The sequence below is a fragment of the Barbus barbus genome (assembly GCF_936440315.1).
Source record: "Barbus barbus genome assembly, chromosome: 4".
Classification (NCBI taxonomy): Eukaryota; Metazoa; Chordata; class Actinopteri; order Cypriniformes; family Cyprinidae; genus Barbus; species Barbus barbus.
Genome location: NC_136732.1, coordinates 17,739,632 through 18,005,709, shown reverse-complemented (window position 1 = coordinate 18,005,709; position 266,078 = coordinate 17,739,632). Strand labels below are relative to the sequence as shown.

At 38.9% G+C, this 266,078-nt stretch overlaps 8 protein-coding genes across 12 annotated transcripts; 7 read left to right on the top strand and 1 right to left on the bottom strand.

Annotated features, from left to right (window-relative positions):
* Positions 1-55,892: 55,892 nt before the first annotated feature.
* Positions 55,893-62,823, bottom strand: LOC306868701 (polyserase-2-like). Its single transcript, XM_079414992.1, has 10 exons — positions 62,663-62,823; positions 61,812-61,832; positions 61,542-61,704; positions 61,175-61,446; positions 60,936-61,081; positions 60,175-60,454; positions 58,236-58,407; positions 57,897-58,153; positions 57,698-57,792; positions 55,893-56,927 (listed from the first exon to the last, which is right to left on the bottom strand). The coding sequence occupies exons 1-10, from the start codon at positions 62,724-62,726 to the stop codon at positions 56,553-56,555; spliced, it is 1,845 nt and encodes a 614-aa protein (XP_079271118.1). The 5' UTR covers positions 62,727-62,823; the 3' UTR covers positions 55,893-56,552.
* An 81,562-nt stretch (positions 62,824-144,385) lies between these two features.
* On the top strand, positions 144,386-187,276 carry LOC306864494 (rho GTPase-activating protein 23-like; the record flags this gene model as incomplete). Its single annotated transcript, XM_079408536.1, has 23 exons — positions 144,386-144,634; positions 151,039-151,236; positions 153,998-154,022; positions 156,788-156,880; positions 159,382-159,460; positions 159,861-159,915; positions 163,098-164,772; positions 170,490-170,648; positions 171,060-171,171; positions 171,259-171,298; positions 172,524-172,661; positions 172,870-173,178; positions 175,430-175,491; positions 175,580-175,808; positions 175,898-176,050; positions 176,248-176,326; positions 176,486-176,559; positions 179,091-179,180; positions 180,073-180,198; positions 180,296-180,337; positions 180,470-180,563; positions 182,238-182,269; positions 182,585-187,276. The coding sequence occupies 23 exons, from the start codon at positions 144,386-144,388 to the stop codon at positions 183,971-183,973; spliced, it is 5,502 nt and encodes a 1,833-aa protein (XP_079264662.1). The 3' UTR covers positions 183,974-187,276.
* A 1,491-nt stretch (positions 187,277-188,767) lies between these two features.
* Positions 188,768-216,986, top strand: LOC306864503 (1-phosphatidylinositol 4,5-bisphosphate phosphodiesterase delta-3-A-like). The gene is made up of 15 exons (XM_079408547.1): positions 188,768-189,097; positions 194,388-194,555; positions 202,537-202,765; positions 203,953-204,082; positions 204,199-204,424; positions 207,466-207,667; positions 209,371-209,515; positions 209,647-209,799; positions 211,120-211,272; positions 211,509-211,662; positions 212,997-213,113; positions 213,199-213,377; positions 213,517-213,652; positions 214,013-214,162; positions 215,439-216,986. The coding sequence occupies exons 1-15, from the start codon at positions 189,010-189,012 to the stop codon at positions 215,567-215,569; spliced, it is 2,361 nt and encodes a 786-aa protein (XP_079264673.1). The 5' UTR covers positions 188,768-189,009; the 3' UTR covers positions 215,570-216,986.
* Positions 216,987-217,330: 344 nt separating this feature from the next.
* LOC306862648 (glycylpeptide N-tetradecanoyltransferase 1-like) lies at positions 217,331-231,202 on the top strand. Its single transcript, XM_079405561.1, has 12 exons — positions 217,331-217,449; positions 221,685-221,787; positions 222,118-222,262; positions 224,029-224,147; positions 224,255-224,346; positions 224,496-224,612; positions 225,648-225,818; positions 227,089-227,197; positions 227,282-227,452; positions 227,594-227,761; positions 229,301-229,438; positions 229,747-231,202. Exons 1-12 carry the CDS (start codon positions 217,340-217,342, stop codon positions 229,765-229,767), a joined length of 1,464 nt encoding a protein of 487 aa, XP_079261687.1. The 5' UTR covers positions 217,331-217,339; the 3' UTR covers positions 229,768-231,202.
* Positions 231,203-241,287: 10,085 nt separating this feature from the next.
* On the top strand, positions 241,288-243,399 carry LOC306861117 (C-type lectin domain family 6 member A-like). Of its 2 annotated transcripts, none has more exons than XM_079403206.1 (7): positions 241,288-241,443; positions 241,542-241,643; positions 242,001-242,063; positions 242,154-242,243; positions 242,371-242,507; positions 242,595-242,713; positions 242,804-243,399. In XM_079403206.1, the coding sequence occupies exons 1-7, from the start codon at positions 241,389-241,391 to the stop codon at positions 242,958-242,960; spliced, it is 723 nt and encodes a 240-aa protein (XP_079259332.1). In that variant the 5' UTR covers positions 241,288-241,388; the 3' UTR covers positions 242,961-243,399. The 2 variants fall into 2 exon arrangements, with proteins under 2 accessions (XP_079259332.1, XP_079259333.1); XM_079403207.1 differs by having other exon boundaries at positions 241,315-241,443; positions 242,595-242,717; positions 242,804-243,313.
* A 3,408-nt stretch (positions 243,400-246,807) lies between these two features.
* Positions 246,808-249,865, top strand: LOC306868841 (killer cell lectin-like receptor subfamily F member 2). Its single transcript, XM_079415242.1, has 6 exons — positions 246,808-246,933; positions 247,397-247,501; positions 247,607-247,666; positions 247,745-247,810; positions 248,171-248,307; positions 248,921-249,865. The coding sequence occupies exons 1-6, from the start codon at positions 246,864-246,866 to the stop codon at positions 249,107-249,109; spliced, it is 627 nt and encodes a 208-aa protein (XP_079271368.1). The 5' UTR covers positions 246,808-246,863; the 3' UTR covers positions 249,110-249,865.
* Positions 249,866-250,552: 687 nt separating this feature from the next.
* LOC306868840 (C-type lectin domain family 17, member A-like) lies at positions 250,553-254,059 on the top strand. Of its 3 annotated transcripts, none has more exons than XM_079415240.1 (7): positions 250,553-250,630; positions 251,498-251,554; positions 251,634-251,714; positions 252,094-252,230; positions 252,331-252,449; positions 252,604-252,767; positions 253,867-254,059. In XM_079415240.1, exons 1-6 carry the CDS (start codon positions 250,564-250,566, stop codon positions 252,749-252,751), a joined length of 609 nt encoding a protein of 202 aa, XP_079271366.1. In that variant the 5' UTR covers positions 250,553-250,563; the 3' UTR covers positions 252,752-252,767; positions 253,867-254,059. The 3 variants fall into 3 exon arrangements, 2 of the variants coding, with proteins under 2 accessions (XP_079271366.1, XP_079271367.1); XM_079415241.1 differs by lacking the exon at positions 250,553-250,630 and adding an exon at positions 250,846-251,036; XR_013784135.1 differs by lacking the exon at positions 250,553-250,630 and adding an exon at positions 250,854-251,036 and having other exon boundaries at positions 252,331-252,453.
* Positions 254,060-255,713: 1,654 nt separating this feature from the next.
* On the top strand, positions 255,714-265,072 carry LOC306868839 (all-trans-retinol 13,14-reductase). Of its 2 annotated transcripts, none has more exons than XM_079415239.1 (16): positions 255,714-255,972; positions 256,135-256,317; positions 256,505-256,746; positions 257,434-257,635; positions 257,767-257,964; positions 258,059-258,178; positions 259,556-259,694; positions 259,812-259,921; positions 260,158-260,324; positions 260,442-260,601; positions 260,813-260,958; positions 262,717-262,885; positions 262,973-263,082; positions 263,773-263,823; positions 263,931-264,061; positions 264,165-265,072. In XM_079415239.1, exons 1-11 carry the CDS (start codon positions 255,813-255,815, stop codon positions 260,956-260,958), a joined length of 1,827 nt encoding a protein of 608 aa, XP_079271365.1. In that variant the 5' UTR covers positions 255,714-255,812; the 3' UTR covers positions 262,717-262,885; positions 262,973-263,082; positions 263,773-263,823; positions 263,931-264,061; positions 264,165-265,072. The 2 variants fall into 2 exon arrangements, with proteins under 2 accessions (XP_079271365.1, XP_079271364.1); XM_079415238.1 differs by having other exon boundaries at positions 264,162-264,855.
* The last annotated feature ends 1,006 nt before the right edge of the window (positions 265,073-266,078 follow it).

The following is a 266,078-nucleotide window of genomic DNA, read 5'->3' as shown; positions in this document are numbered from 1 at the left end:
GCCTTGCTGTGTGAGCAGAAGAGACATCTTTTAAAAATATATTAGACTATATTACAGATCCCAATTTTAACACTATGTGTGAATGTTACAATAAATGAGCTTTTGTAGGTAATTTTTATTATCATTGTCTTATTATTAAGAGAACAACAGTAAAATAACAATACTAACATTTATAAATGTTGGAGTTGTTGCTTTTTCTTAGATTTTATTTTGGCAGAAACCAGCAGGAAGATCTTAAAATCAGAATCAGAATCAGCTTTATTTCCAGGTATGTTTGCACATAGAGGAATTTGTTTTACTGACAGTAGCTCCACAGTGCGACAGAATGACAGCGACAGGACACAGATAATAAAAAAATAATGGACAAATATACAAAATGGACAATATGCAAAATAGCACAAACACAATATACAAAATAAACAATTCAGTGTGTACAGGTATGTTGGGTGTAAATTTGAAATGTAATAAGTATGTGTGTTAAATAAAAACTAAAAAGTATGATAGTGTTGTGTGTTTCATGTTTATTGTTAAGAGTTCAAATGTTCATGAGATGGATTGCCTAGATCTTAGTGCTTCTTTTTGTTGACAACAGCATCCAGATCAGTAGCGTAGCCAGAAACGGGACTCTGGGTGTGCATCAGAAAAACTGGGTGTGCCACATTTATTGCCAGATTAATGTGCAAAAAAATCAGACTCTGCGTAACGTTACAGAACAGACTGGGCTAATAACTCAGGCTTGCTCCAGATTCTTCTTGTGCTCCTCGATCATCCACAGGACAGGATACTTATTTTTTTGTGATTGCACACAATCTAAAAAAATCTAAACATTAAATTAGTTGCATATTACATATTACATTATTTAGTTGCGAGCCAGTTCTGGCCCAGTAATGGTTGCCAGATTTGGCTAGGCTTTGGATGTGCGGATCTGGCCCTATTTGCACTGAGACACGGCACATTTAGCCACATTCCGCCCGATTACGGACCATAAGGGCTGGTCTGATTTTGGCTGAGATATGGGCATGCATACCTGGACCAGTTTATGTTGAGTGCTGGGGGTGGGTCTCTGTTTACAATGTGGTAAATAGTATGTAGCAGTGACACTTAAACTTAAACATAATATCTTAATATCTGCCCATGTTATGTTATTTCTTTTTTTTGTGTGTTTTTTTTTTAAATTCCTATTAATATTTTTGTCCTTTTATCCAACATTCTCTTTTTTTCCTTAACTACAGTTGGAAGTTAATGATTTAATTCATATAATGAAACGAGCTTTAAGTGGTTAAGGGAACTTTAAAAAATTCAAGGCATGCACACTAGCTTTGACATCTAATGACAAAACCTGGCAGGCTTTTTGTGCTGCGGATTGCCAGAAGACCAGAAGAACTTGCTACCTTGGTGAGTAAACATTTGATAATCTAACATATAATATAATTTTAAACCGTTCTACACATATAATATCAAAGTAATGTTATAATGAAGCTATAATTGTGAGTTTGCTGACATAGTGCTAACTTCCAAGCAGCTGTGTTTTGGAGCTGGTTGGATATCTAAACTGTGCAGACCTGCGGCCCTCCAGGAATTGAGTTTGAAACCACTAGTCTACAGTATTGCGATTGATCTCTCTTTTTTTCAATCAGTGCAAAGAAATGCCAGAAAGTACTGGCAGTGCATCTCAGATGGAGAGATTGAAAAGTTAATCAAAAGATGCTGCTGCTCACATTGGACAGAGATGGGGGAAGAAAAGAGCAGGCCCGAATGCTAACATTCGAAGAATTAAGAAGATCAGGCCTTTTCTCTCGGAACATGCAACACAACTCCTTGTTCAGGCTCTTGTTCTGTCCAGACTTGACTATTGCAATGCTCTCTTGGCAGGTCTTCCAGCCAATTCTATTAAACCTCTACAATTAATCCAAAATGCCGCTGCAAGATTAATCTTTAATGAGCCGAAAAGAACGCACGTCATGCCTCTGTTCATCAATTTGCACTGGCTACAAATAGCTGCTCGCATTAAATTCAAGGCATTAATGTTTGCCTACAGAACCACCACTGGCTCAGCACCCCTTTACCTAAATTCATTACTTCAGACTTATGTGCCCTCTAGAAGCTTGCGTTCTTCAAGTGAACGACGCATTATTGTACCATCCCAAAGACACACAAAAACACTTTCACATACTTTTTTAACTGTTCCCATCTGGTGGAATGACCTGCCCAATTCAATCCGAGCAGCCGAATCCTTACCCATCTTCAAGAAACGTCTAAAAACTCATCTGTTCCATCTTTACTTGACCCTCTAACTCTAGCACTCTCTATTCTAATTTATTTTATCTATGTCTTTTTATTAAAAAAAAAAATTAATAATAATAATAATTATCTGTACTGCGTTAGGCTAACTGAGACTTGTAATAGCACTTGCACGTTGTCGCTCTTTTGTTGGTTTTGATTGCTTCTTATGTCCTCATTTGTAAGTCGCTTTGGATAAAAGCGTCTGCTAAATGACTAAATAAATAAATAAATAAAATAACAAATTCTTCTAAAGGTATGTTCCAAATGTTAACATTTAACAGAGTTACCATTCATGTTATCAGTCTGAGATTGGCTGACACCATACATGTCATTGTCTGTTCCCCTTTTTATTCTCTTTCTGTCAATCTGTCCCTCTGTTAGGGTACGCTTACTTGAGGAGGCTCCTACAGTTTTCTTGTTTGTTTGTTTTTCATTACAGTTTTTTTTTAATGTTTCAAATATGCTTAAAATAAATTGTCATATCACTCAAGTTTCCGTTGTGTCATTTTTACTTGGGGAAAAGGAGCACATATGGATGTTATGGGGTAATTCATGGGGTAGTAGGTGGGGATGCCATGAAAAAAACAGGGTGTAAGGGCCAAACCCTTAATCTTTGTAAAGTTGACATATTTAGTTGACATGCATGAGTACACGTATAGACTTAAGGACACTGTACATTTTTTAATGACATTTTAAGGTAATGTCATTTTGTGGGAAAACTAATTATTCAAAGCTCTGTTTTAATAAAATAAAACTAAATTAATACACATATTTTAGATGTTGTACTGAACACACACTTTTTTTAAATTCTGTTTAAGAGGAGTAAGTGCAAGTATATTATTTAATTTAGCAAACAATACTCAGACCAGTACCGGCTAAGTGTAGTATTTTTGGTGGCATGATTGTGGCCCAATGCTGGTGGTGCTGGCTCAGTTTCAGTACCCAGATTAGGGCCAGTACTGGCTAAGTGTTTAACTTCTCGTCAGTGTGATTGTGGCCCAATGCCGGTGGTGTCGACTCAGTTTTAGTACCCAGACTCGGGCCAGTACTGGCTAAGTGTTTCATTTCCCGTCGGCATGATTGTGGCCCAATGCTGGCAGTTTTGGCAGCCGGACTCGGGCCAGTGTATCTGGGCCGATTATGGGGCGTCATTCATCCCATGTCCATGCCGAGTCTGGCAACCGCAGCCGGACCGAGTTATTTCTTCCGGCCTGCCAGATCTGGGCCATTATCGGGCCAAACCGTTTTGGCAACCTGGGACGCTATTAAAAAGAACGTAGTTATAGTAAAATACCAGGCCTACTTATAGATCCTTTTCTGAACGCGGAAGTCTCGCTTGACTAGAACGGTGCTTTACATTTCTGGTTTCTAGTCACATTTACATATTTTCCGAGCCAATAATATAACGTGAAAACTATGAAAATGATGTTAAAAATAATTTGCAGTTAAGGACCTGTCATAGTTTAATGAGTGGGAAGATGACATGAAGCGATGCGAGGTTAGCTGCATTGAAAACAGATGAGCGCACATACAGCTCCTGATCAGGGCGAAGTTCAGGGGATTTTGTCCACAGAATGATAAGAGCAAACATTATTTTAACATATTTTACTATTTCACACTCAGTATTTTAACTTAAGCGCTGTAAGCACTGCATACAGCGCCGTACATGACATATTTTCTGGTACGCAAAAAAAGTACTTTAAAGGAATACCTTAGCTTATTGCCGTGGCAGCCAACAACAGCACACACTGTTATCCCTGAAATAGTTTTAATCCAAATTAATTACATACACTGAACATAAAAATTACAATTTGTTATGTAGTACTGTACGATTTACATGAGTTTTCCTTTGTAAGTAATGTTTTACACAAACAAGCTTATATTGAACAACTTTGTGCATGTGCCAGAAATTAGCCCAAGAAATGCAATCTCTCGTCAACATAGTGTTAGTTAGTTAGTTAGCTACATTTCATTTAATACCAAGTCTTTTCTATCATGTAATGCTGGATAACTTTACTGCAATTTTTAGAAGCAGTTTATGGATAACTCAACAGGTCACATCTTAATGACATTTGCTTTATCAGATTGTAAAAAAAAAGAAAAAAAAAAAAAGGCTAATGTGCATTGTTGTCACTCCACAGATTCCAAGAAGTGCAGTGCTGAGCTAAAAAAAAGAAGATGATCTGGAAATGTAAGTGCTTGTGGCAAAAGGGGATACTTGTTAAAACATACTAGACTAAACATTTGATTTATGTTAAGGCTATTGATTACAGGTAATGATGTCAATGTACAGTCAATGTGCTCATTGTTTTGCTTCATAAGATATGAGTATATTGTCAAGAGCCAGGGGTATTAATTCTGTGTTTTCTGTATCTGCTTTTTTTTTTTACTCTCAAAGTGATGGAACCCCTTCACTTCCATTTTATGATTCAGTCACCTACATTTTAAATGGCTCGAGGGTGAGTAAATTAACAGCAAATTTTAATTTTGGGTGAACTTTTCCTGTAATACAGAAAAAAGCATTAATTGATGGAAATGTGATTTCCTTTTTCATTGATACAGTGTTGTCTCTGCCACCTCTGACCTCTGACCTCACTGACATGAAGTGTGGCAATAAGAGGGATTCCTGTAATACCTGATTACCCTTCTTTGAAGAACTTCACAACGTTCTTCAAAGCATGCTTTGTAAGTATTGTTGATTTTTCTTTCTGTTATAAATGATGTGTGTTCCTGTCATGTCTCTTTTCACTAATCCTGCCCTGATTGGCAGGTGTGTTGTTTTGCCATTAGTTTCAGCTGCTGTATTGCCCTCATGTTTGTATATCTAGAAACTGATTGTTTTGTCTTGGACAGTGGTTCCGGGTTTTTTAGATCACATCGTGTCTATTTTTGTTTATTTAGTATCTGTTTAATTTATTTATTTTCAAATAAACTGCAATTTGCTTCAATACTGCTCAGAGCATTTGGAGCCAAAACAGTTTTGGCCAGTTATTCTATTATGAGTGCTCCAAGGAGGAAGATGAGATCAGGCAAAGATCATCCAAAATAACAGTCTTTAATAACAGTCCACTCAAAAACGTGTAACATAGACAATAACTGGCAACCGAAATGGGGAAAAGTCAGGATTTATAAACCCAGGGATTAATGGGATAATTAATTAAACAACAGGTGGTGACGATGAATTTAACAAGACAGGCAAAAACTAGGTTAAAAACAGAAACTCAACAGACATGTGACAAATAGTTTCTGTAAAAGTGCATGAAGTTAACTCAAGGTTGTTACTATAGTTTGTTACTGAAGTTGTTACTATAACTTAAATTGAACATATATATATATATATATATATATATATATATATATATATATATATATATATATATATATATCCTTCCCCTAGCGTTCCGACGCAGCTCGAGTTCCTGGAAGAGAACGAGATTATTTTGCTTACCCATTGCCAGATTATTTTTCTTGTTTCAAGTAAAAGAAACAAACAAACAAAAAACAACAACTTAATTTTGACTTGTTTTTTCTAAAAACAAGTCAATAATTTTTACTTGTCTAGAAAATCCTTGATTTCAGAATTTTTAGTTATCTGGGCTAAAACAAGACAAAATCTTTGCAAGAAAAGCTTTTTTTTTTTGCAGTGTAGTCTGTAGTGAATGGTCTTTGTGTGTCAACAAGACTGGAAAAAATTCTGAATATAAGGGTTAGCCTATTTTAGAAAGGAAAATGTAAAAGATGAAAAAGGAGGATTAGGGATAATCAATACATTATTAATAATTTATTGCTATTGTGTGAATAATATGAAATAATGTAATCAATAAAAAAGTCTGATTGTGAGTACTTTAAAATGTAATTTAATCTAATTACAAGTACTTATTTTTTGGAATCTGATTACTTAATCCAGATTACATGTAATCAGTTACTACCCAACTCTGTGAGCTAATCGCATTTGCTCTGATAACCACAATAGACTTATTGGAAGAAAGAAGTTTGAGAGACTGTAGGAAAACAGCATTGATAAGCTGAATACTTGATATGGTTAAAGGAGTTCTGAGATACAAAAATTAAGAAAGCACTCCATTTTTTTCTCCAATCAGTATCTCTACATGTATGGCAGTTGAAATTAAACACAGGCACACCTCATTCTTCTTAATGAAGTACTGATTAAGTGTTCACCTCAACCAAATCTTTTTCAAATCCAAATAAAAAAAACAAATCAAAAATTGTATGAGGAAAATATAAAAACCACCGATGTGGTAATCACTATCCTCTTGCAATAGGAACAGCTGGATGGCAAAAACAGAGCCTACCTCAAAAGTAATTGGAATCAACTATTGAACATGCCAAAAGAGTTTAAAAGAAAGTTTTGAGCGAGGAACAGAATGGTTCAATTCTGGCAGATGGACACAGTGAGTGTCAGGTTGGCTCCATCCTTAAAAAAAGATAGCGGTTGATAAGAACAAGGTTTTAGCCTATATGTCAGTGTTTGCCAGTAGACATTTTTCAAAACTACAAAGGTTTCATGTTATTTTTTCAATGTTTTGTTTATGTGCTAGGCTCCTTTTTTTGTGCAAACATTTAAATTCACCACTTCAGTCGAGAGCACTTACTTACGAGGGGAATTATATTATACTTCTACTTTAAAATTTTTATTTTTTTGCCACGCCGTTCCAATCACAGTCTGTTTAGCAGATGTCTTTGTATTCTGCATCCACCCAACACAATTCAATCAGTGTTTCAACAATCTACTACATATACATTGATGTTAAGTTCGTATTGTACTGGCACTGATTTTGCCTGTGGCACCAATGATGTTCCACACTCTTCTTTTTTGTGGATTTTGAAGCCACTATAGATCTGCACACATTAGGCTATATATATGTATATATATATATATATATATATATATATATATATATATATATATATATTTTACTATAGTATAAGTGCTTTTACGGATCTGCTTTTTTTTTTTTTTTTTTTTACTTTACTTTTGAAAGTAATGTTTTACACAAACAAGCTTATATTGAACAACTTTGTGCATGTGCCAGAAATTAGCCCAAGAAATGCAATCTCTCGTCAACATAGTGTTAGTTAGTTAGTTAGCTACATTTCATTTAATACCAAGTCTTTTCTATCATGTAATGCTGGATAACTTTACTGCAATTTTTAGAAGCAGTTTATGGATAACTCAACAGGTCACAGCTTAATGACATTTGCTTTATCAGATTGTAAAAAAAAAGAAAAAAAAAAAAGGCTAATGTGCATTGTTGTCACTCCACAGATTCCAAGAAGTGCAGTGCTGAGCTAAAAAAAGAAGATGATCTGGAAATGTAAGTGCTTGTGGCAAAAGGGGATACTTGTTAAAACATACTAGACTAAACATTTGATTTATGTTAAGGCTATGGATTACAGGTAATGATGTCAATGTACAGTCAATGTGCTCATTGTTTTGCTTCATAAGATATGAGTATATTGTCAAGAGCCAGGGGTATTAATTCTGTGTTTTCTGTATCTGCTTTTTTTTTTACTCTCAAAGTGATGGAACCCCTTCACTTCCATTTTATGATTCAGTCACCTACATTTTAAATGGCTCGAGGGTGAGTAAATTAACAGCAAATTTTCATTTTGGGTGAACTTTTCCTGTAATACAGAAAAAAGCATTAATTGATGGAAATGTGATTTCCTTTTTCATTGATACAGTGTTGTCTCTGCCACCTCTGACCTCTGACCTCACTGACATGAAGTGTGGCAATAAGAGGGATTCCTGTAATACCTGATCACCCTTCTTTGAAGAACTTCACAAAGTTGAACACAACACAATTCAATCAGTGTTTCAACAATCTACTACATATATGTTGATGTTAAGTTCGTATTGTACTGGCACTGATTTTGCCTGTGGCACCAATGATGTTCCACACTCTTCTTTTTTGTGGATTTTGAAGCCACTATACAGGGTGGGCCATTTATATGGATACACCGTAATAACATGGGAATGGTTGGTGATATTAAAGTCCTGTTTGTGGCACATTAGTATATGTGAGGGGGCAAACTCCTCAAGATGGGTGGTGACCATGGTGGCCATTTAGAAGTCGGCCATCTTGGATACAACTTTTGTTTTTTCAATAGGAAGAGGGCCATGTGACACATCAAACTTATTGGTAATGTCACAAGAAAAACAATGGTGTGCTTGGTTTCAACGTAACTTTATTCGTTCATGAGTTATTTACAAGTTTCTGACCACTTATAAAATGTGTTCAATGTGCTGCCCATTGTGTTGGATTGTCAATGCAACCCTCTTCTCCCACTCTTCACACACTGATAGCAACACTGCAGGAGAAATGCCAGCACAGGCATCCAGTATCCGTAGTTTCAGGTTCTGCACATCTCGTATCTTCACACCATAGACAATTGCCTTCAGATGACCCCAAAGATAAAAGTCTAAGGGGGTCAGCTCGGGAGACCTTGGGGGCCATTCAACTGGCCCACGACGACCAATCCACTTTCCAGGAAACTGTTCATCTAGGAATGCTCGGACCTGGCACCCATAATGTGGTGGTGCACCATCTTGCTGGAAAAACTCAGGGAACGCACCAGCTTCAGTGCATAAAGAGGGAAACACATCATCATGTAGCAATTTCAAATATCCAGTGGCCTTGAGGTTTCCATTGATGGTGCACCACCACATTATGGGTGCCAGGTCCGAGCATTCCTAGATGAACAGTTTCCTGGAAAGTGGATTGGTCGTCGTGGGCCAGTTGAATGGCCCCCAAGGTCTCCCGATATGACCCCCTTAGAAGAGTGGGAGAAGGGGGTTGCATTGACAATCCAACACAATGGGCAGCACATTGAACACATTTTATAAGTGGTCAGAAACTTGTAAATAACTCATGAACGAATAAAGTTACGTTGAAACCAAGCACACCATTGTTTTTCTTGTGACATTACCAATAAGTTTGATGTGTCACATGGCCCTCTTCCTATTGAAAAAACAAAAGTTGTATCTAAGATGGCCGACTTCTAAATGGCTACCATGGTCACCACCCATCTTGAGGAGTTTGCCCCCTCACATATACTAATGTGCCACAAACAGGACTTTAATATCACCAACCATTCCCATGTTATTACGGTGTATCCATATAAATGGCCCACCCTGTAGATCTGCTCACATTAGGCTATATATATATTTTATATATATATATTTTTTTTACTATACTATAAGATTGATTGTAAAGTAAAGTTAATGGTAAAAATTAATAACTTTCATTTCTGGAAAAAAGTATGTAGGAGGAACTTCTGTAATTAAAGATGTTAAAAGTATGTAGGAGGAACTTCTGTAATTAAAGGAATGTGTTGTGTGTTTTTTAAGGAGCTCTTGGTACATACATGCATAGGCCTACATCTGACATGAGAACAGAAAACTTAAATAAGATTTAACAATAAATAATAATGTGTATGAATCTGGAACAGAAGATGTATGTACAGATTTGTGCATTATTTAGGCTACTCTATATACAGCTGTATATCATTTAAAAAGAAATGAATGATATTCCCCATGCATGAAAATGAAAATATTAAAATATTAAAAATGAAAATAGCATGAAAATATTACTCATGCATGAAGAAAATAAGGTTGAATCCCAGGAACTTTATATTATATAGTGATGAATGCAGCCAAGGAAAACAAGTTGAAAATAACAGGTAAGACAATAAAACAACTTGACATTTAAAAAAAAAATTTAGGTAAAATAATTATTTTAGTTATTGCATTTAAGACTGCTATACCATGTGCAGCTCAACAAAAAAAAAGGGGGGGAAAAGAAATAGGAAAAGTAAACAGCTACATTGGGAGACAGGCTACAAGCAAGTGTCGAATAAATGCGCACATGATCGAATGACATCGCTTTTGGGCACTCTGCATGTATCCATGGCAACGTTTAGCTGCTTAGTGACAGTTAACGGTTCTCCCGGTGATTTCTTCAGACAAGGCCTTGAGTTTACTCTCTTTCGTCGGTCGAAAAGGTATGTTTACTTTTATATTTGTAGACATTAGCTACCGTAACCACTGTGTATCTCGTAATGCTTACATTTTATGAAAAGTTTACCTTTTAAAACGCTTCCTGAAGTTGTCGGTCGTGTATGTCTGCTCACCGTTAGCCTTGAACACTTGTGAAGCTAACGTTAGCATGTAAAGCTTAAATTATTAAATGTATATAATGTTGACAGATATATAACTTTAAATATTGAATTTCCATATGGTAAAAATACACACTGAGATGTCTATATGCAGCAAAAAGTCTTGGGATGGCCTATATGTGCAAATTTGGACCGCTTGGTCTAAATCCAAATAGTTAACAATCTTTTACAAATCTTTTTTTCAATGGAAAAACGATCATCCAGACTGGTAATGGAAGGTGCAAGGCGGCATTCTAGAGGAAACTGGTTCCGTAGACGAGGGGCATTGACTGAAAAGGCTCTGTCACCCTTGGTTTTCAAACGGGAGCGAGGGACAGATAAAAGAGCCCTGTCAGTGGATCTTAAATGTCTGATCTGATTGTTGGGACCTGACGAGGCTGATGGTTCTCTGACAGTAGCAACATTCAATTTTCAATAGGCCCTTTTGCTTCGCAGGAACCTACCCGAACTAATTGTGGTACTACCCACTTTTTTGAACTGTTAACTCCGTTTGAACTAAATTAGCTCCTACTTCAGAGTAGGGTCTAAAACAGTTCCATAGGAACTATCCATGACATAAGTGTACGCTGATTGGCTAAACGTGTACGAAAACGCCCTCACCCGCCATGATTTAAAACACAGTGTAAACATTCCATGTCCATTATTGTGAAACCCGCGAGACACAACAAAAACACAGCTCCGGGGTGTATTCCAGAAAGCAGGTTAAGTGACATACCCGGGTAAGTTTGAGGATAAGCGAGTGGATAAACTCGGCTTTCGGTTCCAAAATCGGAGGTTACTTTTAGGGTATGTAAGTAACCATAGTAACTTGCTCTCTGAAGATAACCTGCTCCGGAGCAGCTTATGTTCAGGGTTAGTTCACTTCAGTGCTATCAGTGCACGTGTGAAATACTGACCAGCCTTCAGTGGGCCTGACAGATAACGCACAACATTATATAATATTAGATTATATAATATAGCCTTATATATATATATATATATATATATATATATATATATATATATATATATATAAAGCGCTAATATAAGTAATAAATAAGGTAATATATTATTCTAATATGGTTATTTTATTTATTTTATTGGCATATATAACAGTTATCTGTATAAATTATAAAACACTATGACCAGGTAATGTTTAATTTATTATATTATATATACTTATTACATTATATATTATCATCTCACACATGGATTGGCATTTTCTATAATGTATTTCAATAATAAAAATACATATCTGATATGACTTAATATATAATTAGCATCAAACTAAAAATATAAGTCATATTCTCAAGGATTGAAGATTAAACGGGGGAAAAAAATGATTACACAACCATCAATTAGGTGGCGATATGCACTAAACTTGTAAACGACCATTGAACAAAAGAAGAAGAAAGAAACAGCATGGTGCGCTTTTCTTTAGCGTCCGTTTCCATAGTGACTCGTCGCTCTGATGAGAATGTCTTGAGTCTTAACCAGGAACATACTCTGAGTTGAATGAACTTTTTCCCGGACGCGTTTTTGGAACCACATACCTCGAGTAAGCAACGTTTGGGGTTAATCAACCCAAAGTTCAGGGTTTAGCTGAAGGTAAGTTAACCGTGCTTTCTGGAATACACCCCCGATCAGCATCCTCAATCCTCCTGTTGTTAACATCGTTGTTCTTTGTTTTTCGTTGTTGAACGCCACGTACAAATGACGTCGCTGTCGACCGGCTTACGTCACTTCTTAGTACCCACTGTCGGTGCGAATGCAACCTTTTAAATGGTACTGGGAAATAGTTCACGCAAAATCGTCCCAGTACTTTAGTACTGTACTTTTAGTTCTGGAACTAAAGCGGTGCGAAAGGGGCTAATGTAATATGCAAAATGGCAATTTATTTCTGTATTTAAATTTACATTTTCGCGTACATGCAGTATGTGCAACATTTAGTGCAAAATGAAAATGTATTTTTTTAATGAATATGCAAGTGTCAATGCATTTAAGAAAAATAAAAGACATTTAAATCACCATTTTGCTACCCCTTTGTTGCACCTATAGCTTAGAATGCATTTTTAACCTGCATTTTGCTACAATTATCATGCGGTATCATGATGAAAATGCAATCCCAAGTGTCATAACCCTAAGTCTAAATGCATTTAGGAAAAACAGCATTTAAATGATAATTTTGCTACAGTTTTTGTTTGGACATGTTAAACATATCTTAATTAATTTGGGTAATACATTTTCATTTTGCAACTTATTAAGCTTTATAATATGTTTTTAATTTGCATATTAAAACTGGTGTAGAAAATGGCACATTTTAATTATATAATTTAATTTTCATTTTGCGCTAAATGTTGCACATAGGGTATGGGGAAATGTAAATGTAAATACAGAAATACATTGCAATTTTACATACTGCATTGCAAATTGAATTTTGCTACACCATGGGGCCCATTTCAGAAAGGAGGTTAAGTGAAAACTCTGAGTATGTTAACCCTGAAATGAGGGAAACTCTGGGTTTTCCGTTTCAAAATGGGAGGTTTGTCAAACCCGAGAAAGCAGGGTAAGTCAAGCCCGTTTCTGAAGGAGAGGTAATTTATACTCCGAGTCAGTTACCGTAGTAACTTACTCTGTGAACCTAACCTGGTCGGGAGCAGGTTTTCTTCGGTAAACCCAGAGTTTCTTTCGGTCTCTGTCCAGTTCCTTACTAGGCTACCTGCTATAGCGCAGCAATCTCCCCACTGGAAGGGTGTCAGGACAAGGACGGCAGATACAACTCGAATCTCTTTCGTTCTCTTTTATTGTGCACACATTACAATAATCTCCCACGTTGATTTGTTTTGTTAGTCAGAATTGTTCGATCAATTAGATCAGCGGTATCAGCTAGATCAGGTTATAAACTGGCAAGTCATCCCCGCCCTGACCATCAACTCAAAACGAAACCTAAACGTAATACGCTAGCACACTGTATCCAACTAAGTATATACAGACACACAGAACAGTGATTAGGAATAATAATAAACATTCCTGTAACCTAGCAAGATTACATCATACATAAAATATAACCTAAATTTTGTCTGCTTTTAGAATAAGGCGATAAATCTACACAATTACCCCCCAGAACATTTTAATAACTCCCACTTCTTATTATACATATAACAATATTTACCTACTGGAAAGTTCTACAGTCTCCTCCCCCTTTTTATAGTGTTAGCGAAGTTTAAATACCTTATTCATTCATTCACGCTGCAAAACTGATTTTCTTACAAAACTGAGTATTTTTGTCTTATTTCAAGTACAAATATAACAAAATTCTTAATATGCATCTTATATATGAAAAATTGTCTATATTTAGTCTTTTTTTCTGTGGGATTTTCCTTTTAAGTGCCTTTTACATAAAACAAGTAAAATTGTCCGCCATAGGGTAAGAAAAATAATCTTAATGCAAACGGAAACAAGAATACTTTTAATTTCTTACCCTATTGGAAGATAATTAGCAAAAAAGAAAAATGCACTTTAAAACATCTGAGATGCAGAGCACATAAGTCCGCTGTATGCAGATTCTAAGGAAAGTGTGCATCCCTCTCACACCCATTTTGAGAATTTTTTCCTGGGCACAAATCCGTGAAAGAGGGGTTTCACAGGACTGTAAGTCAGTAGTATAAAAATTGGTTTAAATGAGGCTGATCTGATAAATGATGTTCACTTGATAACATCTTTCTGTGCCGTCTGGAAGTAACCCAATAATCAACATTTCCTTCAGGACTTCCAGTGTGGAAGCTTGGATGCATTGGTGACAAGCATATCCCCACCATCGCCCCTTCTGAAAATTAAACTGATTACTTTATGGAATGGAAGGATGCCAGATGGAAGGGTAGTACAAGCTGTAACCACCACCACAGCTGTTAAATAAACAAATTCTTCACATTTTTTTTGGTCATCTTTATTTCCTAATACAAAAGCAAAAATGATTATTTTTACTTTAGGATTTTTAGAAATCTTCCAATACTTGACCATCTCCTCTTCATCTGTCAGTGGTGTAGGTGCAGGTTCTCCCCCCTTTTTGGGAGCCTCTGCCTTCTTGCTGTCGAAAAGTCAGTAGTTAATTTTATTACTGTAATTAAGAAATGTAACTTGGATTAGAGAATATGTAATTATGTGAAAAGGGTGTTAGACTATGTGGAAAAAGCTGCAGTGCATTGAAATAGACATTGAATGATATTTAATGTCAAATGTTTGTAAAGTCATTCATTCAGCGCGCTGACATCCTTTTGGCAGGAGCTGTTGCCATGGTGAATCGTAATTTCGGCGCTCCTCTGATCATGACTTTTCATAGTCATGGTGCACGCGCTTAACTCAGAGTCAACCTACTCAGAGTTGAGTAAACTAACTCAGTTCAGCTGTTTCGTAACCGAAAACTCAGAGTTTCCCATCTCAGAGTAAGTCAACTCTGAGTTCAAGTTTAAACTCAGAGTTGGTTGAACCTCCTTATTGAAACGGGCCCCATGTCTATCAGTTTTTATCTCAAACATGTTGTGCTGATTATTATGGCACAATTGCCCCCTGCTGGTAAATGTTGTAGCTACACCATCTAGTGTACACATACATGAGTGTGTGTGTGTGTGTGTCCAATGGCGACCTCTGGTTGTGCAGGAAAGAAGCTGCAAGTTGTTATAACTGACGAGTTATATAATACCTGGAGAAAGCTGTCTGTTAGCATTCCTGTTCATCTGAAATGCAGCTGATCAACTGAACCCCCAGAAAGAGCAACAAAATCTGCCATCTTTTCTTTTACAATAAAAGCCATCCAAAAATAAAATAAAATAGTCAAAATACACATTTACTCTCTTGAATGCCCAGCAATGCAGGAAGATGTGTACACCAGATGGTGTAGCTACAACATTTACCAGCAGGGGGCAATTGTGCCATAATAATCAGCACAACATGTTTGAGATAAAAACTGATAGACATGGGGCCCGTTTCAATAAGGTCATTGTTGTCATTTGCATGTATAATTCATTTGTTATAACTGTGATTTGGATGAGCATGAGCACACTTTCCGGTTTGCATTATACATTGAATAACATTAAAGTCACATTTCTGCTGTTCTTTTTCAGTGCATCTCCAAATCACAGTTATAACAAATGAATTATACATGCAAATGACAACAATCATCACTGTTTTCATGATGCTAAAATAATGAAGCACAATATCAAAAAGTGAGATAAAGAGAAATCATTGGCTGTGCTAGCAGTAACCTACAGCTAACTCCTTTGAAATATTGAGGTCATTGCCGATTTAAACAACTCAAAGTGTCTCTTGGTACGGTAAATAAAGATTGTCCAATGCAAGGATTGTCCAATTTAGCAATGCAATGAGCTACACCAGAGCCCACTAGGCCTACATATGGGTGTTATTTGCCTTTTAAAACCAGAGGCAAACATATTACTGTGATGAGTAAATATATGAAACCCCACAACAGCCCAGAAAAATTTAACATGGTGAAACAAACATGGTGAAATCAACAAATATTAATTCAGTAAAAATATGAACTCTGAACCATAACTAACAGTGGCAGCAGCAGCATAAATCAGCATTAATATATATATATATATATATATATGTATATATACGTATATATACATATATATATGTATTTTTGTTTTTATTCTTATATAATTATTGTGAAATAAAAGCTGCAATGCATGCTGGAAACCTGCAAAACATTGTTAGACATAAAAATAGTTTGTTTAGATGACTCAATTTGGAAAGTCAGGGCAAAATTTCAACAGGTTTTGAACAAATACTGTACTTGAGTATCTAAGTAAGGTTTAAAGCTTTTGTTTGCAACATTTAGAGCATTCTCATTCAAAATAATAAAGTGATCCTCCTATTATAATTTTTTTAATTCAAGCTACTTTTTTACATTTGTTAACTTTTTTTTTTTTTTTTAAACAGTGTACCATTTCATGAAGAACACACTTCAGATACTTTTCTTGGCATTGTATTTCTGATTATCTCGAAACACAGACATCTTTAAAAAAGAAAATATATTGTTACAAAAACCTTGATGTTACATCTTATTTTAGCTGCCCGCTCAGATGTCCAAACTACACTTTAAGTACACATTCTGTCTGACTGTTACAGTATCGGTCTGGTTAACCCATACTGTAACACATTTAAATATTGCCCATATTTGCATGTAATATCAACACTGTATAAATATAGCATGTATTGTATTTTATTTACTTTGTACACAAGCCCTGAATTCCATTGTATTGTTTTATATTTAAGCAATATCACATGCTATTTTTTTCCTTATAGGCTCGAGGCAACACACAGAGTACATAGTGATATTCAGAGAAAAAGCAGGATTTTGCTGAGTAGTTCAATAAACAAGAAGTTAATAATAATTATTTAGCATTTTAGACACTAAATACAATTGCTGTAATTTCTGCTAATTGATGTACGATCAGACGATGATTACAATTAAAATTAAACAATCAAAATAATTCCAGGCATTTATTTAGCTATATTTAGCTTTTGTTCTGGGACGTTTGGTATAAGCAGACCCATTTAAGCTTTATGTTTGTTAATACTGACCGAGAAAACAAACAGCAAGAGAACCAGAAATTCCAGAAAAACTGTGACTTTAGACAGACGTCATGTCACTTCATGATAATAGCCTCTCAGATGATCACTCACACTCTTTTTTTTTTGTTGAGTATTGATGGGACACTATTGTCAGGTCATGTCAACATAATGACAAAGCATTGTATAGAATAGTGTGTATTATCCTGTAGTATCCAATACTGCTGTGATTCTACTTAAAATTACACTGCATATGTTATCATAATGCCTAAATTATAAAGCTGATCTCATTTCTGGTTATTACTTAGTATTAATTGCTGCTGTTAGTCAGACTGTACCTATCAGGTTAGAGGTACTTTTGTTTTCCTTATTTTATAAACACTGCACTGCTTATTATATACTACATAATGATGATGATATATCATTATATAAATAAGTTTTTTCATAACTCTAACTCACTAACCATCGATGTTACCGTCTGTGACCCAGGTCATGTCATTGTTTAATGTGCTTTCTATTGCCACCAGACAGACCGGTTTAATATATTTACCGAAAGCACTTACCAAAATTAGTTATAGAGTGATTAACATTCATCCGGGAAAATAAATCTCAACAATCAGTTGTGAGTCACACCCTGGACAAAGTGAAACTAGAGTTAGTCAAACCACTTAACGTATCATTCTATGGAGACTAGAAGATGAAAGCTTTCACCTATAAGGCTAAGAGAGTGACTGCATATGTGTGTATATGTTTTATATTAAAGATTCTCTCATGAGAAAAAAAAGAAGATTTGCATTATAATGACTTATTTTGTGAAATCAGCCATTTGTCATTCCTCATATGATCAAAGCTCTACTTCTAATCTTTACAAGAACACTTTTGCCATTATTCTACACATCTTGGTGCACTAACATCAACATAAACATAATAAAACAATAAAATTAAAGGACATTATATAGATGTTATACACATAGTAAACAACTGGTTAGACAACTCTATCACTTTAACAAAGATGTTTTGTTGACTAACAGTATTTTGAACAAGGAACAAGCATAGATTGTCACACATTCATGATGACAATATTTTCTTTTATTCGGCCTTTACATGTTCACCCATATGATCTGTTACACATGCTATGACAAAAATGCCATCCAACAGAAACATTCTCCAAAAATAACTCCTTGTTACATAACGACCTAGGTTACGTATGTAACCCAGGTTCCCTGAAGGGAACGAGAGCTGCGTCAAAACGCATATGGGAACACCATCAGCGTAACCGACGCTCTGAATATCATCTACAACAAGTCCAATAGAAGGGCGAGGCGTCACGGGCGGGGTGACGTCACGGCCAGGAGGTATATAAGCACGTGAGGCAGAGCCCGCGTCAGCTTCATGTCATGAAGCAAGCGCTGGCAGGGATGCCAGAAGTATGGCTTCGAGACGCAGCTCTCGTTCCCTTCAGGGAACCTGGGTTACATACGTAACCTAGGTCGTTCCCTTCCAGGAACGTCGAGCTGCGTCAAAACGCATATGGGAACGCTATACCAACGCCGCCAGACTGACAAGTCCCTGCCTGATGTCAGGCCAGAGGACAGAAGAGCCTGTAGTGGCTCGGATGTCGAGGTCGTAACCTGGCGAAGTCAGGGGCGTGGACTACCCAGCAGCGTCGCAGATGCCCTGATCGGTACACCTGTCCAGAAAGGCCTAGGAGGCTGCCATACCTCTGGTTGAGTGCGCTCTGACTCCCAGAGGCCTCGTAAGCAAAATTGACAGCATCCACCATCACTTACTAAGAGTGGACTACCAAGCCCTACCCTCTTAGGCGGACCAAGGCCTTCGAGCAGTTGGTCCGACTTCCTCCACAGAGCAGCTCTGTGGATGTACGTGCCCAGTGCTCACACTGGACACATACGGTTGTGCTTCTCCTGGCCGAAGGGAGGAGGACAGAGGCCTGGAGTACGACCGGCTGTGGTACGACCGTTAGAACCTTCGGTACGTACCCCATTTTTCAGGGGTAGAGAAAGACTTTCGCCGAACCGGGCACACAGTCAACATCGAAGGGGCCGCAGACAGGGCCTGAAGGTGACCACCCTCCTCAGAGAATGATGGCTAACCAGAAGACGGTCTTGGAGGTGAGGAGTCTATCTGTTATCTCCTCGACATGCTGAAAGGTGCTCACACCGAGCCTCGGAACCGCAGCCAGGTCCCACGTGGGGACGTGATCGTACAAGAGGCCTCAGCCTCCGCGCACCAGAGGAAACATGTAACTAGGGGGTATCTGCCCACTGACTGGCCACCGATAAGGGTGTGGTATGACAAATAGCTGCCACGTAGACCTTAGTAGTGGAGTGGGTTAACCCTGCGGAGAAACGGGCCTGCAGGAACTCCAGAACTGCACTAACTGAGCAGTTGACTGGGTCAAGGTGGCGGTCTCCGCACTTCAACGTACAGTTTCCTCGTGGAGGGAGCTCTGGGTTGAAGGAGGTTCTCGGCAACCTCAGTCGATAGACCGGAAGCTATGAGTTGCGCCTGCTCAGAGGCCAAACCCACAGCTTCCATAGCTCCGGGTGAGGGTGCACAATGGTGCCCCCGGCCTGTGAGAGGAGATCTCTCCTGATCGTTACCGGCCACGGGGTGCCGTCAAGGAGAGAAATCAGGTCCGAGAACCAAACTCGGCCCGGCCAGAACGGTGCTACTAACAGTAGACTGACCGCGTCCCGGCGCACTCTCGCCAGAACTCCCGGGAGCAGAGCGATCGGGGAGCTGGAGGAACTAGAGAAAACCAGAGGGGACATTACGCTGACTCTTGAGTCGCGAATAGGTCCACCCGTGCCTGGCCAAAAACCTTCCAAATCTGCTTCACCACACCTGGGTGAAGCATTCATTCCCCGGGCCTCAGCCCCTGTCTCGACAGAACGTCTGCTCCTACATAGAGATGCCCAGGCATGTGCACAGCTCTCAGAGATCGGAGCTGGCCCTGGGACCACACAAGGGTCTGGTGTACCAGCTTCTACAAGGGGCGCGACCGCAGACCTCCTTGGTGGTTGATGTAAGAGACCACTGCCGTGCTGTCGGTGCGGACCAGCACGTGGTGATCTCTCAGGTCCGGGAGGAAGTGCTTGAGCGCACGGAACACAGCTAGGATCTCTAGCTGGTTGATATGCCACGTCAAGTGGCGACCACTCCACAGACCGCGGGCAGGGTGGCCACTCAGGACCGCACCCCAACCGGTGAGGGAGACGTCCGTCGCTAAGCAAACACGGCGACAAGGAGCTCCCGGCACCAGGCCCTAGGACAAGAACCAAGGTTTCCTCCACAAGTCTAAGGCACGGTTTCTCCATACAATGGCGTGATCCTTGACAATGCGAAGCGAGTCTCCCCTCAGGGAGACCCCCTTGGTCTTGAGCCACCACTGTAGGGGCCTCATGTACAGCAGGCCAGAAGGAATCACACTGGACGCAGCTGCCATGAGCCCGAGCAGTCTCTGAAACTGCTTGTCAGTGAATGGCTGGCCTTTCCGCACTCTCTCGACTGCCGTGAGGATTGACTCAATCCGAGCAGGGGATAACCGCGCCTGCGTCGTGGTCGAATCCCACACCACGCCTAGATAAGTGGTTCTCTGAACTGGAGAAAGCACACTCTTCTTGGCGTTTAGTCTTAACCCCAGATCTTTCATGTGGGCGAGAACGACATCTCGATGCCGAACCGCCAACCGCTCTGACTGAGCAAGAATCAACCAATCGTCGATAAAATTGAGTATGCGGATGCCCTGCAGTCGCAACGGGACCAGTGCCGCATCCACACACTTGGTGAAAGTGCGGGGTGAGAGTGCTAGGCCGAAGGGAAGAACCCAATACTGACACGCTTTGCCCCCAAAAGTGAACCTCAGGAACTCCCTGTGAGAGGGAAAGATGGGTACATGGGACAAACATCCTAGAGGTCTGTCGTGACAAATCAGTCCTTGGACCCGATTTGGAACACGATCTGCCTAACTGTGAGCATCTTGAACTTCAGCTTTCTGGCTGAGAGGTTCCGAAACTCAAAACCAGTATGGGCCTCAGCCCCCCATCCTTCCTTGGAACAATGAAGTACCGGCTATAGCAGCCGGAATGAGTCTCATGAGGAGGAACCACTCGATGGCTTCCTACCTCAGCAAAATATCGACTTCCTGTTCCAGAACCAGAGCCTGCTCGGGGCGGACCGTAGTCACGCAAACCCCGTTGAATAGCGGCGGTGGCCCATCGAACTGGATGGAATAACCACGCTCTACTGTCTGCAGGACCCAAAGAGACACCTCTGGCAGTTGCTGCCAGGCTGCTAGATGATCTACTAAGGGAATCAGTCACTCGAGACTGACCTCTGGTGTTAGAGAAGCGGCCATACCGCGGCGTACCGGGACGAGACGCGTAATCTAGCGGCTGAGGCGAGTTTCTCAGGCCCGCAGTCACTACCGGCGGGGAATTCTGAGAAAAGCACTCGCTGGGACCTGCTGTGCCCTGGAACTGCAGGGTTGACAGACAAATCCCCGGAGGGCATCGAGGGGAGACGGTCACCGTGTGCCGCGGTGTATGCCGCTCCACCCCAGTAGGGGTCGTCCTCCGCAGTCCTGGGGCTCGCCCGTCAGGACCTCTGAACGAACCAGACCCTGCCAGGCAGGGCCCAAAGAGACGCATTCGGCAGCTCACTGCCCAATGATCTACTAAGGGAATCAGGCTCTCGAAACTGACCTCTGGTGTCAGAGAAATGGCCAGACCGCTGTCTCGCTGCGGAGCTTCGGAGGGAGACGCGGTCTCTGGCAACTGAGGCGAGTTTCTCAGGCCCGCAGTCACTACCGGCGGGGAATTATGAGAAAAACACTCGCTGGGACCTGCCGTGCCCTGGAACTGCAGGGTTGACAGACAAATCCCCGGAGTGTGCGGAGTGCCTCTCACAATGCGGGCAGTCAGCTCCCTCGAGAGCCACTGCCGCGCGCTCCGCACTCGGGTAGATCACGCACAGATCATGTGTGTCCCCACTCGTAATGTAACACAGGCAGAGGACTAGCACACAATCTGAAACGCGATCTAGGATCGCCCCCTGTTTTGGTCTTAGCTTTAGGGATGTCTACTTTCTTTTCTCAGGACATACAACACTAAATAAGACTCATAAAACAGATATGGACTGACAACACACAGAGCGCTTGCTGAATGACAAAAAGCTGATGCGGGCTCTGCCTCACGTGCCTCTATACCTCCTGGCCGTGACGTCACCCCGCCCTTCTATTGGACTTGTTGTAGACGATATTCAGAGCGTCGGTTACGCTGATGGCGTTCCCATATGCGTTTTGACGCAGCTCGACGTTCCTGGAAGGGAACTCTGTTATTTTATATGGTGATTCATCATGTGATAATCAACAAAAGCACAATGCACCTGTCTCTCCAGTAGGTGATTACACTGATAACTGATTAAGTGTAATCTGGATTATGCAATCAGATTCCAAAATTTAAGTACCTCAACTACATTTGTCCTAAAATATTTACTTGAAGCACCCTGAGATTTGTCATTCATATTTCAATGATTTCTCAACACATTTGCTTGTTCACGGGTTTCTGATTTTTGTTAATGGTCACATGCAGGTAAGAAATAAAGTATACATTTTTTTTTACTGTTCAGGTGTTTTAGTTTTATTAGTTTTTGCTTTAAAATTATGTATTCATTTTAATTTGAAATTTTTTATGATTTAAGTCTTAGCTTTTTATCAACTCCCTGCAGTTCTTTCAGGAAGCCCAGTTTGAGAAACCCTATAGCACGAAATAATGTTTTATGCACTTCATGATGTTGATAACAAAGAACAATATATTTTCATGCTTTTTTTTCAGTTTTTTTTTCATATTTTCAGTTGTTCCCCAATAATCCCATAAGTGATAAATGGATAAATCAGTTACATACATAAATACACACACACACACACACACACACACATATACATATATATATATATATATATATATATATATATATATATATACACATATATTAGGGCCGGGACTCGATTAAATAAAATAATCTAATTAATTAGAGGCTTTGTAATTAATTAATCGAAATTAATCGCATATAAATATTTGACCTGAGAACAATGAGAAGTACGTTTTTTTCATATGGATTTTTAAATGTCCCATCCACAGGGCCAACCAAAGCTGTCTCATCAGCTTCTTTGTCCATGTTCACTGTGGTTTGTTTTTGTCTGAACGCTAGTTGGTGCTCCAGTATAATCGGTCCGCCGAAACTCATCCAGTGAGAAACGTTCCGCGGTGCAAAAATAAGTGCGATTAAAATGCGTTAAAAAAATGTAACGCGTTATGTTTGTGTAATTAATTAATCTAAATTAAGGCGTTAAAGTCCCGGCCCTAACATATATAAAACTGTTACCAAACATACATAAAACTGTTATCAGTGTAATCACCTACTGGAGAGACAGGTGGATCGTTCTTTTGTTGATTATCACATGATGAATCACCATATAAAATAACAGAGTTATGTAACAAGGAGTTATTGTTGGCGCATGTTTCTGTTGGATAGCATATTTGATTTGCATGAAGTCCCAAATTCAGAGAGACGCAACGTAACATTCAAGATTCAAGAGTTTTATTTGTCACATACACAATTATACAGAGTATAACCAGCAGTGAAATGTAGGGAAAGTCATTACATAAGGTAATGCAAAATTTGTCATTACATAAGGTAATGCAATAATATGACATATGACACGCATGAAGTCTGGTGGGTTGAATATATTGACACTAGTCATTGAATGTTTGAGAATTGATAATTCCTTTTCTTTTGTAACAAATAGTAAAGTTAATCCAACCACTATTGAGCAGAACCTGTTTGAACGTATAAAAGAAGGTCAGACCTACACAAAATACACACTGAAGAGAATGCCACATGCCACAAATTATATAGACAAGAAATCACCCACTATTCTATTTTTATACATGTTAATGTTTTGTACATATGCACATTTTGTACTGCTAAGGCTACTGAACTGACTGACCCCATTGATTGATTCAGCAGTGTTTTCTAAAGAGACATGTTAGCAAACTCATATGTGCAAAAGACAGACCAACAGCACGTTTATGAGCATGACATTGCTTTTATACAACAATTCAATAAACAAGAAGTTAATATTGAGTAACTTACATTTTAGTCAAAATTCCCAGTTATTCTATTTTTGTTCCTCAAATGAAAATAGTTCCAAATGCAGCTTTATGCAATGAATCTGTATATGTATTATGAGTGAATCTGTATATTTGCGAACCAGTTGAATAAATTATTCAGTGAATCAGTCATTAAGACATTCGCTTGTTGCTACCTACTGGTGTACTGATATAACATGCAAAAAGAGTCTGAAAAATCCCTACTGCTAGGTGCAGACTGACAGTCTGACTGACAGTGTGAAACGCTCAAGGTGAGCAAAATGATACAAAAATTGGAAAGTCCCAGTGGACATCACTGCAAACATAGCTTTTCTTAGATTTGTCTTGTTTCCAGCTAAAAGAAGAAAAACATTTTCATAAATATACACAGACAATAACGTCGTACCACACAGAAAAGACACAAATAACAAAACTCAGCACCCAGAGAGATTAAAAGCCTGAGTTAATAAATACATTTTTAACTATTTAAAACTAGAGATAGTCGGAGCAGATCTAATACTCACAGGTAACAAATTCCACAGTTTGGCTGCAGCAACTGAGAAAGCGCGATCACCTTTAAGTTTTAATCTAGATCTGGGAACTGTTAAAAGTTGCTGATCAGAAGATCTCAGGGATCTAGCAGAAGTGTGACAGTTTACTAAGGCATCAAGATATTGTTACGAAAGTATACCCAGGACACAGAGAGGATGGTTAAATGGTTTATTGAACAACACAGCAGTATGAGCAGGGGAATCAGGTGAGTAATCAGGGCAATGATACTTTGGATTTCTTGATGAGGTAAGTGAAGGTATGGCTTGTCTTACAGGAACTGAAGATCGTGGATGGATGGAATGAGAGGGCACACCGGTGTCTTGATCGGAGGCGAGGAGGACAAGGAGACGATAGAGGACGAAGACGAGGAGAACACGCTGGAGAAAACACAGGAGGTAAGTACAGGAAATAACACTTGAAGGAATTCACTTGGGATAATAGTCTAGCGTAGATTAGGAGTCCTATGCGTATGAATGAGACCGGACACTGGAGTTAGGTGCTGAGAGTGCTTATGAAGTCGGCGTGATGAGTGAGCAGATGAGTGACAGGTGTGGGTGATTAGTATTCGGGTGATGAGGTGCGCGGAGATTGGCTGGGATGTGGATCAGGTTGTTCTGTGTCAGATATGTTGGAGATAAGCTGTTAAAGGATTTAAAAACAAACACTAAAAGTTTGTATTCTATTCGGAAACGAACCGGCAACCATTTGAGAGAAAACAAAATCGATGTAATATGCTCATGCTTGCGTGTACCTGTCAGCAGCCTAGCTGCTGCATTTTGAACTGCCTGTAAACACGCCAAAGCTGTCTAGTTAACTCCTAAATATATAGTATTACTGTTACGGTTTGGTTTCTGTTTGGTTCCTGTTTGCCCATATTTGGTTTTGTTCAGGTTCTTCTCATTAGTTCATTATTAGTCTATCATCGTTAAGTCTTCTCACCTATGTTCATCTCGTTTGCTCATTAGTTTCTATGTCTTTATAAGCCTTTAGTTTCTTGAGTTTCTTTGTCCAGTCTTAAAGTAATGTAATATCATTTGTAACCTTTGTTGTAAACGTTTGTTCGCTGCTCTTTATCATTAAAATGTCAATTCGTTGAATTCCTGAGTCCTGTGTTCCCTTAGAGAGACGTTTCGAAACAGAAGACCGGACCATACCGAACACACAAGCATGGACTTCTTCAACTTTAATCCAGAGAATGCACTCCTCACGAATGTTCAGGATGGCCGATCTATTGAGGATTACGTGGAGGAATTTCTGGTTCTGGCCAAAGGAGTTGAATGGAGAGAAGAGACCCTGAAGACCATCTTCTGGGGTGGCTTGGATAACCAACTGTACCAATTGAAAGACCGGACCATACCGAACACACAAGCATGGACTTCTTCAACTTTAATCCAGAGAATGCACTCCTCACGAATGTTCAGGATGGCCGATCTATTGAGGATTACGTGGAGGAATTTCTGGTTCTGGCCAAAGGAGTTGAATGGAGAGAAGAGACCCTGAAGACCATCTTCTGGGGTGGCTTGGATAACCAACTGTACCAATTGAAGCCAGCGTCAGATGCCAACTGTTCTCTTGGGCGCTATATGGAGTATGCACTCTGGCTCAGTGGTTCACCGTACACAGTGGACGAAGTTCACGACAGCCCTGAGGATGTCTTCATCAACCAGCCGTCGCCTGCGGCGAAGTCAATGTCCCCGCCGTCCGCGGCGAAGTCCATGCCGCCGCCGTCCACAGAGTATGGCAAGCCCGTCGTCAAAGGATATGATAAAGCCGCAAACGGACGCTCACGTGCCTTTGGGAGTACTTGTAGTGTATGAGGGGATGTCTCGGACTCCTGTACCCACTCCTCGACAGCGCCCTCCTGTGCCCGCTCCTCGTCAGCATTCCCCAGTGCCTGCTTCTCCAGGGCCAGTCTCTTCAGTGCCCGCTTCTCCAGGGCCAGTCCCTCCTGTGAAGTGCTGACAGAATGCCCCCCAGGAATCCACACTGCCCGAGCGCTCCCAAGAGCCTGCTCCTCACAAGTGCCCTCCAGTGCCTGCTCCTTGCAAGCGGCCTCCAGTGCCTGCTCCTAGCATAAACCCTCCAACCACCCCCCCAGTTTATTTGTATAGCGCTTTTTACGATACAAATCGTTGCAAAGCAGCTCTACAGGAAATTAAGTTTCCACAATATATTTATATATTGCAGAACCTTAATATATTTAACTTATGGCAAAATTTGGTAATTCTGTATGTTGTCTGAGCGTTGGCATCCTCTGAGGTCCTCTGAGGGGCAAGGTTATTTTCGTAAACGAAAACTAAAACTAAACGATTGATGAAAAACTATTTCGTAAACTGAAATAAAATAAAAATATTTGAAAAACTAAAACGAAACGAAACTAACAACAGTTATTAAAAAACTAACTAAAATAATAATGAACAAAAATAAAAAATCGTTTTCGTTATCATTACGTTCTCACCCCTTGCCTGAAAATACCGGTTTAGGGAAATACCTGTAAATGGCGCATCTCTGACGGAGAGACGCAAAGCAGTTTAAAGCAGAGTCCTGCACGGGTCCTGTTTGTAAACGTGCACCAGCAGTACTTAACAGAACACCCGACCCGTTATCCGACAGCAGCAGTATACATTTATTTCTGTAGCCTACCAGACCAGAACAGTTTGACATAAAGACCAAGAGTCGCGACCCGAACCGGACCCGCATTAATCTACAACATCAGGAAGGCAAACTTATATATTTTCTCATGTAACACAAGCAATCAAACCAACATTAGGCAAGTTGGTGCTTTTAAGAAAAACAGACATGCAACATAATTAACAGAATAAAAAAAGATGAGAACGCACCTTTCTGTAAACAATACAAAACTTGTCCTATAGCATCTTGTGATCACTGCCAAACTTATAACGAACAAATAAATATGCATAGGCTAAATCACATTATACACACGCTTATAATTCTTCATAAATAAAGAAAATAATATATTCAAATGTGAGCTTTTAAATACGATTGCTGTTATTATTGACTTTCATTAGTCCCAGTTATGATTTATGCGCGGATGTTCACGGAAAAGTAATCATCATGATTATGGTTAAGAAAAAAAAGACATATAACCAAATTAGGCTATGTTTATTTTCATATTAAATATCTCAACACACCATTAGATATGACATTAAGCGCAACTTGTGAAGATTTATTTAGTAAAAAGGCTTGCTTGCTTTGGTGTATATTTGTATAATATGTATACTTATATTTGTCTATCAATCTCAGCATGGGTTAATTTAGTCGCTAAACGTTTTCCTCACTAAGGTTAAATTATGCCTACATCTTTCTTTGGCCTTCGCTCTGGAGGTGATCTGTTGATTCTGCTAAACTTTAATTAAAACTGAAACTAAACTATATAAAAACTAAATAAAAATGTGTTCACAAAATAAAAACTAAACTAAAACTAACAAACATATTAATGAAACTAATAAAAATTAAACTGAATTTCATAGCAAATTTGAAAACGATATTAAAATAAAACAAATTTAAAAATTCAAAACTATAATAACCTTGCTGAGGGGTTGGCATCATCTTTTCTCAGGTGTTCGGTCATCTCAGATCATTTAAGGGTTGGATCCAGACTGAAGCCTCTGTAATTCCTAGTTACCACGGGATGTTAATCCCATGACAGAAACAGAGAAACAAATAGAGACATAATTAGCGTAGCTGCTGTTCCATCTAAGCAAAAATGATTTGTTCAACCCAAGATAAAGAATAATAATAATGTACATTTGATCAGATATATAGTAACATCCGTCTAGTTGCAAATTGTAATCCAAGAGATTCTGTGTACTGTTTTTTGGTCCAATAAGTAATATCTCTGTCTTATCTGAATTTAATTATTGGTCATCCAATCTTTTACATTTTTTTACACAATCTATTAGCTTAGATAGTTTAGAAGTTTCATCTGGTCTTGTTGAGATATATAGTTGAGTATCATCAGCATAACAATGAAAACTAATCCCGTATTTTCTAATAATATTACCAAGGGGCAACATTTATGTATTTATTTATTTATTTAATCATTTAGCAGACGCTTTTATCCAAAGCGACTTACAAATGAGGACATAAGAAGCAATCAAAACCAACAAAAGAGCAACAACGTGCAAGTGCTATTACAAGTCTTGGTTAGCCTAACGCAGTACAGATAATAATTATTATTATTATTTTATTTATTTATTTTAATAAAAATACATATAGATAAAATAAAATTAGAATAGAGAGTGCTAGAGTTAGAGGGTCAAGTAAAGATGGAACAGATGAGTTTTTAGACGTTTCTTGAAGATGGGTAAGGATTCGGCTGCTCTGATTGAATTGGGCAGGTCATTCCACCAGATGGGAACAGTTAAAAAGGTCTGTGAAAGTGTTTTGGTGTGTCTTTGGGATGGTACAATAATGCGTCGTTCACTTGAAGAACGCAAGCTTCTAGAGGGCACATAAGTCTGAAGTAATGAATTTAGGTAAAGGGGTGCTGAGCCAGTGGTGGTTCTGTAGGCAAACATTAATGCCTTGAATTTAATGCGAGCAGCTATTGGTAGCCAGTGCAAATTGATGAACAGAGGCGTGACGTGCCTTCTTTTCGGCTCATTAAAAATTAATCTTGCAGCTGCATTTTGGATTAATTGTAGAGGTTTAATAGAATTGGCTGGAATACCTGCCAAGAGAGCATTGCAATAGTCAAGTCTGGACAGAACAAGAGCCTGAACAAGGAGTTGTGTTGCATGTTCCGAGAGAAAGGACCTGATCTTCTTAATATTGTATAATGCAAATCTGCAGGACCGGGCAGTTTTAGCAATGTGGTCTGAGAAATTCAGCTTATCATCAATCACAATTCCAAGGTTTCTGGCTGTTTTTGAAGGAGTTATGGTAGATGAGCCTAACTGGAAGGTGAGATTACGACGATGGGTTAGCTGAAACTACAAGCAGTTCTGTCTTAGCTAGGTTGAGTTGAAGGTGATGGTCCATCATCCAGCAAGAAATGTCTGTTAGACACGCTGAGATGCAAGCAGCTATCATCGGATCATCAGGATGGAATGAGAGGTAGAGTTGAGTGTCATCAGCATAGCAGTGATATGAAAAGGCATGTTTCTGAGTGACAGAACCTAGTGATGCCATGTAGACAGAAAAGAGAAGTGGTCCAAGAACTGAGCCCTGAGGCACCCCAGTAGCTAGATGTTGCGACTTGGATACCTCACCTCTCCAAGATACTTTGAAGGACCTATCAGAGAGGTAAGACTCAAACCACTGGAGTGCGGTTCCTGAGATGCCCTTTCTCAATAGGGTTGACAAGAGGATCTGATGGTTGACCGTATCAAAAGCAGGAGACGATCCAGCAAGATAAGTAATGAAGATTTGGAAGCCGCTCTTGCAAGTCTTAGGGCTTCAACAACAGAAAGCAAGGCAGTTTCGGTCGAATGTCCACTTCTAAAGCCAGATTGGTTACTGTCCAGGAGGTTGTTCTGTGTGAGAAAGACAGAGACTTGGTTGAACACAATTCGTTCAAGTGTTTTTGCAATGAAAGGAAGAAGGGAAACCGGTCTATAGTTCCCTAAAAGAGTTGGGTTAAGAGTGTTTTTTTTAAGAAGTGGAGTTATACGAGCCTGTTTAAATGCTGAGGGAAAAATTCCAGTGTGAAGGGATATGTTAACGATGTGAGTGAGTGCAGGTACAACTGCAGGAGAAATGGCTTTAAGGAGATGAGATGGAATAGGATCAAGCGGACAGGTAGTATGATGACTGGAAAGGATGAGTTTAGAGACTTCTGCCTGAGAGAGTGGAGAGAAGGATGTGAATGAGTGTATGTTTGCTGGTAAGATGTGTTTGATAGATTGTGGTGTGGAAAATTGTGCAGCGAGGTTTGTAATTTTATTAATGAAGAATGTGGCAAAGTCGTCAGCTGTTAGAGATGATGAAGGAGGGGGAGGAGGAGGACAAAGGAGGGAGGAAAATCTTTTAAAAAGCATGCGAGAGTTAGGCGAATTGTTAATTTTGTCATGATAGTATGTCTTTTTAGCAGTGAAAACATTAGCAGAGAAGTCAGAGAGGAGTGATCGATATAAATTAAGGTCAGTAGGATTTTGTGATTTGCGCCATACCCTTTCCGCAGCCCTAAGTTTAGAACAATGTTTTTGGAGAACATCAGATAGCCAAGGGGCAGAAGGGGTGGTACGGGTTGGCTTGGAAGATAAGGGGCAGAAAGTATCTAAACAAGACGTCAGAGTGGAACAGAAAGTATCAGTAGCACTTGTATATTGATATAAGTATATATATATATGTATATATATATATATATATATATATATATATATATATATATATATATATATATATATATATATATATATATATATATGTGTGTATATATATAGCACTTGTATATTGATTAAGCAACATGTATATTGAAAATAGCAGAGGACCTAGGACAGATCCATGTGGTACTCCATATTTTACTGGTAATAATTGAGATGACTCCCCATTTAAATGAACAAAGTGGTAACGATCGGACAGGTAGGATCTAAACCATCTTAAAGCCTGCCCTTGAATACCAGTATAGTTTTGTAATCGATCTAGAAGTATGTCATGGTCTATAGTGTCGAACACAGCACTAATATCAAGTAATACTAGCAATGAGATGCAGCCTTGGTCTGAAGGAAGAAGCAAGTCAATTTTAACAAGTGCAGTTTCTGTACTATGGTGAGGCCTGAATCCTGACTGAAATTCTTCATAGAGATAAGTTTTTTGCAAGAAGGAGCACAATTGAGCAAACACAACTTTTTCTAAAATTTTAGACATAAACGGAAGTTTTGAAATGGGTTTGTAATTTGCCAGTTCATTAGAATCTAGTTGTGGTTTCTTAATAAGAGGCTTAATAACTGCCAGCTTGAATGGTTTTGGGACGTGACCTAAAGATAACGATGAGTTAATAATAGAGTTAATGTAAGAAAGGCTGCGCAGATAACCAAAAAAATCATATATGCGCAAGTCTGGTGCAGACTGACGCACCTCAACACAACCTAAGCGCAGACAATAAGCAATGAGCAGCGCTCTGTTATGCGCAGAGACATGTAAGAAAGAGAAGCGAGTGCAGTACGTGGGCTATGTGTGTTACGGGAGTGACGAGACGTGAGACGTGCGGATCCATTTGCGAAGCTTTATTAAAAGACGTGGTCATACAGGCAGGGTCGAGAGACAGCAAACAGGTATGGCAGAGGCAAGACAGAGCAATCCGTGGAGCAAGCGTGGGTCGACGATCAGCGTACAGTATCCAGACAGGGCAAGGCAGAGAGAATAATCCAGGAACACGGGCAGGAATCAAGACACAGGAAGACTAACTAGAAAACAGGGAAACGCTTTGTAGAGTAGACGGGCTAACAATACTCGGCCGTGAGCAAGAGCAAGTCCCAGGCTTAAATAGAGTGATGGTGATTGTGAAATGGTGATCAGGTGTGGGCGAAATAGTGAACAGCTGTGCAAGTCGTCAGTGCAATGGATTGTGGGAAATTGAGTCCAGTGTGCTGTGTAGTGTAAAAGTCCATGTGGTGAGCGGGTGACCTCTGGTGGTGAGTAAACTGAAGTGCATGGCCAGGATTCGTAACAATGTGGATGAGATTATTCCTGCTGTTCGGGGATTTAATCTAGTATATTGTGTGCGTCAATGCCATATAGTAAGTTTTGTATTCTCATCTCCTAATTAATAATTAAGATTATCATTTTAGTGTGCTATTTGTGATTTATGGCAAGTGTCTAGGTGACGCACCGCTAAATTCATATAATTTCTCCTCGTTAACTGCTATGCACGCAGTGTATATTATGTTTGTCTTTAGAACAAATATATTTCTTCTATATTGTGTATTGTATAGCTGAATACCTTGAGTAGTTTAATCAGTAATATTCGTTATAACATGTGACGCACTTTATATTTAGTCACGTTTCCATACATGTGACAGTGTTCCGCGGCAGTTATTATTATTGTTTGACTACACTAGTAATTAATCGCACATATTACAGTTTAGTTTAGTTACTGTTTAGTTATTTGGATGAATGTATATGGATACTAATAATTGCATAATGCTGTTACTTATAATTTTTCTATTTGTTTAATTTTAGAACCACACACACACACACACACGCATATATTAAAACGTCAGCTGCAAATTGTTTGCCCATGCCTACTTCAACTGTTTATTAAACATCCTTAATCCAACAATTGGTCTGGTTCCTGTGTCCTGACCGACACCCGGGAGTGATCACCACACAAAATAAGACTCAGCAATAGAACTCAAATACAGTCCTTCTAAGTCTCAGTAACAAAACGGTCCTTCGAGCCGGATGTGTGGCATTTTCTCCTTAGAAGATGGATGATATAACCTCAACCAGACCTAAACGTCAGACCCAGCCTCCACGTCATTATGATGAATACGAAATGGGTTTTAGGCTGCCACAGAGACAGTTATCTGAACCAAGAATCAGTAGGCATGGGCAAGAAGAGGAGCTATGTACTCAGGATGAAGGAGCTGCCAAGATGACAACCCCCACTGTCAGCTGTCGTCAGTCACTAAGGGATGCTGACAATACAGAGGGAGCACAGGCTGAAAGAAGCAGAGTATCTACTCCAAGTAGTTGGTCTTCAGTACAGTACAATTTACTGCCAGCCTCCCAGAAAGATCTTCTGCAAAGTACAGATGAGCACCTGAATGCCACATTAGCTGAAATCCGAGAGACCAGATCTGAGTTAAGACTTCTTGCAGAGACAGTGCGCAGCCTAAAGCAGACTCCTCAACCAGCTACAGTGTACTCGCAGTCTAATACACTGTATCCACATAAGTCTGATCAATTACCCGCACTCTCTTTAGACCACAGGTTTATGCCTCCACCCTGTGAAGAGCTGATCACTAATGTGCAGGTTGATGAGTATGATGATGCAGACTGGCCGGATCCCCCTCCATGGCCAGAGACAGGAAACTCACAACCTCAGTCTGTCAGTAGCGAGCCCATTGTGGATCTTCTGGACAAGATGATGAGTGAGCTTCAAGTTCTAAAACAAGCAGCTGTTAGTAAGAGTAAACCTCTTGCTGCACATACTCGAAGCCCTCCTATCGTTAATCATGGCCCACTGACAGTGAATACAAGCAGGATGCTTCCAGGCCATTCAAGTCAACAGCAAGATTTCCATCCTCAGCCACCTCTTCGAGCCAGTCCAGCAACAAACTCAGAGCAGAATAAGAGTTATTCTCAAGGTGAGCCTGCAGCGATCTCACAGCCATACCTGCCGATGAGGGCCCCCACGAGAACTGTAATCGATCCTCGGCACCAGATTCCTCCACCTTCTGAGTCGACATACAGAGGTCCGATGCCATCAATTCCCTACTTCAGTCACAGAGACCCCAGTGAGTTTGCTAGGATGAAAATATCTTTAGAGAATCTACTGCCCCTAGATGGGACGGAGCTCTTTAAATACCAAATCCTAGTGGATCACTTGAAGTTGGAAGAGGCCAGGCTGATAGCAGATTCATATTTGAACTCTCCCAGACCTTACAGTGATACCATGGCGGCTCTTAATCTGAAGTTTGGCCAGCCCCATCAGATGGCATTGAATAAAATAGCCAGTGTTATGGACTCACCTGATATTCGACGCGGTGATCAAACTGCCTTTGAGAAGTTCGCCCTACAGGTCCAAGCACTTGTGGGCATGCTTAAATCCCTTGGTCCCCCAGGAGAGATAGAGCTACAGTGTGGATCTCACGTAGCACGCTTGCTGAGCAAGTTACCGACAGAGATGAGAGCTGATTTCAGGCGCAGCAAGTTCCATTATCCAGGAACAACCCATACTCTGACTGATCTCTCTGAGTGGCTACAATATGAGTCATGGTGCCAGGACTATGATGGTTCATCAACAGTAAAGAACAGTAAGGAGAGGCAAGGGCTTAGACAGGAGCCTCGACAGAGGAGGTGGACCACTACTGTGCTACATGGATCCAGAGAAGCAATGGAGAGAGAGGTTTCACCTGTACAAGTGAATCCACTCCCTAAGAACAGAACTGCGCCTTACTGCCCATTCTGTAACAATTCAGAGCACTTCTTAAGCCAAGGCACAGAGGTTGTAAAACTGACCACAGGTCAATTATCAGAATGGATCCGTACCAATCGAAGGTGCTGGCGATGTGCTAGAACTCACCTAGCTGCCCAGTGTAATCTGCGGAAACCTTGCAGTATTTGTCAAGGCAAACACCTACCAGTGCTGCACGAAGTTAATTCCAAAACATCAAAGAATGTGGTCAAGTCAACTAAAGAGGAGAGCTGTCTAGTGAATACATCTTCTGAAGTGCTGTACGTGGACAAACCAGTGGACGGCAGTCGTGTGCTATTAAAGGTTATTAGAGTACTACTCCACCATGGGAAGCGCACTCTGAGCACCTATGCCATCCTGGACGATGGCTCAGAGCGGACTATGCTCTTACCAGCGGCAACACACCACCTGGGCCTCACAGGAGTGCCAGAAGACCTGGCCTTGCGGACTATACGTCAAGATATTCAAGTTCTTCATGGGTCGAAGGTGTCATTCCGTATTTCCCCAGCTGATAAGCCTCAGCAGAGTTTCCTCATCACTGATGCTTTCACTGCAGAACATCTTGGTCTTGCGCTTCACTCTTACCCCATGAACAAGTTACAGAGAAGGTACAGGCACCTGGTGGGCCTCCCAATACAGGCATTCGAGCAGGCACAACCCTTGCTGCTGATTGGAGCGGATCACCCTCATTTGATTACTCCTGTTAAGCTGGTAAGGTTAGGACCCCCAGGAGGACCGGCAGCCCTGAAGACGCGATTAGGGTGGACATTACAGGGCCCCACTCGACTTGTCGAGCAGTCCATTCGGCCACAGCAGTGTTTATTGACTTCAACCATTCCCCAAGTGGCAGAGCTCTTCAAGAACGTTGAGAAACTGTGGCAAGTGGACGTACTTCCTTTCAGGAATGAGAAAGAGGTCACCAGGTCACGACAAGACCAAGAGGCCATTAACATGCTCGAATCAAAGACCACCCGAGTTGAAGTAGACGGAATATTACGTTATGCTACCCCGCTGCTTAGGCACAAAGAAATGCCCCCCCTTCCAAGCCACAAAGGAGATGGTAATGCCCAGTCTTCGGAACACCGAACGGTGCCTCGCTAAAGATCCAGAACGAGCCAAGGCATACAATGCTGAAATTCAGAAACTGACTCAAGCCGGAGTCGTTAAGAAGCTGAACTCCCATGAGATGATACAATCAGTGGAATCATGGTATATCCCACACCACATGGTGACCCACAACAATAAGAATCGCATTGTGTTTAACTGCTCTTACCAGTACCAAGTGTTACGATCTCTCTTCCAAATCACAACAAAATAAGGGAGTCACCACACACCATAGCCAATTATTAAATATGTTTATTACTCCATGTAAGACAGAACAACATCAAGTGCAAATATAAATGGTAATAAGTGTCAGCAGGTACGTGCCAATGTGTAGTATATATAAAAGACAACAGTCCAACCATTCACAGACCACGGAACCTCAGAAACAACAACCATCCCGAAGCAGATGGATCAAAAGGCGGCAGTGATCTCCCGTATTCCTCACATCTCGTAAGTTCCTCGATAGCCTCTTGACGAGACCCAAAATACAGCGCAACCAAAAGCAGGTTCTCCACAAGCTCAGGCCTCTCCTTTTTTCCGCGTCCATCTCTGTCCCAGTCTTTTATAGAGCACCAGGATTACATTCAGGTGTGCAACCACTCCAATCAGCCAATCACCTGCAACTCAGAATTAGCCAGTTACTCACTGGAACCGTCACACATCCCCCTTTAAAAAAGATTCGTTCCAAACTGGATCAAAAAATAAACAAATAAAAAACCACCACCATAACAAATTTAGAAAATCATACATTTCTATAAACATGATGTTATACAACCTCTGATCCCAGTACAACCATGATTTTACAATTCTCTTCATTTTCCCCCACTGCCCACCTTGCCACCAGCAATCTGGATCCTGAAAGCAAATTAAGGCGACAAAAGAGCAAAGAAAAACAGAAACAACTGCACAACCACTGTACTTAATTGGTCAGATCAGGAACACGGGACAACGCATCTGCCACTACGTTATCCGATCCTTTAATATGTTTAACAATTAAATTGTAGGGCTGTAGAAAGAGAATCCAATGCATTAAGCACTGACTCGGCGACTGCAACGAATGCAAAAATGTTAGAGGATTGTGATCAGAAAACACCTCTACGGGCATTCCTCCCCCCACATACACATCAAAAAACTGAAGTGCCCAAATTAAAGATAAAGCCTCTTTCTCGATCGCCGAATAATTTTTCTGATAGGTGTTAAACTTACGAGAAAAGAAACTTACTGGATAGTCCAAACCATTCTCCCCTGTCTGTAATAGGACAGCTCCAGCACCAACCTGGCTGGCATCCACCTGCAGTTTAAATAGCATATCCAGCCTCGGAGCAGCTAGAACAGGTGCAGTGGTCAACAATAATTTAACATTTTCAAAAGCTCTCTGACAATTTTTGCTCCTGTCAAATTTCACTGAGTTCTTAAGCAAGTCAGTCAGCGGAGAAACAACGGTTGAAAAATTTGAACAGAAACCCCGATAATAACCAACCATCCCCAGAAAACGCCTGAGTTCTTTCTTGGTAGATGGAGAAGGAAACTGCTGAATGGCAAGAACTTTGGCCTGAACTGGACGCACTTTGCCTTGGCCAACCTCTTTCCCCAAATACCTTACAGTACCCTTGGCAAACTCACACTTGGGCAAGTTAACTGTGAGACATGCCTCGGCCAATCGAGTTAAAAGAGCTCGCAGATGAACTAAATGTTTTTCCCAGGTTTCACTAAAAACAATAACATCATCCAAATACACTGCACACCCCTCCAGCCCAATTCCCACTCGGTTCATCAATCTCTGGAAGGTGGCAGGTGCATTTCGTAAACCAAAACTCATAACAGAGTACGAGTATAATCCAGACGATGTAATAAATGAGGTTACTTCTCTAGCTCTAGGAGTTAACGGCACTTGCCAATATCCCTTAAGAAGATCTAGCTTACTCACAAAATTAGCTGTACCCACCTGATCTACACAATCCTCCATTTGAGGAAGTGGAAAAGCATCGGGCTTAGTGATGGCATTTAGCTTGCGATAGTCAGTACAAAATCTATAAATTCCCATAACTGTTGCTTTACAAAAGAATTTAATATCTCCTCTGATGGATTTTTAATAAATTCTTCAATAGATGACATTCTGTTCTTCATAAAATATTACGCTTTTAAGTGCATTAATTTCAAGTGCATTAACAAAACAGGTGAAAATTATTCACTCTCCCCCTTCTAAACTGCCTACAAACCCACTAAACTAACCTATGCCTAGTCTTCATGCAGCTTTCAAGAGTAAAGCGACATTAAACACCAAAATACCGATGGTTAGAAATTGAACAAACAGCTCAATTCACAACCACGTCGGTGTACTTCACCCAAAAGCCTGCACAAAAATAAAAAAGGCAAAATAACAAATCAACGCTAAGCGTTGCTTATTCCTACCCAGGAGAAAATGAACAATGTCACCTGCAAAAAAAAGAATGCACTTAACCGCAACAACTACCTTTGAACTCACGAGACGATTTAAACACACAATATTTGTATGTATCTCTCAAAACAACGCGCATACCGAAAGCTCAATATTTTACACATTTTATTTCAATCGAATCAACATCATACCAAATCCTAATCAAACAAATTTCATATGATTCACTTCAGTACGAGCCCCCATTTGTTACGATCTCTCTTCCAAATCGCAACAAAATAAGGGAGTCACCACACACCATAGCCAATTATTAAATATGTTTATTACTCCGTGTAAGACAGAACAACATAAAGTGCAAATATAAATGGTAATAAGTGTCAGCAGGTACGTGCCAATGTGTAGTATATATAAAAGACAACAGTCCAACCATTCACAGACCACGGAACCTCCGAAACAACAACCATCCCGAAGCAGATGGATCAAAAGGCGGCAGTGATCTCCCGTATTCCTCACATCTCGCAAGTTCCTCGATAGCCTCTTGACGAGACCCAAAATACAGCGCAACCAAAAGCAGGTTCCAACACCCGCACAAGCTCAGGCCTCTCCTTTTTTTCAGCGTCCATCTCTGTCCCAGTCTTTTATAGAGCACCAGGATTACATTCAGGTGTGCAACCACTCCAATCAGCCAATCACCTGCAACTCAGAATTAGCCGGTTACTCACTGGAACCGTCACACAAGGTCTGAACCTAAATGAGTGGCTGTTACCTGGACCCACCTTAGGACCCTCACTCCTAGGAGTGCTGTTACGTTTTCGAGAGCATAGTGTAGCCATAAGCGGTGACGTGAAAGCCATGTTCCACCAGGTCCGCCTGCTCCCTGAAGATCGCCCCCTTCTGAGATTTGTCTGGAGAAACATGGAAAGAGACCACATTCCATCTGTCTTTGAGTGGCAGGTCTTACCCTTTGGTACGACGTGTAGTCCGTGCTGTGCCACTTACGCCATGCAGCACCATATAATCAGTCACAGCCAGCCAGAGGATGATGTGAGGTTTTCCATTGAGAGATGCTTCTACGTTGATAATTGTATGCAAAGCCTCTCCTCACCTGACCAAGCCAGAACCCTAATAGATAAGCTAAGGGAGACTCTAGCCTCTGGTGGATTTGAACTCAGACAGTGGGCAAGCAATAAGCCAGAGGTCATCAGTCACCTACCTGAAGAAGCCCGATCAGAAAATCTGGAACTCTGGCTCGCTCACGACCGAATAGACAACCCAGAATCCGCTCTTGGCCTCAGCTGGCACTGTTCGACAGATATGTTGAGATACAAACATAGCCCTGTGAGTTATGATGCTCCTACCATGCAGAACATCTACAAGGTATTAGCCAGCCAATACGATCCTCTCGGCCTTATCCTGCCATACACCACCCGCGCCAAAATACTAGTGAGACAACTTTGGGACAAACACAGAGATTGGGATGACCCCCGACTGCCGCAGGATTTGCTACAAGCCTGGAGAGATTGGGAAGGAGAGTTAGAAGTCCTGCAGAGGATCACCTTTCACCGATCATACGTACCTCCTGCCATGGATGAGAGAATAATTACTCATGAGATACATGTGTTCTGCGATGCCTCGGAACAATCCTGTGGAGCTGTTGCTTACCTGAGGACAGTTGACACTCAGGGTCAGCCTCATCTCTCCTTCACTGTAGCCCGTTCAAGAATTGCACATAAACGACTGCACTCAGTGCCCAGACTAGAGCTCTGTGCTGCCCTCACCGGAGCCCAACTCAGTAAATTGCTAGAACGAGAGCTTACCCTGCCAATCAGCCGAACCACCCTCTGGACCGACTCAACCACGGTCTTGTCCTGGTTACACTCTGAGTCTTGTCGATTTAAGGTTTTCGTTGGCACTCGAGTGGCAGAAATTCAGGAGCTTACTGAACGACTTTCATGGCGATATGTCGACTCAGCGAAAAATCCTGCAGATGACCTCACCAGAGGTAAGAAGCTAGAAGAACTGGCTGAGTCTAACCGGTGGAGCCATGGGCCACCCTTTCTTCTTCAAAGCCCAGACAAATGGCCGACTTCACCAATAACAGTAGTGGACGAGTGTCACACAGAACTTCGCAAGTCTATATTCTGTGGAGTCACTTCGACCATACCTGACAAGGAGCCTTACCTACCAGATGTGCATCAGTACACCACTTGGAGGGACCTTGTAGAGGCAACCGTACAGAAGCTTCAAGGGGCGGCAGGTAACAGCAACGCTCTTAGTGCTGATGACTACTGTTGTCTCCAGAACTGGACAAGACAGATGAACTCATTAAAGTTGGTGGCAGATTACGACGATCTGAAGACTGCATCCTATCATCTTGGATCACCGCCATCCCACCACTAAGCTTCTAATCCAAGACTACGATTCTCGACTCGGCCACCCTGGCCCTGAAAGAGTGTTTGCGGAGATTCACCGCAAGTTTTGGATCTTACGAGGTCGAGAGGCAATTCGACGATACCAGCAAACCTGCACAGATTGTCGATGGTGGAAATCAAGCCCTCAAGTTCCGAAGATGGCAGACTTACCTATAGCACGCCTACGCCTTTACAAACCAGCATTTTACTCGACGGGGATGGACTGTTTCGGACCCTTTGTAGTCAAGGTGGGCAGGCGCACCGAGAAGAGGTGGGGAATTATATTTAAATGCCTTACAACCAGATGTGTACATCTAGAGATACTCACCAATATGAATGCCGACTCCTTAATGGCCTTGAGGAGGTTCATCGCCAGAAGAGGGACACCAGCTGAGTTGTTCTCCGACCAGGGAACAAACTTCCGGGGAGGAGAAAGAGAGATACGAGAGGCTATTACGGAACTGTCCCCAGAACTCCAACTCCAGCTTGCCAAACATAAGATACAGTTTCACTTCAACCCACCGGGTGCACCCCACTTCGGCGGAACGTGGGAAAGAGAAATTCGATCGGTTAAAACTGCATTTTACAGAGTAGTAGGAAGTCAAGCTGTCACGGAGGAAGTGCTCCATACTGTTCTCCTGGAAGTAGAGGGCATGTTGAATGCTAAACCATTAGGATATGTATCCTCCGACCCTAAGGACCTTGATCCGGTGACTCCAAATATTCTACTTATGGGGCGGCGGGACGGATCCCTGCCCCAAGTAGTGTACCCCAAATCCGAAACGCCTGAGCAGACGCCAATGGAGACATTCCCAAATTCTGGCTGACCAGTTTTGGTCTAGTTTCATTAAGAACTATCTCCCAAGTCTACAGTCCCGCCAGAAATGGTACTCCACCTCTACAGATATAACCACAGGATCTGTGGTACTGATGGTGGACCCTCAACTGCCGAGAGCGGACTGGCCTATCGGACGTGTCACCAAAGTTTACCCCAGTGCTGATGGACACATAAGGACGGTGGATGTAAAGATCAACGACAGAACCTACACTAGACCTGTAGCCAGGCTGATTGTTCTCTCAGAGGTTCAAGATGAAGATGAGAACCGCTCCCAGGGACTGAACTAAGCACTTATTCAGGAACAAATGTGCTCCACACATTTGGGGGCGGCTGTAAGAAAGGCTGCGCAGATAACCAAAAAAATCATATATGCGCAACTCTGGTGCAGACTGATGCACCTCAACACAACCTAAGCGCAGACAATAAGCAATGAGCAGCGCTCTGCTATGCGCAGAGACATGTAAGAAAGAGAAGTGAGTGCAGTACGTGGGCTATGTGGATGAGATTATTCCTGCTGTTCGGGGATTTAATCTAGTATATTGTGTGCGTCAATGCCATATAGTAAGTTTTGTATTCTCATCTCCTAATTAATAATTAAGATTATCATTTTAGTGTGCTATTTGTGATTTATGGCCAGTGTCTAGGTGACGCACCGCTAAATTCATATAATTTCTCCTCGTTAACTGCTATGCACGCAGTGTATATTATGTTTGTCTTTAGAACAAATATATTTCTTCTATATTGTGTATTGTATAGCTGGATACCTTGATATTATTATTGTTTGACTTAGGGGTGTGCGATATGACGATTTTTGATCGTGGACGATAAAAATGTCTCCACGATCTGCTTTTTAAGAAATATCGTAGTATCGCGCTACCGCGCACATTATGTCAAATACAGTTCTGGCGCCGCCGTCTCTATATACTGTACAACACGACATACAGCAGTAGAGTTACTCAGACAGGACACTGCACTTATTCGCGATCGCAAAAGGACATTATTTGCATACAAGCCTTGCTGGTTAAATGTTTAATTCGCGCGCTGGTCTGACGTGCGCTTGTTCTGAGCGCATACACCTGAAGCATGCGCACTAAAACGCCTGTCTAACAGCGCCTGATTACTCAACTAAGTTATATTTTGCGCTAATACTGTCAAAACACACAAGGTTTACATACAGACTGAGTTGGTTATCTCTAAAATGAAAGTAAATAGTTAAGAGAGAAACGGATGCGTGCCTGTATATTAGATGCGTGCAGCTCTTAAAGGGACAGGACACTAAACGTGCTGTCGACTGTCATTAAAGGGATAGTTCACCCTAAAATTTAATTTCTGTCATTATTTACTCAGTGGAAAACCAAACAGTTGCTGGTCCACATTGACTTTGATAGTAGGAAAGAAAAATCCTATGGAAGTCACTGAGGATCAGCAACTGTTTGGTTTTCCACCTTCTTCAAAATAGCATTTATAAATGTTCAGCACAAGAAAGAAACTCATTCCGGTTTAAAACAACTTTTGAGTAAATGATGATATAAAAATACAACATTATGACAGAATTGACAGACAGATGACAGAATATTAATTTGTGGGGGAACTATTCATTTAACGTTAACAAAACAACAAAACGCAAAAGAGAAAAATCACTCACTATTCTTGACTGAAAAACTTTAATACAGTTGCTTTAGGAATCAGTCTATCTAGTGTTTTATTTTTATATTTGTTCATTCAATTTCATTGAATGCTCTGCTAAATACACCTATTGTACCTGGAAATAAAGCACTGTTTGTTTTATTTGTATATTATGTGTATTTGTAATGTGTATCTTTGTTCTTATTTTTTAATAAGAAAAATAAAATAATGACAAAGATTTTTTATCTTCGCCCACTTTGGCCTAAATATCTGCCATGCATCTTTGTCTTTCTAGTTTGGCTGTAAAGCTCAACTTGTAAAACCAAAATAGTAAAACTAACAAAGAATCGTGATAAAAATCGTGAATCGTGATATTTCTATAAAAAATCGTGATATGATATTTTTCCCATATCGCCCACCCCTAGTTTGACTACACTAGTAATTAATCGCACATATTACAGTTTAGTTTAGTTACTGTTTAGTTATTTGGATGAATGTATATGGATACTAATAATTGCATAATGCTGTTACTTATAATTTTTCTATTGGTTTAAATTTAGAACCGCACACACACACAAGCATATATTAAAACGTCAGCTGCAAATTGTTTGCCCATGCCTACTTCAACTGTTTATTAAACATCCTTAATCCAACAATTGGTCTGGTTCCTGTGTCCTGACCGACACCCGGGAGTGATCACCACACAAAATAAGACTCAGCAATAGAACTCAAATACAGTCCTTCTAAGTCTCAGTAACAGTTAATAATATTGAGAAGCGTTTCTTCTGCTACAGGTAACAACTCTTTCAGTAGTTTAGTGGGTACAGGATCTAATAAACATGTTGTTGGTTTAGATGCACTGATACATTTATTTAGCTCTTCCTGTCCTATAGTTGTAAAGCACTGCAGTTTTTCTTTGGGTGCGATGAATGAAGCTGAAATACTAGACGCAGTAGAATCTACATTTGTTATTGTATTTCTGATGTTATCTATTTTATCAGTAAAGAAATTCATAAAGGCATTACTATTAAACTGAGAGGGAATATTTAGATCGGGTGGCGTCTGTTTATTTGTTAATCTAGTCACTGTGCTAAATAAGAACCTTGGATTGTTTTGGTTTTGGAGTTTGCGGATATGCTCTGCCCTGGCAGCTTTTAGAGCCTGTCTATAGCTGGACATACTGTTTTTCCACGCAATTCTAAAAACTTCCAAGTTAGTTTTTCTCCATTTGCGCTCAAGATTACGAGTTTCTTTCTTGAGAGAATGTACGTTTTAGAGAAAATGTACGCCGTACGTTTTTCTCTTACCTTTTTTAATTTGAGGGGGGTAACAGCTTCTAATGTATTAGAGAAGATAGTGCCCATGTTGCTAGTCATTTCGTCTAGTTCATGTGTATTTATGGGTACACAGAGCAGTTGAGATAAATCAGGCAGGTTCCCTATCAAGGGAACTTCGAACTGCGTCCTCTAGAGGTCGCTATGGGGAACTCCATCTACGTGACCCGTGTCTGAAGCATATATACAACAACACCAAATATTGGCCGGCGACAGCCTATGACGTCACTCCCGGTGCGCCACAGTATAAAGGGGCGCCGGGAGAAAGCATCATCCTCTTCTTCGTCTTCAATGACTGCTTTGTTTGAAGCGTGTACTCACGAGGTAAGAACGGTTTCTTCTAAATATAATAATGGCGAGCACTAGCAAGGCGTTTAAGAGGTGTGTGCATCCGTGTCCGCGTTATCTGACACCTGATGATTCACACGATCTTTGCGTCTTTTGTTTGGGTGAAGAGCACGCACGCGATGTTCTCGAGGGAGCGGTATGCGTGCACTGTGAGCGGTTTTCCATGAAAACGCTCCGCTCTCGTTTGTCTCTCTTTTTGAGGAAGGAGGGACAGCCATCTGCTCCCCGGGGTTCAGGACCCTCTGCTGCTGAGGCACGGAGGAAAATGAGCTCATGGGGCTCGCAGGTGAGTCTCGCTGGTGAGTTAGAGAAGGGGCTTTCCTTCTCACGCTCATCAGTCGCGGACGAGGGCGAGCTGCTGGAGGAGGATGACGCGATTTCACTGGCGCCATCTGACTCAACAGCTAGTGCTCTGCTGGGCGCTGCCCAGGAAGAGCAGGAGATGTCTGAGGGTGAAGAAGTCGAGACTGAGCCCTCTCAATCCTCCTGCCCTGCGTATGAGGAGCTGTTGGAGGTTATGGAACGCGCCTCGGCAAGGCTTGACTTGCCGTGGAAGCGGGCCAGAGTGGTGGCGCCGCGGGGTCGTCTCGATGAGCGTTATCTCTCTGGCCATAACCCCCCAGCCCAAGTGAACCTTCCTTTCCTTCCTGACCTTCATACGGAGGTTGAGAAGGAATGGAAAAAGCCGTTTTCCTCTCGTATTGTTAGATTTCAGCATACCAGTTATGCTAATATTGAGGGGATGCGTGAGAACGGCTATGAGCGGATGCCTCCCATAGAAGAGACGCTAGCTAGCTATCTCTCTGAGGGCAAGGCATCCTCTCTTCAGGTTCCTTCCTTGCCATCTAAGCCCCTTCAGATGACATCTCGCTTAAATGGTAAGGCATATGCAGCAGCAGGTCAGGCCATCGCCTCGGTGCACACGATGGCTGTGCTTCAGGCTTATCAGGCTGATCTGCTGAAAGACCTGGATAAGGGTCAGGGTCTTTCCCCTGACGAGGTGGCTGAGTTGCGCCGCACCACTGATTTGGCTCTCCGAGCCACCAAACAGGCCGCCGCTGCTATGGGCAGGTCCATGGCGGCCATGGTGGTAACGGAGAGACAACTGTGGTTGAACCTGGCAGACGTTGGGAAGAAAGAGAGGGGCTTTCTTCTCGATGCGCCGGTTTCGCCTTCTGAACTTTTTGGTACCTCCGTCGAGACGGTGGTTGAAAAGTTTAGGGAGGCGAGGGCGCGCTCAGCGGCTTTTAAAACCTTCATCCCGAGAAGGTCCAGGTCTGAACCCAAACAACGCGAGGGTCCTGGCCCATCTGGATCTGAGGATCAAAGATGGGTACAGAAGGCTAGTGTCGCGACTCGCGCCCCTCCCCCGCCTGCGGGTAAGGCCTCAGGGAAGCGCAGGTCGACGAGAGGTAGGCAGAACCTGAGGGACGTGGTCTGGAAGAGGCGTTCACAACGCTCTCGCCCGGGCCAGGGTGAAAGTTGAGACTTTCCTTCCTTCAGAGGGCCTTTACATCTCCCTCTCTAATTCCCTTGCAACCTCCGTTCACTCCACCTAACTGAGGCTAGGTGAGCACCTCCTACACTCACATTTCCATCTACCGGATCTATGATGATTTTGGTTAGGTTCTATGCCTTTAGAACCTGCCTTACTGATGATCTGGACCTAGGCCCTGTTTGCGCCTCTGGGTCCGATCTTATGCGCTGGATCCTTGGATGGGTGAGTACGATCCAATTTTCAGATTCGCTGGGATGTGTTCAATCTACTTTAGAAATGGTATCAGGTATGGATGAGCGTCGTTATTACTATGCTTTGGTAACTAGGAGCAGCATTTCGAGTTTGGCCCTTTTGTTCTTCAAACGAGGCAATAATAGGCACACGAGGTTTAGCTTGGAACTGCCCACCCTTATTAGGGTTTTAAGTAGCAGTTTCCCTGAGCCCTTGTTGCCTTCTGTTCAGCTACCTGTTACCTGATACTTTTCCAGCAGCTCGTTCGGGTTGTTAGGTATCCCTCTGTTTGTAGGTCGAGCCGGTTTGCTCCCCTCGCCTAGAATGTGGAGGGTTATTTTTTGAGCATGCCGCTCCCTCCTGAGTGTCTGAGCTCTCATGCTGAGAGTAGATTCTCCGCTCTCCAGAGCTTTATCATGGTAGAGCTAGTCTTGCTCCCCTCACGGTTGAGGGTCACCTTGAGTATACTGCTCTCGTATGAGCGTGTGAGTTCCCTCTTTTGCCGTAAGTAGAGTTCCGCTCCCAGAGCTTGTTACTTAACAACCTGCTCCTCGTTGCTGCTGTACCCCTCCGAGCTCTACCCTGTTAGTTGAGCTGGCGCTGCTCCCCTCGCTATAGAGGGTTGCCTATGAGCATGCCGCCCCCTGCTGAGCGTCTGAGTTTCCTCTCATATGAGAGTCGAGTCTCCGCTCCCAGAGCTCTGTTATTCAGAAGCCTCAGCACGTCAGGCCTTTCTCTAGGCCTCCTTGTCAGGTTGCTCTCATAGTTGGTCGAGCTAGCATTGCTCTCCTCACTTTAGAGGGTTATTTATGAGCATGTTGCTCCCTTTCTGAGCTCTCTTTGTTGGGTGAGCTGGCATCGCTCCCCTTATTTTAGAGGGTCTCTTATGAGCGTGTCGCTCCCTTCTGAGTGTCTGAGTTCCCTCTCATGTTGAGAGTTGAATTCTCCGCTCTCCAGAGCTCTTTCTTGGTAGAGTTAGCATTGTTCCCCTCACTTAGAGGGTCATCTATGAACATGCTGCTCCCTCCAGAGAGCATCTGACAATACGGTTTCTGAAATCCATATTTGGTAAGTGCGCACGCTAGTGTCTGTGCATTTTTCTAAGAACCACGCTGTGGTAAGATCGCACACCAAGTGTTTTTGCGGTCTTTTCTAAAATCCTGTATGGTATGGGTTACGCGCTGAGGCTTCGTCCCATTCTTTGAGTCGGTTAGGCCCCGGTTTTCACCTTGGGCCCCACTCTACTTATATATGTGCTGAGTATCCTCTCTGTCTTGGTAGAGCTAGCATTGCTCCCCTCATTTAGAGGGTCGCCTATGAGCATGCTGCTCCCTCAGGAGCTCTCTTTGCTGGTCGAGATAGCATTGCTCCCCTCTCTTAGAGGGTCACTTGACTACGAGCATGCTGCTCCCTCCAGAGAGCATCCGATAGAGAGTAACGTTGTTTAAAGCTAGAGCATTTGGAGAATAGAAATTTCAAATCCATCATTATGGTAAGTGCGCACGCTAGTCTCTGGGCACTTTCTGAAATCCACGATGTGGTAAGATCGCACACCGAGTGTCTTGTGGTCTTTCTAAAAATCCTGTATGGTATGGGGTACGCGCTGAGGCTTCGTCCCATTCTTTGAGTTGGTTAGGCCCCGGTCTCCTTGGGCCCCACTCTACTCATGTATGTGCTAATATCCTCTCATGAACTGAGAGTTAAGTTCTCCGCTCGCTGGAGCTCGGTCTGGGTAGAGCTGGCATTGCTGCCTATGAGCATGCCGCTCCCTGCTGAGCGTTGAGTTTCCCCTCTTATGAGGGTCGAGTCTCCGCTCTCAGAGCTCTGTTATTCAGAAATTTCAGCACGTCAGGCCTTTCTTAGGCCTCCTCGTCATCTGACAGTACGATTTCTAAAATCCATATTTGGTAAGTGCGCACGCTAGTCTCTGTGCACTTTTCTAAAAACCACGCTGTGGTAAGATCGCACACCGAGTGTCTTGTGGTCTTTTCTAAAAATCCTGTATGGTATGGGTTACGCGCCGAGGCTTCGTCCCATCCTTTGAGTTGGTTAGGCCCCGGTCTCCTTGGGCCCCACTCTACTCATGTACGTGCTAGTATCCTCTCATGAACTGAGAGTTAAGTTCTCCGCTCTCTGGAGCTCTGTCGTGGTAGAGCTGGCATTGCTCCCCTCGCTATAGAGGGTTATCTATGAGCTTGCTGCTCCCTCACGAGCTCTCCTTGTTGGTCGAGCCGGCACTGCTCCCCTCGCTATAGAGGGTTATCTATGAGCTTGCTGCTCCCTCCAGAGCATACGAAAAGAACGATGTCTAAATCCATGTTATGGTAAGTGCGCACGCTAGTCTTTGTTCACTTTCTGAAAGCCACGCTGTGGTAAGATCGCACACCGAGTGTCTTGTGGTCTTTTCTAAAAATCCTGTATGGTATGGGTTACGCGCTGAGGCTTCGTCCCATTCTTTGAGTCAGTTGGGCCCCGGTCTCCTTGGGCCCCACTCTACCTATGTATCCCCAGTGATATCATTTGCACGGGGGCTACTACTAAGGGTCTGTTGATACAGTTCCTTCGGCGAGCTCTTGTAGGAGCAAGCAGTAGCCCCTGGGTGACAGGCCAGGCTTAGTTACTATCCTAAGCGCTCGGCCGTATCCCCTTAAAGGAATCTTTCTTTCTGATTCCAAGCCCTGAGTTTTACCCTAGGTCCAGGAGGTCCGGCCTCTGTCAGGTAAGTCCGGGGTATGAAACTCAGGCCTTTGGCCGAAGGGGATAATGTCACTGACAGCCGTCAATTCATCCCAGGGACAACTCCTTTATCGTTGATAAGAGTTGATGCTTAGTGCTCGCCTTTGGAATGGCATGCACTTCCCTCAGCATGGCGGCGTTGGTATATCGTTCCCCATAGCGACCTCTAGAGGACGCAGTTCGAAGTTCCCTTGATAGGGAACGTCTCAGGTTACGTATGTAACCATGGTTCCCTGAGAGGGAACGAGACACTGCGTCCTCTAGACTTCAGGCCATGCTTCGGATGCAGCTTCAGACGAAGAAGCGGATGATGCTTTCTCCCGGCGCCCCTTTATACTGTGGCGCACCGGGAGTGACGTCATAGGCTGTCGCCGGCCAATATTTGGTGTTGTTGTATATATGCTTCAGACACGGGTCACGTAGATGGAGTTCCCCATAGCGACCTCTAGAGGACGCAGTGTCTCGTTCCCTCTCAGGGAACCATGGTTACATACGTAACCTGAGACGTTATTTGTGAATCTGTCTTTGGTGGCTGGAACAATAGTTATGCCTGGATGATAAGTGGAGCCATATAATTAATATCAGTAATACGCAGCATGCACGATACAAGGAAATGATCAGTAACATCATCCCTTTGAGGTACAATATCTATATCGGTAAGATCAATTCCATGCGATATGATTAAAACGATGAGTGGGCCCGGTGACATTTTGCTTGACTCCAAAAGAGTTTATTAGGTCAGTAAACGCAAGTCCTAACGCATCATTTGTATTATCAACGCGAATGTTAAAATCTCCGACAATTACCACTTTATCAACATTAACCAATAGATCTGAGAGGAAATCGGCAATTTCTTTTAGGAAATCTGTATATGGCCCTGGCGGTCTATACACAGTAGCCAGAGCAAGAGATGGGAGATTTCTTTTGCATATCTAACAGTGTAACATTAAGCAGAAGTATTTCAAATGAGTTGAACCTCCTGTATCCTGTTTTTGAGTAACATTGAGAATATCAGCATATATTGTTGCAACACCGCCGCCACGACCAGTCTGACGGGGCTCATGTTTATAACATTTGAAATTGAAAATAACAGTAGCTTGGTGGAGTAGACTCATTTAGACTAATATATTCATTTGGTTTAAGCCAGGTTTCAGTCGGGCAGAGTACATCAAAATTATTATCTGTGATCATTTCATTTACAATAACTGCTTTGGGTGCGAGTGATCTAATGTTTAGGAGCCCAAGCTTTAAAAATAGTTTTTGTTAATTTATTTTGCGTTTTTCTGGTTTAATCCTGATCAGATTTTTTCTAGATCCTGCATTAAATTTATATTTTGACCTCTCTATTCGGGGAACAGACACAGGCTGTGTCCAAATTCAGGGTCTGCATCCTCCTTAGGATCCTTCCTAACCGGTTGAAGGAGGAGGGATCCTCCGACGTCCGCAAAACCCGGAAGTCGGTGTTTGTGAATTTGGACAGCCTACCCTTCTTTCAGTTCCCTCCCTTACCCGTTGCTCATATCCTGTCGCCTAGCAACCGTGACAGCGCCAAGCAAGAAGCGGGAAAATGGACAAACAAAGAGTTATTCTCCTCATTTTAATTCTTTTGGAAGAAATAAAGCAATTAAATAAATTAAATACTTTCTTTGCTCGTTGTCGGAGAGTTTTTTATATCAGACTACAAGACAGTCACATCCAGGTAAGCCATTATAGCCTATTTTTATTTGTTTTTAAGTATTCTACTAATTTCTCCTACAAATTCATTGAGCCGAAGCATAAACTTTAGCTTGTTTTGTCAGAGAAACTCCTCTCCCACTCCGCTACCGCTCGCTTCGTCCGCCATTACGCTCTGCCGAAAAGAATTATGGGATAGGTAGGACGGGAAAGGATCCACCACACCCATCCTTCCAATTCGGGGAAAAGGAGGACGTATTTGTGGGCCGCATTTGAAGGATCCTACGAATTTGGACAGCCTTCGTCGCGGCGCTGTGACGTAACATCCTTCAAATGAGTACTCCGAAGGATGCAGACCCTGAATTTGGACACAGCCACAGTCTGTATAGATTGGACAACGCAAGTACTTCTATCATTTAAGTGGGTAGAACAAAAGCCATCATAGCAGTTATTTGAGAATTGGCTTACTAGTCAGATGGAGTGTAGCGTCCCGGAGATGTTGTCCGACAGGAGTTCCGCTCCGACTCTGCTGGGGTGCAGGCCATCAGCACGGAAAAGCCTAGGACGCTCCCAGAAAAGATTCCAATTATTAACAAAGAGCAGTTTCTGTTCTTTACACCATGACAATAACCATTCGTTTAAAGCAAAAAGTCCTGACACGATGATCGTCGTCACAGGTGATGAGTTGCGTACCGTCTCAATCAGGCTCCTGAAGTCCCTCTTCAGTGTCTCCGTCTGCCGCAGCTTGGTGTCGTTAACCCCCGCGTGCAGCATGACAGCGGCGATGCTCTCATCACCCTTCAGGATCGCAGGTATCTGCACAGAAACATCGAGAACACGAGCACCGGTGAAACAGTGAGTGTGCACTTTACCTTCAGCTAACGTAGCACGGATGTGCCGGACGATGCAGTCTCCAACGATCACAGCGTCGCCTTCCGTCTCGCGGAGGGGAGCGAAGCGGTTCTGGGTGGAGATCTCGAAGACCGGAGGCGGAGAGGTTGTCGCCCGGGGCCTGGTTCGCGTCTTCTGCTGCTGGTGCACCCAGGGTCCGTGGCGTCCTGGCGCCAGAGTGCAGGACATCTGGGAAGATCGCGTCTTGGGTGCACAGGGTCTGTGCAGAGAAACACATGGAGTAGAGGTGGTGGGAGTGTTAACAGCGTGCTGTATACTTACCCCGGACTTGTGAGCGTCAGCCCTGGATGTTTCCAGCGCGGCTCTCCGCTCTCTCAGCTGGGCCTGCTTCTCCACCAGGTCGCGGATCTGCTTGTCCACGGCCTCCAGCTCCAGCTGCACCGAATGCAGCTCGAATGTGTCCTCACCTGCACTCAAAGGTAGACACAAATCTGCCATTTAAGCAAGTAACAGTGAAACAATGGTAATGTGTGTGAATAGAGTATTAGCAATGTAATGTCACTGTGATTAGCGGCAGCCGCACTGGTGATGCTAACGGGCTATAAGCTAATAGCAGACTCGAAAAATATAAATAAAACTAGTGATAACAAGGCGCTCTGATTGGTTTTGTTTTAGAATGCTATAGGGGGTATATTCACACGTTATAGAAACGAAAATGATAGTGTATAAAATTGTTTTTAAGATCGAAAATAGACAATAAAGAATCAACTTGATGGAGCTCAAACTCAAAACACGCAGTCACAAATCAGCGCATGCATAGTTTTTCAGGCGAATTAAAATGTTACTATTAAAGCGCGGGATGCGCCTTCCGGGAGGGGGAGGTAATGTCACGGATCTTTCTGTCCTGCTCCCTCACCTATCACAGCGCACGCCCTCACCTGGTTTCACTTGAGCATTGATTAAACATACCTGTACGTCATTGGATTCTCATCACCATAAAGCCACACACCTCACTGCACTCAAACATCCGGTCTCGTTCCTACGAAGTGGACTCCTGAATGCTATTACTGTGACTTACAGTCAGGTCCATAAATATTGGGACATTGACACAATTCTAACAGTTTTGGCTCTATACACCACCACAATGGATTTCAAATGAAACAAACAAGATGTGCTTTAACTGCAGACTGTCAGCTTTAATTTGAGGGTATTTACATCCAAATCAGGTGAACGGTGTAGGAATTACAACAGTTTGCATATGTGCCTCCCACTTGTTAAGGGACCAAAAGTAATGGGACAGAATAATAATCATAAATCAAACTTTCACTTTTTAATACTTGGTTGCAAATCCTTTGCAGTCAATTGCAGCCTGAAGTCTGGAACGCATAGACATCACCAGACGCTGCGTTTCATCCCTGGTGATGCTCTGCCAGGCCTCTACTGTAACCGTCTTCAGTTCCTGCTTGTTCTTGGGGCATTTTCCCTTCAGTTTTGTCTTCAGCAAATGAAATGCATGCTCAATCGGATTCAGGTCAGGTGATTGACTTGGCCATTGCATAACAGTCCACTTCTTTCCCTTCAAAAACTCTTTGGTTGCTTTTGCAGTATGCTTTGGGTCATTGTCCATCTGCACTGTGAAGCGCTGTCCAGTGAGTTCTGAAGCATTTGGCTGAATATGAGCAGATAATATTGCCCGAAACACTTTAGAATTCATCCTGCTGCTTTTGTCAGCAGTCACATCATCAATAAATACAAGAGAACCAGTTCTACTGGCAGCCATACATGCCCACGCCATGACACTACCACCACCATGCTTCACTGATGAGGTGGTATGCTTAGGATCATAAGCAGTTCCTTTCCTTCTCCATACTCTTCTCTTCCCATCACTCTGGTACAAGATGATCTTGGTCTCATCTGTCCATGGGATGTTGTTCCAGAACTGTGAAGGCTTTTTTAGATGTCGTTTGGCAAACTCTAATCTGGCCTTCCTGTTTTTGAGGCTCACCAATGGTTTACATCTTGTGGTGAACCCTATGTATTCACTCTGGTGAAGTCTTCTCTTGATTGTTCACTTTGACACACATACACCTACCTCCTGTAGAGTGTTCTTGATCTGGCCAACTGTTGTGAAGGGTGTTTTCTTCACCAGGGAAAGAATTCTTCGGTCATCCACCACAGTTGTTTTCCGTGGTCTTCCGGGTCCTTTTGGTGTTGCTGAGCTCACCGGTGCGTTCCTTCTTTTTAAGAATGTTCCAAACAGTTGTTTTGGCCACGCCTAATGTTTTTGCTATCTCTCTGATGGGTTTGTTTTGTTTTTTCAGCCTAATGATGGCTTGCTTCACTGATAGTGACAGCTCTTTGGATCTCATCTTGACAGTTGACAGCAACAGATTCCAAATGCAAATAGCACACTTGAAATGAACTCTGGACCTTTTATCTGCTCATTGTAATTGGGATAATGAGGGAATAACACACACCTGGCCATGGAACAGCTGAGAAACCAATTGTCCCATTACTTTTGGTCCCTTAACAAGTGGGAGGCACATATGCAAACTGTTGTAATTCCTACACCGTTCACCTGATTTGGATGTAAATACCCTCAAATTAAAGCTGACAGTCTGCAGTTAAAGCACATCTTGTTTGTTTCATTTGAAATCCATTGTGGTGGTGTATAGAGCCAAAAATGTTAGAATTGTGTCAATGTCCCAATATTTATGGACCTGATTGTACCTATTACTTACCTGCCTGTCTGCTTACCTCCTGTGTTCCCTCCAGCGTCGTGACCATTCGACTCCTGGTTCTAGTTTCTTCTAATGATCTCCTTCCAGCCCAGTCTCCGTCTCACAGTGAGGCGTGTGGTTCTCCCTATGTCCACGAGTTCCTGTCAAAACAATTCAGTCCTGTAATCTACTCATCTCGTCCGACAACGTATATTTGCACGTAATACTTACCATCTCATCATCTGTTGAATACTGTGCTGTCAATAAACACCACTGCTTTGAAAAAATCCTTTGTGTGAAGTCTGCTTCCCTAACAATTACAATAATCGAGTCGTGAAAAAATGAAGGCATGGATGAGTTTCTCAAGATTATTAGCAGAGAGAAAAGTTTTTACTTTAGCTAGAAGTCTCAGATTAAAAAAGCATGATTTAACAACATTGTTAATTTGCTTATCAAATTTGAGTTCTCTGTCAAACCAGACACCTAAATTTTTCACAACTATTTTGTTGTACACAGCCAGGGGACCCAAATTTAAATTTACAGCGGCCAATTTTTCAGTTTGTCCAAAGAAAATAATTAAAACACAAATTAAGATATTTTTGCCTTTCTGGGCTTTGAACGTTCCAATTGTGTGTCTGTCTAGGGTCAGAAAGCACTTGGATTTTATCATAAATATCTTAATTTGTGTTCCAAAGATAACCGAGGGTCTTACTGATGTTTGGAACGACATTAGGGTGAGTAATTAATGACAGCATTTTCATTTTTGTGTGTACTATCCCTTTAAAAGCAACTGGTTTTGAAACTTGAAATATGAAACAAGTCTTTAAATCCAACTATTTAAAAAAAAATAGAAACATACCGGTACTTCTTAATATGCATCTTTAACTAGCCATTATCCATTATGATTATTTATAATAGAAAATTAGAAATATAGATTTTTTTTAATCCATTTGTTATTACTTCTATTGGATATGTGAAAACATTTATAATGACAGTCTAAAAGTATAGCATTTAAAAACAGTTAAAGAAATAAAGTGACATTTGGGATTTTCAAGGAAGGTTGTTTCGTGAAATATTTCAGGAGACTTTTTTTTCATGTCACGAGGAGATATTATCTGGTGGACAGCACATGCTTGTGTTTACAGCAATGACTAGGCAAAATCCAAGCCACATTTTTACCATGTGCATTCTTGGCTTTTTACCCAACAATTGAGGGAAAAAAACACCAAAATTGTTTTATCTTAACTCAATTTGTAATTTTAATCATCATTTTTACAAAAAATATACATGCTTACTTTTCACAGTGTAAAAACGGTGTGTTGAAAAGAGTTACTTCATTCATAAGAAATCATATGATAACTTCTCTCTTGAAAATTTAACAGAAGTGAGATTAAAGATAAATCACACTCTTCCAAAAATTGTGGCAAAAATAAATAAACAGTTATAAAATGGATATATTTTACTCTTCAGTATATTTAACTTGAAGTAATGTCCTAATTGTGTTACAGCTTGAGGTATACTTGTTAGTTAAGCTACAGTGTAGACAGTATTAGGACTGAACCACTCAAACGGGACAAATCCATAAAGCTGCATAACAACTACATGATACATCTGCTACAGTGTAAATATAAACCTAGTTACAAACATTATTAGCTATGCACTTGTTACTACCAGTGTGAAGTCATACAGTGAAATTATACAAGAACAACGGGAAGCAGCTTCATGGTCTGAGATAACAATAGAGATCTGAAGAGTTCACATTCATATAGTTAAAATGAATTATGTGCCCCCACAACAGTTTTTTATGTTGTTTTTATGTTTATGTCATAGGAAGCACACTGAAGACATCTATTATGTGTCTGAATACTTGCTTACACATTCATAATCAATAAATCTACTCAAAGACTCAAAGAATGAAAGATTTTAAGAGCCGTAAGTACAGGCAAGAGGACTGAAATGGTAAAACAGAAAGAAGATGTTTGTGACCCATTAGGGGTAGCCTGGATTGTGTTGTTTGCTGCGCTTGTAGTTGAATTTGTGGAGTTTGTGGCTTTTGCAGGGAAGGGACCCACAACAGATGTCAGGAATGTGGCAAAGCTGGAGGTTTTGGTGAAGACCTGGACATCTTGAGCGCGAACAGAGCGGGATGCGGTGCTATTGCTGGAGCTTGTGTTAGAGCTGCTGCTGTTTGAAATGCTAGTTTGTATGGTCAAAACAGCAGCATGGATCCATGACTGACCCAGCTTACACATCAGCGGACCACCCTGATCACCCTGAGAGAGAAAGAGAGAACTCTTTACTAAATGTTACAAAATGGTGTTATTTATTAAGTACTTGCAGACAAATACTATCATTTCAGTAAAAAGAGATTTTTGGTATATGGAAAATATCAGAGTTCTTAATATTTGACAAGAACACACACTACAGTTTCAAAGTTTACTTAAAGCTTTTATGTATAATGCATTATAAAGGATTATTAAAGGGTATAATGCATTATAATTATTCATAATGTGCATTGTACATTGTATCTAGTCGTAAATAACTATAACTGAAATATGCATAGTGTAACAATGAATTGACAAGTGTGATAATCTATTAACTGTAATTATTCATTAGATTGTAGAATGCATTATAATGTGCATTACAAGGCATAATTAATGCAGTAAATTCTCCAAAAGTTTAAATGGTTTTATACATTATTTGAAAAAACTTTACAAAAAGGTTCCATTCATTGAAATGTGTTAATTTAGTAGGTATCATGAACAATTTTAATTTCACAACCTGAAATGTATTAGCAATATATAAAGAAATGAACATTAACCTATAGCTTGATAAATGCTGTAAAAGTATTGTTCATTGTAGGTCATGTTACCTAATGCATTTACTAATAATAATGAATTGAACCTTATTGTGAACTGTAAATACACTTCCTTCCCAGAAGCCTCAGTTTACTGGTATTTAACCATTCCTTTTATTATCTGTAAGTACTTTTATTACAAAAGTAATGCAAAATGTTTTTTGTTTTTAAACAGTATTAACTTGCCTCCTGTAAGTTCAAGGAACTTGTACAAATACTGTTTGAAGATGAGTTTCCACAACTCATAACAGAGGTCTGGTACTCCTGAAGAGTTTGACTCACTATAAAAGGAAGAAAACAAATTCAAATTAAGAAGAAGTGTGAAATAATTATTAAAAAATCGTATAAACTTAAGCAGTTAGCATAGTGTTTAAAGCCTTCACACCTCCTCCTGCTCCTGAGCCCCATCCTGCCGCCCAGCATTGAGTGTTAGCGCTGAAGGTATTGTCTCCCATGTCCACACATATAGGCTGAATGAAATTTGTGAGGACTGGTGCGATGGCCAGCTGCAAGACTGCAACATTGTCACCTGTACCATTGCTGATTGTGAGATTGGCCACTTTTATAGAGACCTCATTGGGGTTGGAGCCCTTCTGATTCAGACGGCCCAGGATCACGGTCCAGTCAGAGACATTGGTGGATCTGAACAAAAAAGCACTCTGTTGAATCAATCACTTTGATTTCTCATCAGATGTTTTTGTTTGTGGTGTTTTAGGGGCATTACCTGGTAAAGCAGCTGGCAGAGCTCATGACAAAGCGTTCAGCAATCAGCGTTCCTCCACAAACATGACTGCCGTTAAACTGCAGGCTGGCCATCCATGGCCAAACACCGGGAGAGGCGAGGGGGCTGTTTCCTCCAACACGGGTGTTAAGTTTGGCGCTTCCACACACTACAGCTACAGTAACAAACAGAAAGGGAATGAATGGCAGATTTTATAAGTGAAATATTAAAAAAAATATATTTAGTGAAATATTTACTGTAGTTTTCTTTAATTCTTTTATACACTGAAACAAATCATTTTAATTTGCTAGTAAATTTCACAAATAATTACAAATAAACAGTAATAACATTGAATTACAGTAAATGTAAAATTTTGAAGTTGAAGGACTGAAACAGTATTTTCTTGTAAAATGTACTCCAATAATCTTTGTCTTTTTCACAATTATTATTATTATTATTATTATTTTATTTTTTACATTTTTTGTTACAGTTGATAGCTTAATACAGTTGACAGCTTAGTCTTAAAAAGCAACTACATACATACATACAAATGACTGCATTGTTTATGCTTAGGCTACACAGTCATGGTCCATTAGCATCGGACGCAGAGCAATGCATTGGAAGGTATAATAGGCTTTCTGGCCATTGTTTGAAAGAGCAGGATTTTCAAGTTCTGTTTGTGCTTTTACTGTAACTCATTAACGATTAGTTGACAGATAATGAGCTTGACAACAAGAAGGGGTTCAGATTACAAAAATGACTAGGAATATAGCATACCCTTCGGGTCCAAGTCTCCACTCGATTTGAAATGAGAATACAATTTCAACAGCTATTTATGAGCAGTATTCATCAACTTTAAGATAAGCTTTTAAAAACTCATGGTGTACACTACAGTCTTTTCACATTTCAGTGTGTTACTTGCTGTTTCTTTGTGATTAATTGCAAAATTTACTAGCAATTTCTGAGAGAAAATGGTTTCTACGTCATATTTTTAAACACTTTTCAGTAGTGCTACAGCACACAGTGAGTGTATATTAGCTCTGTTTGTTGTTAGCCTTAGTGATCTGATCCCGTTTGGACCCGGAAATGGTGAAGTGTGATGTCAGACGTAACAAATTACTTTTTTTAGTTTATAAATTAATAGCCCAATAAAAATGCCTCATGATTCAGAGAAGGAACTCGATTAATGGCTTTGAAAGATTTACTAAGTGATTGAGTCTAATTGAAGCCACAAGTGTGACGTGACATGTAACCCATACTCGGAATCTGTGCTCTGCATTTAACCCACACAGCAGTGAACACACACACACCGTGAACACACACACACCGTGAACACACACAGCAGTGAACACACACAGCAGTGAACACACACACGGAGCAGTGGGCAGCCATTTATGCTGTGGCTGGGGAGCAGTTGGGGGTTCGGTGCCTTACTCAAGGGCACCTCAGTCGTGGTATTGAGGGCTGGACATTCACTCCCCCCACCTACAATCACCTGCCGGACCTGAGACTCGAACCCATGACCTTTGGGTTACGAGCCCGTCTCTCTATCCATTAAGCCACGACTGCCCCCCAACAAAAAAAAAAAACAAGCCTGATTGTTTTTCATGAATTGTTTTGACTAACTCTGTAAAAAGAAACAGTTCATAAGATTAATTTATTTGTGTTCATTATTGTGTTTAGCAGACACTGTGGTGAGCTCTAAACTTTTGCCAATGTCAAATGCATTTTACTTTCTTTTTTTTTTTCTTGGTCACATTTTGTCTGGAGCGCTTCACTTCTTTCATCTTGATTGGAAAAGACACTGGGAATTTAATTCACCAGTAATGTAAATATGTGTTTAAGCACCATTTACCTTTGAAAGTGTCTGGACATGTAGCTAAATGGACAATGTTTATGCATGTTTTATTGGGAATATTTTTTTATTTAATAAGAATCTTACGTGCGATGGTTGTAGTTGTAGTAGTGGCGACAGTTGTTGTGGTAATGGCAGGTACACCACTACAGCTAATTGCCAGGTCACCATCAGTACCACTGGAGGTGAAGTTAACAAAGCCTGGCTGGTTGGTGGTGATCTTCTCATTGATCCAGATCTGATACTTAGACACTCGGGCATACACACCAGGAAAGTTAGGTAAAGCACATCCTTCGCCGAAGCTTACAACTCCAGACTGGACCCAGACAGAGCCCTGCTTGCTGACCATAGGACCGCCAGAATCACCCTGTAGGATGAAGAACAGGTTAGTTACATGCCATGTAACCTATTCTACACATTCCAGTAGTAGTTCACAGGTGTAATATATAGTATGAAAGAATAATGGGAAAATAACATTCAATTATTTAATTTTGTAAAACAACATATTGTCTCTATATCACACTGCTTCCTACATAATATGAATGGCTATTTTATGAAAACAAAGATATATAGCTTCTTTTAGGGAATCTTTCACAACGGGATCTTCATATTTGGGATTCCTTGTAATTAAAAAGTTAGAAATTCACTGATATATACAATAGTCTCACATCTCTTCCATTACGGTACAAATTTCAGGAAAATGTCCTAAATTAGGAAAAATGCGTTAAATAAATAAAACAGGTCCTTAAAAGACACTCATTCTTTATTATTGCTATTTTCACACTGAAGAATATTTGCAACCTATTAAAACTATGAAATATCCTAAATGGATGTATAGGAGTTGTTACCTGACAGGAGTCCTTCCCTCCTTCTAGTGCTCCGGCACATATCATGTTGTCTGTGATTTTTGAGACTCCATAAAGACACTTACACTGCCTGTTTCCAACAACAGGCACAACCACTTCCTGTAGAGTTTCCGGTGAGGGCAGGGGAACTGTGAAAGACATGAAATGATAAAATATCCATCAGTACTGCAATAATACAGTATGTTGTGTATGATCAAGGATAATAAAACTAAAAAACGTACCGGTTGTTTTAATGTCTCCCCATCCAGTGACCCAGCTCACAGTGTGGCTGAAGAATGCACTGCTATCTGAAGCCAGACAGACTGGTCTGATATAGTCCGTAAATGTCACCGGTGAAGATAGATGCAGAAGAGCAATGTCATTGTCATTAGTACTTCTAATATAGCCTGGATGTTTTATTATTTCAGAGACTCTCCTGGACTGTTCGTTTGTATTTACTCCTTCCTGTGTCTGTCGGCCCAGGTACACAGTTAGGGCAGCAGATGAAGTAATTCTAGTGGGAGAACAAGTGTTAAGCATTCACCACATATATTGAATGACAAGTATTTATTTTAATAATAATTGCAAGGGCTGCTCTGTGATAGTTACTTGGCAAAGCAGTGAGCTGCAGTCAGAACCCATTCTTTATTGATGAGTGATCCGCCACAGAAATGGGCCCTGTTCGTGTGAAGGCTGGCCTGCCATGGCCAAGCACCAGCCGTAGCATTCTGTCCTCCGACTATCCTTGAGTTGAGAGGTGGTCTGCCACATTCTGACAATGACAATAGCAAAGTAAAGACGATTTAGACAAACAATTGGTCATAGCAACATTTTTAATAAGATTTGGCTTTTTAAAATATGTGGTGAAAAGCTAGTTACCATCCAGTTGTGCATCACATCCTACAAAACAATAAACAAGTTCAGTTAATTAAAACTTCAGGGGGGAAAAACAAACAAACAAACAAAAAACACTGTATGCAATATAAAGATTTTTTTCCATAAAAGAAAGCAATAGTTATTTTAGAAAAAATTAAATTAGCTGTACAATACAGGCTAAAGTTTTTTTTTTAACATTTTACATACTCAGCAAGGCTACATTTATTTGATTAAACATGCAGTAAAAACAGTAATATTGTGAAATATTATTACAATTTTAAACTTAATTTTATTTATTCCTGATGCGAATCTGAATTCTCAGCATCATTACTCCAGACTTCAGTGTCACATGATCTTTCAGAAATCTTTCTAATATGCTGATTTACAGCTCAATGAACACTTCTTTTTATTATTATTAATGTTCAGAACAATTTTGCTGTTCCAAAACAAAAATGCGGATCCTTTATACTTTCTATACACTTAAGAACCCTGAAATCCCTGTATCACTTTTTCCTCAAAAACTGTTTTCATCAGTGATAATAGTAATAACCATTATTAATAATTTATTATCAATAATAATTGAGCATTAAATCAGCATATTAGAATGATTTCTGAAGGATCATGTGAGACTGAAGATTGGAGTAATGATGCTGAACATTCAGTTTAAAATATATTACATTTTAAAATACATTGAAATACAAAACAGTTCTTTTAAATAGAAATAATATTTTGCAATAATGCTGTTTTTACTGTTATTTCAATGACTCCAAACTTTTGACTGGTACAGTATGTAGTATCATAGTTTATAAAAATTAATTATCCTTAAGTATTAATCATCCAATAATAGAGCTTACCTCTCATTAGAAGAGCGATGGAAAATGCTACGCTAAGTATATGGATCATCATCCTCATCATCATCTCAGACAACACAGCTCAGACACCTGCGCCTGCTCTTAAATATCCCAGTTAACCTGTTTCCTACACACCCACACACTCTCTCAACATTCAAACAAAGCACGCCTCCGTCTCTCTCAGTCTGTAAACTCTTTCAGTGTTCATTCGTCTTATTGGGCAACCTGCATGCCTTAGTGAGATAAGGGAACAGGCTGGTCACTCTAAGTCATGCATAAATCTCACTTGTGCAAACTCTGAAATCTGAAACTTGTTAACAATGTGTTAAAATAAGGTGTTCGTTTATTGATAAGTTTTTTAACCTTGTGTAGATTGACTAAGGATGCTCGAGTTGCTTTTGGTGTTTCTTTCAGATTTTGTAACCTCTGTAAAACTACTTTTGCAACATTTGTTGGTAAAACTGTATTGCACGAGATTCCTTGAATTCACAACCTGATTTCAAGATAAAACGTAACTAACAGGTGAAATTTTTCGGTTGAATTCATGCAACTATTCATATGGAAACAAACATTTTTAGGATGAAAAAGCACGAAGGTTCATCCCTCGCCCTAAATCTAACCATACGAAAATCATCAATTAATCTCCAATTCGTCAAAATCTAAAAAAGTTACTAATTGCCATGAGAATGCGTAGCAATTCCCTGAAGACCTGTAAAATGGTGTTCTTTTTATTTTATAACCTACTTTACTGGATACAGTGAAACTGCAGAGATGAATTAGCTTAAAGTAAAATTTCAGTGACCTACAAATGTCAAACATAAAAGATCATTCAACTGAAACAGGAAAAAGAAGTCGTTCCTCATTCTTCTTCAAAGGAAATTTTTTTGGACTATATGATCTAATTACAATAGTATTTCTTCAACAAAAGGGTGAGTCACATACAGCAGACATCACCTGGAAATATAGCAGGAGGAAACAAGTTGCACGCTTCTGGTAAAACAAGTGAAAACAAATAGCCACAAGCTAACTTTGCTGTAATAAAGTAACCATTTACTAATATATTTATACCTTTTTATGTCATTTTACATTATTTGTTTCTTATTTTATTTGAAACATAATTAAAAACACAGTTAAGGGCAGTTTGCCTAATGATTCCAGCAATGAATGGGGTGACAGTATCAGCGTTCCCACCTAAATCTAAAAATTAATTTTCTTGTCTTTACTAATTATGAGCATATTTTTAATTGTCAGTCATGATAAAGAGTCATTGAGTTCAAATGATTAATGCTCACCACACTGTTGCTTCAGGAGAGCTTATGGATGGTAGATTACTGTGAGAGCAAGTTACATGCTGAATAATAATCCAGTGCAACATTACAACTAGGGATGCACCGAAATGAAAATTCTTGGCCAAAGCCGAAGACGGTTGTTCCCCATGTAGGCCTGTTTTGCCATTTTTTTCACCATTGCATAAATTAAATAGCCAAAATGTGCTTTTTACTGTTTTGTCCTTTGTGAAAAAAATCAATTGCAAAACAACAATTTAAAAATATTTAAATAACACTAAACATTTAACATTCTATCAGACATACAAAACACAATTTAATATTTTTTGGCCATTTTTGAGACCCCCTTCTTGAATCAGGCATGTATTTTTTACTGTACAAATAAATGCAGCCTTGCTGTGTGAGCAGAAGAGACATCTTTTAAAACATTAGACTATATTACAGATCCCAATTTGAACACTATGTGTGAATGTTATTATACATGTAATACATGAATAGAGCTTTTGTAGGTAATTATTATTATCATTGTCTTATTAAGAGAACAACAGTAAAATAACAATACTAACATTTATAAATATGGAGCTTTTTCTTAGATTTTATTTTGGCAGAAACCAGCAGGAAGATCTTAAAATCAGAATCAGCTTTATTTCCAGGTATGTTTGCACATAGAGGAATTTGTTTTACTGACAGTAGCTCCACAGTGCGACAGAATGACAGCGACAGGACACAGATTCTTCTGCCCTCGGTTGAGTGTGTGGCTACTCAGCCTATGCAGTGAGCTAAACAGTAAGAGAAGGTGGTTCCAGGAATAACAGGACACAGTTTTCTTCTTAGTGTCTTTACTGAAGACTTCTCTTTTTTGATTGTAAAACTGTGAACATACAAGCAAATATCATTAAAAATACATTATTTAACGAACCAAGACTCATAGCTGTGAATTTAAATACTGGAAGTAACCAGAGTTCAAGATATAAGAATCACAACATTACATCTTTAAATGATACAGTTTGCCACCATGTGGTTGCAGAATATACTGCAGTTTTCAGAGCACAGATTCACAGGCAATTCAAAATACTATTCAACATATCAGTAGGAATATAACAGGTCGACTCTTTTCCTCTAGATTTAGCAGAACATGAACTCAGCAAGCCTTAATCAAAGCCACACAGTAAACGAAAGCTACTAGTTTTACTTTTTACGACCTGTATGTACAACCTGACGACCTAAGTTGAGTAAAAGTAGTGTTCACATTGACTTATAAGATATTGTACAACCACCTACTAAACATAAAGAAAAACAAAATTAGCAGCTAATAACTTACAGATTATGGTATGTCAAAGCTTCCCAAAGATAAGGGGACTGAGAAGAGGGAAGAATGTCAACACCTGACCTCTGGACATTTTCTCACACCGCGTGTAACTAACTTTCCTGCAGCGTCACCACATCACCACCGAGCGCCGAGAAGAACACGCGTTATAATCCATGAAGAAGAACCCAAAAGAAACACTAAAGGAGATACTGACCCCAAGTGGGAAATAAAGAAATGCACCAGCGAACTAATACAATACTATAGGACATAGAGGGACAGAATACTCCCCGCCTGACATCAGTAGAATGTCATCCATAACTAGCATGCAACTACAGACAAAATACAATGAAACAAGTACCTGATTCTAAGTACTGTCTTTAGACACCAATAACACAACCTCACTTATAGGTCTTGTGTAGTATCTGAGTTCCTCCTTGCGGAAAATCTTAACCTCTATTTTCCTGACAAGTCCATCCTCACTCGGAAAGACTTTGGTGATGAGTCCAAGTGGCCAGTTGTTCCTATGTTCAAGTGCCTCCTTTAGCAGAACAACATCTCCTGTTTGCAAATTTGGTTTTACTGTTTTCCATTTGCGGCGGTTCTGAAGTCCTGAGATGAATTCCTTTTGCCATCGGCCCCAGAAAACATTTGCAAGGTATTGCACGCGCCTCCATTGCGCTCTGAAAAGATCCCTGCTCTCAAACTGACCTGGTGGGACTGGTGGGGTTGCAACTTTTTGTGTGAGTAGCATGGCAGGGGTAAGAATGGCTGGATTTTCTGGATCTGTAGAAACTGCCGTGAGCGGACGAGCATTTACTATTCCAGTGACTTCAGCCATTAATGTCACTAATATCTCATGGGTAAGTTTTGCATTTCTATGTTCTAGGAGCATTGCATCGAGGATTTTGCGTGTGACCCCAATCATGCGCTCCCAGGAGCCACCCATATGTGATGCATGTGGGGGGTTAAAATGCCATTTGCAGCCAGAGTCTTTGAGAAAGCTGTGAAGTTTGCTGTTGTGACAGCCCTGTTTGTCTATTTGCAGTTCTTTACAGGCGCTCACAAAATTTGTCCCACAATCGGATCTAAGAAGTTTGACTGTACCCCTGATGGCGAAGAAACGACGCAGGGCATTGATGAACGACGACGTGTCCATCGATTCTATAATCTCAATGTGGATGGCGCGTGTGCTCATACATGAGAATATGACTCCCCATCGCTTAGCGTCCGATTGTCCACCACGCGTTTTTCTGACTGTGACAGGCCAGGGGCCGAACACATCAAGGTCTACATGTGTAAAAGGAGGGTCCGTGGACAACCTGTCTTCAGGTAGCTCAGCCATGATCTGTTCCTGTTGTCTGCCCCTTAGTTTGCGGCAAGTGACGCAGTTGAATATCACTCTGCTTATTGCTCTTTTGCTTATTGCTCTCACAATCCAAAAACCTGCAGTCCTGACTGCCCCTTCAGTAAAATGTCTGCCCTGGTGGCATACTTTCTTATGGAAGTGTTCTATAATGAGCTGGGCGAGGTGGTGCTTTCCAGGGATGAGTATGGGATTTGTTTCGTCCGATGTCAACTGTGCACGTTTTAGTCTCCCGCCCACTCTGAGGATTCCATTTGTGTCGACAATAGGGCTCAGTTTACTAAGTGGGCTTGAGTTTTTTAGGGGCACACTTTTCTCAACTTGTCTTATGTCCTCAGCGTAAACTTCTATTTGAACAGTGTGGATGATGGTGTTCTTGGCCTGGTTGAGTTGTTTTTCAGCTAAATGTTCATTACAGCTGTGCCAGCCATGACAGGAGCCCTCTATGTTCGGCTTAAATGACAGGGCAATGTGTTGGAGTTTGGATATAGCTTTAAGTAGTACATTCCAACTCGAAAACCTTTCAAATCTGGCACTACTGAGTCTATCCTCTGAGAGAGAGGTGGCACAAGTAGTGACCTCCGGTCGCAGTTCATTGTCAGTCTCTGGGTCTACAAGATCAAACGACTCTGCCTGTGCTTGACTTTCTCCTGAATTGGAAAGGAAAGCGGGTCCACTGATCCATGTGGAGTCAGAGAGCTGCTCAGCGGGTAGTGCTCGTGAGGCGTGATCAGCAGGATTTAAATGAGTGGGCACGTAATGCCATTGGTGAGCTTGTGTGAAGCGCCTAATACGTTCCACTCGGTTATGCACATAAACATGAAAGCATCTCTTTTTGTTAAAGATGTAACCGAGCACTACCTTGGAGTCTGAGTAGAAGTTCACCTGCTCGACAGCGATGTCCAGCTCCTCCAGGACTAACTCGGCCACCTCCACAGCCAGGACTGCTGCGCAAAGTTCAAGCCTAGGTACGGTGATGTCTGGTTTAGGGGAAAGCCGTGCTTTGCCGAGAAGGAAACCCACTTCACTGTGTCCATCTCTATCTGTGAGTTTGAGGTAAGCAACAGCGCCCACTGCCTTAGTGGAGGCATCACAAAAAACATGGATCTCCTTAGTTAGAGCTGCAGATAGTGGTATTGAGGTGTACATTCTGGGGATTTCAAGTTGTTGTAGATATTTGAGGCAGTCTTTCCATTGTTGCCAATGTTGTAATTTGTCTTTAGGCAGTTCGGTGTCCCATTTACAAATGTCAGTGGAAATGCCTCTCATTATGGCCCTGCCTTCTACAATGACTGGGACAGCAAAGCCAAGCGGGTCGTACACACTATTAATGACTGACAGCACTCCTCGTTTAGTGAAGGGCTTTTCATTGACTGTTACCTGAAACTTGAACAGGTCTGAGGACAGATCCCAGCCCAAGTCTAAGCTGCGCTGCATAGGTGGGGTAGTCTGCCAGAGGTCAAGGCCCTGCATGTCCGTTGCAAGGTCCTCACTTGGGAAAGCACTTGTGATGATAGGACAGTTGGACGAGATTTTGTGCAGGCGTATATTACACTGAGCCAGCATCTTCTGAGCTCTACAGAGAATGTCGATGGCCTCATCTGCGGAAGAGAATGATTTCAGTCCATCGTCTACATAAAAGTGACGCTCAATGAACTCCCTTGCATCACTGCCGTATTCCCCCTCTCCCTCCATAGCTGACCATTTTAGTCCATAGATAGCCACTGAAGGGGAGGGGCAGTTCCCAAATACATGTACTCTCATCCTGAATTCCTGCACTTCTCCATCCAGATCATGGTTTTTGAACCACAAGAAGCGAAGGTAGTTGCGGTGGTCCTCTCTGACCAGAAAGTTGTGGAACATTTGCTCCACGTCTGCCATGACTGCGTATGGGTCAGACCTGAAACGCATCAAAACTCCCACAAGAGTGTTATTGAGATCCGGCCCTTTTAGTAGCACGTCATTGAGAGAAACATTACTACATTGAGCACTCGAATCGAAGACTACCCTAATTTTCTCTGGCTTTTGATGGTGGTAAACTCCAAAACTTGGGAGATACCAGCATTCTTGGTCTGGAGTAAGAGCAGGAGCTGGTTCGGCGTGGCCCTTACTGAAGATTTTATCCAAAAACTCAACATAATGCTCCCTCATTTTAGGTTTCCTTTTCAACGTTTTGCGGAGCGACATTAAGCGACTGAGGGCCTGGTCCCTGTTGTTGGGCAAACGCTGCCTGGGGGTGCGGAATGGGAGAGGAGCTACCCAATTGTTCGCATCATCCTTTGCAAAGTCTTTATGCATAATGTCCAAGAACAAAGCATCTTCTGCTGAAAGTGCCACTTTGTCATCGTCTGCTGTTTGCTGGAAAATGTGTCTGCCCAATTCAGCTTGTGTCTTAAGTGTATGACAGCTTTCTGTGTATTTGTCTTTGATATGGATTTTGTTCTCACAGGGCCTGAGGAAGGTAGGGCGGCCGTTGTCAAGAATGTTTGTCTTATAAGTGTTCACTGTGGGTTTGTGGGCACCTGCGAGGCAGACATCGCCTATAACTACCCATCCCAGATCAAGGCGTTGAGCATAAGGGGCACTGTTTGGGCCATTCACCTGACTGCGGACCTTGTGAGCTTCGATGATATCCCTGCCTAAGAGGAGGAGGATTTTTGCTGATGGGTCCAGAGGAGGAATCTGCGAAGCGATTGTCTGTAGATGAGGGTGAGCCGATGCAGTCTCAGAGGTGGGAATCTCTTCCCTGTTATCTGGAATCTGATCACATTCTGTTAGTATGGGCAGCAGCATGGACACTTTTCCATTTAGATCCTCAATCACAAAGTCACTAGCTCTGCGCCCTCCGATCTCTGATAAGCCAGCGCATGTTTTCATGGTGTATGGGAGTATGGTACCTTTTACATTAAACATGTCAAAGAAGGCAGACCTGGCTAAGGATGAATTGCTTTGGTCATCTAACATGGCGTACATCCTCCTTTTCTTTTCGGGGAATGTGCGGGGATACACGTTGACTAAGCAAATCTTAGAGCAGGATTTACCTTTGAGGCCTTGGCCACACACTTCTGTGCAACTGGTTGTAGTTACAGTGCTTGGGGAATCGGACTCCCCGCCGTGGCTCTGAGGCAGAGGGTTAGAGTCTTTAGGTGTGCACGGAGGAGGACCAGCATGCATGGCGGACACGTGCACATCACTATTACATTCTGAGCATTGGATAATGGCTTTACAGTCTCTAGCTCTGTGACTTGTGGAAGAACAACACTTATAACAAATAGCGTGTTCTTTGAGGATACCTTTTCTTTCGTCCAGTGTTTTTGTCCTAAATCCCCTGCATTTAGCGAGTGAATGGGGCTTGTGGTGAATATGACACTGCTTGTCCGGATTGAGTACGGATGTTTGAGCTGTGCTGTTTGTTTGACTGATATCTATTTTGTTCACTGCAACAGGAACTCTGTATCTGGTTGGTTTGACTAGAGTTTTGTCAACTCTTGGAGCTACTATGTTTGAACTTTGTAACATAAAGCTAGGGTCTGTTTTCATTTCAGCATAGTCATTTACAAACTGAACAAAATATGAGAAAGGTGGGTAAACTGCACCATTGTCTCGTTTATATTTTGTCCCTTGTTTCACCCATGACTCCTGGAGTCCGTAAGGGAGCTTTTCAACTATCAGGTTTATCCCCCTTGGGGTATCGAGAAAGCTCAGGCCTGGCAGATAATTTTCACTTTGTGCATACTCTAACTCTAGCAGAAGATCTGCAAGCTCCTGCAGCAGGTGAGCGTCCTTATTGGATATCCTTGGAAAAGTCTGTAAGCGTTGGAAGAGTGATGCCTCGACTACCTCTGGAGAGCCGTAACTCTTGTCTAGACGCTGCCACAAACGTTGGAGGCCTGCTTGTGGGTTGTTCACATGGACCGCCCTGATCCTCAGAGCATGTTGAAGTGACTCCCCGCTGAGCCACTTGGTTAGAAGGTCAAGCTCTTCGCTGGGCTTGAGGTTGAGGCCGTCTATGGCGTTGCAGAAGATGGACTTCCAGGACAAGTAGGACTCAGGACGATTGTCGAAAACCTTGAATCCCGTTGTCAGCAGATCACGGCGTGCTAGGTAGGCTGCTAGATGCGACAGTTCTGTCTGAGGAGTCGCTGAAGGTCTAGGCTGAGGTGAAATGTCCATTTTTATGTATGTAGGAGGGGACTTCAGCTGCTCCCTGTCTACAAAATCAGTGAGATGTTCACCTGGAGAGGAAGCGACTCGTTTTTGGCTCTGTTGTAGATAGTGAGAGTCGTTATGACTGACCAGTTGTCCTGTGTCAGGCTTTTCTTCTTTCACTTCCGAACTGAAGTTGGTGAATTCAGCATTCACATAGTCTCGAGCACGTCTGATGGAAGGAGGCGTCCTAGGGGAGATGCCTTGCTCAGTGAGGTCGATGGCGTGGTGCTCCTCGTCGGCTGCCGCTTCCAGGACATGAGCTGCAGCAAGCGCTGCTTCAGCCTCACCCTCCTTTTTCAGAGCGTTTAGCGTTGCCTCGATGCGCGCCTTCTCAACCTCCATGTCGATCTGGCGTTTGGCATACTGTGCTCTTGTGCGGGCGGCTTCTGCGTCTGCTCGGGCTCGTGCTGCAGCTTGGCTGGTGGACGAACAACGTGAAGAACGTGAGTAGCACTCTGACCGGGCCACCATCTGGGACATAGGCGGTGTAGCTTCAGGCTGAGACATCTTGGGTGCTTGATAAGTAGATAATCTTTTTACTCTTCTGCCCTCGGTTGAGTGTGTGGCTACTCAGCCTATGCAGTGAGCTAAACAGTAAGAGAAGGTGGTTCCAGGAATAACAGGACACAGTTTTCTTCTTAGTGTCTTTACTGAAGACCTCTCTTTTTTGATTGTAAAACTGTGAACAAGCAAATATAATTAAAAATACATTATTTAACGAACCAAGACTCATAGCTGTGAATTTAAATACTGGAAGTAACCAGAGTTCAAGATATAAGAATCACAACATAACATCTTTAAATGATACAGTTTGCCACCATGTGGTTGCAGAATATACTGCAGTTTTCAGAGCACAGATTCACAGGCAATTCAAAATACTATTCAACATATCAGTAGGAATATAACAGGTCGACTCTTTTCCTCTAGATTTAGCAGAACATGAACTCAGCAAGCCTTAATCAAAGCCACACAGTAAACAAAAGCTACTAGTTTTACTTTTTACGACCTGTATGTACAACCTGACGACCTAAGTTGAGTAAAAGTAGTGTTCACATTGACTTATAAGATATTGTACAACCACCTACTAAACATAAAGAAAAACAAAATTAGCAGCTAATAACTTACAGATTATGGTATGTCAAAGCTTCCCAAAGATAAGGGGACTGAGAAGAGGGAAGAATGTCAACACCTGACCTCTGGACATTTTCTCACACCGCGTGTAACTAACTTTCCTGCAGCGTCAGCACATCACCACCGAGCGCCGAGAAGAACACGCGTTATAATCCATGAAGAAGAACCCAAAAGAAACACTAAAGGACATACTGACCCCAAGTGGGAAAATAAAGAAATGCACCAGCGAACTAATACAATACTATAGGACATAGAGGGACAGAATACAGATAATAAAAAAATAATGGACAAATAGACAAAATGGGCAATATGCAAAATAGCACAAACACAATATACAAAATAAACAATTCAGTATGTACAGGTATGTTGGGTGCAAATTTGAAATGTAATAAGTATGTGTGTTGTAGGAAACTTTTTTCCTCGAAGCAGAGACCATGGTTGAGTTATATTAGCCCAGTCTGTTCTGTAACGTTACGCAGAGTCTGATTTTTTTAAATCTAGGTTCCAATGTAATAGTATATAAACTGAAACATTGTGTTTTACATTTAACCAATATCCTATAGGAGACGATGGTATATCTTTCAAGCAGAAGTTACTCTTTATTGAGAACTCGCTGTGCGTCACTGCAGTCATCCAAGTCTGACTATATTTCAGCACAGTAGAGTTTATACCTTTCAAGAGGGAGGGATTCATAGAGGTGGAGACAATCTAAACAAAGCATGCAAATGCAGTACAGGAATCGGCTCATTACCAGAATTTCCCCAGCCCTGACCTCATCAGCATAACAGTGTCATTCAAATGCATAGGTGCTAATCCAATCAGCCTGACAGTATCACCCATACCTTCACATTATCATAGAGACAAAGGCACAGCTGTACCTGAGCTTTAGCATTCACCTTTAACTTGGGACCCTGTCAAATGGTCAGGAAGTGCATAAAGACAAAAGGTTAAGGTCTCAGACACCTGGGCTGCCTGACTTGATCTTAGAATGTCATCTTTACCTCAAAATTTAAAACACAATGTTTCACTTTATATACGATTACATTGGAACCTAGATTTATCATTTTATAAATTTGAAATCCAACAGTGTTAAATAAAAACTAAAAAGTATGTGTCATGGTACACACACGAGGGAGGAACCAGAAACACGCAGACGAGGATATAAACTCAAATAACATTCTTTACTGACATCAAGGCAGGGCAAGACAAGGCAGGGCAAGACACAGACATCAACAGGAACACCGGGGAGTAACGAGTAGACCAGACGAAGTTTAACTGAACAGACAGGACTAATATACACAGGTAAATCATAGATAACGAGACGAACACGGCTAGACAAGAATTAACTAATGATTACGCTTAACAAGGACAGGAAACAAACCAAATAAGGAAACATAAGGCGGGAACATATGACACACACGACAGAACCCTGACAGTACTCCCCCCTCCCGAAAGGCTCGTCCCGAGCCTTAACAGTTCCATCAGAGAGGGGGGGTGGGCGCTCTGGAGGCCCCTCAGGACAGACATCCACAGAAACACAGGACGGGGACCTCCAGAGCAGAACAGACGGAGGCCCCGGCGGAGCTGGGAGCTCAGGAAGCCATGGCGGGTGGTCTTCGCGGCCATGGCCTCCTACGGCCCGCCCACTCCACCCAGAGCTCTACTACCCCCCCCCCCCCCCAATTTCCTTGGGGAATCCAGGGGGTATCAGGAGCCCTCCGGGGCTAGACAAACAAGACAGTACATGAGACGACAGGAAACCCTCCAGGGTCAGACAAACACGACAAGACATCCCACAGGAACCAGAAGCCCTCTTGGGCTGGCTAGGAAGCTGAGGCTTCCTCTGGGCATGACGAGGAGTCAGGGGCCCTCACAAGGTCCCTCAGCAACCTCCTCCACTTCTGCGACAGGGGGGGCAAGCGGCTGCGACTGGCCTTCATGGCCACAACTCAAGGAGCCGCCTGCCCCAGACGAGTCTCCATAGACACGACAAGACAAGACATGGTATGGTAAGTTTAAAATGTTCCTGTGGGCACAACGAGACATACATACGGCACTCCTGGCCGTGAAGTGTGGACTAGATCCACGGGGATAGGGCTAGAGGCGGCGGCCGGCAGGCTTGAGTCAGCGGCAATCCGGTGGGCTTGAGTCAGCGGCAATCCGGTGGGCATTGAGTCAGAGGCGGACCGGCGGCGTGCACAGGGGAGCCGCGGACGGCGGCGTGAACAGGGGGAGCCGCCGACGGTGAGTGGGCTTTCCTCATGGACGGTGGCATGATCTCCCGCGAACGGCGGGGTCGGTGAGCCGCGGAAAGCGGCGTGATCTCCCGCGAACGGCGGGCTCGGTGTGCCGCGGATGGCGGCGTGAACTCCCGCGAACGGCGGGCTCGGGGTGAGCGGCGAGGTTGGGAGCCGCGGACGGCGGCGGATATCTCCCACGATCGGTGGGTTGGAGGGCTCGCGGCCAGTGGACTCGCGGCACTCGCGGTGATCCCGCCGAACTCCCACGCCGACATGTCGTGGGCTAGGGCAGAAGGACGAGTGGCGACTTCCATGCCGCGAGGGACCAACAAAACAGGAACAAAACAAGACTTTTGAAAAACAGAAAACAAAACGAGGTGAAGGGGCGCCGCTTACTGATTTGGTCTGGTCTTCTGTCACGGTGCACACACGAGGGAGGAACCAGGAACACGCAGACGAGGATATAAACTCAAATAACATTCTTTACTGACATCAAGGCAGGGCAAGACAAGGCAGGGCAAGACACAGACATCAACAGGAACACCGGGGAGTAACAAGTAGACCAGACGAAGTTTAACTGAACAGACAGGACTAATATACACAGGTAAATCATAGATAACGAGACGAACACGATCAGTAAGAGATGCATTAACAAGAACACTAGTGTGCTATTTATGAAGGCAATATCATTAACACCAAGCATTTCTGCAGACACTGTTTATATTCTCCTGGAGTCATTTAACTCAAAAGTTAAGAATGTTATTGATAATATTGCTCCAATAAAGGTCAGCAAGAAGACGGGCAGACAAAAATCAATTTGGAGAAAATCAACAGCAGTTCAGAGCATGAAAAGACAATGCAGAAAAGCTGAGCGGATATGGCGGAAGACGAAACTCGAAATTCACTATAGCATCTATAAAGACAGCCTTCATGCTTTCAATGTGGAACTAGCCACAGCTAGACAGACTTTCTTTTCAAACCTTATAAACAGTAACTTAAACAACACTCGCACTCTTTTTGCGACTGTTGAGAGACTGACAAACCCCCCAAGTCAGATTCCCAGTAAATTCTCTCCGACAGCAAATGAGTTTGCTTCCTTCTTTTCTGAGAAGATCAATAATATCAGAAAGGAGATTGGCACATCCTCAAGTTATGCAGAAGTCACACAGATTCGACCGCAATTTCAAAAAGAAGTGACTATGTGTGTTTTAAAAAAAATTGATAACAAAATTTTGGAAGAAATAGTACAGCACCTTAAATCTTCAACCTGCTATCTTGACACACTTCCCACATACTTTTTCAAAAATGTGCTTAACTGTTTAGAAGCTGATCTCTTAGAAGTGGTGAACGCCTCACTTCTTTCTGGGACTTTTCCAAACTCCCTTAAAACTGCAGTTGTTAAGCCCTTTCTGAAAAAGCGCAATCTTGATAACACCATGTTGAGCAACTATAGACCCATATAAAATCTTCCTTTCATAGGTAAGATTATTGAAAAGGTAGTTTTTAATCAGCTGAACAACTGCTTAAACTCAAATGGATACCTGGACAATTTTCAATCTGGTTTCCGAGCACATCACAGCACAGAGACAGCACTCATTAAGATAATAAATGATATTCGCCTCAATTCTGATTCTGGCAAAATATCAGCGCTGGTACTACTAGATCTTAGTGCTGCGTTTGACACTGTCGATCATAACATACTTCTTGAGAGACTGGAAAACTGGGTCGGGCTTTCTGGGATGACACTCAAATGGTTCAGATCATACTTAGAAGGGAGAGGTTATTATGTGAGTATAGGAGAGCATAAGTCTAAGTGGACGGCCATGACATGTGGAGTCCCACAGGGCCCAATTCTTGCACCACTCTTGTTTAGCCTGTTTATGCTCCCACTAAGTCAGATAATGAGGAAGAACCAAATTGCATATCACAGCTATGCTGCTGATACCCAGATTTACCTAGCCTTATCTCCAAATGACTACAGCCCCATTGACTCCCTCTGCCAATGCATTGATGAAATTAACAGTTGGATGTGCCAGAACTTTCTTCAGTTAAACAAGGAGAAAACTGAAGTCATTGCATTTGGAACCAAAGATGAAGTTCTCAAGGTGAATGCATACCTTGACTCTAGGGGTCAAACAACTAAAAATCAAGTCAGAAATCTTGGGGTGATTCTGGAGACAGACCTTTCAGTAGTCATGTCAAAGCAGTAACTAAATCAGCATACTATCATCTCAAAAACATTGCAAGAATTAGATGTTTTGTTTCCAGTCAAGACTTGGAGAAACTTGTTCATGCCTTTATCACCAGCAGGGTGGATTACTGTAATGGTCTCCTCACCGGCCTTCCCAAGAAGACATTAGCTGCAGCTCATCCAGAATGCTGCTGCCAGGATTCTGACTAGAACCAGAAAATCTGAGCATATCACACCAGTCCTCAGGTCCTTACACTGGCTTCCAGTTACATTTAGGATTGATTTTAAAGTACTTTTACTTGTTTATAAGTCACTCAATGGCCCAGGACCTAAATATATTGCTGATATGCTCACTGAATATATACCGAACAGACCACTCAGATCATTAGGATCGAGTCAGTTAGAAATACCAAGGGTTCACACAAAACAAGGGGAGTCTGCTTTTAGCTATTATGCGGCCCGCAGTTGGAACCAGCTTCCAGAAGAGATCAGATGTGCTAAAACATTAGCCACATTTAAATCAAGACTCAAAACTCATCTGTTTAACTGTGCATTTGTTGAATGAGCACTGTGCTATATGTCCGAACTGACTGCAATGAATTTTATGTATAATCATTTTCTTTAAATTTATTTTAAATCAATTTCTATATAATTTTAAAATTCCTTGTTTTTATTATTTTTATTTCCATGTTTTTACAGATTTTTAATGTCTATTTCACTTTCTTTTATGTAAAGCACTTTGAATTACCACTGTGTACGAAATGTGCTATCTAAATAAACTTGCCTTGCCTTGCCTTGGTTGTATTTTTCTTGCGCAACTCCCCTCTCACTGACATAATTTCATGTGAAATGTTCTTGCCATATTACCGGCATTTTAGATTCCGATTTGTAAAAGCATTCACATCCTCATCCTTTTTATGATTCATTTTCCAAAGCTTTCTCGCTCCTCAAGACGCAGCCACGTACAATCACATATAACAGCTCTTTAACTGCGCTATAGTTTCTAGTCAAGCACGCTCAAACCACAGGCTTTCTCAACCCTGGTCCTTGAGGGCCACTGTCCTGCAAATTTTAGCTCCAACCCTAATCAAACACACCTGAACCAGCTAATCAAGCTCTTACTAGGCATACTAGAAACTTCCCAGCAGGTGTGTTGAGGCAAGTTGGAGCTGAAGTCTGCAGGACACCGGCCCTCCAGGACCGAGTTTGGACAGCCCTGAACTACACCCACGTCATAAAGTCCTTTTAGTCAAGTAACATTTATGTTACAATATATTTTAATAAGACTGAATTTGTATTTAACCTGATGATCACCGGTTTATTAAAAAAAAAAAAATTTACGTTTCTAATTATAACACCGCCACTGTTATTCAAACAACGAACAAATTATACAGCAAGCAAGAAAAGAACATTTACATTTTCAAATAATAATCACTGAGTCTAGCGCACTCTATAAAAGCTCCAGTTATAATCAGTGATGCTGTATGCAATGTAAAAAACACTTTCTTTTTTTTTTAATTCGCCAGAGTGCAGAATTCAGTCAGTGAGCGCGCGCTATGACCAACACTCCAGCTTTCCAGCAATGAGATGAATCCTCTGAACCATTCTGACCTGCCAAAATCAACAGAATCGTGTGATCAGTTATAATGTAAAATGCTGTAAAAACTCTTGAAAAGAAATGCACCATGCACAGATCTAAATTTAATGCCGCAATAGACTCGACTTTTTAATTTTCACTTTATTCATGACACACGCAAATTTTTAATTCATAAGTTTACAATCAGCTTGCAGAATCTGCAAAATATAAAAAATATATTTTAAATTGCGTGTTGCATTTAGTACTGGCCAGAATAAGCTTTTTCACATTTTTTTTGTGTTTTTTTGGCGTTTACACACAAATTAAGCAGTGTAAAAGTTTACATAGCTTAGCTTGTTGTTTAAACAGTCAAATATGTTGTATTAAGAACTGTATTTGACGAAAATAAAGGCAATTATCCTGTAAACATGTCGTCGTATGTAATATAAATTTTGAGGATTTATTAGCCTATCTGTAAGTACTTGTTCATGTATGTGAAGTAAAAAAGCTAGTATTTTTGTAAACAATCAAACAAGAAAGAAAGAAAGAAAGAAAGAAAGAAAGAAAGAAAGAAAGAAAGAAAGAAAGAAAGAAAGAAAGAAGACAAATAAAACATTAAAGAGAGAAAATTTGCCATTGTTCCACACTGCTGCTGTTTCAGGCATTGTCACAGCTGCCTCTTTTAGATGAATATGCACTGTATATCAGTGTGTGCACATATGCATGACACGGAGGCGCCCGCGCATTCTCTTGCTTTTTGTTTTTCCTGCGAAATAACTTTTTCTGATTTATGTACACTCCCGAATATAACAACGCTAAACGATCCACTGTTTAAGATCTAGCTATGTATTCTCCCCTTTAAAAACAATAGCCATGGTTTTGCTAACCAAAGTGTTTTACCACTGTAGTGAAGGAGACTGAATAATGAACGAATGGGACTTCAGTCATAACAAAAAAATTAATTACACTTCCAATAAAATTTTCCAAAATATGATTTTGGTCATTTAAGATAGTTGTTATCACGCTGATATATGCTCAATTGTTCGTTTTTGTGGTAAGTTTGATTTTAGCTAGTAATTTGATGCAATAAAAACGGGGCGTGTTGTTATGGTTGATTGGGTCTGCAGGAGTTTGGGCGGGAGTTTGATTCTGCGGCTACACCTCACGACTCTACAGCGCAGACTCTGGCTCTAAACTAATTTCTACTACGCAGACTCGGGCTCCAAACGAATCTCTACTACACAGACTCTGGCACCAAACGAATCTCCAATCGCAGACTCTGGCACCAAACGAATCACTACTCGCAGACTCTGGCACCAAACGAATCTCTACTGCGCAGACTCTGGCACCAAACGAGTCTCTACTCGCAGACTCTGGCACCAAACGAATCTCTACTCGCAGACTCGGGCTCCAAACGAATCTCTACTGCGCAGACTCTGGCACAAAACGAATCTCTCCTTGCAGACTCTGGCACCAAACGAATCTCTACTCGCAGACTCGGGCACCAAACAAATCTCTACTCGCAAACTCGGGCTCCAAACGAATCTCTACAGTGCAGACTCTAGCACAAAACGAATCTCTCCTCGCAGACTTGGGCTCCAATCGAATCTCTACCGTGCAGACTCTGGCACAAAACGAATCTCTCCTCGCAGACTTGGGCTCCAATCGAATCTCTACCGTGCAGACTCTGGCACCAAACGAATCTCTCCTTGCAGACTCTGGCACCAAACGAATCTCTACTCGCAGACTCGGGCACCAAACAAATCTCTACTCGCAAACTCGGGCTCCAAACGAATCTCTACAGTGCAGACTCTAGCACAAAACGAATCTCTCCTCGCAGACTTGGGCTCCAATCGAATCTCTACCGTGCAGACTCTGGCACAAAACGAATCTCTCCTCGCAGCCTTGGGCTCCAATCGAATCTCTACCGTGCAGACTCTGGCACCAAACGAATCTCTACTCGCAGACTCAGGCTCCAAACAAATCTCTACTTGCAGACTCTGGCACCAAACGAATCTCTACTCGCAGACTCGGGCTCCAAACGAATCTCTACTCGCAGACTCGGGCACCAAACGAATCTCTACTCGCAGACTCTGGTTCCAAACGAATCTCTACTCGCAGACTCTGGTTCCAAACGAATCTCTACTGCGCAGACTCTGGCACTAAACCAATCTCTACACACAGATTCTGGCACCAAATGAATCTCTACTCGCAGAATCTGGCACTAAACAAATCTCTACTGCACAGACTCTGGCACCAAACGAATCTCTCCTCGCAGACTTGGGCTCCAATCGAATCTCTACCGTGCAGACTCTGGCACCAAACGAATCTCTACTCGCAGACTCAGGCTCCAAACAAATCTCTACTTGCAGACTCTGGCACCAAACGAATCTCTACTCGCAGATTCGGGCTCCAAACGAATCTCTACTGCGCAGACTCTGGCACCAAACGAATCTCCAATCGCAGATTCTGGCACCAAACGAATCACTACTCGCAGACTCTGGCACCAAACGAATCTCTACTGCGCAGACTCTGGCACCAAACGAGTCTCTACTCGCAGACTCTGGCACCAAACGAATCTCTACTCGCAGACTCGGGCTCCAAACGAATCTCTACTGCGCAGACTCTGGCACAAAACGAATCTCTCCTTGCAGACTCTGGCACCAAACGAATCTCTACTCGCAGACTCGGGCACCAAACAAATCTCTACTCGCAAACTCGGGCTCCAAACGAATCTCTACAGTGCAGACTCTAGCACAAAACGAATCTCTCCTCGCAGACTTGGGCTCCAATCGAATCTCTACCGTGCAGACTCGGGCACCAAACGAATCTCTACTCGCAGACTCAGGCTCCAAACAAATCTCTACTTGCAGACTCTGGCACCAAACGAATCTCTACTCGCAGACTCGGGCTCCAAACGAATCTCTACTGCGCAGACTCTGGCACCAAACAAGTCTCTACTCGCAGACTCTGGCACCAAACGAATCTCTACTCGCAGACTCGGGCTCCAAACGAATCTCTACTGCGCAGACTCTGGCACAAAACGAATCTCTCCTCGCAGACTCTGGCACCAAACGAATCTCTACTCGCAGACTCGGGCACCAAACGAATCTCTACTCGCAGACTCTGGCACCAAACGAATCTCTACTCGCAGACTCGGGCTCCAAACGAATCTCTACTGCGCAGACTCTGGCACAAAACGAATCTCTCCTCACAGACTCTGGCACCAAACGAATCTCTACTCGCAGACTCGGGCACCAAACAAATCTCTACTGCGCAAACTCGGGCTCCAAACGAATCTCTACAGTGCAGACTCTAGCACAAAACGAATCTCTCCTCGCAGACTCTGGTTCCAAACGAATCTCTACTGCGCAGACTCTGGCACTAAACCAATCTCTACACACAGAGTCTGGCACCAAATGAATCTCTACTCGCAGAATCTGGCACTAAACAAATCTCTACTGCACAGACTCTGGCACCAAACGAATCTCTACTTGCAGACTTGGGCTCCAATCGAATCTCTACCGTGCAGACTCTGGCACCAAACGAATCTCTACTCGCAGACTCAGGCTCCAAACAAATCTCTACTTGCAGACTCTGGCACCAAACGAATCTCTACTCGCAGATTCGGGCTCCAAACGAATCTCCACTGCGCAGACTCTGGCACCAAACGAATCTCTACTCGCAGACTTGGGCTCCAAACGAATCTCCACTGCGCAGACTCTGGCACCAAACGAATCTATACTCGCAGACTCGGGCTCCAAACGAATCTCTACTGCGCAGACTCTGGCACCAAATTAATCTCTACTCGCCAACTCAGGCTCCAAACGAATCTCTACTCGCAGACTCGGGCACCAAACAAATCTCTACTCGCAGACTCGGGCACCAAACAAATCTCTACTCGCAGACTCTGGCACCAAACGAATCTCTACTCGCAGACTCGGGCTCCAAACGAATCTCTACTGCGCAGACTCTGGCACAAAACGAATCTCTCCTCACAGACTCTGGCACCAAACGAATCTCTACTCGCAGACTCGGGCACCAAACAAATCTCTACTGCGCAAACTCGGGCTCCAAACGAATCTCTACAGTGCAGACTCTAGCACAAAACGAATCTCTCCTCGCAGACTCTGGTTCCAAACGAATCTCTACTGCGCAGACTCTGGCACTAAACCAATCTCTACACACAGATTCTGGCACCAAATGAATCTCTACTCGCAGAATCTGGCACTAAACAAATCTCTACTGCACAGACTCTGGCACCAAACGAATCTCTACTTGCAGACTTGGGCTCCAATCGAATCTCTACCGTGCAGACTCTGGCACCAAACGAATCTCTACTCGCAGACTCAGGCTCCAAACAAATCTCTACTTGCAGACTCTGGCACCAAACGAATCTCTACTCGCAGATTCGGGCTCCAAACGAATCTCTACTGCGCAGACTCTGGCACCAAACGAATCTCTACTCGCAAACTCTGGCACCAAACAAATCTCTAATCGCAGACTTGGGCTCCAAACGAATCTCCACTGCGCAGACTCTGGCACCAAACGAATCTATACTCGCAGACTTGGGCTCCAATCGAATCTCTACCGTGCAGACTCTGGCACCAAACGAATCTCTACTCGCAGACTCAGGCTCCAAACAAATCTCTACTTGCAGACTCTGGCACCAAACGAATCTCTACTCGCAGATTCGGGCTCCAAACGAATCTCTACTGCGCAGACTCTGGCACCAAACGAATCTCTACTCGCAAACTCGGGCTCCAAACGAATCTCTACAGTGCAGACTCTAGCACAAAACGAATCTCTCCTCGCAGACTTGGGCTCCAATCGAATCTCTACCGTGCAGACTCTGGCACAAAACGAATCTCTCCTCGCAGACTTGGGCTCCAATCGAATCTCTACCGTGCAGACTCTGGCACCAAACGAATCTCTCCTTGCAGACTCTGGCACCAAACGAATCTCTACTCGCAGACTCGGGCACCAAACAAATCTCTACTCGCAAACTCGGGCTCCAAACGAATCTCTACAGTGCAGACTCTAGCACAAAACGAATCTCTCCTCGCAGACTTGGGCTCCAATCGAATCTCTACCGTGCAGACTCTGGCACAAAACGAATCTCTCCTCGCAGCCTTGGGCTCCAATCGAATCTCTACCGTGCAGACTCTGGCACCAAACGAATCTCTACTCGCAGACTCAGGCTCCAAACAAATCTCTACTTGCAGACTCTGGCACCAAACGAATCTCTACTCGCAGACTCGGGCTCCAAACGAATCTCTACTCGCAGACTCGGGCACCAAACGAATCTCTACTCGCAGACTCTGGTTCCAAACGAATCTCTACTCGCAGACTCTGGTTCCAAACGAATCTCTACTGCGCAGACTCTGGCACTAAACCAATCTCTACACACAGATTCTGGCACCAAATGAATCTCTACTCGCAGAATCTGGCACTAAACAAATCTCTACTGCACAGACTCTGGCACCAAACGAATCTCTCCTCGCAGACTTGGGCTCCAATCGAATCTCTACCGTGCAGACTCTGGCACCAAACGAATCTCTACTCGCAGACTCAGGCTCCAAACAAATCTCTACTTGCAGACTCTGGCACCAAACGAATCTCTACTCGCAGATTCGGGCTCCAAACGAATCTCTACTGCGCAGACTCTGGCACCAAACGAATCTCCAATCGCAGATTCTGGCACCAAACGAATCACTACTCGCAGACTCTGGCACCAAACGAATCTCTACTGCGCAGACTCTGGCACCAAACGAGTCTCTACTCGCAGACTCCGGCACCAAACGAATCTCTACTCGCAGACTCGGGCTCCAAACGAATCTCTACTGCGCAGACTCTGGCACAAAACGAATCTCTCCTTGCAGACTCTGGCACCAAACGAATCTCTACTCGCAGACTCGGGCACCAAACAAATCTCTACTCGCAAACTCGGGCTCCAAACGAATCTCTACAGTGCAGACTCTAGCACAAAACGAATCTCTCCTCGCAGACTTGGGCTCCAATCGAATCTCTACCGTGCAGACTCGGGCACCAAACGAATCTCTACTCGCAGACTCAGGCTCCAAACAAATCTCTACTTGCAGACTCTGGCACCAAACGAATCTCTACTCGCAGACTCGGGCTCCAAACGAATCTCTACTGCGCAGACTCTGGCACCAAACAAGTCTCTACTCGCAGACTCTGGCACCAAACGAATCTCTACTCGCAGACTCGGGCTCCAAACGAATCTCTACTGCGCAGACTCTGGCACAAAACGAATCTCTCCTCGCAGACTCTGGCACCAAACGAATCTCTACTCGCAGACTCGGGCACCAAACGAATCTCTACTCGCAGACTCTGGCACCAAACGAATCTCTACTCGCAGACTCGGGCTCCAAACGAATCTCTACTGCGCAGACTCTGGCACAAAACGAATCTCTCCTCACAGACTCTGGCACCAAACGAATCTCTACTCGCAGACTCGGGCACCAAACAAATCTCTACTGCGCAAACTCGGGCTCCAAACGAATCTCTACAGTGCAGACTCTAGCACAAAACGAATCTCTCCTCGCAGACTCTGGTTCCAAACGAATCTCTACTGCGCAGACTCTGGCACTAAACCAATCTCTACACACAGATTCTGGCACCAAATGAATCTCTACTCGCAGAATCTGGCACTAAACAAATCTCTACTGCACAGACTCTGGCACCAAACGAATCTCTACTTGCAGACTTGGGCTCCAATCGAATCTCTACCGTGCAGACTCTGGCACCAAACGAATCTCTACTCGCAGACTCAGGCTCCAAACAAATCTCTACTTGCAGACTCTGGCACCAAACGAATCTCTACTCGCAGATTCGGGCTCCAAACGAATCTCTACTGCGCAGACTCTGGCACCAAACGAATCTCTACTCGCAAACTCTGGCACCAAACAAATCTCTAATCGCAGACTTGGGCTCCAAACGAATCTCCACTGCGCAGACTCTGGCACCAAACGAATCTATACTCGCAGACTCGGGCTCCAAACGAATCTCTACTGCGCAGACTCTGGCACCAAATTAATCTCTACTCGCCAACTCAGGCTCCAAACGAATCTCTACTCGCAGACTCGGGCACCAAACAAATCTCTACTCGCAGACTCGGGCACCAAACAAATCTCTACTCGCAGACTCTGGCACCAAACGAATCTCTACTCGCAGACTCGGGCTCCAAACGAATCTCTACTGCGCAGACTCTGGCACAAAACGAATCTCTCCTCACAGACTCTGGCACCAAACGAATCTCTACTCGCAGACTCGGGCACCAAACAAATCTCTACTGCGCAAACTCGGGCTCCAAACGAATCTCTACAGTGCAGACTCTAGCACAAAACGAATCTCTCCTCGCAGACTCTGGTTCCAAACGAATCTCTACTGCGCAGACTCTGGCACTAAACCAATCTCTACACACAGATTCTGGCACCAAATGAATCTCTACTCGCAGAATCTGGCACTAAACAAATCTCTACTGCACAGACTCTGGCACCAAACGAATCTCTACTTGCAGACTTGGGCTCCAATCGAATCTCTACTGTGCAGACTCTGGCACCAAACGAATCTCTACTCGCAGACTCAGGCTCCAAACAAATCTCTACTTGCAGACTCTGGCACCAAACGAATCTCTACTCGCAGATTCGGGCTCCAAACGAATCTCTACTGCGCAGACTCTGGCACCAAACGAATCTCTACTCGCAAACTCTGGCACCAAACAAATCTCTAATCGCAGACTTGGGCTCCAAACGAATCTCCACTGCGCAGACTCTGGCACCAAACGAATCTATACTCGCAGACTCGGGCTCCAAACGAATCTCTACTGCGCAGACTCTGGCACCAAATTAATCTCTACTCGCCAACTCAGGCTCCAAACGAATCTCTACTCGCAGACTCGGGCACCAAACAAATCTCTACTCGCAGACTCTGGCACCAAACGAATCTCTACTCGCAGACTCGGGCTCCAAACGAATCTCTAATGCGCAGACTCTGGCACCAAACAAATCTCTACTCGCAGACTCTGGCACCAAACGAATCTCTACTCGCAGATTCAGGCTCCAAACGAATCTCTACTGCGCAGACTCTGGCACCAAACTAATCTCTACTCGCCAACTCAGAGTCCAAACGAATCTCTACTCGCAGACTCTGGCACCAAACAAATCTCTACTCGCAGACTCGGGCTCCAAACGAATCTCTACTGCGCAGACTCTGGCACCAAACGAATCTCTACTCGCCAACTCAGACTCCAAACAAATCTCTACTCGCAGACTCGGGCTCCAAACGAATCTCTACTCGCAGACTCTGGCTCCAAACGAATCTCTACTGCGCAGACTCGGGCTCCAAATTATGTCATTTACTCAAGATGGCAGTGGCCATACTGAAATATTTTGGCTTCACTTTTCTATAATGGAAGGAAGCGGAGACGCGTCGTCCATCTTTTTTTTACAGTCTATGGTGTCTACACTGTGCGCTCCTGAGCGGGACCTAAAACATGGCGGAATCCAGGCGTGACGTTGATTCCCATTCTCTATTGGCGGTTGGCAAACAACTTTGTGGTGCATTACTGCCACCATCTGGTATGTAGTGTGGACCAGAATGTCGGGTAAAAGCATTATTAAAAAAAAAACAAAAAAAAAACTATATCCTTCCACTTAAATTGATTTCTCTAGTCTAAGATATTGAAACAGTATATTATAACAATTTTTTTTTTACTCTTTCTGCAAAATGTTCATCAAGCCAGCATTTATTTGATCAAAAATACAGAAAAAAACTGTAATATTTTGAAGTATCAAAATGCAAAATAATGGTTTTCTATTTTAATATACTTCAAAATAAAATGTATTGCTTTGATCAAAGCTGAATTTTCAGCATCACTGTGATGCTGAAATTTTGCAGTGTGATCCGCAAAATATCTTTTCTGAACTCCAGAAAAAAACATGCGCTCATTTCGGAGGCGGCCAGTACCTGCTCTGCGACAGTAGTTCCCGTCCACTGAAACCAGGCCGGGGCTGGATTCGTGTTACAGCACTGAAACAGATGTGACTGTTATGCAGATTTGCCGGTTTGAAAACGGATCCAGCGCAGAGTCAGCTGCTGTTTGGGATAGGTGCACTTAGTGACAACAACAAGCTACCTCTTGCTCCACACACCATCTTTGTTTGATCCATTTTTCTTTTCAAGACAAGCCATGATCAAAATTAAGACTTTTTCTTTGCTAGCCACCATTTTTGTCCTTCTTGTAAATCCCGCTCACCATTACTGAAAGCGTCATGAATTGATGATGTAAAACTTGAGTGTTCTTGTGTATGTCCATTTTTAACGAGTCTTGGCCGCCATACAGTCTGACATTAATGACAGCTGAGATCCGATATGGCTTGGGATCCTGTTTCTACAGTCTGATAAGCAACACTTGTAAAGGACTATTATACAGTGCGCACCAGACTTAAGACAACAGTAATATGATTTTCTCAATAAAAAGGTGAGACACCTACAGCAAGCATCAGCTGGCTCACAGTTGAGTAAAATGTGTCATAAATTCAGTAGTAAATGTTGAAGATATGGCTTAATTGCTTGATGCACTGACTCCAGCTTCAATCCACTCCTTGTGAAACTCTCCCAAATGTTTGAATCAGCTTTGCTTGACAGTACCTTTTCCTACCCAATTTCTTCCTTCCAGTCAACTTTGCATTTAATATGCTTTGATAAAGCACTCTGTGAACAGCCACACCTTTCAGTAATGACCCTCTGTGACTTACCCTCTTTGTGGAGGGTGTCAGTGATTGTCTTCTGGACCATTGCCAAGTCAGCACTCTTCCCCATTATTGTGGTTTCAAAGAACAAGAGATACCCGGAATTTATACTGTAGGGATGGTCGTTAATTGAAACCCAAATGTAAATATTCTAATATTTTGAGATACTGATTTTTGACTTTCATGAACTGTAAGCTCTAATAATCAAAATTAAAACAAAAAAACTTTTGAAATGTTTTACTTTACATGCAACATATATGAAAGTTTCACTTTTTGAAATAACTTACAAGAAAAAATTAACTTTTTCACGACATTCTAATTTACTGAGATGCACCTGTACATATATTTTACTTTTCAGAAATTTGGCCAAATATGGGTATGAAATAACTTATGTGTATTGTCTTTTTTAAGATTTTCAAGGCAATGCATTTAGCGATGTTTACATACGACACTTTTAGAAGACATACCCGAATGTACCTGGAACCAACCATTATCCATAAATGGGGGAAGGACCAGGAGGCACTTCTGCACCAGCTCATCCAAGACAATAAGGTCATTATTGGAGGTGATATGAGGGCGGACTCACCAGGTATAAAATGTTATTTTGTCAGCTTGATTGTACTATTTTTTGCTGTATCTGTTCTGAAATATAAATGTTTTGTATTCATATGTATCCTCTTGTCTTTTGGCTTTTCCCTCAGGACACTCAGCAAAGTATGGTAGCTACAGTGTGATGCATCTTCAGGAAAACAAAATAATTGATATCCAATTGGTGCAGGTCAGTGTGAAATACACAAGGATGACAGTTGTGATAGTCACTGTTAATTTTGTTGATGTGGTGGTTATGTTTCAAAGCAATTGTGACAGAAATAACACATAATACATTCAGTATAGACTTTTCAAGTCACATGATTCAACATGTATTTACTTATTTTTTATAATACTGTAGCTGATATACATGAATATTTTGTGGAAAAAACAATGGTGGACAACTTGATTATGAGGGATTTTTATACTAGTGCAGAGATGTCAGACAACCGTTGCTTACAACTTGAATAACTATGTGAAATATCTTTTATGAAACATCTATATCTTATCTATACCACCAGAGCAACAAAGTTGGAGGTAGCTACCATATGGAACTGGAGGGCCTGAAAAGGAGCCTGGAAAAGCTGGCAGCATGTGGTATCGTCACTGACCGTCACCCGCAAATACAAAAATATCTAAAGGACAACAATATCACACCGTTCTATGATCTCTGACATCTGGAAAAAGGTGAGTTGTTTTTTATGTTTTTTTTTTTGGTCAAACAAGATTGTATGTCTAATGTAAGTTTGATTTTATATTTCTTTTATATTTAATGAGCCCTTTGTCAAATATTATTCCATTTGTATACAGGCTTGTCAAAGAAACTAGACAAGATTGCCAATGAAAAAGATTGTCAAGAGATAAAGAAATGTCAGCGTAGTATCAAGAACCACATATACTGGACTGCAACATCATCCAAATCTGGACCTGAGAAAGTGGCAAAGTGGAAGTCACTCGTCGACCACCTGCAAGATGTCCACACTCATACAGACCCCCACTTCCCGAAATGTGAACATCCAGACAAAACCACCACAGACCCAAGCAAGTGGTTGCAGCCAGGAGGTACAGAATATGCAAAATTCTACATCTTCCTATCTATTTTTCATTTGCAGGGGTTAAATGGTAATTTAATTGTAAACGTGGACTGTTTACACAGTGTTATGTGTTATTATCATTACAGTGTACCTGTGGAAAAAAAACAAAAAAAAAACGTATGAATTAGATGCATGTCCTCATTGAACTTACTTAACAACAACTTTGCTAGATATATTTATACTACCTCTGTCTCCAAATAGGTTTCAACATTCATTTCATATTTTAATTTCAGATTCTAAATCGCTTTACAAATTGGACAAAGCCAAAAGGCCATTCACTTTAATGAAAATTCTCAACACACACAAGCAACCTCTTCTTCAGGAAAGCCCATCTACAAAATAAAGTTCACAAAGGCAAATAAGGGTGTATGCACTGCAAAGCCAGTGAAAACGGTGCCAACATACAGTCAGTGCAAAAATATTTCTTTATTATATAAATTATAAAAATGGCAAATGAACATCTTAGTTATACTGGTAAACAATGTTTTTAGATTACATCCAGGAACTGATGGAAGTCCTTTTTGAAAATGTCCTTGACGACCCTAGACCATACATCGCGGAGGTGGAGAACATATTGGCGTTTAGTGTGCTTAATAGACCTGAAAGGATGCAATCAGAGCAATAGTTCTAAAAATATATTTGTAACAATTACCTATTGTCACTGTATATTTCTATATGTTTTTAGAAAAGTCTATGCACATCGGAGTGTCTTGACAATAGTTATAAGAAAACCTTGCACATAGAAATTTTAATGGGATTACAATGTTTCTTTTTGTCCAAGCTTCATCAGCTATTGTTATAATACGTGAAGGCTGGACAGATACACATTGTAATCCCATAAATATTACAGCAATAAGCAACACAGTGTGATATAGTTATTTTCCTGTTATAAATGACTGTAATATGATTGTAATAAAGTTTTTACTATTTATCAAATTCTTTGTTATTTGCTATTGGATTTCAGATTTTATAAATACATTACAAAGCAATTGTGAAATTTTAAATGCATAGCCATTTCAATTTACTCCAGTTACTATACCCACAATAAAACATATTCTTTGTCATATTTATGAATATGTGTCTTATTTACCGTTGTAAACTAAACCTCAAATGCCCATAATCAGCCCAGTAAATGTTGTAAGCATTCTGTAAAGAATAAATATCCAAGCACACAGTTTGAAGTCCAGGATAATGTTGGGGATGATCAATCATGCAGTTTGGAGGGGATGGTAGCGGGTTAATTAGTCTTAGAACCTAATGAACAGGAGCAGTTTTTAAGCCTTTATAATGAATCAATGAATGATGCATTTATATAGCGCTTTTATTGTGTATTGCCGTACACCCAAAGCACTTTACAATCATGTGGGGGTCTCTCCTCAACCACCACTAGTGTGCAGCATCCACTTGGATGATGCGACGGCAGCCACAGTACAACGGCGCCAGTGCGCTCACCACACACCAGTTACAGGTGGAGAGGAGAGGGTGATAGAGCCAATCAAGTGGATGGGGATTACTAGGAGGCCATGATTGATAAGGGCCAGTGGAGGGAATTTGGCCAGGACACCGGGGTTACACCCCTACTCTTTACGAGAAGTGCCATGGGATTTTTAGTGACCATAGAGAGTCAGGACCTCGGTTTAACGTCTCATCTGAAAGACGGTGCTTTTACAGTATAGTGTCCCCATCACTATACTGGGGTGTTAGGACCCACGCAGACCACAGGGTGAGCACCCCCTGCTGGCCTCACTAACACCTCTTCCAACAGCAACCTAGTTTTCCCAGGAGGTCTCCCATCCAGGTACTGATCAGGCTCAACCCTGCTTAGCTTCAGTGGGCAACCAGTCTTGGGCTGCAGGGTGATATGGCTGTGATTTATACCCCAATGTAATGCAATTTGCTACAGTAACAATTTCTTATTCATAGTTTTAAAAGTTTACCTTAAGCGTCTCTTTACAGCATATGTTCTCGCGTTCTGTGGGCATCCTTGCACACTAACCACAATTACACCTTTTAGAGGAAAAAGTAACATTGTAAAATACATTGCATCATGTCAACTTACTATATCAGTAGGAAAGCAGTAGTTACATAGCTTACTGCATTTGGTGTTTGAAAAAAATAACATTACCATTCTGAAACATCCTGTTGTAAGCGCGTTTGAGGAGGTGGTTGGTTGTCTCGTGTCATCGCCGATTCGGGGTCTGACTCAGGCTCAAACATTTCCCTCAGCAGTGTCCATCATTACCAGTGTTTCTATTGACCTTTCTATTGAGTATCACCAAGCAACAGCTGGCTACAGCATACATAACCCTAGTTACCTGTGGTTGGCCAGGCCGTGATTCACTCAGAAAACAACAGGCCAATCATAAGAGAGGCTCATGAATATTATTACAGGCCAAAATCGACCTGTTCTTAGCAGAGCTCCTGAGAGAGGAGATGTAAAAATATATTGAGATGATTTTTGGTACTTATACGGCAAATATATATTCTTAAGGACATCAACACCTGAAATAAAACTCCATAAAGGTGTACAATATGGGACCTTTACGATTGCATACTTTCAGTTCTTTGATGAGGTCTCCATGTTCCCCAAGGAATTATATAATGCAGCTGATGACCACCTCTTGTGTCATATCAACAGAACACTGCTCATCCTAAAAAAAATTTTTTTTTAATTAAAATGTTATGTCCTCCACAGAGAGGTTTCTTTAATTTAGTGGTGTAAAACAGGGTGCAAGAAATGTCAACAGGTGAGCAACATAACTGTATAAGCCTCTCCCAAGGTGTTTTTGCCTCCACAATATTTTGTTCCTTACTATTTTAACCATTTGGCTTGATCACATGGGCTAAAAAAAATGGATTAAACGGTTTGAATCTATCAACAGAGGTTGCTGGATAAAAACATGACTTATTGAATAGTGTTACGAGTGCTCCAAGGAGGAAGATGAGATCATGCAAATATAATCCAAAATAACAGTCTTTAATAGCAGTCCACTCAAAAATGTGTAACAGACAATAATTGGCAACTGAAATGGGGAAAAGTCAGGACTTATAAACCCAGGGACTAATGGAATAATTAATTATACAACAGGTGGTGACGAACTTAACAAGACAGGCAAAAACTAGGTTAAACAGAAACTCAACACAGACATGTGACAGATATCGCCCCCTCCCGGGAAGGCGTGGCCTCACGCTGAAAAGAGTTCAAACTGAAGAGGGAGGGTGGGGGCTCTGGAGGAGGGAGTGGAGCAGGAGAGAGGGAGGAACAGGAAATCCAGAGGTCGGTGGCTGAGCCGGTGGGACCGAGGACAAAGGTGGAGTCAGAGGGAAGGAGGAGCCAGCCGAAGCCGTAGGTGCAGGCAGGTCGGAAACTGACCAAGGCGGAGCTGGATGGACGAGGGATCCCGGAGAAGCCGTATGGCCGATGGTTTCCAGTGGAGCCGAGGGAGGGAGGAGCCAAGGTGGAGCCGAAGTGTCGACGGACCGAGGTGTAGCAGGGGGCGCAGAGGTCTGAGGCGGAGACAGGGGATCCTCTGTGTAGGATTGAGCTGATGGTCCGAAGACACTCGGCATGTCCAGCTGACCAGTAGGAGGTGCAGAGGGGCTGAAGGACATCAGTGATGGTGAGGCTGAAGGACTGGTTGAGTGAGGAGGCGGGAGAGGGAGGCTGGGCGGGAATTCAGGACACACAAGAAGCACAGGAGATTCAGGGCTGGACAGGACCAGCGGAGATACAGGAGATTCAGGGCTGGACAGGACCAGCGGAGATACAGAAGATTCAGGGCTGGACGGGACCAGCGGAGACACAGGAGATTCAGGGCTGGACGGGACCAGCGGAGACACAGGAGTATTGGAAAGAACAGGGGGCTTAAGGTTCACCTCTCCCAAAAAGTCGATTAGGTTCACAGAGAAAATGTCCTTCAGCTCATCATAATATCCACCAGAGGCCAGTTCGTACTCACTCATCGTGGTAGGAGTGTGGGCGGGGCAATCTTCCAACTCCCCGAACTCCACTAACACTCCCTCAGCGGTGTAGCCGACTCACACACCTGGTCAGACCATTGAGGAGAAGTAGGCTCCAGGGCGATGGTAACTTCCGACCTTGTCCTCGGTCCAAGTTCCTCCATCGCGGCGCGTCGAACTCCTCGGTCTGCGGTGGGCTCGTGCGTCACCTCCGTCGCATCTTTCGCTGGTGGTGGGCTGGTCTCTGGCAGTTATGGAGTGGGGATGGTGGCGAAATCATCCTCCACAGGGCCGATGGTGAACACAGAAGGGCTTTTCACACTTGAAACTGTTAACCCTGGGTCATCCTAAACCCCGGATAAATGGAATCCTGGGTTATCTGTAATCCCGTTTCACACTGCTCATGCTGTACCTGGGATTCACTGTTAATCCTGGGTATTCATTAACAGACGTTTAACACTGTACATTCCTAAACCCCAGGTTAACGTTCTTATTTGCCTATTTGCGGTGTCACTGTCACAGATTGGATGAACAGCAGGCAACCTGTTTACATTTTTCCGCGTCTTGCCAGTTATTTTTAAAAAAATGTCGCCGCTTATGTCTTTAGCCGTTTTAAGCCTCATGAGACGCACAAAGGCAAGACAACAAAGACAAACCTCCTCATCACTCCAGTTCACACGCTTTCTGTCGTTTGACATTTCTTACTTTTGAAGTTCTTACTTTACGTTACTTTTCACTTTTTTTCACTACTGACCTGCTGCTGTTTACAACACGCGCGTTTCGTGACGTACGCCTCGCCGCTCAATTTCTGATTGGCCAAGCATCCAGCAGCAACAAGCAAACACCGCTCCGTTTCACACTGAACAAATTTAGCACCACAATGCGGGTTTAACAACGCAAATTCTGTGTTAACCCTGCTCCGAAGCAGGGTTTCATAACCCCGGGTAAAAGGGGTTAAATGCGGTGTTTAGAACGTAGATAACCCGGCGTTAAGCGTAGTGTGAAAAGCCCTAGAGTCGTTGTGTACCAGCACCCACTCTACAAAGGCGGCGAAATCCTCTTTAGGACCGCCCGCTGGAACGCTCGCTCTGTGTTTTTTATTACACCAGCCTGAGCGAGCGGCCCGGATAGTGAGTGAGGCACGCGAGCTGAATAAAATCCTGGGTGTGAGCTTCAAGCGGGCGATCTCCCTGCTCCAGGCAGAGAAGTTTTACGACGGGAAGGTCCATGAAAAATTTTAAACAAAACAAAAAGGGGAAAAACGCCGCTCAAACAGTTTTGGCCAGTTATTCTATTATGAGTGCTCCAAGGAGGAAGATGAGATCAGGCAAAGATAATCCAAAATAACAGTCTTTAATAACAGTCCACTCAAAAACGTGTAACATAGACAATAACTGGCAACCGAAATGGGGAAAAGTCAGGACTTATAAACCCAGGGACTAATGGGATAATTAATTAAACAACAGGTGGTGACGATGAACTTAACAAGACTAGGTTAAACTAGGTTAAAAACAGAAACTCAACAGACGTGGCAAATAGTTTCTGTAAAAGTGCATGAAATTAACTCAAGGTTGTTACTATAGTTTGTTACTGAAGTTGTTGCAATAACTTAAATTGAACATATACATATATATATATATACATGCATATATATATATATATATATATATAAATTACTTAATTTTCTCTGTGAAAGTCCAATAAATTAACAAACGGTAACAAAACATAACCTCACTGAACTGTTGTCACACAAATGCATTTGTCAGCTTTTTTTAAGTACCTAAATATCATCATGTTTAATATTTAATTTACAGTAGAAGGGGAAGTACTACCTGCTGATCATGAAGAAAAATACAAGAATAAACAATTCCTCTCACCCTTACATAAAACAACAAGTAGCCAAATGGCTTGCATGCTTCATTATAAACTGTACCTTTGGTAGTTCCATCTCAGTTTTCAGTCTTTCTCCAAGTGCTCCTCCTTCAGCACAAAACAGTCAGCAGCTTGGGAGTGTGAAGATCCAATGAGGACCAATTTAGGTTCCAGATGCACAGTGATTATTCTTTGAAATGCTGTATTCACCTGAAATATGGAATGAGAGAAAAAAATTATCACGTTTTGAGAGGGGGTTTCAGATACATTAGGTTCCTTGTGGTCTCTAAACATGATTGGTAACTTAACTCACTCGAGTAGGCTGAAACAGGGCTGGCCATCATTCCTTTATGTCTTGCACACTTGGACATTGATTAATAATTTTGAGTCGTTGATGTGCAAATATTTTGTTCATCTTTTCATTGTTCTTAAATTCTGTTCTGCAAGTCTGCAAAAATAATGTTAAACTAAGTTCAGGGCTTCCGTACAATTGCGATCGCACAGAATGACCATTCAATCTCATCAATAGATCCTAACAAGATGAGGAATGTTAAGGTTAAGGGACTTTATTTAAATAAGATACATACGCGTGCCAGTGATTACTGTACATTAGCGTGGGACGTCCTGGCAGATCGCCACTTTAGGTCCTCACAGATGTGTAAAAAAAACCAAAAAACTTTTTGAACAGTGACTGTTCAACGGCAGATCTAACGTTAAATAGTTTTAAAATGAACCCCTTCAGCCATTAATCGGTGTAAAATGTGATTTCCCAAACTTTAGGATAGTTGTACAGAGCCAATAAAGTTACGTGAAGTGGATATAACATTAACGTTAACACTAGGCCACAAAATAAGAATCCGTTGCCCAAGATCGGACACTGACTACAGCCATTATTAAACAATGTTTCTCGTTGCCCGCTGATTAAGATAACGTTAGTAAGCTCCAAAAAAAATAGGCTACATGAACGAAATAGCATATTTATTTTTCAAGAGTACTATAACTTGCACTACCACCAATCAATTTTAAATAGCCGACTGTTATGAATAATGCCTATATCAGATAAAGTAGACCATTTGAATAAATTTACAACCGTTTTTTCCTATATAAATAAAATAAGAGCCCTTACCTTTGTGAAATTAACTGAAAAAGAGTGGCGATCAGCGGGAACTCCAGCGCAGGCGCGTCTTGTGCTCATGAGCTGATTATACAGCGCGTTGGAACAGGAAATGCTTGCAAATTGAAAACAGCTCATTTCAATCATGTTTGATTTATTCAATATTCTCTCTATTTGCAATTATTCAAAATGAATAGCTAAATCCTAAACAACAAAATTAAGTAGACTTTATTCCTGACATTTTTAAATAGTTTTAACTCATATATATAAACAAGAAATTAATTTTGTTAAATAAAGTTTGCATAATAAATTTTATGAAATCTATAACCCTACAGAATGACTTTTTACAGTGGAACTCTCAACTGCCTGTTCACCCTTTGCGCAAACAAATCCTTCCTTCTGAGGAATATCCTCCTCTGTTCAGTCATCTATCTCTTTCTTCTTGAGCATTCATACAAACCTTTATCTATTACAACTGTTTGGGCTAAGGATCTTAATGAGGATGTACATGTTTTATTTTCCGATCAGGTATGGGGTATGTTTAAATTGTCTTCTAAAAACCCTGATCACCAAATGATTCATTGAAAATTGCTGCATAGGGTTTACTTAACCTCAATGAAACGTTTTTACATGAAAGTGTAATCTCTGTTCCCAAGGAGTTTTTGGCATGTTTTTGCATTTTGTTTGAGAGTGCCCCTCTCTCTCACCTTTTTGGACTCAGCTCTCACAGCACCTATCATATTTGTTGGGTACTGAGATATGTTTGAGTCCGCGCCATTTTTTCATGAATGACTTTTGGGACTTCACCTTGTCCGTCCAACAAATATGTTTACTGTAAGCTGCTCTCACAGCTGGTCAACCATTGGAATCCTCCTCACACAATGGACAGACGAACCTGGACTGTGTATTTGTTGGACATTATCTCGATGGAACTCTCAACTTCTCGTATACATGGATCTAATGTGAAAACTGTAAATTCATGGCATTCAGCTTTTAATGTTGTCATCTTTTCTAACATCTTTGTAAAAATTATTGTATTGTTAGTTATTTATCTATTAATATTAATTTATTAATTTATTGTTATTATTTATTTAATTTTAAGTCTACCAGGGGGTGGGTTCTAAATTTGTACAGCTGCTTTTGTTTTATACTACTGTTCCCAGAAGAAAACTCAATAAACAGTTACAAAAAAAGAAACCTTCCAGGTTTCATGGGAAAAAAATGCCACAGGAAATAAGATCTGCTATTGTGGATGGCAAAAGACCGAAACCAGTGGAGCGACACCAGATGGTGCGAGTACTTGTTGATGAAATCAGGATGAGGCCAACCCAACTCGCTCACAGTGTCTCTCTGTGAGTCGAAATATCATCAGGCAGTTCCCAAAATGTTTTGCTGATGTGGCGGCGGACGGGTCACTTTTGGGTGGAGGTTATACATCACACAGCAAAAAAGCCAGTGTATCTTTAAACTCTTATGGTGTTAAAATGTACTCCGTAAGTAATGTACATATTTCACACTTTCGAAAGTGTTATTTTAACTCCAAAATGGAGGGAGTCATATATACATTTCAGGAGTGTTAAATTTGACTCGAATTGAGAAAAATATAAAAACATTTATCCATTAAAACAATGCATGTTTACATTTATTTATTTTAATTGAAACATTGCAAATCTTTTACCCTGCACCAAAATGTCTTCACATTCAGTGTTTTCAATACATGTAAAGAACATGTTCTTACAACACTTAAAATGTAATGTCAGCAAATCAATTGTAAGGTTATTACATATAATATTAATAAGTAATTTAAAGAAATAGTTTAATTTAGCTCAAAGGGAATCATTTATGATTTTATAGGGATTTGAACAGAATCAGTGTTACGGCGATTCACTGAACGAGCCGTATGACAAACTCTGCACTGGATATTAAAATCCCAAATATAATGAAAACACTATTAAATAGCACAGTAACGAAATCGACAGATTAAGGCATTAACTTGTGAGCAGAAAACACAAGATACTTCTCTTTTAAAATATAAATCAGATTTTATTTATATAAACCTAAGACATAAACTAATCTAACACATGAACACAAGCATTCACACATTCACACGTTGCAGAAAGAGAGAAAGTGAGGAAAGGATGTGTTTAAGAGAATGGAAATGTGAAATCCCACGTTCACAGCAATATGTTCAATTGCATAGACCTGAACAACCATCAATCACTTATTTAACCCTCGCTTTGAGTTTCTCAATGAGGCTAAAATTTATATTAAATACACCAATTAGAACCTGTTAGGATCTGGAGGTGTGTTGCTTGCTTTGCCTGTGTAACGGGGTTGTGTCCTCGTTGCAGACAGGGGGGTTTCCCGAAGTGTCTGATTGGCTGGAAGTTCAGTAGTCTTTGAAGTGACGTCTTTGGGCGTTGGCTTGCTGGAAGTTGAAGCGAGTGCAGTCGAAGCTGGACTTTGTATCAAACTTACATTAACACACGAAACTCCACGGAAAGAAAAGAAACTAAAGTAAAAGAATAAAATTAAAATGATGTAACGAGACTAAGTTGTTTTCCTTCTCATTATGGCACGTGGGCCAGAGCACGCTCAAAGTGCAGCACGCGGTGAGAGGGACGAGAGATAGAGAGAACAAAAGAGTACGAAGAGTAAGAGAGAGAGAGGAGAAAGCGGACAAGAGTTTTAAACTCAGCTTTCAGACCCTCCCATCTGGATGTCTTGACCAATTAGATAGGCTATTATCTTAGCTAGGGTGTTCTTTACATCATAAATCAGCTTGTTATCAGTCACATGGTCCGAATTTTACAGGCTCTGGCAAAGTACACCTTTTTGAACATGATTTCATAATAACAAGACTGATGCATTTGACAAAGAATTGATTGGAAGAAACACTTAAAGCATAAATTTTCAAGCTCATACATACTAAATATGCAATATTTCCCTTTAAGGCTCGAGCTATTCAATACTTATTGAAAAGACATACATATTATTTGATTAAAACATGATATGTGGTTTACAACATAATATGAGGTTCTGCATAAAAATGTCCTTTTAGGATGATTTTATGTGCATATGAAAAAGAAAGTCTTTGTATAGTTCTAAGGAGAACGAAGGCATGTTCTTTAGACAAAGGAATGTTGGTTTGGACTGTCTTCTATATGTGGAGACAAGCCCAAGAGAGAGTCTGTAGCTAGTGAATACAATCGTGGAACACGTGATGGCCATCTCTTTGACAATCAGTCTTGATTATTTGCAACAAATTTGACAGTCTCCTTCTTGAATTGGAATTATCAATAAGTGTTCTTTGTCTCAGTGTTGCAAGTTGTTTGGTGAAAGAGGCTCGCTGGTTAGGAGGCAGGAATCCGATTTATGGCGTTGTCCTGTTACAGCTTTGAGGCCTCTCTGCATTCCAGCTCCTCAGGTTTCAGTGTTCTGATGCATCTTAAAATTGTCTGATTCAGTCTCTGATATCCTACACAATGCAAAGGCACAAAATACATATTCTTTTTTGGTCCATATTTATTCTGAATGTCATTGGGTTTATATTGCATACATTTATCTGCTTAAACAACAGCATCTCATTCATTACCATCAACGCTGAATGTGTGTTAATGCTCACTGAACAAAGTCTGTGCCAGTGGCGTTTGGACCTCCTTGGAGTAGTCTCTTTCTTTATTTTTTATCTTCGCGTGATTCCAAACCTGTATAGCATACATGGTGTCTGTAGAACAGCATGAGTATAAGTAAATAACAATTCAGGTGAACAATTTGTTTTAAGGGATAGTTCACCCCAAAAAATAAAGATGCTGTCATCATTTATTTACTTTTTTTCTTATTCTAATGCCGTATGCCCTTCTTCCTTTTTCGGAACATGAAAAGCTTCTTTTTTTTAAAATGTCCCACACATGCTTCTTTATATAATGGCAGTATGGCGATTAACATCAAGCTTTTGAAAAAAAAAAACGCAAAAGTATCACAGAGTGGTCCCACGTGAGAGTGGTGAGAATCAAACTGAACATATTATTTGCAGAATATCCTGACCTGACTGTTGGTCTCTGTGCATGAATGCGCGCGTTCATGAGACTCTATTAGCAAAGCAGTTCAGTCTGACTCAACCAGGAAAAGTACACAAGCTGTGAACAATTAAGATTAATAAAAACACAACACGACATACAATTTATGTGCTTTTTTCTCTGAGGTAAATATATCTGCTGTGCTCGTTGCAACAGGAACTTATCACGTTCATCTGTCAGCTGTCATTTTGACTGACATGACAACCGAAGCTCTGGTCCAGAGTCAGTGAAAAAGATTCAGCTCAGTGAAGAAAGTACACAAATACTCTTTGGTGGATTTCTATGCGTCGTTTCAGAGTGAACTGAACTAATAGTGTCTCATGAACACAGTCATGCACAGAGACCAACAATCAAGTCAGGATATTTGTTAAATAATATGTTAAATTTCAGTTTGTTCATACCACCTTATTGTATACCTGCAGAACACTTGGAATATACAGCACATGATGCATAAGACCACTCTACTATACTTTTGCTCCTGTTTTAAAAGCTTAATGTTAATTACCATAGACTGACTTTATATGGACAAGCACAATCGGGACATTTTATTTTAATCTCAAGATTCAAGATTCAAGATTTTTATTTGTCACATACACAGTTATACAGAGTATAACCAGCAGTGAAATGTAAGATCTCCTTTTGTGGTCCGAAAAAGAAAGAGGGACATACAGCATTAGACAAACTCAAGGGTGAGTAAATGATTGTTTTCATTTTTGGGTGAACTATCACTTTAAGGAAAAGCATTTAACTCACTGTAAGTGTATATAAATTTTTTTTGTAAAAGGAAAGTCAGTCTTACTGGAAAATTGGTCACAATTCCTGAATTCCATGCATGCTGATCTCACTGCACTGAGGCAGGGCTCCGCCTATCAAAATGAATGCACATAAATGGGACAGCACATAAATAAATGACAGTACAAGTATACCAAAAACTCATATCTGATCTGTAGTTCATGCTACTCATGTGTCATACTCCAAGTCTTGTGATGACACAAATTCACTTTGAATGGTTAACAATTTAACTCACCCAGTAGCCTAGAGAGTTTGAGTATGTTGAAAAGTTATTTTCAAACATATACATATGAATATATATGAAACATGCACACACACACACATAAAAGTCCTCAACACTAGGATTTTAACACTGGAGATTTTGCTTTGATCCAAGTGAAAAACCACATCGAGAATGTGAACTGTGAAGTAAGCTTTACACGTCACAGAGCCTCTAGAAGCAGTTCCAAGAGCGGGCCAAGCGACAGTTATGGTTGTACAAGATTTCAGCCAGACCTCCCTCCAGAAGAAACTGACGAAACACTGGAGCAGAGCTTTTACAGTCAGGAAGGTGCAGGTGGAGCTGAAAGTCAAAAATCTAATGGAACGCACATTCTGTCTACAACGCCGTGATATTAATGCCCTTCCACCCCCTGACGTTGAAGATTTGCGAAGCAAATGGCTCTTTCTTTTCACTCAAAAGTTCATATATGCTCATTTTGAGTTGCTTACATACATCACTGCGCTTCGTAGCTTGGAACTCAGTATGGAGGAATGTGGAACAGTCATCACACAATACTTCACACGAAAACCTACCAATCAAGATGTCAAGAATGTCCTCTCCAAAAGTGAAGATGATGAGATGGCACTTTGTGTTGTTCAGCTGCTCATGGCGCACTTTGGAGAGAAACTAACAGGGCCGGTCCTTTTTACAGATTTAAGTTTAGATTTTCTTTCTTCCCTTTCTTTTAAATTCTGAATGCCATGTCTATTTATTCACAGCAGGTTTTCTGATAATTGCCCGTTTTGTTTATTTTGCTCTTTAAAAGGTTAGTTCACCCAAAAATTAGATTTCAGTCATTAATTACTCACCCTCATGTCATTCCACACCCGTAAGACCTTCATCCATCTTTGGAATACAAGTTAAGATATTTTTGATGAGAGGTATCTGAACCGCACATAGGCAGCAACGTCATTGCACTTTTCAAGGCCCAGAAAGTTAGTAAAGACATAGTTAACATAGTCAGCGTGACTACAGTGGTTCAACTTTAATGTTATGAAGCGACAAGAATAATTTGTGCGCAAAAACAAAAAAATAACGACTTTATTCAACAATCTCTTCTTTGCCCTGTCAGTCTCCTGAGCTGTTTATGTTGTAAACACAGTGCAGTGCTTCCGTGTTTTACATCAGAACACCAACTCACTATTGACCAACGCTGTTCACGTGAGCAGCACAACACATACATGTGATGCTGGTGCAGGAGCGGCCAATAATGAGCCAACGTTCTGACGTAGAACCTGGAAGCGCTGAACTATGTTTACAACGTAAACCGTGAAGAGAAAAGATTGTTGAATAAAGTCATTATTTTTGTTTTGTTTTTGAGCACAAAATGTATTCTTGTCGCTTCAATACCATTAAAGTTGAACCACTGTAGTCACGCTGACTATTTTAACGATTTCTTTACTTACTTACTGGGCCTTAAAAAGTGCAATGACGTTGCTGCCTATGTGCGGTTCAGATACCTCTCAGATTTCATCAAAAATAGCTTAATTTGTATTCCAAAGATGAACGAAGGTCTTACATGTGTGGAACAACATGAGGGTGTGTAATTAATGCCAGAAATCTTATTTTTGGGTGAACTAACCCTGTAAAAACATCTTTTAAAATGTCTGTTCCCTACAGGTGTGTGCCACTGCAGCTGACGTTGAGACAACCCTGACAGTACCTGCAAGTCCTCACCTGATTCTACTTGGTACACATTTCATTGATAGACATATTACATTGCTATTTTTCTGTGAATGTACAGATGTTTATGCAAGGTGAGATGCATGTTGCTATTACTTGAATTCTAAGGTGGAACAGGGCAAGTCACTATTGGGCGCTGGATGATCACGTTTGAGGGTCGTGCCATATCTGAAGGCATCACACCAACCTTCTTGATGGGACTTGCTGCTGTATTTGCAATCTACTATACGCTTAACCTCCAATATCAAGAGGAAGCAGCCTGTACTCTGGAATTCATTCAGAGGTGAGACTGCTTGAATTTCCTTTTCGTAATTATAGCTTTATAATTGTTGAAACCTGCATCACCAGAAACTATTACTTTGCCTAAAGGGATAATTTACATTTATGCCAAGATAGTATTTCCTGCGAGCAATACCATCTTATGTTAAAAGAAACATCTTATGTTGCTTATTGTGGCTTGCAAAATTTTTATTACCTGACCCCATGTTCTGCTATTTTTTTTGCCCAACATTTAACTGGCTGACTAGGAGATTTCTGAACACAGGCCTGCCTTAGTTAATGTCAGGCTTGTGATCAAAAAGGCTTGCCAGCTACGTAATTGCTGGACAAAAATTAGTAGCAGAACAGTGGTCAGATAATAAAACTTTGCAAGCAACAACACAACAAAAACATTAAAAGAACAATACAAATGAAATGCATGAGCTGCTTGATGCCTTTGTCTGATCTCACTGCATCTTTATTTATTTATTTTTTATGCTAGATTATTACTGCAGTGGAGCTGATTTTCAAAATCACACTGCATATAAGCTTAAATAGAGGCATAATGCTGTCTCCTGTGCATAGTAATACACTTATAATTTTTTACAAGTAAATTACTTCCAAGATATATAAAAACAGACAGCAAAATCTGACATAATACCTCATGATGTCAGTACTAGTTATTAGCATAATGTGCAAAACCCAAACTACCCTTTTAAGTTTACAAGGTGTTCCTTATAGTTTTTCATTCAGTCTCTGATGATTGCAATTCCACGCGCTTCATTGGCATCAATCCCGAAAAAAGCACAAAGGCCACCCGGGGAAAGGTTACCTAAACGAGGACAGGGGCGATTGTCCAGAAAAAATTCTCCACAGTGAATGCACGTCTCCACATTATTGAAGAACCTCATCGACTTTCAGTGGGACTTCATATAGGTCAGTGAGCTCTCCTCTTGTCTCTGTCTGTGTTGTTTTGACAGACTGATGTTGCCACATTAAACCACAAAGTTCATTTAAACAGTAAAAGTGTGCTAAAAAGAACAAAAGCAATATAACCTTTAAAACATTTTTCTAAAGTGTAAAGGAATGAAAGTCTAAAAAATGAAATACTATCAAATCAAATAAACCAGTGGTTCTCAAACCTGTCCTGGAGTACAACCAGCCCTGCACATTTTGTATGTCTCCCTAATCTATCGCACCTGATTCAACTCATGAGCTCATTAGTAGAGACTGCAAGACCCAAAATGGGTGTGTCAGATATAAGGAGACATACAAAATGTGCAGGGCTGGTGGTACTCCAGGACAGGCTTGAGAACCACTGAATTATGCTGCCTTTATGTGCTATCAGAATTATCGTAAATACGAGTTTCCTAATCGGAAATTTGGACGTGAGCGGCCTCTCAAGTCGAATTTACTACTAGGAAATTCTGAAATAATTTTAATACCAGAGTTTCCGAGTTGGGCAGGTCATAAACTTTAAACATGGTGGAGGGGACAACCATTGCTGCTGTCAGTGCTGTTCTCCCAACAACTACGTCTTTTCGCTAAAGTAGTGTATTTATAGGCTAGATATGAACGATCATTCAAAGCATATTGTATGTTTTATAAGCAGTGAAATAAGCATGTATTTGTCCGAAATTCCAGAATTGTCAGCAAACTGCATGTATAGCGTGGTGAATGTTTATATGATTGTCAACCAATGGGATGCTACATTTTATTCTTTCCGACATTAAAGCACTTGAATACGACAAGCTCTTAATCGCAACTTCATAAGTGGGTTCATTCCATTGTAGCTGAACATTTGTCCGAGTGTTAGTTATTCGGTTTCTTTACCATCTATACAAAAGGTAACATCTTAGGAATAATTTTGTGCTGTTATATAAACATGGAACATCCAGAATCTGAACAGTAGAAACGTGTAAAAAAATAGTTATTATGGAAAAATTAGTTGACTTGAGAAATGCAGGAAGCACTATCAGCAATCTCCTTGTTATCTGGGTTGTACTCTACAATGACAATTCTTTTTTTTGTTTGCTGATGTTTTACAGAGGTACCAGGAATACCTCAGGAGACAACATGCAGCCAGGTCGTCATGGTTAAATGGGTGTAAAATTACAAAGTCATTCACCTCACTGGAATGTTTAAAAAAGTTCTGAAAAACCCCTGAACAAATGTTTTTTTCACTAAAACGGTTCACTAAATTTGTTGCATGTTCTGAGTAGTGCAGATCCAAAAATGTTAAAAAAATGTTAAATGTTAAGATGTTTAATGTGTTTGACCTCAGGTTGTCATGTTTGTAACTTATTATGTTATGTTTGTGTCTGTTATTTATTTTTTATTGCCATTGTTTTTATTTTTAAGTTTTTGTTTGTTAGCCAAAATCTGTCTTCACTGGGGGTTTTTTAACCATTTTTTAGTTTTGAATCCTTGTTAAATGTTGACTGCTCTTTTAAATAAAACTTTATTTTGATTTATATTCTTTAAGTGTTTGCTTGTTTAGATCTTTCAATATAATGTATTTTAAGTAGATGTGTGTAGCCCACAGAACAATGTCGACTGTAAATCTAATTAATCATTGGTTACTTTAAATTCACTCTTTACAAAGGCATTAAATAATATTAGATTTTGAAAAAACTAAAAAAGATTTGAAATAAATTAAATAAGTAATTAATCTTCAGTCCAATTATTTCTATCCATTTTATGCCTTGGTACAATAAAGAGTGAATTTAAAATGACCATAATGATGTTGTAAATTGAAATAATCACAGAAATGTACTGCATTTAATTTGACAGAAAAAGCTGTTATAATTCACAGTATGAATACAGTAGTTTGATTTAGATTTTTGTTCTAGAAATGTATGCTAATTAGCGCATATTTCATTAAATAATGCATCATTTGCGTATTTAAACCTAACATTTTAGAAAGCTTGTAATACAAAAAATGCTTGCAATTATCAATGTAATCAATCAACGAGGTAAGTAAGGCGATGACTGTTAGTTATTTTTTTTTACCCTATTCACCTGCAGTGTCTCGCCTTAAAGGAACACTCCACTTTTTTTGGAAATAGGCTCATTTTCCAACATCCCTAGAGTAATACAGATGTGTTTTACCGTTTTTGAATCCATTCAGCCGATCGCGGGGTCTGGCGGTCCCAAAATTAGCATAGCTTAGCATAAATCATTGAATCAGATTAGACCATTAGCATCTCATTATAAAATGACTAAAGAGTTTCGATATTTTTCCTATTTAAAACTTGACTCTTCTGTAGTTGCATCGTGTACTAAGACTGGCGGAAAATGAAAAGTTGTGATTTTCTAGGCTATGGCTAGGAACTATGCTCTCATTCCGGCGTAATAATCAAGGAATTTTGCTGCCGTACCATGGGTGCAGCAGGCGCAATGATATTACGCAGCGCCTGAAAGAAGTCCCCATCTAGGTAACTTCCAAAGTGACCGGCACTATGTTTGTGTAGTTGCTGAGTTACAGCCGGTGAGTTTAGTGGCTGGATTTACCTGTGTGCGATTAGCCATGGTTATGTGCGTTGTAAAGGGCTGTAATAGTAAGTCGAAGGTGTATTCCACCGTCATGTTTCATAGAATTCCAACGAAAAACAAGCAACAAAAGAATCAATAGCTAGCTGCTCTGAACATAGATTTGAAAACACCGGTAGAATCAATCAAGAAATGGCGTGTTTGCTCCGATCATTTTGGACCAGATGACTATTTGGAAAACATGGAAAGTGTTACCCATACTATGGTACGGCATCTAAAGAATACGGCTATCCCAACAATCTTCAGAGTACAGACAGGACCAAGTGGATCATCACCCATGGCTGTAAGTGTAACATTATTATCACTTTTGACCACATTGAAAAAGCACTGCTGTTGTCATTAGCTGCCTGTGTAATGCTATATAGGGCTGTGCAATTAATCGAATTCGATTAATTGCACAGCCCTACTATCAGATTTGCTCGACCATTTGTCTTATACAGTATATATTAGTTCTGTTGTACAGTTCTAGAGAGGTAGTTCATAGTTTGATTAAAAGAAACGTGTGTAATTGTCAGTATTGCTTATCGGAATTTTCTGTGGTACAAAATACAGCCCTATCACCGAAACTGATCCGATTTTTTTTTTCAGAGTAACAAATTAGCACTGCTCAAGACTGTAGGCCTACTATGCTATATTGATTTACTGTAGAAGGGGGGAGTGGCATTTGAATCATTGAAAGTGCTCTGTCCGTGGTTTCACAATCAGCTTTACAAGCAGCCTTTTGCCAAAATGTATGTAAAAGTTCGTCTTCTGTGTATTCAGGTTCAAACAGATATGGTTCAGGTTCTGTACCAAAGGAAATGTTTTCTAAATCGTCTCTTACTAATGTCTCCATGGTTGCAAGGCACGCTCCCTGTGCAAACAGGTGGTCACGTTATACTATTAGCAGGCGCTGCGTAATATCATTGCGCCTGCTGCACCCATGGTACGGCAGCAAAATTCCTTGATTATTACGCCGGAATGAGAGCATAGTTCCTAGACATATCAGCCTAGAAAATCACAACTTTGCATTTTCCGCCAGTCTTAGTACACGATGCAACTACAGAAGAGTCGAGTTTTAAATAGAAAAAATATTGAAACTCTTTAGTCATTTTATAATGAGATGCTAATGGTCTAATCGGATTCAATGATTTATGCTAAGCTATGCTAATTTTGGGACCGCCAGACCCCGCGATCGGCTGAATGGATTCAAAAACGGTAAAACACATCTGTATTACTCTAGGGATGTTGGAAAATGAGCCTATTTCCAAAAAAAGTGGAGTGTTCCTTTAAGGCAGAATTTCTCAGCCCTTTATATGTGTGTTTAGTGTGACATGATGGTAAGTAAATGATAGATTTTGGGTGAACTAAGCCTTGAGCAACATTGTTCCATGGTAAAGAACATTGCTGAATTTGATAATAAAATTACGAAGAAAAAATCTTGGCTTGAGGTTTCAGAAAACTAGAGCTGAGTTGTTCAACATTAGACTATGAAGCACAGCAAAAAAGTTTGTAATCTATGTCTGTCTTTCTCTCTAGAACAATTCAGGAAATCCACAGCTTGATTGCAAACCTGGGGGGGGGGGGTAAAAGTGGGTTTATTTCATTAGATTGTAAATCTTTTTAGATCCAAGAACATTATCTTTTGTAACAATGGAATGTACACACTCACAGGTAAACACTAAACCTGTTAGTCCTGTCAAACTCACGTCCTCAAATTACTGTATACAAAACAAACTTTTTGAGATCAACAAAAATGTCATGCCATGCAGTGTTTCCATGAAATTACGTCATTAAAATGTCCTTGACAATGACAAATTATAGTTCTGTTCTGTGCACAGAAAATTCTTCAAAAAGTACATTGGTTTTTAATAGGTTTGGTTACAGATTTTTAACCATTACTATTTTATCAATCTAGTCACATCCCCAACTGACTGCATGTGAAATGTCACTTTTTATTAGAGAGACAGAGATGTACAACCTACACTGACAATCCATTAATTCATTCAGAATTTCTTTTTTAAACCATATGTACAGTATTTTTCACATTTCTCCAAAGTAACTTGAGAATGGTGCAACAACACTTTAAAAAAATCCCTAAGTGGAACGAGGAAGAAATCTTGTTTCTCAACAGCAATAGAAACAAAGAAGTCATGTGGAGCAGTAAGTTTGAGTAGCCTATCTTATTACATTTAACGATACTTTGGCAGTTTGTTCAGGGTGTGAGCGATTCTTTAAAGAAAAAGTTGTCAGATCTATAATTCACTCTACTTCCATCTAGAGGGCAAACATTTAAACTGCATCTAGATTTGAAGGAGGTATGAACTCATAGCCACACAAGAGAACATGTGACTGATCTGAACAATGATAGCAACCACATTCAAAGTTGCAGACTGTACTGCCTTCTCACAGAAATTAGGCTTTATTTCATTCCAGTTTGTAGATATTTGCATGTTAATGTTTTTGGAGGTTTTTTTTTTTTTTTTTTTTTTTTTTTTTTTTTTAAGTCCGCAGAATCCCTTCTGTGATGGGGAAAGATACCGAAAACAGGCAAGAACAGAAAAAAAAAAAATTAAGAATGAAGGAGTGACAACAGATGAGTGAGGCAGAGGGGAAGTGTGACAGATAATGCTTCCCAGACTTGGCTCTGCTCCTGTTGTGGTGTGGTGAATCATGGATTTTCTCCATGTAGGATGAGGGAAATGACCAAGGATGTCTTTTTCCTGATTAACCAAGCATGCCTGTTCCTTCCAAGCCTTTCCTGTCTGTACAAGGGACTTTGTGTGTGTGTGTGCATGTTTATGTGGTTTATGAGGACACAAATTTGTATAATGACATGGGTATGACAGAGGTATTACAATATGAAGGTGGTTTATGAGGACACTGCCTATGTCCCTGTAATTCAAAAGGCTTAAAAAACATGCTAAATGGTGTTTTTTTGAAAATCTAAAAATGCACAAAGTCTCCTGTGAGGGCTAAGTTTAGGTGTAGGGTTGGTGTAGGGCAATAGCACACACAGTTTGTTCAGTATAACAACCATTACGCCTATGGCGAGTCCCTATAAACCACAAAAACCAACATGTGTGTGTGTGTGAGTGTGTGTATGTCTGTGTGTGTATGTGTGGACTATAGTTTGGGGAAAATACATCCGCAAATGTGCGCTAAAACTGGCATAACCTTCCTTTAAGGGCATCCAAATGTGTCATCAATTGAAAGACTCTAAAGAAAGGTAAATACTGTTTTGTATTTGATAATGTAAAAGGTTTTATATTACTGTTACAGTACATTGATTGTAATTGGCTTTATATACAATATAGAAGCCTATGTTGTAGAACAAATAACTTTTTGGTGTACTTAACAAATACAAACCAATACAGACATGGATGTTTTAATTATTTTATTTTTTTAACCATGGGATGCCATTACCTTTTTACCAACAAAGTAAATGCCAAAAACAGTAAAGGTAAAAAAAATAAATGGGGTTGGTAAGGCTTTTAATGCTTTAAGAACATTAAGAAGGGACTTATGTTTAAAAAGGCTACATTTATTTAATAAGAAAAAATACAGTAAAGGCAATATTATTGTTACAATCTCTAGCTGGAGTGCCCACAAGCTCCGCTAGAGGGCACCTCATCCTGTACCCTTTCCCACTCACCCCGGACTCCATTTCCCATAATCCTCTGCCTCATCAATTGCAATCACCTGTCTCCTCAGATCTCATCATCAGTTAACAGTTGTCTCACATTAGAAGGTCGAAAGTAGCACACACTCTCTCGGACTTTGCTGGTGATTGATTGTTTGTATGTTTTCCTAGTTTCCTATGAGTTCCTTTTTTTCCAAGTTTCCTAGTTTTGCCTTGCCTTAGTGACTTTGATTGTTTGCTACCTGCCTTTCCTTTCGCCTGTTCCATGGATTACTCTTTTGTCATTGCCTTGGATGTGATTGTTTGCTGATGATTGCCCCTGCCTGTTTTCGACCACACTCTTCTAATAAAGTCTGCAATTGGATCCCCAATTTGTTGTTGCCTCCCTTGTTACAATTATATAATATTATTTTACAATTCTTTTTATATCTTAACATGTATTTTTTTTGTTCCTGTAATGGCAAAGCTGAATTTTCAGCAGGCATTACTTCAGTGTCACGTGATCCTTAAGACACCATTCTGATATGAAGATTATTGTCAATGTTATCTTACTGTTATAAGTTACCCAATACTAACTTCTTGTTTATTAAACGGTTGTATAAAAGCAATATCACACTCATGATTGTGCTGTTGGTTGTGATTACGTTATTATTCAGAATATCAGGATATTAACCATTATTGCATGCATGATAATTATATATACTGAGATACAGTAGCAGTGACAAAATCTCATTGTTGTTGATGAAATACATTAAAATCAGAGAACACAATCTTTTACATGACCTTTTATTAATTTCAACAGATCTATAAATAACATATTTTTAACATTTTAAGAAGAAATTTGCACGCTTAAAAATAAAGGCTCCAAAGGGGGTTTGCGTAATGAGGTTCATTCTAGCTTCCCAAACAAACCTTTCATTGAACAGTTCTTAAAAGAACCATTCAAAAAATAATAATAATCTTAAGGACCTTTTGTGCAATGGAAAGTTTCCATGGATGTTAAAGGATCTTCATGGAACCATCAATACCAATAAAGAACCTTTATTCTTAAAAGTGTACAGGTTTTCCAGGACTGTGGGAACATGACATTTATATAAGAGTATGAAAAACATGCATGCCTTACAGAGGTCAGTAAAACTCTAAATCACAAACATTTGACTCTCTCTTTCACACACACGCACAGCGAAAGCAGCCTTATTTCATTTATAAGCAAACTGCATGTAGCTGCATGTTCTCAGCACAACATGTTGCTGCAGAGTCTCACATGAGTATGTCACACTCACATTATGGCTGCTGTGCTCTATGGTTGCCAATGGTGACAGAAGCTTCCTCTCAGGCATGAGCCGGGCTGGGCATCAGGGGGTCCCACCATAGAAACAGAAAAAGCTTCAATTCATTGGGTTCCATGGCCTAGCGCTGGGAGTCACATGGTACCACTATGACCAACCCCCCCCTTCCTCTCCCTCAGAATCCATTCGAGTGGGGGAAGGGAAGGAGAGGAGGGAAGTGGGGAGAGAAAGAGGGAGGGTTGAGCTGGAAGCATGAAGGCAAGGTGAAGAGTGTGAAGCAAACAATCGAGTGAGAGGCAGTCCTATATCCTCCGCCGTAACGGAGGAGAGGAAATCATAGCCACAGCCCTGACCCTGTGCCTTTGCTTTAGCACATAGCCTGGAGCAAAGGATCACAACAAAACCAGACAGACAGAGAGAGAGAAAGTGACACAGTTAATAGGAACACTCTGGAGCATTTGACTGGATAACAGGCTGCCGGAGAGGGAATGCATCTCAAGGGTTCATCTTCAGGGAGCCTCCCGGCTATGTAAGGACGTCTGTGGATTTTTGTAAGGATTGCTTAATTAGGGAAGATATTGAGGGAATATTGCACTGAGAAGCCGGAATAGTGTGCCATGAGTGGGAACAGGAGACGGAAGAGGGATTGCTGAAGCATGGAGCAGGTGAGCCACACAGCCTGTGTACTATTACACAGAACAAACATGTTTCCTGTTTCATGCCACTGATGCTTCATGCAAAAGCAAACAGCACAGCAGGATGCTCGCATCGATCTCTAACAGCAAGACAACCCTCAATAGTACAGTGTGGCTTTCTTTTTATGTTTTTAGCTTATTCTGTTCATGATTGTCTCTTTGTGATGCTGATATCATTCAAAGAATATCACACAGCATTTCAAAGGGTGTTGGTATCAGAATCACCATTAGATCTGAATACAGTCTTTCCCGTATCACTGCTTAAAATCAGATATGAGTAACCTTAAACTCTGCTTTGCATGACAGCGATGCACCTAAAACACGTGCATGCAGATACTAGTTCAGACAAGCATATCATATTTAATAACTGCAGATTTAGGTAAGCATTGTACTGAAGTTTAGGGTAATTTTGCACTTGACAGATTGTTTTAGTTTAGTCAAACTTGATGGGGAAATTACTAGGGTTACAGAGGTGCTTCTGTAATCACAAAAAATCAATAAATAAAATAAAATATATAGAATGTTTACATATATATATATAACACTTTATTTTAAAGTGTCCTTGTTACACGTTACATGTACTTACTATTATAATAGTATAATAACAATAAATTATGCATAATTACATGCAAGCAACCCAAAGCCAAACCCTAACCATATAGTAAGTACATGTAGTTAACTAATATTACTCAGTGCTTAAATGTATAATTACACTGTAACAAGGACACCTTTATTGGAAAAGAGAGGAGACAATAAATAAATGGCAAGTGAAATGTATGTTAATATATTTATTCAATCATTCAACTGAAAGATCTCAAAAAGGTGATGATGGATTCATAAATACAGATGTCACAGACATTAAACATTCCACTAATATAGAGCTAATATTAAATGTGGATTAAAGGGTATATGATTATTAATTTATATATATGAATTAATAGTAATATCGATTGTTTATATGAAGAGCTCAGATGCAAAAGCCTCTAAATGTCATCTGAAATTTTCTTCTAAAATTAGCATTTTATCAGGCCCCTATATTTTCGTTCAGTTATTTTAATTTAATTGCATAGAAAAGGACCTATACATTGCCATTAGAGTAAAATTACTAAACCTTAACATAGCAGCCTGATAAAAATGCTCATTTATATGAAAATTTCAGATGGCACTTAGAGGCATCTGAATAAAGGCTCCAATAAGAGGCATCTGAACACTTCATATAGTATTTCTTAAATATTGCTACTATTATATATATACAGTATATACACACACACACACACACAAGTAAAATGTATGACAAGTGGCTGCATTTCTTTCATGCAGTGACACTAAAGAAAAACAAGGATGCTGATTCCCTGGGCTGAATTTTCTGCCTGAGCATTATGTCACGGTCTCAATAGTCTTGCTCCTTTGGGACAGCCATGGGTGTGAGAGACACACCATGGCACTGCATTTTGTTTGTGTTTCAGCCACGTTTGAATGGCATTTAGCAAAATATTTATTTCCTATAAAAAAATATTTTTCTCTCAAAGCGGGTTGCATGCTGTTTTTCCCGCTCTCCAGTGATGCATTATTCACGCACTCATTCAGACGTGGACACGGCACGTCCCCAGCCACGTCTTGCACTGGGCTATCGTCAACCAGGTGATGTCATAACCATGCAATAGTAGGGATGCCATTAAATAGGACAGTTGTATTATTAGAAACATTACATTGTGTGAATGTGTGTGAGAATATGAGGGCATGTGAATACACCAATCCTTCCAAAATAGCGGCACCACTGGAATATAACATGTTTGTCATTATATTAGGTTATTTAAAACAACATTTAATATTGTACCATTAGACTGTTTAATGTCTATAAAATCTGTGTATGTGAATCAATCATCAACATTTTTGAAGTGATTTATGTCAGTTTAATGACATATTAGTTTGTGACATGACCCTTAGTTTGATTTATGCTAATTGTGATGCGGATGTTACATGTTTCATCAATCTGTTATCTCAGATTCCCATTTCCTCTGTAGATTTATAGTGTTTGACATTCAGAAGTATCTCTCATGTGTAATTGAATGTTATGAGAGGAATAGGAAGAGGCTGTTATGGGCAGAGCAGGTCAGTGCTGAACAGGGACCTGATCGTACCTTCAAAAGTGTGTTTATTTGTGTAAATGCATTGTCATGGAAAAATGCCAACAGGCACTAACAACTAACTAGCCAAACAACAGTCCACCATGGACTGAGAATAGCAGTAGATCGATACTACAAAAAAAGTAACACACTTCTCTGCTCTAATTGGTGCAGGGGAGTATAAGGTAAAAGATAAATGCTTCACATACTTGACATTTTCCCTGGACTATGATACAGTCCAGAATATGTGTGTGTGTGTGTGTGTGTGTGTGTGTGTGTGTGTGAAGGTCGTCTCATTGATCAGGTGCATGGAATGACTGTAGGACAGTAACAGTAGCTGTCTCTGTAAGCACAAGTGCAAACCTACTAAAAATAACAGCTGAGTTCGTCCTGCTAGTTTCTTCTGATCTGTTTGCAGCTCCTTCTTGTCTTAACATTGTCAAAAAGCTGTACATTTATCTGTGATATGTATGAAACAGGCCCATGAGCCAAGACACTGCTGCAACTGTAGGCAGTCGTGGCCTAATGGGTAGAGAGTTGGACTTGTAACCCGAAGGTTGTGGGTTCGAGTCTCAGGTGGGGGAGTGAATAACCAACACTCTCTCCACCCTCAATACCACGACTGAGGTGAGACCCTTGAACCCCCAACTACTCCCCGGGTGCCGCAGCCCACACTGCTCCGGGTGTGTGTTCACTATTGTGTGTACACTTGGATGGGTTAAATGCAGAGCACAAAATTCCGGGTCACTCGGTCATACCCCCCTCCCCCCCCTTAATGCATAAACAGACAGTTGGCACAAGCTGGTGGTGTGCTCATGGGATAGAGGGATGATTAAAGACTTTCACAAAATGAAAGAAGTGGCAGTAGATGAATCAGACCTAATGAGGAAGGAGACCCATGTTGTAACATCAATCAGGTTCATTTGACTGGTCATTATTTATTGGTATCTAATGTGCAGCAATTATTTGTAATCTTTTAGCAAAATAATTTCGCTCCAGCTTTGACTTTCCATTTTGGATAAGGTGACAAGCCTTCATTTTAGGTGTGTTTAACCTCGGCTGACCTTATTAATTGGTGTGATTTGCTTCTTGCAGTCAGCTTCATTTCTGAGTGAAACTTGCACTGTAACAAAGTTCGTAGATCGGGAAGAAGGAGGCGGGAACCGGCAAACATTTAAGAATTTAATAACCAAAATAAACAAACACAAAAGTAAAGCGGCAGCCCCTCACGGACGACTGCTGCACACAAAACACAAAATAAAGTCCAGGCCTGGTCCTCTCTCGTCTTCCACTGTCGTCACTCCTCCTTTTATCCTTCCGGAGCTCCTCCATGGGACTCGAGACCGGTGAGTGGTGCAGGTGTCGCTCATTATCATTAACTCCACCCGGCCTCGCTCCGTTCCCATGGCTCTCGGCCCCGCCCCACTCACTACATGCACATTGTTTGATTTCTTTATCTCAGATGATGTGGATTAGATGCAAGATCTGTCAAATAAACAGATGTTTACATACATCAACAGAAGCATTTTGTTCAGTATTGTCTGTACTGCTTAATACAGCTTCTGTATGTACAAGAATAATGTTCAACATAAGCCTATATTATTTAAATACCAATATATTCTTATCAATTTCATTGGTGGTGTCGGAAAAAGTCAGATAAAATTTCTAACCAATCCATATTTTTTTGTTTTAGATTCTCCCCACTAGATTGTCTTAAAGAAATAGTTTAACCATAAATTAAAATTTGCTGAAAATTTACTTACCCTCAGGTCATCCAAGATGTAGATTAGTTTGTCTCTCCATCTGAACAGATTGAGAAAACATTAGCATTAAATTACTTGCTGACAAATGGATCCACAGCACTGAATATTGGCATCAGAATTAAAGTTAAAACAGCTGATAAAAACTTTATAATAATTCACAAGTAACCATTTCAGTCCATCAATTAACATCTAGAAGCAAAAAGTTGCTTGTTTGTAAGAAACAAATATATCATTAAGGTGGTGTAACTTTAAACGGCTACTTCTGGCCAAATCTGAGTCCATAATCCATATAAATTGCTTCCTTAATGCTGATATATTTCTTTAGAACTGTGTTGGACTATTTTCGCTTGCAAATGGTTGCTTGTATCTGTGCATATTTCTCTCCTGATTCAGACAAGATGACTTTTTTTAAGCAATGCTATGGATATAGGACTCAAATTTTAGTCAAAAACAACAGTTTGAAGTTAAAAACATCTTAATGATGGATTTGCTTTTCACAAACATTCTGCTTTTGACTTCACAATATATTAATTGATGGATTGGAGTCATGTGAATTATTGTAATGTTTTTATCAGCTGTTTGAAAGCTCATTCTGACGGCACCCATTCACTGCAGAGAATCCATTGGTGAGTAAGGTGCAACACTAATCCTATACCCAAAATATTTTCACTCAGTATTACATCAATTATCATTAATTATTGATGTAACCTGCAGAAGGAGTAACTGTAAAATCCCCACAGGCTGATAGTCTCTCTGGAATGTGTGAAAACAGAGAAGGGGAGTGATACAAACAATGAAAAGTCCTAGTGCTGTTGGACAGTTTATTAGTACACTTGGAGTGGTGCAGTACTTGTCACATTACTGAAGTAATATGGCTTGCAAATGGATCCTTTATGAACAAACAAAAAATCTCTACCAAGAGACTTTATTTATTCCCTTGCTCTGACTTTGAATCAAGTTTTGGTCTCATCTTACATGAGATTCGTTTTCACCAAACTGTCTACGGGCCATTTTTAATGTGTCTGGGGAATGGCTACAAATGTACACAGAATCTGTGAGATACTGCACTGCAGTTTATTGAAAGGATACTGCAGATGCTCCAGCAATATCAGCATTAAATCATTCCAGATCAACATTCAGACAGCAGTTGTGCATTTTATACTCTATATAGAAGACACTTAATAAAACGAGTTTCTATTTGAAGTAGACAATAAATTTACTGCAAAGTTCTTAAGAGGGACAAACTTTAGGCCATCTTTCTTCTGAAGGCTCACCACAAGACAAAAGAGCTCTCATGTTGTCTGGGTGAGCCTGTTTTCTCTGCGGCTGTCTGAGTAGTTATTGACGTTACAGCCTGGAGCTAATGACGTGTTACTTCATCACTGTCCACCAGCCCTGAATTGATATATACTGTATATATATCCATATATATATATATATATATATATATGTGTGTGTGTGTGTGTGTGAGTGAGTGAGAGAGAGATTGTTTTGCACTCGTTCATCTCTATCTCATTCATATTTTCTTCATCTTGTGCCCTCTTCTCCACCCTTTCACATCCATTAGCTCTTCTATTCTGCCTATGTCATTTATTTCATCCCTCTTGTGGCCATATTGCGATATTTTCGGTTTTGTTTTCATGATGGTTAGATTACACAGATTATGGATTATATTTGGAGGGAAATTCATCCCACTCTGCAGTTAGTGGGCAGATGGCAGAGGGTTTGTGCTCACTGAAGCAGATGTTTCCATGTTTAATCTGCACGTGTTGCCACATGGCAGCAGAAAACGGCCTCATATTAGCAAACTAACTAATATTATTGATAGATTTATAATGCAAACATTGTTTTTGTAGTTGCAGTAAATTATAAGGGAGGTTACGGGGCAAAACCATTGCTCTTAAATGGAGCATGGACTGTCAGGCTTTGAAGACACTGGCATGTACTTCTAAGATATGTTTTACAGATCTTAATGACGCGCTTTCCAGATCTTAATGTATTTAACAGAGTCAGCTCGCAGTGCCTGGGACCAGTTGGATTGAACAGGATATTAGGATATTATACGCAGACATTTTTTGTAAATGTTGGTGACGTCTCAAAGGAGCTCATTTAATGAACTTTAAGCCAAAAGTAGAAACAATAACATTTCTTCTAGCATTTAATATCTATTTTCTCAGTGCTGAAATAGTTCATGAACATTTCAAAACCACTGTAGTGCATGTATGGATGTTTTTGAACATATAGGGGTCAGACAGAGACATCATCCCTTTGGTGTTTGACCTTTGGCCCAAAGGAAGTGATGTAAAAAGAAAGGAAATAGTGGTATGTATGCTATGCCACATGTGAATTATGAGGAAACAGGACGTTAGCGCTTTACAAGCACCATGAGATGGTCTCAGCGACCAAAAACAACCTCAGTATCCTCATCACAGCTCATAAATAGAGAAAATGGTAGTTCGTGTAACACAATATAGTACAATTCAGAGCATTTCCTCTCACTCCAGTTATTTTTACCTTTAGCGCTTTCTTCTTTCCTCCAGGGATAATATAGCACATATCCCAGATTTTTCTGCTGCACATTCATATATACTATATATAAACACTACTTAAGGGCCTCGAAATACATTAAATATTTATAGCAAGTAGTCAACACTTGTATAATTATTTTTTTTATCTAAGTCAGAGTTGAGTAATTGTTGCTGGTTCAGTATGACATTTCTTTCTTTCTTTAGCATGGTAATTTGTAAAACACAACAAAGCACAGCGTCTCTTCATCACTGAAGAAACTGAACAACGTAGATTTACAACAGGGACCACAGAAGACATGGGGTCGTGAACCCTGTGACCCCTCCCTCCTCCTGTCCCAGACACATACAGTGGGGTTCAACCATATGAGTCCATATTAATTTGGGATTTTTTATTTTACTTGGAAATACACAAAAGGCTTTAGGATTTTAAGAAAGTATAAATGACGTAAAATGACTAAGAGAGGTAATTTAATTAAATGAAATGAAATCAAAGTAAATGAGAGACACTGATCAAGTGACTCTTTGTAAAGAGTCTTCTTCTCAAATAGCTCAAGATGCTCTTTGAATCGTCTCAAATCATGCTGGATCATATGACAATCAAATTCAAATTTAAACACCAACTTGTGGGGTTCATGCAGCTCTTTTAAAGTAAAAAGTAAAAGTAAAAAGTCGTAAAGTAAAAAGTAAAGTAAAAAGTCGTAAAGTAAAAAGTAAAGTAAAAAAAAAGTCGTGACGTATTGTCAAGTATGGTGACCCATACTCAAAATTGGTGCTCCGCGTTTAACCCATCCAAGTGCACACACACAGCAGTGAGTAGTCAAAAAATGCGCACACACACACACACACACACACACACACACACACACACACACACACACATGTTGGGTTTCCATGTTTTATGGGGACATCCCATAGGCGCAATGGTTTTTATACTGTACAATCTGTATGTGCTATTGCCCTACACCAACCCTACACCTAAACTTAGCCCTCACAGGAAACATGCTGCAGTTTTTGATTTTCAAAAAACTTTATGCTGTATGATTTATAAGCTTGTTTCCTCATGGGGACCAAAAAATGTCCCCACAAGATTAAGATTTACTGGTATTACTATCCTTGTGGGGACATTTGGTCCCCAGGACGTGATGAATACCAGGTACACACACACACACACACACACACACACACACACACACACACACACACACACACACACACACGCTGCAGCGCCCGGGGAGCAGTTGGGGGTTCGGTGCCTTGCTCAAGGACACCTCAGTCGTGGTATTGACGGTGGAGAGAGCACTGGACATTCACTCCCCCCACCTACAATCCCTGCCAGCCGGGGACTCGAACCCGCAACCTTTCGATTACGAGTCCAATTCTCTAACCATTAGGCCACGACTTCTTTTGTTATTAAAGCAAATACAGAAATTCATGTAATTGTTATGCTGATAATATAAATGCTAATGTAAAAAAGTACTAAATTAGAAATATACAAAGTTTAGGCATTTTCCTTATTTGAACCCCACTGTACATCTTAAAGAAACGGGAAAAAACCCACACAGCTTGAATTTATAGCATAACATTAGATCATTACATAAAAACAAAGTGTAGTTTTTACAAGCTAGCTGCCGGGCTTTATTACGAGCGCTGCATGGATGATGATGATGATGATGAGAGAAGCACATGGGAAGGACTCTGCTGGAGCCATATACATGCTTGATTTAACAAATGTTTGGGTACAATGCATAAGAGTGACTTTAACATAAAAGTAAATAAAAAGAAAAAGTTTTTTTTTTTTTAGCCCAAAAGAGCTTAATAAGCAAAAGGGCAGCATAATGGAAATTATGTGAAAAATAACCTACATGTGGCTGTGTTTTGGCCCAGAGCTAGAGTCTCCCAATCGCTGTATCTCCTCTTATCTTGTGGCTTGCAGGGGTTATTGGGATAATTTGATCTGGTTTGGTGGTAAGAGAGGATAATGGGCACTGGAGGGGATTCTGAGCTAAACACACTCTCTCACACAAGCACAGACACATACACACCACACACATTAAAGTTAGGAGTGAATTCATCAGTGTAAAACACAGATGCATTGCCTGAGGAATACACTACCGTTCAAACGTTTGAGGTTGAAAAGATTTTTTTAAATGTTTTTAATAGAAGCCTCTTATGCTCACCAAGGCTGCATTTATTTGATTTGTTTGATTTATGTGTTGAAGAAACACACAAAAAGGAGCTTGGAGTATTGCAAAAGGCTCTCTCTTTTTCTTTCTGTCTCTCTAATGACAGCCACATGGGCTGCTGAGGCATTGAGTCAGTGGAAGGGCCCAGTGCCACGTTCTCAGTGTTTCTCAGTGGCCTGAGGACAAGAAGGTGCTGGCTGAGGGTCTGCAGCTTTCTAGAGCTCGCAAACTCTTCAATTCAATACAGTTCGGTTTAATCAACAAGACAGCATACAAAAGAAAGGTTTTGTTTTGTCTTTTTCCCGCTGTGATCTAATGTACTCCACCGCTGAGTTTCTTAACTTGATCTAAGTGAGCAATGAAGTGAGGTCACTGTTTGCCATGTCTCCAGGCAGCTTTGTCAATGTGCCGCCGGTCGACCAATAACAATGAGCCAGCTTGAGTCGACTTCCTACTGTATATTTACTTGACAGTCATTTCACACCCAAATCTTCCCGCAAATCAAACTAACATACCAAAGACAGGCAACTTCAGTTCTTCAAAGAAGTCAAGACTGAAAAACACAAACATGAATGCTTTTGTGAGCTATTTTTATTCAAGTAAGACTTTAAATTCGGCATTGTATTTTTCTGTGGTAGAATGACTGGTCTAAAGCAGTGGCCTTTAAATCAATACTACATTTGCTCATCTGTTTGCCTGCATCTCATTGATTGATCTGTGATGACCACAGCGTGACCTGCAGAGACTGAAGCGCCTGTGTGTTTAATCGTCACATTCTGCAGGTTGCATTGGCTATAGTTCCCAATCTGTAAACTCTGACCTCTACAGCTCCCATTTTCCTCCATGCATGATTCATAACCATCCCATGTTGTGTCACTCTTTCAGAGAAAATTATTTTTGCCACGATTTCTCTTTAGTAAGCCATTGATGAGTCAGTATGAGTCAGAATATACACTAACAAAAATTCCATGGTAATACCATGTTATTTTTAGCTACCATGGTTTTACTGCAATTACAAAATCATGGTTTCCGTGTTCATGTGTTGTATGTTTACTGTGCATTTGCGGTATATATTTTAAAATATATATTTAAAATCTTTTTGTGGCAAACAATAAACTTTAAGTGTAAAATTACAGTACGATAAAATGAATACTGTAATATAAAAATCAACTTATTATTTATACAGGTAATTTTTATATTTGATTTGCAGAATTGATGTTTAGTTATAAATACATGCCATTTTTTATTTAAGCTGTTATTTACCATTTTTAAAAACATTGTTTTCTCATTTTTGGCCTAGTAAATCATGAAAACCATTTTTTTAACCCTTTGAGGTTAAAATGCTACATGTGTCTCTCTGGAGAATGAATGGCTGTTTTTTAATTTTGAATTTAATTTTAATTTTTTTGGACACATACCAAGGTTATATAACATTAATAAACATGCAAATGTAACATGGTACTGAATGTATCATTTATGTAGCCTATCATGATACTGAAATGTATTTAATGTGATTTTTACATGGTAGCCCAAAAATATGATGGTCCATTGGCGAAACACACATATAAAACCCACTGTTTTTACTAATCATCACGGTATTATCATCAGATTCCAACACTTTACCATGGTCACATTTGTAGCTGGCTGCTAGTAACATATAAAGAGGTCTTGACAGTTGTATCTTTCTCTCTCTACACGCTCATACTTTACTCACCTTCCTATTTTCTGTTATGTCTTTTCTTTCCCGTCTATCTTTTTATCAGGGTACAAAGAGGGCTTTGTTTTCCTGGCCTTGAACGCACCGCGCTCTGGCGCCCGTCGCGCGTCCTGCTACGTCAGGTTTCCGATCGCAAACGCAACGCGAAGCGTAGCGGCGTTTCACCTAAAGGCCGCCAGAGGACGCGCCGCGCCACTCGTTACCACAGATTAATGTAGCGCGTTGTGCTGTAGTCTAGTGGGACAGGCCGGTGGAGGAATTGAACGGATTTGCATCGGGGCGAGGGAAGAGGGAAGAGGGAAGAGGGAAGAGGGAGGGCACTGCGGGCAGCCCAAACAACGGGAAGGAAAGAGGCGAGGGGACGGAAGAAAACTCGATAGCCTAGGTGAAAGCAACGGTCCGAGATAAATCGCTCAAAGCAGAATTATTTTATACACATCTTAATCGCGACCCCCCCCTCCCGAAACCCCCTATCGGTATCCCCCTGCAAAACAACTTAAACTGTCCAATGAATGGAGTTGCATTTTGCCTTGTTGGAATACCTCCGTATCCAGAAAACGAAGTAAGTGCAAGACTTTTCCTCACTATTACGCAAAGCGCGCAGATGTTTGAGTAAAGTCGAGTTGAACATCGTTGTGTGTGTTGTATTAGTCAGAGAGCATGATTTCCTAAGAAGATTAAGTAGCGTGGCTACAGTGTGTACAAACAGATGACACCGCTATCCCTACAGAAACTCTTTTTAACCGCGCGCTTGGGTTAATGGTCGCATTTTACCCTTCAGTAGCTTATGAAGCGTGTATTTGCCGTGATAAACGACTGAAATAGTCGTACTTTAAGATAAAAATAAAAATTTTTTTGTTGTCAACGCTGCCGTGAGCTCAGGATTCAGCTGCACAGCCTGTCAATCAAGCACCGCATGCGCCATTCACGTATTTGTTGACTGAGTTCAGTCAGTTTATATTGTTTTCCATGCATAAATATCTCAGATTTTTTTTTTTTTTTTTTTTGTGTGGTAAACGATAGAGTTTAAGTGAAAATGCTCATCATAATTAGAAACACGTTTTAGTATTTTATACAGAACCTTTGTGTGTCTGATGTGCAGAATCGACTTCATTATTGATAAATGTAAAAGTTAATAAATTGGTATTATTTACAACTTTTTTCTCCGTTTACTGCATTTAAAAATGGCTGTTACATAGAAAGTTGTATAATTTATTCAAACAGTAGGCTACATTATTGTTATTATTGTCAATTTGATTTAGCAGATACTATTTAAACTAAACTGATCTAGACAATGACATCTCTGAACTCAATAATGAAATGCCTTTAACTGAAAATTGAGTGTTTAATCTTATTTTTATACATTACTGACACTCTATCCTCCAATTTGATACTGTTAAGTGCTTTGACACAATCTGTATTGTTAAACGCGCTATATAAATAAAGGTGTCTTGACTTATTATTATTTTAAAATAATATTCCTTTAGAAACCATTTGAATTTACAGATAAATGCAGATCTGATATTGAAGAACTGATATTGGTGAAACTGGTTATTGATTTATCTCATGATATCACATTATAATGTCACATATCACAATATCAAATATTCTGTGGTTTTTAGTTGAAATATTATATAAATTGAGATTCAACATTATTTTGTGAATTAGTTATTTGCAGTTTAATGCTGATTGATCTGCTTGACTACTGACGGTTTTAAACCTGTAAAATGAATTGTCTGATTTATTTCTGGACAATTCTCTCTCCAGCATGTCTGTTTTTATTTATGAGGAGGGAAAGAGGAACCGTTTATTTGTAAACCACTGTATATTTGAGTGAGGGAGTGTGTATGTGTGTGTGTTGTCCATGTGTGTTTGGGTGTGTACCCGGCCGCACATTACAACATCACCCAGGGCAATAGCTTTACTGAACGTCTCAGATCTTTTCTTTGCCATAATTCTTGTTTTACAGTCAGAGGTTTTCCTCTGCTCTTTTATTGGACCCTTTTGATGTGAAATGAGGAAGGAAAGAATGCATGTAGCCATCAGGACTAAATGGTTTTGGTGCATCGTTAGCAATAGATTGTATTCCATCATTTCTCTTATTGTGTCTGTTCAGTTACCTGTGTTTTATCTAGTGATTTTACCACGCTGTTGGGTTTGCAAGCCAAAATCATTGTAGAACCAAAATTATTTAGACGCCTAAAAATATCTGAATTGTCAAATCTGAAAGCTTGTTCTGTCACCAATACAAATGTATTGCTTGTATAAATTGGCAAATTCTATGGAAATTGGTATAAATAATGATTCTGATTATTTTATGAGCCATTCTGTTGTCAAAAGGATTTTCAGTGGATGAAGTCGGTTCACACAAGGTGTTCTGTCAGAGTAACCACAGGTGTGGTTTATCTCTTTGTGCCCTACAAGTGGAGATGGAAATATTGAAAGTAGTTTGATATTAGTTCAGAGAACATGAGTGATCTAGACATGATATTTAACTATAATCTGTATTTAGAGATCCTTGAGCATAAGGCAAGTCTGTATTCTATTTGTAAATAAGTGATAATGTTTCATAATTTTGAATTCAGGTGTAGTTATTTGGGTTAACCATAAAATAATTTTGTTTTGTTTAGATACTTCCATGTTATGTTTCTGATTTGAATGCATGCCATGATGTGGTAATGACAAACATCCAGCTCAGAGATACAAGCGTTCCATGTGCACTTGAAACCAGTCCAGATTTTAATCAGTATATCAATGTCATTTTAGCATGAAATTAAAAACATGGGGCTGTTGTATCTTTATTTCAAATACTTGACACTCGCTTTGATGTTTCAGAGATACTGTACGTTAACAGACCCATTAGGCCTGTTGTTGATTTGTTCTTTTAGTTTTTTTTCATAAAAGGTATAATATTATTGTGGCATAATAATCTCTTAGAGTGTGACAGTAAATTAATTTATGTGAGGAATTGAGTCTGTGTGTGAATCTAACCCCATGTCCCCAACCCACACAGAGAAAGAGAGAGGGAAGATATTTACAGAGAACAAGAAAAGATCAGGGAGGGAGATTAGAAAGAAAGATGCTATTTTCTCATTATGGACCCAAATATACTTGATAAATATAGTCTGGTGTTGTTTTGCTCAGAGGGTGTGGTACGAGTGTGTGTGTGTGTGTGTGAGAGAGAGAGTGAATGTACTGCTCTCTCCCAGTCATGCCTAATTGAACCCTGATTCAATTATCACAGAGCGGTTAGGCAGAGAGGAGGGGAAGAAAGATGGAGAGAGAAGAGAACATGAGAACACACTTCACTTCATTTAGAGAGATCAGCAGACTGTATTTAGTGTTCACAAACATCAGATCAAAGCAGTCAGTCACACAGTAATGAACACATTCAAATTTGTTTAGTCAGTCTATATAACTTAATTATAGCATGATTTATATTATGTAATTATTTAATTTGCATGATCTATTAATCATGCAAAGAAACATTACACAACTGTGATTTCCCCCTCTTCTTTAAAAATTCAGTTCATTGCTAATTCATTATCCTAGAAGGTCTGATTCAAGCCTGGAAGGTTCTCATGAGCAGTTTGTGCTTCATGACCTTTCTTGTCTTATGTATTTTGACAGTCCTTTCACGATTACTTGTAGTATGGAAAGAGAGAGAGAATGTGTGCAAAACTACAAACGTAATGATTAGGTCTATGATAGAGGAGAGGGTGAATGTGAGAGTAGAGGTCCATTACTCAGACTCTGTTTGAAACATCATCACACAGGCCTCCAGAGCTGCTTTACACACTCAACTCACTCTAGTTGTTTCATTCTTTATTCACTACTTTTGGTTTGGTGCATTTAAAAAAAAATGTTTTGCAAGAAGTCTCTTATGGTCCCTGCCATTTATTTGATAAAAAACTGTAATATTGTGAAATATTAGTACAATTTAAAGAAACTGTTTTCTATGTTAATGCATTTTAAAATGTTATTTATTCCTGTGATGCATAGCTGCGTTTTCAGCATAATTTCTCCAGTTTTCAGTGTCACGATCCTCCAGAAATCATTCTAATATGCTGATTTGGTGCTTAAGAAACATATCTTTTTAATGTTGAAAACAGTTGGGGCTGCTTCATATTTTCATGAAAACCAAGACACATTTTTGATGGGATTCTTTGATGAATAAAAACTTAAAGAGAACCACTCTTTAAAATACAATCTTTTATTAGCATTATATCCTTACTGTCAATTTTGATCAATTTAATGTGTCCTTGCTAATATTCAATGAGGTCTAAATGTCTATAATCATATTCAAAAACTGTGATTATTCAAATGTTAAAACTGTAAGTTAGTTATTAAATAAAATAAGAAATATTTCACATTCTGCAGGGCATATGTCACTAATCTTATAAGTAAATTAGTGACATTGATCATCACTCTTTGTACAGAAGGTCAGATGTTCTTCTACTTAAGCTCAAGATGCTTTTTGAATCACATCAAACCATGCAGAAGAGCATGATCATCGGGTTTGATACAAATGTGACCCTGGATCACAAAACCAGTCATAACAATTAAAATTGATTTATACATCAAGCTGAATATATAAGCTTTCCATTGATGTATGGTTTGTCAGGATAGGACAATATTTAGCTGAGATATTAAGACTATTAAGTCCTTAGCAATGCAAATTACTAATCAAAAATGAAGTTTTGATATATTTCTGGTAGGAAATTTACAAAATATCTTCATGGAACATGATCTTTACTTAATATCTTAATGATTTTTGGCATTAAAAAAAAAAATCGATCATTTTGACCCATACAATGTATTGTTGGCTATTGCTACAAATATGCCTGTGTGACTTATGACTGCTTTTGTGGTCCAGGGTCACATATGGATGGATGGATGGATGGAAAAAGAAAAAAGGAATGAGGATAGATGGGTAGATAAATGGATAGATGCAAAGATAGCCTGATAGAACTCCTTTTAGAAGATACTCAAATCAGTTCTAAAGAATGTTCATTAAGAGTGATCCAGGATTTCGATTGGTCAGACTGACACAGAGGAGAGTGTTTTAGATCCTCTGTCATCTCATGCCAGTTTAATGCTTCTGTGAGTTCGGGAAATTGTGCGGTGAATCAGGAATTGCTGTACACCGATCCATGACGCTACAAACCCAAATTTAGAAAGGCTTCCTTTCTGAGAAGCCTGATGGTCTGGGTGGGGCGAGATGACACGCACCCTCCTCCAGTGGTTTACACAAACAGAAGAAGAATATAACATTTGATAATTTAACTAATAGAACGGTTCTCATCAACAGCACAACAGTGGCTTCCTGTGACATACATTAAAACAGTACTGAGCTACTCCGCTCTAGCGCTCCACCCTTCAGATATTGCTGACTCATTGTATTGAAATGCAGGGGCACAGTATAAAACATGTGTGAGCAGTATGCTGTTATTCACTGCAGCATTATTGGGACTGTATTTGAAAAATGTTGGCTGTAGGTTTAGATGTTGAATGCAGAGCCCCAGATGGGCGTTGGCCTCCGCTGTTCCCAGTGCATGACAGCACTCACATAATGGCTGCTTATTGATCTCTTTCTCTCTTGCGCTCTCCTTCACCCCTGCCTGTCTCTGTAACCTAAAGTGAACCTGATGAACCATTACAGAAGTGCTCTTGTTAGTCATTTGACTGTCTCGGTAGCCTGCAGTCAATCCAGTGACCTGTGTTTGATGGGAATAGCCATGACAGTGACCCAGTGACCCTGACTACTCATCGCTATTATCAGCTTATCTGACTGAGTTTATTTTTTTGTACGTATGTTTCTGTATGAGTTTTCTGTTGGGTTGCAGTCATTCATACTACAGTTTTCCTTACAAAAACGTACCACATTAACTTTCGTTTCTACTAAAAATAGCTCTTTTTACAGTTACTGCTGTCAAATAGGGTGGTTATTTTAATTTCAGACAAGTGTCCTGCATTGTAATGTTATACTTCATATAAACTGTTTCAAATAATGGTTTTCTACAATGAGAAATCATTGCAGTCAGTGTATATTTAATGAGCTTTGCTACGCTACAAAAATAGGTTGCCAGATATTTGCCCTAAAAAATATGGTGACAATGTTTCTGGGATTATAAAGCAGCATATTAGGCTATACTTGAAGTATCAAAACATGCTTTTTTTACCTTAAAAAGAACAGATAGCCCCCATGATAATATCGGTGGTAAAATAAAAAGAGTTAATCATAAGGCCACTAGTTCTATCTATCTATCCATTAGGGGTGGAACGATACACAGATGTCATGTCATGGTTCGGTACGTACCTTAGTTCGGGGGGCACGGTTCGATACGATTTCGGTACAACAGGGAAAAACATTAATAAATCTACTATGCTGTGTTTCTATGCGCTATATAAATGCATCATTCATTCATTCTTTTCATTTATTTTGAACAGACAGTAGTACAAATTACATTTTTTTCCACCTAGATGTGAAAATAAATATTATTACATTGTCATATATATATATATATATATATATATATATATATATATATATATATAATCTGCAGTACATGTATACAAGGAATAAATTCTTAAAATATATTTGATTTAGTTTACAGATCAACAAGTGGAAAAAAAACAGTGTGACACGTAACGTAGCCTGTGACTCTGGCTGTGAAAACCTAGCTAAAGTAATTTTTTGGTGAAATTCTTTTTTTTTTTTTTGCTGTTATCTACATTAAATAATACTTTATAAGGTAAAGAAAATTCTGTGAAAATGTAACATTGATAACTTTAATATTGACTGAGTTAGACCATGCCAAAGATTGATTTCATAGTGAAATGAATGGTTGAAATCAAGCTTTGATGCTTGCTATCTCATAATTATATTTTGAGACTTTAGCCTGGATTTCACAGAGAGGGTCACCTATGCTGAGTTTCAGTAAATTTTATTTGTTTTTTATTTTACATCTTATTTGTTTTCTTTATTTTACAAAAGCATAATGTTTTGTTTTCATTGTGAGTGCACACTAATAAAAGCAGACCCTACAGTGATTATTAATAAGACAATAAGTGTTTAAAGTTGATTCTGCTGGTATAAGGAAACAGTTGAAGGGATCGCGCCGGAATGCGCGCACACACAACACGAGTTCCAGCATTGCTTACTTGACAGCACAGTTGGTACTTTATCAAAATAAAATACAGTGAACCAAACATCAGCTGGCCCGCCTCTGTGTCACTGTTGGAACGCGACTGAAATACAAAGCCTATCATTTGCATAATAAATAATAGTTTAGCATTCAGATACGTTACATCGCAAATATGGAAATATTATGGAATATTTGGATAGTGCCAAATGAGAGAGGTAGGATACACGAGCACAAAGCTCCATTTCGCTAACAGTTAAGTGCACAAGCCTTTAAAGTATACTCCTTTGTCAGTCTATGTGAGAGACGCGTTCAGAATCTTAGTTTTCAAGCGCGCAACTCATGGCATTCGCTGTTCTTCTGCTGGCAGTTATCAAACAGCGTTGCATTACTGCAGGTGCCCCCTTCTGGATTGGGGGTCAATTGCCTGTATTCGTTGTAAGGCCTCATGCACCGAACCGAGATGTCTGTACCGTAACGGTTCGGTACGAATGCATGTATCGTTCCACCCCTACTATCTATCTATCTTTGAAAATTTCAGCCCCTAAAACTTTTTGCACATTTGATTGTAATAACAGAGCAAAAGCCAAAACTTTCCATTTCTGTCAGTGCAGAGTGGGCAGAGGGCAATTTTTGTAAGTATGATGAAAATGCCTCTTTTCCCACTGGAGTACATTCCTGTGTGCCCTGCAGAAAGAGAGAGAGTGGGAGAGGAGAGCAGAATTAAAGGAATAGTTGGGCAGGGCACAGGGCTGTTGTGCTATGAGGAGATTCGCACAATGACTCTCTCTTTCAGCAGAACACAGCAGCTAATGCAGCTCCGCTTGTTGATGGTACACAGCTGGTGTGTGTGGAAGAGAGAGAGCGAGTGAGAGAGAGGAAGGAAGAGAAGACAGATCAGATTCTGTGTTTAGCTAAAACTCATTGGGCATGAGTCCAGAGTTTATTCATTCCAGTGATTTGAATCTTTATTGAAAAGATTTGTTCAGTGATCCTTTCTGTAGGTTATGTCTATTATAAGGGAATGATTCACTTAACAAATTAGTCCAACAGATTAATTAAGATTTGTTTAAAAACTGACTGATTCACGACCAAACCAGCTACCCTTTATTAAAATCTGCAGGTCTACTAATTTTAGCATCATTAGCCATTTCTCTTCATCTATTCCACAAATTTAGCAACTTTTTGACATTTGTCAAACTTTAGATAAAATCAACAATAGCCTAAATAATGGATTGTGATTTTAAATAGGCTAACATCTTTATTCATTTTATTGTGCATGGTTATCAGTCATTTTTACACATTCATAAATTTGTCAATTTTTTGGTCATAAGATTAATTCATATACCGAACCCACATTTAGTCAGTCAGGAGATCCTTGGTCTATAATAAGATGCCTCAGTTTTGCTTTGTTTGTTCATGAACTAGACACTTTGTTCTGGCAGATGTTTCATAAAACTTGTTCAGCACCACTTTTGAGTCATTTATTTGATAGGTCCAACCAATTACATTTCTCTTTACATCTGGCACTCGAATGCTGTTACAAGGCCGGTTAGTCTTTATCACATCCCATGTGCTTTCAGCCTTTTTTTGTGTATATCTTTTGTTTGGATTTTATGAGTTTATTGGTTTTTCCTTAACAACTTGCAAACTTGTTGACCTCAGCATCATATTTATCATTATTTGTAAACAAACACACAGTTTAACAGGCTCACATTCTGTATATGATTGAACATGCAACCCTTGCCCTGTAAGCACAAAAATCCCTCTCTCTCTGAGTCTGTTAAGGGATAAGATGTTTTCCCCTAGGGAAGCGTGTCCAGGCAGGCCGGGATTGGAGCCTGGTACTTGCCTAGCTGGAGCGGCTGATGGAGAGATAATTCAAGCGTAGGCTAATACAGCAGCAGCCCGAGGGCAGGGAGGACAACTCTCCTAACACAACTCGTTTATCTCATTCTCTCACATGTCTACCCACTCCTGTCATATTCTTCATTAGTTATCCATCAGAATTCATGTTTTCATTCTTAAAGGAGCCATATTCTGTGCTTTTTTTTTTCTCTCTGAGGTCTACTTATAATGTTGTTTTGCATCAAAACATGTTATTTTGCATCAAACTATTTAATATAAATGAGCATTTTCATCCTTTTCTTTGACTTTTAGAATTGTATTTTTTATTAATGCGCCTTTAAGACAAATGTTCTTGACCCCTGGGTGGAATTTGCAGTGTCCTGCTTAAAATCATGCAATAAAACAGCACTTGAAGATCAACATTAAACTTAGAAACTCATGTGGAAGTCAGAGTTTAAAAAGATAGTTTGGGGTCTGTAATTTATTAATATATAAATATTAAATCATATTTTAATATTGCTGTTTTGACTGTATTTATAATGTGAGTCCTACATTACATGACAAAAATGCTGCTTAGCGACAGTTGTGCAAAACATGGTAAATGAGTGTCTATTTTGATAATTGTACATTTAAATACAGATTTTTCTTCTTTCTTGCAAAGTTAACAGTAGTGTTGCCATTTTGTTTCTTTTTCCAAGCATTGGGGAGTGGAATGAATTTATGGCTGTAAGGAAATGTAAAGTAGGAATATCCCACATCCGACTTTGAAAGTAGTGCAGGATAACTTCCACATACGTGTTTTTCATCAGTCTGGGCCAAACGTGGGTGGTCATATGTTAAAGTGCTCATGGATTGTGACGTCAATTTCATCATGATTTCTGAATGACCCATTTTTGAAGCTTAGTTTCCATAAAGAGTGAATGGACTGGTTAAGTATCTTTGCTTCATGAACATTAAAGTATGTCAGTGTAATACAACATAAAACTCTTAGACGAAATAAAGCTCAGCTTTCCATGATATGGCCCCTTTAGCAAATCTCAGCAATTCATGACCTTTCTTTATCAGTGAATCCTCTCTTTAGCTTGTGTTTTTTTTATTGGACATGCTGTTGTTTGTTATGTCCACCACTAACTTCCCACCATACCTCTGTCTCCTCTGTCTATCTTTTCAGCGACTTTCTTTCTCAAGATCAGTCTCTTCTATAAGCCGTTGCCTTATTTGGTTATCTCTCAGCTGAAATCTATGAATACACATTCCCTCTTCCTCCTTCCAGTCATCTTCTCTCTCTCTCAGCTGTTGTGTAGGTCTGACAGTTGGGTTTTTTTAACACAGGAGTGTAGCTGAGAGGTTCACAACCTAGTGAGCTGCCTACTTAGCAAAAATTATTAGTGATCATAGGTATGCTTACTATGCATGGTTTCAAAAAATATATAGCAAAATTGGTTTATTGCGTTACATACTGTAGATCTATCTGTCAGACAGTGAAAGTGGGCAGTTTTTTTTTGTCCAGAATAAGCTACAAAGAATATCGGAATTTAGCCTGTTTATGCCAATTACATGATGCTTTTATCTGGATCTATTAAGTCATAAAAAATCAAATAAATAACTAAAAAATTGATGGAGGTGATGAGGAGCCTTGCAGACCCTCACAACTGTGTGTCAAGGTCACGTAAAATATCAGATAATTCTATCTTTTTATGACAAGGCTAGGTTGTTTCAGGTTATTTATTTCTGTGGTGCAAAGCTGAATTTTCAGAATCATTACTCCATTCTTCAGTGTCACGTGATCCTTCAGAAATCATTAAAATATGCTGATTTGCTGCTCAAGAAACATTTCTTATCATTATCAATGTTTTCAGAATTTTCTGATGAGCACAGAGTTAACAAAAACAGCATTTATTTGAAAACATTTTAACATTAAATGTCTTTACTGACATCTTTGATCAATTTAATTCATCCTTGCTGAATAATTTTTAAACCATAGTTCAAAATGAACCCTCCAAGTCTTCCATGTCATTGACCCTGTTGTCAAAAAATGGCTCTGCAAGAGTAATGGTTTCCAGCAAACAAAAATTCCCCGTCAGACACGGATGGAGAGAGCAGAAAGTGCTTCCCACATCTGTAATCAGCATGTGCGTGACTCCTTGGCCAGTTCTGTTAACATGAATCTCACATGGCAACATCAAGAGACCAGTGGGACAATACACCTTTCCAAGAACCCATTCACTCACTCACACACACACACACACACAGACTGTATCGTGGCACAGTCCTTACAAACAACAGGAAAGAGAGCACAGATGGGTTGATAGTGAGAAACATGGTTTATTTTAAAAATCATGTCTGGTGCTTTGTGAGTGTTTATGTGACAATGTGTCATTGGGACAGGAAAGCAAAATGATCCGTGCAGGAGTGTGTGTGAGATTCAGTCAGTATCATTGAAAAACCCACAGAGGGTTGAGAGACGGTTCAGAGACGGGCTGGAAGCTTCTGTTATGGTTTAGTGCCATCGTCTGGATGATTTCGGGGGGCACTGCTACAGTATCCTCAAGTCCCTGCTTTGTATTTGAATTCAGGGTCCAGAATTAACACTTGGCAAGTGGCTAATGTGAGAAAATGGACTTTGTCAAGTGAATAAATCTACCTGCCAGTTGGCTGAATACTTTATTAGGAACATAACGCATTGTTTATATCAGCTTGTAACGGAAATTGGACCCTCTCTGTTATTCAAATCAAAACCTAGTCTATGATTTAGATTTATACATCTGTATGATTTATAAACGTTTTGAAAACGTCCTCATAAGTCACCTTCTCCTTGTAATACCTATGTCATACCCATGTCATTATACAAATTTGTTTTGTCCTCATTTGTCACAAAAACGCGCACACAGACACACACGTTTATTTCTGCGAATTGTGGGGACTTTCCATAGACTTCTGTTACTTTTATACTGACCAAACAGTATTTTCTATCCCCTAACCCTAAACCTACCCCTTACAGAAAACTTGTTTGCATTGTTACACTTTCAGATAAACATCATTTACTATTTTTAATAATTGCGGTCCCCACAATGTCAAAAAGTTTAGGTTTTACTATGTTTGTGGGGACATTTGATCCCCACAGTGTAGCTTAAACAAACACACACACACACACACACACACACACACAAAACAACAGCAGAATAATTTTATTGTAATAGGGACACAAATATAATGTATATTATTATTCAAATGTTTTGAGTCAATAAGATTTCTATTTTATTTTTTAAAAGAAGTCTCTTATGCTCACCAAGCCTGCATTTCTTTGATCTAAAATACCATGAAAAAAGCAATGTTGTGAAATATTAATACAATTTTAAAAGACTGTTTTCTATTTGAATATATTTTCAAATGTAATTTATTCCTGTGGTGGCAAAGCTGAATTTTCAGCATCATTACATGATCCTTCAGAAATCACTCTAATGTGCTGATTTGCTGCTCAAGAAACATTTCTTATTAATGTCAATGATAAAAACTGTTGTGCTGCTCAATATTTTTTCGTGGAAATCCAGGTACATTTTTTTCAGGATTCTTTAAAGAATAGAAAGTAAAAAAAAGTCGTAACTGTCACTTTTGATCTATTTACAAAAAAAACTCCAAACTTTTAAATGGTGGTGTATATAAAGAAAAAGTAAAATAAAATTTGATGACCAGGAAAATATTATTGTAAATTTTTCAATTCACTCGTCATTGGCAGATGTAGCAAAAATAATACAGCAGGATCAGCATGAATCATCTTCAGTAACCGTGTCTGGATTTGTGGAGGGCCAGTGTCCCAGGACCTTAAGATTCTCACTTGGACACTTGGCGCACAGAGAATGAACTGACCACTATAGGGTCATGTCTTAGTCATCTTATATTAGGCTGTCAAAATTTGGTTTTGCTTTGCAGGACCATGATCTGGCTCTCCTCTAGTCATTGCTTTCATCCCAGTGGAGGTTTGAGTTTCAGCCACTGGGGTCCACACTGCATTTCTACAGATGTGAACACACACACACACACACACACGGAAGAAACACGTCATCCTTGCAGTCCAACATTGTAATTTACATCTGCTAATTACACAGGGGTTGAGTGAACTTAAGGGGCCCAGTCCTAAAAGGGAGAGCGCTGGGCCACTTCTGACCACAACAAGCCCCTCTCTCTGCAGCTCTCCAAATATATCTAATATTGTCTTATAACCCATATGATACCTATATGTATTGTGCATCCCTACTTTACAATGTTTGTAGTGACTAATAATCACTGGTGGTAAAAAAATCGTTTAGGCTTTGAGAACTTTAGTTGGTTAAATGGCTAAAACATTAATTTGTGTGTGTGTGTGTGCATCAGAGAATCTTATTCATAACACTCCAACACAGAAATCTATATCAAGATATTGCTTTAATAAACAAGAACTGAAAGTCCGCCCCTATTGATAAATGATTTGGCTTGTGGTTACAGGAACAGCCAGTTTTAAGTTGCTTTGCGCCCCGTAACCCTCTCGATTGTGGAAACATTGATGGTTGCCAGGAGGCACGGTCGCGATGGTGATGGGGTGTGGTTGTTAAAGCAGCTGTACTGATGTGGAATTCAGTAATGCAGAAGGGAAACCGCACACACTGAAACACACTATTCACACAGACATGAGCGTTCAGAGCCATACAGGATGTATTTTTAGAGCAGAACAATTTCACAGTTGACTTAAAAGGGGTCAGTGTTGAGATGGCTGCTGGTGAGGAGAATGTCTTCAGGTATCTGACACATACACAACTCATCTCCACCCTTTCCAGGCCCCATGTCACATTTGTGTACATTTACATTTAGAAGTGACATTTTCACTTTTATTTCAGTTGACACTACTGTTCAGAAGTTTGTGGATGGTAAGGTTTTTTAAATGTTTTTTGTTTTTTTTTAAAGATGTCTTATGCTCACCAAGGCTACATTTATTTGTTAAATAAATACAGTCAGTAAAAACAGTAATATTATTAAAAATAATATATTTTAAAATATTTAAAAGAACTGTTTTATATTTTAATGTATTTTAAAATGTAATTTATTCCTGTGATTCAAAGCTGAATTTTCAGTAGTCATTCATTACTCCAGTCTTCATTGTTCCTTCAGAAATAATTTTAATATGATGATTTGCTGCTCAAAAAAAAAAAAGGATTATCAAATTATGAAAAGTTATGCTGCTGAATATTTTTGTGGAAACTGTGATAATTTTGATGAATGTAAAGTTCAAAAGGACAGCATCTATTTGAAAAGTAGTTGAAGTATCAATGTGTCCTGGTGTGACGGAAAAATGTAAAAAGAAATTATTAAACTATTTGTAACTCTAAGAATGAAGATACATTTTTCTCATGTTATTTGTATGTTAAGTTTTTTTTTCTACATTTTTGCTATGTCACACCACAGGACACAGTCCGATTTTTATTCGTGAGGTACCCAGGTGCTTTTTTGTAAATTTAATGCATCCTTGCTGAATGAGTGTATTAATTTTTTTTATAAAAAAAGTCATACTTACATTAAACCTTTGAACAGTATAGTGCATGTGTTCATGTCGGCACATTTGCTCTGTGTTCAATTTCTGCTCTAATCTCTCTGGTCTTCAAGTACAACAGGTGTGATGCCCCTCACACCCCCTTTGACTTCCTCTCATGCACATAATTCAGTCCAGTCATACACATGCTTACCAGTTATACTGCACATTATTATCCTTGATAAATACACCTAGTTAATTTGAATCTGAGAGTTTTTGTCTGGCTGTGTCATAAACCTAAATCAGCTGCCTTTCTGCCACACTTTCCCAATCAATAACTTTTACTATGAAGGAAACTGGTTTCAGACTTCCGTCCAAGGAAACTATAATGCCATATAGTGACCTAGAGCAAATTCAAGTGAGCTTTAGACATAACCTAGTGAATATTTCATGACAATGGTGAAACTGAGAATTGGACAGCATTTTTCATGTTCTAACAAATTGCTATTGACTATTAACTGGAAATTGAATTTACCTGTTTTGCAATGTAAATAGTACATTAAAAAAATATGTCAGGGTTTTTTTTTTTTGCATTCGCCAAAAAAAGTGCAATGTAAAACTGGTTTGAAACAATATGTTTTGTGAAAATGCAATGCAAGTTAATCTGACCTGACTTCAGAAATAATTCAGACAAAAAAAAAAAAAAATGGAGGTATCTTAGTAGACCGTTAAACTTTTATTTTAAATGTGCCTCTGTATAGGTTTCAGGCACAACATACTGTAGCACAGATATCACACTGAAACACTCTTGTGCTGTAGAGCTGCCATCTGTTGGTGGTTTCTTCTCACTACAATCCGTTGGTTTTGCTTCAGGTCTGCAGTCTACTGGTCAACGGCTTTGCTGAGGATTACAGCTAAAATTAACCAGCTTAAACTACCAGAGTATTTTTTTTTGTTCACACACACAAAAACATACCCACACACACACACACTCAGGAAAGTCACATTAAAGTGGGTCTAGACCGTTCTACTATCTAATGCTATTGGGACCAAATGGTGTTGACATGTCTCCTATTATCTCCTGTCTCTGTATCGCCAAACGCTCACAGAGGCCTCGTTTAAACAGCTGAAACTCAATATCAGCACACGTTATACACACACAGACATGTGGCTGTGTTTATTTTGTACTGTTTGAACTGATCTTAGCTTGGCGCGTGTTATTGCAGCTCTCATTCATTCATACTTTAGTGCCAGTGTGTATGAATGCAGACTGTTTATTATCATATGACCAGCAGGGGGCAGACTGCACACGAGTGAGCGTGCATGTGTGCTTCTATGAAGATGTAGGCATGTATGATTTATATGTTATGTGGTTACTCTTGTATAAAGCGTTATTTTTTAGACTTTGTCAGAAGAGATGCGTGACGCATGAGCTGAGTTCCTCTGGTTTAGAGTATCTGTTCCATCAGCATGTGTTGATAAATGAATCAGCCAAGTTTGTATGGGGATGAAAGGCATTAGCTCATATCAGAGCATGTGCAGATCAAACATCTCCCACTCATGTAGCTTTCACAGCTCCAGACTATTTAAACATGAGGGCTCTACAGTGCTGTTTGTGTTTTTGTCGATAAAGTACCTCAGAAGAAAAAATGTTCAGCATTCCTTAGAAGTGATTCTTTGGAGTTCCATTTAATGGATGCACAAAATATTGCCTCCATATATGTGTGTGTGTGTGTGTGTGTGTGTTTTAAACTAGGCCTACTATCGGACATAAATGGATATTTAATTATTTATCTGCTGATATTGGATATATGTTTCCACTTGTTAATAGCTATAGATCATCACTAATTTGAAGAGATATTGATGTATCATGGCAAAGGTTTAACCCTTTAAGAGCAGTATACTGTAGATACAAATCGGTATGGAATTATATTGTGTGACATCAGTTAGGCCTATTGGTTGTAACATGAAAATAGTTACTGGCTTATTGATGTTAAGTAAGATTAAATGGAGCTCAAATGGAGACTCCTACTTCTATTGTCAACAAATATCTAGTTTGTTTCTATTTTTGTCATTTAGTCATTTAGCAGACGCTTTAAAGCGACTTACAAATGAGGACAACAGAAGCAATCAATTGTAGTATTAAAACAGCTAAAACAGATCCAAAACTAAAAGCTAAAACTTTATAAATATTATATATACACATTTAAAAAAATAAAGCAATTAAATAAAAATGCATACAACAAAATTCCAAAGCTTAACATTTACATGAAAACAAAATATAAAGCTAAAAACAAATCAAAATATTAAAGAACAAAAGGTATAAGAATAATTAAGGTATATTTTGTTTCTCCTTAGGAATGTTAACCCTGGTATTCCTCACTTAGGGGTCGTGCTTGTGATCCATGAGGTCTAAACAGGCTACAAAACGGTTAAAAACCTTTTCATAATTGAATGAATGCACTGTGTCTGTTTCAATGTATGTGTGCGTGTGTATATATTAGGGTTGGGTGATATGAGCAAAAATTCATATCTCAGTAATTTTGGGCTGATTTGCGGTTGGCAGATATGGTGTATATCTTGGTATTTTGGATTTGGATTAAACAAATAAACAAATAAAGTAAATGTAACCATGTAGGCATATATTATGTGCAAAAAAGGGTTAAAATCACATTACATTCTAACATTGTAACATTGCAATCTAAAAACAAAAATAATGCTTTTAAAGCAGAAGTTAAATTTACTAAAAAGTTTAATAAAAAAGCACTGACTGAGTAAAAAGGCTATTTCTACCCCATTACAGTCACTTTACAGTTAGTGCTATCATACAAATACACTTACTTGTAGGTTTAAAATTCTACATGTCACATATATTGTCCAACTACAACTATTTCAGCAAAAGTTTAGTCAGAGTTATTGCGCTCCTATTCATGCGTGTGGCGCCGTTCGTTCTAAATGAAATCTGTGAAGTTTAACGAGAATCGCAAAGCAAAAGCTCATGCACTTCTGACAGCAAAATGGAAATATTTCCATGGCTTTCTAACATTTACAGATGGAGAATATACCTGTGAAATGTAAATTATACATTTAAGGAAAACAGCACATCTCAAACACATTAAACAGCTCAGCGCGTCTCTATTAGCGGCATATGTGTGTGTGTGTGTGTGTGTGTGTGTGTGTGTGTGTATATATATATATATATATATATATATATATATATATATATATATATATATATATATATACATACACACATACACTAGGGCTGGGCGGTATATCGAGTTTGAATGATATATTGACATATATATTTTATAAGTGATACGGTATGAAGCAATACCGTTAATATATATATATATATATATATATATATATATATATATATACACATACACTAGGGCTGGGCGGTATATCAAGTTTATGTATTTATATGTATATATATATATATATATATAGATATAGATATAGCAGGGGCAATAAGTAGTATAAATATTTTAAAACACCATTGCACATCACTGATACACACACACACACACACACACACATAGTATTTTGAGGGGATTTCATGGTAGTAGTCACCTCTCAATTATCCACCATTTATTTCTATATGAAATAATAGAAATATTACAAACATTTTTTATTAAAATTACCATCAAGTAATAATACAGTATTTAAGTTAAAAGGATTTTTAAAAGTGCATGGAAGGCAGATTGGTTAGTGCCATCTGGTGGGAGAAATAAAGAAAATAATATGTAATACCATGATGTAAGCACTAGAATACTACATTCCCTAGCTGAGTATTTTCAGACATAATAATTTATTTTTATAAATAGACATGATCTATAGATTATTGCTATGTATTTTTGTGTTTTTGTATTTCTCCTATGGAACTTTATTGCTAATGTGATTTTTTTTTTCTTTTATTTATATATATATATATATATATATATATATATATATATATTTTTTTTTTTTTTTTTTTTTTACATTTAGTCTTTTCTAATCAAGGCCAAGTTTTTTTTGTGTGTGTGTTTATATAGCAGGTGCATGGCATTTTGTTGAAGTAAAAAAAATCCATCTAAAATAACTAAGGACCACCAGAAGGTTAAGAAAATTATTTGCGACAAAGATGATGCATATTCTCTATTAGGTTTTTTTTTTTTTTTTCTTGTTTTTTTTTCTTTTGTTTTCTGGCTTTAAAAAGACTAACCACAGAGAAATACAATTTTTCTTCTGGAATTGTTGACATACAAATGAATGGGGATTGCATAGCTCATAAATTCTTATGGGAAAAATGTAGGCGAAGTAAGTTCATATTGACTTTAAATCACAGACTTTTGTGTCTTGGCAAATCTGAGACTGAGATCTTTCTCTTTTTTGCTTCTTATTGTTATTGTTCTGTTTAGTTCATACAGGGGTGAAGAAAAGGAAGATGAGCTTCAGATTAGACTGCAGGAAGTCTTGATATTCATATTTAATTAATAGAGCTTATGGGTCTTCATCTCCAACACACCTCAGGCATGTGTGTGTGTGTGTGTGTGTGTGGTTCCTCCATTAAAGCTTCCCATGCATGGTTTCATAATAACACAAAAGGATATTTAAGGTCATAAGTATCTTTTGTGTGTAAACATAAAATATGAGGCATTTATATGATTCAGAATGACTTAATCTTCAGTCTGTTCATGACAGCTTCACCTGGCGTGATAAACCGTGTTTGTGTTGTGCTGCATGTATTGTTGTGTACATGTTCTGGCTGTATGTTGTCGTGCCGGTACACGTCTAGCAGTGTGGCAGGTGAAACCAGTCCATCCTCATTTGTAACGGATCTCAGGTGTGTGAGTGTGTGTGTTTTGTGGCGTTGAATGAGAAGGAAATGTCTCATCGATGGCCAGCTGCCTGCCTCTCTCACACACACACCAGAGACCTTCCTGTTGGGTGAGATTTTCCACGGGTGTGTGTGTGTTATATATGTGACCTGATAGACTACATGTTACTGTGCATGTCTTGTGTTGTGTTGATGTAATTGTGTGTGTTGTTTCATAGCAGCTGTTTTAGTCTGGCCTCAGAGAGCAGCTGCAGTGAGGTGCCTGGCACCCTGTGTTTTTGTCTGCCATTCTGGGTTTTTCTCTCTGTCTTTTGGTTTTTCTTTCTCATAGTGGTCATTCCTCCATTTGTGCTTTTTTAGTTAGAAGCAATATGCACTGTTTTTCTGTCCTTTTTAGACTTTCTTGGCTCATTGTGTTTGCCAGCAGAGCCATTAATTTGCTCTTTCTCTGAGGGGACTTTTAGAGAGCGGTTTTTTTCTGCATTGCTCTGTTGATTCCTGTTTCGCACACAGTCGAATGGTCTTTCAGAGCTGCTGGGGGCTCCGGCAGGTTTCAGCGCAGCCACAACATGTTGTTGGACTACATGGACTTTTTAGGTAGTGTCTGATGGCTTCAGACTTTTCTTTTTCATGTCTTTTGATTGATGGAACAAAGGATCGAGTGAAAAAGATGAAAATGAAATGGAAAGATTAGATAATGCAGAAATCGGAGAGCTCTGAGGGCCAAAAGCAAAGGTTTTTCTGCGGCAGACGGTAATGAGGGCTGATGGAAGAGACTGTAGAGATGACAGTGATAAAGAAAGAGAAGGCGCTAGAGGGATAGAGATGGCAAAAAGAAAATGAAGCCTTAGCCTACAGTTCTGGTTTGAGTAAGCTTAATATTGAAGGGATTTTTTTTAACCCTTGTGAACTTTTCGGTTATTTTTCACTGATTTCTTTTAAACTTTGTGACTATTTTAGAAATGTAATTTGAAAAAAACCCTAAACTAAACAAAGAGGATTCGATAAGTCCAAGTCAACAAAAAAGTCACCTTGTCAATTAAAAAAAAAAAAATGTTTAGAAGGGTTAAAAAATGATTGCTGAAAATGAGTTACAGTTTGTATTATAGGGCAGGGCATTCTCATTCTAGGGAGCATCTGATTGGATGCAATTCTGTGCAGTGCGGGATGAGTCATCAGTATTTATAAAAGGTAACAGACATGGACTGAAAGCAACAAAATTCTGGTTTGATTTTGTGGGTCATTTGAAAAGATTAGAAATAGGCATATGAGAGTATGCAAGTGAGATAAAGAATAACTGGTAAGCAGCAAATAGATACAGGCAGGTGATAAAGGGAAAGACAAAGGGATAGAAGTGATAAAGGGAAAGACACCTGAATGAATGAGAGAGAGAGAGAGAGAGAGAGAGAGAGAGAGAGAGAGAGAGAGAGAGAGAGCAAGCAAAAGAAAATCAGGAGGGCCGGCCCACTCATAGAGACAGAGAACCAGAGTTTAGAGTTTGTTAAGACATGACAGAGTGGGAAGAGAAAGACTGAATGAGCTGAATGGTTTAGAAAGTGAAGGAATATAAGAAAAAAAAAGACTGAAGCAAAGAAAGAGGAGGAAACTGATGCGTAAAAACTTGGATTTAATTAAATTTCCCATCCTGCAGCCGGCTTCCCTGGATCTACATCTTGCCAGCACTGCCACGTGCTCGCCTCACACACACACACACACACACACACACACACATTTCTGGGTCTGCCAGACAGGGGTATGTGGCCACATCCTGGATCACTCCCATTTCTGGATATGCCTCTGTGGTCGTAACACTCGTCTGTGTGTGTGTGCGTGAGCATGGGAGGTGTGGAGTTCACCGGTGTGATATGGAACTATCAGTTTAACTCCGGAATCCTTTAAGAAGTTTCACCAGCATGGATTAACGAAATATGAGGAGATTTGGGCATGTTCAACAGAAACCACATCTGGAATTTCTCCTCTCTTTGGGAGAGAACGGACACATCTTTAAGCATCTTTCTAGTTTGTAACTTTTCCCTATTTCTGGTTATCAGATTCTTTTTTTTTTGCCACATCAAAAGGTCTTAATGGTTAATTTGTGATTGCGACTCATCCTTTTGTGAGCCCTTGCACACTCCCGTGCGTGTTGATGTGTGATGTGGTCAGCGGGTCAGGTGCCGTTGGCGATGCCTGCAGTGTGCCCGCGTGTGGGGGGTAAGGATTGGTGTTTTCAGGATGCGGTAGGGGTGGACTGCAGCTCTCCAGAACCTCGCTGTATCTGGGTGGCGGTTTTACACGGGGATACACCACAAATAAACGTTTCGAACCTCCAAAATGACACTATTGAAAGCACAAATGGGATCAATGCCAGCAGAGCACTGCCAAGACCCTCACAGACCTGTATGGTAAGCTGTTTTTATTTATGTGTGTGTGTGTTTATACATGTTAAAATGCTTTTGAAAGACTTTTATATTTATTTATCATTAAGGTTAGAAATTTACCCTAGCAAAAATGCCACTGAAAGTCCCCCAAAAAAGCCCAATATATATAAAAGCCCAAAATGGACAAAAATACATTAGAATTACATGATATTGTTTAGCATTATATTTTAATATTTGATATATTTTTAATATGATTATTAGTCTTTACAAGGTTTGGAAAAAATGCTCTTGTAAAAGGTCAGTTTCTGGGAGAAATATTGGGTCTTAAAAAAACTTTTCTGTGAATGCGTCTTACTTGCATTTACTTCTTGTCTGAAACTTTAACCATAGAGATAGTTGTGGAAGGTCAGATACACTAATTAGAAAGTAAAGGCACCAGATAATGGGTTATAAAAGCCCTTCGGGTGACTGTGTATGTTTGTGTGTGTGTTAAACTGATTGGTTGGTGTGGTTTTTGCTTTAAGCACCTAGATTATACGATATAGTTAGAGAATGTCTAGGACTGTTGTGTATATAGGAGTCTGTTTGTGTCTGTGATTGTTCTGTCATGTGAGGACGGAATAGTGTGGAATGGGATGCCATATTCTTCAGATTTGTACATAAACGTAAACAGCTGTCGGCCAGACATATGCTCATATGAGATGCTAACCCAAACCAAAATCAGCCGCTTTCAACTATGTGTGGTCGGACTGCTCCTTCAGTTGGGTTAACTGCTCCATGTCCTCCTAAAAAAGCAAACTGTGCCTCACCATGTTTGAACAACCATCATAATCCATTCAGAGGTGAACCCTTCCATTTTTTCCCATCGCAGAAAAGGAAAATGTTTCTAGAAGGGACAGACTCTGATCTGCAAATGAAGGCAAGGAGCCATGTTGTTTCAATTTAAATGAAGCTGCTTGGGTTCATTCAGATTTACTGTAGGACTTAATGCTCTAGTTTTCTTGTTCAGTCATTCAGCTGTGTGTTTCTCTTGGGTTATTAGGCTGACAGAAGTTTGCCAGGTGGTGTCCTTTAGCAAGGCTGTGTTAAAATATACAGTGCTAGAGGTGCACTGTAGGGTTATTGAACATTTTGTCAGGATGCACTCTAGATTATACACACCACATTTTATGTGAATCAAACCAATGACGGGACAAATAATAAAAAATAGTTTTTTTTGTAAAATTCAAAACGACTGACAGACAGGACAGGAATTTTAATACTAATCTCTGTTATAATTTGTGTGTAAACTTGCCCATTATTGCGCCAACTTATGGCCAATTGACCCTTTGCAAATAGCTTGATTGACAGGCGATCTGATCAATCATAACGCAGAATCCTCCATTTTGTTCGACAAACAAATCAGACAGGAGAATAGATTATCTTCGGTGGACTTAAACTTGAAAAATTGTGTGTATTGACATCTTTCCTCGGCTGAAATAAACAACAGGTGCTACAGCGATCTGTCACGACACATTAAAGTGCCAAAAAAGGGTATTTATTGTTTGAATTTCTTCAAAATTACAAAATTGTAAAGCTGAGACCAGAATGTTTCATACCAGAAGTGACCTGCTCTGTCCATGTTGTCAGTGTCCTCTTTGCTCCGCAATGTATTTTTCAATATATGGGAACATGATGTATAATGTGAGAGCGGCATGGCTTGTCAGACATAGCAACTGTAACTAAGGAGGGCGGGTTTTTCCGAAGGGTCAATTGCCATAAAATTTGGTACATAGCCTCATTAAGGCTATCTGCATATGCGTACCAAATTTCATACACATCTACCATTTACTATTGAAATAATTGATTTGTGAATTTTAGTTGGCTGTTAGCTGATTCATCCAGAAATTGTTGATATTTTAGTTAGAATATGTTAGAATTTGTAGCAAAGAAACACCAGACTTAATTTTAAATTTCTCAATCAAACAGTCGCAGGGCTATCAGTTTTTCTGTTATAGTGCCCCCTGTTGGTAGAATTTGACTACCTTAAACTAAATTGACTAAATAATAAGAATGTCAGTTCAAATACCTGCTTGGACCACTAATAGTTAAGTAGTCAGTTAGCAGCCATGGCCCAAAGTGACTTATTGTATGTTTAAGGACAATCCCCCTGGACATAGGTTTAGATTACTTGCTCGAGGGCACAACAGTGAAAGCTCATATATCACATTTGAACCTACAACCTTTCAGTCACCAATTCAAATCTTTAGCCACTATGACATACCACTCCAGTACTGTAAAACTAGCTTATTTTAAGCTGTAATATCGTTAACTAAAGCTGTTATTTTATGAAACTGTTCATTTGAAATGTTGCCTTTGCAGCTAACTGAAATAATTTGAAGTTTAAGTTGAAATGCTAAAACTAAAACTGAAATAAAAAGAAATTAAAACTATTTACAATTAAGAAACGAAGAAAAATGACTAAAAATAACTCAAACTGAAAACTGATGTAAAAATAAAAGCTAATTACAAATCTTTAAAAAAACAACAACTATAAAGCAATAAATATTATAAATATTACTAAAATAACACTGATTCTAAAGGTCATGCTATGATATGCGCCACAGAAGATGTCCATTTAGTACATTGTATTGTCATTATATGGTTACAATTATGTAGAGTATAAACAATGTCTATTTGATATTAAAATTATGTTGATATTGAACTCGCTCTGCTGGATACAAGTACATTCATTCATATTCCCTGCAGTTCTGTTTATTTTTTTATCCTGGATTCAAACATTGCTATAAAGGTGGAAAACCCTGTTTAACGGAGCTCCAGCGGAACTTAAAAAAGCTGACAGACAGGTTTAAACACACATACACACACCTCTTCTCAGTTGTGTGTGTGTGTTGCAGTCATAGGGCAGGGTGTCAGGGATTAAACACTCAACATTAATTACGCTTAACTTTTCAGCAGGATCCCACACTCAGCTGTTTGCAGTGTATTGTTTCTGGCGACTGTGTGTGTGTGTGTGTGTGTGTGTGTGTGAGCATAGCCTGCAAACTTAGAGGACTGGAGACATAATAAAACACTCATCAAATGAGGTATTTTGAGGGCATTTAGCAGTATACATTCTTAAGTCAATGTCCACATTTAGTTTCCAATTCTTTCCCTGATTTATGACCAAATTACCCTGAATCAACACTAGAAACATTTCACCCTCTAAGAAAAATGTGTCGGTGTGTGTTAACCCATCATCAGCTCAACCCAACTGTTGGGCTGAATGAATTTTGGATGTTGAGCAGAAGTCATAAGGGTGTAATTCTAGTGCACAACACTACTATGATTCTTATTTTTTTAGATTTATTTTTGGTAGTTTGCTGGGATTCAAAATTGGGACTCCCATAACACAAAGGCTTATATGTCAGTGCTCTTCCCACTAGGCTATCTACGCTAGTACTACTAGTATGATTTCAACGATATTTGCATTTATTAATTTGGCTGACGCATAGTTAGACAGACAAATATATATATATATATTCTGTCATGGTTCTGTGTATAATGAACTCGCACGAAGATGAAAGTAAAAGTCTTTAATATATCCACACAAGGTAATCCACAACAGGAAGGCTGAATACACACGTACACATTGACGAGACCGGACAAAGAGACACTGAACTGACCACAACTTATGGGAGAGTAAATGAGGATAATTGACAAGACACACCTGCACAAAATGACACAATTAAGGGGAGACAGAACCTAGGTCAAGGAACACGAGGGATGAAATGAAAACAAACACAAAAGTCCATGAAGTGTGACATATATACAGATAATTTTGTTTAGTTTTTTATTAAAATTTATTTTGAGATAATAATTTTTGCATACCTGGGTATTTAAGCATACATCTAAGAAATAATTTGTGATTTTTATGGATAATGCAATGCAAGAAAATACAGTGGTGCATGAAATAAATAATTAAGAGACAATCTCTTAATTTTTTTAATAGTTTTGCTTCTCGTGTCAATTGTTCACATATTTTTGCCTTGAAATTACTCTTTTTTTTTTTTTGTTTTTTTCTCTCTGAGATGTGATATGAAGGACATTGTTGTATGCCATTGTATCTTTGGACTTCTTCTGGCTTGCAACATGTCAGTAAACTTCTCAAAAGCTTCTAATCTAATGGAAATGTAGTAAGTGTTCTTGGAGGTCTCTCTGACGTCAAACAGATGACTTGTTTGAGTGCTTGGTTTCCTTGGAGAGTCACGTTTCCAATCCATTAGAATGTTAGTGATGAAGAAACATACATGACAAGAACAGAACGGAAGGGAAAGTTTAATACATTAAATGGATGGACATTGCTGGACCATAAGGTGACCAGCATGTGTTTATGTGTACACTTGTATGTTTCTTGGGGGGTAATAACAGGGTTTGGTATTCTCAGTGCTGGGAGGAACCTTGTGGTCGAAACCTGCGTGTTGGAGCCTGTTGGAGATGAAGCTCTCCCTCTCTTTCTCTTTCTAAAGCTAGCCTCTCCGTCTCTGTCTGAACATGTCCTGGCTTAACAGTAAAAGTTATGGAATTCACACATGCCTCTGTACATTCATCCTGTCACTTACACAGCCTTATTGTGTCTTTCACTTTTATTTGTCTGTCTAATCCGTTGAGCAGGCCCACGCGCGCATGAACTCTGCAGAAAGATCCCACGGATTTAAGTGGAGAAAGACAAGAGATTTAATACAAGATACATTCTCTGAAAATGAGCCTTAATGTCTTTGCAATATCTATGCAAATTAGCTTCTCATGTAAATTGTTTATGAAATATTTTTGCTATTTTTTTCAGACTGTTTAATGTGGAGTGTTTAGCTCCATTCCACAGATTAGTCTATTTTCTATTTCAAAATACTCACAGGGATAATTCACCCAATAAAATGTTGTTTCAAAACCTGTATAACTTTCTTCCATAAAACTGAAGTAGATATTAGACGTTTAACAGAATGTTCTTGCTGCTCTTCTCCATATAATGACTGTCATACAGCTTTTGAAAAGATATGAGAGTAAGCTAATGATGGCAGAGTGTCCATTTTTAGATGAGCGATCCCTTTAACTAAATAAATAAAAACATTACATCATTCCACACAATATGAGGGCTGTTTAAAAGCAGCATCACCATTTGTCTGTATGTGTGTGATCATGCGTGCTATTTGGTAAGAATGCAAGTGAAAAAGAGAAGGTTCAGACATAAGCACAGCCAAATGAAAACAGCGTGTGAGACAGAAATAGAGTGAGAAGCAGAGAGGGGGTGAGGCTGCGGTCAGAGTCAGGACCGCTGGATTATAGAGTATGACTTCTGCTGAGTGCAGAGAGATGTGAGGAGTAACGGGGTGAAGAGGAGACATTTAAGAAGCAAATGTCTGCTTTATATAAAATGAGGTGCCAAAAAAAAAAAAAAATTTTTTATGGCACCATTCTTAGGGAACTTCCTGCCCTAACTGGACTTCCTGTAATAGTGAAACCACAGGGCTGGTGAGGTTGTTGATTTTATGTTGAAGAGAAAATAGATATTTTCTTGCAAAATGAGGGAAATGATGATGTCACCTTTCAAATGAAACCCCACTCCACGTCTGCGACCTGTTTTGTCCCAATCAAAAGGACTCTTTAGTGAACTGGGCTGCGTTTCCCAAAAAAGTATCGTAAGCTGAAGGACATCATACGTAGACCCATTGAAACCCATGGAGCTACGATCAATTTATGATGCTTATGATGGTTTTGGGAAACGTAGCCCTGATGTGTTAAATACTTATTACGAAAGCTATTCTTTTCTTTTCTGTTAGTGGCCTCTAAGAATTCCTTACAGAATATTGACATCATAAAAATGACATCATGGTTCCCAAATGTGGAGAGATGTTTCCAGTTCCCTCCCCCTTTTGGTTACTTTTCCTCACATGCCCACGTCTTGTTTGCACAGGTGGCGTAAGTAGACGGACAGATCCAAAACAGTTGGGAATGGTCATTTAGAACAACAGGGTGTTATTTCTAGCAATCATCTGCCAAGAGTATTCTCCAATTATCACATTAAATGTGACTTGTTTGTCAACACAGATGCATTTAATTTGCATTAGATGCAGTGTTGTGTGTGATATGTTATCCCATTGGAATAATAGTTTTGAACTAAACGACTGACTGACTGCTATTTTGTACATTGCCTATTTGTATATTATTCTTTTATTATCTGTGTCCGGTCCTGTTGCTGTCTTTCTGTTGCACTGTGGAGCTTCTGTCACTGTAACAAATTCCTTGTATGTGTAAACATGCCTGGCCAATAAAGCTCATTCTGATTCTGATTCTGAGTGACTGACTGAATGAATGAATGAATGAATGAATGAATGAATGAATGAATGAATGGTGAATGTCTAATTACAGCTATCTCTCTGTGTTTCCTCCAGGCTAAGGGGCGGAGAGATGGGATCTCTTCATCCAGTGAGAACCCTCGGCCGGTGGTCAGGAGCGGGGCAGATGGGTTGGGTGTGTCCTGGCAGGGTCCACGTACACTGTTGCTCCATAAGAACTCTCAGGGCTTTGGCTTCACACTACGTCACTTCATCGTTTACCCGCCAGAGTCCGCCCTGCACACCAGTCTTAAGGTGAGGATTTTCTGCCAACTATCACAAAATCAGGCTACAAAATGTGGACAGCCCTGACTTACAGTCAATAAACAGCTGAAATAAAACATCCTTGTCTCTCAACTGCAAAGAGTATTTAAGTTGTGCTCATTGAGCCTTCAAACCCTTTTATCTGAAAAATTAACCACTCTGTAATGAAGAGCCTTTTGCATGATATTAGGGCTCAAAAAATATTGATGGCATCAGACTCTAAAATCCTTTTTGTTTTAAGGGACTATAGGCCATAAAAGCAATAGTTGGTCCACCAAGGACTTCACCTCACAGAGAACAAGAGTGGCATCAGTTTTCCTTTTAGCTCCTGAAAGAAACAGTTCAGCAGAGATTAATTGTGTTTTGCATCATAATTAGAGCAAAAATATCAAGGGCTTATATAAGGAAAGCCGTGAGATATCTAATCATGTCTGACATCTGTTTGTTCTGTTCACCATGTTAAATGTGGATATATACAGGTAACTTACTTTTTTATTTTTTAAAGAGCGTTTCACCTGATCTGACACTTAATTATTTTTGTTGATGTAATCTAATATGGTCAACTTGTTTCAGTCATATTTAGTAATATTTTTTTACTTCTATAAAACCAATTTACATTGTTGCTGCACAGAACATATATTCAGTGCACGTTTAAGTGTCTTATTAAATGTAGAAATGTAGGCCTATTGAAAGCATGAGACAAAGTATCTTTATCAGTTATATATATATTATAAATAGGACCTACACTACCATTTGAATGTTTGATGGTAAAAACATTTATAATGTTACATTTCTTGTTCAAAAGTTGTTCTTTTGAACTTTCTATTCATCAAAGAGTCCTAAAATATATTTCAACATTGATAAGAAATGATTCTTGAGCTGTAAATCAGCATATCAGAATGATCATGTGACACTGAAGACTACAAATTCAGCATCGCCATCACAGGAATAAATTACATAGAAATAGAAAACAGTGATTTTAAACTGTAATAATAATTCACAATATTACTGTTTTACTGTATTTTTGATCAAATAAATGCAGTTTCAGGCAGAATAAGAGACTTCAAACAATAAAAATAAATAAATAAATCTTGCCGATTTAGAACAGGCTACAGAAGTTTAAACGGTGTGTGTGTGTACATGATGTTGGAGAAACAAAGTCCCATTATGATTGGATATGACATCTCTTCTCTGAGAAGCTGCTGTTTGCTTTCCTACTCAAAAGGCCTACTTTGTGTTTGACTGGTACCACACGCGCTCTGGGCTGGTCCGGGCCGTACCAGGGCTGCTGGGACAATGTGTTGTGGTCCATTCACTGTTCCCAGTTTCCACGTGGTCACATGACTGTGTGGCACTCTCCATCTGTCACCCCACCAGCTCCAAGTCAATGCACACGTGGACTTTCATTTTGATCTGTGGGTTGGATGTTGATTATAAACCTTAAAGTTGTGGTCACTGTCCGTCACTCTAGTCTCTACCCTTCTGATTGCCCCTCTGTCTGTCTTTCTCCCGGGACGGCAAAGCCTCAGTATTGTGTGAGTTTGTAAGGAATGAGCCCAGTCAGCGCAGACTAAACATTGGGCTGCCCACTTTAAACTGCCTGATCAGCGTTGCGTGCGTGTGTGATTTGAGCCTCTGGTTTGCAGTCTGGTTATTTTGTGAAGGCTGTGCATGTGTTATGTAAACTGTGTCTGTTGTAAATAAAGATGCAGAGTGAATATTATAAAGACTATGTCATTTCCTGCACAGATGGAAAGATTAATGTTGTTGCGGCTCTTGTTCATGCGGAGGTGTGTTTATGTGTGTTTGTGGCTAAAAGCAGCACATTCACTGCTAAAGTGCTCCATTTTTCCCAGTGCTGACCTCTAGTGCTGGGACAGATTCAGTGTCGATATCAGTTCCATGATAGAGATCAAACCAAATTGATTTCCTGTTTTTGTTTTTTGTTGGTGCCTAATATGATGCATAACTCTGAGGATAACTATTGACTTCTAATTCATTTTGCACACCAAAGACGTAAATAGTATAATTCATCCCCCAAAAATGAAAACCGTCATCATTTACTCAACCTAATGTTGTTCCAAACTTTCTTCTCATGTTTTGCATATTTAAGAATGCTTAAAATCTTGGCCACTTTTTTAGTGACAAATAAGCAGCGTAAAAGTATAAATTGGTAATTATAATAATATATTTATATATACATTATACGTCATATATTATACATATATAACATTATTATTATTATATATAACATTACTATTTTATAATAATACAAAATAAATATTATTAATAATAGATTGTTTAATAGCTTATGTCCATTTTGAAGGTTTAAAATCTCAGTCCTCATTATTGTAATTGCATAGAAATGAGTGGCTAGCATGATTGTTTAATATGTCTTCCTTTTTGTTCCATAGTAGAAAGTCATATTTTTTAAAAGTGATATAAGAGTGAGTAAAAATGACATATATATATATATATATATATATATATATATATATATATATATATATATATATATATATATATATATATATATATATATATATATATATATATATATATATATTTGGGGGTGAAACAACAACTTTAAAAGGCTTGATGAGCATAATTTGTTAAATACTCCAAGACTCCACTGTCATTTCTATTATACGATTAGTGGAGTAAAGTATATTAAAGATCATTAAACCATTAAGTTTAAGGTCATGTAGTAATTTTGCTATGATCTAACTCTCTTCTTATTGTTTCCTGTTAGGATGAAGAGAACGGGAATGGAAAGGGTGAGTCTAACATTTATATTTCTTTTATGTTCACACATCATGTGAATTGCAGTCATTAAAAGCTCATTTCTTATCATTTGACCCCCTCATTGACTAAACTTCATATGACTTGTGTTTCTTCCTCTTGCTTACATTATCACTTAGATTATCATCAGGGACTGATCTGAGATGAATTAGTGGCAGAAGCAATGTCAATGATCAGGGAAACAGATGTTGGTTACATGGCGCCTCCTAGAGCAAGTTTCCATTCTTGCACAATCAGGGAGCCCATCTGCATTCAGATCAGTCCAGTTTAAGCAGGATTACAGGAAGGAGCATGATTGATATGAGATGTGTGCCGTATAATTTGCAAGTTCTGACATATGAAAATGTTTTCTTATTTCCATATAAAAAAAAGATATGTCACAGTACTTGTATATGAAAAAAGATGCAAATCCAGATGTCCAGATCTGAAGTGAGAAAGTTGAGCCCTAATGTCTTCTTGTGCTTTACATATTGTCATAATGACATACTGCTGGATCCCAGGCAATTACAATGCAAGTAAAATCCAATGACTGATGTAGAGGTGCACAAGCAAACACATGCATCTACACACACTGTAGCTTCAGATCATAGAGATTTGTGTAAGAGCTGAGAATGAAAGCCACTTGCGATAGATCATCTGATGATATAAGACCAGTATTGATGCTACACAGTTCCCAGATCAGTTTATGCGTTACTACCTCAACCTGTTTGTTGACTATTACCATCTGTCCTCATCTTATCATGCCATCATGAGACACTGGCATCAGTATGAGCAAAACACATTCCACAGTGCCAGTCTAAACATCTGTGAATGTGTGCGTTTTTGTGTGTCTGTACAGTGAGGTAGGGGTGGGCAATATGGGAAAAATATCATATCACAATTTTTTTTTTAAAAATATCACGATTCACGGTTTTATCACGATTCTTTGTCATGTTGGTTTTACAAGTTGTCTGAGCATTACAGCCAAACTAGAAAGACAAAGCCTTTCAAGGTAACAAAAACAAAACAAAAGACATGGCAGATATTTAGGCCAAAGTGGGCGAAGATAAAAATCTGTCATCATTTTATCTTTCTTATTAAAAAATAAGAGCAAAGATACACATTACAAATACACATAATATACAAATAAAACAAACAGTGCTTTATTTCCAGGTACAATAGGTGTATTTAGCAGAGCATTCAATGAAATTGAATGAACAAATATAAAAATAAAACACTAGATAGACTGATTCCTAAAGCAACTGTATTAAAGTTTTTCAGTCAAGAATAGTGAGTGATTTTTCTCTTTGCGTTTTGTTGTTTTGTTGACGTTAAATGAATAGTTCCCCCCAAAAATAAATATTCTGTCATCTGTCTGTCAATTCTGTCATAATGTTTTATTTTTATACCATCCTTTACTCAAAAGTAGTTTTAAACCTGAATGAGTTTCTTTCTTCTGCTGAACATAAATGCTATTTTGAAGAAGGTGGAAAACCAAACAGTTGCTGGTCCTCAGTGACTTCCATAGGATTTTTCTTTACTGCTATCAAAGTCAATGTAGACCAGCAACTGTTTGGTTACCCTCATTCTTCAAAATATCTTCTTTTGGGTTCAGCACAAGAAATTAATAGAAGTTTGGGACAACATGTGAGTGAGTAAATAATGACAGAAATTAAATTTTAGGGTGAACTATCCCTTTAATGACAGTCGACAGCATGTTTAGTGTCCTGTCCCTTTAAGAGCTGCACGCATCTAACAGGCACGCATCCGTTTCTCTCTTAACTATTTACTTTTATTTTAGAGATACCCAACTGAGTCTGTATGTAAACCTTGTGTGTTTTGACACTATTAGCGCAAAAAATAAGTTAGTTGAGTAATCAGGCGCTGTTAGACAGGCTTTTTAGTGTCCGTGCTTCAGGTGTATGCGCTCAGAACAAGCGCACGTCAGACCAGCGCGCGAATGAAACATTTAACCAGCAAGGCTTGTGTGCAAATAATGTACTTTTGCGATCGCGAATAAGTGCAGTGGCCTGTCACAGTAACTCTACTGCTGTATGTCGTGTTGTACAGCTATATATAGACGGAGACCAGAACTGTGTTTGATATAATGTGCACGATACTACGATATTTCTTCAAAAGCAGATCGTGGAGACAATTTTATCGTCCACGATCAAAAATCATCATATCGCACACCCCTACAGTGAGGTCTAAAAGTCCACCAGTGAAACAATTCTATTTTGAATATTTGTAATTTAAAATAGATTATTTTTTTCATTACAAATTCTAAAATTATAAAACAGCATTTTTAAATATTAACATGAATGTCAAATTGTTTTATTCAGTATTCCATGTTTGCTTTAATGACAGCAGCACTAGTTTGCATCCAACCTTGTGATTTGTATTTTAGTTTTTCTTTTGTTGAACTGAGCCTGATGAATAAATGGACAGTTTTAATACATATATTTAAAAAAAAAGCATTTGATATCCAGCATGACTTGAAATTATCCAAAGAGCATATTGAGCTTCAGTGGAAGAAGAACATGTGACCTTCACCTGTCACTAATTCACTTTTAGTGACCTAGAAATTGCAGAACATTAAATATTTCATATATTATAAAAAAAAAAAAAAAAAAAAACTACAACCTCTTTGATTATATGCAAGTTTGAATTAGATTTTGAATCCTCGATTTTCAATATTTAATTTCAGTCTTTTCCCCTTCTGTAAGAATTATGAAGTATATTTTGTGTGTGTTTGATGCAGGGCTGCATCAGAGTCGTCTGGAGCCCATGGACACCATCTTCGTTAAGAGTGTGAGGGAGAAAGGCCCCGCCCACCAGGCTGGCTTATGTACAGGTAAAAGAGTGTGATGATATGTTCATAGAAACTACATGGCATCAGACTGAATGTTTGGTGCAATACATTTGAATCTGAATGAATGGCTGTTAATATTTCTGTTCAGACTGATACAAATGTTTACGCTCCTCAGTCTGACAGAGAGAGCTTCTAATTTCCATCACACTGCAAAGAAAACCAGCCAACCAATAAGATTGGCGTTTTTTGGTCCCATGCCCATATAAGTTTATGACTTGGTGGCACTCACAAACTGCTGTTATTATGAAATAGTATTGTAATAAGTACTATTATACAAAATAGCATTATAATTGTAATAGTAATACAGTAAATATCAGAGAAAGAATCCAGAACCAGGTCTCTTGTCTCTGATAAGATGTGTAGGCCTAGTGCTTTGTATACTGGGGTAATGCCTGTATTGCTGCTTTTCTATAAGAGCCACCTACTGTCAGGGAGTGGATTTGCATTTTCATTCAGCCCATATGATAGCTGGACCAAATTTGTGTTATTGTTTGTGAACAGGCTTTGATCGTTATTTCACTGACTCAACAGTCAGAGTTGTTGACATTTTCTGTGCATTAATCATTTCACCCTCAATACTAGTGACTACTCATTTTACTAAGTAATCTAGGCGGTGCAACCCTCACCACACATAACCCTGAAATTCAATGGGAAGTTGAGTTTACTCATGGTTTCATTCCTGAAAACTTTAATTCATTCTGTAGACATGTACATGCTGTGTGTGTGTACATGAGAAACGATTTTAGCTTAAGATTATACCCAGCTCATATGTGATCTCTTGTTATGACTTACCCACTTAACTCAATGATAGTAGTCTGTTTCTTCTTTAGAGCCTGTCACAGATTTATAGGAATGTGCCTCGGTACTAAGACATATTTAAAGTGCAGATATGTCATGCTTCCTGTGACTAATCATGTCACCTAAATGCCATTCACTGTGCCCTCACTGCATTCAGTCTTTCTTCTGTTGATTTCTATGAATGGAATAAATCTGAACCTGAGAGAGAATCTTATACAGAGCAGTATATCTATTTGGTGAATTATGGTTTGTTATTCATACACAACACTTTCAGTGTGACAGAAGGTGACTCATTATCTCTTGGTTTGTGTGAGAGAGACACTTGGCTGCTTCCAGGGCAGGAAAAAGTAGTTGAGTTCAATGAGGGTATGTTTGGCATGTCCTTCTTACCTCCTTTCTTTAAAGTGTCCAATACAATCCAGGATTGTAGTATATTTACCATATTTGTTGCCATTAACTATGCTACCATACACTTTTTATGTGATCATCTTGATGTAAAGTCAATGGAATGCATACAATTTGTGACATGGATCTGAGAGTAGCTGACAGCATAATCGGATAATATTTCATAAACAAACATGATGAGTGTTCCAATGTCTTTTCATAATAGAGTTTTCCGTGGAACCTGGTGCAACAGATCATGCACTACCTCTGATGAATGTATTTTAATATGATTGGTTATGACTGGATAGAAGGTTCAGCCTTCATTGACTCCTCTGACAAACCGCCGCTGGTGGAGATGATCCCATAACCTAACCCTGACATGAACCCAAAACACACCAGAGATCTAAGGAAAACAAAGTGAACACATGGAATGAGTCTACTTAATCTTTATTATTTGAACAGAATGCACATGCTCGCTCGCTCTCACTATGTAAAGAATGCTAAAATCACTAAACCCTGTTGTGAAATGAATGGGTAATGGAAAATACATGTAATTCTGTAATATTATGTAATATATAGTGTTTAATATAAGTTTTGTACATTTGTGTGATTGATACTAATAGCAAAAAATACACTACTGTTCAAAAGTTTGGAGTTGGTAAGATTGTTTAATGCTTTTGAAACAAGTCTCTTATTGCTCACTATGGCTTCATTTATTTAATCAAAAATACAGTATACATAGTAAAATAGTGAAATATTATTACAATTTCAAATAGTTTTTGTGTGTATTAATATATTTTGAATTGTAATTTATTCCTGTGATGGCAAAGCTGAATTTTCAGCATCTTTAGTTTTCGGTGTCACGTGATCTTTCAGAAATCATTCTAAAATGCTGATTTGCTGCTCAAGAAACATGTATCGTTATTATCAATTTCAGAAACCGTTGTGCTGTGTTTGTGGAAATCATGATACATTTTTTCAGGATTGTTTGATAAATAAAACACTACAGATACATTAATGACTTTACTGTTAGTTTTGATCAATTTCTTGAAAAAACTTACTGGCCCAAAATTTTAAACGGTAATGTATATGCTAATTTGTAATAAGTGACTTATAATAATATTAATGTTTCTGCAAAATGACTTCCAGTATAATATCAGTTATAGGAACATATTTCTGGTTTGTAAGGGCTACTTGAGTCTTCTTGATGGGGCTGTGCACATTAGGCAAAAAAGGTTGGGAAGCCCTGCTCTAAATGTTTGTCGTACAATAAGTGTGTTATTTTGTGTGTGTGTTTGCAGGAGACAGGCTGGTTAAAGTGAATGGAGAGAGTGTGCTGGGCAAGACATACTCGCAGGTCATTGCACTGATTCAGAACAGGTAAGCTTTCTCAAGTCAAACAGCATCTATTCAAAAGCACTTTCTTCTACAGCTCCAAATCTATCCTGGGAAGTAAATGCATGTAAATGCATTGTTTGGATTGTTGAGTTAAAAGTTGAAGGAGCAGAACCTAACTAAACATTTTCACACGAGTCTTGTTCATGTGGAATTTGTGACATATGTTTTACATAACAGAATGACCTCAGGCAGTGTTTGCTGTCTGGACGATTACATGCATTACTTAAAAAGGTTACTACTGACCTCAGTGTGAAGGTTGTCTTTGTGCTCAACCCAAAACCTTTAATGGAGAGTTTGTTCCATTGTCACTGTAAGTCCTATGAACTGTAGATATTCCTGTTGAATCTCATGCTCTCTGGTTGTCTTTGTCTTCTCTTTGCAGTGAGAGTGTACTGGAGCTCTCCATCATGCCAAAGGATGAGGACGTGCTGCAGCTGGTAAGTGTACGTTTTAGCATTTTTGCCACACTTTGTCACTCTTTCTGTCTTAGACACCCACTCATTTACCTCGTTGTCTTAAGAAGTGCATGCCATACACTTTTATTTCATTTTATTTTATTTTTCAATAAAGTAAGCTGTTTTTTTATTTAGTTTTAGTCATAGTCCTGTGTCAAGTGTCCTTTTAAAAAAAAAAAAAATCTATTCAACCTGTCCTGTTTTTTGTTTACTCAAGTTTTTAGTTGACTAAAAGTCTGGGAATTTTAGTTTAGTTTTAGCCAATTAAAACATAGTCGCATTTTAGTCATACTGCATAATGGTGAAACTGATAATCATAATTATTTACAAAGTTACAGTCACTATTACTGATCATGATTGTTGTCATCATTTTATCAGAATTATTTCACTTTTACCAATAAGCACAAATCAAGAGTGCCAGCCCATGCACATGGTTTATTTTACCTCATCTAGGTTCCTGATTTTTCACAGACTGGCTGCTTTATTCTTTCATTTGAGCAGAATATCTCAATGGAGATTTCTAAACTGTAACTTATATGCTTGTTGATGTTTTCAGCTCATCGGCGCTTTTTCTGTTGTGTAAGAGAGAGCTTGTGTGAATGGTTGCCACGTTCTGAAGACAAAATAAAACACAGGGAAGAAAATGTGTCCTTTTAAGAGAGTATCTCATAGGTGGATTTAAACTCTTGACATCTGGCAACCCCATGGAGGTCCACATTTTCTTTTTCTCCTATTTTTTTTTTTGTTGTTGAAGAAAATAGAAAATTAAGATATAGAGTGTTTTTATTTTTTAAACTACATTTTAGTCTAATTTTTGTCAACGATATTTCCTGTTTATACAGTTAGTTTTAAATTATGTCGGTTATAAAAAACAGGTTGTCAGCTTAATTTTTTTGAGTTTTTGTTACTGAAATTAACGCTACTCCAGATGAACCCAAACCGTAAAGGAAAACAAAGCATTTATACAACATTTACAGTCTTGTTTTCCAGTAAAACATCCATAAAATAAGATCAGTTTACTAAATTGTTTAAATTAAGACTTGTTTTGGAAAGAATGATTCATGATTTAGGTTTATTTTTGTTTTAATTTAACTTTAATTAAATTTGTTAAATTAATTTATTTTGATTTTATAATTTTAATATTTGTCATAATATTTTATGCCATGTTGGTTTTCAAGTAAAAATATGTTTTATGATATTTTTACTGAGACAAATCAAAAATACTGAATAAAAAGTGTTTTGTGATGTGAACATTTTGCATTTGTAGAATATAGAATTTAGGTAACTTTGTGGTCTAGTTTGGTTTTCCGAGGTAAAGCTAGTAAACCCACACACACCCTCAGAGGTGTGTACACAGTTCTCACACTTATAGACACAGGAACTGACGTTTGACAAATCTGATATTTTATATTATAGCAGTAGGTTGGTTCAGCAGGATTTTTGAAGAATTTCCAAGGAAGAAATCAAGAATCAGTCATGTCTTAAACATGCAGACAGTCATATGATTACCACACAAAAACTCACAAACACATATGCATTCTTTCACACAGCGCACAAACATTCCCACTCGCATATTTTCTTCAGTGTACAAATTACCCAGTTGCCCACATGATCGGACATGCAACTCACTAAAGGCGAAGGGAAACCTTTATGCACTTGTGCGGCACATTCAGACATATGCTTTATACACACTCGAATGAATCTTTGCACAAGGGCACTCATACTAAGCGAATTCCCCATATAGCCTCCTAAGAGACCCCACTCTTTCTTACTCCTCTATTCTTCCCCCCATGTCTACCTCTCCTTCTCTCTGTCTCTCTACACACCCCTCCTTACACCCCCATCAGCTACATTCCAGAGATGACATCATCAGTTATGTAGCCCCTCCCACACTCCCACAGGGTGGAGAGACAACGAGAGAGAGAGAGAGAGAGAAAGGAGGGAGTTCAAGAGCATTGGGTTGGGTAGGGCTCACCATAGACAGAAAGAGGAAAAGAGATATAGAGAATAACAGAGGGACGTGACAACGAGACATGAACTTGAAAAAGCATGAATCAGGACCTAAGAGGTAAATTTAAGCTGTTAAAGGGAACGCTATAAAGAAAACGAGAGACGTTTGACACATTGGAGCTTTAGGGAATGTTTCTCTCTTTTAGTGAGTTTCGGTTTTCTGTGTTGGTTGTATTTGCATGTATTAGCAGACTGCATGTACTATGCTATGCTATCTTAGTCAATTTGCTTGCCTGGAGCCGGACAGCGTTTCGTCAGCCAGCCATGTCTGTTTTGTTATCATAAATTCTTAATGTAGCACATGTCGAGTTTGTGTTAGTGTTGATGGAGGGCTGGTGCCTCTGGTCAGCTTGACATCCTCTCTACAGTTACACTGTATGGGTCGTGCAAGTTGTTGAGGTTGTAGAGTCGATGTCTTATCATTTTTATAACATTATACTGCACAAATAATTTTCAAAATCAGTATTTTATTCATATTTCTATTTAAACATCCTTAAAACAAGATAAATTTAATTTAGAAGGTGGTTTTACCTTTCTTATAATATGACGTGAATTAAGTTTTAACTTTCTCTTATACTATCCTTATCCTTTCCTTATGTATTTTTCTTACTTTAACCATGAATCTAAATATCACATACATTTATAATATATCCAGAGAGATTTAATGTTAAAACTAAATCAATTCTTAAAAAATTATTGAATCTCTTTAAATAAATTAGAAACATAATTTGTGTAAAATATATTTTGTTTTTGTCTCAAAGGTTTTTTTTTTTTTTTTACTAGAAAAAAATATTACGTTGTGGTGAATCTCTCATGAATCTCTCAATGATTTCCTTTTTTTTCCCTCATGATTTTTAGATAATTTTAGAAAATTATTATAAATCATCAGCTTTTATTTATCGAGATCTTTAGATAAGCCAGTTTTGGTGTTTGAAAAACTAAATCAGCTAGTACTACACTGAAACTCAGTATTATGACAGTCACATGATCAGTAGAGTAATAGTGTCTCATGGTCAGTATGTAATAGTAATGTTATCTCTCTTTTTTTCTATGAACTTTTTACATCCACTCCTTGATCCCTTTCTCACTCTCTTGAACTTATGTCACCCCTTTATGTTCCTTTAGAATTAAACAGTTGTATTTCTCTCTTTCAGGCATATTCCCATGATGCCTACCTAAGAGGGAACAATCCATATACAGGAAAGGCCCAGAATCTTCCTCCACCACCCCCTGTCCTCTACCCTCCACGTACAAAGACCCAGCCTCCTGCGGGGTACCCCCCCAGCCCTGCCCCAGCTTCTTCACACATGGGGCAAAACCAGCTGGACAACTGGAGCCGCTGGCCCGGCTCCTCGTCTGGTCCCTCTCTGCCCCTTGACAACCGGACAGTAGCTTCCAATGCCGTCTGGGCAGCCGAGGGCAGGACCTGTGAGCCAGGAGGTGTTGGTCACAGTAGCCCTGCACACCGAACTGAGGAGATCCAGTATGGAATGACTGAGAGGACACAGCAGGCAACCGGACAAATGAGAGGACGCTCATATTCATCATCTTCCTCCTCAGGAGGGATGATGAGTCCATTGCATCATGCTCATCTCGCCAACCACAACGTGGGGCACATCGGAGGCCGCAAGGAAAGCCCACCTTGGGCCAGCCCTTCTCAGTCAACATCAACACCTCCATCCAGCCGCAGCGAACACACCCAACAAGCCCTTTCCAACTGGTACTACAGCCAGGTACCAGGCCGGGAGCGGGAACGGGAACGGGAACGAGAGCGATCAAATTCTCGTTCCATGCACCCACGCCACAGGAGTTTCTCACAGGACCGTCTACGTGATATTGGAAGGGCCAGGCGTTCGCAGCAAGCAGGTTTTCCCCACAGCGCATCACAAGACACACTACTGCTGCTTCAGCAGAGCTCGGTAGCATACACCGATCCCCACTGGAACCAGGGAGACTGGCGGGGTGAGCATGCTTATGGACAGCACCCATCCTCAGTGGCCTATGGGCGCAAGTCCTCCGAAAACCTTCTCACAAGCCGGTACGGACATTCGGGACGTTCACTGGAAACTCTCGACCGAGCTGTGGGGATACTCTCACCACGACTCGAAAGATCCACTTGGGTCCAGTATCCTCCAAATAGGACTGAAAGCTATCTGAGACGTGGCGGACCTTGTGAGTCACACCACCAACACACCCCTCAGCATCCAAACCTCACACACGCAGTGCACCAACACTCGACTCAGACTCCACAACCACAGCAGGCAGCTCCACAGGCAAGACATTTGCCTTCTTGCCAGAGTCTAGATAAGGAGCCGATTGGCTATCGTAGCTACAGCCCCTCTTTCAACCGGAAGACTGGCCGTATCTTGCAGCAAGCCCAGTCATTCAGAGACCCCTCTTACACAGGCCCACACCTCTGGACCCCTACAACCAAAACCAATCCTCCAGAGGGGCTTCCACCCTCGGCTTCTCCTTCCCCAACTCCACCAGCCACCTCTTCTTCAACTGCTATTCCCACACCCCTTGAAGGACAAGACAGAAGTTACCGACCCACTAATCATGACAGAGGGGCAGGGGAAGCAACAGGTGAAGCCCAGACACAGGAAGTGGTTCTGAGGCAGAAACCACCCACTGGCCGAAGGGGTGCGAATGCCCTACGACATCCACATTACGGCATAGCACTTGACTCCAGTGACCCACTGCTCTTTACCTCTGATCCTACGGAGCCCCCTGCCAAAGCGGAGAGTGCTATTTCCCATCGTCGTACGAATGGTAACCTACCACCGCTATCCATAGAGGATGAATCCCTCGCATCAATTCCCTTCATAGGTAAGCCCTATTGACTCTCATGTTCTCCTTTTCTTCTTGGTGTATTCAGAATACCGTTCCATCTAGTTCCCGGTTTCTCTCTCTTCCTCTCTTCCCATCATTTGCTCGCTCTATCCTGCACGTGGTTGTTATTTTAACAAGGAAACTGATTAAGTATCCAGACACCATTAAAATAGACTGATGGGAATGTTGGAGAATGTCTTAATAACTCACAACCCCACTGGTCTTACACTTAATTTCCTATGTCTGGTGAACCATGTCTGTGCATTAGGTAATGCTGGAATCTCCCATGGTCAGCCTAACAATATTAGTTGTCTGTGGCTGAATCAGACTTACTGGATTTAAAGTAGTCCTATTTTTCGTTCTTCCTCTCCTTCTTTTTCCACTCCTCCAGTGCCCAATTCCATCCTGTTTCTCCAGTTTTAGTAGACGCTTCTGTCCAAATTGATGGCCTTCTTTGGGAATTGAGCTCATGACCTTTGCATTGTTAGTGCCACGCATAACTGTTTGAGTTATGGGAACGCTATGAAGCTAAACGACTTGAAGTGAATTGTCTCGAATATTTACATACTGTAGAAATGTTGATTGATTGGCTAAGGCACATATTGTGTGAATAAGTGTGTTTTATAACCTACCCTTATTTTAGGGTCAAAATAGCTGAAACATATCTGCTGAAGTTAACTAGGTCACCCTAAAATAGGGAAATGGCTTATAAATAAACTAAATAAGTAAAGTCTTAGGGTAAGGTTAGGGGTTGATTGGTTTTATTTGAAAAAAGCAGCTGTCTAAGTGTGTGTAGTTTGTGTGTTTGCTTTGGCCTGTAGCTCAAAGTGATCTTGTCTCTGCTTGCCTTTATTACTAAACCAGAGTGCAAGAGGAAATCTGAAACAAAATGGCTGGCTGAATGCAAAACATTCAAAACAAATGGTGATAGACACATAGACACCAAAACTCTTAATGTTAAATGTGCTACAGAGTGGTTATACTGTATATGATTGGCCATGAGTCTCTGTTTCCTCTAATTATATGTTTATAGCACAGCTGGATTCAAGTGGAGTGCTATTGATTTTGCAGTTTCCTTAAAAGCTTTCAGTTGGCCACTTGCTTTCCTTTAACATTGCATGAGGAGTGGTAGTGGAGCAATGGCAACATTAAAGCAAAATCACTTAATTTCAGGCTATTTCTTATTGATTTTTAGATCATTCAGATCTTTTCACTGCTGGCCATCTTTTTATCATCTGTTGTGATTGCATAAGCTGGTGTTAGTGCAGTGCATTCATTCCTGATGGAGGTTAAGCCTAAAACCACTATGCATAAAAGTGCCCCACCTTTAGCATTCAGTGCAGACGAGAAGCATGTTTCTACTACCACACACCTGTACAGTGCAACACACCTTTGAGTTAGACCCTTCAGTTTGATTACATTTATTAAAATGATCTTGCTTACGTTATATGTGTATGTTTAGGAGAAGTTGTGGAGTCTTGCAAAAATGTGACTACATATTTGGGATGAGAGCAGGTCGGTGTATCCCAGGCCCTGGTTTAGTGATTGATGGAGGCAGAACAGCGTAAAAGACTTTGAAACGGAGAGGACTAAACTGAAACTAACAGAAATGCTCACAAGCTGGGGCATGTTATACCGTACTGATAAAAACACAACAGGCAGACTGTTCTTGCTCTACCTGCCATGTCAGTGGAGTTGTTTGTACTGGAATTTCTCTTATTGATTCGGGGTGAATGGTTTTCAAACTGCGTTATTGTGTGTGTGCAATTGGATCTTTGTTTTGTGTAAAGATGACATTCAAGTCATGATTACAACCAGAAAGCATAAATAATATTCATTGCATAGGGCCATATCTACATATATCAATCTGCATCATGCAATAAACTAAAAGCCTGTTCATGCCTTGTTTAAAACCGAGAAGATTTTTAGACAAACTTTTGGTCTTGAAAGTGTTATTTTAGGATAGTTATGATACTATTGAAGGCTGTATATATATATTTGTTTTTTCAGTTTCATTTAAAGTAGTTAATTTTAGTAATTTTGTTTGTTTTTTGTAAATATGCCTATATTGTTTTTATTTCATTTTTATTAAAATTTGTATATATTATTTTTTATTTTATTGTAGTTAACTATAATAACCCTGGTTACTGCATAACATACCTGGTAACCTGGTTACTCCAAAATTAATACATTCTAAGGAAAAAATACATAACAAACAAATATCTTTATTCATTCCAGCCCACAGAATAATAATACCCAATCAGTTTTTATCACTTTATGAACATATTTTACTAAAAGTCATGCTGATCAGAAATCATTCTTCATTCTTACTGAAGTTTCTGTAAAACTTGTCTCAGTTAGCAACAGTAACTGAGGGAGTTGGAGCTTAGTGAAGGGTCATTTCAGGTAAAACATTTTTCAGAGGAATGAGGAAAATTAAAATTGTTTTGGAGTAAATTAAGCTGTATCACACAGTGTTTACTGTTGTGTTGTTTAGTTGTTGAAGACTGCACTTTATAATCGTGTAATGAACTGAGAATGGCAGAAGGAAGAGGGGCAGAGAGCAGGGGTTTTTGGGGTTAGGGGTGAAGGACACACATACACTCACACACACAATCAGATATTACCGGACACAATCGGCACACTCAGCTCTTTCTGCCCTCAATGTGGTCATTGTGTCTCCAATAAAAAGGGGAGGAGTCTTCCCTCCACCAACCATTCACACACTAACATTCTACACGCAAAAGATATTTGCACATCTGCACACAGGTTGTCTCACTTAAAACCCATCTCGTTTTTGGAGAAATCCCTCTCACCACACTTTTGCTCATATTACAGTGTTGTCAGGCCTGGTTTCATTTTGATTTGTGACACTATAAAAGGAAACCTCGCCATGTTCATTATATTTGTGTTCTTCACTCTTTGGTTTTGTGGATATGTCAGCAGAAAGACTGCATATTGTGGCCAATGAGAGTCCGTTCATGGAAGTACTTCTGGTGGGCTGGGTTATTTACAGCATCTCATCTGAACCTCAAAATAAGACTGTTGCACATGACTGATGTTGAAGTAGTACAGATGGATTTTGTATGTGCTAGTGTTGTATGTCCATGATACAGATTGTGTGTGTGTGTGTGTGTGTGTGAGCTCATACTCAGGCTTCAGTAATGAGGGCCTTTGTTAAACCCACAGAACAGCTATTTCTGCCAGTGGCTGGAAAACAAGCACAGTCCAGATTCCACATCCTAGATTGGGAATGTTTCCGCCCCTGCTCCCTTCTAGTGTGTGAGAGAAAGAGTAGACAACATCAGTGAATTAAAAGAAAGAGGATTCACTTGATTTAAGACAAACATATTTAATTAGAGGTTGGTTGTGTGTATATTGTAATGAATGTTGGAGACTTTTAAAAATCTGATTTAACTGATGACAAAGAAGAAAAGAATTGGACTTCTATGAAGTCTGAAAAGCTGGATGGCTGAGATAAAGATAGTCACATTATTATGACAAAACGTTGTGCACAGAGATAAAGAAACACAAATAATGAGAATAGAGAGCAGTATGCTATGCTGATAGGTTTAAACAGGGGACCAACTTCTTAAAGGGATAGTTCACCCAAAAATGTAAGACCTTTGTTCATCTTCAGAACACAAATTAAGATAATTTTGATGAAATCCGAGAGCTTTCTGACCCTCCCATAGACAGCAACGCACTTGACACATGCGTTGTGAAACTCTTGTGAACGTGCTGCAGAGACTGACATAGAAGAGAAGAAATTGCTGAATAAAGTTGTTATTTTTGTTTTCTTTGTTCACAAAAAGTATTCTCGTAGCTTCATAAAATTAAGGTTGAACTACTGATGCCACATTTTAACAATGTCCTTACTACCTTTCTGGGCCCTGAGCGTGGTAGTACTGTTGCTGTCTTTGCAGGGTCAGAGAGCTCTCAGATATCATCAGAAATATCTTAATTTGTGTTCTGAAGATGAACGAAGGTCTTACAGGTTTGGAACAACATGAGGGTGAGTTCTTTGGGTGAAATATTATTTTAAGCATTTAGAAGCCTTCTAGAAACATGAGGGTCTGTAATATACCTGGAGAAAGCCGTCTGTTAGAATGAACCTTCTTCTCAACTCCCTCAGCCTGGTTTTAATGGTCTAGTCACCTGATCCGTAAATATCATGTGACTAATCAAAGCAGGAAAATGACATCATAGCAACAGTGATTGGCTGATGGAACAATAAGAACACTTTTCATTTTGATAGTTTTGAAAAGGATTATAATGATGATAAATGACTGTTAAAATTTGATACAGCTTATTATTTTTGTTTGTTATTGACAGCTGTTTAGGGGGCTACATGTGTATGTTTACTACTAAATGCTTATTATTTTAACAATTTTCAAGTTTTAGTACATTTTGTTCCTGAAATCTCTCTGAATCCCAGCTTCTACTGGGATCAGGGTACGATTTCTTTTTTTTTTTTTTTGATCAAAGGTAAGCCAATCCCACTAAAATGTGTTTTGAAGAACCCATATTGTAGGGTTGATCCAGATCAAAACCAAGAATGGATTACACAATCAACTCCAAACCCAGAATGCTTTGTGTTTTCTTTTAAACAAACGATTTTCAAGATTTCATCTAATCCGCCAAAATCTGATCAAATTACTTTTGAACAACTGGGCCTAGAGCTAACTGGACTGTGCTAACCAGCCAAACCTTGTTTAGAAATCCTCTTGTTTAGCGGTGTTTGTGTTCTGCTGCCACCTGGTGGTGTTGACAGATGTTGTTTCAGGTGGTTTACTGGTTTACAGAATCTCCTTAGTCACTGAAATACCAATGTGCTGTCAAATTGTGTTTTTGAAGCGATCATGTTACCGCCGCAGGGCAAGAAAGACCTGACACAAAAGTGCAAGCACATACTTTGAAAACAGTTTTTTTTTAAAGAATTCATTGAAGGTGCCACTCATCTCACTCACACATGGCTAATATGTGCTTATGTATGAGGCATTTGGGGAAAAGAAAGACTTTGACAGGATGGATCTTTTAATGTATTGTTAGCTTTAACCAGTTAACCACTCCAAAGAGGTTGTTATAAAAGCATACCTGCAGCAACCAACTACTTCCCACAAGAAACGCACAACACTGAACACTATGCACTTTAGCAAGAACTGAAACCACGTGCTAATACAAAAAGCACTTGTACAGCTCAGTTCCACATTGAACACTTATTTCATGGAGGGCCACGAGTCAGGTACAAAATGCTGTATGATTTATTCATTCTTTCTCTTCTCTTATCTCTCATCATTTTTCACTTTGTCACATATTACATGCTTTAACTTTACTTGCTTTAACACATGATGAGTGGGTACAGATATAGCTTCTGCTTACAGTAACACTCGATTACTCCTCCTCTCTTTAAGAGTGTCTAAATCTCATTAGTTTTTGCAATAAATTGAGTGTTTGGAAATTCAGTTGTTTACTTTTCTATGCACTCGTGTCAGAGAGGAAGAGTTTCTTGTGTTTTGGTGTATTATGATATTTAAATATCTTGAAATTAACTGTGCAAAACCATTTTGCTTTCCCTCTAACCTTTCCCTCCTTCCTTGTTATTGGTTTCCCTTTTTTCAATCTTACTCCTTTTTCCAATATAACTTTCTTTTATTCTTGTCTTCCTTCCTCCCCCTTTTCCTATCCTTTCCTCCGTTCCACTCCTCCCACAGATGAGCCGACCAGTCCAAGTGCAGATCTGCGGGCACGTCATGTCCCCGCCTCCTCCGTCGTGTCCAGTGGCGGTATAAAGTCCGCCCCTGCTGTGGCCACAAGCCCCGCCTCCCCAACCTTCACCTTTCCCCTCGACCGCCTTTTCTCCCACGACTGCAGTGAGTGATGCTGAGATAGAGAAACACTGTTACTGTTACTACTAAATGATCAAATCACTGCGTACATGAAAGCATCGCGACAAGTTTACGAAATTATGTAAACATTCAGAAGCTGCATGTGATCGCTCCTACTGCATGCGTACTCATACAGCACAAAGTCAAATGTATGTGCATGCTGTACTGCATATGCTCACATGCTCGTTCAGTAATGCCCGTGCACCGTCTTTGGACTTCACTGAGACTGTGATGAAGATGACCGCCTTCCTACCTCCTAATCTCAAATTATCCTTACCAATTCCACACTAACTGTCCTTCATCAGCTCTATCTCTTCTTTTCCTGTATAGCAGTTCTTTGTCATTTTCACTGTTTGTAATGAATGGATGTCTGTCTTTTTCTGTCTCTATAAGCAGGTGATCCCAAGTCTAATCGTCGCTCTTCTTACCTGCTGGCCATCACCACTGAGCGCTCCAAGTCATGTGATGAGGGGCTTAATGCATATAGAGAAGAGGGGCGGGTCTTCTCGTGAGTTTTGGGACTTTACTACTAGGATTAAAAAGTAAGAATGTGTGAGTTTATTTTATTTTTTAACATATTGTGCTTTTTCAAAAGGAGGATTCCAAAAAGAGTTAAGAGCTTCTTTACTGAAGGGGTGAGTTTAATTTCCTAAATTACCGTAGAAACTGGGTCATACACCCTAAAATTTCGGCATGAACAAAACTGAATTGTTTTGAGTCAACATTAGTCAACGCAATATTATATATTTCTGTGTATAGATCAGATGTTGGATGCTGATTGGTCAATACCAGTTTTATGTTAGTATTATTATTACCTTTTTATGACTAATATTTTTTCATTATTTTCTTTTTTTAAGAAAAGCCTTTCTAGAGGCTCGAGATGCAAATTAGCATATGCTATATACAATGCATATTTTCAGCTTCTTCTGGCTGGACTAATTTATATAATAATTCACTATTATATATATTTTTTTAATATATTTTGAATTGGATTTTATTTTTAAGTTTTTAGTTATCAGTTTAATTTCAATTGAAGTTTTTGTTTATATATATATATATATATATATATATATATATATATATATACATACCCCCGGTTTCACAGACAAGGCTTAAACCTAATCCCAGACTAAAATCTAAATCTCAGCTGTTTCAACTAAAAGAAACTTGCTCTGACTGATCTTAAAATATATCAGTGCCCTTTATTTTGTCTCAAAATGCACACCAGTAATGTTTTTTCTAAGGCACGTTTATAAAAATTACTTAACTGTCCTAATTGAACTATGTCCTAATCCTGGTTTTGTCTAAACCCTGTCTGTGAAACCAGGTCATATACTATTATAGTTAAGCTTTATTAATACATTAAACTTAAGTTTTCAATTTAATTTTATTTAAGTTTAAAAACTGTATCCGTTAAAAACTGTGCATCTGTCGATTTTAATTCATTTTTGTATAAAAATACATTTAATTTCTATTAATTTTATTTTGTTTTAGTCATTTTAGTACTTCAAATTTTTTATTTCTGTTAGCTGCAAAGGCAACATCTAATTTCTTAAGTTCATGTTTTTCAGCTAATATTCCATCATCTATTTTTTTTCCCAATTGAATATGTGCGTTTGCTAAACAAATGCCTAAATAGTTATTTAATTATTGGTTAACATTTTCTAATTACCCAAGAATAGATGAAAAAGTAAAAAATATCCATTTAGTTTCAAATTGAATTGTATGATATTTTAACTCAAAACATGTAGTATGCAGCTTTAAATGTTCTCTTCCTGTATCCTGGTTCTTTATATTCTGTAGTTCCATGTCAGGTCAGTGTCACAGTTGTGTATTTCTCTGTCCTGTGTCATGGTTTAGTCTCTGGACAGTCTGGGTGCTGCAGAAGAGGCTCGCTCTAAACGACACTCTACCTCAGAGCTGGGCAGCATCAGCTATAGTGACGTGAAGAGAGAAGGTTGGCTCCACTTTAAACAGATCCACACGGAGAAGGGCAAGGTAAGCTAAACAGACAGCGAGGGTTCATTTTTAATCCGGGGGAGCAGTTGTTAGTGGCTTAGATAAACGTGGGCTTGTAATAGAAAGGTTTTAGGTTCAAACTCACCATACAAGTTGCTTTAGATAAAAGTGTCTGTTAACAGACCACCGTAATTATAGTCACCTGTATGATTTGATGGATGAGCTTAGACTTTTCTCTCTCTTGCAGAAGGTGGGTAGTGGCATCTGGCCTTGGAGGCGGGTGTTCTCCGTGCTTCGGTCCCACTCTCTGTTCCTCTACAAAGACAAGCGAGAGGCAGTGCTCAAAGGGGCGGTGCTGGGAGGCGGGTCCGAAGAGGAACAGCCAATCAGCATCCGGGGCTGCCTTGTTGACATTGCGTACAGCGAAACGAAGCGCAAACACGCGCTGAGGTTGACCACACAGGACTTCTGTGAATACCTGCTACAGGCGGAGGACAGAGAGGACATGCTAGAGTGGATTAGGGTCATCAGAGAAAACAGCAAGACTGACAATGAGGTGAGAGTGTAAGAATGATGGCACATAGACTTCAACCGAATTAAATGGCAAGACTAAATTTGTTGTTCTGGGTTTGTCCAGATGAATGACAATGGATTTTTGAGGTTGTCATTGCCTGTGCAGGAAGCAGTGCATGTTTACATGGTGTTTGTTTTTTGAGATCTATCTATCTATATATACACTGTATGTGTGTATATATACTGTATGTATATATATATACACTGAACAAAATTATAAACGTAACACTTTTGTTTTTGCCCCCATTTTTCATGAGCTGAACTCAAAGATCTATACAAAAGGCCTATTTCTCTCAAATATTGTTCACAAATCTGTCTAAATCTGTGTTAGTGAGCACTTCTCCTTTGCCGAGATAATCCATCCACCTCACAGGTGTGGCATATCAAGATGCTGATTTGACAGCATGATTATTGCACAGGTGTGCCTTAGGCTGGCTACAATAAAAGGCCACTCTAAAATGTGCAGTTTTACTGTATTGGGGGGGTCTGGGGTCTGAAAACCAGTCAGTATCTGGTGTGACCACCATTTGCCTCACGCAGTGCAACACATCTCCTTCGCATAGAGTTGATTAGGTTGTCCACTCCTCTTCAATGGCTGTGTGAAGTTGCTGGATATTGGCAGGAACTGGAACACGCTGTCGTATATGCCGGTCCAGAGCATCCCAAACATGCTCAATGGGTGACATATCCAGTGAGAACTGGGATGTTTTCAGCTTCCAGGAATTGTGTACAGATCCTTGCAACATGGGGCCGTGCATTATCATGCTGCAACATGAGGTGATGGTCGTGGATGAATGGCACAACAATGGGCCTCAGGATCTCGTCACGGTATCTCTGTGCATTCAAAATGCCATCAGTAAAATGCACCTGTGTTCGTGGTCCATAACATACGCCTTCCCATACCATAACCCCACCGCTACCATGGGCCACTCGAGCCACAATGTTGACATCAGCAAACCGCTCACCCACACGACGCCATACACGCTGTCTGCCATCTGTCCTGTACAGTGAAAACCGAGATTCATCCGTGAAGAGAACACCTCTCCAAAATGCCAGACTCATCGAATGTGAGCATTTGCCCACTCAAGTCGGTTACGACGATGAACTGCAGTCAGGTCGAGACCCCGATGAGGACGACGAGCATGCAGATGAGCTTCCCTGAGACGGTTTCTGATAGTTTGTGCAGAAATTCTTTGGTTATGCAAACCGATTGTTGCAGCAGCTGTCCGGGTGGCTGGTCTCAGACGATCTTGGAGGTGAAGATGCTGGATGTGGAGGTCCTGGGCTGGTGTGGTTACACGTGGTCTGCGGTTGTGAGGCCGGTTGGATGTACTGCCAAATTCTCTGAAACGCCTTTGGAGATGGCTTATGGTAGAGAAATGAACATTCAATTCACGGGCAACAGCTCTGGTAGACATTCCTGCAGTCAGCATGCCAATTGCACGCTCCCTCAAAACTTGTGACATCTGTGGCATTGTGTTGTGATAAAACTGCACATTTTAGAGTGGCCTTTTTTGTGGCCAGCCTAAGGCACACCTGTGCAATAATCATGCTGTCAAATCAGCATCTTGATATGCCACACCTGTGAGGTGGATGGATTATCTCGGCAGAGGAGAAGTGCTCACTAACACAGATTTAGACAGATTTGTGAACAATATTTGAGAGAAATAGGCCTTTTGTGTAGATCTTTGAGTTCAGCTCATGAAAAATGGGGGCAAAAACAAAAGTGTTGCGTTTACAATTTTGTTCAGTGTATATATATATATATATATATATATATATATATATATTTAATTAAATTTATGAATGGGCTAAAACAAAACCCAACATGCTTGGGAAAAATAAAATATAAAGTACATTTTATTTTGTTTTCTATTTTTATTTTATTTTGTGCACATTCTAAAATAATAATAATAAAATAAAAAATAATAACATTTATGGGGAAAACTAAAATTAAAATCAAGTACTTTTTTTAAGAAATATGAAAATGTACTTTGTTTGAATTTTTCTTATTTATTTTTAGTTTTCCAATTATGTTTAGTGTGTGAAAATGTTTTAATTTACAGTTTGCTGTAGTTCTCATTACCGATAGCACAGCTTGTCGGTTAATTTCCCCGAACACTTTGGTTCTGTGGCCTGTGGTTTTTGCACTGCCCAAAATGGCTAAATTTGCTCAATCAGTGGTGTTTGGGGTGGGACAAGTTTAAATGCTATTTATTCATATTTGTCTGTAGGAATTGGGTTTCTCACGACAAGCTCTCATCAATAAGAAACTTAATGACTACAGGAAGCAAAGGTGAGATTGGAGATCATTGTAGCATTTTTAACACATTTCACTGTTCCGAATTTAAAACAATCATCCTCTTCTTGGTTCCCTCCTATAGTCCAACGGGTAATAAACCAGACTCCTCACCCAGAGTGCCTCGAATGACATTTCTGCTCAGTAAGCAAGACAACAGCGCACCTCCACGTTCCCCAAAACACGAGGCCAAAGATGAAAGCAGCCCTCCTAAATCCCCATGGGGCATAAATATAATGAAAAAGGCTAAAAAAGCAAGTCCTAAAGCATTTGGTGTGCGTCTAGAGGACTGCCAGCCTGCTACAAACAACAAGGTGTGTCCTTCTTGCAGTGTGCTGAATGTGTTTCTTCTGCTTACTGATAAATTTAGGTTAATATGTTTAAATGTGTATTGTTTGTGTAGTTCATTCCCCAGATTGTGGAGATTTGCTGTGGGTTGGTGGAGGACATGGGTCTGGAGTATACAGGGATCTACAGAGTGCCAGGAAACAATGCAGTAGTGTCCAGTCTGCAGGAGCAGCTCAACAAAGGAGGAGACATCAACATAGCTGAGGAGGTGAGCTGTTTACTCTCACACACACGATCTCTGTCAGGGACACTGTGTTTATTAAATTGCCACTGGCTCTTTGAGACTGAGTCAACATACTGGTTATATTCACTTCCCATATTTAAGCGGATGCTTCCTCATACTGAAGACTCAGTGATAATTGGGTTCAACAACAACAACTGCTTTCACTTTTTACTCCTGTACAGAAATGGCAAGACCTGAATGTGGTCAGCAGCCTGCTAAAGTCCTTCTTCCGTAAACTCCCAGAGCCCCTCTTCACAGATGGTGAGTTTATGAGCACGCCAACTGTGATTTAGTGCTATTTTATGTGCATAAAACTGTAAATAAAGTAGAATCCTGAAGAAATATATTTTGAAAGGTATGAAGTATGTCATGTAGTGACATTTTATCCTTCTGTTTCTGTTTCTCATTATCCTGTTGAAGACAAATACAATGACTTTATTGAGGCCAATCGGATGGAGAATGCCAGTGATAGGCTAAAGACAATGAAGAAACTGGTATGAACTTGTTTTCAGCATGTTACTTTAAAAGCCACATTCTGCTGCAAATTTACACTACCGTTCAAAAGTTTGAGATCTGTAAGATTTTTTTCTCTTATGCTCACCAAGGCCTGTATTTATTTAATTAAAATATTTTAGAATATATGCATATTTTCATTCACAGGGTACCCGCGGGGTCTTAAAAGCATTGAAAAAGTCTTAAATTTGATAATCTCAAATTAAGGCCTTCATAGCCTTGAATTTGGTATACAAAGTCTTGGATTTCGTTACAAAGGTCTTTTTTTTTTCCCCTCTCCTAGGATTAAGTTCATACCGTAACAAAATTAACTGTTACTAATGTAGGCTAATTATAAATTCATGCAGCGTAACTTTGAGTGCACCTCACGCTCCACGTCATAGCAGAAAGCGCGCGCACCCGTTACTATGCAGGGCTCGCAAAATCGCTAGCCCGACGTCCCGGGGCTATTGCGTTTTCCAGTCGGGCTACCAAAATGTATCACTGCCCTGCCCGACGGGCTACCTTAAATACAGGGCTCCCACGCAGTGTTCCCTCTAAACTGAGCGCACGCGCGACCGCGCTCTTCTTCCACCGCGCGTTTGATTGAATGCCGCCAGTAAAAGGGAAAGAATAGCAAGGCTCGGGCAAACCACTATAGAGCTGATGTCACGACAGAGTTAGAGCCGGTTTCACAGAAAGAGAACAATGTGCACCAAATGAGTCGCTGTAGAAACTAAATACTTGAATGGTTGCGGTGTACTCAACACGAGAGACAACACAAACACAATGACGTGAAATAAAACGTCCTCCTGTATTAAAGAAGAGTGGCTTGATTAAGTGCTGGAAATAATGGAGGATGGATAACAAAACTCTGAAACGTACGGTCACACACAAGAGTATTGTACAAACTGTACTTCATAATGATGTTTAGACAGCTATAGAATAATTCATATGTTCACTTTTTTATATTTAAATTACAGATCTCAGCTTAAATTTTGCTTCAGTTTGTATTCTATTCTATTCTATTCTATCAGTTTAAATAGTTTGTTTTGATAATATATTATGTTAGGCCTATATTATAGACTCAAAAACAAGGTCAATTATTTATCAGGTGTTTGACTTTGAGTCTCTTGCTCATCAAAGCTGTATTAATTTCAAAAATACAGATAAAACAGTGATATAGTGAAATATTATTGCAATTTCTAATATTGGTTTCCTATTTTAATACCTATACTTTAAAATAGCATGTATTCCTGTGATCAAAGCTGTATTTTCAGCATCATTCCTCCAGTCTTCAGTGTCCCATGATCCTTCAGAAATCATAATAATATACTGATTTATTATCAGTGTTGAAACTTGTACTGCTTCATATTTATATGGAACCTGTGTTTCTTTTTTCTTTCATTCTTTGATTAATAAAAAGTTTAAAAGAACAGCATTTATTCAAAATAGAAATATTCTAACAATAGAAGTCTTTACTATCAATTCTATCCATTTAATACATCCTTGCTGAATAAAGTTTATTTAACTTTCTTTAAACCTTTTTTAAAGTATCTTTAAAAAAGAAAGAAAAATTTCTGACCCCAAAATTTTGAATAGTTTATATTGTAACACAAAATCTCTATTTTGACTAAACACTGTTCTTTTTAACTTTTTATTTTTTAAAAATATCACATGTCCCAAAAAATACAGTATAAAAAAATAAATTAAAAAAGCAGTACAACTGTTTCCAACATTGATTAAAAATCAGCATATTAGAATGATTTCTAAAGGATCATGTGACTCTGAAAATACTGCTTTGCTTCACAGGAATTAATTACATTTTAAAGTATATTAAAATAGAAAACAATTATTTTAAATTGCAATAATATTTCACAATATTATATAATGGGATATTTCATATTTCGTAATATTATATAAAATAGGAAAGTGTCGGTTTAATCCGCTGTGGCCAAGCAATCTGAATTACGTTTGGGTCAAGCCTGTGCCAGGAAATGACCGCGAGGCCTTTTGCAACAAAGAGCTGCGAAGGCTGTAGTGTTCAACACCAAGTTCAAATTTATTTGTTTATTACAAATCAAATGTGTGTTACGCTGTTGCGTATGTATTAAATATAACTGATAATTTCAATAAAATGTTTTATTTAATTCAAGTAGCCTACTTGTACATAATTATTTTCTAGGGTTCGAAATTTATACAGATTTGACATTTTCCCCTCATACTTCTGTCGGAATGGGTACGAAGTTGGCATTGAATTTCATTTGAAATGGTATTAAAAAGGTCTTAAAAAGCCTTGAATTTCATTTGGAGGATCCTGGGGGTACCCTGATTCAGAATTTTGTGATCAATACAAAGTTCAAAAGAACAGCATTTACTTGAAATAGAAATATTTTATTTTACTTTAATGTCACATTTAAAAAAGAAAACTGACCCCAAACTTTTTAACAGTAGTGTATAGCATTTATTTGGTATTTTCTTTGCTTTGTTTTTATATTGACCTTTCCTTTTGTCTCTCTTTGTCTTCCTGCAGATGCGTGATTTACCAGATCATTACTTCCACACTCTAAAATTTCTAATTGGACACCTAAAGACTGTGGCAGACCACTGTGAGAAGAACAAAGTGAGCAATACTTGGTTTTCTGTCCCTAGTAAAAAAGTAATATTTAAAATACTTTTTTTTTCATACTATGTAGGGTTCAAATCTATTAACATATTTACTGGTATATCGCTTGAGATTTACTGATATAAAAATTATCATTAAACTTTATTTGGAGTACTGCTTGTGCACTTCAAATAAATATTAAATTCTTAATATTAAGCCTAAAATGTGTTTTAATGTCACCATTGATGAGGACCGTATGAGCTTTGAATAATATCTGTCTTTAAATGCAAGATATTTAAAGTGTGCCTGAAGTAATCTTGCAGTAGTTGCACTTCAGCACAAACAAATATACTTCAGTATATCTTTAGTTGGACTTCCGCACAATTAAAGTGCATTAAGCACAAAATTAGTTTGTTAGTTTAGTAACTATACCAGTTTAGTATACAACAAGTACAATTGCAGAATATTTTTATTAAGCACATAAATATGTAAATGTATTTGTAGTATACTTAGCATGAAATATATTTCAAATAAATTTGAATGTATTTATTTTTCACTGGGAGGGATTCAGATATTTCAGTATTTTAAATTACAGTATATTTTTAGCTTTGGTATATACAAAGCATAATTAAACACAGGTGTTGTTTTTATATATTAATTTGGATTTGTTTTGAGTTTAAAAACCAGCTGGGTCATGTCTTTTTTCCTTGCCTATGCAGCAGACCTTTGCATATATTCTAGAGATTTGAATAAGTAATACTGATAAAATTTTCTTACAGATTAACAGCATCAGAATTTGGCATTTCCTGTTAAAAAAGCAGCAGAGTTGCTCGTGTAAACTGTTGCACACAGTAGCATGCTGATTCATGTTAGCTATAGGATGTTTTACTGAGCACTTGTGTATGTGCAGATGGAGCCGCGTAATTTGGCGCTGGTGTTTGGTCCCACTCTTGTCCGGACCTCAGAGGACAACATGACAGACATGGTCACCCACATGCCAGACCGCTACAAGATTGTGGAGACACTCATTCAGCACGTGAGGCACACAGCTGACAAAAAATTACCACCAGTTTTACAGCTAGTCTTCATTTTAATTATGATTTTAAACCATGATGGTCTTGCTCTCTTCACAGCATGCCTGGTTTTTCAGTGAAGAACACGAAAAAGATGAAAAGGTTTGTTTGTTTTTGTTTACTGTTATTGAGATTTATAAAACATAATTAATTAATAAGTGATCTATATGACTAAATAACTAAGCATTTAAATTGTAACTTTTTTCATGGCTAAATATTTACGTCGCCCCTCAGACACCAGTGGACACAGAGGACGTTCAGCCCACCCTAAACATAGATCACCTCCTCTCTAATATTGGTCGGACGGGCCCGCTTGGGGAGGTATCAGGTGAGAGTGCTTAACCAGTTACAACCAACAATATTCAGGTTAAATAACAGCCAGTTATAGTTGACAGTAGTCTCCATTAGATGACTTTTGGCTATCAGTCATATTCCACCTCAGATGACTAACACTAGAATACACACTTTCATCTGCATGTGGATGGACAGGTCTGTCTGTTGAGCATGTGACAGTAGTAAACAGCAACAGGTCCAACATGTTTCTGTGTTCCTGCATGTTGAAGGTTCTTTACTTCTCTGAGATTTGGTTTCTTTTTTAAACAATCTCTTTTATTATATTCACGTTCTGCTGTCTTTCTCTGTACATTTCTGCATCCCTCTCTTAGCTGAGCCTGTGGAACAAACACTGCGGTAGGATGGGTTTCCCCTGCCATGCACTCTCTGTGTGTGTGTGTGTGTGTTCATGAGTGTGTGTTTAATGGCTACAGTATATGCACAAGTGATGGAGGTGTTTATGGCCCCGTTTACATCTGCTGATAACATCTGTGTTAATTCAAAGTGCTAAATAAAGCTGTCAACAGGATACATTTTTATCCTCTCATTCAAACCAACCACATTCAAATAGAATAGCTCAGGTGTATCTAATATTTAGTCATTTTAGAGCATGATAACGTAGGTCTAAATTAGGTACTGCATAGTATAGACCATATACAGTATTGTTCAAACTGGGTCGGTAAGATTTTTTGAATGTTTTCGAACAAGGTATCCTATGGTTGCATTTATTGGATGAAAAATACAGTAAAATACCTTAAAAATATTATGATCTATTATTACAAAGATCGTTCAATAATAATTTCTATTTGAATATATTTTAAAATGCAACCTGTTTCAATTTCTGTGGTGGCAAAGCTGAATTTTCAGTATCATTACTCCAGGCTTCAGTGTCACATGATCCTTCAGAAATCATTCTGATATGCTGATTTGCTGCTTATTTCTTAATATTATTAGTGCTGAAAACTATTTTTGCTGAGAACAGTTTTTTGGTAGTCTTTTGCGTGTAAATGTAATTTTATGTCCTCTCCTTTAAAAACATTTGAACATTAGTGGTATGTATCACAAAAGTAAATTTTATGTAAAATTATTTGTGCAAAATCTAAATAATATTGAAGAGTTAACGTAATTAACGTAAAAAACAAAGTGATGGCCAAGCCAGGTAAACGGGGCCTGTGTGTGGTGGCAAACTGTGTTTGTTTCGTCCTTCTCCCCCTCTGACAATTACTGTTTCTGCCTTGGCCTTCCCATAGCTTCTTTTGTGGTTCGATGCCATCAGTATGTTATGTGATGTCATCAGTGTGCACTTTATCTTTACCTCTGCATATATGGGCTCCTTCACTTCTTCTTCTAAGACCCTGTTCACATTGGTACATTAACTGACAATCAGCGCCTGGTTGTTTATTGCACAGATGCTGTTTATACTGGATCTTGTGAACACTGTCTCACAAGCACTGTTTATGGGGGTGATGCTCAGTGATTGACACAGAGGCTGCTATATGTCTTGTTTATTAATGTATTAATTTAACTTCCTTACAATCACAAGGTTGATCCTCCTCTGTGCCTCTCATTAATACAGCATATATTTAACATGGTGCCAAAATATTTGTTAATTTCACTGACTTCCTCTTAAAATCTCTCTCCCTATCTCTCCCTGTTTTTAACTGGCCAGACTCAACCAACAGTGATTCTGCAAAGTCCAAGGTCAGTATTAACCAAAAACGATTTAATCTGTTTGTTGTGTCTTAAAGTTTGAAGAGAATACTGTAGGTATTTGGATGCTTACTTTTACTAGTAATGAAATAAGTATTGTTATTATTTTATTTCACTCTCTTGATTTTTTTTATTAATAGTTTGTTTATTTTTATTTATATTGTATTTTTAATGGTTTCTTTAATTTTTATTTAATATAAATATATATTTTGTGTTATTTAATACATATTTAATAATACATTTCATTTCATAATAATCAACATTAATATATTTGTTTTTATTTATTTATTTTTATTTGATACTTAGGGGTCGTGGGGATCAAAACGTGACTTTACTGCCAAGGATATCCTGACGCTATCGATTATGTCTGCTGTGACCCGCAAACGCCGGAAACGGCATAACGGCCGTCTCCTCGGGAGCAGCACAGACGACGATTCAGAGCACGAACCCATTAAATCCTGCATCTCTGAAAAAGACAACTTGCAAGAGATGGGGCAGGTTGCATCCTTCTGCGCCCCTCGAGCAGAGGGAGAAGAGGATGAAGAGGAAGAGGAGGAAGATGAGGAAGAGAAGGAAGAGGTTGAGAGACAGAAGGCACAGGAGCAGAAGGAAGAAGTAGTTACCAGCATTTCCTCCACAGAGGAAGCGGCCCCTGCGGTGCTGCTGAGCGAGGAGGAAGAGCAAAGGTCTGAAGTGAAAGGTCGCAGCTGGCGAGGAGATGATGCACGGTCTATAGTGTCAGGCTACTCTACTCTGTCCACTCTTGGGCGGAGCTTAACATCAGAGGGGCGGGGTGAAGATGCAGACGACGAGCATAGCGAACTGGTGAGTGAAACCGATAACGAAAGCGGATTCGCTTCACGCTCCCTCACCCAAGAGAGGCCAGAAAAACCAAGCCGTTCAAGCCAGAACTCCCACACCTCACCCGAACCAACCGCTCCGTGCAGTTTCCTCTATGCACAATGCAAATTGCAGACGTCCTCTGTTGCCTCTGACTCCACCCTCGCTCCGCCTCCTCCTTCCCTTACAACCAGTCCTGAAGATAGCGCAGCACGTTCATCTACTCCCTCAACCTCCTCTTACTCATCATCCGCCTCTCAGCGCCTCCACAGCCGCCATTCTTTTAACTCCCACCGCCTCATACAGTGCGACACCCTCGCGCGGCGTCGGCTCAAAGCAGACAAAGCCAAAGCACCTTCAGTGGACCTTTCCAAACTGTCCAGCTCCTCCACCACTGAGGGAGAACGGCGGTCAGGTGCAAATCAAATCCCTGATTCCTCTTTGTCTCCTTCCCCCAAAGCCAAATCCTCCATTAAAGGGGTTAACATGCGAAACGAGTGCACACCAACATCAGCAGCCGGTCTAGGAAGTAAGAGCTGTTTGTTGTCCACTGGGCAGGGTTCCCTGGCAGATCAGGTCCGGGCGCGTCTGATGGGCTCGGCGGATGATCTACGCAGCGTAGGCCTGAGGAAGCAGCTCTCGCCGGAGACACGCCGAAAGAGACGTGCGTGGAGGAGGCACACCGTGGTGGTCTCCCCTACGGACAGTTCAGACAAAAAAACTCCAGCGTCGCTAGCTTCACCCTCCCCTGTTGAAAAGCAGGACGTTGGAGAGTCCCACCCAGAGTGCTCAGAGACTGAAGCCCCTACAGCACGTCGGGCCCTGCCTACCTCGCGCTTTCATGATTTCTTGTAGCAGTGATGGTGTGTACAGGCTAGTGAACCAAGAGAGCTGAATTTGGGTTGTGTTGTAGCTGCGTCCTCAGTATGTTCATACTGCTCACACTGACAGCGATTACGTGGTAGCCAAGTACTGTTGACCGCTAGGCATTCATACTCACTATAGTCAAAGACTATAGAATAACCAAGACATGTCACTCGTGTAGTTTTGAATGGGGAAAATGTAACACTCAATATGGCCGCTCTATCAAACAAAGCCCCGCCTTCTGAGTAAAAGAGCCAATAGCTAATCGGTAAGGTCAGCGCATCACTGCAGCTGCCGTTAGAAGTCCAGGTTGCTATAGAAACTGTCAGCGTTCTGTGCTGACAATCAGAGTGCGCTCAGGACTGCGCATGCTCACTGGCTGGTATAGCTTGAGAAATAAGCTTTTTTTATGCTATTTGAGCAAAATAAACTACATTTATGACACAGTTGTTGTCAGATTTCATTGGTGATTTCAAATATGAAATTTAATCGTAAGCTTTGCGAACAGTTTTGGAGAATTTGATGTTTCCCCATTCAAAGAGATAGGAGCTGCACTTGCATGCCCGAGAGGTGTTTCAAAGACAGCCACTGAGTGACAGGACTTGCCTTAAAGGGACTTTGCTGGAGTATCTGTGTCTAGTAGTGGATGATGTGAGCGTCATTGTGCACCATTCAGAATTGGATTGAGAATGATTTTAAATTCTAGTTCTAGTTTTGGAATTTGAACAGAATTTAAATTGAGGTAGCAAATGTAAAATTTGAATTTAATTAAGTAGAATTAAAATTAACTGAAAATCTAATAAAACTGAAACAAGGGCATTTTCATACCTGTAGACTGTTTGCTTTGTTCTGGAACAGGGATTTAAATTGTTACAATAGCCCCTTTCACACATGCAGTCTTTACTGGTAAATTACCAGTAAATTACCGTTAAGACATCATGTGAACAGGATCTTTTAAAAAATACCAGTAAATTCAGTCCGGCAATTAACCCATATGAGAAGTAGTAACATTAACAGTAAATTGCCGCAATGATGCTGTGTGTGAACGCAGAATGAAAATGACTGGTATGAGCACGTACAAGTTCAGAACGCGGTGATGTAAGAAATCATTCTGATGCAGAAGACGCATTTACTCCACGCTGTGTAGTTCGATTTGAAGTCATGTAATGCAATGTCTGCATGAATGCGAACGTTTGACACAAAAATTAAAACATCAACAAAAGCACTGACCACATATACCCCTCCATGTTTACAAACACAAAACCGGAAGGCGCAACCGTTAAGAGGTCATTTGGTTAATGATGTCACAGAATTTACCGGTAATTTGGCACTATGTGTGAATGGTGCTTTACCGGTAATTTTACGGCAATTTACTGGTATTACTGTGTGAAAGGAGCTAATGTTGCACTTTCTCCTTGGTTCAGTTTGCTTTCACAAGGCAACATTTCACTTATTAAAAGGTTTATGCAAGTCACATGTGCATAAAACTGTCCTCTCATTGGTCAGAGTGAACTTGTTCATGTTCCAGGATTCTGCTCACCGTGTCATGATTGTTACACACACTCATACGTATAAATGTATATGTATATCAAGACTTAATTGGGACAGCATTCTTGCAATACACCTGTTTCAGAGAAGAGCAATAACATTTTAAAATGAAGAGATGCTCTTTGGTTTTCAACTGTCATAAATAATGTGCTCATCCACTGAATTAACGCATTTCACATTATGAATTATGATACAGCTTGGGTTGTTGGTTCATTAGGTCAGATTGCATTCTCACCACAAGCGAACCACCTTGGACTAATTGTTTTGGTGCGGATCTGAATGGGATCGCCATTTCTAAATGATCAGAACAGTGTCAACTTCTGAAACAAATGCTCCAAGCAAGCCAGGTGTGAAAATGCCCTTAGTGTCAGAAATGAAAGTTATCAAGACAAACATCTGCCTCAAATGATGCCACCTATTAAAATTTGTTCTAATTTTTATATACATTTTTGCCATTTTACAAATTAAGTTTCATTTTATTGACAAAGGTGTAAAAACACTTAATTTCCCAAAACATAATTACCTGTTGAAATTTCTTTGAATTGTAATTTCCTTGAATTATAAGTTCTACTTTAATTAATTTGTCCAAATCAACTTCTGTTAGAGTGAGACCAAATTTGATTGCGCTGGATTTCTTTGAATTGAAAGGGAGCAAAAACAAAATTTTGCCTTGCCCTGGTCTGTATTCCTATTGTTGCTGCATCACATTGCTGTTCAATTGCATAAACATGATCTCTTCTTTATGCAGTTGAGCGACCAATGTTGCTTTTGCTTATGTTTTCTTGAATCGTTCTCAATGAAAATGAATCCATCACTTTGTCACTGCAAATCGCTGTCGGTGTGAACACCCCTTTAAGTTGGCGTGTGAATACAAAATAAAAAAAACTCTTTAAAGCCCTCAGTTAAGTCACATTTACATTACTTTTACTCAGATTTACTTCACCTGCAAGGCAAAGGGGATTTTCAGTGTTGCCAAACTTACTGCCAAGACCCTCATGACTCGCATGCCATGCAGTGCTTTTGTGTTTTCAAGTCCCAGATGAACCAATTCTTCAAATGTGCCGGTGCAGTATTGGTTAAACAGTGTTATCAAACAAGAACAGTGTTGATAGTGACAGTTTTACTAGTTTTAACATAGGTCATTGAGCTTAGAGCAGGTGCATAATTCTGCCAGTAACTCACTACATTAAGATCTATAAGAGGCAGCGTGTGCTCACCTTCCCACATGTTCATCTACATTGAGTAATGGCTCATTGGTGAAATCACTTCATATGAGTGTGTATGTGTGTCTGAATTTGCCTGTGTATACATTATGTGGTCGAGTATGTGTGTCAAAAGATTTTGTAATATTTGTACAAAGCCTTGCTTAAGTTAACCTTGTAAATAAACATATTATCTTTGTTTTCCCCTTTATTTTAGTTTATATATGGTTTACAAAGTGCACTTAGGTGCACAGTCATTTGTTTCAAGATGTTACTTGAAATGTTTTTCCTTAATATTTTTTGTTTGTTTGTTTTATACACAGTATATATTATACATATATTTTGTATGAATATAATAAGTACTTTTATTTGGAAATCTTGGGGTGTACCTGTTTTAACTCCACTAGACTGTTTTCCCTGTTAATGGCCTTTCTCTGTGACTTACAAATACTATGCAGAAATCTATTCACCTCAATGCAAAGAACAGAGATCTAACCTGCAAAGAGTGTCTGTCACAAGCTATAATAAATTCTTATTGCAGAGCATATTTCATTCTGGTTTTGTGCTTTTTTTTTGTGCTGCAGGAATTTTAGCACAGAGCAAGATTTCCGAGAAAGGTATAGGAGAAATGCCACTGTTTCTGCCTTATATAAGGCATAGAATGCATTGCCATTAGAGTAACTGAACATTAGATTACTGAACCTACACATAGGAGCCTGGTAAAAATGCTAATTTTTAGAAGAAAATTTCAGACAGCACTTAGAAGCTTTTGCATCTGAACTCTTCATATATATATATATATATACAGTTTTGTATATTTGTATGTGTGGGTTAAGTTATAGTACTTATAACAAACTATATAAAAACAACATAAATGAATGGAATGTCCCCATTTAGATAGCTAAGTAAACCTATGTGTGTGTGCGCATGCATGTTTACAGCAGTATAGAGGGGCCTGAAAAACCTGTATAAAGGTCAGTGTGTTAAATGAAACTGTTTAACAGGTTTAAACGTGTTTAGCATTGGTCTGCGTAGTTAGTTTTTGTACTTGCTTACAGTATTTCATTTATATATGCTTTAGGCCTATATAAAGTCACTTCTATAGGCCTAGTTTACTTACAGGGCGTTTAATATCATTTATCTTTAAATATCAGTGTAACCTATATGTAGAGATATTAAAACAGATTGTCAGATGTTGCCTTCTATGAACAACATGACACCTTTGTCACGTAAGTACTAAAGTGCTCACAACGGCTACAATCTATTTTGACAATTGAAACATCTGAGATTTTTATGCGCATTTTTATTAGACTCCTTTAATGGCAAAGAAAAGGTTATTAATCAGTTATTGAATGCATTATTTTCAAAAAATGTCCAACGATATTTTCATATGAGCCTGATAAAAAAAAGAAGCTCATTTGAAAGAAAATGCGTGTAGGCCAATATATGCATGTATGAATTCCGGTACCAAAAAGACTACTGCTGTTTCCACAGTGTATACTGTATCAATAATCAATAAATAGTTTCATGTATTAATTTCATTTAATTTGCATGTCAACAAAAAGGTAAGGTTTGCACTCCTGTGAAGATGTGAGTTAGTAGGCTAATTGCAAAACTCCGAGCTTTTCTTAATCTTGATCAATTTGAATTTTTTAATAGTATATTTTATTTTAATGTTTTTTTATTTAATTTTCTTGTTTTATTTGATATTCTGAATTCATTTATTTATTTCCCGTCATTTCGTTAGTACGTCAGCAGATGGCAGCATTTACGGTGATATGTGAGAGAAATCCAGTAAATCACACAGCCGCACAAATCATGTTGTAAAACATTTGTTATATGAATAAACCCAATAGCTGGAGTCCAGGGAAAGGTCTGTGTGAAGCTCGTGTTCTGCATTCAGACAGCTTCATTTCTTTGGTTTCCAAAGACTATTTGTGTGACATCATCAGCTAGGGAGACGAGTTCAAATATATAGGCTAAAAATAAAAGTTACTAACTAATTACACAATCGACTTCTCAATTGAGATGGTTTGCCATGAAGCAGGGTCTGTGACACAGTAAACGTGTCGCAGAGTGTGAGTGAATGACTCCTCGCTGGACTCCAATTACGCGCTGCGTTTTTAGACGCGTCAAGTGTTACGACAGACAGCAGATTCACATGCGCTGACCCAGACATTCAAACGCGTTCTTCTGGATAGTTTGCGTCTATTGATTATTCACATTTACCTCAAGACGGTTAAAAGAAGTTCTGCCTGGAGCCGAAGGGATTTCAACATGCTGGGGAGGAAGAAGAAACCAGAGGCAACTCAGACTGAACCCAAAGCGTTCGAGTCGAAAACCCACGATCCGCTTCGGAGGCTTGGTGAGACCATAGGCTACATAAGGACGAAAATGTCTAATATAACCTTTCACAGAAAGTAAACGTAATCTCAGCCACTAACTTGTTTTCAACCCTAGAAGTCGAAATGAGCAGATTCAGTCGTTCCACACTAAATCAATAAAGACCTTTAATCTTTGACAAATGCTCATTTTGCGTGACATGTGGATGTTTTGAGAAATCTAGTATAATAACCCCATGAATTTCTCTGTGTTTTATTAACCCTTTATTGTTTAGGTGTCATTTTTGACCTGCTTTTGGTGAAGAATAGGCTAATGCACATTATTTTAGCATTTGGACCTGGCTTTGTAATGTTTATATAATTATAGATATACAGAAGTTTGATCTTGTTTGATTGGTTGGTCATTCCAAGAGTGCTTGACAGAAATGTCATTTCACTGTTTGTATTACTTTGATATGTGAGCTGAAACAGAGCAGGGAGAAGCTGGTGTTTTGGAAGTGATTTAGATGCAGAATTGTGTGATTTTTTTTTTTTTTTTTTTGCCTCAAGTGACCCTTTGATCAAGATAAACTTAAGTCAAGTTAAAATGTATTCTTTAAAGTTTAGAAGAATGTGTAAAGACCCCTGCTTTCCTTTTCAACAACCTTTCCTAGAACAAATTCTGTGTGAACAGCCCCCTAAGCTGGATGCTGCTGCAATGTATGCAAAGCAGTATTATGTTTTTTTGTTTTTTTGGTGTGTCTGGGATGGCCTGACATGTTATTTTTTTCGTGATTAGCATAACCTGCATATAACCACACTGCCAAACTCATAACCATGGACTGTTCTCGCACAATTATTTTCCCACTCATGTTTACCTCTCATCTCCACCCTTCAGCAGCATGACTCCAGCTGAGATCACCACCACCTACACCTATGACCCTTGCTTGTGCTGTCCACATAAAAACCATTCTACATGTTTTTCTTTTAACATGAACATTTATTTCGCAATCGTGTGATATCCTAGCAAGCTGATATCTGAAACTAAAACGCCATGTTAATATCAGCCTAGTTCTCAAATCAAACCAAAATAACTGTGCTAGTTTATGCTTTAGGCTTTTGAAATGAACCACATTTAAGAAGGTGGAGAGATACAAGTATTTGAAAATATTTTAAATGGACGTCATTATGTCTGTATTGTAGTGTAGTATATACGCAACAAATAGTATACAGCATTCTTCAAGAACAATGGCTGATTTCCAAGATGTCATTGTTTCGCAGTACCAGTCTGTTATTGCATTGCTTTTATTGGTCTTTCTTTAGATGTTTATCTCACCTTATCTGCCTGTTTTAGCTGGGTTTCTTCTGCATTTGATCACGAATGTTGTCGCTATATTGAGTACAAGATCCTCTGAGGACTTGTCTGCATTCCCTGGCTTGGAACTACAGCGCTGTGACTGCAGTTGCATGAGAAAGTTTAGCTTAAACTATTGCAAGTGGGCAATAACCCTGCTTCAGTTTAATTAACTCTATTTGATGTTGTGCTCATCTGTATTATTTTCCATGGCAACCTATGCAGAATTAATTATTTTTATTTTACAATTACTTGTTCCATGGCTACCGTAGTGCTGCTGATTTATCTCTGCCATGGCTACTGCCGTCAATAGATATGCTATAAGTGTATTACTCATATTTATTGTTCTTGTAAAATGATGTTAGGTGGCTTGTATGAAGAGGCTGTGCAAGTTGGTGCTCTTCAGTGGTGTGATTTAATGTGACTATGACAGTACTTCAAAATACAGCACTCCAGTGGGAATAATCTAGAGTTGTTGTTTTTGTTTTTTTTTCTAAATTAAGTTGCTTCCAGGTTGCTCTAGTTGGTTTACTTTTCTTGTGCTTCTGCTTAATGACAAAGTAATGAGAGAGAGCAAGTCGTCCATGCAATGGTGCCCACATTTATTCTAAATATAGATATGCTCACTATGGGCAATGTGCACCTCAGGTGAACTGTAGGTAACTCTAGGAGTCTAAATGTTGGAAAGCATGAGTCATCTCTTCACCAATGATTACATATAAGGGACCATATAATATAAGTTTTTTCACACTAGTGTTCAAAAATTTTTGTTCATGTTTTTGAAAGAAGTCTCTTATATTCACCAAGTCTGAGTAATAACATATATTTGAGTAAAAACACAGTAAAGGGATTAGAATTAAAAGATCTGTTTTCAAATGTAATTTATTCCTGTGATGTTAAAGCTGAATTTTCAACATCGTTACTCCAGTTTTCAGTGTCACATGATCCTTCAGAAATCATTCTAATATGCTGATTTGCTGTTCAGGAAACATTTCTTATTATTATCGATGTTTAAAATAGTTGTGCTGCTTAATATTTTTGTGGAAATCTTGATAGATTTTTTTTTACATTCTTTGAGGAATATAAAATTCAATAGAACAGCATTTACTGTATTTGAAATAGAAATCTTTTGTAACGTTATAAAAGTTTTATTGTCACTTTGATACATTTAATGCATTCTTGCTGAGTAAAAGTATTTCTTTCTAACAAATAAAAAACATCTTGCTGACCCCAAACTTTTGAGCAATAGTATACTTAAAGTTAATTGAGGTTTCTTGAACTGAAAAGGACCCTAGGTGGTAATTTTAATTTTGCATGACCAGTTTCCTCCCTCTTACTTTACCGTAAAATAAAATGTCCTGTTTTCACTACTGTTTCATTATGATTTCAAAGTAAGTGACCTCTGTTATGACTGGCGAACCTGTTTGCATATGAAATAAGTGACTACGGTTAGGTGTTGCGGGCTACTGTAATATCTAGTTTGCGCAGCGCTTAAAAGTTTACACCAGCCATTTTCACAGAACAAAAAGCTCCAAATTCTTAAGAAAGAAGCTTTCAGAGGCTTTTTGTTTCTATATTTATATTTATATATTCTATATTTATATTCTATTTTATTTGAGCTTAAGTGAATTAACATTTGTATATAGTTTTAATTAACAATAACAGCATTACTGAAGACTTGCATTGGAGTCTTCTTATGTGGGCGGGCATATTTATCAAAAGTACCATTCATGTGTAGTTTTGAGAATGTAGGAAAAATACTGAGTGCTAGTTTTTACCTAAAATCATATATTTCTCAAAGTCTTCTTCATTATACATGTTTAGTTTAGTTTGTGGTAGCATTTCATTGCCATGTTTCCAGTAGCTTTGTCTCTCTTTTTCTCTTTCCCTCCCTCTGTCCGCTTTTCCCCCTGATCTCTATGCGCTCTTTCACTTACACATGCTTGTCAGAGACACTTTATCAGGGTCTTTACGTTCTGGTTGCTGTGGTGAGGGTCTCTTTGCTGCAAACACTCTTGGCTGTTCAGCAGGAAGAGTTGAGGGAGTTTGCATTGCCTCTCTCTTAGTCATTTCTCTTTTGTTGATTGCCAACTTTTTTGTATTATTTACTTCTAGGCCCATTATTGTCACTCCACTTTTTTTTTTTGTAATATAGTTATTTTATTCTGAAGTCACATGAAAAGTATTAAAAATAAATTTATAAAAAGAAAGCAAGGTTTTATGATATTTCAGAGAGCTGATGAAGAGAAGAAGTTTTGAAGTAGTGCTGACTAGAGCAAATCTTCATGCTGTGAAAGAATGCAGAGCAGCTATTTCACTGTGAGCATGACCTCTATCATTGTTCAGGTCTTTTTGAATCCAGTTAAAGGCCTGGCAGAGAATCGGGGTGAATTCACTAAATGGTTAGACCACATTTTCACACAGTATTTCAATGCAAAACTTCTTTTTTGCTTTTTGCTTTTTTTGCCTGCAATCCAGTTAAATTAAGTACTAAATGCACTAAAATAGCGCTGCACTTTATTTAAATTAAATCATGGCTTATAGATTGTGGCTTATTCATATAACTTAGTGCTATTTGATGAACTATTATGGTTTAAGTAAGCAATTAATTAAATAAAAAAGACAGGAACACTACCATCAGAAAGTCTGGGGTCAGTAAGGTTTTTATTAAAAAAAGTATTATTAAAAGTAATGTATCATCAAAAGTATTATTAAAAGTAATGTTATAAAGATTGCTTTTTAAAATGTAAATTTTGAACTTTCTATCCATCAAAGAATGCTGAAAATAATTCCACAAAAATATTGAGCAGGACAACTGTTTTCAACATTGTTTTATGAGCAGCAAATCATAATGATTTCATCATAAATAAATTGCATTTTAAAATATTTAGCATTTTAAATAGTCATTATAAATTTGTATTTTTCATGTATTAAAATTTTTATATTTTTTATCAAATAATGCAGTTTTAGTGAGCAAAAGAAACTTATTTTAAAAAACATTAAAAAAAAAAAAACTTACTCTTATTCCAAATATATAGCAAACATTTGATGGTTAGCATTGATTTGTGTGCATTTTCTATTGGTCATGATGGTAGTAATCCATATCTTGTTCAAGCTAATCAAAGGAGCTTTTCTTAACCACTTTGCGCTATACTAAATTAGCAGGATAAGCTGTTAGGTTGCTAACTGAAGTTAGTAAGATTTTATCTGATTCGCATGAATTTGCACTAAAACAAAATAGTGTTTGTAAGAAAGCAACGCTTTCAACAAGCGCAATTCATTCTTACTGAATTCCTCCCTCATCCTGTTTTTTTTCCACCTCAGGCTATTGTAACACAGCACCACGATGCACAGCCAGGCTTAACCTAGCTTTGAAAAGACTATAAAGAGCTCAGTGTGCGCTACTGGCAATTTTGCAATCTTTGCTCTTAGTGAATAGTCTTTTTCCAAGCTTGAACAAGTCACTTTAATCTGGGAAACAAACATATGTTGATGATTAAGTATGAAAAATCATCAATATTGTCATTTGGTATCCTGTTATACGTGCAGTCATTGCTGCTGACGTTGACACACAGATATTGATGTCTTGCATCACTGTGGGATGACATCTTCCCTCGTGTTTGTTCTGACTTCTGACTTCCGCTTCTGACCTCCCAGGGCTCTCACGTCTCGAGTATGTGAGAGTGTGCACATATATATTTATTTTGGAAGATGCCTGAGTAATGGGTTGATTTTGGTCCATGTTTTGGATTAAATATTAAAACTGTTTATGACTCAGTGCCGGGAAGTGTTAGTCTCTGGCACATATAACTTTGTGAATGTGAGAACAACCTTGGGACGGCACATTATGACTGAATCACAGTCTTGACACTTGACACTTCAGATTTGTAGCATACAGCAGCTGTGTTGGACAGACTCAAAAACATTTAGAAAGAACAGGAGGTGCTCATATTTTAAAATTATGTATGTGTGTGTCGTAGGTGTGCTGGACAATGAAGATGTGCTGCTGATGCTGCAGGGGTCAAAGATGATGAAGGTTCGATCTCAGCGTTGGCGGAAGGACAGGAGCCTGAAGCTTCTGGAGGACTGTGTGACTGTGTGGTGTGAGTCCAGCAAAACCACTCGCAAAGGCAAAAGCCAGCAGACCTGTGAGTATACCATCTGTAACTGAACTACATCCAAAAACAAATATCAAAATTCAGCTTTCAGCACAGCATTTGTGAGTTCAGAAATTATGTGGCAAGATGAGCAAGGGTTGGTTCAGTAAGTGCTCTTAGCTGAAGGCTTTTTAGCAAGATATTTTGTTTCTACATTTTGAGTTTACCTCCCTATATCTCTACAATTGAAAATTTTTCATATGAATAGTTTCATATGTGACCCTGGACCACAAAACCAGGGTCAGTTTTTCGAGCATCTGGGCTATACATCAGCAGCACTGCGCGCATGTGTCATGGTATTCTTGTGTCTCTGTTTTTGTTTTCTTTGCACACAAAAAATATTCTTGTAGCTTCATAACATTACGGTTGAACCACTGATGTTACTAGAGCTGGGTATCGAGTTCGATACTTTTTAGGCACCGACCGAATTGCCTCGATACCATCGAGTATCGAAAAATGTCTTGTCGTTCTGTACCAAATTTCGATACCTAAGGGGTTAATCTCATCAACTTCAGTGAGCCAATAAGCCTGCAGCACTAGGTGTGTTCGACTAGAAGCAGGGCGGCGCAGATCCATCAGTGTGTGACATCCGCGAGAGCGATTCGAAAGCGTACGGAGCAGTCTGCTCTCTATAACTCTCGTGGTACTGTAATACACCGACCGGTCTGCACAGTCGGTCCGCGTCAAGACGAACACATCTACTTCTTAACACCGGTTACACTCAGAGATGTGGCTATAGTGTGAATGCGTCCCAGCCCCCTTAGATGTAAGGCTACATTTACACTGGTGTGTTTTTGTTTTAAAATAAAAACGATCCTTGTCATACTGACGTTTCCACTGCGTTTCAAGACAGCTTTCCACTATCTCCGAGTCGACAAATGACAAACCGGAAGTCATTCATTTCCAATGGAAAGTAGTGCGGGAGCTGTGTGGAGTTCCGATCATATGCAGATGTATGTTCATACTACACGACCGAAAGCACGTGTTATGTGACCATTCATGCATAATGTAGCATTATGCTACATAAGACAATAAATAAGATTTATATTCCGCTTTTACTCAAAACTCTCTTTAAACCACCATCGAGTGTTTGTAATAATTTCTGATTGCTGTCTAATGTGTATTTTGGCCATGTAATGTTGCTGAAATATGTTTGAGTCAGAACAGCGATCATGGAAGAGAGAACACAGGCAGCAGTACCGCCGCTCCCTGTATGTAGAGTATGCAGGGGTACACAGAGTATGCAGTTTGCATAGGGCACCAACTCCAAGGGGGCCACCATCCCAGTTGCTCAAAAAAAAAAAAAATACTTTCGTTCTATATTAATATTAACATATAGCTACATATACATAAATAAAAATCTAAATATGAGCATATATATATATATATATATATATATATATGTCAGTCCTGTCTTCCTGTGTCTTGTTTCCCCTCCTCTCGTACCCTTATTTGGTCAGTTTCCTGTTTCCTGTTCTCGTTTAGTTCTCGTCATTAGTTTCCAGCTGTGTTTTATTAGTTATCTAGTTTTCCCCAGTGTTTATTAGTCCTCTGCTTCCCTGTCTCTGTGTCCAGTCTTAATCGTCATTCTGTGCATGTTTTTCTGTGTCTCCAGCGTTCCCTAAGTTTTGGTTAATAAAGTCTATGTTTTGAAGAAGTTCCTCGCCTCCTCGTTCCCTGGCTCCAATGTGTTGTGACAGAAGACCGGCCACTCGTTTCGCTACCCTAGCCCATCTGGATCTCCCCTTTTATGAGTACACCAGGGAGCAGTGTTAATTTCGTTGACGAAGACGACGACAAAAAATATTCGTCAACGAACCTTTTTTCTGTGACTAAGACGAGACATTGACGAGCTAAAACTAATATCTGATGATAAAAACTATGACGAAATGTATGTCACGTCTCGTTAATAAGATGAGACGGGACTAAAATGTTATTTGAGGACTACCGGACATTCAAAATACATCCTATAGGCTAAGTTAACTGTCTTGTCTTTCAAAATGTGCGTCTCTGTCATTGGATAAGGTGCGTTTGCATATCTAGTCTCAGTATGGCAGCCGCAGTGGACGGATAGGCTACCAAAACGCGAACTAGCGATCTGAAACAATGGGCTCAGCACCCGAAGGGTTAGGGAGTGGGTGACCAGACGTCCCATTTTTCCCGGGAGTCACAATTCATTGTCGATTAACTTAAAGTTAGTGAAGGTGCGATAGGCGGAAACGCGCTGATAGAAGTGCTCTCTCTCGCGCACGCTCCACTTCTTCAGTTCTCATACAGCGCGCAATCAGTTCTCAGTGCTCAAATACACAAACAGCAGTCCACATGTCTCTCATGTAGAGTATCTCATGGAAATACAGTCCGTTATGGTTTAAGTGAGCTTAAACAGGTGGGTGAAAACTGAATGTATGTCTGTAGGCTATTACATGCATTCCTTCCATCTTAAATGGACAGCATTCCTAATTATCTGTCATAAATGTTAACCAACAAAAGATGTTAAATAAAAGTATACTTGTTAAGTAAACCTACTGTATCTGAAAAATCTCTACCAAAAAATGAAAATGTATTCCAGTTTTTCCAAATTCAATCCTTGATTCAAATTTCTCATAACTAAGCTTAATTGATTTGGTCTAAAGAGAGAAGTATTGATGACTATTTTTGTTAGAATACTACATATAAAATAGCTACCAAAATAAATGTTGGTAACTGCAGTTTGACTAAAAGTAATGACTAAAATTTGACAAAAATGCAATGACTTTTCATCGACTAAAACTATGAAAGACTCAAATGACTAAAATGTGACTAAGACTATTAAGCTTTTTCGTCTCAAGATAAAGACTAAGACTAAATCAAAAATGCCTGCCAAAATTAACACTGCCAGGGAGTTCTGCAAGCTTGCCGCAGCGATGGCGTTGGACCGTTTTTTGAGTTAACGCCGCTGTCCGTGGCTCTCCCAAGCCTGCCGTCTGCGGGGAAATTAATGCTGCCATCCGTAGGGAATTCTACGCCGCGGTTCATATGGCGGTTTATATGGCAAGCCTGCCAGTCGATGCGCCTTCAGAGCACCCTCCTGTGCCAGCCCCTCGAAAGCACTATGCCGTGCCTGCACCTCCTGAGCGCCCTCCAGTGCCAGCTCATCAACAGCGCCCTCCAGTGCCCGCTTCTCCAGGGCCAGTTCCTCCAGTGCCCGCCTCTCCAGCCCCTCGAAAGCACTATGCCGTGCCTGCGCCTCCTGAGCGCCCTCCAGTGCCAGATCATCAACAGCGCCCTCCAGTGCCTGCTTCTCCAGGGCCAGTTCCTCCAGTGCCCGCCTTTCCAGCCCCTCGAAAGCACTATGCCGTGAGGCTGAGGCAGGAGCCCTACTGGTCCCAGAACGCGCGCCGCCCTGGAGGCCGTCTGTCATGTCTCCTGGTCCCTGGAGGCCTCCAGAGCACCCCCCCCCCCGTTGGATGTTGCAAGTCCTATCTTCCTGTGTCTTGTGTTTCCCCTCCTCTCGTGCCCTTATTTGGTCAGTCTCCTGTTTCCTGTTCTTGTTTAGTTCTCATCATTAGTTTATTAGTCTCCAGCCGTGTTTTATTAATTATCTAGTTTTCCCCAGTGTTAATTAGTCCTCTGCTTCCCTGCCTAAAATTATAAAAAATGCATTTTATGATGAACGCAGTAGGCAGTATAAGCACACGTGATGTGCCATTCCCGCAAAGGGGACAGGGGGTCAAAATAGAGAAGTGAGATTCTCATACACACACAAGGAAGGACAAAACAATCTACTCACAACGAGGAACAGAAAAACAGGGACATATATGGGAGTGGGGGAATGAGCGACAGGTGGGGGAGGGTCAGCTCGTGATCCGTGCCCTCCCGCTGCACGATCAGCACTGATACCGAACATGACAGGACAACACAGACAGCACGAGGAGCCGAGAAGACCCCCTGAACCGTGACGCATTACAGGTGCCATCACAATATATTATGTATGGGTCTTATATTTTTGGTAGACTGCATTTTAACCATTTTAGTTTATCTTTGGATAGACATTATAAAAGTAGCATTAGGGCCACTTTTGTTTTTTCGTTTAGATTGAAATATTAGAGTTCTAACCATTTAGAATGATTAAATGATGATAGATTTTTTATTTTAGTCCTAGATCAGTATTATGGGGATCCAGTATCATGCTTTTTTTCTCATAGTAAACCACTCACCTTTGACAATCTGTGACATATTGCTCGGCAGGTTTTTGTTGAGGGACGGGACTTTTCAATCAATGCAACAGCAAACAGAAAACCCATAAAGTTTTGTGGTCATATGTCTGAACTCATTAATACGTGTCTGGTTTTGTGTTTGTCTGTATAGACTACAAGCTCAGACCCTCTGCTTCTCTCCAGTTTAATTTCCTGCTTTTGTTTGGCTTGTTTCACAACATCAAACAAAGGCAGGAAATTAAGCTAGAAATATTTCCATTTATAAACCATGATTATGGTCCTGAACTGTCTGAAACTCACTTTAATTGATTTCACACCAGCAGATTTGGTGCTTACTTTGAATAGAGGTGTTGTGGGACATGTCCCAATTAATTGTCTCAATCTGTTACTTTCACCTGCTTTTCAAGTGATTGGTAATCTCCTTTTAATCACACAAATTCAACTTTTGCTCCTAGCATAATGGAAACAAGGCATCATGGGAAATGAGCAGCTCTATCATCTCTAATCTCTAGCTGTCCAGATGATTCTTAATCTGTTTTTCATCTCACTTATGCTCTTCAAATGGATTGATAATCTGCTGTGAGAGTGAAGAGAATCAGACTTCCTGCTATAATCCCATTCATGGTGCTTCACTGGAGCATGGGAATGTTGTTTCTCTTATTAGACCACTGGTGTTGGTGGACCCTATTTAGGGAGCCTTCAGCCCCTCTGTCTTTTATCTCCACTCTCTGAAATATCTGTGATTATCTCCGCTGTCATTTACCCTCAAAAATCTGTAATTACATGATCACTCTTCACATTTGCTGAAAACATTAGCTGCATACAGATATCTGAGGCTACTCAACTTGAAATGCAACAAAATATATGATTAAAAAAAAGTCAGTCAAGCTAAATTCGAACTTGTGACTGCTTGCTCTTAAAGCAGTAAAGGTTTGGCCCACAAGACAAGGAGTTTAACAGTCTTAAGACTTAAATCCTAAAATGACTCTTGACTCATTCTCACAAATGGACTGTGAACAACAACTGTGTCCTTTGTATAATAACATGTGAATTGATGCATGTTTGTATTTATCTATTGTAGTCATATGTTTCTAGATTTTGAAACTTGCAAAGTTTCCATATACACATGCAGCTGTACAGTAAAAAGCAGGTCATGTGTTTATGAATAATCCCTGCTCTTAGGGGGGATTTATGGGTCATTCTGATGACATCTGATGAGACCCTGAGGACTACTAAAGTGAACTTATAACTAATCATGTGACTCAGTGTGATTAATAATCACACGGCAGTGCTAGTAATCACTTTTGTGATTTTTCTATGTAAGATGTTGATTATGTAATATCATTATGTAATAATTAGTGTTTTTGTTGTAATTGGAACAAATTGGTGCTTTGTTGTTTCTTTTGACTCTCTCCAAAATGTTGCTTTACATAAATCTTGATGCACCCCAAACAACATAAAAAGACCGGCCACTCACCTGTCAATCATTCCCTTTAGTAAAAGAACAGTTTAAACATAGGACTTTATGCAAGTTCTTTGATATGCCAGACGTCAGTATGTAGTGGGTAGTGACGCAGATAATGTGAAGCATATGAAGTTCAGTTTATACAGGCTCTCGACTAAAATATCAGTGTGTTCCACTCAAAACCTTACTTTTGTTCTGTTCATTTGGAAGCATATTTGGAAACAACAGTAAAATTTACAGTATATAGTATTGCTATAATTGCTTCACTCTTGGCAAACATTCAGTATGAAACTGTTTGTTTGGTACACTTAGTGGTACGTTAGACTAGCTGGGACAATATTTGGGGGAATATTGTTAGATAAGTGATTTGAAAGTCATATACATTTACTAGTATGTGTGTTCACATGGTAGTAAACCATTATTCAAAATACAAAGTATTTGTAGGTGAGACTTATTTCAAAAACATTGACCGTATTACTGACTCCAAACTATTGAATGGTAGAGTAGCATGAAACTTCACTTGCTCATAAACCAAACACTTTTGTTTGTACTGCTCGACTCGAGCTGAAGTTGATGAGACGGCCTCTGTCTCTGTTTCTGTCTTGTGTTGCGTCACACTGGCTTCAGGAATGCAGGCTCAGCTGCTCCTGTCCAATCCCAGCATGCCCCTCACAGCTCACGGACTGCCACACACTTGAGGGAATAAACATAGTCCAAATAATACATGACTGTGTGTGTGTTTGCATTATGTGAATGTGTTTGTGCGTGTGACGTTTACATCATGCACCACTTCATCCCTTTGTTATTTTGGCTATTTATTAAGGTAGATAAAGATAGAAGTCACATGGTTATGGCATAAGGTCAAATAGCCTGCACTAAATTATGCTGGTCTGTGTAGGAGATGAGGCTGTGCAGGTGTCATTGTGCTGGTGGGCAGGAGCTCCTCATGCAGGGCAGGAGTTCATGCTCCTGTGCATCTATGCAGCAGGCTTTAGTGAGGAATGCTAGTGGCGTAATAAACACCCATTCACTGCACATGTCTCTGCACACACTTCTTCTCCATATACACAAGAATTACACAAGATTATGAATGCATGTTTGTCAGTGTTTGGAAGTGGGCAGAGAGTCTTTGCTATTTAAAAGAGCATGTGTTTGTCTTGCCCTGCAGTCTCTGCATGTCTCTTTGTTTATTTGCAGCGTAGGAGTATCCACAGGTCAAAGACGTTATTGTTGCAACTACTGTCTAGTACAATTCCTCATGTAGCTGAATTGAAGTATACACTTACTGTAAAACGATGGAGGAGAAGGAAGTCCATGTAATACACAGAGCTTTATTATGTTTGATTGTCACTGTATTAGCCATAACATTTCGTAATTGGTTAAATGGTTGCCTGTCCAAAGCCTCTGCTTGGCAATCAGGTGGGTTTATATGGGTGTGCGTGTGTGTGTTTTAGGAGTACATTGTGCACATGTTTGGCACTTTGTTGCACAGGTCATTACATTCTAACTCTTTTGAAGTCTTATTTGAAATGACACAGCTAAGACCTGCTTTTATTTTGTTTAATTTTAGTTTAGTTTTATTTTTAATTTTGTTTAGATAAATATATATTGTTTTTGTTTATTCAGGTAGTTTGCTTAGCTTAGTTTAGTTCCTTTGAAGTGTTCTTTGGAATGATACAGCTAAGAGTTGCTTTTAGTTTATTTATTTTTACTTTTATTTATTTTGGTTTAAATTTGTTTAGATTCATATTTACTTTTTAATTCTGCTAGTTTAATTTAGTGTTTTAAGTTGCTTTTTGTTTTATTATTTTTTATTTTATTTTAGGTTTTATTTTTAATGTTTTAGTTTTGTGATCATTCAGTTAGTTTAGATTAATTTAAATCTTTTTATGTCTTTTGAACAACATACTGTAATTATTAAGATGTTCTTTAAAAAAAAATTGTGTACACATTTGTTTTGTGTACATTTTTTAATGTTTTCTTTTTTGTGTGTCTTAGTTTTGTATTGTTTAATTCAGGTTGACAGCTTCTGTGTGTCAGAGGTTGCCAAATGTTGGACATTTGCTCATAAGTTGACATATATAATGGAGACACTTTAATATTAGGGTTTGTTTAAAGCAGAAGTTTCATGTTTAAATTTAGTTTGTTTGAGTGGCCAGACTGGTGTTTGAAACTATTTATTTTTTGCAGTTCTATTTGATGCCACTAACTGTGCATAGATTACACAATTCACCTTTAAGTAACAGATTATGTAAATTATTAGTAGCGATAGTCCAATCACCCCTTTGTGTGTGTGGGTTCTTTCTGTCAGTCTGTGTGACGGAGGTGGAGTGTGTGCGGGAGGGCTGTCAGTCAGAGTGTCTGCGACGAATGGCAGGTCTGGTTCCAGAGACCCACTGCTTCACTGTGGTCTTCCGCGGAGGAAGGAAAAGCCTGGATCTGTGCTGTTCCACACAGGACGAAGCGGAGCGCTGGGTTCGAGGCCTCCGCACACTCAAAGACCATGTCTCCAACATGAGCCAGAAAGAAAAGCTGGACCAATATCCTTAAAGCCATACCTGCAGAGAGAAAATGCTAATAATTTTCTAACTGCAAGTAGACACGTCCACTGCATATTTACCGCATTTAATAGACATTTAATTAGAGGATTTAAACAGACAGACAGGCCACCATATGCCAATAAATGCACACGTAAACATACTCTCCATTACAGCACAGCATTACTCAGTGAGAGAGCTTACTAAATATAGAGCAGATCTAGAACAGATATCTAAACGCCACTCCACCGCACATGTGAACCACGGAACATATCATGCTATCTCTCCTTTTTCAAAAATACCTTTGTCATGTTTCTCTTTCCTCTCATGTGGTTTTCACTCTATTGTATTTTCTTTTTCTAACCTGTAACCAATTTGTTGTACTCATATTTCTAATATTTTTGTTTTGGGTGTTATGTTAATTTTCAACAACATGCTGCTTCTAACTTTAACTGCATGTTAAAATGTGTTAGTTTTTATTTGATCTCAGCTTAAAGAAATTCATTAGTTCACACAAAAATGAAAATTCTGTCATTAATTACTCACCCTCATGTTATTCCAAACCCATAAGACCTTTGTTCATCTTCAGAACACAAATTAAGATATTTTTAATGTAATCTGAGAGCTTTCTGACCCTCCATAGACAGCAATGTAACTGACATGCTCAAGGCCCAGAAATACGGTGGGCGAGAGAGCTCAACGCGCTGCAAATAGAAAAAACACCTGCAAATTAAGAAAATAACTTCATCAATTTGACAACACACGCGTTGCAAATGCTCACAACACAACCAAACAAAGAAACAAATAAAATAAAAAATAAAACTTCTTTATTTGGTTGTGTTGTGAGCATTTGCAGCACCTGCTGTCAAACTGATGAAGATGTTTTCTTGGTTTGCTGGTGTTTTTTCTAATTGCATGTGTTTTCTGAAGTTTCAGCGCGTTGAGCTCTCTCGGACACCACAAAGAAAGGTAGTAAGGAGGACATCATTAAAATAGTCCAAGTGACATCAGTGTTTCAATCATAATTTTATGAAGCTACAAGAATATTTTTTGTGTGCAAAGAATGTATTCCGCTATATTTTTAATTATAATAATAGCAGAGAGATTGTTTATTGTTTAATACTATATGGCTGGCAGCATGTTGTGTATGCGTATTATTGGTTCGTCTAGTTTTCCTTGACTGTGCACACTTGGATTCGAGGCTATTTGAGACGTGCTGATCAGAACCAGGATGGGAAGATGAGCTACAACGAGGTGAAACATCTGCTACAGCTGATCAACATTGACCTGAACGAACAGTATGCACGCACACTCTTTAAGGTTCGTGTGAGAGATCAATGTAGAAGTGGCAACAGCTGTCATATAAACTAAAAGAGTTTAATTTAAATGAAGCCTCAAGCAATCTCTCTCTCTTTTATTCCTCCTCTTGTCTGTAGAAGTGTGATCGCTCGTGTGATGGCCGGCTGGATCCTGTGGAGATAGAGGAGTTCTGTCGTGAGCTGATGCGTAGGCCGGAGCTGGATGCGGTGTTCAGGCATTATTCTGGTAACGGGTGTGTGCTCACCACCTTGGAGCTGAGGGATTTTCTCGGGGACCAGGGCGAAGACGCATCACTGGCCCATGCAAAGACTCTCATCCACACCTATGAGCTCAACAACTGGGGTACATCATCAGCACCATACATTAACATGGAGATATATATGTATACAAACACACACATATATATATATATATATTGTATATAATGTATTCTTCAGTGTATACATCCAGGAGAGTAGACAACAACATGCACAATATTTATATTCTTGCTTGCATAAACAAGACTTCCCAGAATGCAACTTACTTGAATTCCACTTTTTCTTCTTAAACATTATTTTTATTTCTCTTGCAATGCTGAATCAGAAATATATTCTTATGTTTATGGTGTATTATTAAGTAAGTAAGTAAGTAAAGTTTATTTATATAGCACATTTATCTCAGCAGAGCTGACCAAAGTGCTGAACAAAGTCAAAGATAAACATAAAATAAAACAGATGATACAGTAAAACAATACAACATAGATAAATCAAATTAAAATGCCTGAGAATAAAGATATGTTTTCAACTTCATTTTAAAAGTTGTAATAGAAGGTGCAAGGCGAATGTCCAGTGGCAGTTGATTCCAAAGACGAGGGGCAGCAATCGAAAAAGCTCTATCACCCTTTGTTTTTAAAATGAAATTAAGCATGATATACATAAAAATAATTCTTCCACAGAGGATTTTTTTAATGTTTTGATAGAAGTCTCCACCAATGTTCACCAAGGCTGCATTTATTTGATCCAAAATACATTAAAACAGTAATATTGTGAAATAGTTTTCCAATTTAAAATAACTGTTTTCTTTTTTAATCTAATTCAAAATGTTATTTATTCATGTGATGTCAAAGCTGAATTTTCAGCAGCCGCTACTTCAGTCTTCAGTGTCACATGATGCTTCCTGTCTTTACTGTCACTTTTGATGTTTTAATGTAACCTTGCTAAATAAAATTATTAATTTCTTAAAATAATAATAATAAAACAAAATAGAAGTCTAAATTTTCACTGCTGAAAATACCTTTTTTTATTATTTTTTTTATAAATCTTTTATTGGCCATAAAAAAATTATGGGGATGATACTATCAGCAGTGCAAGTACAAATCTGATCCAGCAGAGAAAAATAAATCTTACTTTTGAGCCCTGTACTGTTGTCAGTACTGTTGTGTTTGCCTTTGTGCCATATGCTCCTTGACCTAATTTTCCCTCGTGTTTGTTTATGCCCTTTTTTGAACTTCCTGTTCCTGTTCTCGTTCCATCAGTTCCACCTGTGTTGAATTAATTATCCTCGTTTAGTCCTCACTACTTAAGCCCTGTGTTTCCCTGTGTCCACGTCCGCTGTTATGTTTAAATGTCTTCCTTGTGTTCCATCGTTTGATGCCCTGTGGATTCTAGTGTTAAAGGGGACCTATTATGTCCCTTTTTACAAGATGTAAAATAAGTCTCTTACGTTTTAGCTCGGAATACCCCACAGATCATTTTTATAGCTTGTTAAAATTGCCACTTTTAGGGTATGAGCCCAAACACGCTGATTTGAGTGTGTTGCTTTATGCGAGTGAGCTGTTGCTCTCGGAGAAGAGGGCGGAGCTTCAAGAGCTCAAGCTCCGGCTTTAGCAGTACTAGCCTTTGCAAATAAACATTCCACTATTAGTACAAGCCTGTTATCTTTACAGAAAACTACTCTGTTTCAAAGTCAGTCATCTGATTATACTGTGCATAATAAATTCGCGTTTATGAATTACACAGACGGGGAGCATGGCGGGATAAAAACAACAACATAGCTGGTCTCATGCTATCACAAACTTTATAAGTCCCACTTCTGATTATGAGCTCGACAACTTCAAATGATCGACTCACATTGCTTTCATATGCAACTTTTAACTACCACATTCCTATTCACGATCATTCTGGCAGCACTTGAAGGCAGCATCAGTGAAAACACACGGAGACAATGATAGCTTTAGCAATTAGCCTTTCAGAGTGCCAAGAAGCTCTTTCAGAAGGGCAAGTTGGAAAACAAACGCATGATACTCACTCCATCTGGAGCTGACGTTTGAGCACGAAGCGTTGGTATTGATTCCTAAACATTTAGATAACGTTACCAATTTTTGCTGGGATATTTCCTTGGAAAATGAAATTTAACCACAGTGTCCTCGGCTCAGATGGGGGGAGATTATGGCGACTCCTACGTTCATTAGTGCATCCCAAAACACAACACTTGTGTGAAGCCTCTTTGGCGCTGACATTGTATAGATCTCCAGTAATGGCGGACTGCAGCTTCTCAGTCAGGGCTGTGTTTATGCTAATAAGGCAGAGAGCGTCACAAATGGGCGGGACTTTTTCCCCTCTGTGACGTGAACAGAGGGAGAATCTGAAACAGCTCGTTTGAAGAGACTGTTCATGATTTATTGGTTTTATAAGAAAATGAGTTTTTTAATATTATAGGCTGGTTGTTTTCACACACTGCAGCTATACATCTGTGTTCAAACAGCTTATAAAAGTCATTTTTGCATAATAGTTCCCCTTTAAAATATATTGTATTTTGAAGTACTCCTCGTTTCCTCTTTCTCTTGCTCCAGCGTATAGTGACAACTGTAATTTGAGAAATGACCAACAAGTTACAACAAAAGGAGCTATTTGTCAGAGCTGTTGTCTAGCAGTCGACCCATGGCGCTCATGTGGGCAGTGTCAATTCAGATCTGGCTCACATTTCCCTTGCTGTTCTCCCATCATTTCCTGTCTGCACTCTACTGTTTATATACTGTCAGTAAAAATGGCACAAAGGCCAACTCAGAACTGGTTTCAGTTTGTCATTGTGTGACCTAATGATGTGAAATATCCAACCTGTTGAAAACTGGAGTGCAGGTCCAACAGTAAACTGAAAAACCACTCCCGCCCATTTCCACGAACTAGTGTGAGTGCATAGCTCAGTCGTGTGTCACGGTTATTGTGTCAAATAATTGACAAACCTTGGTTATTCCTTTCCGCTCTTAATAGAACTGAGAGTAATACATTAGTGATACAAAAATTGGATAAAAAAATCTGTATTAAACATTTCCTTATCCAGCTCTACTGAAGGTTGTCTTTAACCATGTTAACTTTTGACCGATATATTTTCTTTATGACCCTCAGCCCGGAAGAATCTGTTCATGACCCAGAACGGTTTCACCATGTACATGCTCTCGAAAGAGAACGATGTGTTTAACCCAGATCACGCTCACGTGTATCAGGACATGAGCCAACCGCTGGCGCACTACTACATCTCTTCTTCTCATAATACATACCTCACCAAAGACCAGGTGACCAGCACCAGCAGCACTGAGCCTTATATCAGGTACAACACCCACCCAACTGCACCCTATAATCTGCCTCCAGCACCACAGAGATACTGCAAGTAGACCAAAACACACTTATACTTTGTTGTGTCTCCATTATAGCCTTCACTAAGCTTAGTTTATTTAGCAACCATTTGTGTTCTGTAATGCTATTGCACTGGGAGAAAGAATTATGCCTAAGGTCACAGTAAAAGGAAAGGCTTTTAAACTGACTTTAGGTGACTTTTGGTAAGATTTTAAAATGTTATTGAAAGAAGTCTCTCTTGCTCATTATGGGTCAGATTTACTGAACAGGGTAAATTAGCTTTAGAGCGCAATTCCATAAAAGTGCAGATGGGAGGGGTAAATTCTGCGGTTAGTTTATTAACAATGCGCCCATTAAACAACTCAGACGCAACATCTCATTTCCATAATGACCAGTGCAATCTACCAAGAGCAATGGAAATTACTGCCTTCTTTAAAACATGCTTTTTTGGGGCGTTAAATAATGGCACATCTACCAGTAATTTGATGAGCGCAAACATTAGTAAATCACATTGCATGATTCATTTTAATACTCACCTCCCAAAAATTTTGCATCTGAAAGGGAAACTCCTACAAATGCATATTCAATAAGGTCAGGCGCAAAAATAATTGTGTCCTCACCTTTTTAGCGCTAATTCTTTACTGCGCATCTTTAGTAAATCCTGACAGTACTATGTTAACGCCAAAAGACGTTTTGCACTGGCACAAGCTGTTAGTAGCCTAAATCTGGCCCTATGACTGCATTTATTTCACCAAACACACAGTAAAAACTGTAATATTGTGAAATACTATTACAATTTAAAATAACTATTTTCTATTTAAATATATATTTAAAGAGTCATTTATTCCTGTGATTACGCCAGTCTTCATTGTCACATGATCTTTCAGAAATCATTCAAATATGCTAATTTGCAGCTCAAGAAACATATTATTTTCAATGTTGAAAACAGTTGTGCTGCTTAATGTTTTTGTAAGAGCAGTTATTTTTTATTCTTTGATAAATAGAAGGTTCAAGGTTCAAAAGAACATCATTTATTTGAATATCTTTGAAAATCTATCGTGTCTTCGCTGCAATTTTTAAATTTGATGTGCCCCCAAACCTCTGAATGATATTGTAACTATTGTAAGCACTTTTTTCAGGACTTATGAAAAAGTCATTGTTATGAAAAATTATGGAATAAGTTATGGAAATCTGTAAGGCTCAAGAGTTGGACTTGTAGCCTGAAGATCGTGGGTTCGAGTCTCAGGTCCGGCAGGGATTGTAGGTGGGGGGAGTGAATAACCAACACTCTCTCCACCCTCAATACCACGACTGAGGTGAGACCCTTGAGCAATGTACTGAACCCCTAACTGCTTCCCGGGCGCCGCAACATTGGCTGCCTACTGCTCCGGGTGTATGTTCACTACTGTGTGTACACTTGGATGGGTTAAATGCAGAGCACAAATTCCGAGTATGGGTCACCATACTTGGCCACACACCACTTCCCCTTCCCCCCCTCCCTTCATTTTCCATCTAGGCCTTTACCTCATGAAATATTTGATCACTAGTGACAGCTATACAAAACATAAGCACTGTGTTATGAGATACAACACAGCGCTAATTCACATACTCTGATGATATTTATTGTTCATACTCTTTGTTTGTGGTTAAACTCGTGGGTTTTGTGTGTGTGTTTAGAGCTCTGCATCAGGGCTGTCGCTGTGTTGAGCTGGACTGCTGGGACGGTGATAAAGGAGAGCCCATGATCTTCCACGGACACACACTCACCTCCAAAGTGCTCTTTAAAGAAGTCATTGAGACCATTGCTCAGTACGCCTTCAAGGTACAGACACATGAACCATAACAGCCTATGACGAAAGTCTTTGTATAATGCCACAATATACAATCTAGGTTTGCATGTTTGATAATTGATCAAATCGATTCTCTTGAACAACCATGTCTCTCTCTTCGTAGACATCTCTGTATCCTCTGATTTTGTCCCTGGAGAATCACTGCTCAGTGGAGCAGCAGGCAGTCATGGCGCAGCACCTTTGCTCCATTCTGGGAAAGAAGCTCCTGAAGAAGCCGCTCAATGACCTGCCCCTCAAAGACCTACCCTCACCTGAGGTCACACACACCTCCAGTTTTGACTTAACTTAACAATATATCAAATTTCCAGTTGTACAGAAATTTTTAAGTAAAAAAAAAATATTTTCAGTATGCTAATTGGAAGCCACTCACTAAATTAAACATTCCATGTAATGTGATCTCAGTGCAGCAAACTACTGTTTGAAGCATTTAGTATTTCAAAAATGTTTGTACTTTCTCATGCTACTTTTTATATAAGCAGTATGTATTATGTACTGTCCTGTCCAGTAAGCATGCTGAATTTCTCAGTGTTAATCATAATACAGTGGTAATACATAATACAATAATTACTGTAACTATGCCTCACTTCGCATTTTACATAGCTATAGAGTACCGTCACTTGCACTGACGTAATTACACTCAAAATGTACACTGTTGTTCAAGTTTGGGGTCGTTATCTTGTGCTCAGTCTGCATTTATTTTAAGAAAAATACAGTATAATGGAAAATATTATTACAATTTAAAATAACTGTTTTCTGTTTAAATATATTTTAAAATGTAATTTATTTCTGTGGTGGCAAAGCTGAATTTTTAATAATTCATTCTAATATGCTGATTTTGTTCTTAAGATAGAAATTAAATGTTGAAAATGGTTGGGTTGCTTAATTTTTTTGTGGTAACCATGATTTTTTTTGTCAAGATTCTTTGATGAATAGAAAGTTCAAAAGAAAAGCATTTATTTAAAATATATATTTTTTTGCAACAATGTAAAAGTCTTCACTGTCACTTTTGAAAAATTTAATGCATATTTTCTGAATAAAATTGGTATTTTAGTCATTTTACTGACCCCGAACTTTTGAACCGTAATGTGTGTAATTCGGCAGACACTTTTTCCAAAGTTACTTCCATACATTCTCTGGAAATCAAGCCTAAGATCTTGATGTTGCTAACCCTTCCTTTCTTGCTTTTGGAGGCTTCCTGTTTACTTTCTGAGGATTATCACTGAAAACAACTGACCCTTGCTGTCTAAAAAAAAAAAACTATTGGAAATGTGTAATCGTATCGTACTAGGAATGAATTAAAGTCAACACTCATGTACTGTAGTGTACACATTTATACCGCCTCAAGCACACTTGACTCCATTTACTGTACATATTTATGATGAATTTACTTTCTCTTTTTCACTCTTGACAGTTTCTATCACAATTTTTCCATCTTACTTAAGGGCTGTTCCAGCCTCTGAAATAAATTATTGTTTATTGTCACAATGTTTTAAAGATACCATTTTCCAAGTTAGAAGACAGTGTTCCTGGCATTTGTGAACATTTCTGTTACTCACATGTTCCTGGTTCACTGTAGGAGTTGATGGGGCGGATCCTGCTGAAGGGGAAGAAGTTAGGTGGTCTGCTGGGGAAGATTGACAGCTGGACTAGCTTCTCATATAGCTCAGATGAAGAGTCTACTGCTGGAGGGGGCGGGAACAAAAATGAATCCAAAAAGGATCTTGGGAGGGTGAGTCCAGATATGAATTGCTTTTTGGGCCAAGAAGTTTATATGTAAACTGTTGGAAGATTGTGTTGTTTGATTGTCTGCGTATGGGTATGATTACAGCTCAGGTAAATGAATTAGATTCATTATAGTATATACTGTATGTGTGTGTTTATGATGCATATAATGCCTAAATGTTCACTAAAAAAAACTTCTTGTGTGTGAACACATACTTTGACACGTTTACATTCCCTCCCCAGTCTGTGAGCACTAAACTGAGTCCAGAGCTGTCAGATCTGGTGGTGTACTGTCAGAGTGTGCCCTTCAGTGGTTTCGAGACAGCCAGCCAGAGACCTCCTAGCATGATGTCCTCTTTCTCTGAGAATGAGGCGCTCAAACTCATCAAAGACTCAGGTGAGATGGACAGGACAAATCTTGCACTGCATTCACTCAAGTCTCATCATGTTAATCATATATCAGATCAACAGAACCACTACAAATGTGATAAGTGCTAGATAGATGGATAGATGGATAGATAGATGCACTACTGTAGGAATATATGTCACATATTACTGTGAACTGTATTGTTTTAATGTTAGCTGCTTTTATCTTGGCCGGCTTATTGCCTAGGGCCCCGCCAGATGGTTCATAATAAATAAACAGATCATCAGATCACTTTCAAAGCAAAGACACTGCTCTTCCAGCCAACACTGACAGTCAGCGGCACGGCAAATTTACATCAAACTCACATTTCATAATTAGGTCATGTCACCACTTTTCAGAGCTCAGCATTTACCACACAACCTATAATAACTGTGACAACCAAAAAATAAAATAGTCAAAGATAAGTCGCAATGTCCTTTGGGGAAAAATTAGATACACTGAACTATAGGAGACTATCAGATTATATAATGTATTTAGTAAATCAAAACAATATTTACACTATTAAAGTTTGGGGTCGGTAAGATTTTTTTAAATGTTTTTGAAAGAAGTCTCTAATGCTTAGAGTCATCTCTAATGACAGAATTTTTCATAAAAAATACAGTAAAAACAGTAATATTGTGAAATAGTATTACAATTTAAAACAACTGTTGTCAATTTGAATGTATTTTAAAATGTAATTTATTCCTGAGATGCAAAGCTGAATTTTCAGCATCATTACTCTTAGAGTCTTCAGTGTCACATGGTCCTTCAGAAATCATTCTAATATGAAGATTTGCTGCTTATTAATATATACTTCTTATTGGTATCTATGTTTGTTTGTGTGTGTGTGTGTGTGAGCCTTGACACAATTGTTCAGGATTCTTTGATAAATAGAAAATTCAAAAGAACAGCATTTATTTGAAATATAAATCATTTTATAAAAATATAAATTTCCTTACTCTCAATTTTGATCAATTTAATGCATCCTTGCTAAATAACAGTATTAAATTATTTTTTAAAAAATCTTACTGACCTCAAACATTTGAACAGTAGTGCATCTGCCACAAAGCCAATGAGAATGTAATTTAGGTAACAACATTTACACTAAATAGTAAATAATAAATAAACACATTTTTATAATTACTAATACAAAGTAATAATGTAGCATTTTGTCATGCTGATCTGCTTGTTAAAAAACAGCTAATCTACTTTTAAAAATACTGTAGAAACTTAGTTTAAAAGTATATTTATAAATAAGTATTTTTCCTTGTGTGAGTATCTCTGTCTGTTGATTTGTTTTATGTACATATTTTTGTCCCCTGTAGGGCAGCTGTTTGTTCGACACAACAGTCAGCAGCTGAGCAGGGTTTACCCATCAGGCCAGAGGTTACAGTCCTCCAACTACGACCCCCAGGACATGTGGAACGCAGGCTGTCAGATGGGTGAGTGACTGAACGCTCTGACATTCCTGCATGTCTGCAGGTATAGCAGCCAAAGCTTGAACGCTTCATTCTCTCTGTTCTCCAGTGGCTCTGAACTTCCAGACCCCAGGAGAGCAGATGGACCTGAACCAGGGCCGCTTTCTGCCCAACGGTCGCTGTGGATATGTGCTCAAACCTGACTTCCTGTGTCACCCAAAGTCCAACTTTGACCCTGAGAACACGGGTGGAAGACCAGGACATATACCCACACAGCTTACCATACGGGTTAGTAACAGCTCCTCTTCTCTTTTAGCTTATCATGATGGTCTGACAGGAAATATTGCTCAGAATCCCGCGTGCTCTGTAAATATTGTGATAAATCTCTTTTTTACTATACTTGTGGGCCGTTTTGTTTCTCCTGCAGGTGATCTCGGCCCAGCAACTTCCTAAAATAAACACAGACAATCCCAACTCCATTGTGGACCCGCAGGTCTGGGTGGAGATCCATGGAGTTTCCATCGATAAGGCTCGTGCAAAAACCCAGCGCATTGACAACAATGGTGAGACCACTGAGATATTCAGTTATCCATAGTTATTATGTTATGTTTTATGATCGTTTAATCTATATCAATGCATTAAAATTGTGTGTGTGATAGAAACATTAGTTTTAATGGTTGGCGTATTGATTACAGTGTTTCATTTGTTTTTATGTTGTTGTTTTGAGCATTTATTTTGTGTGTGATAAACATATTCTAGCAGTAAAATGAGAGGTGTTCCTGCCAGGATTGAATATTGAGTGAGAGTGAGAGTGTGTGTGTGTGTGTGTGTTCGTTCATGTGTGTGTGTGTTCGTGTGTGTGTGTGCGTGCGTGCATACGTGTTTGTGTGATTGTGTTTGTGTGTGTTTGTCTCCCCCTGCAGGTTTCAACCCTCGCTGGGACTGTACTTTGAGTTTTCAGCTGCAGGTGCCTGAACTGGCCTTGGTGCGTTTCATGGTGGAAGATCACGACTACAAATCCAAAAATGATTTCATTGGCCAGTTCACCCTCCCTTTCACCAGCCTACGAGCAGGTGTGTGTGTGTGTTCAGATCACACAGTATGATGTTTTTATAAAACATATCAAGTTCAAGTTCAAGTTGAGCTTTATTGTCATGCCGCTACATGTGGAGACATACAGTGGAACGAAATGTCATGCCTCGCAGGACCACGGTGCTACATAAATACAGACATACAACAATGAAGTAAAAAAAACACTATAAACCTATAAAAAACACTATAAACCTATACACCTATACACTATAAACCTATACACAACTAACCTACTGACAGAATTTAACTATAAGTATACTATATATAAATATTTACCCTATACAAACTAAAAAAATAAATAAAAGATCAAAAATACAACTATACGAATGCGTCACATAAATACTGTACATGTGCAAAGAGAGACATTTTGAGTCAAGCAGCTGGTTGGGGAACAGAGCAGGATGATTTGTAGTGCATGAGCATGTAAACACATATATTAAACATGATTTGTGGTGAAAGTACTGTATGAATTTTAAATTTTACAACTCTAAATGGTGTAAAAAAGTTTGGGGTCAGTAAGATTTTTATGTCAAGAAATTAATACATTTTTATCAATTTGATGCATCCTTGTTGAATAAATCAGTGACAGTGAATACATTTATAATGTTAAAAATATTGCTATTTCAAATAAATGCTGCTCTTTCTATTCATTAAAGAATCATTAAAACTGTATGACAGTGTTTTCAGCATTTATAATAGTAAGAAATGTTTCTTGAGCAGCATATCAGAATTTCTGAAGGATCATGTGACACTGAAGACTGGAGTAATGATGCTGAAAATTCAGCATTGATCACAGTAATAAATTTATTTTAAATTATTTTAGTATTTCACAATATCACTGTTACTTAAATGCAGCCTTGATAAGCATAAGATACTTCTTTAAAAAAAAATTACCAACCCCAAACTTTTCAATGGTAGTGTAAATAATATAAATTAATGTTTTTAAATAAACTATTACATAAAGTGCTTGAACAACTGTAACAAAGAATTATTTATCAAATACATAATGAAGTGTCATATGAACCTTTGCCTTTAGCTGCATTAGTTTTTGGAATGTTGTTATACTTCACTGAGAGATCAATGAGCTGAAAATCTGCTTCTCGGTCCGTGGCTTAGAGCAAGTAATGGTTAAAAAATGCCTAGATCTTTAAAAGAATAATAGTAATCTGTGGTGTAATTTGGTACTTATTACTTCCAACACTTGCTTTAACTAGATTTTTCACATATATTTATTCCAGTGTTTGTGTTGTCCTCCAGGTTATCGTCATGTTCACCTGCTAAAAGCTGACGGCTCCAGTCTGTCTCCTGCCACCCTCTTCATCCATGTCAAGGTGGTTCGGCGAGGAGTTCCTATTAAAACCATTTCTGAGCGGATAGGCAAGGCCTGAGGCTCCTGTTGTGATTCCTGGAAATGTTTATTTCTGGTAGTACCTTACTGAAGGAGAAGCCCCTGAGCCAGGCTCTTGAGGTGCTGGGACTCTTCAGAATGAGACCACATGAAAAAGCATGTGACATTGCACATACAAGCACAACAATCTGCAGAAAGTAGTGCATTTTGCTTTTTTATTGTTCATTTGTGGTGTTGTCTGCAAAGCAGAACGTCTAACCGTGTAATAGAAGTGTTATCGAGTCAGTATTGTTCGAAGTTACAAGTCAGTGTTGTTTATTGAGTCTGTTTCCATTGAGACCGATTTCTATTGAGTCTGTGAGCATTGAAATCCGAAAATGTAACACATTTTATGAAAATGTGATATTTTAATTGAACTTAAACTAGTCTTTACAAACTGGACAAGAATTATATGTACATGTAGACAAAAATTAGCTGTCTTTAATGTTTTTTTATAGTTTGTATCATTTCGTTGGTGGTTTTGATATGCTGAATACTGACAGCAAGGTGAGGAAAGTGTAAAAAAAAAACTTTTGAAAGAATACTGAAAGCATAGCAAGTATATGGACGGTTTAGTAAGAGTAATGACTATTTTTATGTTTTAGCTGATTCAAACACCAACTGTGATTCAGTAAATAAGTAATAAGCAATCAGTAATTATCAGTAATCAGAGTAGTAAGATACTTCTGAAAAATAATAATTATGTATGTAATGTAATAAAAATAATAAGTATTAAATATTTTTAAACAGCTACCACTAATGATGAAATCTATGTTTAACAATGTTCAGTCTTGAAGGATGTTCAAATTTGGTCAAATTACACAGCTTCATCAGGGCTGCTTTAATGAAGACGCAGGCAACAATAGCACTTGCCACTAGATACGCTGTTTCATATCTAAGTTTGTTGAATCTTGAAAACTTGTGATTATTGATAACTCATAAAGGTCTGTGTTTTGTACTAGGCTATGATAATTAATTTAGTATAATATTATATAGCAATATAATGTCAGATGCTTCGGTAAAGATTTTTTTTTCTGTTTCAATAGAAAACAGAACATGTGTTGATTTTAACGTCTTGTTTATACAGTACTGTATCTGTATGTTTGTGTATATGTGCATAATTCATTCTTTTTATAAGTTGTATTGAAATAGATCATTAGTAATTAATTAATTTAATATTAACTAGTATTTATTTTTACATTATCAAGATCATACATCAATTGCAAATCTTCACATATTTAAGAACAGATGCTAATTAGTTGTTTTGTTTATTTATTTTTTTTGCTTGTCTGGCCTATTTTAGAAAACATGAAAATATGTGAATCAGTCTCCATTGTGCAGTTGTGCTCATTAATTGTTTTTATTGATATGTGGAAAGATGAAGTGCCTTTGAAAGCATGCCTACATTTTATCAACTTAAAAAAAAACTAATTGTACTTTATTGTGTGTTTTAATGACTTCTGTTTGCCTGTATGTGCATGTGTACAACTTTATCGTAGGCTACATTTTATCAATTTTTCCCATTTCAGTTTGGGTGACTCTGTCCAGGGGGACTACAGATTAAAAACATAGCCTTTAACTATTACCTCTGATGCATTTACAGTTATGTTTATTCATGTGCACTGCCACTGTCCCGAATAAATAATTAAACATCTCAACAAATGGGATAAGACTGTCCTGCTTAAAATGCCAGAACTACAGAGACCATCGGGCTTTGCGGCAGTCCACCAATAGTCTTGCGGGGTGTGAGATCCTCACTTCCTGGTTAAAGATGGCGGATGAGAATGAGACCGCACCGCTGCCGGAGAAAGAAACTGAGGTAGAAGTGGATCACGGACACTGCAGCAATTGTGAAAATGAAGAGCACCACTCTGATGACGGGTGAGCGTGCATGCATTTTATTGTTAGCTCGTAGATATATAATACTCGTCCTCAAGGCTCGATAAGACAGGGCCATTGTTCAGCAAGGCTGTGGCACGCTTACAGCACATTAGCCCGCCCACTGGTCCTACGCTATTGGACCACTGCCTTGATTGACAGGCTTGATCTCGAAAACGATTGGCTCAGACGCCGTCAATCAAATAAAAGGACGGTTCCATATGGACAGTTCTATATGATCATTAGCATTTGTGTGAGAGGTTTAACAGCCTCACTATAATTCTTGGCTTGGTAAAAAACGAATAAGCTATTACGTTTAAAGTCCATATTGTGTTCAACAACTTATAAACCGAACAGTATTAATAAATAACCATCGCTTTCAAACCTGGTATGCAGGCCTTCATGACAACTTTGTTAGTAATACGGATTTCCTGTGGTTAACCGATATTTAGACGTTACCTTGAGTGCTGCTAATAGCTAATGTTTTAATCCCCCTGCTGTCGGTGTTCACCGGTGCTGCCTGTGTTTCACTTTCATTACCAAAGAGCTCCTGTGTTTCACCAGTTTCCTTGTGCTGTCCCTGGTTTCCTGAAAGAGCCTCATTAACCAGCTTCTCATCCAGCTACATGGCCCTCAAGGTCATATACAGGCACTGTCTAGAATAAGTTAGGCAACAGAGAGTGAAATATTACGTTTATTATCATTTTGTAGTAATGGCAGTGTGCCCAATATCAGGTAGCATGAATATACACCGCCTATCCTGTCATGATTCACCAGTTAATATCTTATTATATTTTAGTTTTAATTATTCGTATCTAACAGTCATGTGGCATGTTTGGTAGATTTATAGTTTATTAATCTCATGAGGTCAATCACAGTGCAGCAGAAAGCAATACAGAAACTTAAGACGCTACTTTAAAAGCATTGAATATTTATTTTAATAAATGGTCCATTATGAAATTGGTCCCTTAACACGTCTTGTTGCCTAGTGTAAAGAAAACTATTAAATGTTTATTTTATTACACTTTATCTATGTGCATCTGTAGATTTCCTTTACGATATATGACTGTTTTCTCAATAGGTTTTTACAGTGAGCCAGAAAAGCCCACTTCTTTAATGCTTACATCAGTTTTATTCTTATCAGTACTTTAAACATTAAGTTACACAGCTGGTTGTTCATATATCAATCGCTTCAATTATATGATATTTTATTCTTAAAAATTATGATTTTTTTTTCTGGCTGTTAACAATATTTTATGATTTATGGAGTGATAAAAATGTCAAAAATCGCCTCTATTTAAAAAAGAAAAGTTAAAATACAATATTACTTTCAACCTAAATTTCAGCTAATGCTTTCAATGTTCCTCCTTGCGTTAAAACACAGGGTTATGTACAATTAAATTGTATAAAACTATGACTCTATTGCTATTGATATTAATGTGATATACGCATGTTATCCTTGCAAGAAGGGAAAAAAACATGAAACCAACCTAACTGGGTTTCCTGTTGTCAGCTGGTCATTACTGGTTTAAGATCTCTCAACCTTACCATCTGCCCAAAAGACCTCCAAAACCAGCCAACTGACTGCCTAGACCAGGCTAGGATAGTAGTTTAGTCTTAATCAAATTAAACATGCATAATTTAAATCTACTAGGCAATTGTCCATTATGTTAAGAGGACATCCTCCATTGCAGCTTATGTTTATTGAAGCAATATAGAGAGAAAGAAGAGGAGCCCTGGTGGCTTCAGCCCATCCAACATGGATGGACGGCTGTCAAAGCAATAGTCACAGGGGTGCTTGTTTATCCGCCAGTCTTTGTCATACAGCCCACCTCCCCTCACACACACAAAACATGCTTTTTCTGCAGGTCATGTGACATACCATCTGTCCCCCATTAACAAATGTAGCTCAGCTCTGTCACCTCTCTCCCTTCGTGGACATTAATAGGATTAGCTGCGAGTCTCTCTGTATGTCGTCCCGTTTCAGCTCGACCACTGGAGTGTGGCTCTTGTGTCTGTGTAGTTCAAGCATGAGTTGAATTGCATGCTGGGATAGAGGGACATTAGTGTTATGTTTCCATATGTTAGGTTTACTGTGTTTTTTTTTTTTATTGTTTCCCTTTAAGCTCAGATTCTGCTTGATCTTTTTCATTCACAATGTCATTACTGGTGTGTAGAGTGTATATATGTCTAAATACAAATATAATTGAGCTGAGTTAGGTTCATTAAAGAGGTAGTTCTTCTAAATATCTATCAAAATATATTTTATTTTAGTTTTTGAAACAACATGTAAAAGATGACAGGAAGTCCATTTTTGGCTGAACTATCCCTATAACTAATCCCTATAAAAATTATGGACCATTTCTCTTTGTTTTGTAAAAAAATCCTGTTCATATGCTAAAAATGTAAAAACAAAATGAAGCATATAAGATTTGTTGTACACTAGTGAGAGTGATCCTAAAATACTGCTGATTGGAACAGTGATGTTTCCATTGAGATGTTGTGTGCTGCACTTTCACCTGCATCAGCCACGTTAGTGCTGACGAGTGGACATAACCTCTCGTTATATAGTCAGGTCCATAAATATTGGGACATCGACACAATTCTAACATTTTTGGCTCTATACACCACCACAATGGATTTCAAATGAAACGAACAAGATGTGCTTTAACTGCAGACTGTCAGCTTTAATTTGAGGGTATTTACATCCAAATCAGGTGAACGGTGTAGGAATTACAACAGTTTGCATATGTGCCTCCCACTAGTTAAGGGACCAAAAGTAATGGGACAATTGGCTTCTCAGCTGTTCCATGGCCAGGTGTGTGTTATTTCCTCATTATCCCAATTACAATGAGCAGATAAAAGGTCCAGAGTTCATTTCAAGTGTGCTATTTGCATTTGGAATCTGTTGCTGTCAACTGTCAAGATGAGATCCAAAGAGCTGTCACTATCAGTGAAGCAAGCCATCATTAGGCTGAAAAAACAAAACAAAGCCATCAGAGAGATAGCAAAAACATTAGGCGTGGCCAAAACAACTGTTTGGAACATTCTTAAAAAGAAGGAACGCACCGGTGAGCTCAGCAACACCAAAAGACCCGGAAGACCACGGAAAACAACTGTGGTGGATGACCGAAGAATTCTTTCCCTGGTGAAGAAAACACCCTTCACAACAGTTGGCCAGATCAAGAACACTCTCCAGGAGGTAGGTGTATGTGTGTCAAAGTGAACAATCAAGAGAAGACTTCACCAGAGTGAATACAGAGGGTTCACCACAAGATGTAAACCATTGAGGCTCAAAAACAGGAAGGCCAGATTAGAGTTTGCCAAACGACATCTAAAAAAGCCTTCACAGTTCTGGAACAACATCCTATGGACAGATGAGACCAAGATCAACTTGTACCAGAATGATGGGAAGAGAAGAGTATGGAGAAGGAAAGGAACTGCTCATGATCCTAAGCATACCACCTCATCAGTGAAGCATGGTGGTGGTAGTGTCATGGCGTGGGCATGTATGGCTGCCAGTGGAACTGGTTCTCTTGTATTTATTGATGATGTGACTGCTGACAAAAGCAGCAGGATGAATTCTAAAGTGTTTCGGGCAATATTATCTGCTCATATTCAGCCAAATGCTTCAGAACTCACTGGACGGCACTTCACAGTGCAGATGGACAATGACCCAAAACATACTGCAAAAGCAACCAAAGAGTTTTTGAAGGGAAAGAAGTGGACTGTTATGCAATGGCCAAGTCACCTGACCTGAATCCGATTGAGCATGCATTTAACTTGCTGAAGACAAAACTGAAGGGGAAATGCCCCAAGAACAAGCAGGAACTGAAGACGGTTGCAGTAGAGGCCTGGCAGAGCATCACCAGGGATGAAACCCAGCGTCTGGTGATGTCTATGCATTCCAGACTTCAGGCTGTAATTGACTGCAAAGGATTTGCAACCAAGTATTAAAAAGTGAAAGTTTGATTTATGATTATTATTCTGTCCCATTACTTTTGGTCCCTTAACAAGTGGGAGGCACATATGCAAACTGTAGTAATTCCTACACCGTTCACCTGATTTGGATGTCAAATTAAAGCTGACAGTCTGCAGTTAAAACACATCTTGTTCGTTTCATTTGAAATCCATTTTGGTGGTGTATAGAGCCAAACATGTTAGAATTGTGTCGATGTCCCAATATTTATGGACCTGACTGTATCTGCCCATATAAACTGAGTTCATGTGACCCGCAGGGAGAAGGGCGACACAGGTGCCAAGAAGAAGAAAAAGAAACCGAAGAAAAAGAACAAAGACAAGTCAGGAGTAAAAGATGCAGCACCAGATCCGCTGGACAAAGTGAGTGTGTCTGTATGGCTTTGTGTGTTTGACACCAGGCTGTTTACATCTAGATGACCTTTGCCGTCTTGTATTTCAGCTTATAGCAGTATCAGCCTGAAATGTAAAATTGGCACATGACCTCTTAAGTATAGTTTTTCTTTACAAGGGATGTCCCAAATTAATGGCCCACGTGTGTACAGTTAATATGAATACCATGGTATTCTTTAAAGTATTAATTACTGTCTGATAATATGGCACCATGGCACTGCCAACACACTTTTCTGTTTAATGGATTTTTTTTTTGTTTTTGTTTTTACCCATTTAGCCATTTCTTTGTCTCCTCCATAGGTAAACTCCCTTCCTGCAGATAAGTTACAGGAGATCCAGAAGGCCATTGAGTTGTTTTCGGTGGGACAGGGTCCGGCTAAAACCATGGAGGAGGCCACACGTCGCAGTTATCAGTTCTGGGACACTCAGCCTGTTCCTAAACTTGGTATTGATCATTTGTTCCATTATAGGGCTGGGCGATTTTTCAGATTTTATCGATTAATTTAAATTTAATGTTTTTTCCACAATTTTATTTTTTATAAATCGAGGAATTGCGATTTTGAATAGAAATAATATTACCAGGCGTTAGAATTAGACACTTTGACAATATGCCAATGATAGTCTCGTGTAGCCAGACCTTCAGACTGACAGCTGAAGGACTGGAATAGATGTCCGCTTTCATTGGCCAAGGCCCGCCCATAAGACCGACATGTCAAACAACCAAATCAGTCAAGTCGGTGTTTTGAGCAAATGAATTGCATTTCCGCTGAAAAACAAGCATTCTAGCGTGAAAATGCTTGGGAACTAGTGCGGTCAGAACCAAACTTTACAGGACTGCGTTCTCTGGAACCCTCTCAAGCGGAGGACTTCTACATTCCAATTGGTTGCTGCCCAACCGCGTCATAGCTCATTACCATAAAGTTGACCTGACTTCAACTCTCCTCGACGCCCTCACTGTCCAAGACGCGCCGCTCTCGCCGGAGCTCGCCACCGGCTGACATTGAAAATTAATGACTTCCGGCCACTTTGACGCTCTCACCGGTGGCGGCGTGAACGCACGGTTAGGCTACAGTTCAACCAGAACAGTTTGGTGTGTAGGCTGCGCACAAATTAATGTTAATGTCAATTAAAGACCTAGGCTAGTAAACGTCTCATATAAACTGCATGTTGAAATTACACTAACTTAGCATTTAACCATGAACACACAAACACACCACACAAATGGCTTTTATTGGTTTATTTCGTTAGCAAACATGTAACTATAATTAAGTTCTTTCCATCGATCACTTACTTTCACAATTAAAATATTTCATGAGGTTAACTTATACCCTACTTGTGGTCAATCTGCACAAGATCAACCTGCTTGTTTCCTTTGCGGCTGCTTTAAATACAAGACCAAGTATGTTTACGCAGTCAAAGGAATTTGACTTGAGTTTCCAGTGCAGAAGAAAGTGTGGACATAGTGCAAACTAGTGCAGCAGACATAGGAATTACACAGTAGAGATTGAGTATAACACTAATATAAGAAAAACTGAAAATGAAATAATATACTATACAGAAGTAGAAATGTAGAGAAATGTAACTGTTTAAATTAATGGATGTACAGATATATTTTCAAGTGTGCAGTTTACAAACGTACAATTTTCGGATTCTATGTATAAAGTCATTTTGAATTTGAATTGGGCTACATTGACTTGAGAATTTTTTTTAAGCATTTTCCTTGTAGCCTATTATTTTCTGAACATATAAGGTGTATAAGACAAGTTGTACAGGATGTAGTTGTAGTTCATGCATCTTTTAAGCAGAGATATTTAACAAGTGATTTGTTTTACATTTAAATCATGTTGGCAACTCCATGTGTGGTGCACTTGGGATAGAATTTTCTTTAACTAGAGGGTTAATAAAGAAAAAGTTACTTGAATCATGTAGTTACATTTTTAAGTTGACTAGTTAAAAATTGTAAAAAAAAACGAGAATCGGTTTACTTCGATATTTAAAGTAACCTGCTTTCTTTTTTTATTACTATTCCTTGATCTGACATCTCTTATTTCTTTTTAGTAATGCAAATGACTGTCGCTCCATCTGTTTTTTTGAGACTTGTGGCACAGTGTAGACTGATGACTCTGTGTGAAACTGAAGTTTCTGTTGAATTGCCTGATGATAGAAGTCTGATTCTGTCGTTTGTTTGTTTGTTTGTTTGTTTGTTTGTAGGAGAGACTGTGACGTCACATGGCTGCATTGAGCCAGATAAAGACAGCATACGAGAGGAGCCCTACAGCCTCCCACAGGGCTTCACCTGGGACACTCTTGACCTGGGAAACGCTGCTGTGGTACGACACACAAACCACTAAATCTCACCTTCGATATCTTGTACATACAAATATGCAGCTTTAAATAACTCCGTTTTAAAGCTGTTTTCTGTTTCCTCTCTCTGAAGCTGAAAGAGCTGTACACTCTGCTGAATGAGAACTATGTGGAGGATGATGACAACATGTTTCGTTTTGATTACTCCCCTGATTTTCTGCTCTGGTAAGAAAGTTTGACTTAAAGTCTTCCCAAATTTGAGTAAAATGGTGTTTGTTTTTGAAGAGCTCTCTGTTTATATCTGTATTTGTTTAATAGTTAACTGATATGTGTCCTCACCTCTCAGTTTAGCTGTGCTCTTGTTGTTGTCCCAGGGCTCTGCGTCCTCCAGGCTGGTTGCCTCAGTGGCATTGTGGAGTGAGAGTGAATTCTAATCAGAAGCTAGTTGGATTCATCAGTGCCATTCCAGCCAACATCCGCATCTATGAAATGTAAGCATTCAGAAGTGTTTCTACATGTTGGTTTAAATGCACTAAAATCAGAATCTAAGTTTAGAACACCTCAACCGCCTCTAGTGGCAATAGCACTGAACTTTCAAACTGGTCGTGAAGCAACTTATTCAACATGGGTAAAATGAATGATTAAAAGGATAGCTCACCCAAAAAATGACAATTCTGTCTTCATTTACTCCAAGTTGTTTGAAATCTTTGTGTGTGTTTTTTTTTCTTCTTCTGTTGAGCACAAAAGAATGTTGGTGGTAATCAAGCAGTTGACTGCAGCTATAGACTTCCATATTATGGAGGAAAAAATATTTTCTGTAAAGTCAATTGCTAGTTTGCTACCACTTTTTTTGGTTACCAACATTTCTCAAAATAGCTTTTGTGTTCAGTAGAAGAAAGAATATTTATTAGTGCTGTCAAAAGATCGATCGCGATTAATCACATCCAAAATAAAAAAAAAATTGTTTACATAATGTGTGTTTACTGTGTGTATTTATTGTGTATATCCAAAGATACACACATACAGCATATATTTTGAAAATATTTATATGTATATGTATTATATTCATATAAATATATTTAATATATAAACGTAACATTTTTCTTAAATGTATACATGCATGTGAGAGTATTTATATATACATAATAAATAAACACAGTACACACCCACGTATTATGCAAACAAAAACTTTTATTTTGGATGCGATTAATCACGATTAATGTATGTATGAATATATCCACATACATCTAATGGCCGCTAGTACATCTGAAAGAAAAACATTCATTCTTTTATAAGGCTAATCAAACTATTTAATGATTATAAACAATTATTTCTATTTTAATTATTCATAACTGACCATTTTTAAGAAAGACTGTTGTTAAAAGATTAACATTTTAGTGACCATTGTCACCAGTCACATGAATGCATTGGTGAATCCGAGGCACTTAAATTAGTCTACACAGAGAGTACTTATGTTGATCACTCAGTTCCTTTGTTGACCCATCTTTGCTCTTCGATCCTCCCAGAGAGAAGAAGATGGTGGAGATTAACTTCCTGTGTGTGCATAAGAAACTTCGCTCGAAACGAGTGGCTCCAGTACTCATCAGGGAGATCACCAGACGGGTCAACCTGGAGGGCATCTTTCAGGCTGTGTACACCGCAGGTGTGGTGCTGCCCAAACCAGTGGGCACCTGCAGGTAGGACACACACCTGCCCTCTTTTAATATGTACAGGTGCCTCTGTGCAGAGTGAAAGGTAGCATTAGATTGGCTATTGGGTAGCAGATGTTAGGCGCATTCGCACAGGAGGAACCTTTTCACAGTTTCTACAACTATTGGCGGAAGTTCCCTTTTTTTGGCTCATTTGCACCGCAGGAACTAGGTACGTATTTAGTTCTAGGAACTCTGTTTGGGGGAACTAAATTAGCTCCTGCTTCAGAGTCTAAAACAGTATAGGAACTATCAGTGATGTAAAAAATATACGCTGATTGGCCAAACGCATATGAAACACTGGCTACCCGACATTTGAAAAAATCCATGTAAAAATATTTACTCCACAAACATGGAAAACAGCAGTAACAGCATTTACCTGTTGTCTGCAGGGTTGTTCCTTTCTCAGCCTCAACGATAACACTATAAGTTGTCCCCCCCCCCCCCCCCCCCCCGTCCTCCATTGCTGACATTTGTTAATGCAGAGAACAAAGACATCGCTGTCGGCAGCTTCAGAGTTCCTGCTGCTGGTGCGAATGCAGTCAGGAAAACGGCCAGAGGGAGAAATTGGTTCTCCAGGAATGAACCTGCTGGCTAGTCCATAGAACTACACGGTGCGAAAGTGCCTGTTGCTTGCCTCTAACTCCTCCCTCTGACTCAAAATGACCTTGGTGCATAAAGATGCCTTATTCTGCCGCCACTTGTTTTTTTTTGTTTTTTTACTAAAAGTATACAATTTAGATTTTAGTGACTTTGGAGTGAAATGATACTTTTGGTCAGCAAGGATGTATTAAAGTGATTTTAAAGGTAACAGTAAAGACATTAATGTTACAGAAGATTTCTATTTCAAATAAGTGCTGTTATATTGAACTGTCTATTTATTGATTTCTAAAGGATCATGTGACACTAGACTGTAGTAATGGCTGCTGAAAATTCAGCTTTACCATCAGGAATAATTTACATTATAAAATCTTTTCAAATAGAAAAAAAAATCAGTTAAATTTGACATTCACTTTTTTCTTGGTGAACATAAGGCTTCTTTTTCGAAAACAAAAAAAGCTGTACCAAGCCTGAACTTTTGAGAGGTAGCATATACGACAAAGTTCCCATAAAAATTTAAATCTCAAAGTGTTAGAGCTTTATTTTGTAAGTACTAATAACTCCTATTAATCCAGCCTGATGTGTAGAGAAGTAACAATTGTCAAATGACTCACATGGCACTGTTTCAGACTAATTGCCTTGCTTATATGTATGGTAGATACTGGCACCGGTCCTTGAACCCACGAAAGCTGATTGAGGTGAAGTTCTCTCACCTGAGTCGAAACATGACTATGCAACGCACCATGAAGCTCTACCGACTGCCAGAGGTGTGCGCCAGCCTGATTCCCTAGGTAATATCTGGGTAGTTTTCTTTTTTCCTCATTTTCTTATTGCATGTTTCTCTCTTGTAGGCTCCTAAGACTCCAGGCCTCAGGCCGATGACTGTAAAGGATGTGCCAGCAGTTCACCGCCTGCTGAAGGAATACCTGAGCCAGTTTAACCTGCTTCCCGTCATGAGCCCTGAGGAGGTCCAACATTGGCTGCTTCCTCAGGAGAACATCATTGACACCTTTATAGTGGAGGTATTGCACTCACTGAACCCTACAGCATGTATCATCCTAGTGATATCAAACAGGAAAGTGTTAATGAAATAAAAGTGGACAATCAGGTTATATCTGCAAAATACATTTGATGTGAATTGCTTATCCTTTATATCATTGTAGAATTCAGATGGGAAAGTGACTGACATGCTGAGTTTCTACACTCTGCCGTCCACCATCATGAACCATCCTTTGCATCGCAGTCTGAAGGCCGCGTATTCCTTCTATAACGTACACACCACTACCCCCCTGCTGGACCTGATGGGAGACGCTCTCATCCTCGCCAAGTCGGTCAGTCAGTGAAAGCGCGCGTGTGTGTGTGTGTGTGTGTGCATGAGTTGGGGCTGCAACTAATGATTATTCTCATAATCAATTATGTGTTCAATGAATCAAATTAAAACTCACAAATTTGCATTTATTTCCCAAAAGAAGTAAAATAAAATCCTGCCCAATGTTGTCTTCCAAACAATATGCTACCAAGGAAAGTGAATGTAGTGATTATCTATGAAGGCTGTGATATACATTGTGCAAAAAAGGGTTAAAATCTGAACATTTAATCTAAACCTAAATCTTTTTCCATGTGCGCAGGCAGTGGCAATTAATTGATAAGTTTGTTTAGGGGTGGGTGATATGACCAAAAGTCTTATATCACGATATGTGAAATGTTATTTCATGGTAGCGATATATATCACACTATAGCCGGCAGCCATATCACCCTGCAGCCCAAGACTGGTTGCCCACTTAAGCTAACTGGGTTGAGCCTGGTCAGTACCTGGATGGGAGACCTCCTGGGAAAGCTAGGTTGCTGCTGGAAGAGGTGTTGGTGAGACCAGCAGGGGGTGCTCCAGAATAAGATTTTATTTATTTTTTTTAAATAGAAATTTCAGAATTCTTGTTACCAGTGTCAATATCACAAAACAGCTCAATTTAAAAAAGTAAACTCAAGCTCACTGAATTGGAGAATCAGCGATTAAATAAGAATAAGGAACTAATTACAAGCAATAGGCTGAAAAAAACTACAGTAACAAATAAGAAATGCCACATACATTGTATGTAGTACAAAGTAATCACATGAATTAAAACACTATTCTTCAGTGTAAATAAAATGTTTCTTCTCATTAAAGTTACAAAATTGATTTAGTCAAGAGCAAGAGATTTTCTCTCTTTTGTTGTTTGATTAACACGATTTACAGAGAGCAGGGATATTCGACTGCTGTCATTTTAAGAGCTGCCCGTATCCAATATACTGTAACACGTGTCTTATTTTCTCAGCTGTTTGCTTTCACTTAAGACCTAAATTACTGTGTTTACAAGGATACTGGCAAAGATGGACATTTTGACACATACAGGTATTTGTATTTAACCATTCAAGGCCTATAAAGCAGCAAAAAGTAAGAGCACCGACTTCACGCACGCATGCCTCTCTGACAGTGCTCAGAAGTGTCTCAGAGAGCATGTATATAGCAAAAACAAAATTCTACTGGTTAATAGTGTGTCTGCCAGTATATCGCCCACCCCTAAGTTCGTTGTTGATTTTCATGATCAGTTTTCAATAAATAGCCTTAATTTGAGTTTACTTATAGTTATATTCTAGCAACAAATTTATAGGTGTAAATTTGTTGCTAGAAGTGAGCTACAGTTTTTCTCATTTAGAAAAGTGATTCATAAATGAATTAATGTTGTTCTAGCAATGAAGCACCATAGGCAATCCTGCGTTTATTTTGACTACCATCTGACTAACATCAGTTTGAAGTGTGTAACTGACAGGATCTGGAGCATTAAACTTTGAGTAGATTTCTTAAAGCTTTTCTTGTATCATTGCCCCTTCAGAAAGGATTTGATGTCTTTAATGCACTGGACCTAATGGAGAACAAGACATTTTTGGAGAAGCTCAAGTTTGGCATTGGAGATGGAAACCTGCAGTATTACCTCTACAATTGGAAATGTCCCAGCATGGGGTCAGAAAAGGTACAGGTTCTCAGACGTCATAGACATGACTGAAGAATAAAGTCGGTCCTTTTTTAGTCAGTGTACAAGTCAATGAACTTTACTTGACTCTGACTAAGTTAGCATTGACAATGCCAAGTTAATTCATTAGGTGGCCATAGTGCTTCACAATCTGGCTCCCAAAGTACCTAGGTGTCACTTTGTATGGTTTTCCATTGATTATTTTTTATTTTGCAGTTTATTTCTTTATTTTAATTCAATGTGTAAAAATCCTGGAAGTCTAATATATAGCTTACTGAGCTGCCATAATTGTTATTTATTTTTTTTAGGTGGGTTTGGTTCTACAGTGACCCATTCCACCATCCATAATTTGTCTCTCGCATGACAGCGAGGTGGATTTATGGCATCACGCACTGACCACCTGACAGATGCTACCAGTGGACTTCCTGCTTCAGGAAGGAGAATTCACCGGCCATTTTTAAGTTTGAACTTTGACCTTTTGGACCTGCACTACTGCTGCCAGACTGAGAGAAGATGTGTTTTCTTCTCTTTTCTCTCTTATTTCTCTCTCTCTTTCCCTCACTCTTCTTATTCTCTCTCTGCGCATGGACCTAAAGCCATTGTAATTACCATCATCAGAGATGAGGAACCTTAATCTGTTATGATTGTTAACAACAGTGCACACACACACACACACACACACACACACACACACACATGCTCATAGGTAACACCAGACAAGCTCATGATGAACCCTGATGCATAAGTGTTGCGCTATTCGCATCGGTAGATTCAACTCGTTCAGTATAACATGATTCACTCTCTATCCAACGGGAGGTGCTCTTTGCAGAAACATGAATGAAAATGGTTATTTCCTCAGTGTTTTAGAATAGAACAGACTACAATCAAAGACACATGAAAATTCCAAGAGAAGAAAACAGCCAATGAAATAATAAAAATCCCAAGTGGACATGACAAGGGCTGCTGTCAATGATTTTCCTGTGGTCATTCTCTCCTTAACACATCTTAAACTGTTTGTTGCCATGTGTCTGCTTTCTTTTGATAAACGTTGACCAACTGACAGGTGCGGTACATGGCAAGCTGTTTTTGTCCTGGATTTGCGTTGTCATTGCTTTTAATCTGTCCTCTAATCAGTTTATTGCTTATTTGTCTCTAACTGCCTGTGATCCTCTTTCACTGTATTGCCAACAGAGAAGCACCGGATGTTTTCCAGAAACAAGGAAACAATGAGAAATACCATATAAGATCCACAAGTTGACAATGGTTGGAACTTTATTGTATACCTAGCAGATTAGGGAGGGGGATCATCATAAATTAGCAATAATGATGGTGTTATTGAGGAAACGGTTTTGATTGGGGTGAGTGGGGTAGCTAAAACATGGAGTTAAGAATGAATTGTGTCGTGGACGGTAGATTTTGCCTGCTCATAAAGTTGTACAGCTCTATGGATTGGAGAAGATCCTGATTGTATTGTAACTCTTATTTATCACGTGACGACTTCTGTCCGAATGAAAGCCGATTGTCGTATCAGATCAGTACAGTTTTATGAGTAACTGGCAGTATCTATCTAAAGTTGTGGTTTTCTTGAACATAGTATGGGTAATTTGAGGAAACGGGTTGTGGAAAGTACAATGGAAGCGACTGAAAACGGGTCTTTAGGTTTTTATGATGGAGTGAAAGACGTCAACGTATTACTTTTTGTTTGTCTGTTTGTTTTTTGTTTTTTTTGTGCTAAATAAAAAGTAGCAGCTGCTGTGAACGGTTGGGTTTTGGTTTGCCATTTCTTAGTTTTGTCTCTCATTGTTTCACACATGGTATTGTGACCCTCTCTGTGAAATCCAGGCTAAAGTCTCAATCTAATTATGAGAGAAGCATCAAAGTTTGGTTTCAACCATTCATTTCACATGTCCTTACTCAGTCAATATTAAAGATAGAAAGGTTACATTTTCACAGAATATTTGAATTTTATGTAGAAATCGGTAAATCACAATTTTTTTGCTGGGTTATCATCACAGAGGGTAGAAATGCAAATATTTTTCTTTAATGCTGCTATTTCCTCTGCATGCGTTTTTAGTTCTTGGTGTAGGAAATTTTAAGTTTAGCCACCACCAAGATCAGTTAAACTTCAATGAGGTCAACAACAACATGTTCTTTTAAAGCAACGTGAAACCTTTGTCCTGTAGATGTTTATTGTAGACCCTAGAACCAGACGAATCAGTAGAAACTGCCTGGGTCATTCTTCATTTGTGGTGGCAAGTGGTGTCCCTCTACTTTAAAACAGTTGAAATAAACTTTAAATACCAATAATATTTTTTTTTTTTGCATTTTTGTATTCTGTAGGATAAACACAATTTGTGCACTATTAATAATTACATTTTTGTTTTAAAATACATATTTAATTGAGTTTGAGAGATTACATTTGTAACAAAATATGCATGTTCCCGCCATACCTCAGAGAGGTTTCATGGAATGTAATTGCAACAAAATAAAATTTTTAACACAAATAAAGTGGTTATATTGTGAATATAGATTTGATTTAACATGTACAATTATATTAAATTTAAAAAAAAAAAAATATTTTGTAATATTTAAGAAAAAAGTAGTGTCCCCCAAATTCATGTCTGTGGTGTTACATCAATGGACGTCGTCCCTTTAAGAAACGGGGGAGATCTATTTGGACTACTTGCTGTGTGTAAAGGTCATTGCAGGTGCTGGTTGATCTGAGGGGTGCATGGTGAGTACATTCTTTCTTAATAATTTTCTTAAAGTTAGCTAAATTCCTCACAATTTCATGTGTCGCACTTTATTGGTGTCTGTGGTGTTATGTTGATAACTTGCAGATTTTACAAATTTTAATCAAAATTTTGATAAATACATACTTATTCATATCTCCAAAATATCCCCTGATCTTTAAATCATCATGATGGCAGCCTCCATTTTAGAAAAGTCTGGATTTAGGCTAATTTGTCTGTGGTGTTACTGCCTATCCTGGTAACACCACAGACTCTATAGTAACTCCACAGACAACATACAACCAGAAATGTTGTATTTTTAATAAAACACATAGGACAGCCATAATCATATAATTGTATCTCTCTGTTGAAACATATCACACATTGTGATTGCAGCACAATCCATTGTGCAGACATTTTTTTGAGAGAGTGAAACACTCACTGTGAGAAACAGTGTTTATGTAGTGTTTTAATAATATTTTTTTATTCAGTTTTTCTCTAAATGTTCTTTTCTCAGAGAAGATAGTTCTTGTAATCCTACTCATTTTGAATTTCAGTATTTTGCTCAATAAACTTTAAATTGTTAAACCGTTTATGCAATATTACGTCTGTGGTGTTACTTCAAAAAATATCTGAAATTTCTTTCCTTCAGAGCCATTTGATCATATAATTTAATGTTTTTAGACTGTAAAGTGGTTGTAATATTTTAGAATAAAGACTATATAAGTAGCACAGACCATTTTTCCTGCCCTTTTTAATGTATATACACATTTTTTAAAAAACGAAACAATTCTTCTTTGGCAAAAATAGGGGCCAAGATGAACAATTAAGCATTTCTTTTGAAAAAATTAATTTAAATGATCAATGCAACTGAGTCCTTACAGTAATTTTTGTATTTATTAATTATTACCTAAAGTTGCATATCCCTGCTCATTTTAGAACAAACCAAAATTTTACTTCAAATATTGGTAACACCATAGACATAAGTGGTTGTTTCACCAGTTTTTGATTCAAATTATTTAAAAATCTAAATGTTATTAAGCTTCAGTTTTAATTGATATATAATATTAAACTAATTTTAAATGCATAGCATTAAATTTTATTAAAAGAAAACAAACATTTTTAAAATTTCTGCCTCTCATTTGCCACCCCAATTGAAGAATGACCCGCCTGATTTATTTCAAATCCTGCAACATACACTAAAAGTTTAGAGTGTGTAATTGTTTCGAATGTTTTGAAAAAAAAAAGTCTATCTCTGTGCAGGTGAAGCTTGTGTATGTAACTGTTAAAGGGTTTTGCACTCTGTCCTACAAATTCAGACTTGGAGCAGGAAATGCTGATACTTGAAAGCTTAGCGAGATCTCAGCTGAATCACATCGACACATTTAGACAAGAAATTAGATGTGCATAAATGTTTATAGCTGATATTAAACTATTGTTAACTTCCTGACTGATTTGCATTTAACCGCTGACAAAAGCTGTAAACAGTCCCACTGTCAGCTGCTCACTGGCTTCTAACAAGAAGTGATACATATTAACACTGTGTGTGTGTGTGTGTGTGTGTGTGTGTGTGTGTGTGTGTGTGTGTGACAGTGCAGCATCTGAAATCAAAGTACACCTGCCATCTTTGCTTTAATTCCTCACTTTTGTCTGACGATCATTGCCAAACTTAAGATGACTGCTCATATTTACAGTAATACTGCTCCACTGTCCAGAGAAAGGCTGGAAGCTGCATATGGATGTAAGTGATTCTTGAGTTGTTCTTATCTTCTTATCTATGTGACTAAAATTTCACTCTGTTAGTTGTGTATAAAAAATAGGCTCAAGGATGAAACACTTATTCCTTTGTACAGTTTTGCTCAGGATATTGTTATTTTAGGATAAATCTTATATTTTAAAGGAGAAATTAAACAAAAATGAGAATTACCCTCAAGCCATCCAAGAAGTAGATGAATTTGTTTCTTCAAAACAGATTTACAGAAATTTAGCCCTGCATTACTTGCTCATCACTGGATTCTCTGCAGTGATTTAGTAAATTAATCTGAAGCAGAGGATTGATCAATTATACACGGTTTTGACTTCCTAAAAGCTTGTTTATTGTACTGATCTGTTTTCCACATGTCTCTCTGTCCATGTTTAATGTGTATGTTGTAGGTTACAGATCCAGCAGCAGCAGGAGGAGTGATTGTATCAGTGTCCAGGTTCTTCCTCTTCCTGTCACTGCTGGTTAATAGTGTCTTGTAATACCTGTGTGAGTATCCTCAAGTTTCATATACACACAAACACGCATACCACAGGCATGGTGCAGTCTTAAAGGTGCCATAGAATGAAAAACTGTCTTTACCCTGGCATATTTAAATAATAACAGTTCTGTACATGGAAATGACATACAGTGAGCCTCAAACACCATAGTTTCCTCCTTCATATGTAAATCTCGTGATTAAAAAAGACCACTGAAAAACAGGCGAATCAGAACATAACACCGACTGTGACGCAACAGTCGGGATCACTACGCCCCCAACATTTGCATAAACCCGCCCTTGTTCTAAGCCGGCCGAACCATCAGAAGCTCTGCAGGTATTGTAAATAAACAAGCGCGGACAACAGCGAAAATAACAAAATAAATGTTATGTTCCAGGCCGTGCAGGGGGTGTGAAGTGCAGGGATGGGTTGGTGTCTGTATTCAGAAAGGCACAGAAAGCAAATAACGCGAGCCACTAAAGGGACATGGTTAGCTCCTTGCTAGCGGTAGCCTGTTACAGTGCAGTCGATTTTTCACTCTCAGTAAGGAGAGATGAGGATGATGGCGAATGACTTACAGATCCTGAGCACCACTGACAAGCATCTGATCTTGTGAAATGTGTGGTAAGTACTGTTGCTCCATAATGTAAACATAGTTTGTGTGATCGCGTCTCTTGAAAGTGAAACTATAACGCGATCGATGGATCGTTCAAAAGCAATTTCAATGCCTCGCATATTAATAACGGCTCCCTGATGCCCGCGTTTTATATACAGTATAATTACCCGACGATATAACTGCGAGAGAAAGTATTTAAATATATATTTTCCTCCCTGTGCTTCCTTCTTGCTGATGAGCCGTACTGTGAAACAGCCAATCACAGCAGAGCTCAACATTGAGCAGCACTGTGAAACAGCCAATCAGAGCAGAGCTCATTATTATTCATGACCCTGCCAAATAAGCCAATAACAGACCGTTTCATTCTAGGGAGAAATCCTAGGGTTGTAAATGGACATGTAAAATCGTTTCTGGAGATTTTTTGCCCTTACCTAAGCCACATACCTTCTGTGTAGATATCAGAGAACAATTTAAAATACTGTATCAATGCATTCTATGGCACCTTTAATTTTACACTATGCATTATTTTGATAGAATTACCATTTTTCAGATTACAGCAATGGCACAAATCATTTAATGGGATGTGGGCCAGAAACAAATTACTCTAATCCTGGCGGGTAAAATCTACATTGTCACCTGGTACTGCACTCACAATATTCTGTTTTCTTAGTTTAGTGCACATACATTAACAATGAAATGTCTGAGGTATGATTGATCAAATGTGTCCCAACAGTTTTTTTTTTTCATCTTCCCCCTGAGAATCACTGGCGTGAATAATTCACATTATTCTTAAAGCGATAGTTCACCTAAAACTGAAAATTCTGTCACCCTTATGTTCCAAACCCATAAGACCTTTGTTTAATATCACTCTAATATGCTGATTTGCTGCTCAAGAAACATTTCTGATTATTATCAGTGTTAAAAATGGATATATTTTTATGTAAATTATTTTTTCAGGATTTATTGTTAAATAGACTCCAGACCTTTGAATGGTAGTGGTATGCTACTGTTTAGAAGTTCACAGTCAGTGAGGTTTTTTTTTTAATTCATAATATCTTCCTTTGTGTTCAGGAGAACAAAGAAATTCATACAAACTACGTGAGGGTGAGTAAATGATGACAGAATTTGTATTTTTGGGTACCATAAAATAAAATGCTACAATTTAAAAAAAAAATTTAACTGTAGGAATTTATTTGTGCTTTTTCAACTATAGGCATTGTGGATTTTTACAAAACCCACATAAAAGTAGTAAAATGCCTCATTTAAATGGTTATGGTTCACATTACTACAGTCTTTCTTTAGATTATCTTAGATTTGTACATGTCATGTTGGTGTTAATTTGTAGCAAATAGATATGCAAGTGTAAGCAAAGTTTAATATAGTACAAATAAAATACGGTTAAAGCAAAAAATGTTACAAAACTTCCTAGTTTCCTCTGTACAAAGTTCATGTCGGTCCATTGTGACATTTGAGTGTGGAAGGATCACTCATTGGCCGTTGTGCTAAATGTCCCGGGATTGCTTTAAAGAGCGTTGGTGTTTCAGCATAAGTGTTGCTAAATGTTCCTCATTTCCTGCACAAAAGAATCATTTTTGGCAATGAATTACCTTTGTAATTCACATTCACACACAGTTTTAGAGAATACCACATTTAGGAATGAAACTTGCATAACAATGGACAGAAAATGAAAGTTCCAGATGGTGTGTCAATTCAATCTCTTGCAATATAGTGGTATTACAGAGTGGTAGCAGACAAAATAATAATAATCTATGATTTGTTTTATTTTATAACATAATTGTTTTTAATCTATGTGAACAACAACAATCTGAAAGTACACAACCTGAATAACAACCAGAGCTGTGTAGAGATTTCTTTTAATTATACAATATATTTGGAACTGTAGTTCTGCAATTACAACCATATAGTCAATGCCATCAGATATATGCATATCTATTTAAATGTTTTATTAATCACATTACTGTATGCTGTGTGTGCCAGCTCTACATCACAGAGACAAACATAGAGTCATTGATTAAACCAATGTTATCATTGATGAAGTGTTAAGAATAAAACTACAGATGTAAATGTGTCCTAAATGGTTTTATATACCCCAAACACCTAATGACTGCCTGACAGGAAATGACAAAAGGAAACTATGGGAGCTGAACCCCTCAAATACCAAGTTCAATCAGAGCAGTTCTCTGTTTGAAAATCAGCAGTAGCCACAAAATGACAGAAAATATTTATATAAATACTCTCCGACGACATAATTCAGGATCAGCAGAGAATGATCAAAGTGCATTTTTTTTCTCCATAATTTATATTCTATATAATCAAAGTAATCTGCAATCAGATACATATTTCAGAAATATTGTTACATAAGATTAACATGGTATTATTTCTGTTTTTCTCTCTCTTCATGTGTAACACTGAATAATATTCACGTTTCAAAACTGGGATAAAACTTTTTTGTGCTTTCCACTTCAGAGGTCTTATTTTTAAAGAATATATTGCAGTTGTGTGCAATGATGATTACTTCAGTGGACTCATGACATGACCCTGTGGGACCCCGTATTTAAAAATGACTGTTGACAGTGTTAGGTCACCCACAATAACCTGCAATCTGCCTGACAGAAAATGCTTTGGAGAAGTATGACCTTAAACTGTTGATTTGTTTTGAAAATTATTTGTTTCTGTAACATAGTTAGTGTATTTTCAGATAAGAAGTGTGTCAGCAATAAGAGATATGGTGTCTGTATGATGGTCCTTCTCTCTGTTCTCCTCTTCCTGTCCCTGCTGGCTACCGCAGTGTTGGCTTACCTTAAATTGTATTTGTATATGTTGTGTTAGCACTGTGTATCAGTTTCTCATTGCTATTTTATGCTTCACAGATTACAACAGTAACACAAATCATTTGATGGGATGTGAGCCAGTGACAAACAACTCAAATACAGGTTTGTAAACCACATTTTCTTATTTTATTATAAATCAATATATCATTTTCAATTAATTTATCCTATAAAATAATTGGTTGACTCTTTATACATTTCTTCTAAACACTAACACAACTGCAGAAGTCAACAAGCCATCACTTCCCTGTTCTTATAAAGGTATCTCATATTACTGCTTTTCACATATTTGGTATGTACAAGTTGTTTTTCCTCTATATTCAAGTTAATATACATAATTATAATATGTATATATATATATATATGTGTGTATATTGGATGTACTTTTTTTTTTTTTTTTTTTTTAAATTGGGAGATTATTCATTCTGCCATTGAATGAGAATTCATGCACATATAATTAAAATAACCCTCAATTAACCCAGAATAATCTTTCACTTCAGGTTTGCCAGAGAGGTGGCTTCAAGACAAGGGCAGGTTCTATGTTTTCCCCAATGATGAGTCAAGAAACTGGGACGTGTTCAGCGGGCCTGGGCACGTTATTTCATGTATTTGTATATGAAATAAAAAACATTCAGTGTGGAAAAACATTTTTCAAGGCACGTCAGTGTCTATAACTTTTTATCTTTTTGAGCATTATCAACTCTGGATGATGGATAGTAAAGCCTAGAGTGTCTTCTTTCCAAAGATACCTCATTTGTTTGTGTAGCACACTTGGTCAGGAACTGTTACGATTTTAATTTAGGTAGGTTATTTTCACCTGTGAGGCCCCAAATGGGGGGGGGGGGGGGGGGGTTAACAGGTTAATAGTAATCGCATTTAGTTTAACATGTGATTTGTTAACAAAACAACACTTTTAATGTTAGTGTAATAAAAGGAAACAATCAACTTTACATACCTAGAATCCACCCGCAGGCCTCCGCTCTGCCATGCTGACTTTCAAACCTGCATCTCCAGCTGCATAATGATGTGGCTTCGCGGGGGCGTGCCCAGGCCCGCTGAACACACCCTGTGTTTCTTGACTCCAACGTCGAAACAGTGCCATTAGGTGAAACGCACAGAAAAGTGAACCGTGAAGGAAAATTGTATCACGCTTGACTGAAACGCAAAATAAATGGAGCGTTGCAAATAAATGAGTAGGTGTGAGCATGGAAAATATGTATTGCAGAGATAAAATAGAATCAAAGTTCGTAAGCTTCTTTTACAACTGTCATTGATTTTTTATATCTTAATTTTTGCAATTCTTTTATTTCTGTTTGCAAAACATTATTCTTCTGCATATATAAGTGGCATTAAATTGACTCCATATATTGGTAACTAACTAGTAATTAACTAGACTAGAAGAATAGCAAAATGCAGTAAACGGTAAAACAATTTATGCCACAAACCAGTATGTTTATAATTATGACAATACATTAAAATGATATCAACATCAAGTAGCAAATAGCAATATCAAATAATTTACTATATTTTATCATTGTTTGCAATCATTTATCAATGTCTTCTGCCCCCTGGTTGGATTATCCATGCAGAAACAACTGTCACCCCAAAAATAAAAATAGCTAAAAATGTACTACCTCACACTAGCCAAGATGTAGATGGGCTTGTTTCTTCATTGGAACAGATTTGGAGAAATTTACATTACATTATTTGCTCACCAGTGGATCCTCTGCAGTGAATGGGTGCCATCGGAATGAGAGTCCAAACAGCTGATAAAAACATCACACTAATCCACAAGTAATCCTAGTCCTTCAATTAACATCTTGTGGACTGAGAAACTGCATGTTTGTAATGAACAAATTCATCATTAAGAGGTTTTTAACTTGAAACTGATGAAGCTGATGTTTTTATCAGCTGTTTGGACTCTCATTCTGACAGCACCCATTCACTGCAGAGGGTCCATTGGTGAGCAAGTAAATAATGTTACATTTCTCCAAATTCATTCTGATGAAGAAAGAAACTCATTGACATTTTGGATGGCCTGAGGGTGAGTAAATTCTCAGCAAATTTTCATTTTTGGTTGAACTATTCCTTTAAGAAGTAGGACTTTTAATATTACTGATACATGTCGTTACATCTTTTTGCTAGGAAATCTTTTCTGATTTTGAGAAAGTAACAGTAAAAATGAATATTTACTGGACTAAAACATGCCGATTTTATATTTAATACACTATTTTGTAGAAAACTGAGTTGAACATATGTAAGGAAGATACAAGAGTAAAGCTCCGTTCACACCAAGAACGAAAACTATAAAGGTAACTATAAAGATAATATTAGCGTCCACACCAGCGCACGATATCGTTCATTAAATTCTCCAGCTCGTTATAGCAGGATGGATTTTGATTGGCTGTCAATGTTTGTATCGTTCATCAGCTGGAAAAATCGATCTGAAAGTGATTCCAACGATATCGTTTCTCTGTGCCTTTATCGTTATAGTTGCGGTGTGGACTCTGCTATTCTTTAATATTGAGAACGATTTTTAGAACTATATCCTTATTTGTTATCTTTATCGTGCTTGGTGTGAACGGGCCTTAAGACCTGTGTTTATTGTAATAATTACTGTAAAGCAATTCATAATGTATTATGCCCACCACAATATTAAAATAATGTCAAATGTATTTTTATATTAAAACATCATTATTATAATAATGTCTGATTGATTGATTGATGTGATCAGTTGTTTTTAAAACTCACACTAGCAGGTACCAACAGAGTAAAATAGGACTACAGTCTGTTTGTTTCCAGTCCTCATTACAATAAGAATGATCCAGTCTGACTTTTTTTTTATTATTATTCAATGACCGAGCAGTCAGAACCAGCACAAGGCAGTGTAGTTTTCTATAAAAAAAAATATTCTTCATCCCAAATGCTGTCTCAGTTTACCCCAAAGCATCTGGTTCAACTCGACATACAATCACCTTTTTGGAAAAAAAAAAAAAGTCTCTCATATGTGATATAACCTTAAACTAAATAACGTAATATATATGCTCACAAGTAAACTACATATATTTTTGAATGTACTTTGTGTTTTAATGGCATGTATGTCTAAAGGTATGTGGTTGCTGCTGCCTTATAACTCTTCATGTCTATATTTGTTTGAACTGTGAACAGCAAGAAGCCCCTCTCTGGTTCGGTAAGAGAGGGATGAAAAAGAAAGCCATGTTTCTTTCCAGTGTAATACTTTGCATCAGTATTGAATTAGAGTAAGATCAGAGTTCAATTAGAGCAACATTTCAGCAATTACGCAATAAATTCAGCAAAACCATAAACAGCAAGTATTGACCACAGATAAAAATGTATCATTCATTGTTTGAGATGATGCCCCTTAGAACTAATAACCAACTGACAGGAAATGATGACAGGAAATATCACCACTGAAGTACAGTTAAAGTTAAACCCCTCTAGCCAGAATACTTCAACAGATCCTTTCTTCATTTCTCACATATCTGCAAAAGATGTCTGCAGATATTTATTCCGACACCATCTCAAGATCAGCACATAAAGACATAAGTAAGTGTTATTTCACAGCTTAATTTTTTGCGGGTGATGTGTTTCAACAGTTTTATTTAACTTTTCATGTTATTGTATTTATATGTTTTTCGTTTTAGGTAGAAATAGCTTTGTTGATAAGAAAGAAGCTATCTGTATCATGGTTTTTCTCCCGGTTCTCTTCCTATCTCTGCTGGCTAATGCGGTGTTGGCTTACTTGTGTGAGTACCCTTATGTTTTATATATTGCAGCATGCTACATGCATTTCACATTTTATTATTATTATTATTATTATTATTATTGAAAAAAAATCGAATTTTTCTCACACGTAACAATTTTTCTTGAGGGTTAGTTGTAATTTGTGTAAAATTGTTCTAAAATAATTTTCACATAACATTCACACAATAGTCTTGAAATGGTCTGTGTTTATTCTGCTGTTTGTTCAGATTATCATGCATTCCCATAGACTACAAGCTAGTTTTATGAACTTTGTTGTTCATTTGGTGTCTAAAATGCATTGTATTTTTATACAATGTATATTACATACAAAATAGAAGTTTTTCTAATTTGTATTGCAGATTGTAGCAATGACCTAGACTGGCTTATAAATTGTGAACTAGTAAGGAACTGTTCAGATCAAGGTAGACAAACTCCTCATCATCTTCATTTACATGACAAAACGGATAATAGTACACAATGTTTATTTATAATTTTCTTTATTTCTATGCTAGAAAAGCATGTTGGCCACAATGCTCGAATCGAACAGTTCTTTCACAAAGATATGGAAAACAGGTCCCAAGCACATCACTGTCCCCAAAAAAGCAAGTCAATTTATTTTTCATGTCAGCACATATTAGAAACATTAGAAGCTGAGTCTCACTACTCATGTGACATACAACGGTTTTGTACTGCACAGTGATACTAAACATTCAGAAATTTTCATGTAAGATTTCCCAGAGAAGTGGGTCCAGAAAAATGGCGGATTCTATGTTTTCTCCAATGATAAAAAGGACTGGAACAGCAGTAGACAACGCTGTCAGGATCTGGGTGGAGACCTGGTCATCATCAACAGTAGTGAGGAGCAGGTAGAGCAGGTTCATTTAAAATCTAATTTAAGATGCAATATGCGCATTAGACATAATAAATGAAGTAGATTCATTTCTATTTCGTAGAATTACCTTTCAGAGCAAATACACGCTATTGGCGCAAAAACATTATATTGGATTGGTCTCACTGATATCCACACGGAAGGTGTGTGGCTATGGGTGGACGACACCAAGGATCATCTTAAGCAAGTATTCATATAAATGTATCTGAAAAATCTTAGAATAAGTGCCTGTCTAAACATCTAATCAATTATTCATTCTATTTTTAATGTCAGTTTCTGGGCGCAGCCTCCTGATGATCACAAATCAGCTGACAATCCTCTGGGAGAAGACTGTGTTGTACTCAATGGACGAATGTTTGAGGTGAAGTGGGGAGATGTTTTTTGCTCGAGGGAGGAGAGTAGCATTTGTGAGATTCCATGTTCGTACTAAATAATGTTCTCAAATGTCTTTTACACATTCTTACAGAGGTAGTCAAATGTGCTTAAGCCCCCGGCGAGGGATGTACAATAAAGATTAAATTAAACATAAGACATTTAAAATAATGTAAAGGTTAAAACTTAATTATAAGACAGAATAAAAGTATAGTTAGAAATGGAAAAAAATCTAATTGATCACTTGAAAATGTTAACAGTCTTAAAGAGCAGCTTCTCCTCTTTAGAGTCCTTGTGTAAATTGATGTGTAATAGTTAGTAGATGTGTTGTGCTTGATAGCAAAATTGTGGTAAAAATGTTGCTAATTACTAAGCTGTTCATTGATTTCAATAAAATAAATTTTTCAAATCTTTTTATTGCATGTACACATACATTTCCACGTAAAAGAGAAAATAAAAAAAGCTGGTGGGAAAAAAGCTTCTCAGTATGTTACATTATTATACAGTATCACCTCCTTTCTTAGTCTTTCTTAGTCTTCTATCTATGAACAATCTGAAAGGTCCCCAAACTCTATCAAAAATTATATATTCCATTTTCCATTGACATATTTGTTACCATTACTTTCAGCCAACGTCCTATATTTGGTGCACACATACTTTTCCAATTTATAGAAATAAGCCGTTTTGCTTGAAGAATGTGTAACCCGGGTGATCCAGGCTACCAGTAAAAGAGTTGAAAGTTATGTAAAAAGATGGGAAAATTAAGAAAACGAGAATAAGAGAGAAAAACGAGTGCTTTAGAAGAGAAAGTGTTTCGTCCAATCCTTGATCGTGCTGCATTGATTGACACTCCAACGAGCCAATGGTAGCAGCGCACTGAGACTGCGCCGGCGACACTGCCGCTGCCAGAGAGCGAGCGAGCGAGTGAGTCAGACGAAGCATATGCACACTGAGTGATTTCCAGATACTCCGCATCAAAAAATAGATATTGAGAAAAAGAAACTTGAATGCAATCAAAAGATTACATTTCTGAGTGAACTTAGAAGAGCTGATGTCGAAGTGAGAAGACGACGAGGCAGAGAATCGAGAATAAAGGCCGATGTAGATACACGGAGCACCAAAGCACCGCAAATTATCTTCTTATTGAATAAGTTGTGAAATTCTTGCCTTGGTGAGTTTTTTTTTTATATTTACTTGATATTTTACAAGAAAACTGTTGAAGACTCAGTGGCAAATCAGTAATGTAATATTTGCACATTGGGCTAAAGCTAACCACATGTGAAGATGCAAACGAGTCAATGAAGAGTGACAATGTCATGTATAAGTGTCGAGTTGTTGAGTTAATATGTTGTTTGACGTGTATACATGATATTTGTTTATGAAAGTGTTTGGATGGAAGATTAATTATTGTTCTGCCTTGTGTTTTGCAAGGCTGGGTTTTTTTTCTCCTTCTCTTTTGTGTTTCTTTTGAGAAATTACGATCATCATCCTGGACACGTGAGACGCATATGAGCGTATGTAAAATTGATCACTTATGAGAGAAATCTTTTCCATTTTTGTTTTTGGACCAACAGGACTGAGACTTAGTTTTTGCATATTTTTCCTTGAGCTTTGAACGGAGAGACATTGATTCTGAACTGAACGATTCTAAAGAGTCAACAAATCTTTTGATCTGAGTCATTTGATTCTGAACTGACATTAACTGAATCAATCCAGTGAATCTTGTATATTTGATTCATTTGGCTGAAAGACTGTGCTATATTGTGAAGGGAAAGAGTGATTTGAATTGAGTTGTAATATTTTGTTTTGAAAACATTGTTTATTGTTTCCTTCAGTTTTTTTTGGTTATAAACAGAGTCTGTTGAGTTTTCCAATAAGTTTTATTTTATTATTTCATTTTTTGTACAAATGACAACTGTTCTCAATTGAGTTGATTTGTTTGAGTTGATGAGTCCAACTTCCTAAAATTTCAAAAAGAGAGTTGACTATAAGCATTGCCATACATTGTATGTTGTTAAATGACAGTATTGAGATTTACATACTCCAGACAAATTGCAATTAAGAAGTTCTTCAATGAATGCAAGATTCTAACCAGTAAACGAAACTCTTGGTTTTCACCTACCCGCTGTGTTGCTTCCCTCTCTCCAGTAGCCGCTCCTTACCTTCTGATCAGTTGGCCCATATTGATCCCTATACAAGTGTGATTCATCAGACCTGACACGTGTTACACGCTACAAATGCATATATTTATAAATATATATTCCGTCTTTTTTAACTTGACCTCCTTAGGATATAAATGAAATAAAACGATTAAAGGTGACAGTGGAATGTTATCTTCTCTATCATCTCTTTCACATTTATCCAAAAATCCTTGACTTCTTCACACTCCCATATGAGCTCCGGAGATTGACGTCACGCAATCTAAACTCCATCATTTTGGCAGGCCATCAGGAGAGCGCTAGAGCGGCCACAGCATTGCTATCGACAGTTGTAGAACAATAATTTAAAACAAGACTATTTAGACCTTACAAACCTTACACCATTTTAACATGGTGGACAGCTGCTGTGCGTTAGGATTCCAGAATATGCAGTAGAAAGCTAGGGTTGCCAACCGCCCTGTATTAGCCGAGACGTCCCGTTGTAGCGCGGCCACATAAAGGGAAGTTTATTTGTAGTTGCATGTTCCAATAAGGACGGGGCTGTTTATTATATCTATCTTCCTGTGTATCATTTCCCCTTGGTATTGCTGTGTTTGACTCCGAACCATTATTATTACATATTGGCTTAATTTATGTGTCCCGTTGTTGTGCCCATTTTCAACCCCTGCCAAATTATTACCCCCTCTTGTTGAGCTCGCTACCTGATTGCCTAATCCTAACCCCTCCCCAACACCTAACCCTAAACCTACTAGGGGGTAGCAATCTGGTGGGGGTCAGAATTTGGCACAACACCTGTAGACTCCTGAATATCCATCCAAAAATTTGATTGTGTCCATTTGTACCCCTCCGGGCTTTTGTAGGCTTTTAAAGAGTCTCCGGAGTAATGTTAGGAGGGAAAGTTGAGGAGGTAGTAGTACATATCAGGATACTGCAGGTCAGGAATCCGTTCATATATTGATACACGTTAAAAGCACCCCGGGGGCATCATAAGGATCTGTTATGTTTAATCTATTAAGTTTTGCTATGTACAGGTCTGTCTTTTGAATTAAAGTGTGCAGTGAACTCTGTTGCCTTGAAACTTATGCTGGCGCCATTCATTTCATATTTGTTCCCGGCTGTCCCTGCCTGCCAGCATGGTGGTGTAAACAGAATGAGTGACAGGGACATATGCAATACAGCTGGAGACAATACCATTTTGAATGAATAAATCTCAGTTTAACCAAGCTCATGAATGGCAACTTCTGTTGGAGGATAAAATCTTTCATTTATGTTCTTTAATAATGTAGTTAGAAACATAATGGCATGTTTTTAATATATAACAGATATTACTCAATAAAAACAAAGATTCAAATACATTGTTTGAACTAAAGTAAACAGATGAATCTTAATAATGTTGACTGAATTTATCAGTGAGGACAAAACACTTATATTTAGACCTGTTATGATGATCTGTTATAACTTGTAGACCTTCTTCATCACTCATTTAGCTTTAGATAAGCTTTATTTATTTATTTCCACATTTTAGCATGATTTAGAAACATTAAGATAAGAGTAGACTAATTCTTGTGACCACAGCTTCAGTGGACTTTAATGGAGTTTTAATATGTCTGCACAATAGGCCAACACGATCAGAAACAAATTGTCAATAGAACAACATTTCTGGAAAATTCGCCAGCATAATAATGTTGACAGGAAATGACATTTGGTTTGCATTAGCGTGTCTGTTTATTGTGTCTTCACTAACACCCACTGATCAGAGCACTTCACCACATTTCTGCTGCGCACTTCTCTGATTGACAGTAATGGGCAAACATGACATGTCTGACCATATTTATGACAACATCAACTGGATGAAAAAGGATTCATTTGGAAGTAAGTGCTTCATTCTTTTTCTCCTTGATAATAATTACACATTTAGGTTTAAAAGTGATTACAAGTGTGTAGCACATTCTTGACCAACAAATGAGGTTAAAGATAAACGAAGGCTACGGCAGGGGCTGCTTAAAATTTGTATTGGTTTAAAAGGTTTAGGATATGTTTCATTAAAAAAAAGCATTGTATATCACAGATAACTGTCGATATATCATTTTGTTTAATATGCTTCTCAAGTCATTTTAAGACTTTTTTTGCGTTACATTAATTTCCACCACAGCAATGTAGTTTAAACATATGCTTGAAATTGTATTTTTAGACATGTAAGTTATTAACTTTAGCTATTTTTGGACATAAAAAGATTTTTAAACGATTCGTTGTTGGTGCAAAGGACGTGCGACGCTTTAAAGAATTAAAGTCATTTTTATAGAGTGTCGTTTTAAACGTATATTTGATTTTGGAGTTAGGAAATCTGGCAAAGAGAAGCGATGTAGACCTATTTGTGCCAAGGTTCTCGCTGTTCTTCTCATCCTGTCTCTGCTGGTTAATGGAGTACTGGCATACTTGTGTGAGTATATCCTTCGATTTTTACAGAAACCACTAACCAACTGCATACAGTGGTATATTTACACTACCTTTTACACTTTTTGTTTCATTTCACTGTCTTTTGCAGGTGTCGCTAAATACGACATGCTGTTGCATTGTGAGCCAGTAACAAACTGCTCAATTTCAGGTAAATCATTCATCTCTATCTGCTCAAATTATATATGATAATTAACTGTTTTTCTTAATTTCTCTCACCCATATTCAGACCATGAACAAGGTAGTCAAGGCTGCACTTACGATGAGGACTGGAGCTCAATAAACTACTGCCCAGGTAAAACTATTAGTTTTTCAACATAAACAAGAACTGGTGGATTATCTTTATTATTTGCAACTAATCGCCTTAAGAACCTTGGCCAGCAAGGCTTCCATCATTTGTTTTTTTTTTCTCATCAGTAAAATATCAGTCTTGAGTGCTTCTGTACAGCTTTGCCATGTGTCTGTTCTTGTGTTTTTAACAGCGAGTCATTCCAAAATATCGTAGAAACACATCTATGTATGTAAAGGTGCAGTTCAGCGGGGTTTCTGCTTTTCTCCGCCAACATGTACATGTATTTCTAGCTAAACCACAAGCCTGAAACGCAGACACACAAGTGTGTTTCCTCTTGATAAACATAGAAAACTGTCTCTGTAGATTTGCCAGAGCAGTGGTATAAGGGCAACGGCAGATTTTACGTTTTCTCCAGTTACAACAAGACCTGGAGCTCCAGCAGAGAGTATTGTAAGAGTCTGGGTGGAGATCTGGCCATTGTCAACAACACAGAGGAGAAGGTACATTCTGCATGGTTTTAAAAGAGGAAGAAATGTGAGGGTGGGATCCAGGTGTGAAAACCCACAGTGTGTGTTCACAAATACAGTGTGAAATAGTCACATCACAATTTGTTCTTATAATAGATCTTTTTGTTAATAAAGCCATATGCAAATAATTTTATGATTAAGATTTCACATTATAAATAAAACCAGTGTTTTTAAAAGAGGAACAAACATGAGAGAAGTGTTTCCAGATGTGAAAACCTGTAGTGTGTGCAAAAACCAATACAGAGGCAAGTGTAAATTAGTCACATCAAATTTTATTCTTATAATAGATATCTTCGATAATAAAGCCATACATAAATATTTAAAAAAATAAAGATTTCACTGAACATTATTAATTAAAGCAATGTTTTTAAAAGAGGAACAAACATGAGAGAAGTGGGTACAGGTGTGAAAACCCACAGCGTGTGTTCTCAAACACAGTGTAAAATAGTCACATTGCATAATGTTCTTATATTAAGCATTTTCATTAGTAAAACTATGCATGAATCATTGTATAATAAAGATTTAATTGAATATTATGAACAAATACAGAAGAGAATAAATGTAATAGGTTGTGTTTGTGATGCAGGAATTTCTTGCTCAGAGACTGTGTGTTACTGGTGAATCTGATTTCTACTGGGCTGGGAACAAGGATGGAAACTGGTCAAATCTGGACTCCAAACAACACAACTGTGCTGTACTTAAAGGAAATAAACAAGAACACATTTCTTGCTCAAGAGAGGAGAGGAGCATTTGTGAGATCCCATGCCTTCAATAGACTTACAGTAGATTACTTCATTTTTTTTACAGTTGACTTTTTGTTTCACTGTGCGCTCATTTAAATATAGGATTGATACATTTGATATTCTTTCTTGTTTACTTGTTTTCACATTCTGTACTACTGTGCCATGTTTGATATGGGAATGCATTTCATACTTTTCATAATTTTTCATAGGTTTGTCATATTATCGTAGTTTTAAATAGTGTTAAGAACTATGCAATGACAATGTGTAACTCAGACACACAAACATACATAAATGTAGTGTCAAAATATTTTGTGTATTTTTTTCTGTGTGTTAATGCATTTTGTAGATAAAGATTTAGCAGAGGAATGAAAGCCGTCGGCTATGCCGCTATGGCATCTACTAAAAATGCATTTGGACACTTTAACATGTATGAATGTCTTGGCAGCACTGTTTATGAACAATAAAGTTAACGAAACAATTTATTAGCACTAGTAAGTCATGTTAATTTTAAATTAGAATTAACTAAATGTAAGGCCTTTACTTTAACTGTCTTTTTTGTTTTGTTTGTTTTTGCTGTTGTACATATCTCTACACTGCAAATCCTCCTAACTTCCACAGCAAGAAAGGTATTTCTAAAATGTGCTTTTCTAGATGGTATATATTTTTAATACATCAACTTTTTTGTCTTGTTATTAATTATAATGTCTGTCTTCATTGCTGTTTTTATCCCAAGGGCTTTAATCCTGAGAAATAAACGTGTACTATTAACAATAAATCATTACTAAAGGATTTTGTAGTCAATACAAACAGCAACCTAGGAAAATAATGGCAACTTAAAAGGCATGTTAAGTATCACAACATAGCTGTGAATGCATAACCAACACTAACCAGCTGCTGACTGGAAATTTTAGCATATACCGTTATTGGGTCAATGTGGTTAAATTAAACCTTTCTTCATGAGTATTTTGTCACATGAGACCAGAGCGCTTCAGTTCTCTCAAATTACTGCGATGACAATCTCTCTTCAGACAAAAGATGGCTGAAAATGTTTGTTCTAACTATTTATCAGACCCCAAACTGACATCAGCGGATAAAGATGAGCAAGTGTGTTTCTTTCCCTTACTACTGACTTTTATAGAATATTGACTTAATATAATCTTCCTCAAAGATCCTCACGGCATTAAAATACTTAAATTGTCAGTGTTTAATCTTTTGATATTCCTGCATTTGTACTACGTATTAGCACCTCTATTTCTCCTTTGTCAGTTATTCGTTACTCAGCTACATTAAAGTTCTGACAAATGGTTTACATGTGCATTCTCTCTGTGCGTTTTGCTTACAAGTGGATGACAAAAGAGAAACGCAACAGATGTAAAAATAGGAAGTAATATGAAATCCAAAACTGTTTACCACTGAATAAAATATATATTATTAAATATATTATTTGTATGCTTATGTTTGCTATGCAGGGCACTGTTGTGAACAAATGCTGAGGAAATTCTCAGTTCTTCTCTTCCTGTCTCTGTTAGCAAATGGGGTGTTGGCATACCTGTGTGAGTATTTTATGTTTTACTGATTTGATTTGATTAAGCCGGGCTCACACTGTGCGATTTGTAATAGTCTTTTGCGATTGTTGCTTGTCACACTGTACGAACATGATCCCCATGTCAGACTGTAGGATCTCAGTTGTCTTAATGTCAGACTGTACGACAGTCAAGACGCGACAAAAACGGACGTACTCAAGAAGACTTGTCCGGAGTTTTACGTCATCAATACGTGACCCGCGTTCTCTCGCTCTAATGGTAGCCAGCAAACAGCAGCAACGTGTAGCGTTAGTTTTATTAATTACATGCCTTGATGTTAAAAAAAAAAAAACGAAAAAGACGACGTGTGTGGAGCAATTCATGGCTGGGCAAAAGAGGACTTTATGGACTTCCAGTTCTACAGAGCGAACTTGAGGTAATTTTGTTATTCGAGTTTAAACATCATGCCCCTTAATAAATAAACTTTAAGTAAACTTTACTTTGTACATATATTGTTTTTACAAATAACGAAGTTGAAGTTTGAAGTTGTCGCGCTAATTGCGTCATCAAGTTCAGTGCTCCTGTTGGTTCTTGGTTTGACGGTCGTCGTAGGAGATGTCACACTGCAGGAAAGTGTCTGAAATCTTCTGACAATGCCAGAATTTAATCGGAGGAAAAAAATGATCGCAACGGCCATTAATCGGCTGTCGGTGAACATGGCAAACCAGCGATCTAGACAACCGATTTTATCGTGGCCAAAATCGCACAGTGTGAGCCGGGCTTTAGTGACCTATACAATTTTGCATCATAACATTCCATTCATTTCCATGTTTAAATAAGGTTTTAGAAATTCAGTGGGGTCTTATTTTATTTTCATTGCACCACACTGCTTTACAGATATCACAAAAAATGCAATTCTGTATTGTGAACCAAGAAGAAACTGCTTAAATTCAGGTAAATAATAATTTCTCCTCATCCAAAGCTGCACAGGCACATTAGCTTGATCGTCTTACCAATTTGGCTCTTTCCACAGGATTGCTTTTAGATGTTCAACCAATCATGAAAATAAATTCCATGAACATTAAAAACCACAGTCTACCAAACTACAGTTCAGGTACAGTAAAGTCATTATGAATTCATAAATAGGAAAAAACATTTCCATTCGGTCTACTGTAAAAAAAATGGCCAGAGCGGCAGGTGGATCACAAATGCAGTTAACCTGACATTACATCTACTTCAGTTACAATACAGTTTGATTTCTCTGTTTGTATACTTGTCATTTCTATATTTCTTAGGTCAGAATTTGATTAGTAACACAGTTTATTAAGTAAGACAGAAGTACACAAGATTAAATACAGTTATTCACTTGTAAATTTTTCATTTTTTTCTCACCTATCCGGTTTCAATATTCAGCGTAACCACATACTCAGATTTTTTTTTTGAGTGCACATCCTGTACATCTTTATTAAGCTAAACTTAAACTGTCTGTGCAGATTTACAAGAGAAGTGGATCAGAGCACAGGGCAGATTCTATGTATTCTCCACTGATATCATGGACTGGAACAGCAGCAGACGACGCTGTCAGGATCTGGGAGGAGATCTGGTCATCATCAACAATAAAGACGAACAGGTACAGACTAGGAGCAGTGTGAAGACAACAGTGTAAAACTAATAGACTCTGGGTTTCATTATATAAGACAAAGACAAAAGCACTTATTTCTGTGTTGTAGGAATTTCTGTCTAAAAGAGTAAATGGTGTAAATGACTATCACTGGATTGGCCTGACCGACAGCCAGACGGAGGGCGTGTGGCTTTGGGTGAACAACAGCCCCTTAAACAACACCCTCTTGCAAGTATCATTTTAAAATTCTTCTTAAAATCACCTTTGTATTGATTAGCTACAAATAACATACAAATTAAGCTTTTTTCCAACACAGTTGTTGTTCCTCATTAATTAGTTCTTGACCTCATACATGTAACTGATAATTGAATGGTTATTTTAGATGGGAATCTCCTCCAGATGACTGGAAGGTTGAAAATCCTTTGCATGGTGAAGACTGTGTTATCTTAAAAGGAGAAAAATGGGGAGATGTCTCTTGCTTGAAGAAAGAGAAGAGGATCTGTGAGATATCATGTTCTCCACCTCACTGACAAGTTTAAATAAGAAGTAATTAGATCACTTTTATTGCTTGTATTTAGATCGTTATCTTTAAACTTTAAAACTGTTGTCATTTCCTGCGAATGAGTGTGAGTTGTAATAGGCTATTGTTAGTGGTCATATATCATGCCATGTATGTTATGCTTGTAAATTAAGCCATAAATTTAGACCTTGTATACTGTATACACAACTAAATTGTTCAATCCTTTTCTATTTTATAGGCCTACTATTTTACTTAATTCTATTCCAAACTTATTTTCTTAATGTAATGTTTCTTAATGCCAAAATGATGTAATTTGTTGGTAAAATAATGTAAACAATTTAAATATTGACCAGTTATTTGCATAAAACATGCCAAAATTAAGAATTCATAAGATAAGCTGACACACTCTGAAGAAGACTGGAGGCCAAAGTTATTTGTTTATTTTAGATTTTTTTAATACAATTGTAGTCCAAATGTTACAAAAGGTATTGCAGAGGTCTTATCCGAAAGCACTATTTCACAATGAACAAAAAGCAGATAAATATAAGTAGTTGTCTTATCTACAATTTTACTATCAAACATAGCCTACATTTTTATCCGTTTTATTAGTTAAATCATCTCAGCATTATCGGAGGAGTCGTCAACACTAAACACGTATTATAGCCTATTGGGTGGTGGTGTGATGAAATGTTTACAGTATAACAGCAGGCTGCTAGTCAGCATATTACAACCACACTTTGTGCCTTATAACACGTGGATCGCTATCATCGTAATTTCCTTGGCTTTAGTGGCCATTCTCTTCAAATATGTTTGCTATGGACACGCGCGAGCCGCTGAAGCCCATGGTGTTTGACGAAAAGCTGGAGAATAAAGTCCTGAAAAAGGATGAGTTAAAAATATGAGCATTATTGTTGATATTGCTATCTAGACAATATACAGTACGCTATCTTGGCAATATGTATAAAAAAATCAAAACTGTACTGTAAACTACCTTTTACTGACTGTCTTTCCAGTCTTGCATCTTCGTTCTTCGTATAGACAAAACGTGCACAAAACTTTTGTTTTGTTTTCCTGCAGTAAATGCTTTGGTTTTTATGAAATATCTAATAGTCTAACTTTTTTTAGTCTAATCCAGGCTTTCTGGCCAGTAAGGTCCCTCAGGACTTGGATGCAATAGTGGTTGGCAGTGGGATTGGTGGATTGGCAATTGCTGTCCTGTTGGCTAAAGTGGGTAAGAAGGTTCTGGTTCTGGAGCAACATGACCGGGCTGGAGGATGCTGTCATACCTTCACAGAGGAAGGCTTTGAGTTTGATGTTGGTAAATGGATCAACCTGATATACCAGTATTTATCTGCCAAAAATCCTATCATGTCTTGCTTTGGCAAAAATAAGCACATTTATTGAGTCTTATTAAAACAATTAATGTGCTGTCACATGTCGTCATAATTAAATCATGTGTCTGTCCAGTTTGAAACTCTCTCTCTCTAATATACCTGAAGAGCTCATTTGCAAAAACAGATTTTAACAATTTTCAAAAATCATGTATTTTCATTGTGCATTCCAATTAATCTCAATCAAACTGCAGTTGGGTTATTTTTGATTAGGTTAAAGAAAATAATTTAAAAAATACAGCTATCTAGCACAACAAAACACAGTAAAACAAGATAACATAATAAAAAACATGATTTTTGAAAATAAAAAAAAAGTTATCTGTTTTTGCAAGTAAACTCTTCAAAAAAAAAAAAAAAAAAAAATAATATATATATATATATATATATATATATATACATACACACACACTTCACATGCGGAGTAGCACACATTAATTTCCAAATAATCAGTTTGTGATGATTTGTCTTTCCAATACTTCAGGTATCCACTATATTGGAGAACTACTGGTTGACAGCTGATGTATTAAATCGACCAAAAGTGACTGTGAATGCATTTATAATGTTACAAAAGATTTATTTTTCAAATAAATGCTAAAACCTGCTTTAAACTTTAAACCTAGAAACCTTTAAACCTTTAGAAGATAAAAAAAAAATTTAATTTAAAATTTAGAAGATAAAAAAAATTTAAGAACTTAATGGAGACACGGAGTAAAACACAAAATGTAATCTTGACTGTTAATGCTCCTGTCAGAAAGTTGGGAATAGCAAATGGTTCATGTTTCTGCTGAAGTTCCCGGTGCACAAGGGCCTGGCCTGTCGCCTTTCTTCATTCTGCTCTGAACAGGGTCTTTGTCTCTAAATCACATTTATTTCCTGCTCTCATCTTGTATTATTCACATTTTTGTGTGTGTATTTTTTCCTTTGTCTGTATATGCTTGTATAATCTGAATGTTAATGTGAAAAATTATTTATTTAAAATAAATGATACTTTTATTCAGTAAGGATATATTAAATTGATCAAAAGTTACAGTGAAAACATGTATAATGTTACAAAAGATTTAGATGTCAAATAAATGCTAAAACATGCTTCAAACTTTAAACCTGTTGTCATTTCCTTTGAATGAATCATGAGTTGTAATAGGTCATATATCATGGCATACTGCATATGTTGTAAATGAAGCTATAAATATACACATTGTCTACTGTATAAAACAAGTCTGTGTGTTTTACTAGCCTACTTAATTTACTTAACATTCTTAAAAATGAAACTCGGTGGCAAAAAGAAATGATTTATACATTGCCCAGACATTTGCATACAAATGATCAGCAAACTAAGAACTGATTGATAGAGCACGTTTTATGATTGTTGCTGGTTGCATTTATTTGTCTGGTTTATTAAGACGAAAGCACATTCCGTTTAGTTGTTATTTTACACGGACCGATGAAGTAGTTCAATTTTAGTATTCGTAATATTATAATATTAACGTACATTTATATACGTTTTATTGGTTAAAACGCCCCTCCTCTCCACAAACAAAACGTCATTTAAAAACAACCTTGTAATTGGTCAGAATCGTCTTCGGAGGAGGAGTCAGGGCAGTGGCGTCAGAAAGTGTTTCATTGTACGCAATAGCCTAACAGTTTTTGTTAGCATATGACAAAACTTTTGCGCCTCACAACATGTGGATCGCTATCATCGTAATTTCCTTGGCTTTAGTGGCCATTCTCTGTAAATATGTGTTGGGGACTTCTGGACCGAACCCTTTTGCTATGGACACGCGCGAGCCGCTGAAGCCCATGGTGTTTGACAGGAAGCTGAAGAATAAAGTCCTCAAACAAGGTGAGTTCAAAATATGACCCTGCGCGTTACCACGTATTTATGCTTAACGGAATTGTAAGTTAAAATCCCAACTCTGTACTGTAAACTAACTTTTACTAACCATATGCATGTGTTTTTATGAAACACCTAATTGTCTAACTCCATATTTGTATCCACATCCAGGCTTTCTGGCCAGTAAGGTCCCTCAGGACTTGGATGCAATAGTGGTTGGCAGTGGGATTGGTGGATTGGCAATTGCTGTCCTGTTGGCTAAAGTGGGTAAGAAGGTTCTGGTTCTGGAGCAACATGACCGGGCTGGAGGATGCTGTCATACCTTCACAGAGGAAGGCTTTGAGTTTGATATTGGTGAGAAAAACTTCTGTACTTCACAATGGATCAACCTGATGAAACAGTATTTATATAACTAAAACCCTATTGTTTCTTGCTTTGGCAAAGATAAGCACATTTATTGAGTCTTATTTAAACAATTAATGTGCTATATCACATGAATAGGTCAGTTTGTGGTGATCTGAATGTCTTTTCCCTAACACAGGCATCCATTATATTGGGGAACTATTGGATCACAAGCCATTTCGCTGTGTGGTTGACCAGTTGACCAATGGACAGCTGCAGTGGGACCCGCTGGAGAACCCCTTTGACAAAGTGGTCCTGGGTCCACCAGAAAACCGGCGCATATACCCCATCTACAGTGGAAAAAAACGCTACATTGATGAACTGAAGAAGTGCTTCCCAGGGGAAGAAAAGGCCATCGATGAATATGTGAGACTTTCCAAGGTGAGAAACAAGGATAGTGTTTAGTAAGTTTAGGAGTTTAGGCCTGTTGGGTGTCACTGCACATGCTGGTCACATGAACCAAATATTCAAATATATACACTACCATTCAGAAGTTTAGGGTCTGTATGTTTTTTTAAAAAGTGTTTTTTAATGTCTCTTATGCTCACTAAGGCTGCATTTATTTGATCAATAATACAGGAAAAACTGTAATTTGCAATATTATAAATGAGTTTACTGTTAAAAGTATTAATTTCTTTAAAAAAATCTTACTGATCCTAAACTTTTGAATTGTAGTGTAGTTTTAGTCATTCAGTGCTCTGAAAATCTAGGGGATTTTAATGTGGTTAGGAGTTAAAGATGAAATGTCTTTATAACTGTATGTCATGTTTGCATGACCTTTCCCCTACAATCATATCCACAGACAGACTCATCCAAGGGCATTGTGGCTCTCTAAAGGAGGAATGAGGTCACTGCATGCTTGCACATGAGCTTGTATCAACTTCATTATCTATTTGTGCCCTGCTTTTATGATTAAGGCACAAATCAGTTATACAGTATATTGCATTTCATTAGTTACAAAGACTAGACTTAGAAACTGATTAGACCTGAAATCCACTTGTTAAAGAGCTTCGTGGAGACACAGAGTATAACACAAAATGTAACACTGATCTTGAATGCTCCTGTCAGAAAGTTGCAAATGGCGTATGGTTCATGGTCCTGCTGAAGCTCCTCCCGACTCCTCTCGCAAAGTTCCTGGTGCACACAGGCCTGGCCAGTCGCCTTTCTTCCTTCTTCCGCTATGCGTCCCGCAGCCTGACAGATGTGGTGAGTGAGCTCACACAGAATAAGGACCTGAGAGCTGTTATGTCCTACATCTTTGGGACCTACGGTGAGATGATCCAGCTCTTTGACTTGACTGAAAATTTGTGGCTTCATGTGTTCCCTCTCTATTTCTAGCCATAAACCATACAGTAACTCACAGCTACTGACCTTCTTCAGTTTTTGTGTTTGTTTAAACAGGTAAAATGCCCAAAGATGCAAGCTTTTCCATGCACAGTTTGCTTTTGTGCCACTATTTGAATGGTGCCTGGTACCCAAAAGGTGGTGCTAGTGAGATCGCCTACCACATGATCCCCATCATTGAGAAGGAAGGGGGTGCAGTGCTTGTCAGAGCCCCTGTCAACCGCATTCTCCTCAATGACGCGAAGGAGGCTATTGGTAACACTTCACACACTACATTTTAGAATTACAAAAGCAATTACAATTAAAGCCAGGATTTAATGACTGGGCTGTTTTGTTGGCACTGATGCAGGTGTGAGTGTCCTGAAGGGGCAGGAGGAGGTGCATGTTCATGCTCCCATCGTGATTTCAGATGCTGGAATCTTCAATACCTACGAACGTCTCCTGCCCAAAGATGCGCAGACTATGCCTGGTGAGAGAGAGCCTACGTCTATTCTGCTTTTTTGGAAGAAGATTCTTAAAGAGCTACCTGATGTACTTCTTATAATTATAGTTGAAATATAAGTAACGAAACATACACTCAGCAGCCACTTTATTAGGTACACCTGTTCAATTGCTTGGTAACACAAATTGCTAATCAGCCAATCACATGGTAGCAACTGCATACATGCATTCGACTTGCTGAAGTTCAGTCCGAGCATCAGAATGGGGAAGAAAGGGGATTTAAGTGACTTTGAACGTGGAATGGTTGTTGATGCCAGACGGGCTGGTCTGAGTATTTCAAAAACTGCTGATCTACTGGGATTTTCACGCACAACCATCTCTAGGGTTTACAGAGAATGGTCAGAAAAAGAGAAAATATCCAGTGAGCGGCAGTTGTGTGGACGAAAATGCCTTGTTGATGTCAGAGGAGAATGGGCAGACTGGTTAGAGATGATAGAAAGGCAACAGTAACTCAAATAACCACTCGTTACATCCAAGGTATGCAGAATACCATCTCTGAACGCACAACACGTCAAACCCTGAAGCAGATGGGCTACAGCAGCAGAAGACCACACCGGGTGCCGCTCCTGTCAGCTAAGAACAGGAAACGGAGGCTACAATTTGCACAGGCTCACCAAAATTGGTCAATAGAAGATTGGAAAAATGTTGTGTGGTCTGATGAGTCTCGATTTCTGCTGCGACATTCAGATGGTAGGGTCAGAATTTGGCATAAAGAACATGAAAGCATGGATCCATCCTGTCTTGTCTCAACGGTTCAGGCTGGTGGTGGTGGTGGTGTAATGGTGTGGGGGATATTTTCTTGGCACACTTTGGGCCCCTTTATCATCGTTTAGCATCGATGCTAAAGGGCCCATTTAGCATCGTTTAAACGCCACAGCCTACCTGAGTATTGTTTCTGACCATGTCCATCCCTTTATGACTACAGTGTGCCTATCTTCTGATGGCTACTTCCAGCAGGATAATGCACCATGTCACAAAGCTCAAATCATCTCAGACTGGTTTCTTGAACATGACAATGAGTTCACTTTACTCAAATGGCCTCCACAGTCACCAGATCTCAATCCAATCGAGCACCTTTGGGATGCGGTGGAACGGGAGATTCGCATCATGGATGTGCAGCCGACAAATCTGCAGCAACTGCGTGATGCTATCATGTCAATATGGACCAAAATCTCTGAGGAATGTTTCCAACACCTTGTTGAATCTATGCCACGAAGAATTAAGGCAGTTCTGAAGGCAAAAGGGGGTCCAACCCGGTACTAGCAAGGTGTACCTAATAAAGTGGCCAGAGAGTGTATAAGAAACATAAGTATAGGTTGTTTGTGTGTGTGACGGTACTGTACAGCAATCCAGAAACAGCTGAGTATGGTGCAGCATGGAGATGGTGGTCTCAGTATTTTCATTGGTCTGGATGGGACAAACGAGGAGTTGGGCCTAAAAGCAGACAATTATTTTATCTTCACTGAGAACAATTTGGATGAACTGTGAGTGTGAACCTACCTTTACTAAATATTATGCAAGTGCTTGTTCATTTTTAAACCTTTGTCCACTGTAACATCAGCACTACTCTCATTTTGTGTTAATGTCTGCTGTTTTTCCAGATTGGAGGGTTACATGAAGGGGAACAGGGAAGAATCTTCTAAAAAGGTCCCTATGATTTTTGTGGCTTCACCTTCTGCCAAAGACTCAACCTGGCCAGAAAGAATTCCAGGTAGAGAGAAAAGGAGAAGATAAACAGATCTCTTGTTCAAATCCGGAGTTAAGAATTTTATCATCTAATCACAAGTGGACAAACTTGTTGAGTGTTTTGAGCTTGTCCATATTTGACAATAGGATTGTAATGTGGTTAAATCGGTTATTAAAGGTTTTCCACTAAAATAACTGACACTTCTGCTTCATATATCATGTTTGTGGTTAAATTAAAATCTTAATATGCTTCACCTACAGGTAAATCCACCGTGACTGTCGTTAGCTTTGCTAACTATGCATGGTTTGAAGAGTGGAAAGATGACAAAGTGAAGAACAGAAGCATAGATTATAAGGAGCTGAAAGAGGCGTTCATCAACAACATATTAGAGGCAGTGACTGAGATCTATCCTAAGATCAAGGACAGGGTATGAACTCTCTAAACAGGGTCTTTGTCTCTAAATTGCACTTATTTCCTGCTCTTGTATTATACACCGTTTTTGTGTCCCCCCCCCCCCGCCCCCTTTGTCTCTCTCTGTCTGTAGATTGTATATGTGGATGCAGGCACCCCAATCACAAATCAGCATTACATTGCTGCTCCTAAAGGAGAAATCTATGGCGCTGATCATGGTATTGCTCGCTTCAATGTTGAACTAAACGCCACCATCAGACCACAGACGCCCATTAAAAACCTCTTCCTCACGGGTGAGTTTGTCTTATGCAAATTCTTATGTAGGCCATCCAGAAGTAGATTTTGAGATTCATTCCATGCCGTAAGTTTTTTTTTTTTTTTTTTTTTTTTTTTTTTTTTTTTTTGTATTCGTTTTAGCTGATAGTAACTAATGTTTAGAATGAAGAATGTGTAAAGCACTCTGGTTTATCCCCATTCTCTTTTAAATCTGGACTTTGCTTACAGGTCAGGATGTAATGTTGTGTGGCTTTGCTGGAGCTCTGACAGGAGCGCTGACATGTGGTTCTGTTATCCTGAACCGTAACCTTCACCTGGATGCCATTGGTCTCGCCAAGAGAGTCAAGAATGGCAACAACAAGAAGAAAGAATAAGTATCAGTTAACACATAATGTTCATAATCATTCCCAGAGATATCAGATATGAGTGATTTAATAACCACTGCACTGCCTAACAATATTGCTCACTGTATTTGCACTTAATCATTTTAAAACCCATTTATTGGTAAAGTGTTTACCAAGTGTCTTACTGGTTTAAAACTCAACTATACTGTAATTCAAATCTAGTTGTCAATGCACTTAAAAGGGAAATGAATCAGATTCAGTTGATTTAATTTAAATGGTTTTATTGTTAGCTGTAAAATAACACAGTTTTCCCATTTAACCTTCTATTTGAAAGGTTTATTGTGTGAAAAGCAGAAGACATGCTTTGGACTCTGTACTGTGGGTGTTTTGTAAAAATGAACTGAAATCTTAGTTGCACTTAGATTTGATTAATTACTGTGGATTTACATGGCTCTTTCTCAAATTATATATTTGAGACTCTGTCTGATGTCATCTGCACAGTTATCTGTGTGTTTTTCTGACTTTAAGTTGCAGTGATATTTCAGACTGGTTTAAAGATGCCTGTAAATGTACTTATTAATATACAATGGATGCATGTGCATACTGAATAAAAATGTTCATTTCAACAACAAATCACTGTGTGGTATGTATCAGGTTTTAAATCAAGGGGGCAGTGTGGCTGAGAGTCAAGTCTTAAAATGGCAGATACTATATTTAATAAATGTTTCTTTTCTTATCTACCCTGCTGAAAGAAAAAAAGAATCATTATCTTGAACAAGCCTAAACGAAATTGTTAAATAATGTTACATTTAGCATTTTAAAAATGTCTAAGGTCATTGCATGGAACAGCAATTTTTTTTTTTTTTTTTTTTTATTTATACAATACATGATTTATTTTTGCTGACATCCACAGTGCATAGATGTACAAAATCGTTTCACATGGGAATACGTTTTCTTGAATAGTTGACTTCACATAAGATGGGGGATATCCAGAAAAAATCCTGGGCTGTTCATTGGTTGGTTTTGCAGATGCAAATCGCACAACCCAGCGTCTTGTGAGGTTTTATTAAAATCATGGCAAACAACGCTTATTGATCTGTCTCATTGATCCAAATTAGTCAGCAATCATTTTCCTGCTCAAGGTTTTGGGTGACATTGACAGAAAAGGTAATTAAATTTACTTACAGTTTCACATCTTTGAAAGAGCGTATATGTGAATAAACATATAAACAACATTTAAACACCAGGTCAATAAACACTATTTTAATGCGAGATGTATATCTTTGTGTTTTGGATAAATCTCGTGTCACCAGTGATGGCATCTGAAGTTGGGTCTCTTGACCTTAAGTGGAAAACTCAAATATTATACAAATTACGCATGGCTAAAAACTTCATTTGAACAACTTTAAAGGCGATTTTCTCAATATTTAGATTTTTTTGCACCCTCATATTCCAGATTTTCAAATAGTTGTATCTCAGCCAAATATTGTCCTATCCTAACAAACCATACATCAATGGAAAGCTTATTTATTTAGCTTCCAGATGATGCATAAAACTCAATTTTTAAAAATGGACCCTTATGATTGGTTTTGTGGTCCAGGGTCACATTTATGTAAGTCTTTTCTACAAAAAAGTCATCATAGCCCATTAAAGAAGATGCAGTCGTTTGAATGTACAAACACTTTTAGTGACAACATGCCCCAGTGTAGCAGCATATTGTCTCTCTGTGTGGGATAAATTAAAGACTAGAGCATGTGTTCATGTGTTTTTTCCTTTCTCTTTATATAGGATAGTGATGCGTCAGCTGCTCAGCGGACTTGACTTCCTCCACACTAACACCGTCATTCATCGGGACCTGAAGCCAGACAATGTGCTTGTGAGCAGTCGAGGGGAGGTCAAGATTGCAGACTTTGGTTTAGCCAGGATATATACATACCATATCGCCCTCACCCCATGAGTATGGAGCTCAGATTGACATTCACAGTATTAAGTGAGGTGCTAGTGAGCTCCTGCATGTGAAGTATTTGTATTTATGTGTGTGTAGGTTGTGACTCTGTGGTACAGGGCTCCAGAGGTCCTGCTGCAGTCCAGTTACATGTCTTCAGTGGATATGTGGAGTGCGGGGTGCATCTTTGCAGAGCTCTTTCTGTTAAGGTGAGAACAAACAGAGAGATATTTTATACAATGGATGTCAAGTCACAACCTGACATACACTACCGTTCCAAAGTTTGGGGTTAGAAGTGAGATTTTTTTTAAGAAATGATAAATATTTTATATACGTATAATTTTATTCAGCAAAAACATTAAAGCAGTGACAGAATTTACATTTATATACTTACAATGTATTTCTATTTCAAATAAATGCTGTTCTTTTGAACCTCTATTCTTCAAAGAATCCTGAATTTTTTTTTACATGTTTTTGTGGAAACTTTATACATATATTTAAGCAATCTATTTTCACCAATGAAAATAATAATGTTTCTTGAGCTGCAAATCATCATATTAGAATGATTTCTGAAGGACCATGTGGCACTGAAGACTGGAGCAATGGCTGCTGAAAAGACAGTTTTATCACAGGAATAAATTATATTTGAAAATATTTATAAATAATATCTCACATCATTGCTGCTTTTACTGTATTTTGATCAAATAAATGCAGCCTTGCTGAGCATTAGAGACTTTCAAAAACATTTAAAAAAATCTTAATGACCCCAAACTTTTGAACTGAACATTTGTCTACAAAGCAAGACAATATTTTTCTTTTGCCTTGTGTAGTTGTTTATGGTTTTGAGAATATCAAGCAATCTGATGATAATTTAAAACTCTCTCTCATCTTTTCTGCAGGCCTTTGTTTCTTGGATTCACAGAGATCCAGCAGCTGCAAAAGATCTTTGAGTGAGTCAGAATACTTCTGCATTTCCAAATCCCAGTGAATATTATTGCAGCCAACAACTACACCTTTTTGTGGTCATTTGTGGTCTTGCATGTTCGCTGTCTCTCAGGGTCATTGGATTGCTGGGTGAGGAGGACTGGCCCATAGAAAGCCCTGTCTGCTACAGCCCTACGTGGGCTGAGAAAAAGCCTACAAAACAGTCTGCCCAGTCTCAGCCATGAGGAGAATGACCTGCTGTCTGTAAGTGGTGTTTATTCCTATATGAGGGAGATTTTAGTGACTGGTACTCAAAATACACATACAAATAATTTTCTTGTCTGAAACTTCCCTTTCCACACAGCAGTTTTTGACTTTCAATCCAGCTCATCGCATCTCTGCCTGCAGAGCTTTGGCCCATGCCTTCCTGGCAGACTGCAAGAGTGAAGATGAATGACAGATGAGTGAAGAGGGCAGAGTCAAATGATTAGTCAGGCGCACCGAGAATTATTCTGTTAAATTGATTTTTTTTTATTATGGAGTAAAGTGCAACACCTTAACCTGTAGATCACGATTTTATCTAATGAAAATGAGGTGCAAACATTTTTAGTGGAAATGTACAATTTTACTGGTACTGCTAAAAAGAAACAAATGCCCTTAAAAAGTCCAGCTGTTTTTGGAGCTCTCGCTCCTTAATATACCATCACCTTATTCGTGTGTTTACAGTGGTGAGCAGGAATGAAAATGAGTCTTTTCACGTGTGACAACTCTCTAATAATGGCATTTTGTGTATGTTGCAGCACAATTGGTGGTAAGTTTAATGTTTCCAGTTAGTTTCAGTGTGCTACCTTAAGAGTTGTTTTTGAAAGTTGACTGATGCTTTTGTGCCTTGTATTGTGTTTGTTTCGGCATCAATTGGAAGTGTTTGCTTTTTTTAATCGCATACAGTGTTTTAAGTTCTGAGCAAAGTTTTTATGTCTTCTGTTCCTGATGTATTTTCGGTAAACACAAACCAGAGCCAACAGTGCCTGTTTGTAATTAAATGGGCTGAGATTAAAAAAAAAATCTTGCAGACCACAGTTATGGAAGTGGTCCACTGGGAGGCAGTCATGCCAAAGTATAAATTGCATTTTTTATATATACAATAGCACATGACCATAAATTGGTTCAGTCACATGGAAAGACACATCTGCCATTCCGAAGAAATCTAGTGCAGATGGGTCAGCGAGTTCATTCATTATTTACGCTGAATTTTTCCTGTTTAAAATTAAGTCCACTAAAAATGTCTGTTAATGTTTAGCTGACACTTGTTCACCTCAGTAGTACCAGGGGTTTTGCATTTACTGACAATTTTCTAATTAGCAGGGAAAACAATAATTCAGAGCAACCAAAAGCTGTTTAATAAACTGAGCTGTTGCCCCTTAGATTGGAATCTTGCCCTGGTCTTGGGGTATTTTTATCTCTCTCTCTCTCTCTCTCTCTCTCTCTCTCTCACACACACACACACCCTAAAAGGGCTTTTCACACTTTCTCATTGGCCATTGGGGTGTTGTGTGTGTGAGGCTGTCAGAGCTGATCCGAGCGCACAGCTGATCCACCCAGACCGAGTAAGTACATTCATTCATTTCTGCCGTTACATTGTTCACGATTTTTAAGAATCACAATAGTCAGATTCTTTATCGTTGTGAAACGACAAAACGATCAGCTTTTGTGTTCATTTCATAAAGTTGCTTTGGTAGTCCATGCTAAAAAGTTCAGTAGTGTCTTTCTCGTGTCAAGAAGATTTTACTTGCAAACCAAATGAGCTTTTATTGTGTTGCGGATCTTCATTATATAAAATGAGTCAAATCTGCTTCACTGTCCTGCTCACTAGATATCTGCTTGTACCTATTTTCAGCGCAGCAAACGCACCTGTAGGCTACACCTCAAACTCAATAACTCACTTCATCGAGTTTCTTATAGCACTATCTGTACATGTACGCTACTGCAAATTCAAATGACTTGGACAACTGTTGATTTAGCAGAATCGTGTCTATGCCGAGCGTCTGCATTTACTCACCAGAACCTGATAAGCAGTATTATGACTCTTACAAGTGATTAATGTAACACATTACTTGAAGTTTTATACAATGCATATAAATGCATTCTGCATGCATAATGCCGCAATGCTTTATAATACATCTTGAGTTGTATATTTTTATGAGTACATGGAACTAAAGATATAGTGCATTTTTTTTTTTAATACTTCACTATTAATTGTTGAACCTATGGAGTATTATAG

What these genes read in the sequence shown, in the direction of transcription:
- LOC306868701 (XM_079414992.1), bottom strand. Translation starts at nt 62,726, where the DNA reads ATGATGATGAGGATGATGATCCATATACTTAGCGTAGCATTTTCCATC. An exon ending in GCAGCTCACTGCTTTGCCAA is followed by an intron (nt 61,447 to 61,541) that starts GTAACTATCACA and finishes TTCTCCCACTAG; the next exon opens with AATTACTTCATCTGCTGCCC. An exon ending in TACAACTACAACCATCGCAC is followed by an intron (nt 58,408 to 60,174) that starts GTAAGATTCTTA and finishes TTGTTACTGTAG; the next exon opens with CTGTAGTGTGTGGAAGCGCC.
- LOC306864503 (XM_079408547.1), top strand. Translation starts at nt 189,010, where the DNA reads ATGCTGGGGAGGAAGAAGAAACCAGAGGCAACTCAGACTGAACCCAAA. An exon ending in AGGCAAAAGCCAGCAGACCT is followed by an intron (nt 194,556 to 202,536) that starts GTGAGTATACCA and finishes TCTTTCTGTCAG; the next exon opens with TCTGTGTGACGGAGGTGGAG. An exon ending in CCAGCGCATTGACAACAATG is followed by an intron (nt 213,653 to 214,012) that starts GTGAGACCACTG and finishes CTCCCCCTGCAG; the next exon opens with GTTTCAACCCTCGCTGGGAC.
- LOC306862648 (XM_079405561.1), top strand. Translation starts at nt 217,340, where the DNA reads ATGGCGGATGAGAATGAGACCGCACCGCTGCCGGAGAAAGAAACTGAG. An exon ending in AGCTCTACCGACTGCCAGAG is followed by an intron (nt 227,198 to 227,281) that starts GTGTGCGCCAGC and finishes TCTCTCTTGTAG; the next exon opens with GCTCCTAAGACTCCAGGCCT. An exon ending in TTGACACCTTTATAGTGGAG is followed by an intron (nt 227,453 to 227,593) that starts GTATTGCACTCA and finishes ATATCATTGTAG; the next exon opens with AATTCAGATGGGAAAGTGAC.
- LOC306861117 (XM_079403206.1), top strand. Translation starts at nt 241,389, where the DNA reads ATGTCTGCAGATATTTATTCCGACACCATCTCAAGATCAGCACATAAA. An exon ending in AAGGAACTGTTCAGATCAAG is followed by an intron (nt 242,064 to 242,153) that starts GTAGACAAACTC and finishes TTTCTATGCTAG; the next exon opens with AAAAGCATGTTGGCCACAAT. An exon ending in GACACCAAGGATCATCTTAA is followed by an intron (nt 242,714 to 242,803) that starts GCAAGTATTCAT and finishes TTTTAATGTCAG; the next exon opens with TTTCTGGGCGCAGCCTCCTG.
- LOC306868841 (XM_079415242.1), top strand. Translation starts at nt 246,864, where the DNA reads ATGGGCAAACATGACATGTCTGACCATATTTATGACAACATCAACTGG. An exon ending in TGGAGTACTGGCATACTTGT is followed by an intron (nt 247,502 to 247,606) that starts GTGAGTATATCC and finishes TGTCTTTTGCAG; the next exon opens with GTGTCGCTAAATACGACATG. An exon ending in TCAACAACACAGAGGAGAAG is followed by an intron (nt 248,308 to 248,920) that starts GTACATTCTGCA and finishes TTTGTGATGCAG; the next exon opens with GAATTTCTTGCTCAGAGACT.
- LOC306868840 (XM_079415240.1), top strand. Translation starts at nt 250,564, where the DNA reads ATGCTGAGGAAATTCTCAGTTCTTCTCTTCCTGTCTCTGTTAGCAAAT. An exon ending in TGGGGTGTTGGCATACCTGT is followed by an intron (nt 250,631 to 251,497) that starts GTGAGTATTTTA and finishes ACTGCTTTACAG; the next exon opens with ATATCACAAAAAATGCAATT. An exon ending in AAGAAACTGCTTAAATTCAG is followed by an intron (nt 251,555 to 251,633) that starts GTAAATAATAAT and finishes CTCTTTCCACAG; the next exon opens with GATTGCTTTTAGATGTTCAA.
- LOC306868839 (XM_079415239.1), top strand. Translation starts at nt 255,813, where the DNA reads ATGTGGATCGCTATCATCGTAATTTCCTTGGCTTTAGTGGCCATTCTC. An exon ending in GAATAAAGTCCTCAAACAAG is followed by an intron (nt 255,973 to 256,134) that starts GTGAGTTCAAAA and finishes ATCCACATCCAG; the next exon opens with GCTTTCTGGCCAGTAAGGTC. An exon ending in AGATGCGCAGACTATGCCTG is followed by an intron (nt 258,179 to 259,555) that starts GTGAGAGAGAGC and finishes GGTACTGTACAG; the next exon opens with CAATCCAGAAACAGCTGAGT.